Here is a 243,793-nt window from a genome sequence, read left to right on the forward strand (position 1 = left end):
ATCCATCATCTGAAAATGGAGACGGTATAGAACAATTACAAACCTACCAACTAATGAAAAGCCAGATAACGGAGAATTAATCAGAAAAACATCCAGGAATTTTCCCATAGTAAGGGAAGTAGTTCCACATAGTTGGTTTGGTTCCCAAAAATCAGACCTTTATTGCTGCGTTGCAAATGAAGCCACTGTTGAAGGAAAGGCTATATAAGGGATACGGCATTATGGGAGTCTTCTATGATCAGATGAGACTCATAAGGACTCTTTGGTCAATGTGCAAGATGTGTGTCTCAAATAGTTAACACTGCACATCATCCTGAACACACCATCCACCATGGTTGAACACAGTGGTGTATAAGACCAGAGGCTGGGTCAGAGGTTAACCTAACCGCAGGATTAGTCAGAGCTGCAATGACACAGATAAGATCAAAGCATTTAAATGTGTTATAATGGACCAGTTAAAGTTCGAATGTACATCCAATAAAGAACAAAGAAAAATCTATGGTAAGGCTTGAAAATGTATCTCCACTAAATCTCTGTCTGGTCTGACTGAGTTTGACCTGTTTTCCAAAAAAATAAAAATAAAAATAAAATACAACAATGATGGGGAAAAAAATGTTCAGTCTCTTGGTGCTCAGAGCTGGTAGACCTTAAATCACCCTAAATCACTCGCAGTAATTGTAGTGAAAGGTGGTTCTACAAGATATTGACTGATCTAAATGCAGACACGCTACACTTTTCAAATTTCTATTCATGAAAAACATTAAGGGTGTGAATATTTCTGCAAGACTCTATGTGTAAAATCTGCAGATGAAAGACAAAAGAAGAGGCCTGAAGAAATCTGAACCCTGGCTGTTCTTTTTACCCAATCACAACATTTCCATCATCCCTGTCGACGAGGCTCAGTGGCAACGAAAACAACCGCTCTCCATTTCCTGTCCTCCTCTCAGCAGCTGTCACTGTCATCACCTTCCGCCCCTGCCGATCCCTCTCCACACCTCCTCCATTTTAGCAGTAATCATCAGGCCATGCAAATCCCGAGCACTGAGAGGTTTGTGTTGCCCTCTCTGGGACATCCTCTCCCAGCTGCCTGGGCCCTTGAGTTGACCACCCAGGGGAAGGGAAGAGGAAGTCATTACCACTATCACAGTCAGACACTGGCCCTGCACTGTCAGACAAGCCCCTCCAACTCATAAAGTCCTTGACAACTTCACTAAAACATCCAATTTCAGTCGGAGCCCATTTATAATGACAAATAGAAATCAATCACTCTAACCACTGCACATTCCTGCTGAATTTGTCTGCCTATTTGACTGCCCAAAATGGCCTTGGAGAGAAAAAAAAAAGAAAAAAGGAAGAAGAATCCTTTCCTCTAATACCAGTATCCCATCCATCCACATCTCCGGGATATTCATAATTCATCATCTTCGATTCCTGACATCTGCCACTGATTGTGACGACGGGTTGGCTGGAATTAGGCACTCCTGGGAGCAGCGGTAATGTGCTGGTGGGCCATCGCCTGCCGCCCGGCTGAGGAGGGGCTGGGTGGAGGACGGAGGCCGGCAGCAGCAGGAGCCTTTCACACTCCTAATGTGTAATTAGGAGCCATTTTGGAGCACTGCCTTCCTGCTCTGAAATTAGCTGCCTTTTATTAATCAGCCAGGCCAGTTCGCCGGCACGATGGGTCTCCCTATAATCTAACTCGAAATGTTGCTCTTAATTACAAAGGGGGAAGAGACAGCGAGGAGAGGGGCAGCAGCTCCTGCATGATCCCCATGGGTTTAATTTCTGCCCTGCAGAACACAGACTAAATGAACATTAAGGCGTTACAGTCAACATGCTACGCTAGAAATAGCAGTCAGTGTTTTACCTCTCATTCATTTAGCTCCAGCAAAAAAAATAAATAAAAAAAATCCTGCATTCGGTATGCTTCATATACAGAAATTCAACTTCATACTGAGCATACAAGGAGAAAAAACTCTCAGATTTACTCCGTCTGCTAAATCATTTGCATGTGCCCAATGTCAGCTCCACTTGAATGAGAGATCATACATAATATGTGATTACAAGCACCAGTCCTCCTTCGGCGAGCTAAGTGCTGTGACCCTGACCACGCTCATCAGTGTTGATGCCCTGATGACTGCAGATGAGAGGCACGTACACTTCACTATTTAATCTCAGTAGTCGGGACTTTTTTCTTTTCTTTTCATTACACATTTAATGGAAAGATCAGAAGCTCATCCAGAGCGATACAGGCAGGGAAAACTATCTCTGGATTACATAAAAGCCTTAAAAAAAAGGACATCTGCAGCAGCTGAGTCCTTCGCTGATTGAAAGATTTTTTTTCTAATTTCCTTAACTTCTTAAAAGTTAATCTAAAAGTTATCATATTTTTTTTTAAACTGTCAGTTTAACAGCATAACAAATACTACAGACAGCTACTTTGCATTATAAAGGATAAAGAGAGTTGCTTGTCAAACTTTTTACTCTTGCGTTTCTTTTAATCATCATTAAAACAACCGAAAGTAACCATTCCTTTATGAAATCAAAGCTTCAAATGCTAGATGGGAAACATTCTCCTTTGGCAATTAATTGTAGGCTAATTACTCATCAAACAGTCACCTCATTACCCCAAAACCTATATATAACATCAGGTCAAAGAACCATTTGGATAAAATTGAGATATTATTTTAGTTTTAGTTTTAGTCTAAATCTGATGAAGGGGTTTGAATGATTTGGGGCTTATCTGTAGATGCCAACAATTTGCTTTGCATTTAAGACACAAATTTGAACAGCAAACTATTGTAAGTTATTCAATGCGCCAGCAGTCATATTAACAGAAACTAAAGGATTTACATCACTGTAATGATAAAGTCCAAATTAGAGCCACAAAAGCAACATAAATCAGATTCAGCATTCCACAGCTGCATTCATAACTCATGTGTAGACATGAGGCAACCCAAACTGAGCTCTTGACAAACACTACCACAGGGATCTAGTTTGTCAATGAAAAACTGGTTTGATGTAAAGCCACAACCTTCAGATTTTTAATAACAGCTCTTTGTTATTTCATGATTAAGATTTTTTGGACAAAACCTTTTAAGACAAAAGCAATATGAAACAACATGTCTTGTGGTCTCTTCACAAAACAACCTCTACAAAATGAAAACAACATTTCTTGGCTAGCTGTATAGCGCTGACATTTATAGATTAGTGGATGGACTAAGTGAACTAAGCACTACAGGTCATGCTGACTGTCTTTGATCGGGACGCTGTTAGTGAAAGTTAACCAGTTCTGTCTCAATGAACAGCTTGAAACTGAAGAAGAATAGAAGACACTTAAAAGGCAGCTAGCTGTGTTTTATTCAACGTTTTGCAACATGTCTGCAATTTATTAAGGTTGCAAAACAGCAAGAGAGAGAGGGAGAGAGAGAGAGATAGAAAGAGGGAGACAGAAAGAGGGAGAGAAAGAGGGAGACAGAAAGAGAGAGAGAGAGAGAGAGAGAAAGAGGGAGAGGGAGACAGAAAGAGGGAGAGAGAGACAGAGAGAGAGAGAGAGGCAAAGAGAGAGGGAGAGAGAGATAGAAAGAGGGAGAGAGAGACAGAAAGAGGGAGAGAGAGACAGAGAGAGAGAGAGGGAGACAGAAAGAGGGAGAGAGAGACAGAAAAAAAGAGAGAGAGGGAGACAGAGAGAGAGAGGGAGACAGAAAGAGAGAGAGAGGGAAACAGAGAAAGGGAGACAGAGAGAGAGGGAGAGAGAGACAGAGAGAGAGAGGGAGACAGAAAGAGGGAGAGAGAGACAGAAAAAAAGAGAGAGAGGGAGACAGAGAGAGAGAGGGAGACAGAAAGAGAGAGAGAGGGAAACAGAGAAAGGGAGACAGAGAGAGAGGGAGACAGAAAGAGCGAGAGAGAGGGAGACAGAGAGAGAGAGAGAGAGAGGGAGACAGAGAGAGAGAGAGACTAGAAGGTTGCAGAAGTTCAATAATTGTTTTTTGAGTTAAACGTTTATTAAGTTATTTCTCTTTTTTATTAGTTGCTTTAAAACTGATCAAATTGACGAAAGAAATAGAATAAACTAAAAACAAAAAGTGGAAAACATAAAACATCTGATAGTTATATTACTTTTTGGACTTTGTGGAATAATTTCTGACATAGTCACATATTTTGGTAGCTAATCATAGCTACCAAAATATGCTGCCTTAAAATTGCTCTTCAAATAATGTAATCCTCCTGTGTTTGAATGCAATCAAGCGAAAATGACGACTTGTGTGTTTGTAGTGTTTCTACAAAGCTCAGTCCACGTTTATGAATATTGTAGCACCAGCCATCCCTATAATCTTCGAGAGAAAAAAATGCATGAAAGAAAACACGACCTAATCTATGAAAATTTTTAACTTTAGTAAAAATTTCTTGCGTTGCTGAGGGCTCTCGGCTGATTAACAAACAAGGAGTGGATGATTGACCCCCTTCTTTAACGTGCTGGCATTGCAGCAGGGCAATCACGCTCTGCAAAGCTGAGACCACTTTAGCTTTTAGCATAATAACCACACTATCCTGCTTTTCAGGCCTTGGGGCAGAAAACAGAACAACACAGATTGTGAGATTCAAAATCAAGCTACAAATAAATAAATAAAAAAAACAGTAGATTTTCTATTTTAAAGTTTAGTTTGTTGGTACTATCCATTGACTATTTGGAACATATAAAATAAAAGTAGCTGGATGCTGCGGTAAACCAGATTATTTGGCTTTCAAGCTATAAAGCCAGAGCACTACCTGTATGCCCAAACATGAACTAAAATACTGCAGAGCCCAGTAATAATTTTCCTCCTGTTCATCACGGCAGCTTTCAGATTAATCAAATATGGTGCTCATATCGGCCTCCGTCCTCTTCATCAGCACCAATCACTGAATCCTGAGACGAGCCTTCTTTTCTCTCGGGGAAAGGAGCGACAGAAATAGTCATTTTAATGGAAGAAGAAGCGCTGCAGCGGTTGAAGTGTTATAATTAGCATTCAGAGTGAAAGTGGGATTATGTGACCACTGGCTGGGAGCTTTTAGGTTCTGGCCCAGTGGACACAGAAAGTGGACTCCCCAGGGAGCAAGACATGCTGGGTTTGAGAGGGGTTACTGGACTGTGCTGTCTCTCTGACTGTGAACCACTGGGGACCAGAGCGGAGGCGCCTGATGGTGCACTGAAGCCTGAGTGCGACACCTGGGCTGTCCGTCATGGCCGCGAACGCTGACAACGTGACACTTGACAGGATGGGAGTCGAGGCTGCAACAGTAGAAGTCAGGACCCGGCTGACAGAGAGGATGAAAGGCGTGCAGATCAAACTCAATAATTTCAATCCAAGCCGGCTTGTCTTCGTCTCCCTCTCGTCTCCTTGGCTCAGAGTTCGTGGCCCCTTTAAATAAATCAGGGTCGTGAAGAGGCAGAACCCATCAATTAGAGTTGTTTGATGAGACTGTGTGTATGCGTGTGTGTGTGTGTGTGTGTTTGTGTTAATCAACAGTGTGACAGGCTAAGAAGAGACAGGAGGGAGGGCTGCAGAGCTGGGGAGCTTTAGGAGAAGCTTTGACAAACGGCCTTAAAGATAAATTTCCCAGCCTCCCTTGCTAAACTAAACTGATATCCAATTATGTCCCCCACACAGACAAGCAAAGGGAGCAGCTGTGAGCAGAAAAAGCTCACATTGTCAGAATTGTCCAGACGCGATGCAGAGAAACGCAGGACCTTGAAGGAGATGTCACAAGGAGGCCAGAGTCAGCTGCTTGAGTGAGCGATGGTCCACACGCTTGCCTGAAAGCATGACATTGCCGAAGGGGGAAAAACACCATTTTATCATTCAGTGCGATTCGCACCCTCTCTCCCTGTCAAACATGCCATATGTCCCCGTCACAGGTCGTCTTGCTGGCTTATCGAGTGTGACAGGGCTATTCACACACTGCTCCCAATCAGACACTATCTCCTGCAAGAAAAAAAAAAAAGAATCACCACCAGAGCACAGTGACGGGCTGTCAGGCGGAGGGCACCAACCTCCACAGGGCCTGTGACTCTGCCCATCTGGGGGGGGTAAAGGCCAGGGGTTATGCTGGAAGATGGAGCCTGGGTGTCCCCACAAGCCAAGAGCTGCTTCAAGCTCAGATTTTTTTTCTTTTGATATTCAGTCTTCAACAAGACAGAGCTTTATTTATTGTTAGGGGGAAAAAAATGGTCCTCAGAGCTGCCTTTGAAACAATCGATCAACATGACATTGATAGCCTAAAACATAGTGCTGGATTGTGTGGCGCTGTGAAGGATTGGTTACAGTCTTACTCATCGGATTGTGACATTTTGGAAATATAATTCTGAGCAAAAAAAAAGAGCATACATGGGGCTCATCAAGGACCCATTCTCAGATCACTTTTATTCAACATCGACTTCTATTCCCAGCTCGGATTATAGGATACGACCAAATATCTTATCGCCCATTATGACGCCCAGCTTTACATTTCCACAGTCCTGTACAGTCACTGAGTGGGTCCCCAATATCTATACAATGACGGATCAGAATTTCTTCCATGTAAATGTAGCTGAAGTCATTATTAGTATGTAAAAGGTAAAGCTGGAGATCAGCGCCCAGCTAGCCTCAGTGAGGCTTGAGACCAGAAAACATGAAATAAATCTCTTTTTTGTCATTATTAGGTTTGAGGTTTCTCAAAAGTCCTATCATTAGATGTCATTTAATACCTATATGCTACCCCTAATTAGATTATTATCAGATTATAGGCTAATATAGCATTTGTCACAACTAATGACATGTATTTCAGTGCCGTCACACGACCGCACTCCCTTACAGTCATTGAGTGATTGTGTTTTAATGTAATGGAGATGATGTGTGAGAATTTTTTATTCAAGTATATCAAAAATGCAGAAGTCAAAGTTTAACATCAACATAATGTTCATGACTAAAAAAGCTCATTATCTTATTAAAAATGCAGACAGGAAAAAGGCAGAAAACCGATATTTTTACTTTGACCAGTTTGTCATAATGGTGCATTTGAATCCATCAGTCCCTGCAATTCAAAATGCTGCGGTCAAACTGTTGATCCACACTCAAAAGGAATCATATAACAGTCCAAAAGTCACTTTTTATTCAATTTTCAGTGTAAAAATATCATGACATGTTTTGGGCCTGAATACTTTTAGGAGTTGATGGTCAGGTAGAAACCACCTGGACCCCTCAGGTCTTCAAAGATTTGTTTATTCAGAGATCCAATTACCAGAACTTAAGATGTGGCGCAGTTTAGTTTGTTTGCTTTTGAGTTCCCTGATAAACCGAGATGTTTTTAAAAAAAATACATAAATAAATTACTGGATAAAACAATTACTGGAATACTACTGTAGCATTAATATTTTATCATGAAAAGTGGTTAAAACTGAGTCAACCATCCTGCTCTCTTTCAGTAGTCTGCATCCGTGTGATATGGCTGGTTGTGAATGTGAGGCAGGTTATTTGCCTGACAGGAAACAGAGGAAGTATGTAAACCTCACACAGGGAATCTGCTCACCAGACAATTTTCCTAACCAGTAGACCATAGAGGGCCCCTTATGCGTTACGCCAACCTGTGGCTACAAGTCAGGAGAGGCAGAGGTCACAGAAATCCACACACGCCTTGCCTCAGACTCGCCTCAGTTTCAGAGTCGACAAATGAACACTCGGAATGCCCGGGATTTTTAGTGGTACTTAGCTGCCTGGCTCCAAACACAATAACACTGTAGATGCTGAATATATTCTCTAAGTGAGCAATCAGTCGCAAAGTGGGCTGAAAATTGCACTTATCTTCACCATGATGATATGCATAGAGAAATAAATCAGAAGATGGAGCTGAGGGGCGAGAGGGGACGGTGGCATCACTGGATATGTCCTATGTTAAAAAGCAACATGATTTGGTGTCTAAACTCCTCAGGAAAAAAAGAAAGAGCCAAAACCATCCTACTGCGATTTTTTTTTTTTTATAGGAGAGATTTCTGTGAAATGATTGCTAATCTATGCAAAAAAGCAATCAGTGACTCATTCATAATGCATGAGCAACGAGATACCAATTTTGCCACGGCTTTCAGATTATTAGATGTTATCACCAATGCAGCAGATGAAATATGAACACTCCTACCTGTTTCTTTGTAATTATAAGACTGCAGCGGTCCAGACATGCTTGTGTGCTGCACAGGAGGGGGAGCAAAATGTGAAGAAACATACAGACAGTCAGACCATCAGATTGAACATCCATTACTATCCGACTGCAGATAGCTCTAGATGGGAATATTTGTTTCTAACAGCTTTATGCATCCATTTGGGTCGTGATTTATCAACCTAAAAGCCGCAGTTTTAAGTACATCTGGCTGACATTTTAATGGTCCATCAATCACATTATGTCACGTGATAACGTTTTGAGATCATCCTCCTCTGAGCCGCGGTGAGGATGGTGGCGGGGGGGGGGGGGATCCGATAAATTGGCTGCAATCCCAGGGAAATTATGAGGACCTATTTCAAATTCAAAGTGAGTTCATAGTATGAATGTTAGATAAGCTGCTTCTCAAATTAATGCAAATCAAATTTCATTGAGGATGTTTTTGTTTTGCATTATAGACGCACATATGCTAAATATATTCCTGAGCTTCAGCTAAAAACCAGAACAAAAACAAAAAACAAATCCTGTTTGGATTATTAGACTCATTTTTTTTTATTTCTGTTAAGACAGAAATTGTGTCTCATGTAGGGTTGCTACTAAACAATGCTAAATTTACAATATTTTCAAGATTAAAAAATAGCTCAGAAATACTAAGCTATAATTTATGCAAAAATGCTAACTAAACACCACCTGTAACAATTTGTGGCATCTCTTGTAAAGATGCCTAAAAGATATGTAAAATAATTTATTTTATTGCAACAGCATAATTTTTTTTTTACATCCGCCATTTTTGTGCATTTCAACAAAATCCAAATGTTATGACCCCACAGAGAAATATTTGATCAAATACAAAATCCTTCTTCCACGGCCTGCTCAATCCCAGATGTGAGTCGAAGAGAAGAAAGTAAAAGAAAGGATCCAATACTCTGAATCTCTGTGATCTAGTAAGACTGTGCAGAGGAATGATCCCTTCTCTGTGTGCTCCAGTCTTAAGGAAAGTTACAGGAAAGTGCTTCTATTAATAAACGGAGAGGATTAGCAGTGGTGGCGATGGCAGTTGCAGCAATGAATTTCTGAGACTTGCTTTCCCACTAAATAGATGTACTCATGTCAAATGCTGGATTTCAGTAAGAAAAAGAGAGAGAGTTTACTCTACTGTAACAAAAGAACATTTTATACTTGAAGATTTACTAAACATCTCTAGCATTGTGGTCTCTTCTAGCCCAATAACCTGCACTTAACAAGTTTAAAGGTTTGTTCAGCCCAGCGTTCAGCAGCTCCCACTGACACCGAGACTGGCAGACTGTAGCATAGCCTTCATTCCTCTTTGTTTTATTTGAACAGAAAAAAAAAATCACACACCTGACTTTTAAAACTTAAGTTTTAATGTGTCTGAATAGCACCTGGAAGCCTTGTGAAAGGCACTGGCAGATCTCATGCTTTTACATTTGGGGGAAAGTCTGACACAAGGGATTTGCTCTTAAAACGGAGCACAGAGAGGATGAAGGGTGGTATAAAAATCAATGAGGCTTTTCAAAGGTAACATGAAAACCGAGCGCCTTAGACTGCAATTAAAAAACATACTATTGCCGGTGCTGGAGAGATGACGGAGTGTGTTGCACATGCCCTCGACTCCGTGGGATCAATCCCGGGATCAATACTCAGACATGATACAATTCCATAATGGAAACAGGGACATGGAGAGGAGGTGTTGTGTGTTTTCAGATATTTACAATTGTGCAGCTCTGTCTGTTTCTGAGGGATAACAGAAACCCAGCTCTAGACATAACAGATCCTCCAGGTTGAAACCTCACTTTAAATGTTTTGGCTACGTTTAGGACTGCTAAAACAGGCTCCCGGTCCAGGAGGGGGCGGGGGGGGTGGACCCACAGAGTCTCGCAAGATAAAGTTGAGATATGTCAAGGATGGGAAAGATTAAATAAAGTTTTCAAATCAAAACTTTGATATTTTTTTTGTTATCTGATCGTCTGATGTGCTATGAAAGTTTGGCTTCAGCTTAAAAAAAAAAAAAAAAATCTAGCAGGAAATGATTAAGTGACACATAAACATCCAGAGAAGACATTTGCTTAGCTCTGGTCAGGGTGGAAGTGGAGTTCAGCCCGTAAATGAGATCCCGCAAAAACCCCCAAGTTCTGGAGCCAAAACTGTTTGACTGGATGTGAAGTTGAGATCTGCTGTCTGTGGGGACAAACTTCATCTCATCCATTCATATGAAAGGGTTTGGTTCAGTTCAGCACATATTTGTTTAGTCTGAAGATTATAACAGAGATGATAGCTACAAAAAAAATTAACATTATGCAACTTCAAAGTGTAAAATGAGCTGCATTTTTAAACATTCACTGCATCAATCTCAAATATTTATTTTAAGTTGGGTCAACACAAGTTTATATAAGAATATCTAAACCAGCGAGTGCAATACTTGTGTTTTTTTGTTGTTTTTTAAATGGGATGAATTTTGTAATCCTAAAACCTCTAAACAGAAACTGAACAGAAGAATGTTTAAAAGTTTTTTTTTTCTTTTATATTATGAATTTTAATATTTTAAATTTACCTTCACAAAAGGGGCAGCTCATATCAAAATGCTAGAGGTTGCTTTGTTTGAGGAGTTTGGTGATAATTCCCGTTTAATCAAAAGATACTCTTGGTTTGAATCTTGGGTGCAATGGTTTTGGGCAGCTTTAAGAATATTATTTTTAGCAAACACCTCCCAATTGGCAGTAAATTTATTGCACACATTTATGAAGTGGTCAGGCTTTACCTGCACGGATGGATGGATGGGCAAATGGGTGCATAGATGAACTTATTGATGCAACATTTAGACAATGGAACAGGAAACTAAGACTTTAAAACACAACAATCCGTATTTATTATTGTCGACACCTGCAGAATGCTTCAACGAAATCCCAGACTTATCTAAACTGCATAGGAACCCCATAAAAAAATCATTTCTGACAGCATTCTCACATCCTGCTGTCTTATTCGGACCCCTGCCTCCGACGCGGGCCGCCAACCTCCTACTTAGCAAAAGGGCAAAAAGCCCCAGGAGGATCATCCAGCTCATGATGACAGAGAGGAGCTTGTGATGTTGGCTGTGCCTCTGTCACCGTGTTCCTACAGACGCTGATGGGGAGCAGTTGCCTAAACGTCCCCCGCCGAGGCCGTTTCCTCATCAGCCTCTGACACGCATACGGCATAAAAACACACAAAGCAGGCACTTTCCATAATAGCGGAGACAAATGCTGATCTATGGGCGTGAATGGAGCTGTACACTGAAATCCCCATTAGCAAAACCACTGGACATCGGCTTCATGATATCTTGTCAGTCAGGTCTAATTCTGCATTCAGTCTTAATGGTTCCTGACAAGTCTCTCACCAGTTGACACGGGACCAGAGGGAATGTGCCACAGTGAGCACGACCACTCAGCAAATTCACATTTAGCATTTCATTCCTCCTGCTTGGACAAAATGAATTATTCATTGTCGTTTCGCTCGCACAGATTTATACAGACAAAACTCCCTCAAACACCCAAAATGTTAAATGATTTTTACATACCACCCTCCCAACCCCCCCATCTTTTCTGCCCCACTGCAAGGGCAGCTCACAGTTCCTACTGTATCTCTGGAAATCTGACATTCTTCCTCTTTATCCTTGACCCCCTTTCCTCACCCCCATGGTTATCTGAAATAATCCCAGGTCCTCCTTAGATTCTATTCATCAGAGCAGAAAGAAGCCGGCACTGACACTGATGTATATAAAAAAAAATACCATCTGTGCCTCACTTGGGCAAAAAGGACTGAAAGAAAATGAGACAGAAAATAAAAAGAGGGGCTTCAAATAAAACTGGCTTTGTTGTGTCCCCTCTTGTCCAGACCCCCCCGCCCCCCGGCACCCCCGTTTGCCCCGACCCTCAGCTATTCTTGCCTTCCCGCCCTCCTCAATGCCATTTCAATTGAGAAGCGCAGTGGTAATTAAATTCCAGCAGGGGTTAGGAGCAACTGTGCAGCACGCTGACAGGGGGGCTGCCCTGACATAAAGATGACACAATTCAAGAGGACAGAGAGGGCAGACGCAGAGAAAGGGTGGGTGAGTGTGACGGGGGTGTGTGTGTGGGGGGGGTGCAGGGGGGGGGGATTGCGGGTGGGGTGACGAATGTCGTTTATTCACGTACACAGCCAGATTTGGACTTCTCAATCTTCATGACATTTGAAAGAACAAAAAAAACTGAAATGGATATTCACTCCCACGGTGACCTTTTCCCCAAATCGGGGGGTTATTCCAGACAGATCCGTCAGCTGCATCTGAGCTATTTGCAGCATATTTTGCAATGCTTAAAAGGATGAGCAATAAAGTGGCGGAGAATTTGGAAAAGCTGTTGTGTGTCTGTGTAACTCGGAGGGACGCTGTTTGTTGTTTATTCACAGCACAGTGATGCTAATCCAGATCCTCCAGAGAGGCCGCACACGCCTGCTGTCCTCCTTTCTGCAACCTTCATTAGCAAAACAACACAACCTGTTAGTCTTTAACTTGATAAATAAAACCGCAAAATGATTTAGAGGCTGAAGATTTTCACTTTAAACATCACTTTAGACATCAATTTGTTTGTTTTTTTTATATTCAATCTGGCATGCATCAATTTCCAGAACAAATCCTTCATTTGAATTTACAAACTTGTTTTTTTGTAACTGATGTGTCCTGAAAAAAAAAAAAATCACTCACACAGCTTTATTACATTCACTAAAGAAGTTGTTGACCCTGTTAAAATTATAGAAGTGAGGATTTAATGTTATTAAACTAATCCATTAAAGTATTACTTCTATCCTGATTCATTAAAACAATATGTGCCACTCTGCTGCCATCTACAGTACAGATACATCATTGCATGTAATAATTATGCTCCAATGTGCAAAAAGGCCCAGTTGATTAGTGTCAAATACACAAAAAAAAATAAGTTCAGTCAAAAAACATCAATTGGAAACATTATTTCTTTCATTCTCCCAGTTCCCATTATTTGTTAAGTATATCAAAGGTTTTGAGACATCAACTAGAAGTCCCACAGTGTACGAATCAGTCTTTTTGCTTAGCCACCAGTAGGCCTCAGTACCGGTTTAAAACCTCCATAATTTCCTCTTTAACAGAGGAAGGGAAGTGCTGCTGCACACCTGGTCCACCAATACTTGTTTCCCAGCAGTCATAGCCACAGTCCCTCAGGTCCTTCATCGTCCCCTGAACAGTCGTTGAATCAGTTTCTGCAAATAGAAACAACAATAATGTCAACAGACAAGAAAGGTCAGGCTAAGATGGTTCCATGAAAGCTTCAAATGTTTCTTAGAGAAGATTAATGAATAAACAGCATCATGAAGACCAAAGAGCACAGCAGACAAATCATGGAGAAAGCAGTGGAGACATTTAAAACATGGATCTTCTTGTAAAACAATATCTTAAGTTTTACAGAGCAACTCTCGATCCAACATCCAAAGATGTAAAGAGTATGGGCAATGGCAGGGTTGGGTTATGAAACCATATCCTGAGCGTCAAATATGTCACAGATCTCTGCTCAAATAAAAACCCGAAAGAGTGCGGCACAAAGGGAATGTTTAGTCGCGAAAGGAAAGAAAGTAATTCAATTTTTAAAAAGTTGAATAAATAATCACAAAAGAAAACTCTGTCAGTTCTAGTGGTTTTAACATCACTGATCTGATTGGGTTTTTTTTTTTTATCACATTTTAAAATGATTTAATTCTTGCAAAGTGTGTAGAATGCTAATTTATACTGAACACAAATGAAGCCAAAATGGAAAAAGCTTGCAACAAACTCAAAAAACCACTGATAGTTGTAAAACACCTCACATCCTTTTTCTTTCCATAACAGTCTATCCTCAGGGTGCAGGCGCAGCTCCTACAGACGGAGATAAAATAACTTCTTCTAAGAGCTTTATTATAATGAGCTTTAGAGCAGACAGATGAAAAAGTGTTTAAAATAGCTGCAATTCAAAAACAAAAGCATGAGAAGAAAAAAGTATTTGGAAATCTATTTAGGAGATTGAGAACCTATTAAAATTCAGTAAGCTGCAGGCATAAACAGACTGAACACAGCATTTCTGATTGGTTCAGTGCATGAGCACACATATGTATATGTGCTTTCTATAATTCCTCTCATCATGCATTGTCCTTACAATCCCTACATCTGAGAAAAGGTGGAGAGTGTCTGTGGAAAACAGAACATTTAGTGTCACAGAGAGTTTTCCGTAACTAAAAACTGTTAAACTGAAATTATTAGACAAGTATTTGTAAAGCGAAATGGGCAGAATGGGTTACTATGTATAAGACAAAAAAAAACAAACACTCAATATGATTGGCAAAGCTTGCCTTAGAAACACAGAGTATGGAGATAAAATGTCATTTTCTTCTGGATGGCTGTTTTGAAAAGACAGATTGATTCATTCCATGTTTGCACTGGAATGAATCAATAAAAATTTGGGCTCATCTTGCAGCCAAAGACACAAGGAATGTTTAGTTGGAAAATGAAAGGAGGAATTCAATTAAATAAATAAAAGGAAATTCACGGGGCGAAAAGAATGCAACTTTTAAAATTACAAGCATACCTTAAAATCTACAAAGGACAATATCAAGAGGCATGACATGAATGTTCTGCCGTAGCCCCCTCCATTACCTTGAAAATGTTTTTTCTCTGACTGATCTTCTGACGATCAGTGCAGGTAAGAAGGCCAAAAGAAATATTAAGAACTAAAAGCAACAACTAAAACACTCTTTTCTCTTGAATTATTTTTCAACCTCAAAATGTCACATTTTTAAGCCAGTCTCAACCATTTCACTGGCTGTCGAAGCAGACTAAGAATTTTACACACTTTTCTATGACATAGCAGCTTTTTAAGCATGTCCTCCAAACTGAACATGTACCTTCGTACTTAGATGACCACAAAACCGCCTGCAAATTTTCCTTAAAATAATGTATTTTTTCTGGACAGAAAAGATTTGGAATATATCGAACAGATGAGAGGCTATTTATAGACAACACAGGAAAAAAAATGGTGTGAGCACTTTTGTGGGAAAAGTTGGCGAGTTCAGTCTCACCCACTTATTACTCAAAATTTGAGACAATTGAGCATTAGAGTCTATGAGAAAGAACACCCCAAATAACCCAGACAGCTGGAGCAGTCAGTCCGTTTTTCAGGTAAGAAAAGGTTTTCTTTCACTGTACTTTCTATCCTCTTTGTCAGATTTCTCCAGATGGCATGATTGAATAAATAAATATTCCATCATTAAACCCAAAATCTGGGTGTAGCGACAGACTCAGAGCTGAAAGATAATTAACTGGGTGAGCCTTCAGAGTGGTTTTCTTTATTGGATTTTTGTCCCACACATTTGTTCACCACTGTGACAGATTACAGACAAAATGAGTCTCCTTTGAGGAGCTTTTAAATCAATGGGAAGGTTTCCGGTCTGTTAAGTCTCCAGGCTCCCGTCTCTAAATCAACATTTCTTCTGACTTTTCTTCATGGGATAAAAATCTCCACTTTATGAATTCAAATTCAAGCTGGAGACTTGTTTTGCACTGATGTCACTGTTGATTCGACATAGTAATGTCATCATTCTTTAGTTATTTTCAGTTTTGCTGCCTTTTTTTCGTCCACCTTTATTTATTTTATTTTTATTTTTTTATTTAAATATTCCCTAATTTCAGACATAGAAATTAATTAAACTATAAGTGCAAACAAAGCTGAAAAAGATAAGTAGTAAATTTCATGATATATGCTTGTTAAAATGAGTACAGACGTAGCAAGGTATTAGATAGTTAACCATTTAAATTCTGCACGTTTACAACAGCAAATAAAGAACCATTATTGTGCAGCACCTGGTCTCAGGAGTGTGATGCCACAGCCTCCTCCACCTGCTCCTGTAAGCTTGCTGTGAAGCCCTCTCGCCGCTGTAACCTGGCACAACGTGTCTAAAGAAGGATGCCCTACACCAATCACATTCAGATGATGCTGGTTGATGTCAATTAGCTCCTATAAAATAAAAAAATAATTAAAAAAGCAGTAAAAATACAGGTCATGAGAGATAAACAACAGTATGTTGATGTGAATATTTGCACTGGGGTTCCATTGTTTTCACCTTTTATTTTATTCATCAAATAAAATTAAATTGTACTTCTGACTGCACGTTTTTCAATATCTATATTTTATTTAAATTACAAAAAAACAAAGTGTACCTCTAAGATGTTATAGTGGTCTCCTGTGATGGGCTCACAAGTCATCTCTGTTAGGACTTTCTCACAGGTGCAGGAAATGGCATCGACCGAATCCAGCACAGGGATCATGATGGAAGGAAGCTGCAGGAGGTCAAAACAAAAACAGGCCAACAACAAAGGCAGATTAACATCTCCCGTACATCTTTTGCACGGAGTTTGTGAAAAAGTAATGCTTTTATGCGTTTAAATTTAGAACTGCACAGCAGATTTCAGTGGACATACTGCACATGGGCAGCACATTTGGCAGGTCTGACTCCAACTGTGTCCAATATTGGCACAACACCATACAAGCCCAATCTCTGTCCAGGGTGGAAAGCTGCACACCTGCTGGTGTCGCCAAGGCAACGGCACACAGGGGTGCTGGCTGAGAGTTTAATTTTAATGTTTTATGGAGGCACTCAACCCCATGCCCTGGAGTATCGGCCACGAAAAAGCACTGCCTATTATATTAATTATAGTGTCGGCAAGTAACACACGGGGGAGGGAAAACCATTTAGTACCTTGTTAATTTTGTCCTTCACCCTGGCAACAAGTACCTTGGTGCTCCGTGGTACTTTGGTGTTAGTGAGGAGGATTCTCAGCAACGGCACCCTGACAGCAACAAAGATTAGAGAGTTCAGTCACCTGATGATCAGAGGATGATTTTCCAGAGGAAGCTTGATTTTTGTTACTAAAAATAACAAAAATTTATTTTTGTTATTTTTAACAAAAAATAACAAAAATTTATTTTTGTTATTTTTAGGAATAACAAAAATATTCCTAAAAATAACAGGAATTCCTGTCTTCCTAAGTCTTCCTAAGGAAGACTTTAAGTCTTAGGAAGACTTAGGAAGACTTCCTAAGTCTTCCTAAGGAAGACTTAGGAAGATAATAAGTCTTCCTAAAGACTTATTATCTTTAGGAAGATAATAAGTCGATCTTCCTAAATCGACTTATTAACCAAAACATTCATAAGTACTCCAACAGTACCTGCTCAGTGGTATTATCTTTCCAGCTAAAAATCTCAGCATACCACCTATGTGTAGAAAAAAACATTTAAAAGATGATTTTAAATGGTGATATTGTAAACTGTTGATGAAATAATAATAGTATAACTACTGGTATTAAAGGGGGAGGAAAAGGGGGAGTATAACTTCATGCGCCATATGTTATGTTAAACACTTTTCAATCTCACCCCATGTTCCTACAGCATTGTCTACTCCTGAGGGATTTCCGTGGATGATCTTCTCTCCTTGGAAAGCCCAACTGTTGATGAGCTCCAGATCCTCCTGACACCATCTGCAGTCAGTTTACAACAACACAGGGTGCTGCTAAATGAGCAATCACAGAGACAGGTAAGCAGTTGTGTGTTAAATTGAATAATTACAGAGGCACTGTTCGGAAGTACCAAGTTTCCCCTAGCGCTCGCACGTGTGTTAAATAATCAAACGACAGTTAATTTCAGATTGAAGCTGCAGCACGCAACTTTTTTATGTATTAAAATTATCATTATGTCATGACAGTATATGAGACAGATAACCTGTAAAAAATAATAATAATAATAAAATTAAGCCAACAATAAAAAAAACTATTTTCTATCAAATTGCATCAAGCTATTCACTCTGGTCATTTAGAAGTTTTTAGACCAAACCTCAGAAACTAATTGCTCTGTTGATGCAAATTACTGCTGAAGTCAAAATCCCAGCTCATACAATGAAACCTTGATCTTACCTGCCAGTCTGCTCCCACTCTTTGAGGGGAGTGGGAATGTTTGCAGTTGCACAGAGGAAAGCTGCAGCTAAACACACGGAATAAGCAGCACTTGAGCCCAGTCCTGCTCCGGTCGGCAGCTCTGACCACACAGACACCGTCAGACTGGGCATATCTCTGAAAACATAATCATAAAACAATGAGTTGGTGTTTAATTAAACTACATACAAATAAAGCTAAGACAAACAGCAACTGTGTTTGTTGTTTTGTTTTAATTTGCTAGTACATCACACAAAAACTCAGCTACAGCACTGGCTTTATTTTCATTATAGACCAATAATGCAGTCTCACATAGACTACTTCATACAGCAGAAACAAACTTGACATTTCTGTCTATGTCATTTCAGAGTGGTTGCTTTCAGGCAGACAGAAAAATACTCTAAACTAATTGTCCGGTTCTGCTCTCAAGGGGGAAAACCCATCCAGACTTGTTAAAAGGGTGCAGAGTGGCCCAGTGCCTGACTCTCATTAGTGGCCATCCTGTCAGAAATCCTTCACCTCGCTCCGACACAGCAGCACTGTGTCAGCGCCGATTAAACCCTCCAACAACCTGCAGCTCTAATGTGCCTGAGAATCTTCCCAGCAGCTCGGGCCGCAGAGGTCACCGATCTGTCTCTCTTTACGTGTGTTTTAATTCATCCAATCAACCTATCCATGTCAACAAAGAAATAAAGGACCACATTAAGGTTGTTAACAAAGAAGGAAAAACTCCAGGCCTGAACGAGTGCAATAAACCTCAAGGCGTGTACTGATCACTTTCTTATATATTCATAGCATTTAGCAACATGAGCACAAGACCATATTCATTTACAAAGACCATTACACTCCATCAGGCATCCTGTCACCCTTTTAAATCACTGAGTTCAGGTATTGCATTAACTCTCATGGATGCAGACGTATAAAATCCAGCATATAGGCTTGCAGAATGTTTCTAGAAGAAAGAATGGGTTGCTCTAAAGAGCTCAGAGGACTGTAGTCTGGTGCTTTAGTAAGATGCAATAAGTAGAGTCATGAAATTTTCTCTCTACCTACCCAACATTCCACAGTCAGCTGATTGTGGTACTATAACAAGGAAACTCAGATATGTACATGATAGAGCGGGAAATTATCAACCTTCTGCAAAGTCGGGCCTCCAAAGTTCATATGGTCTTCAGATTAGCCCAAAAGCAACATGTACAGACCTTCATGATACGGGGGGGGGGGGGGGGGTGATATGGACTTAAAATTGTATTGCAACATTTTGTGGTACTACTGTGATATCGATAAAATCTATTTATTCATTCTATTTTAAGTAACTGTTTTGATAGTATTGTTGTCAGATTGTACCACCTCTGTCAGAAAACTCTCCCCCTGCTACACATTTTAGATAAGGGCCTTCATCACTCCCCTAATCATATGAAAAAATAATAACAACACGTAGGACAAATATGGAGCAGAGTGAACATTTCCTTAATAAAATGTTTCTAAAATATACTTTGCAAACAGACACAGTTGGTAGTTGGCAACATCTGACATTTGCAAATAGCAAAAGCTTAACATTATCACATGTTTTGCCTGTGGAAAGACGGCATGAACATCTATAAGTCATCATTTCGTAGTGACTGGTGCTTTTATTACCATAGATGGCCATGAAATTCAGCAGACCTTAAAAATATGTGAGAAAAAAAATCTGATAGTTTTGATGAGTCTTGTTTCTATAAAATGTGAAGAACATTAGAAATACCTCACCCTGATCCAAAAAGTGACAGGTAGATGTAAAGGAAGGCCAAAATTGCTGAAGCGCTACTGTCTAAATTTCCATTGGTCACGCCAATAAATTCACGCAGTCTCTTCACCAGTTCAGCATCCAGACGTTGCATCTCTTCTTTTTTATCTGTTTGTAATATTTTAAAGAAACAGAAGCAATTTAATATGCAGGTGGACAAAACAGACACACATCATTTTCAGCAGTGTATCTATTCTTCAACAAGCTAACTTGTTAATGTGATGTTTTTGTGACCAAAGGGGGCCTCTTTAATTGTCTGTGAAAGAAAATATATCTGAATAGGCAATTCTGAATCTCTCGATGTGATCCGAGTACATAACTAAGCTAAAATCTAAAAGTAAAAATAGTCCATCGGTTTGAAAAAAATGTATCAGTGTGAAAAATCCTCTCTTACCACTTAAAAATGATGTCAGCTGTTTCAGTTCGGACAGCTCCCAGCAGACAAATGTGTCTATATTAGGTAGGTTAATGCAAACCTTGCCATCAGACCTCGCTTTCAACTGCAAATATGTTCTCAGGTTTAAACTTACTGCAAGAGCCACCTGCAACAACAAACATACAAGTCAGTTCACATTTCACAGTACTACAATACTAAAAATCAGGAGCATAATTAGACCATTTTATATCCAACCCAGCCCTAGTGGTCAGGGTTGGTGGAAGCCCTCATCAGCTTTCCCTCTTGGTATTTCAACTTTTAAGACATTTCTGTTAGTTTTTCCAAAATCAAACAGAAAATTCATAATTCAACTGCATTAGGCAGAGTTGCATTTGACATTTTATGTCTGATTTTAATGCCTTATGAAACAACAGACTGAAAAACTACATGTCATATTGCAAGTGTTTTAAAATATCCCAATACAAAATAAAGAGTCACAATTGCGACGTAATCAGAACTAGTATGATGTAAATCAAACCTTTTCCCACATAATTTAATATTACTAATAAAAATGCACGAACGTAAAAGCTTTCTAAATGTTAAGCTTAGCTGACAGCATCCTAGTTTGGTTTTAAATGTGTGTTAGTATCATACCTTTCCATGAACAACAGCATGTTCCCCGTGGAGGATCGCCTTTCCAGGAGCAGAAACCAGACAGTCTCTCACCTCCATCTTTCTGGCAGCTTCACAGCCTGAAATCTTCTCAAGTTCAACTTTTCACTTACAGTGTTACCACAGACAGGCTTAGCTGACGTTAATCCGCTGAGGTAGCACAAACAAGGCGATAGTTTAAACCTACAAATATGTGGTTTAATTTCATGAATAACAGAATAAAGTTTGAAGAATTTTACAATGCATTTTTGTGACTAGGCACCAGTCTAACGCTCTGACAGTTATCAATGCAGCTAAAAACACAGTTTACGCATAGCTACATGCATTATGTGGACAACCCTACGCTTCGCCTCAGGACCCAATCACCGCTTCAGTTGCCTCAACACGTTTCCTTCCGACCAATCAGTGTCCCTAAATCTGCTTACGACAGGATGAGTTGACCAATCGTGCGATGAAAACGAAACGCCTACAAACTACGGACGCGGCTGAGGGACAAAACTCTTCGTTACAAAACAGCGTTCAGTTTTAGCTGCTACCTTGTAGCTCGTTATGACATCGGTTATTACCAGACATGCTCTCCTCCGCTGTTTTGTGCGGACAAGGAGGCTCATAAGCGAACATCGGACACCTAAACCACTGTGTTCTGACAGAAGGTATTTCTTAGCACTGCTTGTGAGCTCACGTGTTTACAGTGTTGTTTCTTCTGACTCCTGCCACTTACACCAGCACAACAAATAGCCCCTAAAACTATATTCTGCGTCATTATTGCATTCATAAGATTTTATTCTTGCTCATAAACAATATCATCTTCATTATTTTCTTTTCTCCTACAGTTATGCCACTGAAGAAGTCAAGTCGCCTAAAATATACACCAAAACTGGAGATAAAGGTAAGTCAACCCAATTAAGAAGACATCTTAATGCTTTGGTTTCAACCATATTTGAAGTATGGACTGCGGAAATTTGTGTGATTTCTTTTATGTACATGTATGTTTGAAAGCCACATGATCTGCATATGTATTTGTGTCTTATAGGCAAAATAAAAGCATGTGAATGTTGTGACCCAGACTCTCCTTTCAGTTAAATTAGTGTATATGTTGGCATTATACATTGTTAAAAATGTGTCTATTTAAAAAAAAAAAAAACAATCGGGATGAGAGCTCAGCTGTTCAAATCTCAGTTATACTTCAAATAAAGAATGTCAACACAATTTGAAAACAACAGATGCTTTCTATTATGTTTATAAGGACTACTATTTTGTGTTGGTCTATCAAAAGAATCTAACAAAAAATCCCAAACATTTATGGTTATTTTTTTTAAGGTAATAAGAAAAAACTGACTAGATTCCTGATTTGCAGGTTTCTCCAGCACATTCACTGGAGAAAGGAGGCCAAAGGAAGATCACATTTTCGAAGCTTTGGGAAATACAGATGAGTTGTCATCAGCTATAGGGTAAATTATGTATTATTGCACTATTAAATCATTGTATGCACATGGGTATTTAAAGCACTTTTGTCAGACAGTAGAAAAACTGCATAAAATTATGTTATCAGAAAAGAAAAATAACCCTGCATGCAATGCATCTTAATGAACTGCTTCGGAGCTCAATAAAAATGCAAATTCCAAAATAGAAAACAAATGAAACTTTAAGGGAAATAATGTTCCATGAAAATATTGCTGACAGGGTGAGAGGATACTAATGTAATGCTTTTAACATTTCAACGAAAGAATTGCGAAATGTTTTTATATTTAGAGTTACTACCAATATTTTAGCATTTTTCTCTTTCAAGTGAGGTTCTACTAAACGTGCAGACAAAGAAGTATTAACTAAAACTATGTTGCTGCAATTTACAGGGGAAATGCGGAAGTCCTTAATGGTGAAAATAAATCTCAGTTTCAGTGAACCTTAGTTTAAGTGGAGTTGGTGACATGCTGTGATTGCTGAAAAATATCAAATACAATATGTACTTTTGCAGAGCTGTGGACAAGAACTAAAAAATGCAAAATTAAAATATAAATCAGTGCATTTGCTGAAAATATTTAAGTATGTCTGACTCACTTTTGTATCCGACTTTACAGTTTGGCACGAGAGTTTTGTCTTGACAAAGGTCACACGTTCACAGATCAGCTGGATAAGGTTTGATTTTCACGACAAATTTATTTAATGTGCTGAAACTGGCCTGCACTCTACTCTTCTGACAGACCGAAGGCAGAGCACAGGTTAGTTTCAGCACAAAAAGTTCATTAGATTTAAAGAGCAAGTAATCAACATGCATTAAAGACATGTTATTTTATTGCAGATCCAGTGTATTTTACAAGATGTGGGCTCCAATATTGCTACTCCTCGATCGTCTGCAAGAGAAATCCACAAAAGTATGCAAATGCAGGCTGGTGTGATCTCGTTATTTTTCATCACCGATGTAATTTTTTTTTTTTCTTTGTTTTACCAGAGAGAACAAAGTTCAGTCCTCAGCCAATCACTGATCTGGAAACATGGATCGATCATTTTACAGAGGAACTCCCACCGCTGACCAACTTCATTTTACCTGTAAGCATCTTTTCTTCTGTAGATACTGAATGTTCCTATGAATGATTAGGTTATTCATATTTGTATTTTACAGTCTGGGGGGAAGAGCAGCGCAGCTTTGCACTTAGCTCGGACAGTCTGTCGGAGAGCGGAGCGCAGGTCAGTTTCACCACACACAGTTGTGATAAAAAAATAATAATCAGTTCAATGTTGCTTAACCAGATCCACCATTGCGTTTGGCATGATTTATATCTGTACATAGCAAATTAAGTACTAGGTCTAGAAAACCACCAGATCATGACATGCATGCTTCTGATTCCATGTACATGTTCCTTTTACTGTGGGTGTCAGCCCCATCTATTCCTACCACAAATCATGGATCACTTTGAATGCATCATAGTTACAAAATATGTCATGTTAAAACAAAGGAAATGCTTTTGAAATGGTTATTTTAATATAATGATAACCTCAAACCTACCAGTAAGAGAGCAGCATCTTAGTTCCAGACCAACAGGATTGCTAAGGGGTTACCACCACATTCCTCATTTCTTAAAATCAGTGGTTGTGCAATTAATTAATTAAGAGGAAACCTACATTTTCAAACTTTATCAGTTTTATTCAGCAAATGTGAGAAAAAAAAACTGATGGTGTTCTTTTTAACAGGATAATATAAATTGTTCCTCACCCTCTGAGTCGTGTTTGATAAATCTTTATTTTAGAATAGCGTTCCCAATGCATTCACTTGTGTATTTTGCATTTTACAAGCTGTTTAAACCCAACTGTTTGTGGTTTAAGTGTTGCTTTGCAGCCGAAGTCCTCCAGGACCCATGTCCTGCATATTTCAGATGTTTCTCTGCTCCACCACAGCTAATTTAAATGTCTTGATTCCTCAGCAGGTCGCTAAGCTCTGTAGGAGCGTTCCAATAACCTATTTATTCAATTCAGGTGTGCTGAACCAGTCTAACATCTAAAACATGCAGGACACAGAGATTTAGACGATATGTTATTCTTATTTCACTGCTACTGTGTTTTCTGACAGCTCTGTGTTTTTCTGCACAGTGTTGCTCCAATTGTGCGTTCAGGGGAGGCAGATCCAGATGTTGCAAAATTCCTCAACAGGTCAGTATTTAAAGTATCTGCTTTAAAAAACGCGTACCTTTCTTTCAGATTAAACATCTGATGAAAGTCTAAACATTATTATTTTTTATTTTTTTGCATTCAGGTTGAGCGACTACCTGTTCACAGTTGCCAGATACGCAGCCATGAAGGAAGCCAAAGAGGAGAAGATCTACAGGAGACCTGAATGAACACGCCTGTTAAATAGAGTCTGCACTTGTTTCTACAGTGATGGATTCCAGTTGTGTTTTCAGTTCAGTGCATTCTTTCTTAAATATCACACACAAGACAAAATAAACCAGCTAAGCAGTACATGTACATCAAAAGTTTGAATTTTACACAATATGCTCAGCAATTCATCAAATGAACATAAAATAATTTAAATTAACCTTTTGATTCCACATTGGTTATATTCTCAGTCTGATTAGAATTAGTTTTGATATTTCCCATTATAGTTTCTCCTCTTGCAGGTTAATGAGAGCATTTGAGACAGTCACATGATCTGGCACCAGCCCTGGCTCTTCTGGGACAGCGTGCAAGCCCATGTCATTAGAGATAGATTGCGGTCTTCATAGGGTGGGTACCGCAGATACGTGACGCATTCGAACCGCGTCCCTCTAAGCAAGCACGCTTTTCTGTGTGAGAACGTATCGAAGCTGTAGCGACCATGGAAGGACCCCATTCCACAGGCGCCTTCAAGAAAATGTTTCATTGAATCTTTAAGACACTGTTACTTTTTCTTCTTTTTCTTTATGTCATTGTATGTGACATGACACACTCACCCACTCCACCAAATGGCAAAGCCACCATCAGGCTCTGAAAGATGCAGTCGTTAGAGCAGAAGCTTCCGCTGGAGGTCTCACTCATGAATCTGGAAATGACCTGCGGTACGAAGAAGGTCAACGCATGATCACAATTTACTCTGAGAAACTGAAGAAGTAGTTAGCCTAGTTAATGTCAGGGCTTTCCACGTTTATCACCAGCCTGTTTAGTTAATTACAAAACTTGTTTTAATGATCGCTGTCCTGTTGGCATTGCCTAGCAATATCTAAGAATCGCTCACTGCTGAATCACGAGTGTCACTATTTAAAGAGAAATGCCTCAAGTAGGCAGGAAAAAAAACTTCCTCCAAAGTTACAAACTTCAAGCCTGACTGAAAATTGACTTGTCAACACGGCCGAGCAGAATGCCGCCTGGAGAAATATTTTACGGTTAGATACGGCAGAGCTTTGCTGGCCTCAGTTACGAGAAGTATGTCTGAATTAGTCAGTGAGAGGCTTTCAGGCCTTTATAGCTCAAATTGTATTGCCGTTTTGCTGCCAGTGTGTCATAAGAATAGAAGACGACCTTACAGTTCATCAAAATTATCTCAAATAAATCTAGAAAGCAGCTATTTGGATCAGTTGGATATTTCTTTAGGACACTTATTTCAAATATCAAAACCAGACTTGGAAACAGTAAAGCAGGAACAAAGAAAAAGTAAATATAAAATGTACGTGTGCGATAGCTGTATGTAAACTTTTGACCAGCACTGCATCTCCACTTGTTGTGATGTACCTTATTGTTGGTGGAGTATGCATAAACACAGAGGGGCTTCTCTTGCTTATTAATAAAAGCAATGGCTTCATCCACGTCATTTACAGTGAGTATTGGGAGAACCGGGCCGAAGACCTCCTGTTGCATGATGGGGTCCGATTCTGCCACTTCTACCAGAACTGTTGGGGCTTCAAATGCAAGCAAAGAGCCTCATCGCATTGTGCATACATACGTAGGAAGTGTTTTATAAAAGGTCAAGGATGCAGCTCCCCTACCAATGTACTTCTCTCCCTCTGTCACCTGCCCACCAGCAACCACCTTCCCAGATCTCCACAGCAGCTCTCGTGTACGGTTGAAGATCTCCAGGTTGACCATGCGACCAAAGCTGCGGGATTCTCTTGGGTCGGGGCCGTAGAACTGCATCAGGCAGCATTTCAGGGCCTGCACCAGCCGCGCCTTGACATCCGTGTGGCAGAGGATGTAGCTGGGGGCCCTGATGCTCTGACCCGCGTTGTGAAAACGCGCCCATGCAATTCGCTGCACGGTGGTGGTGATGTCACAGTGCTGGTCCACGTAGCACGGGTTCTTTCCTCCCAGGATCAGGGTGACGGGAGTGAGAGTGCGGGCTGCGGCCACGGCAATCCTGCTTCCATCCTCTCTGTTTCCTGAAGAAGAGCGGCAGCCACGTTAAAACGCGCTTCAAACCATCAAACACATTCAAATGTGAGGATGTGGTTACCTGTAAAGAAAACATGGTCAAATTTAAGCTCCACAATCTCAGACAAGTCACTGATGCCTGCAAGAATCACATGGAAGCATTCCTTGAGGAAAACAAAAATTTCGTATAAGAGCATTTCATGCATATGTCATCCTTTCTGAAGGTTAAGCAAATTAAAGATACATTATTATTAAAATATTGCTTAGAATATATATCATATTACATAATGTGTCTCTATTAATGGTTATATTTTATACAAGACAACAGAAATGGAGGTGAATTTTGTTCTAACGACTCTCAGGTCAACTTATTTTCGTATTACCTGACTAAATAAAATGATGTGCTCTTAATTTAACAATAGTGGAGAAAAGATAACTGACTCTGATGAAGACACAGATGATGTCAAAACATTTGTCTCCATGACGTTTGGAGAGTAAAGATAAAAACTGATAAGTAAGTATGTTGTCCTTTAGTTGATTTAAACATTGTTTGTTGGGAGATGATTACCATAACATTATAGTTTATTGCTTTTACTCAACTCGAATATAAATTAAACTTGTATTAAAAAAATATTTCCTTTCCTTCACCTTAAGGAAGAATGTCGCATTTATCGTGGGCCTTTAATGATGCATTTGAAATTTGTTTAATTTTTGCCAAACAACTTCAATTAACTTAAAAACAGAATTACATGCACAAGTTTAAATTTGCGGATGGAAAATCATCAGCACTGTATGTTCAGTTTATGTATAAGAAAAAAATCTATTTGCTTTAGAGAAAAAAAAATCATCGGACACAATATTAAAACAATACAGTTTTAAAAAAGGGGAAAAAAAGCAGTGTGTTTTTGCCCACTGAGCCTCTCTGTCAAATATCCCACCAGTTTTCGTAACCACATTGTCTTTAAATTGTATTTCTCTCTTTGGTTATCTTCCAGCACCTCAGATTACCAAGAATTTTGAAAGCTCAAAAAAGTAAAGCAGTGAAATGACTCCCCTTGGAAACTCCAGTAATAATTTAAGTCGTTAAATCATAAATAAATTAATAGAGAGTGGCTTATCGCGTACTTAACACTTAAATTCAATTTGGCTCAGGGATTACAGCTCATAAGGTTCTTTAACCTCAGCAAATGCTCCACAAACTTTTTCCATCCACTTTCCAGCGTATTGCATCATCAGCAGGCACCTTTTGGCGAGGCGAAGTCACATTGTGTAACTTCCTGATAGACCTTTGGAGCAGTCAGTCCTCTCTGCTCGCTTACTTACATTGTCCAAGTAGAAAGGAACAAGACGATGCAGAAGCTCTGCTGTGTGCACGGTGTACTCAGAGGGGCTGATGAGGGCACAGTCTCCTACAGGAATGAGATTCCTACGTGAACGTCAGATTCTCTGCAGGACTGTGAGGTCACAAGACGGCGCCGCTGCTCACCAGCTGCAATGGCTCCAACCAGAGGCACCAAGCACATCTGGACAGGACTGCACCAGGTCCCCATGATGAACACCACACCCAGGGGCTCACTGATCACCAAACACTCGTCCAAGCTGGTGGACTGCACAAACAACTTCAAAGTTAGGCTACAGGCTGAGCAAACGAGCAGAGGAGAAAAAAAAAAAAAAAGAAAGAAAGATTTGACCCTCACTGAATACTTAAAAGGTCGGTGCAACTTAGCTTTAATCTGCTTTAGTGGACTCTGTACAATGGATTCCTTTGTGGCAGTCAGACTGGAATGTTTTCAGGTTGTGTAAGTTTTGAATAATCCCGTGTTTTGGAGAAATGGGTTTCCCACCAGATTCTTTTCCACCGACTGAGGTTCCATCCACTTCTTCAGGTTGCTGATTGCGTGAAGCGCCTCGTTCTTGACCGTGATCAGTTCAAACACGACCGTTTCAAACCGCGGCTGGTTGAAACGAAAAGGAAACGGACGATAAATGCAAGAAGAAAGTCAATATTTGCAGGTACATCTCAGATTAAAATATGAGTGACCTAGTTGATTTCATTAATTTGGTTTAAAAGATGAAACTCACACAGTTTTATTAAATGCTTAGTGATATTTAATTTCAAACATGAACTTCAGTTCATTTTTGTAAAATACGGCTGAAGTACTGAATCCAGACTTAGCCATCCTTTAAGTGGGCTTTTCTTTACAATCACCTCTATAGGCTGCAGTTATTTCTCTTGCTTGTGCTTTAAGCAAGCAAGCAAACACACACACACACACACACACACACACACACACAACACACACACACACACACATACATACACACAAAACGTTCAACTCCCTGTCAGATTCTTTAGCAACGCGCTTAACTGTCAGGAGTGGTTAAACATAAAATGTAATTACAAGTTCATTGAAAGGTTTAATGGAATACAATTCATCAGGACTACAGGCACACAGTTTCCTTTGGTTGCTATCAGAACGTTTTAGATACAAGGCAGCCATATTGGATTTACATGTCGGGTTTGGTGAGAAAGTTCTGACTTTCCAATTCAGAGTCTCAACTCCTTGGGACACTTGGATTATTTTTCAAACTTGAAAAATTCAACTTCTAAGTAAAAACAGAACACACTACTATAACTTCTTTCGTCAATCAAGTATTACATGGATAAGAAACCATTTTTCTCTTTCTCTAGTTCCGTCTGTTAGCACATTATTATTAACCAAGAAAGTAGTTCTTATTAAAGTCTTATGCCATAACATACAATTTTCTATTACAAATTTGCTTTGTAAATGGACTTATGTATAATTTTTATTTTCCTTGAAACTAAACTAAACTAAAACTTGGGACGTTCATTACCTGTAAATCCTAATAATCAAATTTAACTGCATATGTTTTTTTTTCTTAATTGGTGAAATAAATAACCCATTCAGTGACGTTCTAATTTGTTGTCATGCAGCAGTGAACCAGTGCCTGTTCTCACTGAGAGTTGGAAAGATGACAGGTGATGTACCTTATGAAGGTCCCTTCCAAGAGCATCCACAAAGTCACACTCATGCTCTTCCAGCATCCGCACCACAGCCTCCAGCTGGGCCAGTCTGAAACCTTCCTTCAGGGTCCGTCCAGCCTGAAAGGCGATTCTTGCCCTCCTCAGCAGATCCACGCACTCCAGAGGGTATGTCCTCAAGCAGGGTTCTCCCGCCCTCGTCCTGGAACAACAAACTGTTAACATTCCCAGGAATACTTCTAATCCACATCACGTTACACTCTGTACCTTCTGCATGTCAAACGACCATTCCTCTGACAAACGTAGCACGCCCTGATTTTTCCACTCATGTTCACTCGGTTCAAATAAATCAGCAGTGCTGGTGTCTTTAAATGGGCCAGTTTGACGTTAAGCCTGGGCACCCGCTCAGGAGAAACCCCCACAGGCAGGGAGGATAGTAGGAAATCCTAACAACTCCAGCAAATCGGATGATGCGCATAAAACTGACAGTGCTGCCGACCAACATCGGGCCACAGATCATATTTAAACTTCCTATCCATTTCCAGGAAATAACAATAAAAACAAATAATAAATGCAAAATCAAACAGCTTTACCTGCGTAGGGCTTTGAACCATCGCATCGGGGATGGACTAGGCGGGCCGCTCATTATTTTACAGGTTCACAGTGAAACAGAAATGCAGTAGATGGATGGAAGATCTTCACAGGGAGCCTCTGTGGTGTGCAACGACCAAACCACTGAGCTTAGGGGAGAAGGTTTGACTCATGCGTGCGCATTCACACCATAATCCTCCGTGTGTGGCATTTAGAAAAACCCAGAAAAGGCGAACCAGGACTCAACCTTCAGCCTCGCAGCCCGTCAGCCACCCACGGTGGGCCTTAGTGGCTCAGACAGGTGCTTTTAATCAATCATTTATTTAAGCTGAAGACAAAAATGTCACTGAGAGCGTGTGCAGGATTTAAATGGTTTATATAATACTTGATTCAACAATACAGGATTAAAAAAGTATTTTACATGTAGACAAGTCTGTCAAAACAACAAAGAAAAACACTCAACACTATTGTGCAGCCAGCTCTGAAGACATGAAGATTATACATTGTGACAGGAGGGGTGGGAAGGGTTTTAGCTTCCTGTTTGTTACTTCTCAGCCTAAAAGAGTGAATGACTGCTCAAAGCCAACGTCAGCAGACCTCTGAAACAACAGATCCTTCTCTTGACATCATGTAGAAAAACACACAAGGGGAGCTCCAGAAGAGACAAACAAGCATGTGAGGCACCATTCATCACATCCTCACTGTAGTGTATCGATTAATTAGGAGTGATTCCTGTTCTTATAAAGACTAATAAAAAAAGGCTTTGAAACGATGTTTGATCCTCCGCTAGTTTTTCTGTTTAATTTTTTAAAAAAGATCTAGTTAGTAGAAAGGATACAAGTTTATTATAGTGCCAGAGAGAAGTTTACTCACTCACTATAGGCATAAATACCATATTCACCTGGGGTTTTAACAAGATGCATCTGAACTGTTGTTTTGTTTTGTTTTGTTTTTTTCCAGAAAAAATTGCAACGTTTTTTCTTATTCACACATGGTTAAAAAAATACACACATCCAGGCTCAAATATAAATATACATCACCACTGATATTTAGTGAAATACTTTCCTCTGCGTGTCGCAGAGAAAAGTATAAGTGAAGGAAAGACTTTCAAATCTGCAACACTTGCAACAGCACCCAAACGTGGTGGTGGCAGCGTCATGATTGGGGCTCGTTTCTGCCGGTGCATTGCATCAAGCAGAGAGAATAATGAAGGAAGACTACTAAATTATTCACCTAATCTCAAATCAAAGGCTGGATGTTTAAAACTTGGCCACAAGTGTGTGTTCCAACAGGACATCCATCCCAAACATAGATGGGGGCTGGAGGGATGGACCGGGGAACCGGGGAACTGTCAGGAAACCAGGGTCAGAGACTTAAAAGTTTTTACACTTGGGTGTAATCCCACACTGATATTAATCTCCTGGAATGGCAACCTTACTGCAAGTTTGCAGGGTATGACCACAATCAGACACCAACTCAGGAAATCAACCAGTTTAAATGTGTGCTAGCCTTCCTGCTAACAAGAGTATTCAAATATCCAGACAGAGTTATACCAGAAGCTAATTGATGGCTGCAAAAAGAACTTAAATTCTCTGCAACAAGCAGATGGACCTTTAACTAATGAGGAAGCTGTACCATGCATGTGATGCAATTTTTATCATTTGTACTAAAACAAAAAGGTAAATTCAGACTTGTGCACCCAATTCTATTAAAAACTATTGTTGTTTGTTGATTAATCCATCGTAAGAAAATGTGTCTTTAAAACCCCAAAATGAACAATATTCATGATTATGAGGATACATAAACTTTCCACTAGTACTGTACACGTTTACTGTTTAAACACATGTTAGTGGCCATAGCTTAGGTAGTTAGACACTAAATATTTATTCTCATTCATAACAGAAAATGTGTTTTTGCATATTAAAGAAATAGAAGATTTTCAATTGTCCTTCAGCTCTTTGAGTGAAGGTTTGTCTTTTTTCTTGTTCCGTGACGACAAAACAGTCCCTTCTGTCACTGTCTAATGCAAATAAACCCTGTCTCAAGGAGTATTCAGGCTATTAAGGTCACATTCAACTTCATGTCACCACAAAAACCAGTGCAACATTTTCAAGGGAACGTCGTCCAATTGAGCTGTTGTATTTGGTTGACCAGTCAGTCCGTGACATCATTTTAAAAGGTCTTCAGACCGAGAGATCTTTTCCGCATGGCTTGGAGAAAAGCCCACAGAGATCAGAGGGATTTACAGTAAAAGCCTCCAATGGTTGCTTCAGTTAGATCTCTCTCGTTCAGAGAAGTAGTCCAGGACCAAAGCCCCAATATCTATGGCTTTTTTTTCCCTAAACGTGGTAATTGGTTAGAGCTGAACGACAACAGCACACGTGCTAGCATGGGGTAACGGTGAGACATGAGGCACTCGGCGTTAGTATGAGGTGGAGTGAACATGGCTTCCTGGTATAAAATACATAGAAGACTAAACCACTTCATGATTTTAAACTTGGGTGACAAAAAGAGACGTAGCACAGCCTCGTCTACTCCGGCATGAAGGGGAAAAAAAATGTCGACAAATCGTTCCCAGTTCATTTCCTGCTTTTAAAGGTAAGCGATGCTACAGCGAGGGCATCTTTATATCAAATAACAGCATGATCAGACTTTCTGGACAGAAGTGAGGGTGATGTTTGGCTCTCAGACAACCAGAGAACACAACGGGCTGGATGGGTCAAACGCTTTGCTTTAAATCGCAACTCAAGCAAATTAATGCCAAGTTACGACTTCGAACAACGACTTCTTCTTCTTGGAGATTCGTCACAAGACATGGATCTGTCTTTTACACTCATAAAAACCTTTTTTTTTCCTTTTTTTTGGAGATGCGTTTCTGGATTCAACGGATGAAATCCAGACTTGACAGCATATTAACAATGATTGGTTGCTTGGTTTTACTCATGTAAGTAAGACCTCGTGTCTAATGGCTTGCATTGCATCTGTATTGCTTTCCAGTCGTCTTAAAACGGTGGTGGCCTCGGATCCAAGAATGATTCTGTTAAGCCTGAGAAACTGAGATCAAACCACGGTATATTTGAGTGTTATCATGTTAAATATATGAAATATTCATTTTTAGGAGGAGACATTAAAATTTTACTGTGTTGCAGGAGCTGCTTCCTCGTTGACAAGAGAAATGAGTAGATCTCACTCCGTCAGCGCTCAACCAGAGATCCGATCGTCCATCGTTGCTCCTCCTTTCTTCAGCTGATGGCTCTATAATGTGCCAAATAGCTCGAGCATCCCGCTCAGTTCACGTTGTTTATCACATCCGTCCTGTGCAGATTGTCCCAGCGCAGAGTTAGGAGAGCTCGAAGCCTGTGTTCATACTGATGGCGTAACGCAGTTTGTCACGCAGGATGCTCTTCTTGCTGTAGTTGGGCAGCTTGAGAAGGTTGAAACACGTAGAAGAAGTGGGAAGTCGACCCCCGGGCTCCTTCTTTCGAATTGTGAAGAAGCCCCTGAGGACACTGCCGAGGGTGTCTCCTGTGTCCTGGACATGGCAGATAAAATGTGCACAATTATTTTTTGGGATTGACCATCACAAGCATTAGGTTTGTATAATCTTTCTTCCTTAAAACCATGAGACTATTAGAAAATATTTCAAAACTTCTTCTCCTTTAATGCGACATATCCTGTAAAGTTAATCTGAAAAACAAACAACCTGCTCCAAGAAAAACTGTAAACAAAAAAACCAAAACAATCGGCAGTAACGTGGTGGATTATGCAAGTTAATGCACCTTTTAATTCAGGTACAGCATTTCATCTTCACACACTGAGAAATTTGGAGAACATTACGAAAGTAAAATGAGGAAATTGATCAAAATGTGTTGTGCAATTTAAGTTTCCTTCAAAGTATTAATTTAAATGTGCACACTAATGCAGTTGCATTATTGGGGCATGCCATTAGCAATGCATAAGGAGAGCAGTGACTGACCTGCGAAGCAGGTCAGTCACTGCCTCCATGCATTGCATGGCAGGCACCTATTGTTCTTCACCTAATAGAATGTCTCTTTATTTATATATATCTTTATTTTTCTTCCATTACCGTTAATGCGGCTCGTACCGCTGCGTGCCCACCCACAAAAGTGGTATCAAATCGTGCGGCTCGATGCCGAGAAGGGAGCTATTATTTTTATTGGGGATCGGAGTTACGATGGCGACGTAAAAAGCGAAAAACGAGCGAAATTTCCAACTGCCGAAACGCAGAGTGTAACTGACACCAACTGCCGCTTTTTTAGAGTGAGAAACAGGGTGGAATTTTGACCCCAAAATAATTTTGAAATCGCTCTCATAGGTGCAAAAATTGCTCTATTGGTATGAAAGTCGGTCATGACATTGATACGAATGCCTGCTCCGGTAAAATGTTTTCAAAATTTCCCTAGGGCTTACGGTTTTCGGTCTAGGTGCTTCAGAGCAAAGTTTTGGGACAGGATAACTGACGCTCCTCCCCAGTGTTTTACATACATTTCTGAAAAATCTCTGAGCTCAGCGCACACCATTTTTCTCTCATCACTGCAATTACTGTGATTGAGCTACAGATATGAATCGCGGTAATAGATGAGATGACAGATAGCCCTCTCATATGCTTCAAACGGTTTTTGGATCGGCCTTACGGATCCTGAACGGGAAGCAGTCGTTCGGACTGCTTTTTTCATTAAAACTGACTGGGTGTCTCATAAAGATAGATAAGTCTGACACACACAGGGCACTTTCATCACTATAGCAACAGAATGCAGAGATAGGGAGGACTGCTGGGGTTTGGACTACAAATACTCTGTAGTCCTAAGAATGGCGGAACACTTTAATACAGAGGGCAGAGCAGAAGGTCAGAACTACAACATGGCGGAACACTCAATTATTACAGAGGAGGCCTGAGCTGGCAGTTAGAACTACTTCCTGTTTTGGGCATTATACAGATGGATTAACCAAACCACTGTTACACATTGGATTAGTGTGGTTATGAAAATTAAGTTTACTGAAAGTTTCAAAATAAAACTCTGAAAATTGCACTGACAAAAGTGCATCGCCGTAGGCGATGCAAAAATGAAAATCTTTTTTTTATGTTTTTTTTCTCAGGATAGTGAACTGCCTTGCGCAGCAAGGCAGTTCATTAACATTAGCATTTCATGGTTGTCTCAAAGATTGAAATCCTTCCCCAGCTTTCTGTCTCACACACACAGCAGTTGGCTGAGGGCCAATCGCTACAGCAACAGAATCCAGAGAAAGGGAAATCTGCTGGTTTGGACTACAAACCAGCAGCCATAACTGCCATAACTGTAGTTCTATCTATGGCCAAGACTCAGTTAAAACAGAGGCCTGAGCAGCATGTCAGAACTACAACATGGCGGAACACTCAATTATTACAGAGGAGGAGTTGGCTGGTATTCTGAACTACTTGTGCTTTGAGCATCATATAACTGATTTAACCCGATCACTATTACACATGAAATTAGTGTGACCATTTCAAATGAAGCTTATTGAAAATTTTCAAAATAAAAGCCTTGACAATTTTTACATCATGTAATTGCTCTTTTCACATACATTTCTGCAAAAAGTTCTGAGCTCAGCGCACACTATTTTTCTCTCATCACTGCAATTACTGTGAATGAGCTACAGATATGAATCGCGGTACTAAATGAGACGACAAATAGCCCTCTCATATGCTTCAAACGGTTTTCGAATACGTATCACGGTTCCCGAATGGAAAGGAGTTGTTCGGACAGCTTTTTGGAGTGAAACTGGCTGGCTCAAACACATAGAATTGTTTCTCCCCCTGTCTGGAGAAACACAGGGGGAGGCTTGATCACTATAGCAACAGAACACAGACAAAAGCCAAACTGCTCCTTAGGACTACAAAAACGCCATCTTTGTAGTTCTAAACACGATGGAACACTTTACTACAGAGGCCTGAGCAGAAGGTCGGAAGGTCAACATGGTGGAACCCTCAATCATTACAAAGGAGGGCTGAGCTGGCAGTTAAGAAGTACATAATGGTGGAACTCTGACTTATTACAGAAAGAAGGTGAGCAGAATGTTATAACTACAGACAGGGCAGAATGTTCTGGGCTTTATATATAAACTGGTTTAACCCAACCACTGTTAGACATGGGATTAGTGTGGCCATTTAAAATGAAGCTTACTGAAAATTTCAAAATAAAAGCCTGAATATTCCTCTCAGGCCTTTATTATGTTTTTCTCTCAGGTTAGTGCAGAGACAACTACAGATTTAAATCACTGCCCTCTTATATGCTTCAAAAAGTTTTCGGATTGCTCTTATGGATGCTGAACAGTAAGCCGCTTTGAAACTAACTGCTTCAAACTGTTAGAATTCTGTCTCTCCCTGTGTGTCTCACTAACATGATAGTTGAGCTGCTCTTTAGAACTACAATGACTGAAGGTCAGAACTACAACATGGCGGAACTCTCAGATACCACAGATTAGGGCTGAACTGGCATTTAGAACTACTTGCTGTTTTGGGCATTATATAGTTGGATTAACCCAACCACTGTTACACATTTTATTGCTGTGGTCAATTAAAATGAAGCTTAATGAAAATTTCAAAATAAAAGCCTTGATATTTTTCACATCAGCTTTGGGCTTTATGTGAATGGTTTAAACAAACTACTGTTACACATTGAATTGGTGTGGTGGTTAAAATGAAGCCTACTGAAAGTTTCAAAATAAAAGTCTGCATATTCCTCTCATGCTAGTGCAACGCCGTAGGCGTTGCAATAATATTAAGCTTTTTTCGCATTTTTTTCCTCAGGATAATGAACTGCCTTGCGCAGCAAGGCAGTTCATTAACATTAGCACAAGTTTAGCATTTTACTGCCCCCACTAGTGCACTGCCTTGCGCAGCAAGGCAGTGCATTAGCATTAGCATTAGTCTTTTCCCTAAAGGTAGCTATTAGCTAATTTTCTTACTTATTAGCGATGTTCAGTATACTGAATGGAGTAAATCAATGACAGAAAACATGCTAGTGATGCCACACATCCTACATGAATATTAGTCTTCACGCTAATATTAGCATTTTGGCTTATGCATTAATTTCAACATACTGAATGGTACAGGTACAGTTTAGTCAACATGTTTCTGACTCGCCACAGGTTATTGACTACATTGCAGCTTTCTTTAGCATAAATGCTAATTTTTTGCATCAGAATGCTTGATTAAAAACCGACGGGCACACTTTGGCATGCCCCTTAAAATTTCTGTGGAATTTTCTAGTTACTTTCTCCTCTTTTCTGAAAAAGTTTTAAAGTTGTTTTTTTTTTCATAATCCAATCTGTCATGTTGTATGCTCTTAATGGAAACAGTAGATATAACCTCAGAGAAAGTGGGGTGAGAAGAAAATGCACAGAGAGGTGACAGGAGCAGAGAAAAAAACAGCATTTCTATTCCTCTAAACCCCATTCTGAGATTCTTTCATAATCTTTAATTTTATGCAATTTTGTTATTGCATGATTCCAAACCTGTAAAAGATACAGGTCAATATAAGCATATTAGGGCTGAAACGATTCCTCGAATGATTCGAGTACCTCGATTACTAAAATTCCTCGAGGAAAATTTACCTGCCTCGAAGCTTCGTTAATTTATGTTTTATTAGTTAGCGCACCGTGTTCCGGCCGGGACTTCATTTGCGTTGCGCGGAGCTCTCACTTCCGCCTCTGAGTTGTTGACAAAAGCTAAGTCTCAGCGGCATAAAGTCCAATCTTCAAGATTGGCCCGTGGGGATTTTATTGATTGATGATAATGCCCGACTTTTTATCGTTTTTGGGGAACCAATAAGCATCCTTAAAATGACTGGGGGAATGCCTGAAGTACGGCAGCATTTCTCCTCCGGGGCTGCTGGTTGAAAGCGAACGGCGGGAAGAGCGCTGAGGTGAGCGGATAGCCTGAACAGGGCGGGCGGCTGAGTAGCTGATGCTTACCGTGTAAATGTAGCTTTACCGACGAACCGCACAATAAATTTCATATCCCGGTCTGAAGAAACGGGTGGCGGAGCGCATCGTACATGGCTGGTAGATGAGTTTCTGAGTGTGACCAGTGAAGGTGTCGTAAATATCCCATATTGCTTCCCCCCGTGTTCGTCCCCCGGTCTAACGGTTCGTCAGTCCGCTGGTCTATTTCCTCCCCTCCACCCCATAGACATAATATAAGGATAGACGCCTCATGCCCCGCTGTCGCCTATTGTCGCTGACGAGATTTAGGGCGGCCATCTTGGAGCGGTATACCACTCCACTCGGTCCTATGTGTTTAACAGGCACAGTGACGGATCAGCGCATTTAATCGATCATAACACGCTTTTTTGTTACTGGAAACCATATTCAAACATCTATCAAAGCTACATTTATAAACAATTGTATTATTTAAGTATGTTATTTAAGTTATTTAAGTATTTAAATATGCTTAGTGGCTAAAACAATAGAATAGGAATGGAATATTCTGATATTGATGTATAAAGAGCATATTACAAAGCACACAGCCGTTCATAATTTATTTAATAAATTATTTAGTAATATCAATACATATTTAAATAACTATACAACACAAATAAAGATTCATAATGGCACAAATAAATAATTAATACTGAATAATATATATATATATATATATATATATATATATATATATATATATATATATATATATATTTTTTTTTTTTTTTTTTTTTTTTTTTTTGCCGACTTCTAGCTTCAGAGATTCAGCAGCTGAGATTAAGTCCAAAATCTGATGAGATCCATCCTGCTGCAGTGAATTCGTCTCTCTTTATAGATTTCTCCCTCTTCTTCCTCACATCGTGTCTTTATGAAACTTTCAAAACAAAAACGGAAGATTTGGGATGTATCTTACTAGTGAAAGAATTACATATAAATAATAGTCTTTACCACCTGTGTAAACTTTGCTGGTGAATGTTATAACACATAAGTTTTATAATATATATTGTTTCATTTCTAATGCCCTTGTGTCATATAATCTAAGTCAATGTTAGAGAATAATTAATATTTTTAGATGTACAGAATCTCAGTTAGCCTTCATAGCGGGGCTGAACCCGTATTACACCAAGCACTGTAGCTAATATTAGCTGGTATCTCGCCGGTGGACATAAATACAGTAAAGTAATATTCTAATATATAATATAATCACAATATATACACAATAATATGTCCATCTTACTTGTGAAATGCTGTCTGTGGAGCCCTCACATCAATAATCCATAGATCCGAACAATAATATCCCTCAGAGCTGAGGCATCGTCTATTGTTTTGATTGAGGAAAGTAGGAGTTTATACCGCTCTAAGATGGCCGCCGTATTTCCTGCGCCGGAGCAGCCAATGCGGCGTCTACCCTTATATTATGTCTATGCTCCACCCCATGTTCGTTCATTCGCCCTCTCCTCCCACTCCAGGCCGCATTTCCCGTATTTTCAAACCCAAAGCGTGACAGGTTAGGTGGCAAGGTGAGTTTAATTAATCTATTAAACTCACTGAAGATGAATATATAAACTAAAAGCTGGATTGTAGACATTTTTTATAAGCATATTTGTGAGCCTGCCTCTTTGTTATTAAATTCAATATAATTTCAGATTTTTCTATAACTTTTCTTCTGGTTAACTTAGAAAGTGAGCTATTATTGTTACAGGTTAGTTTTCTAAACTACAAAAAAGCAACTGTTAGGGATGCTCAAATATGAAAAATTGGACTGATATTGATATCTGATAGTAACACCGGTATTATGCCAGATTTACCAATATTTCATTTTAGAATTTTTTTTTATCCGATTACTCGATTAATCGTAAGAATAATCGATAGATTACTCGATTACTAAAATATTCGTTTACAACAGCCCTAAAGCATATGAAACAAGTAACCACGTATTTTTCATTCTTACCTGATCATCTGAGACTTCCACACAGCGGATGGAGAAAGGTGGTTTGAGGTAAGCAAAGCCTAGAAGAGGTGGCCTTGAGCAGCTGGTAACAAACTATAAAAACATATTTGAAAGATAATGAATAGTAAGATCACTTTGTATTTGCAGTAAAAAAAAAAAGTATTTAACTTTAGGAAACCTACTTTTAAGAACATAGCCCTCTCTTCAGCATTAAAGTCACTGGACAGGATGTCCCAAAGCCAGATGATGACACGGTGGCTGCTATGGAAACCTCCATAGTAGACGGTGTGTTTCCTGCAAGAGGTGAAAACAACACTGAGTATGTTAAACTGGCTCAATAAACAGAAAAGAAAACATTAGAAAAATGTGTCAAATAATAGTAAAAAAAAAAAATGGACAAAAAAGGCAAAGGTAAAAATTCAACTTACTTGAGGTCGTCTAAATCAATCTCTGCGTTATCCCCTGAGATCAGCCGCTGAACTTCAGGCGTGGAAAACATGTGCAGCCACTCTGGATTAATGATGCTGCGGAAACCCCGGATGAAAGCCGCCGTTTGCTCCTTAATCTGCGTGTGCATCCGGAAGTGAGCCATCAGGTGGATGTAGCTGATCCTGGGGTAGAGAGGAGAGATGAAATCAGGCTGTGACGGTGATTCGATGAAGGACTTTCTTAAAACGCGAAGGATCAACACGAGTTTTTAACTTTGGAATCTTAATTCACTTACTTGTTTTCGTTGGTGACTGGCATAGTTTTTCCTCCAGGTATCAACTCATGACAGACAAGCTGTAAGGAAACATCAACTTAAACTTCATACATAAGATAAAACGCATTTCTGACATATTTTTATATTTTTCTACCTGCCCCATAACATCTTCATCGTAGGACAATGTCAGTCCTAGATCTCCCACATCTCCGTCATAACGCTAAAAAAAGCAAAAATTTGTTTTTAAAATCTTGTTTTAAAAACTGTTCCAAAAATGTTCAGACTCCTTCAGGCTGCAGGTAAACGCAATAACTGAGCCTGACCTTAATGGAAGTGAGGTTTTTGTAAAACTCAGAGTCCAGGGAGGGAAGCTCGTCTATGGAGCTGTAGAAGGTGCTGTGGTGGTGTCCCAGGACTTGACTGAGGAAGAATGAGGCAAAAGGAACATCCACAACGATGCCCTAAGAAGGCAAAACAAACAGCCGATTATCACGTCACTCAGAGCAACCGGCAGAAAAGAGCGTCTCCGGAGATTAAATTACCTCATAAACAGCTTTACCGAGCATCTTCCCAACAAACTCAAAGAGCTGCAAGTGATTCTCGTGGATGTAGGATGTGGGCGAGGGATACAGCCTTTCGTTTCCACTTGTAGTCTGTATGAAATAAGCAATGGATCAAACCAGAACCAGGGGGTTTGAAGTGAACAAAACAAAGCGGGCCACTTTGTTTTCGGGTTACCTTGAACAGGTTGAGGGCAGGGTTGAAAACTTTCTTAATGATCTCCTCTAGAAACTCTTTGAAGACCCCGTCCTGGTCAATTCCAGCCTCGTCCACTCCCAGGTCATTAACAAACTTCACACGAATGACACCTTTTATGGAGTTCACCGGTAACCTGCGGAGCTGGTCGTATCCGTCCTACGGGCAGGAAAATCCAGAAGTTATTAAGGAACAAACCAGAAAGTTATGCAATAAATAAGTAAAAAAAAAAATAAAATTATTCTCCACTACACACTTCCAGCATCCGTGAGCGGCGAATAGTAATATGGGTGACGTGCGGAGAAGCCGAGCTGGTTTCTACCAACCCTAAACTTTCTTTCTCCTTTGTGACGATGTTTCTGAACAGCAGCACCCTCTGAAAATAGAGCGTTGGGAATTATCATTGTGCAAAAAAACCCCATAAACATTAAGCAGGACACATAACTGGAGAATCTCCTTCACTCACATTTTTATGTGGGATAACATGTGGGATGTACTGCAGTAGAAGTTGAGCTCTTTTTTTCCCTTTTTCCAGCTCTTGGAACAACAAGCTCGGCTTCAGATCCCTGAGTGAAACACAGCAGGATCATTCATCACAGTGAGGAAAATCTCTAAACTGAAAGCCAGTGCGTCGCCTGGGACAGGTGACAGAGTTTTGGAGTATTTACTTGCGAAGCCAGTGGTCGTCGGGGGTGAACCTGCGCCTGCAGTCCCGCTCATACAGGACCATCAGCCAACCGTGAACGCTGTGAAAGAGCTCCAGCTTTTCTCCTTTTGCGTTTTCTATAAAGAACAGTGAGTATGAGGCTGATTAATTTCAAAGAAAGTTGTCATTGTTCACACGCACTGATGTTGAAATTGCATTCATTCCCAGGCCTAAATTCTGTTCCATCCTATAAATAAACAAATCTTGTTCACTCGCCAGAAAACAGTTTTAAAACCTGAGACACAGACAGAAAATGAAATAGAAATGACTTAATAATAAAAATGAAGAAATCAGTGTTCAGAAAAAGACTGTCTGATTTCTAAAATAATGAATGAACGAACGAACGAACGAACGAACGAACGAACGAACGAACGAACGAACAGAGATACATGGATGTCAATATTAGAAAATAGCACAGGAAAAAAAAAGCCTGAAAACACTTAGATTAATCCATACTCTAGTTTCTTTTATAAACATTCCAGCTCTGGGAATTACTTTAATCCAATTCCATGCTTTTCCAGACAGAAACCCTGAAACGTCAAAGAAACTCACATCACAGCTGTTCTGGCTAGAGGTTCACAGACTCACCTAAGATGCCGTCCCAAATCATCTTGTACACAAATGTGTTCAGAAAAGAGGAGATGGTGATGAGTTCCTCTATTTTGAAGGATGTTTGCTCCTCATACACTTCAATGTCATCCAAAATTCTGAAAGATAAAATTATATGTAGCTTTATGTCGCAAAAAAGTTAAAGGGGGATTTACAAAAATTTGTGAGGCCAACTAATTAAATTATATTTAAAAGCTGTCATGGAAAATCATGTTTCAATTTGAATTTATTCTACATTAAAGGATCCCATTCAATTCAGGCAATAAAAGGATTGCTCTTGAAAAGAGGAAATTGATCAGCTTACGTGATGAGGTGACGAGAGCAGTCACAGAACAGCATCAGCATAGCCAGGAGCTGCTTCGACTCCTCTGTATCGTTGTTCAGACACTCCATGAACAGCTTGAGGCCCCCCTGAGGGCCGAGCTCACAGATGAAAGCCCACAGTTTTGGTAAAAGGTCGTCAAGATGTGTCAGACCTGCAGCAAAAGAACAGGCCAGTTCCAATCACCTACGACGATACCGTGCAAGAACACAGCGTGCGGGGTTCTGTGGCTGACCGGTGAGTATCTGGAGGCGTATTTGCGTCAGCGTGGACAGAGCCGTCTGGTAGAGCACGCAGATGCTGCACACTTTCTGAACTTCAGCCGAGTCGACCCGCTTCCCTCCGACGGGTTTCAGGATGTTCCTCACAGAAGCCGACTTCTGAAACGCTCTCTTAAAAAGATCTTTAAAAGATGCAGACACATCACATCCTGTGTGACGGAAAATTCACCGTGTTGAGAGACTGTGCAGGGTTTTACTTTGGTAACTTACTCTTCACGGGCAGATTGTTTTGAGACGTGCTCGGCTGTGGCGGCGGCGGGGTGGACTCCTGACTCTCCAGCTTCTTGGAGAGGACGTCACTGAAGAGAGTTCGAATGACAGAGACGCCCCACAGGTGCTGAAGCTGCTTCGTGACCAGAGGCATCGACTCATTCAGACTGAGCAGAGGAGGAGAGGACAGAAAATGAAAGAAACAACAAGAACAGTAGAGAAAACAAGCAAATACAGCAGAAAAATTAATTGGCGACTAATCTTTATCAACAAAAATATAAATGTATGGGTATGTCTAACAAATTTTATAATATTTCTGTATATCAAAGATGCAGCATGCATAAAAAATTGAGAAAAAAATTTGAGGTTAAAGCTCCAAATAATTATTTTTTTTTTCTGATGGCTGGCAATTTATTTAAAGTTTGGAGAAAAAAGATAAAGTTAGAAACTAAACTATTAATATTTTACAGCAAAGTTTATTGTCATTCTCTGACTTTTGTTCTGGACCTGATTGGCTCGGATTAAAAGTTATACTTAAATACACAAAGACTCACTGACCCGTAGTCCACAGTCTGAGAGAACCAGCCCAGGACAGGATGCCAGTGTGTTAGGTTGGACTTCTTCTGTGATACGTATCTTTGGCAGTATGACAACATGTCGGTCAGGTCCTTCACAAAATGGTTGGCCTCTTCTTCTAAGACTTTCTCATTGAGGTAACCCAAATGGATTAGGTTTCCTGTTGGGTATATTTGAAAGTGACATTAACTACAGATGCATCTCAATAAAATGCATTGTCTCTGAAAAGTTAATTTAGCTTAGTAATTGGGTTAAAACATATTAAAAATACTCATATATACATATACATTAGATAGACTACATGGAGCCCCAACCAAGTGCTGAGACAAGACTGTACAGTACAATGGTTTTATATAACATAGTAATTTCCCATGAAACATAATTTTGAGTTTCCGTTATATGTAATCCATAATAATACACTTAAAATAAATCACTTTGTATGGATTTAATCCATACAAAGGATCCAATCCATAATCCTCTTTATAAAACCAGTTTTTATAAAAAGGTGTTTATAGATAGATAGATAGATAGATAGATAGATAGATAGATAGATAGATAGATAGATAGATAGATAGATAGATAGATAGATAGATAGATAGATAGATAGATAGATAGATAGATAGATAGATAGATAGATAGATAGATAGATAGATAGATATAGGTAATATATATATACATATATATATAAAAGACACTAGTTTAACTTTTTGATCTGGACTATTTACACTAACCTTTTGACAATACTCCAATTCACTAAAATGGACCTGCACACACATCTGTTTTAGCAATTAAAAAGCCGAGTGCTAAATCACCTGAAAGCACTTACCAAGTAAGCAGAGTGTGTGGCTGCCCTCAAGACACACACAGATGTCCAGACACTGTTCTTCCCGGCTCAGAAACAAAATGAACTTCCGCAAGAGGTCATGGGTCTGGATTAATGCCATGCACTGTTGGGACAAAGTATATGTAAAGGCAAACGGTCTTAACATTTCATGGCATTTAGACGCAGACACAACGACAGGCTTTTACCTCTGGAGTCAAGACACTGAGGTGGGACACGACGGCGGGAACGGACATGATGTGGAGGAGGAAGGACCGGAGCAGGTTGTCTGAAAAGTGAGCTGCAGTGACTGGCCTGTAAAAGATCAGATTTCGTTTATAAGCCAGTTTATATAACACAAACTGTAACAGACATCCATGTGTGGCAAAACTAAAACGTTCTATCCAAGCGGAGAAACTGAAATAAGAATGTACCTCAGAGACAAAGAGAAAACAGCAGTCAGGGTGCCTTTGGAGAGAGACGGTTTAGACCGGGCCAAACCATTCGTCAACAGGATCTATACACAAATTTCATAGTTAACAAATATACTTTTTTTCTTTTTTCAAAAAGATAAAAAGAAGACAACTGAACACAATTGTCTTGTTTAAACTGTATAAAAAAAACAAACAGTAAAAGTGAACCTGCAGTATTGAGTAGAATCCCTTCTGATTTAGATGCCCCATAATATTTTCACAAATCCTTGTCAAAGCAGGTCTCAGAGCCTCACCTGCAACATTGGCAGGGAAAATGTTGTCCATTATGTTTCCGTTTGAACAAAGCGTGTCAGGCAACAACAGCAGATCTGTTGTTTATACTGGACTCTCACCCTTTCCTCGGACTATCCGCCACGTCGACGTGTCGGTGAAGGTCACCAGCATGGTGAGGTACAGTGTAACCAGCTTGTTGTCTTGGAGTATATCAGGCTGAAAAAAAAAATAAAAAATCACACAGTTGGTTGTACGACTACATCTGAAACACGAGGACCGAACTAACCGGATGCAATAATTAAAGACTGGATGAAGGATTACCTTTAGGTTTTTCAGTAACTGACAGCAGATCCACAGGACATCTTTGATCTGTTTCAGCCAGGGAATAGTGAGGTCTTTGGAGAGAGCCAAGGAAACATACCAGACCTGAAAACCACAAGGAAGAAACATCACTGAAAGAAAGTGAGACTGAAAAAAAAGGATTCATTTCTAAAGGATAACAACACAGCCAGACTTACTTTAGGTTCGTTTTCAACCTCCATGCTGGCCAGAATCGCTCGACACAGCTTCTCAAATCTCTGATGGAAGCAATTCAAAATCAGTTGGAGTTGCACAGGCAAATCCATTAGTAATACTGAGGCAACCCGACTTTGACTAAAAATTATGTTTAACTACACTAATATGTTTGCACCACTTTAAAGAGGGCTACAACTGCATTAACAGTTTTAACTGGCTGTACATTTAGTTTACTAATTAAATTCTTTACAGTGCCAAGCAGTGCCTCTGGACTTTATGTAATAAATAATCACAATTATGACGTAGAAGGAAAAGATATGTATTTTCAATATTTTTAAACTGTCACAACTGAAGCTGATGTATCATCACAGATCGACATGAACCAATGGATAGCAGTAAACTCACCGTCTTATCCTCAAGGCGATATATGAATAGCAATTTTCGAGCAATTTTGAAAATTGAAAGTGCATTTCTTTTTGTTGTCCCCGTTTCAGAAACTTGAAAATAGTCATCAACCTCTTTCCTGGTAAGATTTAAAAAAAAAAAAAAAAAAAAAGGACTATTCAGAAAACCATATTAAAAGAAAATGCAACTCAGAACATCACCATACAAAAAGAATGCAAAGCTCTTGAAACTGTAGTCACCTGATTTGCTTCTGGAGTCTGCAGCGACAGAGGAATCTTCTCACCAGAGCCTGGATCTGGGTTGCTGCTTTCTCCTTCTCTTTGTGTCCCTTTCTTTCCTCTCTGGCCTGCCTGGCTTTGTCCAAGAACTCGGACTTGGAGCTTTGAGGGACACTAAACATGGTGCACCCTAGAAAAGAAAAATGTAGACCATTGGTTCCACTTCAATAAAACTACAAGGGGGGCATTTAAATAATTTACAATCAAATCAAAAAGTCTGTTGTTGTTTTTTTTGTTTGTTTTTTTTAAACTTGAATATTACATAAAACCAATTTTAAAACCCTTCTTTGACAGAACTGCCAAAGCAGGTCGAAAATTGGAATATCCTTTAATGGCTTATTTATTTTATTAATTCAGTTCAAAAAATGAAACTCTTTTCTTCATGAATAAAACATATACAGAAAAACAATACAAATTGTAATTGTTTATAAAAAAAAATAAACTTTGGATCACTGAGCAACAGTCAATTCTTTTTCTGATGTCTCTGCTTCAGGAATGGTTTAACCCACTGCAACAGTTACATCTCTTGTCTTGGATACATCTTGGTGTTGTTTCCTTAAGTTCTGACTCCAGGTGTGCATGCACACCTTTTGAATGTTCTCTACAAGTTTAAGTGGGTTTTACTCCACAGTACTCTGAAGACATCCCTTTCTATCATAATTTTTCCTTCCACTAAACGTTCTATTATTATGACTGGATACTGCACACTGTAAAGAGCAATCTTTTTAGCAGTTAACTTCTGAGGTTTAGTATCATGTAATAGATACCATTTTAATTTTTTTCTAAAGATATTGATATGCCTTCATTAACTGTAAGGCATACTCATCGACATACACAGAAATATGCGCTTGAAATAACTGTATGTTATAAATCTTTATGATTTAGAGTTTTAAATTTACTTATTGAAATAATTTAACTTTTTGACAGTATTCCAAGTTATTGGGTTGCAGCTGTACCCCGTTAATATGAAGCAGGGTGACAGTTTTTTTTTTTTAGAGATGTCAAAGTCCACATCTGTGCTTTTTTGGAGCTTGTTACTCCCTGAAAAGTTGAACATGACCATACTGTTTTGGGAGAGCTTACCAGTGAAGTTAAGAAGATAAGAAGATTTTGTCTGGCCTTCAGGCACACCTTTCGCTATACGTTCTCCTTCATCTGGCAGTCCGTAACATCCAACAAGGAAGAAAGTCCCAATAAAAAAAAATTAAAAAAAACAGAAACAGAGGTCTAACTTAGCATCTTTGGAGCTAGAAACGACTCAGTGAAGATGGAGAAGCGACTGTTAGCTCGCAGGGCTAGCCCGCAGCTTGTCGGTTTGATACTGACTATAAAACATATATTCTAAACATGGTTAGATTTAATTAGCATCGTGGCGAGGCGGACTTTGATGTTTCAACGATGTCAGTTTGTTGTAACGCAGAATACACACCGTTTCTAAATGTAAACAATGAGAAGAGATCTCTACATAGACTGCAGCCATTAATCCATTGCGTCGCACTAAAACGACTCCGGGTAGTTTCTATCCGGTTTTGCAAAGTGCGTTCGACGTTTAGATCCTTAATAAATAAAAAAGAAACTTTTATTAAGCAAACTCTGTTTGTACAGTAGCAGATAGTATGAATTTATTTTGTGGAATACAGCTATCGCCCAGTGTGTTAGGTGGGCGTTGGGTAGGGGACTGTTATTGCTGTTACACTTTGCTGTATCAACGGAAACGTGTGGGATACATGATTTATTTTTCACGCGAATTAAAATTATTCATTCACAACCTCGTTTAAAGTAAAGCTATTTGTCTGTAATTAAATTAAAGAATTTTCAGCAGTTTTCGTTCTTTAAGTTTATCATGTTTTTACCTCTCCCTTTAAACTGTGCTTGGGACGGTTGACGTCATTTTTATGAACGCGCAGCGGTACTCTGGTGATGTACAGTAAAAGTGACCCCTGTCAAGAAAATCACGTTATGGAACGCGCATTTCAAACTATTTATGTCTTAGTCATGAAATGATAATACATACTTTACTAAATGAATTAGAGATTTTCTACAGCATTAATATGGATGTTATTGGTTATTATTCATTTCAATAATTTACTGATATATTTATTTCATATTTTTTATCCATCTATCCATTGTTTTTACCCCTTATTCTTACACTGGACAAAAAAATCAACCCAGGATGTTTTTGAATTACGATACTTTTGTCTTTAATCATGCGGATTCTGTCAGAGGGTTGTAAATAATTGTGCTGAAATTGACATTTGAATCAGTCAGATAATGTTCTAATTTAATGAGTTTGTTGAATTATTTAACTCATCACTAGCTTGTATAATAATGGGATATTTCCATGCAAAATTTGCACAAAAATGAATTTAATGTCGAATTATTATTCAGTTCTAGCACACAATTCAATTTCAAAAACACATTTCCCTTTTTTCTAGAGTGTGGGTGGATCATGTCTCCTCAGATGTAATATTTATTTATGTATTCTTCAATATAATATTTTAATAAAAATTTAAATATTTAATTATAAAACATCTTCGTTTATTCAAGATTTTTATATTTAATATTTTTTGACAAAAGTATTGTGTTGTCAGGCACTTTTGATCGCTCCTAAACCTATTAGCACTTGAAAAGCCTTTCCTGTCACCGGGCGCTTTTTTCTGCACAACACCGGAAAATAGTGGGTGTTAGCTGACTGGCGTTAGCAAGCAACAACTTCGAAGTCAGCTGTGGGTTCTATGGTAAATATATGGGTTTCTTTCTAACCATAAACAAATTAGTTATTCCTTGGTATCATAATATTTAGAAATAAAGATTATTTAAATGTTAGTATGAAATAATTTACTTATTATAGAATATCTTCGGTAACTCCTAACTATGCTAACTGGCTGCTAGCTACTGAGCGCTAAATCGAAGTTGAAATATCACTTCATTGTTTTAGAAACAAACTAACATCTAATGTTTGGAATCATTAGTGCCTCTTATTTATTTTTTTTTGTTGGATTCGATTTTTCTAATTGTGGAAGCTTTCGTTAGTTTACTGATGGCCTTGATGACGCCGTTTTTTCCCAACTGAATAAAATGTTCATTCCTTTTGAAATGTGACGCGTTCAGAATACTCAAGTAAACATAAATAGGTTTTGACTGATCTGATTTTAATTTTGAACAACTTAAAATAGACTGCACCAGTAATGGTAAGACAAAATAAGTACTTTAGACATTTCATTAAAAATATTTAAGACTTTCTGCTTACTTATTGATACCAAATCATGCAATCAGAGTTTTATTATGGCATCTGATGTTAACTTATATATTCACTTTGTGTGTTTTTGCTTGTATTTGTTATCTCTTTGGATCATTTCTGGTATACTCACCTCTATACCAGATCAATAGGCCCTATGGTGACCACCGCCCAGTCCTTTGGGTAATAATTAAATTTAGAGGTGGCTTAATCGACAATCAGTGAAAGTCATTACAATGTCTTGATAAGGATAATAAACTTTTGATTCTTTTTTGAATATAATTATAAAACCACATTGCATTGATAGTATTATATAGAATTTGTAACTACAAAGTATGGAAGATTATGGATTGGTTATGAAAGTATGGAAAATGAAGTTGCTGCAAGCTTTCAGTAAGCATCCGTCTTTTGAAGGAAATCACAATGAGGACTACAGTGCCTATTGTATAGATGGACAAAATGAGACCAGTTCCAATCTTGAAATGTTTTGTGACAGGGGCTACTCCTGTACAGAGAAGTTCATAAGGTTCATTCATTCTGATGGATTCTCAGTAGGAGACAGGCTGTTGTTCAGCACTTATGATTCCCTTCATAAATCACATTGGTTTATGAAGAAGGCTGTGTGAAGTAGTACCAAAAGGTGTTACTTATGTGGCATTACCCCTAGTAGATAACAAAATAGCACAGACGTTTACTCCACTCTTCATGGACACGTGAATTTAAGGGAGATCATTCAATTTTGGTGTTTTTCCGTGTTTTGTTCCAGGAAGAGATGTCAGGAGACAGTGTGGTGAGCTCTGCAGTGCCAGCAGCTACAACCAGGACCACATCCTTCAAAGGTTCCAGCCCCAGTTCAAAGTATGTGAAGTTAAATGTGGGTGGAGCGCTCTACTACACTACAATGCAGACACTAACGAAGCAGGACACCATGCTTAAAGCTATGTTCAGTGGGCGGATGGAGGTGCTTACAGACAGTGAAGGTAAGCTCTGTATGTGTATTTTTGAACACAGTAACTTGATGTTCTTTTCTTTTACACACCAATGGTTTTCTGTTTATAGGTTGGATCCTAATTGATCGCTGTGGAAAACACTTTGGAACAATCCTTAACTACCTCCGGGATGGGGCGGTCCCACTCCCAGAGAGCCGTCGGGAAACTGAAGAGTTACTCGCAGAGGCCAAGTATTATCTTGTCCAAGGCTTAGCTGATGAATGTTCAGCAGCCTTGCAGGTTAGTTCTTTCATAAAAAATCTGATATCTGATTATGCTTCAAGGCTCAAAATGTTGTACATTAGGAGACGGCATCCTGCATACTTTTGATGTGCCAAGTGGTTATTTGAGACACTGTTAGCTCTTCTGTCTATGAACCTTCTCTGCACACTTTCTCTAACGAGGCATTTTTGTCCACACAATGACCACACTGTGGATATTTTCTCTCTTTTTTTTTCTAGCCATTTTCTGTAACCCACAGAGAAAATCGGGTGTGAAAATGCCAGCAGATTCTGACACACTCAGTCCAGGCCGCCTGGCATCAACAACTATAAATTGTCCAAAGTCATTGTAGTTTCCATTCTTCTCCATTAGTTTGAATTTGAGGAAGTTGTCTGGGTGGCTGAATTGTTTAGTTTCTGCCATGTGATTATCTGACTTTCTATGTGTGCTTTCTAACATTGAATCAAGTATCAGAATTTAGTTTACGGTGCATTTGTCATCATATTTAGTCTGTAATTTAACTGCAGTGTTTAATAAAGGAAATAAAATTGTCTTTCAGAAGAAGGAAACATATGAACCTCTTTGTAAAGTGCCTCTCATGACATCATGTAAGGAAGAGCAGAGACTCATTGCAACCTCAAACAAGGTATGTTCTTGTAGCTTGTACTGAATTTTATGGCGCTATTAAGATTTTTAAATTTTTTTAACTAAGAAACATTTTGTCTTTCCAGCCTACTGTGAAACTGCTGTATAACAGAAGCAACAATAAATATTCATATACTAGGTGAGTGGATCATAATCCAGGTGACTTGCAGTGTCATTCATCAATTTTATTTTTTATTTTTTTATTTTTTTATCTCCTGTCCAGCAATTCTGATGACAACATGCTAAAAAATATTGAGCTTTTTGACAAGCTGTCGTTGCGGTTCAATGGGCGAGTCCTCTTCATTAAAGACGTGATAGGGGATGAGATCTGTTGCTGGTCCTTTTATGGCCAGGGTCGTAAGATTGCAGAAGTGTGCTGCACTTCCATTGTTTACGCCACAGAAAAGAAGCAGACTAAGGTAAATATGCATTTGTTGCGTTTTTTTTTGTCATTAAAATAAATTCTTGGATTGCGGCACTTCTGACCTTCAGTACTCGTCTACCCTGTACAGCCTTTTTCATCATTACTATTACATAGCAGTACATTTTTCACTATAGCTCTTATTTTATTTCTTTGTGAAACACTCAGGTTGAGTTTCCTGAGGCGCGCATCTATGAGGAGACCCTCAACATCCTTCTGTACGAGTCCCACGACGGTCGGGGTCCAGACAACGCGCTGCTGGAAGCCACAGGCGGCGCTGCGGGAAGATCTAGCCATCTGGACGACGACGAAGAGCCCGTGGGAAGAGTTCGTAGGATTCACGTCAAACGACCCGATGACCGCACACACCACCACCAATGACCTCCCTTGTTCTGACCCAGCAGCCTGTGTCTCTGCACCGTGCTTGTGCCTTACAAACACCACGCAAATCACTCTCTCTCTCACTTCCTGTTGTCTTTTACCAGCTTCTCCAAGAGACTGCTCTGAGTGGCGTACATCGGTTTGTGTTGTTTTCTGTTTTTGTGTCTCGTTTTAGTTGTTTAACTGTTGTGTAATCTTAAAAATGACTTCTCCTACAGTTGCTTACATGGATGTTTGCTTCCAGCAGAACAAGGTTTACCCATCGGACTGTTTGTGGGGTGTTTCTGTCAGTATAAATCTGTTGTTTAAGGGTCCAAGCTATGTGACACACAGCAGAACCTGAAGTACAACATGTAATTACTTAAAAAGGTAATGTAGACGGTTTGCTGCTGTTGGTCTGTCAGTGGTGTTATACCACAATGCAACCATACGGTGGCGCTGTTTTACCCCTGGAATGTTACCGTGGCTATTTTGTAGCCTGATAATTAATAAAACTGTATAAAAAAAAGTAATTTTTATGTTACAGTATCACAGAAGAATGCAACAATTTACTCTCTGGATTATATTCTGTTTAGCCAGGACTGATAAATTTCCCTTCACTCCACTATAAACCTTTTATTCTCCAGTGGAGGAAACCTGATCTGTGACCTGAGGTGTTAAATGTACTGAGCTGATTGAATGATGTCTGCTGAGGTTTAAGTGAATGAGTGTAATCAGAGCGAAGCCGGGCAGGAAGGGGATGCCTGTCTACAAGCTTTTAACAGAGATGGGAATTAGACCTGTCCATCACTGCATTCATCAGAATATACTGTCTTGTCTGCATACTTGTATGTTCAAGTCAAAGCACTCATCGATTTTTAGGTCTGTTGTACAGAAGTGAACAAATGATGTTTTATATTTATATATCCTTTATCACAAATAAATTTCTAGATGCATTGATTTTGGTATGTGTTTAATTTCCACATGTTCCTCGTCAGTGAAAATACAAAATTATATAATACATATGGCTTCGTTGTTTAAAGAATTACGTGGGGTATTTTTACCGAGTTTGAGAATAATATGGTTTCCTCAAGTCAGATATTTTTTTGCACAACATCTTTGATTTTTCAACTTAAAGTTAACCTTTTGAATTAACATCTCAGATTTCAACTTTACTAGATAATATATCAAACTGTAGTTTTATTGTAGGTAAATATTGTACTGGAAATTAACTTGACCTAAAACAGATGAAAAGTGTGTTTCTGTCCGATGAGCGATGCAGCTGTTTCAGGTTGGGTGTGTATCCTGTGGACATGATCCTCTCCTAAGGGGTCTCCTGATTAAATATGCAGGGGCTTCTTGCGTGTCCTCACATGTTACCGTGTCTTTGTTCGTGTTGCAACCTGCAGCAAAAAAAAAAAAGTGGTTTGTTTTTTTCTTATTCTCCAGGTGAATTTAAAGATGTGATTATTTGTTTTTACTCACCACCATCAGGTGTCCATTCTTGGCTTTGTACACCATGGCCTCCTGCCCTGTGGTAAAGTCCACTGCGCTCTCTTTGCCAGACTGGATTTCGAGCTTAATGCTGAAAAACGCCAAAGTTGTTGAGTCAATCTGAATGGCAAAACCAGGTGTGTAGTTTTCATATCTTGAACTCACCTGCCCTGAACCACTTTGATTGCATCCTGTTTGTTAGCAATGATGCTGAGTTTTGTTAAAAACTCATACAGGTGATCACACTGTATGATCAGATCTCCCTGAGACAAACAGAGTGACAAATGATCTTGCTAGTTTTTTTTTTTACCAGGAAATGTATAAGTTTTAATGTTTCTGAATCTTCACAAACTTAGTCATCATTAGAATAATTTCTGTATTACCATAGTCATGATCAGTGTCGGTTTAAGTAAAAAATACAAACCCAGATCTTACATTGTGTCATGTATTTGTATTCAAAAGAGTCAAACGTTGAGTAAAACAGTCACTGCAGTTAACAGCAAATCTTTTGGAGTAAGTCTGATCACTTTCCACATCTTGATGATGACATTTCTGTCTATTGTTCTTTTTTTTTTTTTTAACTCAACCTCACATTAAATTGAGAATGTCAGCAATTTTCAAACCTTGAAGATTCTTAGTTGGATTTAGTTCTTTTGCTTTCACTGGGGAGTTTTAGGCACAAATATGCTTTGATTAATCCTCATTGTTGGAGCTGTGGGTGTATGTTAACAGATGTCCAACCCAGCTGTGGATCTCTGCAGCTCCTCCAGAGTTACCTTGAACCTTCTCTGATTAATCCTCTCCTTGCTCAATTTAGATGGATGCCTCTGTTTTGGTAGAAATGCAATTGTTCCACTCTCTTTACGTTTTCAGGAATTGGATTGAAAAGCTCTCTGTGACATGTTCAAAGCTTGGAATTTTTAAAAATTTTGTTTATGGGGTAGCTCTGCTTCTCCACAGCCTTTATATCTGACTCATCTGATGCTGGGTTTCATTAATGTCCTCTAACCTCGGAAACCTTCACAAACCAGCAGGATTTATACTGACATTACATTAAATAAAGTTGGGCTCCATCTGAAGCCTTTTGGTTGCACAGAATTTCTTTAAGAGTATCAGAGTAAGAAGGCTGAATAGAAACACACACCCCACTTTTCAGATTTGTAAAAAAATAAAAATACATGGTCCTGTATCCTTTTCATTCCATTTCAAAAATACTACAAAATTAATTCACCAGCTTTAGTTGATTTATTACATGAAATCCCAATAAAATACATTGTGTGTAATGTAATAAAATAAAATAAAAAAAATACTCACCTTTTGTTTGGGGTCTTCACAAGTTATATGAATTACAATGATGCCATCGCTTAAGTTGCTTACAGATATCCCTGCAACAAGTCCAAACTCAATTTTTGCCCTCCATGAGAACACTAATAATAATAATAATAATAATAATAATAATAATGATAATAATGTTAACCACTGAATAATTGAATGTAGCTCAGACCTTTGAGAGAACTGTACGACACTCGCCGTTTGATCTTGGCTTCCTCCACCAGATGGGCAGCAGTCTTGGTGAGGATGAGCTGCCTTGGCCTTGGTTTGAAGCCGTTTCTGTCGTACTTAATGACGGGGACACTGTACTGCAGAAACACAGAACCCAAATCACTCAGCGCTTGATTTGGTGCTGGATTACGTCAAGCTGGTCATTTCATCCCATTACCTTAATCTGCTCATTGCGAATCATACTCAGAACCCGGATGTTTATCTCTTGTTCGCCTGGAGAAGACAGACCATGCATGTATGTGACCGTCTGGAAACAGAAGTGTGTGGAGCTGTTTTATTTGAAACTCACTGATTCTTGTGTCCAAGAAAGGTTGAGCGATGCTTGGTGGATAACTTTCCTTTTTGCCTTTGAAGATCGCGCTGGTGACAACTTTCATTTGAAGCTGAAAGAACGAAAAAAAATATTAACTACTAAAGCAAAAAAAACAGAGCATTTTATTTTTGTCTTATATGTATGTTGTGGTTAGCGTTTCTTACTTGTGCTTTTTTCTGTGGTGGGATTCCTCGCACATATTTCCGCACCATCAGACGGTAGTGAAGCTTCCGCAGTATCTCTGATGCCTTTAACAAAGCAATAAAATCATCCTCAGAGCCAAAAGTTGACTTTCCATCAGGCTGCGTTGAAACAAACAAACGTTGAATTACCTCAGTGAGCACAGCTGGGGGAGTTAGCCAGGTTGTCTTATCCAAAACTGTCTTTGGCAGATTGTTTTTCAGCCTGTTCAAGTAGCTTTGTCTCACAAAGGCCAGGTACTCTGAGTTATCTGTGCTTTTTGCTTCCCCTCTGTTTATGTAGGCTTTGATGAACCTAAAACAGGAGAACAAAATGCAATTTAGATTAAATGATGTGATGACATTTAGACTTAGGGTGCCATTATTATTATTATTATTATTATTATTATTATTATTATTATTATTATTATTATTATTATTATTATTATTATTATTATTATTTTGCTTACTTCTTGATGACCTTTACAGCCCATGCTCTTTTCTCTTTCTCCTTCCTGGCCTGTGCTCCTCTCCAACACGTCTCAATCTTTGTTGCTGAAGACATGAAATGAAAGTTACGTTTGCTTGCACTTCAGCAAAGTCAGAGGTTTGAATATCTGTGAAATGTTCCTAAGTCTAAAACATAATGTCTGTTTTTTAATCACTTGCTGTTGGAGATGTGATAGATATTCTTAGCATAAAAACTTCTTTTCCAACCCAGTGTATGGTGCTGGTATCAAAGTTATCTTCATGGTTGGCAAATATTTAAGCACCAGTCTGTTTCATGTTCTGATATTTACCAGCCTCTTTCTGTTTCTTGAACTCTCCCTTCACTTTGTATCCTTTATACTTGGCCTGAAGTTTTGATGCTGCAAATCCAAAGCATACAAAACCATTAAAAGCCTTAAGCAGTAATAATAAAGATTTGATTTGAGATTTGAATTAAACTCACCCAAGTCATGTTTGCATTTCTCGTAAGCATCCTCTGTGGCATAAAGGGTCCTGGGATGACGGATGAAGATCTTGGTTCTATAAAAATCCAATCAAGTATTGTAATTTTTGCCTAAACTGGCTTACTGGGTATTTTTTAGGCTGAATTAGAAAGTTTTCTTCACCTTCCCATCTTGTACTCATCAGGCAGGTAGCCCAGGTGTTGAACCAGCAGTTCAACCCCATCAGCAGGTATTCCTCTCCAGTGAGGCCAGGTGGCCGGACACAGGGGTTTGTATCTGTGACATGAGCCAGGTAAACACACACAGGAAACGTTTACACACATGAAATCGAGCACAAATTCATGGGAAAAGATATGTTCTTGCAGGACCTCTTTAAGAAGTCCTCATACTTCCGACGGTAAGCAAAACCAGCTCTTCTGACTCTGAGATGCTCCATCAGGCCCAGGTACTTCACCTGGTGTCTGATCAATGCTTCATCAAACTGTCCTGTGATTGGATGACAGCGATCATAAAACGACCGTGTTGATTCTATTGACCTTTTCTGAGCTGACATACCTGGCTGCTTGGACTCATTGGACTTTAGACAGCGTATGTACCAGGCCTCTTTAGCCATGAGCATCTCTGTGAGCTTCTGCAGGCTGTTCTTAAACTGGGTCGCTACCTACAGACACAGCCGTACCGTCAGTTCAATTGGCAGATACATCATGTATCAATTAAGACTTTTAGTCCGATTGTGGATAACAGATTTTGCCTTGTCAGTCAGAATGTATTATCGCCAGTCTTCAAGGGATATAAATTATGGATATAGGCTTAATTATTTGCATACATCTGTATGTATTCTTATATACATGTTTCTTACATATTCTTAAATACGATGTCTTTTAGCAAACTGCAGAAACACCAGACATTTTCTGTAGTCACAGCAAGCTCAAGGAATCATTCTGGTGGAACATTTCACCACTTTTCTGACCAGAATTGGCAAAGTCCATACAAATCAGTTGGCGTCCACAATATTTTTATTAAGTCTGCTTAACGATACCTGATCTGGATCAGTGTCCTGTTAGAACATTCGATTTTATCCAAGTTTAATTACCAGCTTCTTGATTTTAGGTGAAGTTGATCAATTTGGATGTAGTTTTCCTTTATTCCCTTTTGTGTACGATAGTTCAATGGCCTCTTCAAAGAGCTTCATCCTGAAAATACTTTATGTGGAATTAAAATGGCTCCATGCCTGGAAACCAGTTAACTGAGATAAGCTGCGCCATTTCTGATAGGAACAGTGGCCAAATACCCAATTGGTGTCTGTAAAAATTCATCAAAGATGTTTGTTGCATCATCAGTGCATGAACAATTTTACATTTTATTGTTACCAATAAGAACACAGATGAACTTACTGTCTCTGGTCTCCTCTTGTTTGTTGTGTCCACAGCAGAGAAGCACTCCCTGACAATCGTATTTTTTGACTGACACACCAGCTTTAAAAAGAAGTGAGAATCCACATTAGTGCATGTTTACATCAAGATAATGAATTGTTAAATATCATCCATCCATATCTTGTTTTAATTTACTGCAGTCTTGCAACAACATACGTTTTGGTTACATATCTGTATCTCAATAATTAGAGGTGCAAAAATCCGTACTTACATTTGTTATGTTTCTGTATAACAGGTCATTATTTTTGTCAAGAAAACCTAAAAATGTAAAAAATCAAAAAAAAAAATCTCAAAGTTAAAGGACTGCCACTATGAAATTACTGCAGTCCAGATGTTAATGTGAAAATGGCCTCTGGACTGTGGTTTTATTTTACCCACAACGCAGTAAGTGACCTCCCCGGCGTAATGCAGGAGTCTGAAATCTCCCCTCTCCAGAGTCTTCCGTGTCATTTTGTCGGCCAGTTTGTGTCTGCAGTCAAAGAGGTGGAAACAGAGTCAGAGGTGAACCATAACTCTTTGTCTTCATGAAGGCACAGTCCACTCCACTGAGCAGAAACCTGATGTTTGTGGTCGCTAATAATGCTACAAAATTTAACTCACGTCACAAAGTGCGGGTGATTGCCCATCTTTTCTTCTAATCTCTCCAGAAAGGTGAGATCGGTGGCATCTCCTGGCCTGAGACACTCTTCATCCTGCAGAATCAGATTCAGGTATTTATTTTATTATTGTTAAACATCACTTATACAGCCATATTCAGTAAATTAGCGTATTAATGAAAAGTTCCTTTATTTCAGCAATTTAATTCCCCAAGTCTAATACAATGATGGTTTCCCACTTACAGCTAATGAAAGCATGTGATTTCATAAAATATTAAAGATAACAAAAACAAAATTTTTACTACAAAAATATGGACAAATACGACTGCATTTATGTGAAAAGACTTCTGAGGATTACACACCAGTATCGATATGATTCCTCTGTGTTTCTCCTCAACCAGGTCACAGATGATCTTATTGTTGAAGAACTGAACCGGCTCCCACTTTGAGAACAAACCACTTAGAATAAAGCTAGAAAATGTTGATGATCATTCATTTTGCTTTTTCTTTTTCCATGCTTTGATCAGTCTCACCTCAATTCCCTCAGCTTCGTATTCTTCCTGCTCAGCTTTGAGCGTCAGCTGGATGAAAAGCTGCTGCAGCTTCTCGTTGCAATAGTTTATACAGAACTGTTCAAAACTGACGACAAAGAGGGCAAATATTTCTGTGTTTTTTGTGCAAAGCTCATGTATGATGGTAGCATTGGGCAAAAACGTGTTATATATTTATCACAGAATCAACTATCGGAGAATGCAGCTCACCTGTTAACATAGAACACCTCAAATCCATATATGTCCAGAAGCCCGATAACAGTCTTCCGTGAAGAGTCCTAGCGGAAAATATTGCTATAAAATACTGAACTTTAATAAACTATTCTCTATGGAGGACCAAAACCGACATAATAAAAAATAAAAGAATAAATATATAAATAAAAGAATAAAAGTATAAAAATAAAAGAATAAATATATATTTTGATAAGAAATAAAAGCATAAATATATTTTTGTAGGACCAAAACTGACAAAATAAGAAATAAAATAATAAATAGATAAATAAAAGAATAAATATATAAATAAAATAAATATAAATATAAATCCATAGTTCTCACCCCTTGAATGTTTCCACATGTTGTTATGTCACAGCCATAAACGTAGCTGTATTTTATCTGGAGTTTTATTGAGAGTACATCATGCAAGAAGAAGTGATGGGAAAATGATGCATAGTTCTTTTTGTTGTTGTTTTTTTTTTTTACTTTTCTTTTAAATTACAAGTGTGGTGTGAATTTGCTCTAATACCTTAAGTAAAAACCAGTGAAAACAAGCCTAAGTTAGCAGAAATGTTGCTACCTGTGGGTTATGACTCTTTAATTATCTCAGATTTTTTTTTATTTTTGAGAATGCCATAAAAATGCATTGAATTTTGTGGTTGCAAAAGGAAAAATGTAAAAAGTTCAAGGGGTGTTTATGTTTTAGCTTTGAAAATAAAAACCGGTATGTAAGCTTTTACATCATACCTTGTTCTCCATGGACTCATTAATCCTGTTGACCAGCCAGGTAAAAGTCTGTCCGTAGATGGCTTTGGCCAGGGCGTCTCTGACATAGATGGCGTGGTCTATTGTGAATGGACTGAGGACCTTAAAAATATTTTTATTTAAAAGTCACAGTTGTAGTTGGGAGAAACACAGTTTTGTCACCTAATGAGAGTAAAAGAGGCTTTGGTGTCTGTCCACCTGCTCTGTTTTGGCTTCAATCTTTCTGAATGTAAGTCCTTCCTTAAGGCTGTTGGCATCCACCCCCAGGAGCTGTGAAGGAAACTGAAATGAGTCGCCAGATGGATTTCTGAGCCTCGTCTGGACATCAAACTCAGGAATGTTTGCTTTCCTTACATCTGAAACCCAGTTCAGCTCCGTGTTGTTCTTCAGGAGGGCGTGACCTTTACTGTCCGGATCAAAGTGAACATTTCCCAAATGGAGAACACTCGCAACCACCCTAAACAGATGCTGCACAGAGACACTCAGGTTTTTTTTGGTTGTCTTTTACCAACATGTTCATGTTAATACTGGTTCAAGCAAAGCCATTCAACTTACATTGGTGTTAGTTTCATCAAATTCAATGACTTGCAGGGCATTTTTGACAGACTTCCAGTCGTTTTTGTCATTAATAGACGACACAATGGCACATTCCCCCTGTTGGAAACAAAGAACACACAACTGTAAAATATTTATAGTCGTCATAATTAAGAGTGCTCTTCTGAAGCCATGCAAACCTGCGTTAGGTAGTAGTAATGCTGGACGTCTCTCTCAAGGCCCAGCTGCGTCAGCAGGTCATCGGATCCTCCTTCCACCAGCTGGTAGAAAACGTGGAAGTTCCTTTCTCCATGATTCTGGTGCACAACCCTCGATTTCTCCAGCAGGTAGTTCAGGATGTGGCCTCCAACAGCATCCCCCTTCAGGCATCAAGATTTACATTTGATCATCTTAACATTATATGCAATGCTGACTTTGCTTTCTTTTCATTGGCTTTGTAAGGTAAAAGAAAAAAAAACATGTTTTAATTGTTTTGATCCTTGTTTCTTTTTTTACTGATATATATATTTTTTCCCACAGCAGCATTTGCTTGAGTCCTTACCTGACTGTCGAACTGAATATCCATGTATTTCCCAAACCGACTTGAGTTGTCATTTTTCAGAGTTTTTGCATTCCCAAAAGCCTTTAATAGTAAAAAAGAAAGCTCTTTTATTCAGAATAATCGTCACAATCACCTCTTATTTAAATGCACAGCCGATGTTCTGATAAAATTAGAAGCAACCATTGAACCTCTAAGACAGGGTTGGACATGAGCATCTTGTCTCTGACGGTGTTCATTAAAGTGGTGCTTGGGCAGCTGACGGCATAATACTGCAGGATCTTCTTTGAGGCCTCAGTTTTTCCTGCTCCACTCTCACCAGAGATGAGGATGAAGTGATTGTTGAACTCTGTCAGCATGGTGTGGTAGGCATTATCAGCCAAGGCATAGCTGGATGGATAGATAAGAACTGTTACACATCAAAGGTCTAGTTAGGCAAATATGCGTTAACAGGTTTAAAACGACAAGATTTATATGGATTGGTGATTATATACATTTATAGAGTAATATAGCAAGATTTATAGCAAGATAATAAGATTTATTTTCTTTACAATGCAGATTATGTTCAGATCCAAAGAATTATTGTGGACATTTTTAATTGACTTTGCCTTTCTTAATAAACTAAAACAAAAAGGACACTCTTGATTTGGGCAAACCACCTTAAAAAATGACGTAGATTTTTTTTGTTCCTGGTCAGTAAAATCCCAAATCTTTCAAGTCATTTCTGAAAACAGGATTTTGATAAAGGATATTTTTTCTTTTATTTTTCTTTAATAATCCCATGAGTACATTTCCAGCTGAAATTTTTTAACCATTTTTTTTTTGTTTGTTTGCTACAGGATAGAGTTAAAGATTTTATTGACTTTATTTACACTCTTATTGAACAGTGTACACCAGGGGTCCCCAAACTTTTTCCTGCGAGGGCCACATAACTGTTCCCTTTTCTGGTCGGGGGCCGGTCTTAGTTTTTCGAGAAAGAAACCTTAGAAAACTTTTGTTGACGTGGGGGGGGGGGGGGGGGGGGGGTTCTGGATTACTGCCGACAACATAATCGCGTTTGTAGATAGATTTTTACCGAGAGTGCAAATGGAAAAAAACCGTGAGCGAAACGGTGACTGGTACTGACTAGTATATATTCCATTGAGGGAAACTAAGTTTCATATCTGCTCAAGAGCCCCCATGGTGGTTGAAGAAAAATCCACATATATATGAAAAAAAAACACTGAATGCTCTCTGGTATTGTTCAGGGGGCCGGACCAAATGAGGAGGCGGGCTGGATCCGGCCCACGGGCCATAGCTTGGGGACCCCTGGTGTACACAGTTTGGATGCCCATCAAAAACTCACATATGTGGTGGAAGCTCAAAAAAGTTGACACCCATGTAGACATCCATCTGTTTCTTACTGTAGATGTCCAGGTCCTTGTATGGATTCACAGACACAATCAGTGTGCCAATGTAAGTCTAAGGACACAACAGAGTGAAAACAGTACTTATTTCATCATTCAAAACACATGATTTAATTTAGATGTGGATTTTCTTTTTTCTGGAACTCACATAGATTAGATCCTTGCTGAAACGTTTCTTCAGATTGCTGATCACAGCCACTTCTGTGGTTTCATCCAGAAGGACAAAGTCCTGGATTCCCACTCGGTCCCTGGCGGTCAGGGCACCCTCCACGTCCAGCCGACCCTGTGCAACAAGCATCAGTCATCCCGCAGCTCAGTACTCTGCTAAAAGCTCCTGAGATGGTAAATTGTTGTTTACTGTTAACCCAATGTTGTGTGATCTATTTCTTAGTACATTTTTATTTTATACTATTTAACTTTAATTACCTGAATAGTGTTTGCTAGTTCGTTTTATTCTACAAATAGGAGAAAATTGGGCATAATAAAAACAAATGCAACAGTTATAAACAACACATGCGACAATTATGAATGGATAAAAAGTTTCAAGAAATCTGTTTTGACATCTCCATCTGGATGAACGCATGTTTCAGTAAACAACTCCAAGGGGGAGCAAAGACCAGAAAAGGCACATACAGTCTATTTTGTGGATCTATACCAATGGCTTTGATTATTCATATGAACAAACAGAAGATAATTGCTACACCATTCACAGGGACCTTGGCTAGCAGCCGTTCATTCAATTGAGCTGATGCTCCAACTAAACACTACACAGAGTGCAAAATGGACTGGCAGAGCCTGAAACAGCGGCGTGTTTTAGAAGTATAGTGGGAAAAAAATTCCACCAATCTGTTTAGCATTCACAGCACCAACACTTTGACCAAAGGTTTTCACAGCTTTTGTTGGTTTTATTTTTTTTTTTTTTCACTCCCTCTTTGGAAGCAGAAATCCTTTGATTCCCAACTCTCTCTCTAAAAACATTAAAAAAAAGATAATCCATTGGATCTAATTGACACAAAGCCCTCCTTTCCCCCTCCCTCATCCGTCCGTCCTCCTCCTATGGCCCTCGTTTCTTCTGAGAACGGCCGAGGGGCTTTTTGTCCTGTAAATACCACGGAGGAGAGACAAAACAGACGTCTTTAAAATGCAGTCTACAATCCATTACACATATTCTCCCTGCATATCCATTCAGTAATTATTCATTAGAAAACATTTAACGTCACAGTGAATTTCACACTAGGCAGTCGAAACACAATGGAGGAGATTTGGCCTATTTTGGGGGTGAGGAGTTGTGGGTGGGGCGGGGGGTGGCTGTACAGAGGAAGGGGTGAAGGCAGGAGAGGGCGGAGGGGAGCAGTATTTGTCTGATCTGAGAACCTCTGAAACGGGTCCGTCTTGAGACAACGAGACAGACTAAATAGCGCAGTAACGGTCCGTGCCCTGCTGCTTGCTGTGACACTCATTTAGGGTGCTCCAGTGTGCCCCGAGGGCAAACAATAGACCCTTGTTCTTGGCAATCTTGTGCTGTAATTTGGACTCCATTACTTTGCTCATATGGGGCCCCATGGACGGACAGAGGAGGCTAGTCAGATGAGTGTTTTTTTTTTTCCCACCTGTCAGCACGGCACCCCCAGTCTTCTCAACCCTTACTTGAACAATACGCCTCACCCTGTGCTCCCCACCAATAACCCTCACACGACCCCCTTCCCACAGCACTCCCCTCCCACTCACCCACTTTAAGCCTATGAGACAGGTGAACAATATCATTGAAGGAACCCTTTTTTGGACGTCAGAATCAATCTGCTGATATGATGGTGGTGTCGCTACTCCAGGGTATCTGTGACACCCCCTTCTTTCATGGGAACAAACTTCTCTCTGGGCAGCAAACGGGGACAATCTGCTGGGACAGCGTGACTTCGGGTTGCCATACAGTGTTACAAGCAATAACATGGGCAGATAAGCTGCTGTCAGGAGATTGATTAATTCAGAGGTGATGATAATGCCGGTGTTTTCGGCCTTTCGGAGCAAATCTGGAGGTTTGCCGTTTTCGTTCAGCTCATTCTTTTGCAGAAAGCAGAAGTGTTTTTAATGACACCGGCCCTGAAAAGCTGAACACTAACTGGGCGTTCTCAGTGCAGGAGGACAATGGCGTATGAACATGATGAGGAACCTGGCAACTGGAGAGGTTCTCTATATAGCCTCGTGAACACGGGTGCATCAAAATAGATTAGATAACCATTAAAAGTTTATTTCTTAAAAGTTCATTTCGGCAATTCCATTCACAAGGTGAATCTCAAACTCGGATTAATTTATTTGATGCTGGTGATTGTGATGAATATGGCTTACAGATAATGGAAACCCCTTAATTTAGTTTCTCACAAGTTAAATTCTTGCAATAGAGCAAAAAATGACAAGGTTGAGGAATTACAGCAGAAAAATAAGAAAAATTTTATATAATCAGATGTCCAAATCTGTAAACAAACTGAGAAAGGAATATTGGTACACAGAAGAGAGCCAAACCGCACCTAATCCACCAAAGAGTCAATTGCATCTTTGACAACAAGATTAAAACTCCAGAGGTTTCTAAAGAAGCTGGTTGTTGACAGAGTTCAATATTCAACCATATCAATGGAAAATTAAAAGAAAGGAAAAATGCGGCAGGGAAATGGAGACATACAATATGGACACTGCAGCTTCTTACGTATAAAATTAATGGCTCACAGGTCTCAAAACTTGATGTGCAAACAGGTAATTCACCTATTTGTTTCTGCAGTATTGGGGCAGAGATGCATCCAAATGCTGCAGGAGATTCACAAAGTGTGGACTGAGCTAACAGTGCTTAAACCGAGCACAGACATCCCATTCAGTATTGAATAGCAATGACTAGAAGCAATAGAAATCTTGTTCAGATGCAACTGACGTTTTTATTTTTCTCACACATTGATGCCCTGGGCAATGAGCCATATTACCAATATCAAAACACCACCACAGCATCATCCATTGAAGCCCATCCAAGTGCCGGTGCAGATACAGTGCAGTACAAGACATGGATGCATCTTTACATAGACTGAGATTTCTGTATTTTTTTTATTTGTTTTTATTTAATGCAATTTTTAAAATTTCTGGGTAAATCAACGTTTTTATAAGCTTGTCATTCTTTGCTCTATTGCAAGCCGTGGTCATCAAAACCAACAGAAATAAACCCTTGAGCTATGCTGCTCGCATCTGTTTAAAAAAGTTCACTTTTTAATGAGATTCTGATTTATTGAAAAGCACCTAAAATGCATACTGACCAGTTCAGTTACACAATAGACCATCCAATCTGACACAGCGTGGAAAGTGAGATTGTGTAATGAATCCCCGAAAGCCACTGTCAGATCAGGTGAATCGCCTCAGAGAGTAAGCAAGTGTATTTTAATTAAGAGATGGTCCCTGAACTTGGTCTAGAGTGTCATTGTCGCCTGAGACGGAGTGACCTCATCGGTGTTGAGAAGTGGAGTTATCTTCTCATGAAAGAGGGGGAGGTGGAGCGGGGAGCCGTTGTTACCTGCTGATTCGCTTCATTAATTTACTCACAGACAAGAGAATTTATCCCCCTCTTACAATGGAAAAAATGTCAGCTGTTGACCTCAGCGTAAGCAGAGAGGCGTCTTACAAATCTATCTGCTACTTTGATATTAGCAACTACAAGTGAGCTGTTGCTGGCAGATTAAGATCATAAATAGCATATTACTTCAGTACTCTTTTTTTTTTTTTTTTTTTTTACCTAAAAACAAGTTAGAAATGAAACTACAGTGTGAAAAAGTTCACAAATATTTTTACAAATTAAAGAAAAACATAAAAAACATGTAAAAATAGCACAAACCAAGCATAAGAAATGTACTATCAACATGAACATTTTACCCAAGAGCTGTAACAAATGTAGCTTTTAATTAGATTACTTGATAAATAACAAATGTATCTTTCTAATTTTAAAACTGATCCACCTGCAGTTGCATTCTCTATTCTTTTGGTGTTTGAGAAGTTGGATTTTCTTCACATTTTTCAGTTTTAAATTTCTTATCTAATTTTACCAAAGGAAAAAAAAAATTCCCAAGAATCCCCAAGGGGAGCAATACATGAGCTGAGTAAAATTTAGAGGTAACGTGAACTTTTTTCAGTCACTTAAAACAAAATCAAACCTGCATTTCCGAAGCTTTGTTAGTCTCCTATCCGGACGCTGAGTTTCCGCGCAGCTCCAAAGCTGAAGGCTTCCCTTCTTTCTGGAGAAGTTAGACGAAAATAGAGAGTCCTCCTGTGTCTGTTTGCATGGAGGCTATCAGTGAACCTCTAGACTGTTTTCCACAGCAGCCTGTTTACTGTCTTTTCGTCCCGTCCTTCTTTCATGTTGTTTGTGGTGTCAGTATAATGTTGGTGAAGTTTATGTGGAATCCAGTGAACAAATGTACTGATGCCCTGAAGCTCAGGGTGCTGCTTAATGATTCATGTCTCAGAAGGTGGAGAGACGGAGAGATCTTATTCAGTGCTTACCTGGCTATCTTAGTGTAACGTAACAAGACAGAAACAAGATCCAAAGCACACCAACTTATCACCCTTTACCTCTCTCGTTCTCTCTCCAATCTCCATTACATCACAACCACAACAAGAAGCTCCCAGTTACATTATTTCTTCTGTGACATGTCAGGTCTGGTTTCTGATCTGTGAGCCACTGTGGGTCCCAGTCATCATCGGGGGGCTTGTGTGTTTCAATCTTGAAGTCCTCTCAGCTCCCTCACTCAATTAATACTTTAAGAATCAATTTTTGATGTAATTTCAGTTTTGAATCTTTTTTAGGGGATATGCCTCTTTCAGCGTTGTACATTTAGAGACAGACTTTTTTTTTTTTACGTACGGTTCTTTCCGAATTCAAACTTGGCCAGACTGATGTCTGTTAGCATCAGTTTTTTTAGTCTTGTCACAGATTCTCTGTCAGAAGTAAGTCTAGGATTTGACTGGAACATTTCAACACCTGCAACTATTTTGACACGGGGGGGAAAAAGTTCCCCTTTGAGCAGGACGTTAGCCTTAAACACACAGTCAGAGTTACAACAGCGTTACAATCAGATGGCTTGGATTAGCGTTTTGCAGCAGGTCTTATTTGAGTATTTTCCTCTGTTTATCTGTCTATATGTCAAATCAGATCAACTTCACTGTCTCTGATGAAGAAAATATCTCATACCACAATGCTGCCAACACCATGCATGTATATATTGTATATCAACCCAAAAATAATACTTTTTTTTATAATCTAACCAATTTCTTCATCAAGTTCATCGTATTTCATAGCAAAGATGTGGCAAAAAGCAAATTGAACATTTTGTAGCTTTCTAAAAACAATGATTTTCTTCTTGCTGCTCTTCCATAGAGGACAGAGTTTGTGACTAATATAGATTTTCTCGACAGAGTTGCGAGTTGCTGAAACTTCTCCAAAAACCTCTTCGCTGCTTATCTGATCAGTGCTCTCGTTGCTCAGTCTGTCAGTTTGGGGGGGTTTCATAACCTAACCCTGCTTTAAACTTCTCCATAACTTAATTCGTGGCCTCTCTGGTGAGTTCCTTGCTCTTCTTGATACTATTTCTCCAGTAATAAAGGCCTTCACAAAACAACTGGATCCATGTCAAAATGACTCATTCGGTCACATGTGAAGGTATTTAAGTAAAGTAGATTGATCAGGGCTAAAGAGGGTGGATTTTTATTTATAAAAAGTTAGAAAAGGATGCATATTTTTCCACTTCAGAAGTGTGCATCCATTCATGTTTGTCTGTAAATATAATTCAACATTAAGACATATTGAATTTTGTTGGTAGGATGCAAAAAAAAATAAAAGTGGAAAAACTCCAAGGAGAATGAAAACTTTTGCACCCTACAATGTGTTTGATTGCATGACTGGAGTCATGCAATCAAACCTTCTCCAGCCATCTTTGTTTCTCTGGTGACTTTTAGGAGAAAAAGAAACTAAAGCTCCAGTCACTTAATGACCTAATTGGTGTCTGGGAAGCTTTGAGTCAATTGACTGTAATGGATGAGCTGTTGAGTGTTCAGCACAATAAATAATTCAGTCTCCACTCGAGAAAAGTTGTCAAGGTTACTTCTGCCGTTGCCCCACCTCTCCTCCGCCCCGTCAATGCTTGTCCAATCTTAACAAGCTTTGTGCTACCCACTGGGCTCTGATTCAGCACGAGACCCAGCAAATCCAATTACACAGGAGTCAGAGAGGTTGATTTTCCCATTATAGATTCCATGCTGAGAATGAGAGCTGATGATAACACTCAAATCACTTCACTGCTGCCCCCTTATGCTTTCCTCTTTTGCATTTTGTGTCTGGTTCATTGTTTTCCTCGTTTTATTCCTCCATATCTTCCTATCTAACGCATTTTTTCTCGAAACTATTTTCTCTTCCCTTTTCTTTGGATGCATTGTCTTTTTATAGTGCAACAGTTTAATATTTCAAGGTGTAACAACAGTTGGGGCCCATCATCACTTTGGTTCCAAAGTGATGGGTCAGTCAGATTACTTTATAACTCACCTAACAAAAGTTTAGTCTTACTAAAAAAAAATAAATAAAAAAAAAAAACTGAAAAATAATTGGATTGTTTCATAAAAAACATAATTAAGTTTGACTTTTCATGCCATGGTCACTACAACAATTAAGTTTGATGTTGTAATGCCACATATAAACTAACAAAAAACTCTTTACGCAACTGCATTATCTGCGAAAAATAAGAGTTTCGCACCACCTTCACTCTTTAAGGCACTGGCGCTGCCTCAAAGCGGAGCCTTTGGAGTTGACACAAGCTCCCAAAGGTCAATTCTGTTGACCTTCCTAAAGATCCAATAAAGGGATTCTGGACAGCGGGATTGAAAAGTGCAGCTTTCTATCAAGCAAAGTCCTCTGTTGTGTGGGAGAGACAAAGAAGGAGATGAGACATGCAGAGGCATTTTTTTTATAAAGCTAACACTTTGATGGTATATTTTTTTAAAATCCTGTGGCTAAGTTTCTTTTTAGCTCAGACACAAAAGAATTCCGGTTGTAACATGGTGGTGGCAGCGTCATGCTTTGGGAGTGTTTTTCTTTTTCAGAAACAGAGAGGATCGTCACAGGTGATGGGAAGATAAATGGCGCAAACAGACAAGCTGTTCGATACAGAAAAGTTCTTGACACTGAGCTGGAGGTTTACCTTCCAACATGCATACAACCAGGCAAGAAATAAATGAATGAAAATACTGGGAATCATCGTCAAAATTTGAAAGTTTATATTCATAGTCAGTCCAGGTTCACCAAGCATTAGCCGTTTTGCGAAAAGGAATGAGCAAAAACATCTGTTTGCATTAATAAAGTAATTCTCCAAAGTTTTGATTCAGGAAGCCTGAATACAAGCCCATGTCGCACTATCCATATTTAAACAATGCTTGAATAATGCGTGACTTTGTCTAATCTGGACTACCTCATAAAATCCAAATAAAATCCACTGAAGTTTGTTGTAATGTGACAAAATGGGAAAAAGAACAACATACAGTGAGAATGTTTAATTAGCACCACAGAATCTGTTACTTTGATGACAAGGAACAACATTGATTATAATGGCACAGCTTCCCCCTGATAGAATCAACCACCTTGTCCAGTAATCTCTCTCCTCAATACTTAAGTCTCTCTGTTTCTGTCATTCCCTGCTGGATTCATCCGTTCCACGGTCTGTTACTTTGCTCATGCCATCGACTGTTTCTCTGCCTGTTGTTCATACCCTGACCTTTGTAGGTTTCATTTTCTTCCATGGCAAATTGAAAACAAGGAACGTATAAGATTAAGAATGATTCAAAGCCTTTTCTCTTGGTGTTTAACCGTGCTTGTCTGAAGAACTGCAGGAAGTTAAAGAGATGGTTCTGAATGGAGTAATAAAAAACAGAATCAATGGGATGTGGACAGCAGGTAAGGATAGACCCCTGGTTATGTCAATTCACAAGTCACCCAATGAGTCCCTGTGCGTTACAGCAGCTCTCTACAACTGGCGTTACAGACCCCTGAGTTAGGCAGTGACACTAAATGAATACAAAAGGAAATGGAGAAATGAGTTAAATAGTCATGAGCTGAACACTACTGAAAAAACCCAAAACACATGAATTCACTGAACTACAAAATAAGATAAGTGAAAGCTTACAACTACTTACTTACAACTGAACTCAAAACCCTTAAATGATTACAAGTAGAGATTGTGTGTGAGTTTGCATTATAATCCAAAAGAAAATAGGTGGTTTATATGAAGTCAACAGAGAGTCTGCTTACTTTTAATGTAGCCGAAATGAAGAGTATTTGAGGTTAAACTTAACAGGAAGTTAGGTGTTTTTATTATAAGTTATATTGCTTATTTCCTCTCTGACGGTCTATTCAAACTGTACCTAAAGATATCAGATTTCCTGATCTTTAAAGAGTAGTTAGCAGTCTGGGTGGATATGCTTCTCCTTGGCTAAATATGGCTGACAACCTCCTCCTCTGTGTGTCCATTGGGTCACTCTAGGTGACGGGCTCTACTGGGGGACACTGTGTCTTTGCCCTGGGGCGATTAGAGGGCTGACTGACCTCGTTCTCAGAGGAGCTGGTGTGTTTTGAGTAAACATTTGGTGCGAGATGAAAACACTGGCTGCAAACACGGGCCAACCCTCAGCTGGTGATCCCATTGTTTCCCCATTACCCCAAAAGAGGCAAAAGAGATGAGAGCCACCACTCTGTTTATTCAGAACTGCGGGGACTCCTCCTGCTCTGTAGAGGCTGCATTTATCACAGAGCCAGGTCACTCTTTCAGATGTTTCCCCAGGTCATCACCAGGACCTTCATAATCATAAAAATGTCGTTAAGTTAACAACTGATCTATTTTTACCAACATCACATTGACAATGCATGGAGTAGGAGGATATGGAGAGTCATTTCAGCCAAAATTAAATAACTAAATAAATAAGTGAGTAAAATAAATAAATAAATGAATAATTGGCATCTTTTTGCTCATGTCTGAAGAACTTTATATTTATATCTATTCATTTTATTTATTCCCAGATTTATTTCTTCCTGCCTGTTTTTCATTTCCCTATTTTCCCTTGTCATTTATTCTTTTTCAATTTTCCCTTTTCATTTATCCTTTTGAATTTTCTAATTTTCATTTATTATTTTCTGATTTTTATTTTCATGTATCTGTTTTTCATTTATCCATGTTCATTTCTCCCTTTTTCATTTATCTATTTTTCATTTATTTTTCATTTATCCATTTTTCATTTATCCTTTTCCAGTTTCATTTATCCTTTTTAAATTTTCCATTTTCATTCATTCTTTTTTATTTATTCTTTTTCAAATTTTTTTTATTTATTTATCCATTTTCCCCAAAATTTATGGAGAGCCATTTCAGCCTAAATTAAATGGCTCTCCATACATGGTGTATTATGCTGTCACAAAAACTTAGGGAAAAAAATGCCTTCCTTGCTGGAAGGCATTTTTGACTTCAACATGTAGTCATGTTGACTACATGTTGAAGTCAACATGTAGTTGACTTCAACATGTAGTTGAAGTCAACTACATGTTGACTTCAACATGTAGTTGAAGTCAACTTCAACTACATGTTGAACTACTAACTCAAACTAACTAAGTTAGTTTGAGTTAGTTACTCAAAACTAACTCAAAGTTAGTTTTGAGTAGGACAAAACTAACTTACTAATGTAAGTTAGTTTTGTCCTACTCAAGTGAACTCAGACACCCCCACCAGAAACCAAACCAAAAATACTTGGTAAGATTTTCTGTTATTTTGCAAATTTCAGAAAGCAATCTCTTTATTTGAATGACTTATTTCCAAATATCAATAAATTAAATGGCTCTCCATACATGGTGTATTATGCTGTCACAAAAACTTAGGGAAAAAAATGCCTTCCTTGCTGGAAGGCATTTTTGACTTCAACATGTAGGGAAGAGAGACATTATTGAAGACCTAAAAGCTTAAAATAAAAATGTTTCTTGTGTTCAATTAATTTGATTCATCAAAGCTTACCTGGTGAAATAAAGTAAAAAAGTAAGGACATGCAAATTTGCATCCATTTTCACTGGCTCTGAAATGGCAGGTACTTTTGATGGGAAATATTTAACTGTGATCAAATCCAATGTTCCACCTTCAATGCGACATGTTTGCTGTACAAACCAGATGAAAAATAAACAAATCTGTTGGAGGGAAAATGTAAAAGTAAAATAACAGCAACAACTTGATTGCATATTAATTTTCACTATTTGCCACATAACCTAAATGTTTCAATTGAGTTTAATGTAAAAGATCAGCAAAAAGATGTATTTATTTGGAGTTTATAGCTTGCACTTTGCAACTTTGTCACTAGAGGCCACTAAATGCTAAATACTGCTCCCATAACTTCAAAAATAATAGCTAAAACACCCATTAATATTTTTGCTCAAGATTTGTAAGTCAACCAGAACAAATACAGAGAGGGGTATTCAAACCATTCAGCTCCGCTTGGTTTGATTAACTCACCTTTACAGATTCTGATCTGAATGAAAGGGTCATCCAATAACCGCTGGAGATATCTTCAAACACCACACTGCTTGCCTTACACTAAGTCTAAAAAGCAAAAGGAGTAAATTCACACTTAGGTGGAAATGTCATGTCTCTGTCTTTAAATAAACATTAAAATAAATATCTATATATAAAAAACTAGTTTCCACAGTCATTGTCTTTCAGTGTACTGATATGCCCTTCATTATCAATCAACAAACCACTGTGGATGAGTTGAAGGCGCTCTGTTATTATGATCACCACCAGCTGCTCCTTGCTCCTCACTCAAGGGTCACACTGTCAACTACAATTACACCATCATCATCATCATCATCATCATCATCATCATCATCATCATCATCATCCCGCGAATCAGTTTTAAGTTGAGGAAGCAGCCTGTTCCAACGTCACAACCCCGCGGGCTTTAGGACCTACTGGATCCCCTCTCTGAGGACGGTCTTGTTTTTGTCCGTTACCTTCATGCATGTAATCATTGATTGTGCCTATTGTGACAGGCCATCTGTAGGGTCCCATGGGACTGATACTGCCGATAGTGCGGTCTATCCTTTATTTCCAGTCACAGTTTAACCTCCAACTGGTTTCATATTTTCACCTGCATTAAAAGTCCAAACCAGCTGCGCCCGACGGCTGTTTTATAGGATTTCATAGATTTATTTATTTGTTCGCTATTTGCTCTGATTTACTCTAAAGCAGAACAAGTTCTAAAAATGCTGGAGCAAGATTTCATGCTTGATGTTGAACTGTACCAATTTAAAGAGAAAATAAATTAATAATAATAATAATAATAATAATAATAATAATAGTAATAATAATAATTAATGAAACCTATCAAAACACTGTCAGATTAACTTAGAAGTCCTAACGGCTTGTTTTGTTTGTTTGTTTTATAATTATTACAATCACCATAATAATTAAGAAAAAAAATGCAAATAAATAAATATAGCTACTTTAATTTCGTAACTGTTACAAACTTTTTCAAAACATGAGAAAATCCATTACATTTTTTAAACACCCTGTTTTGTATTGCAGACCGGTCTGAGGTGTTTGCCGCCTCCCGCTGCAGCAGCCCACTCTGCCCCCTGCCCTCCCTTTACCCGCCTCCCGGGCTCCTTTTTCCCACTGCTGAGAGGAGCAGGACGCGGCCTCTGCGGCGGGAAGCAAGTGATCTACAAGCACTTCCTCAAAGGAAGAAGAAGAAGAAGGAGGAAAAAAAAGTTCACACTCATATACACAGATGCCACCACAAGTTGCAGCATTTCCGAGCCGAGCGAAGTAACTCGAGGGAATAAACAGGAGAGGAGGAGGAGCACCACATACTCAATGATTAGCCCTTTTTATTTTTTATTTTTGAGGATCGTCTGGGTCAGCTATATCAAAATAAAATCCAACTTACCTACAAAAACTCAGCAGGTTAAAGGACTACAGTAATGCTTTCTTTTTTCCCTACTGAGACGCACCTGTGCGCCACTGATGAGGCAAGCGTATAGGTGATGAGAAAAACTGGGAAACCTGTATGAAGATGCACGAACTCCTCCAGTTAGTCTTTCATCTGAAAGGACCGAGCCTTCATTATGGATTACTGTCCGAAAACTAATGCAGGAAACGTGATTTTGACAGTTTGCAGCTTTATGTTCAGTCGGAAGCGCGCACCAGTTTCCCGTAGGATATATATAAAAAAGTGAACATCAGATCTGATTTTCTAAACCTGCAGGTAAAGTTCTGGATGCTGACAGACTGTGCAATAACAGCTGTGAAACTCTCGGGGATCCTCCTGCCTCGGGGCAACAAGAGCGCTCTGCTCAGGTCTCTACTGCGCATGTCAGAGTGCTGGACAGCTCCAGAGAGGGAAATTTAAAAACGGCTTTAGGAGGAATCAGGTCCAACACAGTGGGATACAGTAGAGGGGCTCAGGACCAGCTCACACCACCTTCAATACAAACCAAAACAGGTAGGATTATTCAAGCGATGTTTCTACGTTTCTAAGACTAGCGAAATATTTAGATGAGGTTATTTTATTAACTTCAAATATTTTTTACAGTTAAACTGCATCTCCTTATTGCAAGAAAAATGTCATGCAATCAAGAACAAAAAAAAAATACACATTTTTATAGCATGTTTAGAGAATGGCCATCTATAAAGTCATATGTAAGCATACGCGGTCTGTGTTTTGTGTGGAAATAAAGGTGGAATTAGAAAGCAGTTGAGATTTAACTGCAAAAACAAAAAAACATTTATGCAAACAGAAATGTTGTGCAATTGAGCATTAAAAAGATTGCAAGTTTTATATTTTTTCATTGTAACATTTTTTTTTTTATTCCTATTTTGATATTTTATTTTCTGTTGCCTTTTGGGGATTTTTATATACGCTGTGAAACATATTTTTCATGTTCATGCACAGATCATCATTGCATTTGACAGTGCAATGATGAGTCCATCTACGTAGCTAGTTATTTATTTTTTTAATATAAACTATGAGTGTAAATAATTGTATATATGTCATGTGCTGCAGCAAAAGGCTACAACACATCCCAGGAAATGATAGAAGGTGGAATAACTTCCAGGATGTCAGGAATAATTGACAATGCTGGGCATCATCCATCACCACAGGACTACAGGTATTATTATTATTATTATTATTATTATTATTATTATTATTATTATTATTATTATTATTATTATACATAGTAAAGCATATTTCAGTATGAAAATATGTAAGGAGATTTTATGAAACAAACTCTTTCGTAGTAGAAATTATTACAATCCACAATGTTAAAACAAGAGTTGGATGGACAGCTCTTTTTGTGTTTGAAGAGATTCCGTGAAAAGAAGAGAAGCAAGAAAAAAAAAATCCAGAAGAATAAATGATTTTCACTCTGAATAGATCTGTCAGAAACCATCAGCTCTGTTTACACTCCTGCTGTCTTAGCGGGGAGAGCCCGAGCCTCTGGGCTGCCCGGCTCAGGGGGAGATGGGGCGCTCTGGGTCACCAGTGTGCACAAGTGGTTCCCAATTAGAAAAGAAGGAGCAGGGGTGGGGGTGTGCTGTTGCGGTGAAGGAGGAGGAGGGCCAATATTTAGAGTTGTTGAACTCAGGGGTAAGGTTAGGATGAGACATGGAAACACCAGCTAAATTTTTTGCATCAGTGAGCAATTTCCATGCTCTGTGAGGGACAGAGAGGGTGTGAGAACATCCCTAATTTGTCAACTGTTGAATGGTTTCTATTATTACATATTCATCTGTTGTAGCAAAGGATATTTTTGAATCCAAAGAATGGAAGATTGACTTGTAAATTTATAATTAGGACCTTGGATTCATCAATTTTGTCACCCTTTTTTTAAAATTAAAAGTAATAATAAATCACCTGTGAGAAAAAATGTGAAAAAAAAAAAAAAATTATGGGAACAAAAAAGTAATCTGGGATGTGAACTATCAGCGTCTTGGATATCTGGTGGTGATTCCTGGCATCAGTGATGTCACCTAAGACAGTCAACACATTAGACCTGACCTCAAACTACATTCACGCCCCCTGTCTCCCCGCCTGAGGCCCGTTGAGCTCGCCGTTAGTGTAGGGTGATGGTGGGGGGGCTGGGAAACGGGGGGGGGGGGGGGGGTCCAGTGCGGATAGGGGCTGGAAAGGGACAGGAAAGCAGATGGCATCCTATTTGTCCCTCTTATGTGAGGGCTGTCATTCCAGCAGATTAATGCAAGGGGCCGGGCAAAGAAAAGAAATGACAGGGACAATCAAGGAAGGCTCCAGGGAAGACAATAGAGACACGTGCCACTGGGCAGATTTGTCGTTTGGGACACAATAGGTGATCATTTTTCAATAGATGGGGCCAACTGTTTCAGGCAACATGTGCCGCCGTCCCATGTTTCAAATGATCTCATGTGTTGTTTACTTATGATTCAGCCAATGGGTGAGGCGAGACCGTGGTCACCTGACACAGGACTGTTTTTCTTTTTTTCTTATTTGAAGATATGCTGGGTGTCTAGATGTAGAGGGGGTGGTGTACTGCTACACTGTCCGCAGACCCACGAGGTAACCGAATTGTCTGTGTTGTCATAGAGACTCAAACTGCAGAACGTTGTGTGTTTGCTGCGAAGGCTGAAGAGGACTCAAGAGGATTCCTCTCCTTTCATTTCTTCTCTTCAAGCCTTTCCATTTAAAAAAGACGTAACTGTAGGCCAACCGGTTAAGCAAAAAAAATAAAAATCAATTTAGATTATAATTTATCCAAGAATTTGTAAAAAAAAATATCATTGCTTTAAAAATATTAAAAGTAGAAGCAAACAAAACAAAAAAAACGGATTGAATGTGCAGGTCAAAACAAATAAACAAGTTCACACGGTTAATAAAGTCACAGAACTTTATTAATTAATTTTAAAAAAGCTGATTTAACTCCCTTATTGTTTATTAAGACTGTCACTTCTAAATAACCCTTGTGTTTAATCTTTTTATGCTTAATCCTGAATTGCTAAAACAGAGCTCCGCTCAGCAGCTTTCATCTCCTTGTTAAGACCCTTCAGATGGTTTTGTCTGTCAGGGATGAAAATACTCCATCCGAGTGTTTAGATTTAAACTCCCCTTCTGATCTAAGTGTGCCTGAGCTGACAGTCATGTTAACCCCACAAAGCTCATTCCCATCCCCCTCCCTCCTCACTTGAAGGCTTCTGACCACGGACCCCTCCCAGCTGAGGGTGGAGGACCTCCCTGGGGACCTGCAGTCCCTGTCGTGGCTCACCTCGGTGGACATGCCCCGGCTACAGCAGATGGCTGATAGCAGAGGCCACAGCAATGGACCCTCCCAGGGCAGTCTGCTGGAGCAACAGACAGGTGAGGGGACAACATTTCAAATCTGCACCAGCTCTCTGATTGGATAAATCAGCACAGATTTATTCTCATGGATTAGTAGTATGTTATTGGCTCCCAAACACATAAAAACTTTACACCTTGACCTTTTAATCTTCATCACATAAAGAGTAAAAGCTAGTGTATAGTTCTGTGTTCATTCGGCCTTCTTTAATTTGTTGCCTCCAAATAAAATCTAGTGTAGATGCCCTAGTAGATAAAGTTCTTCCTTGTAAATTTTTATCTCAATATAAATCCAACTGTCTCTGAAGTTCTTTAGAGAACAGTGAATAAATATCATACTGAAGACCAAGGAACACAGCAAACAGGGCAGGGAGAAAGTTGTAGAGAAGTTAAGAGCACAGGAGAAGGGGAAACATTATGCCGTCTTTCAATATCTCGTAAAGCATTTTTCACCATTGGTCACTCAAAAATGACCGTGGCACAACTGTGAACCAATCAAGACACGGACATTTACCTAAATACAGAGGCAGGATAAGGAGAGCAGGAATCACAGAAGCAGCAAAGTCTGGCGGATCTGCAGATATACACAGCTTAGGTGGGAGAAAGTATCGGCTGCACTGGTATTGGTGATCTACTCCATAAATCACATGCAAAAAAGGAGTGTGTGGAAGAAAACTAAGAAAACTAAACTGCACATCATTGAATAGGCACTGTGGCAGCAGGAAAAGCTGTGGTAACAGTATCATGCTGTGGGAGGGACAAGATGGAGTTGCTTGGAGTTGATGGAAAAAACGACGAAGGTCAACAGAGGTCAGGCCTGGAGGAAAAGCAGTTTTTGACGGCAAAAGGCCTAAGGCTGCAGCAGACATTCACCTACCAACAGAACAAAAAGACACAAATATACAACCACAGCTGCAGTAGAATAGCTGAGTTAAAAGCTTTCTCATGCGTTAGGTTTCAATTACCCTAAGCACCCTAAGTGCGTGAAGGAAAGATACCGCAGGTCTTTCCTTCCGGCCGCCGTCAGACTGTACAATACCCACTGCTCTAAGTAGTTCACCACTCTCTACTACAGGCAATAAACCTGGAAATTGTTTACTTATTTATATTTCGAATAATACTGTTTTTTAGTATTTCTATATTCACTTGATTTTACTGTGTATATATAGTTTTTCATATTGGTTTTGCTTTTTATACTGCTGTAACAATGTAAATTTCCCCACTGCGGGATTAATAAAGGAATATCTTATCTTATCTTATCTTAATTAAAGACAACTTGAGAAACTGTGGCAAGACTTCAAAATACATGTTCAGAGTTGCTCTCCACTCAGTACGAATGAAGTTGAGTTATTAACAAAAGAGTCCAAGAGAACGAACACAGATTTCCTAAACTACGAAGCTGGATGGAAACTTACCCTAACAACAAACCAGCTATTTTTGCGGCAAAACACGATTCAAAGTTCTGAGTCAGGACATAAATGCATGGTCACTTTTCATATTTTTATTTGTGAACGGTTTTGTGAACATAGTTTCATTTCACTCCCTCTTCAGATTTACACACTTTCTTCATCCATCCATCCATCCATCCATCCATCCATCCATCCATCCATCCATCCATCCATCCATCCATCCATCCATCCATCCATCCATCCATCCATCCATCCATCCATCCATCCATCCATCCATCCATCCATCCATCCATCCATCCATTTTCTTTACACCCTTGTCCCTTAGTGGGGTCGGGAGGGTTGCTGGTGCCCATCTCCAGCTAACGTCCCGGGCGGGAGGCGGGGGTCACCCTGGACAGGTCGCCAGTCTGTCGCAGGGCAACACAGAGACACACAACCATGCACACACACACTCACACCTAGGGGCAATTTGGAGAGGCCAATTAACCTGACATGTTTTTGGACTGTGGGAGGAAACCAGAGTATCGGGAGAAAACCCATGAATGCACAGGAAGAACATGCAAACTCCATGCAGAAAGACCGGGGCCGGAAATCGAACCCAGAACCTTCTTGCTGCACGGCATTACTCTGCACCATAAAAGTTAATTATTTTTGAATAGATTTACATTAAAATTAATACTTTTGCATAGTTTCCTTCCATGGACTCCAACTTTCTTTTAATCGTTTAAATTGCTGTATTTTTTTTATCAAAAGCCAGCTTCCAAAGTGTTCTTTTAGTTTTCATCTTTCTTGGACAATGCCTGCCTCTTACGCTCTTTCTGCCAAGTCCTTCTTCACCTGAAGATTAAGCATATTGGACAGGTCATCAGTAAAGCATGTGAAACAATAACAACTGAGGACCAAAGAAGTGACACTGAAAATCAAACTATCTGAACCTAGAGAACAGGGTCTAAAAGGTAATATTTTTTTTAAAAATTAAGAAAAAAAATCCATCATAGACCTGGCACTGGACCTTACAGATCTTTTCTAAAATGTGGGAAGCATTTTTTCAATATTACAATACTAGTTCAGGAGTTAAACAGTGTTATTCTTGTATTTTGGTTAAATATTTAACTATACCACTGAAAACACAATTGTCTTTGTGACTGATTGACATGTACAAGTTGCTTTCAAGAAATAGCTCATATCCTGCAAGTAAATCAGGTTTTTACGCTAAACTAAATACCAAAACATCTAAAAAAATTATAATATTGTGTCCAGTATTTCTTGCCAGTCATCTCATAAAGTAAGACTCATAAATTACATAGAATTTTCAATTACAATGTTACAATTTTATGCAATAACATAATTTTTGTTAGATTTACTACTAATAAAAAGAAACGTTTCTCTGAAAATGGTGAATATAAAATGGTAAAAGGAAAAAGGAAAACTTTGAAGTATTCAAAGAGAAAGGATCAAGAGTGCTTTTCAGATTTTTATCTGTTTAAACAAAAGTTGCTTTTTAACCTCTTGCTATTTTGTATTTATTGGTTCCTTGGACAAGTCAGAACTTGGTGTTCTTTCAAGCTCGATTAAGTGTGTAAAATAGATTTGATGAGATACAAATACCCAACAATAAAGCAGCAACAATGGACTTTAAGGTCAGAGTTTTGCGTTTCACAGGAGCTTTTTTTTGTTCATTTTTGTCCACTTATTCTGTCTATTATTATGTTTTAATGATTGAAAACTCAAAATCGACAAAGCCAAATTTCTCTTAAACCATTTTTTTAAAAAATGTCTATAAGTGCGTTGGTTCTTGGAAGACTTTGTTTTATCTGTGCGGCCGTTTCAGAAGTTTGCAAACAGCCATGTGGCAGCGTCTAACTACACAGAGAACCAGCAGCTGGATGCACAGACACGCTCTTTGGAGACAGTTTTGTAAATGTTTGTGTTCTGGCTCTGTGCAGCTCAACTGAACAGCATGACGATACCAGTGAGTCAGAGCTCCATGCTGCACCTTCAGAGTACCATGCAGCACAGCCCCCTGGGAATAAGTATTATCAACACCCACAGCGGAAGTGTGAGTAATGACAGCCTGACGAGAGACGTGTTATTAATTATGGTGCATAGTTGGATTAAAAATGCGCCTGCATTTGATTCACAGATGTCCCCTTTCTCCATGAATGGACTGCCTTCCCCAGGGTATCAGTGTCCTACCTCAGTGTACCAGCCTGCATCCCAACAGGTGTACTCTCTAACCCAAACCGGCCAACAGGTGACACTCTATGCATGCACAAGTTTAACGACGTATAATGATGTTAGCAAAATAAGCATCACACAGCATCACAGTGTTTGTAACTGTACTGAGTAATGAGGCCCATTGAAATTTGATGGATGCTCATAACAACCAAAGCAATCATCAAATACAAATAATAAGATGAAATCTACAAATGAAGCTATGTTTCATAAGAGAAGTGACACATAAAAGCAGAGTATCCAATAAGAGAATCCAATCCTCCATCCAATGTGTGATAAGAAATTGTCACGCGTTGTGACACCTTCTCCACATCTTCTGTATGTAAAAGCTGGTCATATTCAGTGCTTGGGTGGGATTTTCCACTCACCCTGTCACACAAATCTTAAAAGTTATGGGTTTCTGTTATATGCAATGCAGTCGTTAGGTTGTTTATTGTATGTTTAATTGAATTCAGTCTCTCTGATCTGACTATATTGTCCAAGTATTTCATAGTTTTTTTCTCCTTAAGTTTAGCCACAATCTTCAAACATAACTTTTTTTTCAGCCGTGGAGTCTTGTGCAGTGAACAAGAGTTGAAGCCATTGGGATTGAGTGCATTACTTGTTATATTAAAAAAAAACAACAAAAAAACAACGCCAAGTCAAAAATATAAACTCATCACTTGCGCTTTGGAATCTGTCAGAAATCTTACAAGGAGCACTTGGTTGAACTTAAATAATTTTCCTGCAGCTTCAGGGTTATGATACTAATACACTGTAATATTCATTAATATGCCAGTGACCAGTGCAGTCAGTGTTTAACAACAATGATGCCTTTTTAGAGGCCATCAGTTGAGACTAAACCAGCTGATACCGACGGGCGTTGATAAGAAGCGAGACTGCTTTCTGAACACCAGACGACTTCAGCTGGTTCTTGACTTTTTATGCTTTTTTGCATAAAAAAGTGTTATGTGCTTCTTTATGTGTACAATGATATATATTCTGTCCCTCTGTTTTACATGCTTTTAGGAACTAAATTGTTTAGATTTTTTAAATGTACGAAATACTTAAGTTGCTACCAAGCTCCAGTCCAATTAGAACGATATCCACAGAGACAAATATTAATGTTTTCAATAACTATTCCCCCGTCACGTGACAAAATGACAACTTCTCAATGCTTTCCTCTGTTTTAGTGCTCAGCTGGTGGACTTTATAGCAATGTTTCTTTCAACAACCAAAGTCTGTTCACCCAACCTCGTCTGGCCCCACAAGAACAGGAGCTTCAGCCCAAGTCTTTCCCCAAGCCAATTTACTCCTACAGGTGGAAACACACAAAAATAGCCTTTTCATTCGTCTGATCTGCTTTGAACAAAATTCGACTCGTGTTATTTTCTTCCAGCTGTCTGATCGCCATGGCTTTAAAGAACAGTAAAACCGGGAGCCTTCCAGTCAGTGAGATCTATAGCTTTATGAAGGAACACTTTCCATATTTCAAGGTTTGATTTTCAGATAAACACAGAGTGAAAATAAGGAACTGTGATGCTCAGGTGATTGAGTGTGGCTGACTGTGCGACGTGTTGGCTTTTAACAGACTGCACCTGACGGATGGAAGAATTCAGTCCGACACAACCTGTCCTTGAATAAATGCTTTGAGAAGGTGGAGAACAAAACGGGCAGCTCTTCCCGCAAGGGCTGCCTGTGGGCACTGAACCCTGCCAAAATTGACAAGATGGAGGAAGAGATGCAGAAGTGGAAACGTAAGGATCTCCCAGCTATTCGCCGCAGCATGGCTAACCCAGGTCAGAAAAGTATTTGGGGAAATTTTGAAGTTCAAATATGACGCTTTTGACTTAGTCTGACAGTCGACTCTGCTTTCCTACAGACGAACTGGACAAGCTGATCACCGACCGCCCAGAAAACTGCAGACGGAAGCCTCCAGAGCCCGGAATGACCCGGCTGGCCAGCTGTACGACCGGTCTCCCGCTGCCGGTGCCGGCCCAGATGCAGCCTCAGCCCATAGTCACCCTGTCTCTGCCGTGTTTGCCCATGCACCAGCACCACCAGCTTCAAGCTCAGCTCCATGCTCAGGCTCGCCTGGGCCCCATGTCCCCGGCCCCGGCCCAGACGCCCCCCCTGCACACGGTCCCTGACCTCTCCCACAGTCCGCTCACCCAGCAGCCCAGCAAGCCTCCTGATGATTTTTACAGCGTGCAGAGCGACACGAACACAGAGGTGGACGCACTGGACCCAAGCATCATGGACTTTGCTTTTCAAGGTAAACAGACCTGCTGCAGGGAAAAGTGGCACCGTTTCCCAACAAAAAACCACTTCTGGCTTGATATCGTAACACAGATCATCGCTTTAAAGTATCATTAAGCTGATTTATTTCTGATTATTTAATCAAAACTGGAAATACAATAAATATCATTTTGAGATTTAAAGTAATTAAAAACATAATTTAAATATTTATATGAAAGAAATGATTGAAATTTGTATTTGGTGAATGTAAAATGAATTATATGGGATTTTCAGAATCATTGCATTAACAGATACTGTTATTAAACGAATCGTTCCTTGAAATATTTAAAGCAAACATTAAAATAATCATAGGTACAATGATGGGCAATACATTCAATGTTAATTATTACAATCATACAATCATTAGAAATTTATTTAAGAGATTATTTGTGGAGATAGTGACACTTTTGGCCTTTGACAGTTTAAAAACGGTTTTGTTTTACACATTCATGTTATTCACACAAGTGCTGCCTGGTTAAAACATTGACACATCTCAAATGAAATACCTTTTAAAACTGAGATTGTTTATATTGCCAAAATCAAGACAAAGGATGTCCACTTATCATGGACTAAACAGAGACTATGTCAGTTTAACATTTATTTCTTCTTAATCATTTTTTTAAAAAACAATTTTCAGACTTGTTTAAATTTAACATTGTAGTAATTTGTCTAACTTCGCCAAACATTGTGTTCCAGACATCTACCAATAAAGTTTGTTTTAATTTATCAGCAAACAAATAAGGGTTGTTGATTAACTCCATTGACACGTCCCTGTTCTTCAGGTAACCTGTGGGAAGAAATGAAAGACGACAGCTTTAACCTGGACGCCTTGGGCACCTTCAGTAACTCCCCTCTGCGACTATCAGACTGTGACTTGGGCTCGGTGAGCCTCCCTCCGGCCTCCAGCGGAGGCAGCGTGCCGCTGTCAGACGTGCAAGTAACGGGGCTGTACGCCTCCTACACCTCGCAGGATCCCCTGACCTCCCAGTACATGGCCAGCCAACCCGCCAGCAAACCCATCGCCCTGCTTTAAAGAAGCCAAACTAATTCCTAAATGATTTTAAATGATTTCGTCTGTTTTTTTTGTTTGTTTCGTTTTTTTTCTCCCGCCTTTCTTTCGGACGCCAACTGAAGAAGTTTGATTTCTTTTTGAAGAAGTGAACGTTCTGGGAACCTGGAGAGAAACATTTTATCCAACAAGAGAACAGCTTTTTAGGAACTAAAACCACATATAAACGGTGACCTGAAGATGAAATATGTCAGACCTAAAATCTTTAGTTTTGCCAAGCAAATAATGAATAAAGACTGAGTGGAGAGCCGCAAGTAAATGAGCTTTTACCTGTTCCTCCATCGTTCTCCTGTCTGTGATGTAGATCAAAAACGCTTGTCTGTTGTATTGTGCTAGACTTTATTGCTGTGATGTTTTATTTATATTTATAAAAGACAGCTGGAGAAGATGAAGCCTATCGGTCTTTTGCTGTACATATTTAATCGTTTGGTGTTAGCCACATCATTCCGAAACAAAAAGCCGGCTTTTAGTCACCGCTCCTCCAGACGTCACTATTAACAAGGCTGGAGGAAAGATGTCTGCTTTGCTGTTTGACTTGATCACAATAAAAAAAAAATGGACAAAAATAAGCAAATTTGTACTTAAACACATTCGTGATATTGGACTGAAAAACATCCCCAGGTAAAATGCAAGAAGCAGGAAGAGCTCAAAAACATCGAAAAGTAATGTGAGGGCTGATTTTTGATTAGAGTAACAGGAAGTCAAGCTTATGCAGTTGAGGATCTAATCTGGCAATTAATGTTTACTGCTTAATGTAAACATTAATGTTTACTGCTTAATGTAAACATTAATGTTTACTGCTTAATGTAAACATTAATGTTTACTGCTTAATGTAAACATTAATGTTTACTGCTTAATGTAAACATTAATGTTTACTGCTTAATGTCAACATTAATGTTTACTGCTTAATGTAAACATTAATGTTTACTGCTTAATGTAAACATTAATGTTTACTGCTTAATGTAAACATTAATGTTTACTGCTTAATGTAAACATTAATGTTTACTGCTTAATGTAAACATTAATGTTTACTGCCACACCAAAAACAAAACGAACGTTCAGGAGCGTCCCGAATGTCACAATGACACAATTTTGACACATAATGATACATCTTAATGAATTTGGGTATTATTGAAATGTTTTTTATTTCTGTTATTCAGTTTAAACAACTAACTTTCTTTTTTTTTTTTACATAGAGTGACATATTTTAAACATTTATTTCTGCTCATTTTGATTATCGGGATTTCAATTAAAAGTTCAGTTCCTCATGAAATTATAATAAAGTAGTCCTACACAACAATTTAAATCAGACAGAAATGTCTGTCTGTTAAAATCTATGTCCCTCTACTCTACAGTATGTGCACTCAATACTTGGTTTTGGCTCCTTTTGGATGAATTACTGCAAAGTCAGCATTCTTCCTCATAACTGTGTGCAGCACAGGATGCCCCACATGCCATTTCATGCAATTAGTCCATTTTCTTTCAGAATTTCAATATTTAAATAGCTGAACACGAATCATCAAAATGCAAATACTCAACAGAATATACGTTGCACTTTTTGAATGAAATTAGTGAAGGAAAAAAGTGGTTCAACTACTTTACTGAAATACACCTGAGCAGATATCTAAAACAGAGAACAAAAACACAAACCAATGTTAAAATGCTGGTCTCGACAGATGCTCGTTATTTAGCTCCTTCAGCATTTTGTACTTGTCCAATAAATCTGGTACTTAGAAGAACCATCTGTCATAGGAAATTTGCACCAACCATGGAAGAGTTTCTATTCAACCTAAGGATGTTTTACAGGTGGCATAAAATCCCTTGACGTGACATAATTTGCTCAACTCTATGTCTAGTCTACGGCCGGACGGTGTGGCAACGTCGCCGCTGTGATGAAATCAGTCGGCCAGAGAAAACGCACACTTATGTTGTTGTGAAGCCTTTTTTATTTTGTCAAATTCAACAGAGTTGACCACTCCAAATGATACGAGAACCGGAATCAATAGAAACGGTACGATATACAATGTTCTGAAAACAATAATCAATATTTACATTTTTATAATTTCTATATATTTATATTTCATCAAAACAAGAGAAAAAAACGGATTGATTTTGAAATATTTTCCTGACAAACGTTTTCCAAAAATTTTATTAAAACAGTCCAAAGAGTGGCATGTGACCTTATATGGCATCTATAAACATTTAAAGACAAACACTCATGTTATATTATAGGTTTAACTAGAAACAATAACTGGAGGCCGAAACTAAAGTTATTTGTTTTTTTATAAAGCCCCATTATACTTCAGGCAATCCAAAAAGGCAAATCGACATTGACTTCAAGTCATAATGTGCTAAATACAGCAAAGTGAGGTGTGCATTACAGTGTCAGGCTGTCGAATGGAGAAGAAGGCTTCCTGGACTGAAACGGCAAAACGTCTGAACTATTCGTTTAAACAAAAAGGCACCAACACACTTGTGGATCGTGGCGAACATTAAAAGGTGGCTCAGCAGCACAGACTTTCTAACACTGTTCTTGTGCGTTTGTCTTTTTTTTTTTTTTTTTTTTGGTGCAAAAGCAATACAAGTACTTCAGTGCTGAAATCCCCAACAATGTTCGATTAGCTTTACGTCCTGAACCTTTCGACACTAAAGCGACTCTGAGTTTACAACTTTCAACAGTACAACTTATTACAAAAAAAAAAAAAAAAATGTTTTTTTTTTTTTTTTTGTCTTTAACGGCACGACCTGATGAAGTCCAAGAGCTTAACTGGGACTGGTGCTGGTGGTGTCCATCGTCGCAAGCAGATGCGACAACGAGGCCCTCTGGGAGGGAGAAATGTTCTGGCTCATGTGGATGATGCAGTCCATCGCTATGTCAGGGTTGGCCTGCACCAAGCTGCACACAAAAACACAATGAGAGCAGTGGAAGGAAAGACAACAGAATGAAGGATTCAGTGAAGTCTACATTAAAATACACTGTGGTTATTTTAAAACTTCTGTTATGAATTTTGCTTATACAAAAAAAAAGGGAAATAACTGTATTAAAACTAAATGTGATGCAAGGCAAACACACTCATATCTACAGTTGAAAATAAAGAAACCTAACATGCTATATATGGTGTCCTCTATGATAACCTGACTCTTTATCCTCCAGAACTAAATCGCTCTGAACCTTTACTACGTGAATTCAAATGTCGATTCTTCGGAGTAGCTACTCCTGGAGTGTTTTCAGGTGTGTGGGAGAGAGGGAAGAATTTTGGTGATTTCCAGAAAAAGAATAAATAAATAATCGACCACTCTGTCACGGCGATAAGGGTATTTTGATGACAATGCAAAAATACAACTGTAACAAGAGGTGAGTGTAAGTCCTGGATGGAGACTTCCACATTCGCTGCATTGACAGCAGATGAAAGATGAACAGGAGATGCAGTGTCGGGTGTGACCTGCCATGTTGCACTCATAACCACACAATCTTCCCCCAGAGGTTACGCTCTGAAACAGGACTGAAATGCCTCCAAACTCTAAATGTATTACAGTGGTAAACGTTTTTTAAAAATGACATGTTTCCAAATAAAAGAGCACAAGAACTAAAGGAAACAGGAAGGCGTGGTCACAAGAAAAGGGGTCATACGTACCCACGGATGTGCTTTAAAGCATTTTCTCTTTTCAAGTACTTGATATTTTCTCGAATGACTGAGCGGGTGCCGTCCTCTGTGGACAAGTGCTTCTCAAGCCACTCCACCACTGCCTGGTTGTTATCCCAAAGGTAAGCCTGAGGAAGCAGACACTCGCCACATGACTTCAGTTCAGCTTCAACAGGCAGTTACATTTTATTACCACATGCCTAAATGTATTTCAACACTACAACCATTTAGAAATTTGTCAATTTAATTAAAGTAGAGCAAGTAAATTATCTCAATAAAAAAAAGTGCTGTACAAAAAGATTCAGAATGTGAACAATGTTTTTTTCCATAGATTACGTTTTTTTCTGTTTGAGCTGCCAAAGTGCTGAAGCTCTGAACGCACTCACACACCTTGACTGCTCCCTCCGTTTCAACGAACCATCTCCGCAGCATCGACTGCATGTGTCCGTCACTGAGGTCCTTGTTGGCCTCCATGATCTCACACTTGACCACCTGCTCCAGCAGGAGCCGCCGCAGACGCCAGTAGAAGAAGGTCCGCGCCTGTTTCCAGTCTAAAATATCCTGTTAAAAGTAGAAACGGTCAAATTAGCTTCAAAAAGCTTACTCGCCTTGAAATGTACGTCTTTTATACTTTTCAGTCAGATCCTAACTCACAGTGATCACCCCTTTCTCCTGCATTCTGCCCGGAGTGTCGTGCAGATCGACAAACTGCACTGCCACCTGGTGGTAGATGGGCAGCAGGAATTCCTCCCTTGCTTTGAGCTTCTTCTCCAGTTCCTTGATGTCCTTGTCAGACAGTTCTGGAGAAGCTGGAATAACAAAAGAAGGTCTTACACCTCGAACGTCTTTTTACTTCTAACGTAAAATGCGAACTTGAGAACGTTTTTGGAATTAGAAACAGAAAAAAAAAAGGCTTTACAGAGCTTCTCAACCAGACTGGCGTAGACTGAATCGAGTCTCCTCATTGTTTTCAGTAGGTCCTTTCTCCTGAATTTAATCTCCACTGTGCCCTCAGGCTCCAGCACGCCACCTCTGAATCAAAGAAACGTAACCACAAATATGAAGAACACGCTTAGAAGCACAGATCTCTGTCGAGAACCGTTTAGAAAACGTACCTGCTCTCCCTATCAGCATAGAGCTCCATACACAGCAGGTTGATGGTGGGATCTATTACCACCCAGGATCCTCCTCTCAACTCTGCATGGGGTGGGATGTACACCAACACCGGCTGGTGAAAAGTGTGCAGAGCGTCCACAATGTAGGCTCCAAACTTCAGCACCTGGTCATACATATCTACAACAAAAAACATGAACAAAGTTACTCCAGATCTACAGCATAAATTTGTAGTGTTTGCAGTCTTACTTTTGGTTAACTTCTCTTACAGACTGAAGAGTGAAAATGTGTAGGATGAAAAAAAGTTAACCTCAAGTGACCTAAGCACATTTGATCCTTCTTTATTTATAATACATATTTAAGTTTGGACATATGTAACCGTCGGTGTTTCAGAAACGAACTTTCTGATAGACAACAGAGTTTTATTACAGGAGTTACTTTGATTTGTTTCTGTCAATTTACAAAGGCGTTCCCCATGGATGAGTCCTCGGCCTAATTCTCCACACAGCGCACATAAATAATATCTGTAATATTTGTTACACAGTTGTAAATTCTGTCTCTCCATTTATCTTTAGGTTGATCATCATTCCAGGAATGATTATTATTCTCTCTGAAAACTAGACTAAGATAACTATGTAGTTAAAACGTGTATCGACAGAGAGAAAGCGACAGAGAAAATTAAATAACGCACAAGTAAAATCCCAGTTTCTCAAAGGGCATTCATGACCCACACATCCAAACTGAAACACACGCAGCTTTAGTTCAGTCTAAAACTGTTGCAACCAGAAAAAAATGCAGAACTGAGAGGATTTGCACCTTTCATCCCCCCGGAGAAGCCTCTCCAGTTGGCAAACACCATGAGAGGCAGACGTTCACGGTTAAAGTCACAAATCGCCTGAGCCGTTTTGAAAGCAGAATCTGGAAACCAAACTTGGCCAGCCTGCTGCAGAACCTGACGAGATCACAAAAACAATCAGAGTTTTAAGTTTTATTATTTAGCTCCTCAAAAAAAGAAAATTTTTAGAGGTACTGACTTACTTTAGATTCCGAATCCAGGTTTGCAGGATCTGCAGGGATGGTGAGCTCAACCGTGCGCGTTTCAACAGCGATCACACCAAGGGGGATTCCTCCCAACCTGCATGAACACAGAAAACATGTTCACATTACAGATGAATTTAGTTAATACACACAAAGACTATGTCAGATCAGTTTACCTCGCTCTTCCTACGACGACAGTTTGAGCCCAGGACCCCATGATCTCCATGAAAGAGTCGTGGTCAAAGAATCCGCTCTGCCACACGCCTCTTGACACTAAAAATTTACACACACACACAAAAAAAAAGAAATTATTGGCCTGGTTGTTAGCATTAGGCATAAATGCTGATTTGGAGGGCGTAACTCACTGGGGTGAGGCCTGCCGGCCAGCATCCAGCGGGGGTCGTAAGGGGCCTTAGTGGGAACAAACTCTATCTCTCTGTCTACTGGGTCTGTGGTTGCTCTAACAGGGACGGGGGAGTGGTTGTTCTGTGAGGACGTAAAGAAACGTCAGTGAATGACCTGACCGCCACAGCCGTGTTCAGATCCAAGTATTCAGCAGAACCTTTGGCATGTAAGAAAGCCACTTCAGGATGGTGAAGACGCCCTCGAAGTCATCAGGGACGGTCGTGTGTGTGACACCGTTGTTGTGCATGATCTGAATCCCCCCCAGCTGGTTGTTGGAGGTGTAGACCTCTCTACCCAGAACCTGGATGGGAAAAATAAACAGAGGCTGATGACTGATGGAAGAGAATAAAACTATTTATTAGAATGATGGTTAAAAGTGCTTCATATCCTGAACAATCTGCACTGGACTCACTGGCCGATTAAATTATCTGAATGTTATTTACATCACCATTATTAGTTTTATCATGCCAACTAATATTGATCATGTTAGCTTAATGATCATTTATTTAAAGTGTTCTTTTGTATTTATGTTCAGTTTCTTATATTTAAAATTAAGATTAGTTTATGGATCTGTATTTAGAGTTTATTATTGTGCAACACAGAGAGTAAACATTTACCAACGTACTTTATAGCAGAACTGAGCTCTAAATATTTCTATTTCTCATCACCAACCAGCTCACTTTGGCCCCCTTACACAATAAAAAAAACAAAACAATTCATGCTGCAAAAACAAAAAAAAATCATGACATCTACACAAATCGAGGTATTTGCTCACAAACCCTCTAAAAACAACATTTTTCTTTTAAGCTGATAAAAACCCCCAGGAGGAATCGGAAAAGCAAACCTTGTTAAGAGCACCAGCTCCGGTCAGGATGATGTGGGAGTTCTCCACCTGGATCACTCGCTGCCCCAAACGGACCAGATAGGCTCCGATTCCTATCGCTCGACACGTCACCTGTATGCAGGTCAGGGGGGGAAATCGGAAGGACTTGGCACTTTCTCTCCTCTGAGGGGAATCAGGTGCACGTCCTGCTCACCATGCTGATGGTGACGATCTCTTCGTAGGCCTGAGAAGATTCCCCCGCGATGGTGCCCGAACCGCGCAGGTTCTCAACGCCAAGACCTTCGTCTTTCCCAATGATGTCGGTGATAATGTATCTGTAAGGGGAAGGGCAAATTAACAAGGCACTGTAGTTATCCCATATTAAAAAAAAACAAAATGGTTTAAAACTTAATTCAGTTCTACTCATTTTTATATGAATTTCATGCCTGCGCATCACACCGACTCCACAATGAGAAGCAGGATTAAACATTTTGAGTTTTAAATTTATAGACCTTTCCAGACTACAAATTTAAATTTTCTCAATTACTAAACCTTTCTAACAACATCTGTGTAAGGGCAGTTTGTGTGTTTTCTTACACTATCTGGGCTTTACTGTCAGTGGTTCACTCTGTTGGACTCATGACTCACAAAGTTTGGGGTTTGTGAGTCATGAGTTTTGTTATTCAGCTCCAGATTGGACTGAATGACAAAACTTATACCATTGAAAGTATAATTATGATATAAATGTCATAATATCTACAGCTGTACAAATATTGAAGTATGTCTCGACTCTTGAAGCTGCTTGTACTCATGACGTCTTCTTCTTGTTTTCTTGAACTAACAGAAAGTTTACATCATGGTCTTCAAATAATGTGATTTTAAATTGATTAATGATTAAACTGGGTGAAACACAAGAACTACTTTCCTTGTTATCAATAAAAAATGAGATAATAAACTGATCAATACGACATTAGAATCATAATACTAGGAATAATAAAATATGACATCAAAATATACATTATTATAGCAGCTACAGACACTCTTGTTTCGGCACATTCATTACATTTACACCAATCTGGATATTTCGCAACACTGATATGTTTGTTTTTTCTCTTTTTTTCATCTTCCAACGATAAGAAGACAGTTTCTGGTGATAATTTTAAAAATGCTGTTTGTGGTGATTGCATGTCGTAATCCAGAGATGATTAAAAGTCTCACTTTGTCACGATTCTGCTGGAGCTTTAATATTAGAGTTCATAATACGTTTAAAAATTTCCCATACTTTTCCAGAACCCTGATTACTTAAGAAACCAAAAATACGGTTCGAAATATATCGCTCTCCAGCTTCAGTCAGATATTCAAAAAGGTGCTTTAATCAGAAGGCGAAGCAAGTTTTGCACCTGGACTCTCCTCCTTCCTCTACATGCTGACAGTGGACGGAGTTGGTGGAGCTGATCCGGGTGTAGTCCTGGGGCGACAGGTAAAGATATTTGAAGCCCTGCAGAAGAAAGTATAAGAAAGACCTTACAGAAATGTTAACAAAACATAATATCTCATTTTCTGTCACAAGTTAAAATATTTAAACACAGAAATCAGTTTGGGCAGCGACCTTGTAGGGGTCCGCAGGGTCAATCCAGGCCACCTGGAACATATGTTTGACCTCTTCTGCGAGTCCAATGCGCGCTCCGCTGTTGGCTGCGATGTAAATGCGGGGGATTCCCTCGGCCCGAGCCAGCTCTGACGCCTTGAGGAACAGCTCGTCCTCCTGAGGACCAAACGAGCCGATCATGTGAGTGATGTCGTTACAGATCACGATAATGTCTCTGCCCTCTGGGTACTCTGGGGTCTTCATCTTCATCTTAAAGGCCACCATTCCCACCTGAGGAGAAACGCAAGAATGAATATCAGCGTTTAGTCGCCGGGAAGAGGGCGGAAGTAGATTTGGATGTTCTTTAAAACGTCCTACGTTGTTATCCGCAGGCTGCCGGTTCATCTGAACGAGTCGACCTTCCGTGTCCAGAACGAGCTCCGTGCAGATCAGCACGTCTTTAGGACATTTGTCTCCAGGAACCCAAAGCTTGAACAATGCCTGAAATAACAATTTACAGAAAGTGAAACTGTGCAGGTCATCACAGCAGAAATAAGTGGAGGTCAGTGAGTAAGCAGCACCTGTCTGAACATCTCAGGGACATCGTATACATATGTGGTGCCCAGGGTTTGAGCCTGGAAGCGCTTGGCTTGCAGCAGGTCTTTGGTCACATAAGGAGTGTTGATCAGCATGCCGTGCAGCGGACCCTGCTTGTTTCCATAAGACTGAAACATGATCTGCACGAGCAAAGTCGAAGGGATGAATTTAAGCGATAAAGCGGAGATGACAAGATCTCTAATCAGTGCTCAGTCTTCACCTGTCGAGAGCTTGGGTCTGTGACTTCTTTATACAGACTGATGTCCAAGTAATAGCCCGATTCATTAGTGAGAAAGAGGCGGATAGGAATGGCGTTTCCAGTCGGTGTCAGGCGGATGTTGATCTTCAGCTCGGCCTGCAAGACGCGCAGTTTCCAAAGACGACTGCCGTAGCGCATCACCATGGAGCGAACCGACTCCTCGATCTGATGGACAAAAGATCAGGACAAGATAAACAAAAAGTAAAAAGCAAAGAATGTGTCAAATGAAGCAATAAACATTGAATTAAATACAGTAAGAAACTGCAAAGGTAAGGAGGTGGATGATGCACCTTGCAAAGTCAAGCACATTCCTTGAAACTTTACACATTTTTCCAAGTCATAACCTTAAACTGTGGTGAATTTTACTGATAAACCAGAAAGCTAAATAAAATGAGACACCGCTCTTTCTGCAAGCTTCAGTAATTCACAGTAAGTAGAAGAAATGACTGCAAACTGACTTTAGATGGGTCCATGATGACAGTAGGAACAAAGTTAAGGAAGATGTGATTGCAGTCTGTGCGAACGCTGGTGTAATTGAAGGCGACCTCCAACTCATCCATGGCCTCCAGCAGGAGCCGCTCCCCTTCATTTTGAAGGTACTCAAATGAAGCTTCCTGATGACAAAGAAAGCACATCAGATGCAACTATATTTTATACAATTTATTTTTTTTTTTTCTCCCCCTTTTAACAAAAACACAAAGTCAACCAAGCCAGCAGGCTCTTGGCTGAGTTTCTTCTTACTTTTGTAATGAGATCTGAGTGGCGCATAATTGCCCGGATGAAGAAGCGGTAGTCCGTCACTTCCGCGCCCTCTTGGACCCGAGCCGCTCCCAGGTACAGGTGCATCTTCTTGTTGGCGCAGGGAACTGCTGTCAGGTCAAAGTTCCTCATTCGGTTGAGCTCCAGCTGAAACGCCAGAGCTGGCTCCAGGTTTCTGTAAATTCGGTCCTCCTGGAACTGAAAAGAAGCGGCAAAACGGAGACGGGAGAATCAACATCTGTTTAGATGGCCAAGGCGTTGTTTTTCTTTTTGTTTGTCTTTTAATACAGTGGTTAAGGTAAAGTAAACTCACCTCATCTCGAGCCCTGAACGTGAAGAACTTTGGAAATTCTCTCTGAATCGAATAGAAAACAATTAGATAAAAATGTTAAGAAAAAGTTAAAATATGTATTAAGATGCTCATCGACTGCAGTTGTTAAAATAAGTCCTTGTTCTTACCTTGTTACAGTAGTATAATATTAAACCTGCTCAAATACTGGTTCGATATGTGGAATTAGTTTACAAAATTAACTACAACTGAAAATTTTCTGACATTTGCTAAACCATGTGGAATAATCTCCACAACGTGTATTCAGCAGCTTTGGCAAAACGTGGTTATCATTAAGTTGTGAGATACATGTCATTTTTGTCTTGTCTTGTTTATCTTATCCTTACTCTTGTGTTTTTCAGGTTTATATATTTGCCTCCCATCGTAACCAGGACAACCTCATTATTAAATGAAGCAAAACAGGAGAAGATTTATTTAAGATAAATGTTAGTTGTAATATAGTTAAACAATAAAAGAGTGTTTTGAAGCGATCACAGTTTAAATATTGTAAAAACAAATGAATGTTTAAAATATATTAAAGAAAGAGAAAAGAAAAGATGCTTCAGAAACGTTTACCTTCTGAGTAATCAAAAAGGTCATTCTCCTGATCCCATACTCAAAAAGAATGGCTTTCTGTAAATATATGTGAAGAAAAATTTGGCTTATTAAAAGTTGAAATGAAAACGATAGTCTTATTTCAGACACGACCTCTGACCTTTGACTGAGCGAAGGCAGTGAAGGCCTTCACCAAGGCGTCGTCGTCCTCCGTGTCTGCTGTTTTTATCGACACGTTAATGATGTGGATGGGGTTCTCCCTGTTGTTCTGCGGAGAACCGAGGAGAAACTGGCGGCTGCAGAAGCAGGTCACGTTTTTGCTTCATGGCAAATGCTTACAGAGCGACAAACCCACCTTCATGTTCTCCTCCTCGTAGAAACTAGAGCAGGACTCTAAGAACGAAGCTCCCTCCACGAGCTGTTCAGCGAAACTTGACAGAACTTCATCAAAATTCCTGAAAGGATCAGCAAAAGTAACATCCCAGTTACTTATATATACATATATATATACAGTGTATATATATGTATATATACGTGTTCTTCACTGTAAGTGCTGAACAGGATGAATCGTTTAGAGAGCGGTGACCTTTTGAAGTCGTCAAAGCACTGGAAAGCTACCATAGCTCCCATTCTTTGGCAAGGTGGAGACAAGGCTCCGTCCATCAGCAGCTCACTGCTCTGCCGTTGAACCTTAAACTGGCCCAGTCCGCCTGCTGCCACAGGAAGCCTAAACCGGAAACAGAGCTACTAAATGATCTCAGGGAGAGGAAGTGCTTCGAGGAAATGTGCAGAAATTCATACAGAGAGCAATAAAGCAGGTAGAGATGTTGTCTTTTGTTTAACAAAGTACAACAAACTTTACATGAATGAAACCTGCAGAGTCCAGGTTATACAAGTCTGAAGTCTTAGTCCTTATACAAGTCCAGTGTGGGTCTAAAATCCCATTTATAGCTTTTGCTATGGCTAGCAACACTGTTCACAACAACTAAACTTCTCAAAATTTCCTGTGACAAACATCCGTATTCAACCCAGAGTGAGTAATTGGCAAAATCACATTTTACTGGATTTAAAAAAAAATGTTATTTTCACTTTTTTGCCTGGTAAACCAGTGCTATTTCATGGTAAATCAAGGCTATTTTACAATATGTTTGGCAGAATTCCCTTTAATCGTTTAGCCTGGAACTGACTTCCATTGGACTGGATCTCCTGAGTCATGAAAGTGGTTGGACATGAGCTGGTCTGCTGCTTTCCTGCATCAGTGACAAAGTAAAATCTCTAGCTTGGAAAAGATATGGCATATGCAATTATTAACATATGAAAAGAACAATGAGAAGATCTTTGATCTGATATGAAGTTAAAAAGTACATATATATGTATAAAATAAAAAAGAAATCACAACATTTTTTTTAACTAAATCCCCCCATAAGTCACAAACATTTCACTTCCTCATGTAAATGTTTAACCAATTAAAATTAAAATCTCCCATTTTTCATACCAAAGTCATAAGTCCTTGATTCCTGTTCAAGTCCAAAATTCAAAAGCCGTCAATTCACGTGCTGAATTAAAGGAAATTAAGAACCGCTACCCAGAACAGATTGCCATGAAATCTTGAGACCTGATTGAGATTTTATGGTTAAAATCCAATTCTGGAGGTTGCAAGCTCAACATTTAGCAGCAATCACTGAAATCTCAGGCTTGAAGGTTTCTTTTTGGCTCGTTTTATTTCTTTCACGAGAAACATAAGACAAATAAAAGTTGGGTTTTTGCTCAGAAATGCTTTACACACACAAAAAAAAGAGAGAAGCAATGACAGGACGACTAGAGAAGCTTGGCTTGTAATGTGAATAAGAAAGGGCTTGTTAGAAGAACCTTAAGTGGACGGCAGGGAAAAAGCGACATCCAACATGCATTGCTGTGAAACATTTATAGAGACGATGGAGTGCTCTGTTTGGTGGGGAGGAGCTTTACTCTACCTGTTCAGAGTAGGGCTGCTCCCTCTGAAATAAGATGATTGAGATGTCAATATTAGCAGAGAGTGATCAAGGGGAACCTGAAGGTACCTTTGTGCAGAATGAGTAGATTTAAGCATTCTCTACAAAACTGTGCACATTAATATTATTACTGAGTGGGAAGAAAACCGTTTGCATTCCAAGTTAGCCATAAGCAGCCGCGACCACAGCATACAGACTGCTCTCCGCCTTCACTACCGAGTACGAACCAACAGTTCAGCACTTCAGTCTACACCTGGTCAACATCAGGAAAAGGTCTCAACAGAGAAACAGCTTTACATCCTCTAACGCTGTGCTAACGTTCGATCTCGATTCACATGTGGAAGAAAGAGGGGGGGCAGGTTGCGTCATCAAAGGGAACCCCATCACCTGTTTGGATGCGATGACGGCAACATGAACTGGAAGTCGACGGCACACGTTCCGTCCAGCAGCTGGTGATGCTGGATGCTATTCAGCTCATAGGCGATGTATGCTCTGCGAACATACACCTGGGAGCGTAGAAAACACAAGTACCAGTTAAAAATACAGAACTATAAAGGAGTCAAAAAGAAGAAAAATCTATCAGTTTGACTTTGATTCTACTTGCCTCCAAAGCAGCCATGCACACAACTTGATTTGCGTGATAGAAGAAGTTGGGCAAGACGTCAAAAATTGAGGTTTCGGAGAGAATAAGTTTCTGTGGCCAAATAGAAAACGCACTCTTTAGTTGATGTTTAAGTTGCAGCAAAGAGACTGTCACAGGTATGTCTCCACACAAAGCTAAACCTTTGGGTTGCACTGCTTAGCTTGCCAGGTTTGGTGGGTCTCAGTGTCAATAAAATAAAACACATTTTATGAAAGTTGCTCATGGTGCACTTCAGTTTTGAATACCTGGGTATTGGGCTGAAAGATGTAAAGTGTTTTAATGCATCAGAGCCGAGACAATCACTGTTTTTGACAATTTTGGGATGACGGTTTAATGTCTTACACAGACTATGTGAGTGCCCTAACAGATCAGAAAATAGGTCAGGTTATCATGCAGTTGGAGCCACATTATAAATTCATCAAGTCAAGGGGAGTGAATATTCAAGACTGCATAAAAACAAATGTCTGCAAAGTGTAACTTGCAGGTATGACCAATAATACTGGTCATTGCTGCTACCTTTGAGTAACATCTAAATTTTGATAAGTGAGAACAGCAGCTGGTGATGCTGTGGTGCACAGTTAATCTCATAACTCTGGTAGATTAAGATTTAAGGTAATATTTAAATTTGACCAGGATGCTTTTTCTAAGATAAATAACTTTGAGCTTAGCCATATATTCCTAAGTTGTGAATTTCATGTCACAATCTTCTCCGATATGTACAAAAATCAGTGAAAGCTGGAAATCACATCACATAAGCTACAGTCTCAAACACATTATTTCCATAAAGCAGCATGTCTTCACACATCATCGCAAGGCAAACCAAATACACAATGAAGAGATGGACGTCGGTGTCACCTTCAAGTTTTCTGGGCAAAACTGGTGGCCGTACATATCAATAGCTGACAGGAAGATGGACTCCACCTGGTTGTGTCTCAGTTCATACGATGGCATGTGGGAGGCAATCAACACCTAAGAGTTGATATGTTACTTCAGCAGTCTTGTTATGGTGCTACAAGATAAAAAGTACACTTTTTTTAGTAGGGAACTAACCTGTCTGGCTCTCAGAGCGACCTTTGAATTTTCCATCTTGCTCAGCTGTGTGAATTCATTTAGAATAGCCATGAGCTCGTCTGCAAGGGTGGCATCACGTCCACACAGCTGGTCCTACACAAAGTCCCAAACCCACATTACAGTGGTACTTCTGATCAGACCTCTTGATGTACAAAAAATAACAACTTTAGACCATCTGTGGCGGAGGAGGAGAGCCTTACAATGAGCATCGTCACCAGGATGTTTTTCTTGGACACCTGAGCGTGAGAAAAGATGTAGTCGAGCACAGGACTCATGTCGGGTTTGTGCTGCTCTCTCAAGTTGATCACACACTTATCATAGTGAGCTGCAAGAGAGAAACGTGGTGTGAGTGTTTCAGCTAAACCTCAACTTGGGCGAAAAACGTGAGGTTAGTAAAGCGAGTCCTGTTACCTTGCTGGAACTGCATCTCGACCTGCAGGTACCGCTTCAGCAGATCAAGAACCACAGATTTCATGTAACCACGAGTTCCACTGCGATATCTGAGCAAATATAACATTTCTGTCATGCTGTATGTCTTGTACCGTTTCAAACTCGCAGAGCAGAAGGGGACAGTGGCTGATTATCAGACCTTTGCAGATACAGATAAGATCAGTGAATAATATCAGATTCACATTTAAGTATTGGCCAGTCACAGATCAACCCAACTTAAATGGGGTAGCTTTATCTGTGCGTCCCTAAAAACATAATCAAATAAAAATGGTCAAAGCCCCTAGAGCAGTGGTTCTTAACCTGAGTTCGATCGAACCCCAGGGGTTTGATGAGTTGGTCTCAGGGGTTCGGCGGAGCCTCTGCCGCGGAGGTAAAGACACACTGTGTAAAGTCGTGATGACGCCCCGCTTTGCCATCACTTGCTCCAGAGGATCACGTTACATTGCTTAGCCAATCAGCGCTACGGGAAGGAGATCCACTCTCAGCATGGATTTGAACTTGTGTCTTTAATTACTTCAGTAAAGCTCACAGTTTTGACCAAATTCTGTAGTCACATCTTTTCGGGGTTGGTACTGCCTCTAGTGGTGTGGGGGAGGTAATACAACTAATATAATTACATTAATAAATCAGAATACCGCAAATTATTTTCTGTGTGTGTGTGTGTGTGTGGGGGGGGGGGGGTTAATGCGCCTATGAAACTGGGGGGTTCGGTACCTCAAAAAAGGTTAAGAACCACTGCCCTAGAGTCATCACACAACCGACTATGAGCTTATACAGAAAGGATCTAAACTGGTAAAAAATAATGAGATATCTGCAGACAGGCCCAGGCTAGAAATTAAATAACATGTCTTTAAATTAATAGTACTTTCAATATTTTTGCAAAAAAAAAAAAAACTAGACAACTCACCTCTGCACCAGCTGAACAATACTTTGAGTGTTCATGAAGAAAACTTCCCGGTCAGCCTTCCTCTGCAGCGTGGCTGCATGGCTGTCTAAAATGTTAGCAATCTGAAATCAAACAGGTAAAATTTATCAATAAAAAAAGCAGTTCAAAGTCAGCATGTGGTCACTGACTGAATTTACCCTTTGACTGGGGAACTGGCAGAGGACAGAGGTGATGTTGCTCGCATACTGAGCCATGACCTTCCGGATGTCCTTCTCCACAGCAGGGGGGATACGGCTGGCCACGCTGGTCATGATCTCCTGAAGCTCCAGCAGTGGAAGAGACGGATCCCTCAGGGTCTTCATCAGGGTCGCGACCCATTCTTTCAGCTGCGCAAAGGGACATGAAAATGTCACGTGTTTGTATTTTTCAGGTGTATTTGACAGCAGAGTGGTAAATACAAACTTTTGTGCTGAAGTAAGGCTCTTCGAGGCAGTACCCGTCCATCACTCTGACCAGATTTTCGAGCACGTTGTGGAAAACCTGGTGAAGCTTTTCCCCGACCATAGGCAGCGGCTGCTGGGGCGGCAGAGTAGCTGTGTTGAGCTCCACCTGGAGCAGGGGCCAAAATAAAAGAAAAAGAAAAAAAGCACTGCCTTAAATATCAGCGTTAAAATCACAAAATAGAAAAAAAAAAAAAGAAAAAAAAAACAATCTTTGTTTCATAAAGTGACAGTTAAAGTACCCTGTGTATACTGCTGGAGTCGTCCAGATCCATACGCGCCGTGACACAGCCGGGCTCCAGAACCGCCCCTGGCCTCTTGACAAAGTGTATACAGCCAGACTGTGGCACGGTCAGACTCATCACCATCTTCATCACCTGAGAACAAAGCACATTGAAAACTGGAGTAAAATGTAAACGGACAGTAACACAAACAGAACATTTTTCTTTTTTTCCCCCCAGAATCAGTCAAACCTCAATCTCTGCGTAAGGTTCTCCTGCAAAAATATGATCTCCATCCTCCACGGTGTACTGCAGCAGTTTACCAGCAGAGGGAGACCTCAGCACGGTGGGATCCCTCTCCTTCTCAAACACACAGGTCTTGTTGCCGACAGTGATGCGGTAGCTACAGCGATGAAACAACGTGGGAAATGAGCAAACATGAGGTCAGGCAGACAGACGAGTACAGTGGGTCTCAGAGTGAAAGTCTTGCCTGTCTACTTCCTCCTTCATGTATGTGGTGTGGCTGTTGCCATCGTAACACAGCAGGAGGCCCCCGTCGTTCAACCTGTGGACGTCTATCTCAATGTCCGAGCCGTTCATGATGATGACGTAAGTTGTTTGGGATTGGCGAGCCACCTGAAGCCAGAACACAGGACAGTTTATAACATAAAGATTTTACATAGGTCTTTAACTTTTTTTTTTTTTTTAATAAACCACAAACAATGTTTTTTTTATATGGGATTTTGTGTAATAGACCGACATCCACACAAAGCGGCGCATGAGGATCAAGTGGGGAAAAAAAATAATAAATTCATCCTTCTTTACTCTAATACTACTCTACTACTACTCTAATAATAAATCTTGTGCCATCAGATACCTTCAGTAGTTACTTATTTAGTAAATAGAGGCCACCAGTGAGTAATTTCATCTCAGAATAAAACCATCTGATCTGTGAACCTTTCAAAAGGTTTGTTAAATATTAGTGAAGCATCATGAACACCAAAGAACACAGTATGCAGGCCGAGGGAAAAGGTTGTCGTAATGTTGGAAGTAAGGTTAGATTATGAAACAATATTATTAAAAAAACACTCCACCAACCCTTAAATCATCCTCCAAAAATAAAAACAAGAAGAGTATGGCGCAACCGCAAACCGAGCAAGACCTCGGCACAACTGTGTGCATTAACTGTGTGCATTAACTAAAAGGCCAGGCAAGAAGAGCAACAATTTTGAAACACCACTTCAACTTTGCTGCAGAAATGAGTTTGCAGGACAACTATCAGTTGAAGGCTTCATAAATATGACCAATATGGAAAACTGTCAAAAAAGAAAGTTACAAGCAGCTCCTTTTGCAGTTTGTAAAAAAAAGAGAGAACAACTAAAATGAGCTGATGTGTTCAGATAAAACTTAACCTGAGTTAAGGCCTACAAACATAATGCTATGTGCAGCAGAGAAGAAAAATGGACCGATGATGACACATGGTGGTGGCAGCATCATGATGTGGGGATGCTTTTCTTTGGTCAGAGTTGATGGGAAGATAGATGAAGCTAAGCACAAAGCAATCTTGTTAGTCTGCAAAAAACTTTGGAAAGTGCAAAGGTTCACATTGTAGAAAAAAAAATCCTTCACACACCCTCAAAGATACAATTAAATCATATTCATGTGTTAGAATGGTCCAGCCAAAGTTCATTCAATGTGACAGAGGTTATTATGCAAGTTATGACACAAATAATGCAGCTGCATTGGTCTATCACATAAAATCTCAACAAAACACACGGAAGTTTGTGGCTGCAACAAGACAAAATGTAACAAAAAAACTGCTAATGTACATCATCAGAAGGTATTAATGCAAAAGTAGAGGAGCTACCTTCAAACAGTACTTGACTCCTTCATATATCAGGTCGACGTTGACAGAGTTGAGCAGGCTGTCTGCCGCCAGCACCTGGCCTCTACAGAATGAGAAGATAAAAGCCCTTCATGTAAACCCACAGTAAGTGAAACTGTGAAACTTTGTTGAGGCAGGAGAATATCTGCTGACCTTTCTAGGGAATGCAGGAAGTCCGACATGCTCTTCCTGAAGCTGGCATCTGCAACATGCAGAGCTCCACAAACGATGCCCAGCATGGTGTCTGGTCTCTCTGCCTGCAGAAGGAGGACCGTTCTCAAACACAAGGCAACCACAAAAAAAAAAAAAAAAAAAAAAAAACATCCGGCTCCAGAATGAAGACTCTGACCTGCACTTTCTCTGCAATGAGGTGGTCCAACCAGCCAGTGTCGATGTCATTGTTTCTGAAGCTTTCAGTCTCCAGAAGCTTGATGAGGTATTCCACCGTAGTCCTAAAGTCTCCTCTGATGGACAGCTCCTTCATCGCGACCACCATGTTTCTGCAGGACATCAGAAATGCTTTTCAAATATCGGGTCGTCTACAGAAGATGTTCTTAGAAATTTCACCTTATATAGATTTATTGCACACGTTTTATTATTGCATTAATTAGAACAAGCGTGTAAAGGTTCAACACAGTTGGCAGGACTCAGTTTGCACTTAGTTTTACTACACTAGGGGTTGTTACAACATCAGTATAGATATGACATTATTTGGTCATGACTCACATTCAATAAAGCACCCAAAAGGCTGTACTACATAAAGATCAGTCAACAATAAAAAAAAAACAGAGGCTTACGAGATGGCTTCCTCTCGGTTCTCTCCCCACGAAAAACAGTGTCCAAACTGGGAATCCGCAAATTCGTGGAGGCCACCAGCGGCCCCCACACTGAAATAACCCCAGACGTTTTTACTGCTGCGGAAGTTCAGCTCCTGCACAGTCCCAGAGCTGGGCTTGAACCCCTGAGGATGAGCCAGTGATCACAATCAGTGGGGAAAACAGAAGTGTAAAACAGACAGCCGTGGGCTGAGACGAAACTTTACCTCGTCTGGATTCTCGCTGGTGATGCGGGCTGCAATAACGTGCCCTCTTGGATTAGGAATGCAGTCTGGCGTTTCAAAGTTGATGACGGAGTCACCCCACGGACTTTCCCCATAAAGCACTCGGATATCCTTAATTCTGTGCAGAGGGATGCCCATCGCAATCTACCAGATTAAACACAGACGGTTAAAGACCTGACTGTCTTGATGCAAGGAGGGCCCACAGTTTTCATTTGCAACATTTTTTTTGTTGACTTCTTTTAAATCACAGCTGGAGCCTACCTGAAGTTGGGCAGCTGGCAAGTTTACATCTCCGATCATCTCCGTGCACGGATGTTCCACCTGCAAGCGAGGATTCAGCTCCAAAAAGTGGAAGCTGCCGTCTTCTGAGTAGAGATACTCCACAGTACCGGCGCTGACGTAGCCCACCATCTTGGCCATCCGCACTGCATACTGGGTTGGAGAGAGAGAGAAGAAACAAAACTGTTCTCAAACACGGCAAAACTTGAATCGGCCACATAAAAAGTAAGCGCGGACACAAGCTGACCCGCTCCATTTGCTCTAAGGTTGAAGGGGGAGCAATGGTGGCGGGAGCCTCCTCTATGATCTTCTGGTGCCTCCTCTGGATGGAGCAGTCCCGTCCAAACAGGGAGATTGCATTTCCGTACTCATCTGCCAGTATCTGCACCTCCAGGTGCCTTGCATGCTGAGCCAGTTGCATGATAAAAATGGGTGATCCTGGAACCTCTGTCTGCACCTGCGGTCACAGAGGACAAGAGAAGAGTTGAATGCAGGGAGCGAATTGAAGAAAGATAAAATGTTTTGGCTCATGAACCATAAGAACACAAACCTGTCTGAAGAAACTTGGGAATTCATCTGAATTTTCAACTTTTCGGATGCCTTTTCCACCTCCACCCTCAGAGGCCTTGATAACGACCGGATAACCAATTTTTTCAGCTCCCTGAACAGAGAAAATATGTTATAGCATTTGGCAAAAAAAACATACTGACTGGCAGCCTTGATGAAGATGCATAAAAAGCCTTAAAAATAATATTTTATTAGAGAATCATATTCACAGACTGATTGTAACTAATTATTATATAAATGTCCAATTTTAATCTGAAGATATTTATTAAATTTCAATACGTAACAGATTTAACTATGATGAGAAAAACAGAACTATTTCTGGTGGCCATTCTTCAAAATGAAAAGAAAAATATCATTCAAGTTAGAAAGAAAACAGCTACTTGTCAAATTGAGTAACCAATATGGCTTCAAGTTCTAAGAATACAATGAAAGTTGTCTGGATGAACTACAAGCTAAGCATTTCTGAATTTTAAACCAGTGTCTCATGCTACGCTTTAAAATATCGAATTCCAAAAATGTTTTCTTTTTGTGTTTCAATCTGTAAAATAGTGAAAAATATATACCAGCTTGTGTTGCTAATAGTAGTTGGAATCCCCCCCAAAAAGGCAAACTTGCAACCAGAACACTTATAACTCTACAACAACACTGAGCTTCCAAAATATCATCAGAAATGGTTTAGCAGACACCAAATCAACCCTCATCTAGGACCATCTTAGGTCCCAAACCTAAATACAAATAAAAAAAACCTGTGGTTTGAGCTGAAGAGAAGCTGAGGAGGATGCAGGACTCTGGATGATGTAGAGAAGTTACACAACTAGTGATAGTCAAAGATCTCTCTCTATGCATGCAGGTTGTAGAAAGGACTAGCAAGGTGATCATTTTTAAATGACTGTTTTTTTTTTTACATTTATTGTAAAATAAGGCAAAATAGATTTTTTGTTAATTAATACACTTACGGCCAGACCATCATCTACATCATGAACACAGCCCTCTTTATAGATCTCTGGAGGAACGCTGACTACATATCCCCGTCTTTGGTCCTCTTCTGTCCACGCCACTCTCAGACCTGGACACATTAAAACATAAACAAGCGTCCAGCAAAGACCCAGTCTGCAAATGTTGGACTTTGTAAAAAAAAAAAAAAAAAACTAGGCCTGTGTGAACTTTGCCTGTGAGGCCAAGTAATGACTCACCTGATCCGCTCCATGGAAGTGTGGGAATGTCAGCGCTCTGGGCAACAATGGACGAAGCCACCTTATCCCCAAGAGCCCACATGGCTTTACTGGATGGACCTGAGAAACACAGCAAGGTCAGACGGATGAAGAGAAGGGACTAAATCCAATGAAGCTTTAAAGGGAGTTTTACCCAAGAATGTTATCCCTGATTTGTTCAGGAGTTCAGGTAGCTTTGGGTTTTCAGATGCGTGACCCCAGCCGGCCCACACAGCCTACATTAAAACAACCAAAGAATAAAACAATATATGATTATTTGGGACTTCTGACTGTTAGCGTGGAGATAATGAAGAATTAAATAAGTTAGACAGAATTGCACCTGCACTGGGATTCTTTTTGCAATGTCTACAATCAGCTCTACGTTGGCGTAGTTGTTATTGTTGGTGCCACCGGGCACAGGCACATAATGGTCAGCCATTTTTATGTATTCTGCACAGGAAAAAAAGTGTCAGACTCGCAGTTTTCATTAGATTTTCACTGTAACTTGGATAAGATTTGTGGTAATAACTGCTGAGCAACAGAGCACAATGACCTGCGTTAGCCTTCAAGTCTTCAGGGGTGACCATGACCACGAAACGGATGATCCGCTCATTACGAAACATCTCATAGGACCAGCGGCGAATAGAACGCATGCACTTGACTGCTGCAATGCCATTGTTGGCGATCAACACCTGCGTCGTAGAAATAGAAGCTATACCGATTAGCCTCCGGAAGCTGCCTCTGGATAGTAAAAAAAACAAGCAAGATAAGCACTTTTACTCGTACCTTCTCTATGATCCGGTTACCACCGAATCGAGTGACAAACTCAGCAGGAGAGGCCACCGTAAAATCCCTCTGGAGATCCATCTTCCTGTGTTCACGTCCTTTTTTCACCAAGTGAGGACCAGACATGCTAGGCCTACACAGGGAAAGTTAAAGGTCTGTAACTACCTGCATTTTGTATGTCGAAGGAGCACACAAAGAGTTGAAGTGAATTACAGCGCTGAAAATCAAAAACCAGAGGGAAAGTTCAATGGCAGAGACAGACTGTGCAACTCCTTTAGTTCTGATCTTATCTCTAAAATGACACCATTATGTAACTTTCTATTAGCAACACAAACTTAGACAATTATTTACTCGGGATTTCACTTTTCATTACGTTTTAACAGTTTTGAAAGTAACAAAATGGAAATATATTGAACAAATGACACACTGATGTAGACTTTTACCTTTATTCCACTTTCTAGTCACTGGGTCAGACTGCACATGTTTTGCAATTGGACTATATAAAACTTTGATATTGAGTAATGAGGAAAGTTTCCCTTTATCATTAACTCTGGGACAGATCTTTAAACCTAAAGTGAAGAAAGCAAATGAAAGACAATAACTCCCAAAAAACACTCTTATCGCTCATATATGGATAACTAAGAAAATCTGAAAAAATAAATAATTAACTTTAATATTTATATTAACTTGAATGTTGAAGCCAAAGTAATAAATATATCAAGGGCAAATGAATGTTGCAGAGTCAATAAGTTTTGGCTCATTTAACTAATTTCACAGTCGATTGTAAGAAACTTAAAAAAAAAAAAAGGGAAATTCTACAGAAATAGAAATTATACTGACAACAGGCAAACTAATTCAGAGAAGGCTTTAAAATGCTAGTTTCAAAACCACTAATGTTTTTTAATCATACTATTTAACAAACCTTTACATGAGAGACCAGGAAAAAGTGCAACTTCACAACATTTTCCTCAGCTATAAGTAACCCAGCCCCGTCTCCTGTCTGTTTCTAAATTTAGGCCTACAGTTTGTGCTAAAATCAAAATAACAATAAAATAATCCATGTTTAGGATTATTAGACTGGAAATAATTTTTATCTTAATGTGGTCTCGGTTGAAACACTTGTCCACTTGTCCATTTAATACAGTTAAATTATGACTCAACAAAAGTTAGTACACTTGTTCACTATTTCAAAGTGTAAAATAAATGTCACAACATTTAAATTAAGAGCAAATATGGATTACTTTTTTTTTTTTATCTGAATCTTTCATGGAGAGACTTTTGAAGTGTAATTTTAATGATGGCTGATTACCAGGCTTTTGCTGAACTGCAATCATCTGAATCAGGTGTGTTAAAAAAGGAAAACATCTAAAACATGAAGGACAGTGCGCCTTTAGGACCAGGGTTGGGAAACACTGAACTAGACGACTGGAAGCAACAAAACGAGTTCTAAAATATATATATATGAGAATTCAGGAGCCTTTTGGGGACTGGCTGAGTGGTTGAGCCCTAAGCAGCAATTCAGTTTCCTTATTCTTTAGGCTCTGCTCTTCAATCAGTTAAACAAAGATATAATAACAACACCAGCCGCATCAACTACAAAGTTATACTGTAGATTGATTCGTAGGAACAGATTTTAAACGTACTGTGCATGACATAGATAATCTGTTACCACTATGGATTTACCCCAACTTTGACAGCCACTGCTTTTAACACACTTCACACTCATCACCGCCAAAACTAATAAACCATTTTCTACTTGTTTGGCTACAAAAACCATAAAAATCAGATTCAAAAATGTTTCAAGTACATACCATTAGTATCTGAGGCTTCTCTCTACTGTTGTCAATGCATTAGGACCTATTTACCCTATAAATGTTCGGACCCGCGTCGGATCTGAAACACACCTGCGAGTGTGAGCATTACTGCGTGTCTGAGCTCTTGTGAACTTTAGCTGTTGTACTGTACCTTTCGCTGAGGAAATACTGCCCGCTATTAAAATACAGCCTGATAACGTTTTTTTTTTTTTTTTTTCTTTACAGCTTTGAGTTATTCACAGTGGCATGGATGCAGCATGGAGCAGGAGAGGGTCACTTTAAACGGGCTTGTGCTGTATTGAACGATTAGACTGTAATCATAATCATGAGGAGGGTATTTTAAGAAAAACCGCATGTGCAAAAACAATGCCAGCTTTTCGCAGCACCGTTTCATGACAAAGTCACACCCAGCAAGTTATTGGTTGTGCACATCCTTCCTCTAAAACCTGACAACCGTAATGTTTTCATCATTTCCTTAAAACTGAGCGATGAAGTGAAATGACCTGTGTGAACCCCAGCAACCAATCTATTTCCTGTTTTAACGTGTCTGCAGAAGTTGCTACAGCTGTTGTTTCAAACTCTCCCAGCATGCACCTATCAGTTATTTCTTTCCGTATTTTTGTTGAAACTAGAAGCTAACTGTTTGCATACCAAACAAGCAGTACCAGCAGCAGCAGCAGCAGCTATCAAAGCAGTGGGTTAATCAGAGAGGAGAGTAAAGCCTCTCTCTAAAAAACACTCACCTCTGGAGGTAAGGAAACAAGTTATTTCGCTCCATTATTCACACCGTTTTACAAAGCTGAGGCTCTTCAGCGGATCTTTAGAGCCATTTCTGCACAGACCAAAACAAAGAGGTCTCCACACACAGTCCTTCCTCCTGGATGCCAGCCAGCCTCCTCCCCTCCCCCCTCCCACATGAACAGCAGCACAATATCTGCAGATCCTCTGAGGCACATTGTTGGCTGCTCATTCCAAATATGCAACGATGCAGAGACCACCCCCCGCCCCTTCTCTGTTTTAACTTGGATTTGTCTGTTGCTTCTAGACTTAAATGTTGTCTTTTATTATCATTGTTCATGTTCCGCAAACTCAAAGGAAAAAAAATCCTCTAGTTGACATAAAAGCTGCAGGACTTCAGCAGAGGTACAGCAACAGAAATCATTCAAGAGATGCTTTGTCTTGTTTTTATGTCTAGATAAGTTGGTGGTTAACAACAGTCCATCAGCTCCAGACTCTTTTACATAAAATATGACATATAAACCTAAAAATGCAAAAGAGCAGAGGTTCTCAATGAGCAGATAACAGAATGATAAACAGTTCTGACTCAAACAATTTCATCAGTAGCTGTAAAAACTGGAGACTGGAGGCTCAGGAGATCAATGAATTTTGTTGATTTGGGGGTTTGAGACTGAACTGTTATGGATTCTGTTTTCCTCGACCTCTTTTAGCCTCTTTTATCTGCTTACACGCACACGCTGCAGCTTACATAACCATGTTCATGCGTGGCTGTCGGGCAGTCATATGTAGACAGATTGAAACTGATTAGACTACCCTTTAGGGAGGGAACAGATGCAGTGAAGAATAAAAAGTTAAACTTGCGCTAGAATCTTTGCCTCACTTGGTTACATCCATAAGGTGAGCTAAGTGTGGCCCCAGCGCTGGACGGTGAATGTAACTCTGTATCTGATCCATTTGTATGACATGTATGGCTTGTAACATTTGATCATTTTTCGGCATTAAAGCCTGTTTTTTTTTAATATACAACCAAATCTCTTTATTTCACAATGTAATTTACACTGAGGGGTTCTGGTCGGGTCCTGAAACTGGTTAACGTACCTGGGTTGTGCACAGAGATAAAAATGAATGAAATCCAACAGGACCCACCCAGAACCAGCAGGACAATGACTCTTAAAAGTGAAAGGTGGCTCGGACTTAATTCAACGGTTTACAGTGACTCATATGTGCAATAAGGCTTATAAGGCTTTCGAATTGGGCTTCTTTTCTGCTTCTATGACTAAGGATTTCCTTGCTTAGTCTGCCAGTTAAGCTACATAGTCACGTTTTGATAAATTTGCACTCGTACCACAACTTTGCAGATGATATACTGAACAAAATAAAAAGCTTGGAGCGTCGTTTTATGACTTAACCACAGCTTTCTCCCCCCCGACTCGTCTCCTGTGCAAAATTAAACATTTTCTGCAGTTTTTGAAACATTATGAAAGATTAAACTCAATAAATAGTTGTCAGGTTTTAACCTTAGGTTCCCCACATTGTTGAAACTGACTTTCAATTGTCAGCGTAGTCTAGGAGTTTTTCACAACTTTTTCAGCATCTGGACTTATTTAGATCAGCAACGTTTTAATTTTTTTTTTCAGCTATATCAGATCATTTATTTTTCTACATGTGTAACTTGTGAATTTGTCAAACACAGAACAGAGTACTGTAGATTAAATGCAGACCTTCAATAAGCACAGTTTGCTGTTTTTATTGTGTTTGTAGAAAGATCCCAAACAGAGGATTTAGTGTCACGTCTAACCTGGAAAATTATGCAAGCAAATTTCACATTTTCCAGACTTTTTAAGGCTGCAGTGAAACCCTGCATGATCTATTCAATATTTTTTTTAAAGTAAAATATGATCTAAGCCATTAAAAAGCAATAATATTTCACAGTGTGCATCCTACCTTGCTCTCTTTCATGATGGTGGTTACCGGAATGAGCACGCCAAGCAGAGCACATAGCGATAAACTGAACTACTCCCCTGGCCCGCCATCAAACGAAATCCCTTCCAGCCTAAAACAAAATATCCGCTAACTTCAAAAGGTTTTGCAGAAAGGGGTGAAATCTAAAACTCAGCTAAAGCCCGATTACTGTGTTGTCACCCAGCTTGCACAAACTTCAGTTCTGAAAGTCACAGGCCGGCGCTCTGGTTCCAATAATAGAGCCGAGATGTTTGGCAGCACTAACACGGCTCTGTGTGGTCAGGTGATAACAAGGGGAACAACGTTTCGCCAGACACTATATACGTGCTAAACTAATATTAGACCACTCAGTTTCAGAGCAAAGATCAGACCTGGAAGACGATCCTGTTACTAGAGGTTAGTCAGAAACTTTAGAAAGTCACATAGCAGAGCATTAAAACTGAGCCCTGAAAGTGGGAACTGGATCGACTTTAACAAACTCTTACTTCAGCACTGAAGAGCTGGGCGGCAACACATCAGCAGGCGCCAACTCAGCGGCGGATTTTGGAGCAGAAGCCGCAGGTTGAGATGCACCGCTCGGAGGTTTTGTCACCAGAACTTCGTCGTCTGAGGAATTATCCTCGGATGCTCCGAGGAAGAACTTCAGACGCTCCCTCGCCGCAGCCCTTGGGCTCAGCATCGGTGGGACGGTGTTTGCGGGTTTCTGGGTGGTCTGCAGCGGCTGCCCTGAATTTACCTTAAGGGAGGCCTGCAGAGCATCAGGCTCTGCTCTTTTGGCTGAAACATCTGCAGCCTCACTGCTGAATTTGGATTTGGGAGCAGCTGTCGACAGGAAACGTTGGCGTGAACGGGAGCTGCTCACTGCAGTGGAGACGTCCTCCTCTTCTGATTTCTTGTTTGGCCCAGGCATCGCTGCTGTTATGGTTTTATTTATCCATAGCAATATTAATATCCAGATGAATGCCAAAGCTGGAAGCAGAAACATTTAAAGACATCCTCCTGAGGCTGTAAGGAGGACAAGATGGAGATAATCAAACGAGAGGAAAGGTTTAGTCTGATTTCATCGTAATTAAATGAATTCGTAATTCATAATTAATTGCCGTAAATAAACAGGAATCGTCATAGTCCAGCCCTAAGACTCCATCACTAACTCACAGGAGCCACCTTTTGAAGATATTTTCTGTCATTTGTAATTTATTTTTCTGAAAAGAAAGTGTGGAAAAAAATCAATTAAACTTGGCAATTGAAACTAAATCTGAGATTTTATTTTTAAGCCAGCCCTATATATGAGTCCTTAAACAGCCTCTAGTTTCAGCTGTGTGTCTACATTAACTCACAACAAAATTAATTATGGTTATGATAATTGTCAGAGATGCAGAATCAGTCGTGTCTTATGTCCTTGTCTTGGACTTCAGTGAACTGAGAAAACTCTTTTTTTTCTAGCCGTATTTGCTTCTGTTTACGACCCTAATCTGAAGAGGTTTCCTTTGAAGAGATAAGGAGTCAGAAACTCAGAGGTTTCTGGCTCATATTAGTCCATTTCATGTGAGCAGGAGTGATAGTGAAAAGCTGTAGCCTCTTCCCTGTTTATCAGTGGGTGTATGTGTCTCTGAATGGCAGCAGGATATGAAAGGAGACATTTCCCAACCATGCGGGTCCAGTAAACAGGCTGCTCTAAACAGCTGACATGGGAGCTAAGTGTGGCTGCTCAAAGTGGGCCAAAGGTCAACTCTGAGAGGAGAAAGGAGATCACACAAACTGTGGTTACCATGACTTGGATGGTCTAAGTTAAAACCTAAATGCACTTTAAATGAGTTACAGCAATTAAAAAAAAACTGTAAAGATTGTTGCGAGGGTAAACAAGAAGGTGTTAACCCTCTCTGTTAATATCGGCATCGCATGAGTGTTTCTTTAAACACATTTAATTTCTAAGTGACAATGAAAGTCTTAACGAAGCAAAACAGCGACTGGTTTCTGTACATTTTGTTAGCTAACATTGAAATTAAGTGATGTTACCGTTCAATTCAACAGAGTTTAGCTCCTTGCTGACCTCAACAGACAGAAATACACAACATATCAGACTCCTGTTGTCTTGTCATCTGCGGGCTGATTTATGTTTATATCCACAATCTGACTCTTTCGAATTATGAGCTTAAAAATAAGCACCACAAATGACTATTTTTCAACGTGATAACAGTGCTAACATTAAAGGTGAAAAGATACGGTTACAAAGTGATCAGTCATATGTAGCAGTACATTTTGATAATTTACTTTCACTGCAACAAAAAAATAAGCAATTCTGCTAGCTGCTAGTTTCGCGAAATATAACGTTAAGTAACTGATATGAAACTCATAGTTTATAAGTATAACTTTATAAAACTTTGACACGTTTTTATAGTATTTTTTTTTTTTTTTTACCGAAAATAAATCATTTTTGTTTAACTGGGTGGGGAGGAATAAGGGGCGTCTCAGCGAAACCCGCTAGCCAGACGTTTATCGTTTCCCAAGCCAGATGCAGACGTGAATGTCACCTACCAACAGTCACCGGCGTGTCCTCCTCTGTCCGCCCGGGTCAGCTCCTCCTTCTCCCGACAGGGATAGTAAAGCAGTCCCATGGAGAGAACCCTCAAGCTCCTCCCAGAAACCCAATCCTACAAAGATCGTTTATATATACAACACGTCTCACTGTTGACGTGTTCAATCTGACCATCAGATGCTACGCGAGAATCTGGTTGATATTCATGACCTGATTTGCCATCCTATTTTTATACAGTTGTTCTGCTTTACCAAATTATGATGTCGGAGCACTAATATTAAAGACAGTAAATCTATTTTATTCCATTATATACTACAGCATTTTTGTAATAAATAAACTTTAATCACACCGTCGCATAGAATTTGTTCAACCTGAATCATCTTTCTTTAAATAAAGGATCTTTGTTGTTTCTCCTCCGCTCTCGCGGCAACTGCACTAACGCGCCAAAAGAAGAAAACCTAAATGGTGTCACAGCAGCGGAAGAAAGAAAGCCGACGTTTAAAACTACTGCATATATTTTCCAATGTGACAAACGTTGTTTAAACGTCGGGATTTAGGGTTTAGCTGACTACTTGCGTTGTTTACTGCCAGAGACAAAACGTCATAAGATGGTTTTGCAGAACAGCGGACGATACAAATCGGACAGGGGCCAAAGTGGAGCAAACCAAGAAAACCAGTAAGTTTTCGCTCAAGTTGTCTGCCATAAATATAGGGAATTAAACTAGTGAAGTTAGTGTCCCAAAGAAAACATGACATTAAAGTTGTTACGTGTTTTAATCAGGGATGATGGATCCTCCATGTCGGCGCTCAAGCGGCTGGAGCGCAGCCAGTTCACCGACGACATGGACGCCCGCTTCGGCTTCGACAGGATGAAGGAGCCCGGGGAGAAAACGGGCTGGCTGATCAACATGCACCCTGTGAGTCCACACACTCCCTTAAGTGGAACAGATTTATCTCCATACGAGACACTGAACAGGTGATACTCGTGTGTTTTTATAGACGGAGATCCTGGATGAAGACAAAAGGATCATCAGTGCCGTGGACTATTATTTTATCCAGGAGGACGGGAGCAGATTCAAGGTGTGTGCTCATTAAAAAAAGAACATCATCTGGTAATATTTGGAAAAAGTTTCACACAACTCAGCTTATTTGTATTTTGTCAGGTTGAACAGCTAAGAGTTTTGACTGTTGTATGTTTATTTCTGCACTGCAGGTGGCTCTTCCCTTCAAGCCTTACTTCTACATAGCTACTAAAAAGGTAGGTTTGTCAGTAATCTTGGTGTTTAGTCTCGTAACCCTGCATATTAAGAACACTAAGAGTATCTTGTTTCCAGAACTGTGAGAGAGAGGTCATCTCATATTTGTCCAAGAAGTTCCAAGGAAAAGTGGCGAAACTTGAAATTCTCCCAAAGGAGGACTTGGACCTGGTGAGAGCTTCTCTTTTATCTTTGTAGCATTCAGATAGTAAAAAGAATGAAAATTTAACTTGACGGCTTGCTCTCCCCAGCCGAATCATCTAGTTGGACTGAAGAGAAGTTACATCAAGCTGTCGTTCAACACCGTGGACGATCTAGTCAAAGTCAAGCGTGAGATTTCTCCAGCCGTACGCAAGAACAGAGAGAGGGAGCAGTCCAACGACGCCTACACATCAATGTTGTCAAGGTAACAATAATCCATTATGCAAGTCCCGAGGGCTTCATGTTGATGCCTTGCTGATGGCGTCGTGTGTCTCAAAGTGCTCTGTCAGGAGGCAGCGTGATCTCAGCCGAAGAGGACGGGACGTTGAAGAGTATCGCCGATCAGCTGGACAACATCGTGGACATGAGAGAGTACGATGTCCCTTATCACGTCCGAGTGTCCATCGACCTCAAGATCCATGTGGTGGGGATACGTTTCTTTCATGTCTGTGTCTTAAAGGTTTAGTCACAGTTTACTCTAATTGGTACCGGTTCTGCTTTACTCAGGCTCACTGGTACAACGTCCGATACCGAGGCAGCGCCTTCCCGCCAGAGATTGTGCGACGAGACGATCTGGTGGAGCGCCCGGTGTGTAGATGTTATTTATGTTGGACGATGTTGACAGCCGTATATGCTGCCAGAACATTTTTTCCCTTATGCTCTGCTCGTGTTTTTATGCGTTTAGGACCCAGTTGTTTTGGCTTTCGACATCGAAACCACCAAACTTCCTCTGAAATTCCCAGACGCAGAGACAGATCAGATTATGATGATCTCCTACATGATCGACGGACAGGTTGGTGCAATTCTTCGCTTTGGTTTTTCCTGTTGTTGGTGTTGTTTCTGACAGCTCTAATTTATTTCCTTCAAGGGCTTTCTAATCACGAATAGAGAGATCGTCTCCGAGAACATCGAGGATTTTGAGTTCACTCCCAAGCCAGAATATGACGGGCCTTTCACGGTTTTTAACGAGGATGATGAGGTTGGTGAATTTTAGTTGTAAAAATAAACGTAGTTTTTATTATTATTATTATTATTATTATTATTATTATTATTATTATTATTATTATTATTGTTGTTGTTGTTGTTATTTATGGTTTGGGTTGTGTGTGGTTTTTATTTCTGTCTTATTCATTGTTTTTAGAAGCTGTGTTTTATTTTGGATATTTAAAGTGTCTTTCAGTGTTGAGTGCTCTGTACGAAATCAAGGTTTATTAGTCTTTGAGAGGGTAAACATGCTATTATCCATGACAATAGTTGAAAATGATTTTGTCTTTTTGAAAATGATTTCAAAAAGACAATATTATCGCTTATCGCAATAAGCACTGGGGCAATCTGATGTTGAGATCAAATTGCGCTGTTTGCTGCACTGGGTTTTATTTGGGTGTATCGGAGTTTAGGGGGTTAAATAGAAACGTATGTCACACTTGTCAGATTCCACACACAGCATTGTTTTGGTTTACTAAAGCAAGCATGTATTTTCAGCTGTACAGTAGATGTGTAGTAACTTGTTAAATGACTGGTTGCAGGCTGCTCTCATCCAGAGGTGGTTCGATCACGTTCAAGAAACAAAGCCGAACATCTTTGTCACCTACAACGGAGACTTTTTTGACTGGTGAGCCAGGTTATGTTTACATCGAAACTCCACCAGACTGAAGCGAGGATTTGCATTACGCTTAAATTTTATGGTTAATTTTAAGAAATGAGCAAAACCATCATATAAACGGTTTTTTTTTTATTTGTTTGTTTGTTCTTTTTTTTTCTCTGTAGGCCTTTTGTCGAGACTCGCGCGGCGCTCCATGGACTGAGCATGTACAGGGAAATCGGCTTCCAGAAAGACAACCAGGGAGAGTATAAATCCAGCCAGGCCATCCACATGGACTGCCTCAGGTGGGAACTATCCAGACACTCATAAAATATTAAGGTTGAAGGACGGGTTTGTCATGTTTCCGTTCTGCTTCTTTTCTGCATCAGGTGGGTAAAAAGGGACAGCTACTTGCCTGTAGGAAGTCACAACCTGAAGGCAGCAGCCAAGGCTAAACTGGGCTACGACCCGGTGGAGCTGGACCCAGAGGAGATGTGCCGAATGGCAACTGAGGAACCACAGGTACGGAAACGGATTGGGTTACTTTAATTGCTTTTTAAAAAGGCATTTGGATGTTCTGATTTTTGTATCTCTATATCAGACGTTAGCAACCTACTCTGTGTCAGACGCTGTGGCCACATATTACCTCTACATGAAATATGTTCACCCCTTCATCTTCGCCCTGTGCACCATCATCCCCATGGAGCCTGATGAGGTTTGTCTCCTCGTTTCCTGTTGTGATAATAACAATAATAATAAAGCTTTTATTGAGTATCTGTTTCTTACAAAGCCTGTTTTTCCTGTGAACAGGTGCTACGTAAAGGTTCAGGCACCCTGTGCGAAGCCTTGCTCATGGTGCAGGCGTTCCACGCCAACATCGTCTTCCCCAACAAGCAGGAGCAGATCTTTAACAAGCTGACGGACGACGGCCACGTGCTGGACTCTGAGACTTACGTGGGCGGCCACGTGGAGGCGCTGGAGTCTGGAGTTTTCCGCAGCGACATCCCCTGTCGCTTCAAGATGGTGAGTCTGGGCCCTCTTTTCTCTCTGCAGCGGTTCTTTGTATGAAGACGTGATGGTCCGGTTTGATGTGTCCACAGAACCCGGCTGCCTTTGACTTTCTGCTTCAAAGAGTCGAGAGGACGATGCGTCACGCCGTCGAAGAGGAAGAAAAGATTCCTCTGGAGCAGGTTACCAACTTTAACGAGGTACGTGATTTAATTTTTTTTCTCTAATTTATATTGTATAAATCATCACTTTCCTCTTTATCTCATAAACTGTGATGCCTTTATAGGTTTGTGATGAAATCAAAAAGAAGCTAACTTCCTTGAAGGATGTCCCAAACAGGATCGAATGCCCCCTCATCTACCATCTGGACGTCGGGGCCATGTACCCCAATATCATTCTCACAAACCGTCTGCAGGTAGACACTTAAAAAGCTTTAAAAAGATAGTATTTACTGTAGAAACGGCTGAGATTTAGTGTCTTATGTATATGGGGTTTTTTTCTTCTAGCCATCAGCTATGGTTGATGAGGCCACATGTGCTGCCTGTGACTTTAACAAACCCGGAGCCACCTGCCAGAGGAGGATGGCCTGGCAGTGGAGAGGAGAAATCAGTAAGTCAGCCACATGTTGTCTTGTTACAATCACAAACCTCAATGTACTTTGCTGGCCTTTTATTTAACAGGCCAACACGAAGCTGAACCTTGAAATTCAAAGGTTGATGAAGCATATCTTTGAAAATGAAGTTCAAATAAATCTGTGTACATGCACCTCTAATCAACCTACCTTGGTAAAACGCCTCGTTAAGCTTCCCATTGCTGCGGTTACAGCTGAACATCATTTGTGGTGTTTTATACATCAACAGACTAACTTTTTGACCGTTTTATAGATTTTTAAGACAATACCATTTACGTCTGTTATGGTGGGGAAGTGAAGTCACCATCCTTGACGTATTTTTATTTATTTATTTTTTTAGTTTAAGAATGTTTACCAGGCTCTTGTATTTCCTGATTGTTCTGAAAACAAGAAATTTGCCTTAGGAGTGCTTAAAAAGTGATTTAATTTGACATCATGAAAGCTGTAAGATCCCTTGAATTAAAAAAAAAAAGTTTCATTTACTTATAAAAACAACCTGCATCTCTTGTCAGTGCCTGCAAGCCGCAGTGAGTTTCACCGCATCCAGCAGCAGCTGGAGTCGGAGAAGTTCCCACCTCTGTTCCCCAACGGCCCCCCTCGGGCGTTCCACACTCTGAACCGGGAGGAGCAGGCCAAACACGAGAAGAAACGGCTGGCAGGTAGGGCCTGCTGGGGGCTCGCTTGAAGTAAACTTTGGTTTTAAGAAGCATTAACACCTGATATCTGCTTTCGTATCAGACTATTGTAAGAAGGCCTACAAGAAGACTCATGTCACGCGGCTTGAGGAGCGAGTTACCACCATCTGTCAGAGAGAAAACTCCTTCTACGTCGACACAGTCAGAGCTTTCAGGGATCGCCGTTATGAATTCAAAGGACTTCACAAAGTATGTTCTGTATTTTTAAATAATAAAATAAATCAAGGTTGTTAGTTAGTATTGTTCTACTAAAACTTGTCCTTTTGTTTTGCTACAGGTTTGGAAGAAGAAGCTGTCAACAGCTCAGGACAATGGAGATGCTGCTGAGGTGAAGCGCTGCAAAAACATGGAGATCCTGTACGAGTCTCTGCAGCTGGCCCACAAATGTATCCTTAACTCTTTCTACGGCTACGTCATGAGAAAAGGGTAGGCAAGCAGTGAGACATCCACTTCTGCTGCTGTGATCCGTGATTTTGCAGCTGCAGGCCTGATGCTGTCTCTCTGTCTCAGGGCGCGCTGGTACTCCATGGAGATGGCTGGCATCGTGTGCTTCACCGGAGCTAACATCATAACTCAGGCCAGAGAACTTATCGAACAAATAGGGTGAGTGATTTGTGTAAAACGTATGTATTTTTAATTGACCATGTATATCCTCACTAAAAATATCAATTTTTTTTGGCACTTTTATCCTGTGATATGAGAACTCCATTATGTTGTTTAAAGAATGACTTGGGTTTGTCAGAAAGTAGCTCATTTTCTCATTTTGTGTGCAACCCAGGAGGCCTCTGGAGCTGGACACTGACGGGATCTGGTGTGTCCTCCCCAACACCTTCCCTGAGAACTTTGTGGTAAAAACCAGCAATGATAAAAAGCCCAAAGTGACCATCTCTTACCCGGGGGCCATGCTCAACATCCTGGTGAAGGAGGGATTCACCAACGATCAGTACCACGAGCTGGTCGACCCCACGTCGCTAACCTACAACACCCGGTCAGAGAACAGCATCTTCTTCGAGGTGGACGGGCCGTATCTGGCGATGATTCTGCCCGCCTCCAAAGAGGAAGGGAAGAAGCTGAAGAAGAGGCAAGCTAGGCGTAATTTTTGGGGTCATTTCCTTCCTTGAAATTGAATTTGCTTTGTTAAAGGCTCTCCCCCCTTCTTGCTTAGGTATGCCGTTTTTAACGAGGACGGCTCGTTGGCTGAGCTCAAGGGCTTTGAAGTGAAGAGGAGAGGAGAGCTTCAGCTCATTAAGATTTTTCAGTCCTCTGTGTTTGAGGCGTTCCTCAAAGGCACCACTCTGGACGAGGTCTACGCGTCGGTGGCCAAGGTGGCCGACTACTGGCTGGACGTCCTCTACAGCAAGGTGGACGCATGCAGTCAAGCGTCTCGGATCAGGGTAGATCGGGATCGCGCTGACGTCACCGTTTCCCTCTGCAGGCCGCCAACATGCCGGATGCGGAGCTGTTCGACCTGATCTCGGAGAACCGCTCGATGTCCAAGAAGCTGGAGGAATACGGCGAGCAGAAGTCCACGTCCATCAGCACGGCCAAGAGGCTGGCCGAGTTCCTGGGAGACCAGATGGTGAAGGATGCTGGTCTGAGCTGTCGCTACGTCATCTCCCGGAAACCAGAGGGTTCCCCGGTCACAGAAAGGTGGGGCAGGAACGCAGCCGCTTTGTTCGTGACACCATGCAGAAGTAACATCATCATGAAATACTTCTGTACACCTAAGAGTGTCTGGATACAGTATGAATTTAGTTTATAGTGGCTAGAATATGGAGAAGCACACCTTTATCAGGATTGATTTGTTATAAGTGCCTTGCAAAAGTTTTCATAACCCTTAGTCACACTGTTGTAAGATTTTGAATAATTTGCTCCGTCACAATAATTGAATAATTTTTTCCTCGAACACAAAAAGTGAAAAGCTGTTGTTGTTTTTTTTTTGACTCTATGTGGATGACAGCCTGTTCTCCCATAAGTAAAAGATCTGAGCTCAACTCTATTAGACACCTTCTCCACGTTTCCCCTTCAGGGCCATTCCTCTGGCCATCTTCCAGGCTGAGCCCAGCGTGAAGAAACATTTCCTCCGGAAGTGGCTGAAGATGCCCAGCCTGCATGACTTGGACATCCGCTCTGTGAGTCCCACAATCACTTTTCAGTAAAAGCCTAAACTCCCCCTCAGTTTCCTGAGTTCTGCTCGTTGACATTTAATATCTTATGCACTCATTTCCAGATCCTCGATTGGAGCTATTACATCGAGAGGTTGGGCAGTGCAATCCAAAAAATTATCACCATCCCCGCTGCGCTACAGCAAGTAAGTCATTTTTCCGAAACGAACGACTCATTAAATATGTCTTAAATTTACTCAGAGATCAATTTTAATGGCCTCTGTTAATTACAAGGTGAAGAACCCAGTTCCCAGAGTGAGGCATCCTGACTGGCTCCACAAGAAACTCCTGGAGAAAAACGACATCTACAAGCAGAAGAAAATCAGCGAACTGTTCACCAGTGAGGGCAAGAGACAGGTAGCTTCAGCAAGATGCTTCTGAAACTTTAAACACAAACAGCTTCATCTGCGTAAATATTTTGTGTGCACGTTTTTCCACGACTAATCTTTTCTTCCACCTCTCTCACAGATTGCCCATCAGCCCCTGCAGGCTGGCCAAGCTGCAGACATGGAGGACTTTGGGGCGGCGCCTCGACCCCTGCAGCCCGCCATCCTCATCAGCACCAAGAGGAAGCGGGCTTCTCAAGGAGGGGACAGCCAGGTGGAGTCCCAGGACGTGGAGCTCACGCAGTCCTGGAGGGAAATCCTGGGACCTCCACCTCCAATGGGAAAAACGCGGGTAGGACGCCCAGAATTGATCCTGTTCATTTTAAACTGAACGAACGCCGTTCTTTTTTTTTTTTCTGTGTTCATCTAATCTGCTTCTGCTTTTTGCTTCTTGTTTTATTAACAACCCCAGGAGGAGCGACTGGTGTGGCTGCGCTATCACAAGAAAAAGTGGGAGCTGCAGCTGAGGCAAAGGAAGGAGAAGAAGAAGAGGAGGAAGCTGCTGGACGGAGAACCACAGCCGGTCGGAGGAGGAGTCATCAGAGGTGGCCCCAGCACCGGGCTGGGAAGCTTCCTGCGGCGGACGGCGCGCAGCATCCTGGACATGCCGTGGCAGATTGTGCAGGTGGAGAAAAATCACCTTTTCTTACAGCCTCACATTTGCTCTTGGTCACTTTTGGTGATTTCACGTTGCAAATGAATAAATTTAAAGTTTACAGCTTTATGCCTGTTAATCCGTTGCAAAGAACAGTAATTTCAGTGACATTATTACTAAACGTGAGACGATGTTCGTCAGATTGCAGAGACCAACCACCCTGGTCTGTATAAGCTGTGGGCTGTGATTGGAAACGATCTTCACTGCATGAAGCTCAACATCCCGCGCGTCTTCTACGTCAACCAGAAAGTCCCAAAACAGGACGAAGGAGGAGTCGCGTACAGGAAGGTTCGCGTTATCACATGTTTTAGCTATTTCTCGATGCTGCAACAACAAAAAAAAAAAAAAAAAAGGTTGCAAAGTGAAGGTCGGTTAGAAAATCATCTGCATCTTCAGGTGAACCGCATGCTGCCTCGCTCCAACATTGTGTACTACCTGTATGAGTACTCGGTGCCAGAGGATATGTATCAGAACCACATCAATGAGATCAACGCTGACCTCTCTGCACCGGACATTGAAGGAGTCTACGAAACACAGGTTCCTTGCTCATTAAACTCTCTACACGCTTTAAAGTCTACTTCCTCCTAAACTGCAAATTCATGCTGATTTTTCTGTGAAACCAGAACGTAACACAGATTCTGCTCCTCGTCGTTGTGTCAGGTCCCCCTGCTGTTCCGTGCGCTGGTGCAGCTGGGATGTGTGTGCATGGTAAACAAGCACATTGTGAGGGATCTGGCTGGCAGGGAGACCGACTCCTTCGATCTGGACCATCTGGAGATGAGATCTCTGGCCCAGTTCAGCTACCTGGAACCTGGTAGGTTCTGTTTGAAGATGCCACCAAACGTTAAAGTGGTGTTTGGCGAAGGGGCTGGTGTGAGTTTTTAGATGTTAGTAACCACTGGATCACTAACAGGATTTTGCAGGATATCTTTTTTATTATTATTATTATTCTGCCTGTTTATTTATTTATCTGGCAGATTATATACTCTCGTTTTATTTTTAATCTGATTGCCAGTTTTACTCATCACTGTTGTGTTTGCGTTGCTCTCAGGAAGTGTTCGCCACATGTACCTGTACCATCACAGCCAAGGCCAGAAGGCTCTGTTTGGCCTCTTCATCCCCTCTCAGCGCAAAGCCAGCGTCTTCATCCTGGACACGGTAAGAACAACAGGGTTCTTCTAGTTTTCACACAGACCTGAAAGTTTCTCAAGCAGCCACATCAGCTGCAGGTTGATGATTTTATTTATTTATTTTTTTTTACCTCAGTTATTATTTTTACTTTTACTTCCGCTGCTAACACTCCCAATGCGTCGCTCTTGGTTTAGTGAAGTCTTAGGTTTTGTTGCAAATTTGTGATTCCAGGTCAGAAGCAACCAGATGCCCAACCTGAGTAACGTCTACACCGCCGAGCGCACCGCCCTCCTGGAGAAGACGTCGGAGGAGCTTCTGCCTCCAGAAAAACACACCTTCGAGGTTCGAGCTGAAAATGACATCAAGGCCATCTCCCGAGCTCTGCAGCGCATACTGCTGAACTACAAGGTAAAATGCACTAATAATACATTAATAAAACTGCTTGTTTTAGTAAAATAGGCTCAGTGCTGAAGTCATAATCACTCTAGCCATCTCAAATATAAGAATTTCACAAGTTCAATTTCTGTCTTCAAGTGTTTAAAAAGTCACCCTAAGTTTTGCAAAGAAAGTCTTAACAACACAACTGTTTACGTCTCTTTATTTAATAAGAAAAATCTAAAAAGAAAAACTCGTACCAGAGGTGGTGACTCGAACTTGAGTCACAACAAGAAAAAAGTGTAGACTTGTGCCATACAGATGTGAGACTTGAGTCTTGTTGAAAATCTTTACTTCCGGCTGACATGTAATCTACAGGCTGCAATGTGGACAAAAACAATCACTATTTGTTTCTGTATTTACTGGTTTTTCAAAGTTAAAGTGTAGTTTATAAGATGGTTTCTGTTTCGGTACAAATTTAAAGATCCAATAAAGGAACTTGCTTTCACAAAACACTGTTTTCCTTAAGAGTTGCAGAAATTCATGGATTGATTTGGAACAGTTTCCCAATATTATCTCATGACTTACTTTTGATGAGAAATTGTTTGAGAGACTTTACTTTGGACTTTCACGTGGAAAAGATTACATTTCTATCGAGTACTTCAGCTACTCTGAATCTGTTTTCTTTGCCGGAACATTTTATCCGTCCCAGTCAGAAGCTGAAACGTTTAGCTGTTCATTAGACTTAGAGGTTTCTCTGTGTGGTTTTTCCAGGACGAGCGACGGGGACCCACCCTCATTGCTGTGCAGTCTAACTGGGAGCTGCAGCGGCTGGCAGCAGGGATGCCTGTGCTCGAGGAGTTCCCAGTGGTTCCAGTTCACGTTGTGGACGAGATCAACTACAATGTGCTGGACTGGCAGCGGCACGGAGCCCGACGCATGATCCGCCATTACCTCAACCTGGACAGCTGCCTGTCGCAGGCTTTCGACATGGCCAGGTGTTAATAACTCGAACCGTTTCACCATTTATTTTATATTACTCTTGCACACTTTGTAGATAATGAAATAACGGCTCCTGGTTTTTAGATATTACCACCTTCCTGTGGGGAACCTGCCTCAGGATGTGTCCATCTTCGGCTCAGACTTGTTCCTGGCGAGACACCTGCGGAAACACAACCACCTGCTGTGGCTTTCTCCCACAGCGAGACCAGACCTCGGAGGGAAAGAGGCCGATGACAGTCGTTTGGTCATGGAAAACGATGAGAAGGGCTCAGTGGAGATAAACTCTCAGGGATGTTACTCCACAGGTACACAAACACCCACGCTTTCACAGGAATGGACGGGAACGCTTTCACGCCTTTTATTTCTCCTAGTTTGACGTCTGCTTGCTTCTTTCCACCAGCGTGCGTGGAGCTGGACCTGCAGAGCCTTGCGGTGAACACAATCCTCCAGTCGCAGCACGTCAACGACATGGAGGGCGGAGCCAGTCTGGGCGTCAGCTTTGATGTGATCCAGCAGGCCTCGCTGGAGGACATGATGTCAGGAAACCAGGGCGCCAGCGCTCTCGCTAGCTACGACGAGACGGCGCTCTGCTCCAACACCTTCAGGTGCGTCAACATCTGGGTAGTGGTCCGAGCCAGGGCGGCGAAACTTTTGCGTCGCCTTCCCTCACTGTGGTCTTCGTGTTTCCTGTGCAGGATCTTAAAGAGCATGGTGGTCGGGTGGGTGAGGGAGATCACGCAGTACCACAACGTGTACGCAGACAACCAGGTGATGCACTTCTACCGCTGGCTGCGCTCTCCGAGTTCTCTGCTCTACGACCCGGCGCTGCATCGCACCCTGCACAACATGATGAAGAAGGTGTTTCTCCAGTAAGTCTCACAGCAGTTTTGCCACCTAACGAGACATTAATCTGGTCTTAAATTACAAAAACAAATCCCAGACATTTCTGTCTATTTTACTTAAAATATTATGATCATAAAAATGATAATAATAATAATGATCAAAAACCAGGCTTTACAGTTCAAAGCCTGTATTTGAAATATTTGCTCAACCTCATTTATGTGTACTCTCATGTTGTTTTGGCAACTAATATAGTCCCACATGTTGTCATTCGTATTCTATGTTAATTTAATCCTTGTTGGTTTGGTGCATCGTGCAAATGGCAGAGGTTTCTAGTCTGTCATTGGACAACACGGAGTCGCACCAAGGCAGCTAACAAGCACACACTCATTCATATGAGGGCAATTAAGAGAAACGAATAAAGTTAAAATATATGTTTTTGGAAAACAGGAAGAAACCAACAGGCACCTCCATAAGCCTCCATAATCACTGGAAAATCATCCAAACGTCACACAGAAGAGCCTCGGCAGGGATTTAATTTAATAACTGTCCCTGCCAGCCTGTATTAGTACAACTGCCTGTGAAATACTCCATGAACGTGTAGGCAGGGAATCTAAAGAAGAAACATGTTAAACATAATAGAGATATGCCATCATAAACATGTTATTTGGGTTCTTCTGCCCTTTTCTGTGCTTTTAATCTTCACCCCTGTCTTTCTGCTGTCAGGCTGGTTGCAGAGTTCAAACGTCTGGGGTCGACTGTGGTGTACGGGAACTTCAACAGGATCATCTTGTGCACAAAGAAACGAAGGATAGACGACGCTATCGCCTATGTGGAATATATCACCAACAGGTCAGACGTTCACATTTAATGGGTTTTTACAGTATATTAAAATTTTAGGTGAAAACAGCCTCTTGCAAATGTGTTTCTGTCCACTGAACAGGCTGAAGTCAGTCTGTGTGGATAGCAGCTCATGACTAAAGCCGGGCCGTCATAATGTGTAATTATGGTTTGACTGGAACCTTTTCATTTTAGCTCTGTGCATCTATTATTGTCATTATGTTTGTCCTTTTCAGTCTTTAAGGAGCTGTTTTTGCAGAAATACTCCTGTTTAGCTCCAACTAAACAAGAGCGCTATCTCAGCGGAGTAAACGATTGTTTGATACACTTTTAGATGCATAAATTGGGTTGGATTTGGATAAAATGCAACATCACATTTAGAAACCATTAAGCAGTTTTGTGGTTTAAGGGAAGTTAAAATTTATTTCCGTAAGAATTCAGTTCAGTTTATTTATGTAGCACCAATTCACAACAAATGTCTCAGTAATCAAACAATGCAATCGATCTCTGTTTATTTTTCAAGTTGATTAAAAGTTTTCCTTCTAAGGAAACCCAGCAGATTGCATCAAATCGTTAGCTTGCAGCATTCAGTCCTCAGTGAATACAAGGCTGCAGAGGAAGAGTTGCTTGCTCATTAGCCTTGCAGTAATGCCCTGCACATTGAGCGATGATGGAGAGAAAAACTCTCCTTTATCTGGAAGAAGCCTCTTAATACTCAGTTGTAATATTTTTTCTCAATAACTAAAAGTGCAAAAACTTACTTACAGGTTGGATATTTTTGTTTCTTAATCTCTGTATTTAAGTGATGGAAATCTTGGTCAATCTGCTTCTCTTCTAGCATACATTCGAGAGAAATCTTCCACTCTCTGTCCATCTCCTTCTCACGTTGTTGGGAGTTCCTGTTGTGGATGGACCCGTCTAACTACGGCGGTGTGAAGGGAAAACTGCCTTCCAGCGTCTTGTACGGAGAGGTGAGATGTTCATGTAACTTTGTTTTATTGTAATTCAGACCTCATCACACTTTCAAGAAACCTTTTATGAAGTTAATTTAATTTCTCATCCTATTAACCAGGAAAGGGGGATTAATGAGTTTGATTCTTTTTTTTTCTTTCCGTAGCCATTCCTGTTCGCTACTCAGGAAAGTCTTCCAAGCATCTTAAACATCACCTTAAATGAAAACAATGTAAATTAAACACTAGATGAATATATAAGCCACTCTAAGTATAAAATTCATGGACATATTTGTTTGAAAAGGGCAAACTCATGTCCTTCTTTTGTAGTGTTAAAGACTAAAACGGCAAAAAGAAAAAAAATGGTGAAGGAGCAAGACCCAAAGTTGGCTCTCCAGTATCAATGTTTAGTTGATCTTCATGTGTAGTAAAATAGCCTCATTTTAAAAACTATCCTAGTCTTCTTTCCGTAACAACTTCCACAACGAAGAGCGTTGCTGTCTGGCCATTGATCGAAAGAAGATTTGAGTTTTGAGTTTGGTCACTATTTTTTACAACGGAGAATGTTTTACACTTCATGAGCTTTAAGGTCATGATCTTTGACATGGTTAACAATGATGTGTTGTTTTTTATTTATTTTTAGGAAGGAGCCAAACAGAAGAAAAGAAAACAAGGAGAGGAAGATGAAGAGGGCAGTGAAGATGAAGATGAGGATGATGCTGAGGAAGATGATGGCGATGCAGAGACCGACGAGGTTGAAGAGCTGATTGAGAGCAACTGGAATGTCATGCATTATCTCCCCCAAACAGCCTCCTGTCAGAAATACTTCCTCATGATTGTGTCCGGTAAAACGAAAACAAACATCTGCGCATATAAGCGTGTTCCCTCTTGAACTTTTAATCTATTTTAGCAATTCTCCCTTTCCCACCCCAGCCTACATAGCTGCAGTTTACCACAGCATGAAAGAGGAGCTGAGACGTAATGCTCCTGGAGCAACGCCAGTCAAGCGGCGCGCAGGCAGCCAGGCTTCCCAGCAGCCAGTCGGGGACTTGAGTGCGCTTCCTGGTAAGAGTCCGTTCAGGAGGCAGCTTCAGTTACTAAAGACTCGATTAATTAATTCTCAAGATGCCTCATTTCCTTTCCTTCAGGAATGATCTCCTTCTCTCAGGAGTATGTGGCCAGCGAGCTGACGCAGAACATTTTCACCATCACCCAGAAGATCCAGAAAAAGGTGACCGGGACCAGGAGTGTAACCCAGAGCTCAGAGATGTTTCCTGTCCTGCCCGGCTCCCATCTGCCGCTCAACAATCCGGCGCTGGAGTTCGTCAAATACGTCTGTCAGGTGGGCTGAGTACCACGATGTCACTTAGTAGGATTTTTTATTGTCCCATTTTATTTTTCATGGTCTAAGACATAAGAATTGTGCACTTCTTAAAAATGAGAAGATTTTTTTACATGTTATTTTATTTACATAGTTTGCTTTTATCTTTGTGTGCCCAACTAAAACTCTTATTTTAGTGTTTTAGTGTTCTGTGGAGATTTTCCAAAGAAAATGTTAAATAAAACTAAAGTCAGTTTCGCATGGTATTTTATTCTGAAGACCAGTTTTTAATTTTTGCTGTAATTCCTGCAAACTCTCACTTTTTTTTAAAAATAAACAAGATAAGTGTCAATGATTACAATCTGATTATCAGGTCCAGATTTTATATTGTGTTTCAATTATTAAAATGACCTGATTGAGTTTAGATGCCAGAAAAGCAGTAGAATACCCTTTTGAAATACTTCCCTGCCCATATCATACTAAAATATCCAGAATGATTTGAAAACTAACAACAAAAAAACTTGAAAAATCAAGGCTGAAAACAGAAATTTTCAAACAGAAAATCTGAGGGAGCTTTGCTCTCATTCATTACTGAATAATTAGAAATACAACCGATGACCCATTTATTGACCTTCTTCTCTGCCTTTTACATCTTCAGGTCCTTTCGCTTGATGCCAACATCGTGAATCAGGTGAACAAACTGAAGCGAGACCTCCTGCGTCTCGTGGATGTCGGAGAGTTTTCGGAGGAGGCCCAGTTTCGTGACCCTTGCAACTCCTACATACTGCCAGAAGTCATCTGTCACCACTGCAACTTCTGTCGGGATCTCGACCTCTGCAAGGACCCGACTGTGGCACAGGTGCGTAGTGCCTGTCACACTGGTAAATTACAGATTTGTAACAACATTTGCAGCTGGGGAGGCTAATATCTGGAAGAACTTTGTTCTGGTCTTAGGATGGGTCGGTCTTACCTCAATGGTTCTGCTCAAATTGCCAAATGCAATATGAAACTGAGTCTATTGAGACGGCCCTGGTGGATGCTCTGCAGAAGAAACTTATGAGCTACACTCTGCAGGATCTGGTGAGTAAAACCAGCCTCAGCTCAACTCCGACTAGACCTTTTTTTTTTGTATAAAACTATTTTTTATGTTGTATAAGGAGCCCCATTAGTAGCTGTTTTTCTTGTTTTTTATGATTATATTCTTGGTAATATAAATATAATTCCTTAATAATCAATTTGATAAAGGTTATCCTGGGCACAGATACAATATCTGTCTGTCTAATCAAAGTACTCATGCTCCCCAAACTGTTGAGCCAGTAAAGCGTCTGCGTGTTTGACTCATTTCTCACTTGAATCGTTTTGACAACATAAATGTGATTTTTAGGTCTGCACCAAATGCAAAGGGGTGAAAGAAGCCAACATGCCCCTTTACTGCGCGTGTGCCGGAAACTTTGACCTCACCTTCTCAGCCAAGGTTTCCGATCTCAGACACGTTTAACAATTTGAATCAGTTCTGAATTGTACAATGAGTCCTATTGACGCTGACCTTTTTTCCTTTTAAAGAGCTTCTCCGAGCAGACGGCAGTGTTTCGAAACATAGCCTCCCACTACAACATGAGATTCCTGGAGGAGACCATCGACTGGCTGCTTGAGATGAGCCCTCAGATCAGCCAGAGCAGGCACTGAAACGGGACGCAGAGTGACGATTCCTTCCTCAGTTTAACACTGAGAGCTGAAACCAATGCAGCTCAGCAGCTGTCAAATCAGGTTTTGTGATTATTGATCCCATAATCAATAATCATAAGGACTATTTGCTAGCAAGGAGAAGCAGGTGGAGTGTAAATAGGGTTAAATTCTTGTCTATTTTCCAGTTGAATTTATATATTTGTATGAATCTCAGATTGTCAGAAAATAAATAATGCTTGAATGTTTGAATTGTCTGTAGTCTTTCTCTGCTTTTTACTTGAGTTCCAAGAATGAAGAGCTTGCAATCTTTCCAAGCACCCTCTGCTGAGTTAACTTTTGTATTTTCACTTCTGCTATTCCTTTTTGCTTTATGCTTATTTTAAGACTTCTACACTCTAACCACTCAAAACCAAAAATTAAATTGTGTGTGTGGATTTAAACACGCACCAGCACTTTCAAATTCTCCGTTAATATTTCTTTGTTGGTCTTTTAACAGATTTACTTAAAAAAGTAACATCGTATCAGAACCAAAATATAGCGAGAGATTAGTGTTTTAAATTGTAACTTTTTAAAGGATCGTCATGTCTGCTTTTGGTTCATCCACATCAAACTTTGAGTGTGTATGTTTGGGAGAAAAACAAAAACTAAAAGTGGAATTTGTGTTTGTTTTTATCAGGAGTTACTCCGTGAAATAAAATGAACACAGACTTCTGAGGAAATGTTTAATAGAGCTAAAACAATACAGAGGTGTGTGAAAAGAACGTTGAACACAACAACGTGCCTCGGCTTCTACGTTTTTTGTGCCTCAGAACAGGGATGCTGTGAAATTGTGTTCTACCCAAAATCAATCAGATAATTGATCTCAAAAGTTTTGTGGTTTAAAACCAAAACTACAGGCATGTTTGAACTGAAAGAATCTTGTCCAGTAAGCAGGATAGTTTATCTGGGACCACAAAAAATAACCAATAAAACTACTGAAGTAAAACAATATTTTCATTTTAGAAATTTACCCCCTTGAAACGATTGTCTCCGCTTAAACTCATTTACGTCTGTATGAGTTCTTGATACTGTGATAGAGTTTAAATCCTCAATGCTGTTGTTATTAAGGTGATTCATGTTTCTGTGCAGAGTACAAGTAGAACACAAAGATTTTGGGAGGATGTGATTTGGTTTGATGAAACGAAAAATAAATATTTTGCCACAAATACTAAAGGTATTTGAGAAGTTTTTTCAAAGTGTAACAAAATGCAGAATGCTGATGAACTCCCAACGAAAGTATCAAGGTCAAAATTGAATCACAGGGTACTCAAACAAAATTTTACCAGGTGGTGCTCATTTATTCAAGGTTTGCTTCTTTTTCAGTGGAATTGTTCATGATGAATACTTGAATATATGTGGAGGAAGTTATTAAAATTCCCATTGGAGAGGGCATATTTTATGATATTTACCAAAACAGAAGTGCATCAGTCTCCCTACGTCTCTACGCTGAAGATGCAGGCTGATACCAAAAATATTACCAGGTTTATTCATTACTACCTTGGCCATTTGTTTTTACCCTGGAATATGCAGTGGGAATGGAACGATTCTGAAACTAATCTGCTCCCCGAAAAAGGTAAATGCACCTTTTGATGCTAAATGAGCAAAAACAAGAGATTTGATATTGAAAATCTGTGGGGAAAATAGTCTTAATTCTCCAATAAAATAAGAGAATCTAAATCACATGTTTTTTTTTTTTTTATCTATTCACTGGAGAGAACAACATGTGGTTATCGATATGCTGTCAGTGTGGATCATGATGGTTTTAACCCACACACTTAGATTTAACAGCTGAGTCACTGTCTGCTGATGGCTGTCTCCCATTCACGTAATCACATTGAAGACGATAAGCTGAGTCAAAATGAGATTGTGTCCTCAGAGGATCTTCTTGACACCTGCACTTGTAAAATGAGGCATAAGGAAGCTCATCTGAGTCGTTTCGTTGGATTTTGATTCTTTGCTCCAATGTATGTCGAACCTATACCCAGTTTGAGATTAAATTAACTTTAAATGTCTTGCATTTTACATTATGACTACATAGTTTTCAAACCAACATGTGGTTACCGTTATTACATCGTTCATGGCGGATATTGATCTGGAAGCCCTAGGTTCTCGAGTCTTGTTTCACCGCTGACATTTGTTCTGCTCTTCCGAGTGCAGATGGATTCAGTTTCCAACAATCTAGTTATAGAAATCGTTTTGTGGGAAATGCAGACTTAATTTGATTACTGGCTTCTTCTGTCTTCACGTGGCTCCTCGCACTTTCCTTTAGTACTTTGTTATCCAGCACCGTTTTCAACTCTGCACCATTTGTCATTCAGGGTAAAAGACGACATAAAGTGAAGCACATAAAGTAAGAAATCAGATTTTTAAACAACAGATGTGTTTAATCATGTATGCTTATGTCTGAACAATGAGCTTTGAAAATATTTATTTCTTAATCATTGGACTGAATGATTGAGATACATGGGAACAGTTTCCATTGTTTGCTAATTGTTTCCATTCTATTTATCTACTTTGAAAGTATCAGTATTCTGAGAAAAAAAAAATCTTGTTTGCTATAGGCAAAGGAGGGCAGGTTTCATTCAGGTGGCGAACAGGTGAAAGTTGATCTGTGCACATACCATGTGAAGCAATTTTACTGAGAACAACACTGGGGTCTCAAAGAAGTATAAGATCATCAGGATGTGGTCCTCTTCTTAATACCTCCAAATGTTTTCATACAGTTTAAACCTTTGCGAATTTGTCACGTTACTATTACAAAACTGAACGTACTTTATTCAGATGTAAAATGAAAGAGCAACACTGGCTTTTGTGGCTAAACTTGAAGTGGAAGGAAAATGATACACGGTTTTTGATCTTTTTCTTAAAAAAGAAAATCTGACAGGGATGTATGTTATGCTTTAAACTAAGATTTGTAAATAAAATCTACTCGTCCAAGAGGAGACCTTATTGTCCAAATATGTGCATATTTAATCTCAGTGTTAATCCAGCTGTTCCATGAAGGCCCTAGGGGCTTATTAGAGAACAAACAGCATCTTGAAGACCAAGACACACAGAGGACAGGTTAGAAAGGAAGTTACAGAACAATTTAAAGCAGCTAGAAAACTTTATTCCAACCTGTGAGCTTGTCATGGAGCACTGTTCAATCAATCTAAAACATGATAACCGTCCAAAGTTTACCACCAGCCAGGTAGAAGATACAGCAAAGACATGGAAGAATGACCAGTACTGAACGTTTTGTATGACATGCAAAGTGCTGAGTGGTGTTGAGACAAACTCCTGAACATGCCATCCTCACTGCTGAAACATTAGCAATCACAGCATCATTTTGTACAGGTGATTTTCTTCAGCAGGGACAGAGGAGCTGGTCTAAGTTAAAGGGACAATGGATGGAGCTAGATATGGTGCAGTTATAGACAAAGCTTTAATGACCTAGACACTGTGCCAGAGTTCCCCCTTCCAGCAGAACAACAACCATAAACATACAACGTACCAAAATGTAAGTCTCTAGAGATGTGCAAACCTGGTAGAGTGACCAAGTATGGACTCAAAAAGTGCAAATGCAAATGCATGCCGCGCTTTCTAACTTTGCCTATGTATAAAACAGAAATCATGTATCATTATTCTTCCACTTCACACTTGTCGAATAGTCTATGCTGGTCTACCTATGAAATCCGATTAAAATCTATGAGAGTTTGTGGTTGCAATGTCACAAAGGGACCAAAAGTTTTAGTGAGTATGAATACTTTTGCATTAGTGCTTTGCTATTCTATCTGTGAGCTGCTGTAGACACTTTAGCCACCAAACTAGGATGCTGCTGTTGCCGTGATTAGGTTGGAGGAAGAGAGTTTAAGCAAATCTGATCCATCAGAGAGGAACCCCGTCCGACAGGTCTGAATGGTTTGAGCCGTAGCTGCTGATGAAGCTGAACTCGGTGCGAATGGTGTCTGTGGGTTCCTTGGTCACCTGCAAAGAACCACCAGATGCCACTGACATCACTCAGACGTATTTGGAAAATATTAATCTGCAGTTCAGTTACTCTTTAAAAGAGCCATATTGCAGATTGTCATAAAGGTTTCTGAGGTTGAACTGGGTTTATTGGGAGAGCAAAGAAAAATTAATGAGAGTAAACACAGAAAATAAAATATCCTACAAAAATAAGTACCCAAGTACATATTTAGAATTAATTTATTGAAACAGTAAGAATTCATTGAAGCTTTTTTTTTAGCTTATTTTGTGAAACATTAAGACTGTTTAGTACATAAAAATAGTACTTACCTTTTTACTCACTTCATCAAACTTTCTCTCGCTGTAGACTTCATTTTTGTCAATAAATGTAAGCATGATCCAGTCACAGATAATACTGCACTGTAGAGAAACGAAAGAAAATGATGAAAACATAAATAACATAGTGGTAGCAGTTGTAAATTACATTTGTGATCATTTCCAACACAAGAAATATTCACAAATATTCAAACAAAATTCACGTAACGGAATCAAAAGTCTGACTTAATTAAATGTAAAATAAAGTAATATAGTTACAACTTATATTAGAATAAATTTTAGAAAATGTTTTAGTAAACAAAAAAAAAAAAACTATTTAAATCTGTTATGTAAACAAAATCTTGGTTTTTGACTGCACTTACAATCCCAACAGAGGTCAAAGCTGTCACTGTGCTGATGATGGTTGGAATGACACTAAATTTCCCAGCCTGTGCAGAAGTTTTGTAAGCAGTAATAAAATGGTTATGATCACAGCAAGAAGGGGAAAAATGGTAATATTTAAAGAAATGTCTGTTGTACCTGTCCGTGGACTATGATGTCTAGACGGATGCCGTAAGCCTTGATGAGGGTCCGAGACTCCACGCCGTTCTTATCATAATATTTGGCAAACCTGAGTAGCAAAACATGTCCTTAAAAATAATTAAACTTATTCTTTGGCAAAGTTAAGACTATAACCACGAACTTGGTCAGTGAATGCAGAGTTTTTGCAGACCTGTAGTAGTAACCGGAGTCGGCCAGATCCTTCCGAAGGTCAAGTCGGCGAAATGTGTAAGTAGGTTTACAGTGTGAAGGATCCAGATCAAGATTACAATCCCAGTTGATGAAAACGCCAATCACTCCCCCCTGACAGCAAAGAGAATGATTCTGTTACACTACAAGAAAGACGACTTACTTCTCTTTGTTTGCTGTCCTCACCTTTTTAGCTTACAAAAGAAACATGGACAAAAGTGGAAGATTTAACAAGTAAGAAAAAGAAAGAAACTGAAAAGATAAAATGCAACTTTGTAAAAACCTACTGGAAGAAAACTTTAAATAAAGTGGCTAAAATCAGTGTGGAACATGTCAATGTTTTAGTCATTAAGTATATCTTCAAGATTTCTTCTGATTTCTTTACACCAGACGTTAGTTGCACACCAAGTAATCGACATGTACAAAGAAACCAATGCAAATTAGTCCAGAAATAAAGTTTTGGGTAAAAGTGACTAATTACTCTTGGATACTTTTATGAAATACTCTGTGAAAAAGCCTTTTTTTAAATAGCCATTTTTATGAATTAAACTAAAGACGTAAGCATTTAATAAATGACATAATGAACCTTCATAATGTCAGCCATAATGTCAGCCTCATACTCACAGTCCTGCAGAGTTCGGTGAAATTCTCCCTTGCTTGATTGGCGATGTAACCCAGGCGAAAGTTTGGGCAGTAAGGCGCAGTCTCCTCATGATAGTGACACCTCTTGAGGTATTTTTTTGTTTTCATCCCTGGAGGACTTTCTACATTTACCCTGCAAGCAAAGAACATGTTTACAATAAGCAACTGTGGCACAAATGACCAAAGTTTTTAAGTTCAGAGTTTAAAAAAAAAAAAAAAAAGAAATCTGTTTGAAGGCTCTTTACCTCAACACTTTAAATTTGGGGAAGTGAATGGAGTTCCTGATGAACACTGTGAAATTGATGGCCTGCACTAAAGGTGGTTCCCTGTTGAATAACACAGAAAAATGCTCCATTTAGGGAATTTGTTTTGGGGGGTAATTTTTTGTCTTCCTTGCAGTGTTTACCCTATTTTACTCTATCAAAAGCTGTGGGCTTTTGATAGAGCATTTTCCGTCTTGTTTGATCACCTGTATAAACCTGACTATCACATGAGATTTGCTACATAGTCTTTCAAAAGTAGTTCCACTCTTTGATGTTTTTTTCTCATTTTGTTACAAAACATTCACATAAAGTGGATCTTCACTTGTGACAATAAGTGACAAAATCGCTGTCAAGTGAGAGTGATTTCTGGTATGTCAACCAAAAGGATAAATTCTGGCCTCATCAGACCCGACCATCTTCTTTTGTATACTTGCTGTGTTTTCTAAGTGGCTTGGAGAAAGTTGAAGACGGGACTTCTTATGAGTTTCTTTCAACAATGGCTTTGTTCTCGACAAGGCTTCATAAGGGTCCAATTTGGAGAATTGAATAAACATTTCAACAGATTCTCCCTCATGAGCTGGGCTCTTCCTCCACAGTTACCACTTGCCTCCTGACTGGTTCTCTAATTATTGCTCTCCATTCCCAGTCAATCGATTCCAGAGGACTTCTTCAGTTTTTGTTGACACTGCTCTGTGAGATGTTTTATAGGTCGGCTATATTGTTTTGTTAAGTAATCCTGCTTTCTCCACATCTTTACCCCTGACCTGTCTGCTGTGTTCCTTGGTCTAATGTTCTCTAACAAACCTCCAAGCCCTCATTTTTTGATATAAACTCAGATTAAATCAAAAACAGGCTGTGTCTATTTACTAATTAGTTGATTTCTGAAATAAAAAAATACTGTACTGGATATAATTATGAGTAAATCAAGCTGTATGTTAATCAACACTTTTGCATCTTTATTTCTAAAAAAAAAAAAAAACTTACATTTTTCTTTTTCTTACATGTGAATGCTATATATTTATTGTCTTGTTCTACAACAACAAAAAAAAATTAGCAAAACATATAGAACTGTGTAACTGAACCATGCAGATTACAGGTCCAATGCCTTACCGTACTACAGCGTACTCTTCAATAGGGCACCAGGCCTTGATCTCACAAGTTTTGAAAGGGTGGTTGTGGTACTGAATACATCTGCCCGTCCTAATGCCTGTGTTTAAATTACAACAGATGATGGGGCAAATATGAAGCAACCAAGATGATGACAGATGTAGTGAGAAGTCACAACTTTACCATGACTATCAAAGTTTGGTAAGCCTGGAAGACAGTCAGAGTCTGTCGTACAGTTGGCGTTGTCAACACTGAAATGCTGCAGAGAAAGAAAAGAAAGCAAAACAGGATAAAAGTGCAGCTGTAACCCATTTGATACAGGCATATTTTCTCTCTTTCTTTCTTTCCTCTCACCTCAGGGCAGGTACCTTGCCTCTGATCATAAGTGAATTCTCTTCTGAGTGTTGCGCTGATTACGTCAACTCCCTATGAAGAAAAGTTAAAAATGTCTGTTACAGTAATCTGATCAATAAAGTAGTTGTTATTTTTTGACAGAATCAAAGGACATGATGCACCTCTGGGGGATGAGCATACTCCACGTTGTCCAGGACATCATCGCCATGCTCTGCTTTTCCCTTAATAAGAGTGTAAACAGAGCTCTCTGGGTGGGTCTCGCTCTGCTGGTACGCTTTTTGACTTATAAAAACATACCTTCATGGATGACAGAACAGACGGAGACAATGAAACATCTCCTGTGATGTAAAATTTTATTAAGGGTGTCAGGTTACTCAAGATCTGTTTAGCCCCACCAAACTAAAGCCAAGAAAACAAGATAACTCCCTTAGAACTAAGACTACAAAGAAATAATTTGTTCTCTGAGACTTTATGGATTTTTGTATTTAATAACTTGTTTAATTTTCTGAAAGTTTTGTTCACACTGGTTATTATTTGTTTTATATTTATTTAATTAAATTAAAACATAATGTCTGCTTCAAACATATGCGATTAGCGGGAACACTTTCAAAGTTTATGATATTTTATTGCGCTTTACTTTGTATTTAATCCTTTCAAGAATACTTAAAGAGATAAACCAGAAAATCCTTTGTTTGAAATGTTACTACTTATAAGGAAAATAAACAAACTTGTTTACAACTTACCAGATGAAATAGGTTATCACTAGAAACTGGACAGCTCGGTAAATCACTCCAAGAGGTCTGTTCTTAATCACCATCATCTTAGGAGTCTCATAGTCCCAGAAACCATTAAAATACTCCTTTAGAAAGTCCCGGATCCCCATGACAGCTGTATATAATCCTTCACTCATTTTAACAGATGAGCTTCTGGCTGGTTTTTGGATGATGTTCCTCCACCCTTCTACATTATTTATTTTTCTCTCTATCTGATGCTGCTCTGTATCTGCTCGCATTTTTCTCAAGCATGTGAGGCATCAGTGAGTCAGGGAGAGTGGGAAAAGGGGTGGGGCTGAATTTTTTGGTGTTAGAGATTGTAATGTTTATGATCCCTGTATAAGCTCTTGTGATACAAATGACAAATAAGATCAAACAAAAAATAAAATGTCAATAAAACTTTTGTTATTATTATTATTCTTTTTCATTTATTAAATTCAATTCATTTTTGTCTTCCTACACCACCTCTTAGCAGTACAAGGTTAACTCAACAAATCATCAGTATAAATATTTTAAAAATCACTGTAATTTTTATCCAGTCGGAAACATAAAACTTTACAGAATGGACACGGTCTAACATCCATGAGCAAGTTTAAAATAGTAAAATTAACCATCATTGATCATTTTGACCTAAGAAATGTGAACAATATACAAGGGCTAGTTTCAGAGGGAAAAAGTGACACACACGCACATCGAAATCGATTAACTTTAAATGATATTTATATTTTTTCTGAAACTAAAAAATATGTTTTTTATTCATTGTTTAATATTACGAATAGGTTTTTATCTCAGTACATGCATAACTTTACTACAGAGCATCGTTAAAACACTAAAGTTATTTATACGTAATATTACGTTCAGGCGGATAACGGTCAACCCCTGGGTCCTGCTGCTTACGTTTCGGTGTAACTCCGTGCGCATGTCAGACAACACGTGCAGCAGTAGCAGCGGCGAAGCGTCCATCTGTTAGCTTGTTATTTGTTTCCGTAAATAAGATTTTCTTTCAGTGCTGTGGAGCGACAGCTCGTCTGTAAATGGGGGGTATTCAGAAGAAAAAGGTAAGCGTTTCTGCCAGACTCAATAACGCTAAAATAAACAACTATCTGGGTAGCTGGCTAGCAGGGCTAGCTAAAGTTTGTTTTCAGAATCACAAACCGTCGACTAGTCTGAGTTGTATACGAAAGTAAAGTTTCTCTTGAGTCTGATCAGGAGCATACGGATTAAATGAGTTAAAGATGACTTTCTATTGTTTTGTAGTATGAGCGGGGCTCTGCCACCAACTACATCACCAGGAACAGAGCACGAAAGAAGCTCATGCTGAGCCTCCCTGACTTCAGGTATGTGATGTTCAGCATGTTCTTAAACACTCTGCGGCGGAGTCCAGCAGTGACACGATCCTTTCTGTTTTTAACACCTCTTAATTGCATTAGTTTAATAAAAAGTGTGAAAATGTCAGAGCTTCAACTGTCTTTCATGAGCTCCATAACTTATTACGTTCAGTTAAATTTCATTGAGATACATACTCCAGTGCTGAAGAGAGACTTCTTTTGATCGACATTGACAATAAAAAAGGCATTAGGCTTTCTGATTCACACAATAAACTGACTGAAATCATCAAATAAATAGAAGACAGTTGACATTGATAAATTAAACAACCATCCACTGATTTGGTAAAGTTCACTTTTTAATTATTTTTAATTTTGCTTTATTAAGCCCTCTTAACTATAAAGGTTGATGACCGTGAGATGTTATCTAGCTGTAAACCATTTTCTGTTCCTTCATTACATTTTAGATGGGCATGTAGTTAATAAACCTCTCTAGAAATATATTTTTAAAATCCTTCCCGCTGAATTTTAGGCGGCTGTGCATCCTTAAAGGAATTTATCCACATGAGCCAAAACACAAGAAGAAGGTGAACAAAGGCTCCACTGCTCCAAGGACCTTCTACCTGCTCAAAGACATCAGGTTTCTGCTGCATGAGCCAATTGTGTCCAAGTTCAGAGAGTACAAGGTATTTAAATGAAGTCCAAGTTTTCAACAAGCCTCAAGCTTAAAATCTATCATTAATTTTATTCTTATGACTGTATTTATCAATAAAAAAAATACTCAGTTCAAAACATGTTTTGTGTTCTACTTGTCTACTGAGTCTGACATTAACAATCGTTTTCAGTAATCGTATTGAATTGAAAGCCCCCACACAAAGCGGCAAATTTACCCTTAAAGTGTTTTTTTTTTCCCCAACAGATCTTTGTGCGTAAACTAAGGAGGGCTTATGGAAAAACAGAGTGGTCTGCTGTTGAAAGACTGAAAGAGAACAAGCCGGCCTATAAATTGGACCACATTGTGAAAGAAAGGTAGGAAAGTTATTCTCCATACTCGTTGTGGGGGGATAAAGCAGGTTCGATCTGGGGTGTCAGCTTATATTAGATTTTATCAGTTTTAAGGAAAAGGACAAAAAAAAGATGGCTTAGAAAAGTTTAAGCAAAACAGAAAACAGTTATTCTGCTTAGACTGGAGAGCTATGAGCCATCCAACATGCCTCACTATTGCTTGCAGGGTCTCAGTTTTGAACTGCTGTCTTTCCATTTCTAAACAATCTGCATTCAGCTGAAGGCTTAAGATGTTGTCTAATCAGTTTAGAGAATATTTTGCCATATTTCTGCTCCCCATTCTCCGTCTTATACATTCTCTGCCTTATTTGTCTAAATAAATAATTCTTCCAAGTAGATAAGTTTCAACCAATCTTGCAAGCCTTTGTCTCTGGTCCTCAACTTTGGCTTCAGTCTTTTATGCTTATTTAAAAAGTCTTGATTCATGCATTATTAAACCCTGCCTGCTTTGAGATCTTTGTCTATATTTTATCTGTTGCAACACCTGTTAGCTGTTCTTGATTTATTAAGTAGACAAATATAAATTATATATTTATAGTCATAAAAACATTATTTTCCAAACCTGCAAAATATGTTTTCACTGTGCTATTTTTCTTGAAAGTTAAACAATCTGCACATGCACCTCCATATGCCAATTTTCTTCCATATAACATGTAGCTTATATTACTTTATAGTTATTAGATTTTATATAGTTTAGCAAACTTGGGCCCTGAGGAACTAACTCTAGTCAGCAGATGGCAGAGTTGTACAGTTTCTAGGTCCTCTTTAATTATGAGCAACAATTTTATAGGTGTTTGCAATTTTTTGTTTTAGGTTATGGAAATCTTTTAGTGATAGTTGGATAGTGATGGTTCCAGATGCCATTCAGCTTTTGATCAAAATCTGTCTGCTGTAAAGCTAAAGACACAGACTTTTACATTTGCTGGCATTACTGTTGGTCTAAGTATCCAGATCTGCAAAAGAAGAGCTTCATAAAGTTTGGGATGTTGTAGCCAGAACCTGGGAGAAATCTGTGGACTCACTTAAGAAGTTCTGTTGACAAGACTTGTTCCAACAACCTGAGAGATTTGGAGAAGTTTTGAAAGGCATAGCTGAGAGATATTTACAGTTCAAGGTGATTGTCACCAGAGAACACTGCATCAATCAATCAAATTTTATTTGTATAGCACATTTCAGCAGCAAGGCATTTCAAAGTGCTTCACATAATTAAAATAAAAACAGCATGTGACATTGAAAAAAACAGTGAGAAAGAGATTTTGAAAAAGATTAAAAAAGATAAAAACATTAAAACCCGCACCTGCATGCTGAAATGTAAGCACAAGATGCTTCAAATGTGTTGGTTTAAGGATGTGTACACATGCGCTTCCAGGTTTTTGAACTTTTATTCCCTTTCAAAAAAAAATTGGGATTTCAATTGGATTATATTGTATCCAATTAAAACATGAAATGATTTTTGATTTAACTTTTTTTTTTTTTTTTTTTTACATCTTCCTACTCTGGTATTTTGACAGGTGTGTACATCTGAGGTCCACTGTCTACAGCAAGTGCATTTAGCTTCTTACTGGTTTTGCTGTTTTTTTGGCAGGTACCCCACCTTTATCGACGCCCTGCGTGACATCGACGACGCCCTCTGCATGTGTTTTTTGTTCTCCACATTCGCCCGAACGGGGAAATGCCATGTGCAGACTATCCAGCTGTGCAGGCGCCTCACTGTGGAGTGGATGAACTACGTGATTGCATCTCGTGCGCTCAGAAAGGTGACAGTTTTTCCTGCAGACCAAATGGAGGGCGGGGGCGTTAAGGTTTTTTTAAACATTTATTAAACATTATCTGAACGCTTTGCTTTTATTCCTCATAGGTTTTCCTCTCCATCAAGGGAATATATTACCAAGCTGAGGTCATGGGACAGCTCATTACATGGCTGGTGCCATATCAGTTCTCCCATGATGTAAGTGCAGATGGCTGCTTGCAGCCAACAGGGGTTATGCTAATAAGCAGTTATGCTATTATTGTAGGATTGAAATGAAGGTTGGGACTCCTTTGTCAGCGTGAGATGCTGAGTCATCAAACATTGCAAGAAAACTACAATTAGCTTCGTCATGGTCCCATCCTGTTCAGCTGCTGCAATTATACGTAGATGGCATCGGTTTCTCCTCTCTGGTGTTGTGTGTTTGCGTAGCTTGATTAAGTCAGCTCATACGTGAATTCAATTAAAAAGTTCTGCCTGGACAAGAAAAAGCTTCACTATTAAGTTCCTGTCATGTCAACCTTCAAAATAGTCTTGTAAAGCTTGTGCTAGCAAGTGAAAAAGTTGGCATGTCCTATAAGCATAACCTGGAAATAGAGAGATAACAAGATGTTTAAATGTTTTTTTAACTAAATCATTTCATCATTTCTGCTTAATCAATCTTTTTTGTTTCCCTAAATTAACATTTAGTTTTTCTGTGCTGCGTCGGCTTTTAACGTAGTCATTTCAGATTTCCTTTGACCATACAGCTTTTTGTTTTTTAGAGATGAATTAGACAGTTTATTGCAAAGCTTTTTTGTGACAAACTCCAAGTCAAAAAAGGTAAAAGTCCTTTCATACTGTCATATGAAAAAGAAACATCCAGCACCCTGTTCGCTGACTTAGGGATACTTAATGTAGAGTCTAGTGCTGTTTAAAAAAAAAGTCAGTAAATTGTATTGTAATAAATGCAGAATCTGATATAGAATAATTTAGCCCGCCTCATATTTATTCCATGTAAAAGTGACTAATTGCTGACAGACATGTCACATCAGGTGCAGAGTGTTGTTACACAGCATGAAGTGGATGTGAAAATCATTGTAAGATCAAAAACACTGTCTGAGGCCTTCACAAGAAAGATTCAGGGATAATTTGAGTACGGTAAAATTAGTAATTCTACTGTAACAAAACCTGTTTATAAGGATGTTTAAAACGGTTGATAACATGACCCAGTCTGGCTGGCTGAGCAAATTCAGCCAGAAAGTGGACTAAAAGAAGCCTTTCATGAAACTGAATTGTTGTAAAAGTCAAAATCAGGTTTCTACTGCAGTAATTATGGAAGTGTTTTCCTGTAAACGCAGAAAGAAAGTGTTCAAGTTTTACGTTTCATGAGAGGTTTTGTTTCCAGATTCAAAGTAAAACAAGTTTGTGACAATGTCTTGAATAAAAACTGAATATTTAAAGGGTCTGCTTTGTCAAAGTGGATGCATGTATGTATTTTAGTTAAAAACTCTCTATCAATGCTTCTGTTGTATCTATATAGATACAACAAATGTTTCATATGAGTGAGATATTGTGAATTAGTTTGAACTTTTGTTTTTTAACTCTAAATTCTCGTGAAGCTAAAGGTTTTTGTTCTTCCAGCACCCAACAGATGTCGACTACAGAGTCATGGCAACTTTCACAGAGTTGTACACGACTCTCCTGGGGTTTGTCAACTTCAGACTCTACCAGTCTCTCAACTTGGTGTACCCTCCAAAGGTATCTGACTCTAAAAAGCTTTAAGGGATTTCTACAGCCCCTATAATTAAAATAATGCAAATATATGTCCAGCGTGAACTCAGCAAGTGTTTCCTCGCTCCTTGCAGCTGGATAGTAAAGCAGAATCAGAGCTCAAAGAAGTCGAGGAAGAGGACTATGCCATGAATTCAGAGAGCCACACTGAGGTAAGTCCATCTTCTTTAATAAACTGTAAAGTTTTCAGTCATCACCAGATCTATTATTTTATTTTTTTATATATATATATTTTGACAGTATAAGCACCATATGCCACTTGAATCTTTTAATTAACAGTTTTAGCTGCAAGCATCTGGACAGATGCTCGTGTTTTTCTTAGTTTTCTTAGGTTAAATTGTAAATGTATCAATAGTTACGATGAACTGATTTTATGTCTAATTCTCTCTGCAGAAACTTTCAGCTCTTAGTTCCAGCCTGGCACGTGTTGTTTCCTCGGAGGAGGAGGAGGAGGCTAAACTCGATCAGTTTCCTGATGAAGAGGTAAGAGTACAAAATACCAAAATACTCTTGGTTGTTAGAGAGATGTTAAAAACAAACGTCTTTGGTGGAAATATCAAAACACATACACGCCTTTAGGAAGTAATTAATCTCAGAGGTGGAAGGTGACATTTTTTTCAGTGGAGGATTGACACCTCTTGGAGATGCAATGCCTAACTAGGGATTAACAGCTTCATGTTGGGTTGCTATGAACAGGAGTTCTCACTTGAGAAGCTTGTTTTACCCAAATGATTTGACGGGATCAACCAGTGGGTCCTGCTTCACCACAGGGACTTTCCATGAACTGGCAAAACTTTTTTAGGAACGATTACATGCTGCATGTAGTTAGTTCACCGACCCAGGAACAATCCCTCCTAGGGCCTCCGCTGTGCCTTCTAACGTCCCACAAAACAATGGTGGGCAATAAAAAATACAGGCTTGCAGTGCCTTGCAATTATGTTCCCAGCCTCTGAAATTTTGAGCTTGCAGCTGCAGACTTTGTGTTTTATTGGGATTTTACGCCATCGTCTCACTCAAAGTGGGATGATTTTGAGAGATTTTGCATTTTTATGTCAATAAAATCTTAAAAGTTGAGTTTGGATCTTTATCTTTAGCCCACTTGTTTCTGCGTAGTGACTCATGGTCTGTCAAGCCCCAGATTGTTGCTCTGAAAGAGAGTAAATCTGGACTCATCGGATCACAGGACCTTCTTCTGTTGCTCCTTAGTCTAATTTGTTTTTTTTTTTGCAAATTAAAACCTTTTCTTCTTGAGTTTCTTTTGCATTTTTTTTGTAAAGATATTTGAGTATCCTGCTGTTTTTTTTCTTTTTACCACCACATCAATCAAAGATGATTGTTTCCCACTTTCCTTCCGGTTCACAAGGCAACCCACCGCTTTTAATTCGATTTTAGGAGTTTCAACAATCATAAACGCTCCTTTGACCGATGGAGGTCATCATATTTTCCATCTTTAAATAATTCGACAAAGCACTGTAGGTTTAATGAAATTGTTTGTTTTACACGTATGATGCGTAATGGAGTTGGGATTCCATTATTTTGGTCTATTGAAGATCGCTTGCACACATGGTTGGTGTTTTAGTTCGGGATGATCAGAACAAAGATGTTATTTTCACATCGCGAGTCACATAAGGTCACTTTATTGATATAGCACATTTTCAGCAACAAGGGAATTCATTGCTCTTTACATGAATTGGATGGAAATACAACAAAACGACAAACCAAAGGAAAGAGCAAAAGAAGAAAAAAGAAAACATAACCCCAAGTTTAGGAATAAGTAGTCTGTGATTTATAAACTATTAGGGGTTTCTCTGGATTCTTGTTCTGATGATGTTGATTTAAGGTAATAAGTATTTTCTCTGGATTCTAAGTTTGCTCTAATTCCTGAAAATATAAACTAGATGCTCCTGTTGTAAGTATAAGCACTCCATAATTTATAGGCTAGAAGGAGTTTCTCTGGATAAAATAAGATAAATATTGGTCTAAATGACTAATGATTCATTCTTTTTTGTTGCATTGCTATTAAAATGCAACTAGTTATTCAAATGTAGTAACAAATATAGTTAGAAAAACATAACTTTAAGTCTATTATTCAAAAATATAGAAATGTCTCAAAGAAAGAAGCTTGAAAATCGGAAACCGTTTCCCTCCATGTGTCTTCTACGGCTTACTGAAGGCTTTGTGAATAAAAACCATGAGAACTTTTTTACCTTCAGGAGGACATGGAGAAGATGGAAGCCAGGGAGAAGGAGCAGAAACAGCTGGAAACCCAGAAAAAGATATTTGAGGGGCTCAAATTCTTCATCAACAGAGAAGTGCCCAGAGAGTCGCTGGCGTTTGTCATCAGGTGAGAAAGACACAACGTTGCTAAAGCCAACAACGAACATCTGCTTCTGTTAAAATGCTGCTAACTCAAAGTGTTTAGTGTTTGAAAAGCGGCGTTTGAGTATTTTGTCAGAATTTAAAAGGATTTAAATCTTGGTGTTTCCAGGTGTTTCGGTGGTCAGGTGTCCTGGGATAAATCTGTTTGCATTGGAAGCACATATGATGTCACGGATGAGACTATCACACATCAGATTGTTGACAGACCTAATGTGGACAAACAGTACATGAACAGGTAAAGGAGACATTTGTTTCATCCCTTCCAGGCTTCTGTTGCCCTTTGAAGCATCAGAAACATCTGATTATAACCAATAAACCCCTTGCTCACTTCACATTAGCTCCGTCTGCACCTTTGAATCTCTTCTTTGTCATTATTGAAAGTCAAACGATCCTATCCTCTGCTTTGAAGTCTCAGCAAAGAGACTTTTGATATTTTAACCTTTTCTGCTGCTGTTCTAGGTACTACATCCAGCCCCAGTGGGTGTATGACTGCGTCAACACTAAAATGCGCCTGCCTGTGGAGGACTACTTTCTTGGAGTGACTCTGCCTCCTCATCTGTCTCCATTTGTGGAAGAGAAGGAAGGAGACTATGTTCCCCCAGAGAAGCTGAAGATAATGGCCTTGCAGCGAGGAGAGAAACCTGGTATGGACCACAAGTTTGTTTTGATGGAGTTAGATGGCAGTGGCCTCCACTCAGTTGCACCCAGTAACATTTGTGCTGCAGAAGCATTTAAAGGGAACTAGCTCTAGAGGTTTTTTTTTTTTTTTTTCTGTTGCTGCCCCTTCCCTCCATTCAAAATGAAGTGACCTGTGTAGCAGCTCAGAGGAACCCTGAGCCTTCATGGTGGGCCTCTTGCACTGAACATTTCTGGTCATTTAATCTCTCTTGCTTTATTACCTTTCTGTCTCAGTCAAGTCTGCTTTAATATCCGGAGTGGTTTGGAAAATGTATCCTGAGACGTACCTCATGAAGGACTATTACTGGTTGTAAACGCAGCACAAGAAAAACAGCCTTTATTGAGCTACAGTTGCTAAAAGATAAAAGATGCAGCTGAGTGCTAACCTTCAGTTTTTCAGTAGTTTCACTGTTTGTCAAAAGATTTGGTAACACTTTATTTGAAGGGGGTTGAATAAGACTGTCATGACACTTTCATAAACATGACATAACACATGTCATGAACATGAATAAGCCTTCAAGAATATTTATGACTGTTGTCATAAAGTGTCATTCGGTAAATTATGACACTTTTAATACAAAGTTGACATTATTCAAAATGTCTTTGTTATGACAACTTGACATTAACCAAGAAATCATTACTGTTTAAACTTTACCTTTAATAACATAAAGTTACCTCATTTTTAAAGTGCAATCAGTAATACTTTTATAACAAATTTATATCGGTAATGATTTCCTGGTTAATGTCAAGTTGTCATAACAAAGACATTTTGAATCATGTCAACTTTGTATTAAAAGTGTCATAATTTACCGAATGACACTTTATGACAACAGTCATAAATATTCATGAACTTATTCATGTTCATGACAGGTGTTATGTCAGACTTATTCAACCCCCTTCAAATAAAGTGTTACCAAAGATTTTAAATGAAAATGGAAAACTTTACCCAAATGCCCTTGTTAGAATAATTTATTATGGTAAAAATGCATGTACTCAATCAGAAGACTGCTTTACTTTAGCGGTGGTATTTAAATGATATTGTGGAGATTATTGCGTTCCTGATTTCAAATTGTAGGAACAGTAGGATTTAAAAAATATATAATTGTTACTTTTTAGAGGTTTTTGTTTACCTTGGTACACAATGAGATCTGTTTGATTCAGAAAATCACAGGATTATTTTAACAGCAGTTTTGTCCAAAGTGTGGCCCGGAGGCCATTTGTGGCCCCTGGACTGACTTTGTGTGGCACTCTGATCCATTTTTGGCTCTCTATCACAGGGAGCAAAGTTTTTATTTTTAATAATCATTGTTTTTTTTTCACAAAACATCCCTTCAAAAACATCCAAACCATCCCTCAAACCAGTTAAACTCATTTTAATGTGAGATGTTTCTGTTGAATACGGACTGAAAACCAACAATCTATTGTTTTATCATGTTAAAGGGATACATGTTGTTGTTTTTTTCTGGCATAGCTCAACAACAAGATGAAGAGGAAGATGAAGAAGAGGAGGAGGAGGAGGAAGAAGATGAAAATGAAGAGGAGGAAGATGATGAAGAGGAGGCTGAAGAGAAGAACCTCAAAAAGATGGAGGAGCAAAGATCTCAGGGGAAGGTAAGAAATATTTGTTTGTCCTTCTGTTTTTTTGGGGGGGTTTTTTGTTTCTTTTCTCAGAAAACGTTTTCAGATTCTCTGACATGTTCCTCTCTCTGCCTTTTAGTCCCTTCAAGTTAAAGTGACGCCTGGAAAAGTGAAGGCAGAAAATCGCGCTCGCTTGGAGCAGGAGGAGAAGGCAGAGGAAAAACGTCTGGCCATCATGATGATGAAGAAAAAGGAGAAGTACCTGTATGACAAGATCATGTTTGGAAAGAAGAGACAAGTCAGAGAGGTGAGTTTTAGTGTGCTTTTCATCCCCATAGTTTAAATTCTCCAGTTGATAGGACTGTTTAGCTTTGTGGAAAAAAAGAAACATTGTTCTGCTTTTTTTTTATCTCTTGTGTACCTTACTGTTAAAACTGAGTTTTTATCTAGGAATGTCTCGCCGTACTATCTGACTGCTGTTCATATCACACCCACACCTGGCCATGACCCCTACAGTTCACGACCCTGAAATTCTTGTAAAGCCGGTGTTTTCTCTTTTTCATTAACACGAATCAATCTCCTCTAACAGGCGAACAAGCTTGCTGCCAAGAGGAAAGCACATGATGATGCTGAGAAAGCCAAGAAGAAAAAAGCAAGAAAGTAACTCCTTTGATGGTTTTCGTCTGAACCTGACTTTATGTATAAAACTTTATGAATTAGTGGGGCAAGTTGGCATTTCATAAAACCTGAAACTGCATCTGTGAGCTCTCTGCTTCAAGCACATGCCACCTCTGTGTCTGGTTGCATTGGCCTCATGCATACATTTATACAGAAATCAAGGATGCTCCATATGCTGACTGTGTAATTATTGATTTAAAGCCAATTGTTGTCAACTTTGAGTTTTCTTACTCTACATTGTAAAACATTTGCCACATTTTAATGTCTGTTTGAAGTGATTTGCATTTTAAAGTAAAAACTTATTCAACTTCCATCAGATCTGCTTATTTTACAATTGTAATTTTATTTTAATTTTTTTCATTATCTGGTGGCGGCCGTTTCACATCGTGGTTCCAATGCATGTTTATTTCTACATAGAAAATGTTTAATAGTTGTAACAGTAATACAAAAACGACAGACCCTGCAGTCACGAGCTGCAAGCTGCAGATTGTGAGTTATTTGAAACGCGATAAGGTGGAAAATAATTACATAGTGGAGTTCAAGCAGCGAGGTCATTCATTCTTTAGAAAAACCGACATCGTTCTTTAAGAACAAAGGAAAGCATAAAAGAAACTGAAAATGGGGTCATCCCAGTTATTCATTATTGTACGTTGAATAAAAATGGGAAAATGGAAACAAAAGGATGAAAACTGAAAACAACTTTTAGTGAATCAAATATTTTGAAGACTGCCAGTAATTAGAAGAAAGCAAAAAGGTTTTCATTTACCAGTTAGAACTAAAACAATTATAACGATGTGAAGATGCTGCCCGACGTGAAGAGAAGCTGTGCATCGTTTTCTGGACTGATGAAACTTTTGAATTTAGTCTGACAGAGGAGCCTTAAATGGAAAACAATAATATAAGGTGCTTCTCAAAAAATACTGAGGTGTTTTCTTCTCAAACCAGAATAAATAGATCGAAATGCTTTAGTGTTTTGTTGTCTTGGTCTAAAGGAGGAGATGCTATTAAACTGTTTTTTCCCAATAAGACAGTGAGCCTAATACACCACAAAGCAAGAAACATTTTGGCTCCAAATCGACAAGATAAACTTCATGAACTGAACCCAATAGAAAACCTTTGGGTTTAATATAAAATATGTTGTTTCTGAGGCAAACCCAAGAACTCCAGAGGTTCTGTGAAGTGAAATTCAATGTAGTGCTGAGCTGGAAAATCGGCCCATTTCCAGAAGATGTTCAGTTCCAGGGAACACAAGTGATAAGCAGCTCATAGAAACATGGGTAATACAGCTAAATATTAGTTCAGTGAAAAAATGAACTATTGTTTTCTACCAACTGAATATGTAATAGACTTGTAATTGACTTCATTAATTGAACTTCATTCATCAGGATGCCTTGAGACAACATTCATAAGTTGCTGTTTGTAGATGAATCGATTCGAAGGAACGCTACGTCCTCAAGACTTTTTTTTATATTTTTGCAGTTTGTTTTTCAATTTAAATAAATCCAGACACTGTTGTTTTGTTGACCCGACTAATAAAGTTTTTTCTCTCTTTCTGTTGAATGATGACAAATTAATAAATTTTTACATCATGATCTGCATGGGAATAGATTGAGCAGCGTTCCCGGTTGATTTGGCTGGATGGATATAAAAGCTATTAAAATTTTAAGCTTTACTCACTTTTTTTTTTTAACACACTGATGTTATTCTGGATATAACTGTGTGGAAAATAAAAGATGAATCGGCACTTGTGATGAAATAAATTTATAGAACTTTTTCAAAATAAGAATCTGATGAAGTGTGTGTAGGATGCCTGTACTAAATGATTAATTATGTAAATAAGCCATGGGTTTACAGTCTTGCTCCTTTGCCTCCTACAGCTGTGCACAGATGTTGAGAAGATGCAATAAATCACAAGAGTTCCCACTGGAGCAGTGGGCCGAGCCTGAGGTCGCTGTGCTTGTGCTGCGGGACTCAGTCATTGATTGGCCTACGCCAGCAGCGGTGGGCGTCGATGACGAATAGGGATCAGGCCTTCCACCCTCTGATGAGCAGCTCTGATCTTGAGGGCAGTGGGCTCGCCCATCACACTCCACTCTCCCCAGCTTCCTAACGCTGCTTACACCCAGCTCCGCATTCCACGCATGCCCACCCTGCTCGAGTCTCGACCTGACACTTGGTGGGGGCGCCTGAAGGCAGAGGCATTGAACAAACCCAGCAGTGTTGTGCTCCGGCTTGACGAATGTGGGACGGGCAGCACAGATCGAGTCTGTCTTCTACAGATCCCAGCTTCGGTAAACGGGGGATGGAGTCAGGGTGTACTGCACTGGGCGAGGCATTGTGGCAGCATATTGCTGCATCCTGCCACGCAGAGCCAAACAGACTCGTCAGCCGCAGTGGAATGCTCATTTTATATCCTCTACTGAAATACTACTGTCTTACATAAGAAATAATTAGGAACAGCATTTCCACAAACGTGGCCTATGCCTTTTGCACATCACAGATAACACCTTGCCCTTTGAAAGAAGGAAAATATGAAAGGAGGTATATCTTTCCCTGTTCTTTGTAAAATGAGTTCCAGCTCTTTTACCTGCGGAGTGACTGTAATTATCAAATTTCAGGTCTTGTCCCAGACTCTCAATTAGACTTAATTCTGGGCTTTGGCAGCAGGAGTGAATGCAGCAAGTCAATGACTCGATTCAGTCTGCTGGGCTTCCTTAGACAGAAACTTTTAAAGTCCTTTGAATAACTAAGTGATATTGTTTGGTAAATTGGAATAAATGTGTGATTGAACTGAATTTTTCGTAAAGTGCCTTGAGACGACATGTATATCTGACACTATATAAATAAACTGGGCCGTCAGACCATTCGAATACATAAATACGTGTTGATCCAAACCATCCTTTTGTAGCTCTGGCTGTATGATTTGAGTAATTATCACTCTCTGCTTCCAGGTAAACCTAGCTATTGATCCGTCGCTCAGGATTGCTCTGCAGTTACCTCCATCTACCTTCAGCTCCGACCAGCTTTCCTCTTCCGACTGTATGATGCTGCTGCCGCCACCATGTTCCAGTGTGTGGATGGTGCATTCAGGGTAATGTGCAGTGCTAGGTTTCCAAACACTTTCAGTTTTACCTTACCAGAGCTGTGTTTATGTTGACATTAAATTACAAATACATGGATTCTAGTGTGTTGAAGGCACGAGAAGGCAATTGGTCATACTGAATTTTAATTAGGGTACACAGAGTAAGAGGGGGATAAAGACATATGTACAATGCAATTTTCTGATTTTCAAATTGTGAATTTTATTTCTTTTTTTAAATGTATGTTTTTCCTTTCATTTCACAGTTATTTTTGGTCTGTAATACCATACAATCTAAAAATACTGTGATGTTTTTAAAATGCGAAGCAGTTCATGGGACATGAAAACTCCTATCAGCTAAAATATTTCAGGACGGTATTGACTTCCTAACGGGATTAAACAGCAGGCACTTGCAGTTGCAGGTAGGATTCCAGCTTCTAAACCTTACTGACATTACGAAAAGGGAAGTGTTTGTTCGTGTAATTTGTTGTTCCTGTTGTGCAAAATGTAGAAGCCGTACTGTGTTTATTCATCCTAACACATGCAGAGCTCCAGCTTGCTAAATAAGCATTTCAGACAATAGACAGTGCAGTTTTGATCAGCTGGAACAATTAGCGCCTTTGTTCTTTGGATTTCTGCATTTGTCCTTTTTATGCCTTTTTCCACCCCTCCTGTCAGCATGCAGCTCAGACTTCAGTGTCCACACTCAATGGCCCTCTGTGTGCGGACACAGAATAGGGACTATATACGGCCTCTCTCCTCCCTCTCCTTCTCCTGCTCTCCCTCTCTGCCCTCCTTCTTTTTTTTTTCATGCTCACCGACTTGTTCATGTCCCCTGACAGAGACACTTTGACGTCACAGGTGGCTACATGAGCCTCCCTGCTGTGCTTTATTCAGCAGGATCAGTTTTGGAATTGAAAGTGAAGGGAGGAGGCAGCACAGGTCGGAGGCATCAGGTGTGCACGCAGAGTGACGGGGGAGAAAGAGGAGAGGAGGAACAGCAAATAGATGAATGGGAGCTGCGGCGTGTGATGAGACGATCCCAGGAGTCAGAATGAGCGTGCTAAGATCAGACACATGAGGAGCCTCAATAAGGAGACTGACTTCCACGAATCATCTGGAGATGGATGGACAACATGGTGGTGTAGGACGACTTTGAAGAATGCTCTGTCTTGTGCACTTGTTTCTCATTGGGTAAATGCATGAAGGTAAGAAGTTCCTCTCCTATGTTCTGAGATATATGTTCTAAATGGATTTTTGTTTAAAAGCTGAGGTTTTGTGTAATTTGTAAAAAGACTGCAATGTTCCTGATAATTTACAGCCTTTTCATGTAATTGCACAGAAAATGGATGTGATTTCTTAAAGAAATGTTGATCTTAGCCTCCTTTTATTTGTGTACACCTAGGCATACTAGACAAATCTCTATTTAACAACATTTAATTTCCCTTTGGGATTAAGAAAATATTTTTGAATTTGAATTTTGAATGTGAATTTTTGAATTGAATTTTATTGTTTTGAAATATTAATGTTTATATTTCTTAAAATACTTTAAAAAAAACAGAAGTAGGTAATTTCTGGGGACTTTTTAAAAAAACAGACCCAATGTAGTACTAAATGTGAATGAACAGCATATTTTTACTTTATAATTATCTTTGTTGCCTTGTCAGAAATGCTTCAAACTTGGAATCACTCACTGGTTATCCACTGGGTTAGATCGGTAGAGTAGTTATAACTCTGGACAAAGTTTCTCACTTTATAGACACACATGGTTTAAACCCGGATCTAGATTAAATCTAAACATAGATTTTAACCTGCATTGCTTGAATAACAACTAAAAGAGAAATAAATAATTTCTGCCAGTTTGAACATCATCAACTTTTAACAATGGTACGGTAAGTTACATGGTAAGCATGGCAGCAACAGTTTTACTTTAAAACTAGCTGATTTCCAAAAGAGAAGAAAATTATTTATGCCGAGAATGTTCTGTAGTTCTTAGTTAAGTCAAAAACCCAGATTTTTTATTTTTTATTTTTATTTGAGTTCAAAAGAACACCATTATGAAGACTGACAGTAATTTCCCCCCCATTATTAAGAAATTCTCCAGGGAAGAAAAACTTCTCAACAATTTACACAAACTACAATGAATTCAAATTAATTAATTTCAATTTTAAAAATACTTTATTGATCCTAAAGGGAAATTAAATGTTATAGTAAATCATATTATTCACTGTTCTTTAAAAGAGTTGTTGTAGAGTCGGATGGCCGAGGACAGGAAGGATCTCTTGTAGCAGTCTGTACAGCTAATTTGAAGGATACTCTGTTTTGTGCATAATTTTCTAGATATTATGTTAAATGCTTCTTTGATTTGAAGAGAAAATATTGTTACTCGTTATCAGACAACCACATTTTTAGGATCTAGGTGTATGTATGAAATGTTTATTAAACTTGTGATGTGGCACTTTGATAAACAAGTTCCCCAGAGTCAGCTGTGACAGAGCATCATTTCATTTTCCACCGCAGTAAATAACTGGCCTAAATTATTTTATTTAGTCATAATGTTACCATAATAGGTTTCAAAATTCCCTTCACCTTGATGAAATAAAAGAGAAATTGCAATTCAGCGTCAGTATTTGCTTTTAACACATTAACCAAACCATCTTCAGTAGGGATTTATTTTGTGATACATCCAGGAAAACATCTAAACAGTAGCTACACCTTTGTTAAAGCATAAAATCGAAACATAAAAGACTAACTCATTCTGGTACAAGGGTTTTTAATATAAAACAAAGAGAATAAAGTCTGGAAATAAACCCCTCCCATGTCTACAGTGTATTCCCCATGTTATGGCTCTGTGTCGAGCTAGCATCGGGTCAGCTAAAGTTGTAAATCTTCAGGCGTGCTCTACTGAGTCAGCAGGTAGCTCATCTTACCTCAGTCTGCAGGAGAGAGCATATATCATTTTCCACAGTAGTGCATTATTTATTATTTAATAGGGAACACAAGGCTCTACACTTTAGGTCACAAGCACCATAATTTTATGTTTTTTTTGCTAACCACTCAGTTAAAACCTCCAGCCAGTGTCACCTCATATAATTTGACTCCCAACATCATCAGCAGAAAGATGCCTGGTTATGTGAAACTGACAGAGTTCCTGCTTGAGCCCCACAAAGGCAGATATATGGAAATGTAAATTGGAAGTTCATGTCCCAGATGTCGGCTCATGTTCGCCTGCAGCTTCAGTTACGATCCGTGGCGATACTCCAGTCAACAACAAGATAATTGTGTGCAGAGCTGCTATTTGCAACGTGAATGATTTGTTGCTTTTTATCATTCCTCTATTAGACTTATTTCTAAACCATAACCAGCCGCTCAGTCAAGTTTCTAAAAGCTAGAAACGTATTGTTCTCTTTGTCGCTGCTATTACAATGCAATTTTCTTTTTCCAGGTCGGTCATGTTTCTGTCTCGGGACGATCCGAAACCAGAGAACCGAGATTGCAATCTATGTGGAGTCACTTTCTAATTAAATCCCTGGGGAATGATCTGAGTTAATTATTTAAAGCGTCGTCATTGTGTTCTCTGGCCTTATCGGCTATTAGCAGTAACCACTTAACAAACAGTAGTGACGAGTTTGAAGTCCAAGCTTTTTGCAACACGAGAATATAATAAAACAGATTTATTAGGTTATGAAAATGACAAAACTGCATTCTGCCTCTTTAAGGTAGACTTTGAACCTGCTGGACCATGGCTGGCAAGCAAGGGAGACAATGGAGGTCCATGTGCAAAGGCCTCATCCTGGGAACACTTCTAACCAGCTGCATGATCCTGCTTTACTGTCTCCCCATCCAACAAGCCCACTTCAACCCACCTGAGTAAGACTTGCAGTGCTTCAGTCTCGTAGTTTTTAAGAAAACATCGTCTAAAATCAAAACCATTTTCCTGCAACACTCAAGATGGTGTGTAAAATGATGTGTGACATATTTAACTACAGTCCAGGGAGCTGAGCACTCCCTCACTGTTTCCTGAATTTTATTGTCCTCTCATTTTATTCATTGTCCACAAAATAATCTTGACTATTTTCATATAAATCATCAAGGTTTAATAAGTTTAAAATGGATCTGTAAAGAGTATTTTACATAGATTCTAAATCAATTTATGTTTACAATATATATTTTGGCAGTAGAGTGAACTTTTCCCACATATTACCATGTTACAACCTTGTAATCGAATCTATGTTGTCTATATTCAGTTTGAAAGACTTGCACAAAAAGAGCCATATAATTGTGAAGTGGAAGAAAATGAGATCTTCATTGTTAAGTATGCTAGTATTTGTATTTATGCTGTTACATCTAAATGAAATCCGCTGCAACCGGTTGTCGCCTAAAAAGCGTCACCTGTAGTTTGATTTTAGTATATAACTGCAGTCTGTGAAGGTCTCAGAGGTTTGTAGGAGAACATTAGAGAACAAATATCATCACTGAGCAAAAAAAAAAAAAAAATAACATCAGATATGTCAGGGATAAATTTGTGGAAAAGTTCAAAGCAGATTTGAACTTTTCTGCTGTTCAATTCTCTAAAAAGGAGAAATATTTGAAGGAAACGTGTTTAAGGTTGCCAATGATTTGAGACTTGGATGGAGATTTACCTTCCAGAAGAAAACATTGTGTAAAATGTTTTACACAATGTTGGGCTTCGGATCAGCCCAGTCAATCGCCGTTATTAGCAGATCAGAATAACGATCCTACACCTGACAGGAGTTTAAATAATAGTCAGCATCAATGTTTTAATCCCAGTCTGACTGAGTTTGAGCTCTTTTAAAAGGATTTCAGCCTCTTTGGACTGGTAGAGACATAATACATTACCACAGCTATTTTATATTGATAACCATATTGGTCAGTCACATAATATGAATTACATTGAAGCTTTTGTTTCAAATGCATCAAAATATCTAAAGATTCAGTGGGTATGCTTAGTTACTTTTTCCAAATATCTCCTCCTTTCAGCCTTTTCTTGTTTTCTATCTGCAGGATCCCAGTGCCGTACTCCTGTGCCCATCGTCCGTCCCATCTTCACCCTAAAACATCCACCAACATGTCCCAAAAAAACTCCAGCCAGTCATGCTCTCCTAAAGTGGACATAATGTTCATGAAGACGCACAAAACGGCCAGCAGCACTTTCCTCAACATCCTGTTCCGTTTTGGAGAGAAACACCATCTTCAGTTTGCCTTTCCCAACAGCAGGAACGACTTCTTTTATCCGTCCCTTTTCCAGCGTTCCCAGGTCAAAGACTACAAACCTGGAATGTGCTTCAACATCATCTGTAATCACATGCGGTTCAATGCTCCAGAAGTGGCTAAACTACTTCCTTTAGACACATCCTACATCACCATTCTGAGAGACCCGGCAGAACTGTTTGAGTCATCGTTCCACTATTTTGGCCGGGTAGTGCCTTTTACCTGGACCATACCGGGTGACGACAAGCTGACGGAGTTCCTGCTTGACCCCCACAGCTACTTTGACCCAGAGGGCTTTAATTCCTTCTACCTCAAGAACCTGCTGTTCTTTGACTTTGGACTTGACAACACTCTGGAGCTGGAGAATCCACAGGTAGACGAGGGAATCAGATTCATCTCGGAGCGCTTCCATCTGGTCATGTTGGTGGAACACTTTGAGGAATCGCTGATCCTGCTCAAAGATGCTCTATGCTGGGAGTTGGATGACTTGCTCTTCTTCAAGCTCAATGCCCGCAAGGGATCCACTGTGTCTAAACTTACCCCTGAGCTGAGGGCCAGGGCTCTTGAGTGGAATGCCATTGACTGGAAACTATACCAGCACTTCAACCAGACATTTTGGAAGAAGGTAGATGCCTACGGACGGCTGCGTATGGCCAAAGACGTGGCAGAACTCAGGAAAAGAAACAAAGAGATGGCATCGATCTGCATTGAGGGAGGCCAGGCAGTGGAAGCCGGCAGCATCCAGGAGACGGACATGCAGCCGTGGCAGCCAATAGGAGAGAAGTCTATCATGGGCTATAACCTAAAGAAGGATGTGAACAAAACACATCGGAAGTTGTGTCGTAAGATGTTGATGCCAGAGATTCAGTACCTGACAGAACTGGGGGTGAACCTGTGGATCACCAAGCTGTGGGGCCGCGTTCGAAGCATCCTCAACTGGTGACACAGCTTCTGAGCATGAAGCCACATCACCAATTAAAAGAAAAAGAGAAGTATATCAGAGTACAGTTGGCAGATGTCACAGTCTACACCGAACACACTCTGTAAGAACACCAAAAACTTTGCAGCGTTTGAAACACTGAAAGGGAGTGGATACGTTCACAACGAACTGAGTAGCCTCTGATGAAATCATAATTGTTGCCATACCGACTAAATCTTTAAAGGAACATGGAAAGAATGGTTTATAATATTAACTTATAAATATCAAACTCTCCTTCTTGATGAAAATGTTGAACTTGGATGAAAGGATTCTGAATGAAGGGCAAAAATATGGCGTGAAAACAATGAATGTACAAGTATTAAATCTGACTCTGCTGCATTTAAAAGGTAAAACTGGCCAAACATTAAACATAAAAAAAATCTAACAAAAACATTCTTACAAAAATATCAGGAACATTATAAGAGATGAATAACATCTTACTGTAGAAATAGCCCTCTGCGAAGCTACAAAATTTGATTAAGTTGTAATTAATATGTATAAATATTGTGGTTATCTTTCAGAGTAGCACTTGAAAGGCCTAAAAATAGGGTAATTATATAATTCATAGTATTAAAAACAGATCAAATGCTTGTTATTATGATATCTATTGAATAATATGAAGAAAATTATCAAATGAACCAAAAAGGAAGTAAAGCTTTATGCAATCAAAACAAGATTTTTTTTAATGTATTTAATGGTATTTGTTAAGACCATATTTGTTAAGAAGCTACATTTTGCTCCTCGAGGGTCTTTTCTCTTTCTAATGTCTGAAGGTTAGGCCTAAGCAGCATGTTCTTCTATAAGTTGTGTTGGCAGGACTTTTAGCTGAACGATTATATCAGTGTGTTATAAATTGTGAGAAGTAAATATAAAATTTCTCTTCTGTGCTTTGATGGTGAATAACAGTGTTAAACATGATCGGCATCGCTGATTGTATGCAGCCTTGCTGTCGTGACCTGCAGTGGCAGAAGGAAATCAATAGGGAAAAGTTATTATATTATTTTTATTACTCTGCAACATCGCATGTTTCTCCATTTGCATTCATTTAATGATAAATCATCTGTTTCTATGTCTGTTGTTTTTTTTTCTTGTTTCAGTACTTTTTAAGAGATTTATTTGTTCACTGATTTATCTGCTACCTATTGGTTTCCGTACGATCCCTCATTGACACAAACAATATATCATTATAATTTTACTGTTACTTAGTTAAAAGGTAACATTTTCTATGTTCAAACCAAAACAAAGTAACTTAAAGCTTAAAGTTTCTTCAGATGTTATTTTTCCTTCTTTACTATATTATATGATGCAGAATAACTCTAACAACGGGTGTAAATACTAATAACTGGTTTGTCGTTAGTATCAAATCTGACAACAAACCAGTTTGTCCTTGCAATTAAATAACAAGAAAAATTACAAACTAGACGTTAAGCATAAGAGTTGCAGGTAATCCAGATAAATACATACACACACAAACTTTTTTTCTTCCTCTCAGTCTGACATTAAATTAGATTAAACTTTTTCTGTTTTTGGTAGTGGCAATTAGCTGATTATATCCTATATATTTACAGATTTCATTGTTCCACAATTGTGAAAGAGCGTTTTTAGAGATGTGGATGAATTGAAGAAGAAGATGACACTTTGTGGACCGCCTGCCGTCTGCACTCTGCTACTCCTCCTCATTCAGGCATTTAACCTGAACCTGCGTCTCTGCAGAACATCCTCAACATTGTGCAACAGTAGAATAATTTGAGTAGTTTGTATGCCTTTCATTTTGACCCCAATATTCTCCTGTTTATCATGGTTTGGGAGGTAATTTATTTTTATTTGATTTATTTATTTTGAATTGGTAGGTCAATATTTTTAGATAGTTTCATTTTGTCTGTTGTTTTGGCATGAGTCTGCCCAGAAGCTACACCCAGCCCCTTCTGAGCATTTATGTCTGAAAAGAAAAGTAACGTCCCGTGAACAAATTATTGTAAAATGGTAAATTTGTTTTGTGGCTGCTTGATGTCTGATGAGGATGAATGAACGTATAAATACATAAATATACTTCATTAATCCCAGAGGGAAATTCACATTTCAGTACAGCCTGTCCAAGACAGGTGAAACTGCAGTCCATCACCCAGAGGACAGGTGCTCCCTTCTTGTTGTCGCTTGGCCACACCTAGACATAAAATGAATAGAAGATTTGCTTAGGGTGGAGCTGACAGATAAGTTGTGTGGTTTATCCTGTCTTGTGGCCCATATCTAAACCACTACCACTGGTTCTAATGCCATCCTGGGCAATATCCTATATGATCCATATAAAAATCTGCCACTACTTATGATCACGTGGCTTGTTTTTACAGCACATTCTATTGTAAGATACAGAAAAACCTTTAGAACCTAATAAGGGCAGACCCAATTATCACATCTCTGAAAAATCAACAAAATCAAAGCTAATTACCTTTTTGGACCATGTCTTTGATATGACTTTTCAAAAAAAAATAAAAAAATAAAAACAGACCAGTCACATATAATTCTGTTTGAGAAGATTAAAACATAAACATTGGATATTCAGTTCAATTCAATTGCATTTATATATTATGCCTAAAATAACTTGTGTTAGGTGAACATCAATTTTGGCATATTTAAGGTAAGATCAAAAGAGCTGTCTGAGGCCTTCACCAAGAAGGTTGTAGTAGCTTATTGCTCTGCTAGAGTACTTAAAGGGGTCCAAGAAAAATTTGAAATCAGCCATCCGATTGTAGAAAAACAGTCTGCAAATGGAGGACATGGAGAACAACTGCCTACATACCCAGATCTGGCCATGCATGTAAGTTTGCCCTGCACTGCAAGATGCATTAGTCTTCAAAATCCTAAAATGTTTACAGTCTCTTCCCATTGTTGAAATTTTTGTGAGAATTTTTTTTTCTTTTACAAGTTTTAGAAACTCAAAATGTGTTTCAATGAACAAATCCTCTTAAAGTAACCTACAGGGAACTGTAAAACCACTTCCTCACTGAATGGAACACAAATGGAACACAAATGTGTTAGGGGAGCAAATGACAAAACTTTTTTGCCCCTACTGTTCATGCTTTTCCTAACAAATGATGCCCCCAGAGCAAGGATTCACATCGAGCACATATAAAAAGCGCGATGAAATACACTCTATTCCAGGCGGTGGCGGTAATGCACCGAAACGTTGTTTGCCAGTCGCCATTAAATAAAAAGAAGTGCAAGTTGCTTCTCTTCAACAGGAAGTGACGCCATCACCGGACGTGAAGGGGGCGTGTTGTGATAATCCTGTTATTTTGCTAGTTTCTGTCTCGAATACCTCGCAACTATCTATATCTATCGCAGTTTTTGGTTGATGGGGAAGATATTTTAGCGAAATGCTTGCAGAAACTTGCTAACATTTAGAACAGTTTGTGTTCTAAATGTTAGCTTAGCCGAACAACGCTAGCTAGCTAGCAGAGTATATTGTACGAACTACCAGTGCCATCTTTTTTAAAAAAAAAACTTCTTTAAACATTTTTGCCCCTCTTTTGGGAAACTTTATACGCTTTTACAAATTTTAATAGCTCTATTAGCGGCAGGCTGCCATTAATGATGTCGTTAACAGAGGACATCTTTACGGATGAGTTGCCCTGAGAACTGATCCTCTGTCAGATGAGTTGCTAGCAAAAATGTCCTGCAAATCAACCAAAGTGGCGCCCAGTGTTGATTTCGACCACAGCTGCTCGGATAGCGTGGAGTACTTGACCCTCAACTTTGGCCCATTTGAGACAGTACACCGCTGGAGAAGACTCCCTCCATGTGATGAGTTTGTGGGAGCAAGGTAACCTTCTGCCAATCATCCTCACAGATCATGAGTCATTTCTTTTCCTTTAATCCTGTGTTCACCCCGAGTTTCTATTTGCCTTTACACAGACGCAGTAAGCACACTGTTGTGGCGTACAGGGATGCCATATATGTGTTTGGAGGAGACAATGGGTGAGTTTTAGAGTGACAGGCGATGTTTCATACTTTATGCACAACATCCAGAGTGTTTCAACTCTGCGCCTCCCAACAGGAAAAACATGCTGAATGATTTACTTCGCTTTGATGTCAAGGACTGCTCTTGGTGTCGGTAAGCCTGCTGCATCTGTATCAGAAACCTCCTTATATAAAGTACCTTGCAAAAATATTAATATTCCTTGAACTTTTTCACATTTTGTCATTTTATAATCACAAACTTGAATAGTTTTCTTATGTGACAGATCAATTAAATTTGATCTCTGTCTGTGTGTCATGGGTTGATGACCTGCTAGAAGATAAACCTTAACCTTAGTTCTGATTATTTGGTTGATGTCTGAATAAAGGCTTCCCAATAGCATGATACGGCCACCATGTTTCAACCTTGGGTTGATGTGTTCATGGTGATGTGCAGTGTTAATTTTCCACCACAAATGACTGTCTGCTGTGTTCTTGGTCTTTATAACACACAGGTGGACTGACTCTATTTATTGATTCAATGACTTATGAGGAGAAATAATTGCTCTGAATTTTACATAATTAAATGACATAAAAACACATCGTGCTTTGTTAGCATGCTCCACCTTCTAAACTACTAGGTAATCATTTTAAAACAATCTACACGTCTCTTTCAACACAGATATGTGCACTGCTTTGCTTTGATCTGTCATATAACATACATTAAAGTTTGTGGTTGTAATATGATCAAAACGTGTAAGGGGAATGAAACCTTCCACAAGACCTTGTGCCTTCAACATGTGGTCTGACACCAGGCCTCAATGTGTCTCGCAGAGCTTTCACCACTGGAACTCCACCAGCTCCAAGATACCACCACTCAGCAGTGGTCTATGGCAGCAGCATGTTTGTCTTTGGTAACTTCTTTTTAATTTTAAAAATATGTAATATAATATTTTGGAGTCCTCTAATGATCTACTTTTGTGTCCTGTCGCATTTCAGGGGGCTACACAGGAGACATTTATTCAAATTCAAACTTGAAAAACAAAAACGACCTTTTTGAGTACAAGTTTGCCACAGGACAGTGGACCGAGTGGAAGGTGGAGGGAAGGTAAACATTATTTGTTGTATATGTTACGGACTAGATTATTCAAGAAAAATCTCATTATGTGAATGTTTTTTGTATTGATGTTTGAATTTATTAGTTTTTGCGTGAGTGATATTTGTCAAAAGTCATCATCCAAAAGTGTTATGTAGTGCTTGAAGGAAGTTAAATTATTCTTAATTAGCTTGTATTGCCTTACAGTTAAACTATTTTATTCTTTATAGGGTTACAGTACACACTGCTCTTTATCTGTGTATTCTGTGACTCTGTGTTCAGCTTGCCAGTTGCCAGATCTGCGCATGGCGCCACAGTGTACAATGATAAGTTATGGATTTTTGCTGGATACGATGGGAACGCCAGGTTTGATTTTTATACCATTATTCCGATCTCACTCTCGCGCTGATGTGCTGAATTATAATTCAGTGATGTTTGCTTTTTGTGTGCAGGCTGAATGACATGTGGACAATCAGTCTGCAGGACCGAGAACACGCATGCTGGGAAGAGGTCTGTTCAATTCTTCTCATTTTTAAAATAAATAACCGCAAATAAAACATGTAGAAATGATATTTATCTTCATCTGCTTTCCTTTGACTTTGTGTCCACCAGATTGACCAGAGTGGGGAGATTCCTCCTTCCTGCTGTAACTTCCCTGTCGCTGTATGCCAAGATAAGATGTTTGTGTTCTCCGGGCAGAGTGGAGCCAAAATCACCAATAATCTGTTTCAGTTCGAGTTCAAAGGCCACATGTGAGTTTTTTTATTTTATTCTTTGAAAACAAAGCTCAAACATCAATGCGTCACATCTCTATAAAGTAACCGACATCCTTGTTCTCAGGTGGACGCGTATCCCAACAGAGCATTTACTGCGGGGCTCCCCTCCTCCTCCTCAGAGGCGCTACGGACACACTATGGTCGCCTTTGACCGCCACCTGTATGTGTTTGGAGGGGCTGCTGACAACACTCTGCCCAATGAGCTGCACTGTTATGATGTGGACTCTCAGACCTGGGAGGTGATTCACCCCAGTCAAGACAGTGAGGTATGAGTCCGGGTAATCCAGAACATTTATGAGTTTGGAAAAACCTTTGTATTTCCCAACTTAATTTGCTTCTCCCTTGCCTAAGTAAAGGTATTATTCCTTCCTTCCCTCCATCCATCCTTTTTTTTGTTCCTCCTTTATTTTCACATTTGTTTGTGTCCTCTTTTTTCTCTTTGTTCCTTTTTGTAGAACCCATCGTTATCAGAATAGCATACACATTCACTGAATTTACAATTAAGGAACTCCACAGATTTTTTTTTTTTTTTTTTTTTTTTGCGTTCCTGAAGTTGTCTTTCACTGGAGTTGAATTTCTCTTTTCTCTCTCAGATGCCCAGTGGGAGACTTTTCCATGCTGCTGCTGTGATTCAAGATGCCATGTACATTTTTGGAGGTACTGTGGACAACAACGTACGCAGTGGGGAGATGTACAGATTCCAGGTAAGTGGACATGGTTGCTGGAATAGTCTGAAACTTGCACTTATATTTTATCGTTTACTTGCAAAGTCGATAACGGGCAGCTTCATAAATGCTCGTCTTGCAGTTCTCAAGCTACCCAAAGTGTACCCTTCACGAGGATTATGGCAAACTGTGGGAGAACCGTCAGTTCTGTGATGTGGAGTTCATTTTGGGAGAGGTGTGTGAGGCTGAAGTGATTCTTCCAAACTCATGAGTGAAATTAAATCTTGGCTTCCCTGCAGTCCAACGTTTTTCAATGGTTTGTCTTTTTGTTGTTGTGTTCACAGAGAGAAGAGAGAGTCTTGGGGCACATAGCCATAGTTACTGCAAGGTGTCAGTGGCTGCGGAAGAAAATACTGCAGGCCCGAGACAGGCAGCGACAGGTCAGGGTCACAAACATCACCGTGTTTCAGGAAATCGGTTTAAATCACAAAGCGGGCTAAAATCTAGCTTTTTTTTATTGCAATTCAGATACAAAATGGCTGTGAATTGTAGTTAAGGTCCAATGGCAAGCTGTTAGTGGGACAATTGTTTGTCATGCTCTCCACAAATGCAAGATGAAAAGAAGAAAGACATTATATAAAAACGTAAGACGTCCAGCATGCTGTTGAAAATCTGTGACCAGAATTTAAATTTGTTTGCTGAAACTCCTTCCAGTCTCACTTGAGTTCGAGCTGTTCTACAGGGAGGAACGGACGAAATTCTTTAAAGAAAGCTTCTTTAAAGCGATACGTTTTTGGTTTGTAAAATGCGCTCTGGGAATCCACCAAAGTGCTCCATGTTAACGATGATCCACTTATGTCTGTCCATTTTAACTGTGTATTTCCCTGTACCAACTTTTACAAGTAAACAGGATGGTTACTCTTTGGTGCATATGAAGCTGTGAAGTGATTTTCTTTCTCCTAACTACTCCTAGCTATGATGACATTTAGTTAGCCTTTCTGTACAGAATAGTTACAGCAACAAGCGTATGAAGCACTAGTTTGAACAACTCATATTTAAGCAATAAATTGTGTTATTCATATGTTGGGGAGCTGAAATGCTGAACAAATGTTGCATAACTTGTTGTTCAGCAGAGGACCAAACGTGAGAGCAGTGAGGAAAGTGAGGGAGCAGCTGGAGGCCCAAGAGATGTCCCAGCAGGCAATAAACCATCGGGCACCCAGCCCCTGCTGGAGGTATCCATCAGGGAAGCAGAAGCTCAGCCTTTCGAAGTCCTAATGCAGTTTCTCTATACCGACAAGATTCAGTACCCTCGCCGAGGTACAGCTAACCTTTCCCTGCTTAGAAAGTAAATCTAGCAATGTGCTTCTAAGAGTATTTATATATTCCTGTATTTACACACAGGTCATGTCCAGGACGTTCTCCTCATAATGGACGTGTACAAACTCGCTCTAAGTTTTAAGCTTTCACGGCTGGAGCAGCTTTGTGTGCAGTACATCGAGGCGTCTGTGGATCTGCAGAATGTTCTGAGTGTTTGTGAGAACGCCAACAAGCTGCAGCTGGACCAGCTCAAGGTACAGCCCAGATTAAACAACAAAAACCTTAAAATATAAATCACTCTTCTAGTGACCTCTAGTGGTTGTAGTTCAGTGGAGCTTTAACTTGACTTTTTTCAGTTTCACGCCAACAAACCAGTCTCTTTATTTTGTTCATGTTAGTCTTTATTATGAGAAAAGCAAGGAAAATTTAACTTTTTACCCTAATTAAAAAACAAACAAACAATCTTCCCTTCTCCAGGAGCACTGTCTCAACTTCGTAGTGAAGGAATCCCACTTTAATCAGGTGATCATGACCAAAGAGTTTGAGCATCTTTCCACCCCACTGATAGTGGAGATAGTGCGGCGGAAGCAGCAGCCTCCCCCCAGAGTGTATTCAGACCAGCCGGTGGACATCGGGACGTCTCTGGTGCAGGACATGAAGGCCTGCCTGGAGGGAGGAGGACTGGAGTTCTGCGACATTATCCTGCTGTTAGACGGACATCCTCGACCTGCACACAAAGCCATACTTGCAGCTCGATCCAGGTAGTTCGAACTCTAATTATCTGTGACTAGACCAACATGTTGGCAGTTCTCTTACCCGTGGAACCTTTTATTTTATCGCATATTATGTAATTGGACCTAGCAAGAGTACTTTGTAAATGTAAAGTGGAAGGAAAATACGCATGATTTATAGAAAAGAAATTGAGTTGCCAGTTAAAGATGCACAATTTATGAATCATGTAACCAGAATCTGTGATCGTTTTGCACACTTATTGGTTGAAATTAAATGGATTTACTTCTGCACTCTGACTAGGCCATTGCAGCTCCGACTGTGTTCTACTGTGTTGACTGTCATTGTTTTCCAGACTGACATCTTGTATTGATATTCCAGTTACTTTGAGGCGATGTTCCGCTCCTTCATGCCAGAAGACGGCCAGGTGAACATTTCCATCGGTGAGATGGTCCCAAGCAAGCAGGCGTTTGAATCCATGCTGCGCTACATTTACTACGGCGACGTCAACATGCCTCCAGAAGATTCTCTGTATCCTTCTCAGACTCTAGAAAATGGCATTTAATTAAATGAGATGGATATTTAGCTAAAAACATTTTCATATTTTCAAATTGAAGCTTTCTATAGTCTATCCTATCTCTAAAAATACAATGGCCTACATCCTGCAGAAAGTCTTCCACAAAATTTATTTAAACTGTTTATTACAGCTGATTGGTAATGTTTTTCTTTAGCTTATGTTTAGCTGGACAGAAAATAAGCTGGTGGCATAAATGTAGAATCGGACAATAGTTATGATAGGAATCTGCATATAGGAGGAAATCAAAATACAGGATCCTGAAATCCTAGTTACATAAACAGCAACCCTGGTTTGAAATGGGCAACTAATGAGTCCCACTATTCTCACAGAGCTTTTGGAAGATGAAGACAGTAATCAAAACAAAATAGGTGCACATCAGACAAAGGTTTAGATAAGATTTTTCTTCTGGCATTTAAAGCTATTCCTTCTCCACTCGGAGCTGTACTTTATCGAGGGCTTTGTTTTTAAAAACAATCGGGGGTGTCTTACTATCGGGGAAACACGGTAGGTCAGTCAAACTTTATTAACAAACCAGCGTTCTGACAACTATCCCAGCATGCACCGCGCGCTTCTTCTTCTTCTACGGGCGAAAATGAAGTCGGCGGCTGCTTACCGTAGTTGCTAGACCTGTTGTGGCTTGTCGGCTTTTGGGGAAATTGAAGGTTTTTAGGTGCGCCTTATAGTGCGGAAAAGATGGTATTCCACAGATTCACGCCTCCAGCTAAAGCAAAGAAATTCATCTTTTTGAACCTAAAATGTCATCTGAGGTTGTAAATAGATTATTTCTTTTTTTCAAACCATATGTGCAGGCAGTAAATTATGTTTTGGGCAGTTTGTAATGTTTTAAATGTCTTCTAACCAAATGTCATGTATTTTAACAGTTTTGTGGTCATTTCTCACACTTACATGTAGTAAGCCATTCAAGGACATTAAAAAGGGGAATCTTCGGATCCTGAGTTTCACATTTTTCACTAATGTGGCTATATCTGCAGTTCTTTTCAAACATCTCATCTGTTTTGAGCGTTTTTCCCTTGACCGTTGGTAACCAGTTATCTGTTTGCTGCTCCGTATTACTACGGCTTCTCCAACAACAGGCTCCAGGCTTACTGTAAGCAGAACCTGGAGATGAATGTGACCGTGGAGAATGTCCTGCAGGTATTTATATTTTTCACCCTTGGGTATCTGTGACCTAATTGGGAAAACACAATCTCTCTCTTGCTGAATAAAGAACTTCTTCTCTCACTTCTCGTGCTTGGCGGCCCCTCTGCAGATCCTGGAAGCGGCAGACAAGACGCAGGCTCTGGACATGAAGAAGCACTGCCTCCACATTATTGTCCACCAGTTCATCAAGGTGGGTGGGCTCGTATCCGAAGCCTTGGGGGTGTGCTGCCCACTCGGTGCAGCTGAGCTAACCCTCTAGTATCGCCGTCTTTGTGGGGAAACTGACACGTTTGACCTCTTAGCGGAACACGCTCCGTTTTCTGAGTAGAGAGGAGACTGTTTACAGCTGGGCCGGCTGTGTAAGCACCTCATCAAAGAGCAGCGGGGCGTCGCAGTGGCACTCTGATTATTGTTTGTTATCTAACGAAACAGCGAAACACTCAATTTTCACTTTCCTTCACTGGAGTGTTAGCTCTGTTGCTTGTGTTTCCGTTCTGCTTCTTTTTCTTTTTTTCTCGCTGTTGCGTTTTTTTTTTTTTTATGCATGTGAAATCAACGGCTTCTTATCACCCATTTTTGTCTCTCATTGTCTTAATTTTTGAAACATTTTTTCATATTTGCTTTGTTCTCCCCTCCCAAAGGTATCCAAGCTCCCCAACCTGCGGTCTCTCAGCCAGCTGCTGTTGTTGGACATCATTGAGTCTCTAGCTACGCACATATCAGACAAACAGTGTGCTGAAATGGGCTCTGACATTTAGGATAACTCAGAAGAGCTATTTACTTCTAAGAAGCCATACATCTCCTACTTATCTACTTCTATTCATTCCTGCTGCACTGGAATCCATTTTATTTTATTTATGTTTTAGGGGTTTTTTTTTGTTTTTTTTCCGCCCCTGCATGTCTGACTCCTGTACGATAAATGCCTTTTATCTACGCTGCATTTTGTGTCTCGCTGTATTTGAGGCAGCAGTGAAATCAAAGAAACCAGAATGTGGCTTAGAAATAAATGTTAAATACTGTTAAAAAAAAAAAAAACTTTTTACATACTTTGTCATTTATTTTGTAAACAAACTTTTTGCAAGCTTGTCCTCTGCTCCGTATTTATCAGGTGTTTTTAAAACCCATATGCATTTTGCTGTTCATGATTGTGACAGTATATGCAAAAAGTGTTTCAGGATCGTTTACTTTGTCCACATGCAGTTTAGACACCATCCGTCTCGGTTCTTCAGTTTGCTTTATTCTCAGCTGTGATCAAACCTGTAATATGTGATGTAAGGAATCAGTCATTATATATACAAAGTATTAGGATGTGTACTATTTGTTTCATTATGTCTGTCTAGTTATGATGTTACCAGTACTAACCAAAAAAAATCACTATTCACTTTAAAAGGAACCATGTAATAGTGACCGTTACGTTACTGTTGCAAAACGTATGTCCATGTAGGATTCATGTGATGAAAGCCTTAATAAACTGCATCATAAATCAGTCATGTTCTGTGCAGACTGGATATGAGACACATGGTTTTGTTTTTGACTTTTACTTTCTTCCATTTAAACCTTTAAAGCGCTTTCAAACTCAACTTTGCCTTGGTTTACATATCTAAAATGCTTTTACTTGTTTTTCACAGACAGACAGGATTTGGTTGAATATTTGCTTTTGCTCACCAGCTTGAATTTTCTGCTGTTCATGTTTTCAATAACTAAATAAATATTAGAATTTAGTTCAGCCAGCCGGGTTGGTAATTAACCCATTAATAAAATATAAATATCCTAAACTCAACTCTAAGTGAACGTGAGTGTAACTGGGATCTAGTTGGAATATTGATTTTAAATCTGTTTATACAAGTGGATGAGTTGACGTCTGTTGTGCTATTGATTCTGCTGACCACTTTAATATCTGCAATACCTTGCAGATATTAGTTTTTTAAACAAGCAGTTGTATAGTTTGCAAATTGCCTCATTGGCCAAAACCAGGCAATTGAAGTTTTTGGTTCAACCTTGGACTTTTTGCAAATCTTTAAATGTGCTTCCTAAAGGTTCAGTTCTTGCCTAATCGTTGTTTTCTTTATATATAAAACACGTAGAACATTTCACCTGCATATCACCGACACTTTACTCCTCGTCACTTGTTCTCACAAAGGCTTTGAAACACCTCCAACATGCCTTTGAGAAAGTGAGGGAGCATTTCTTTACCCTCATCTCGTTAATGCAGAGAAATCATTAATGATGATTTGTCTTTTAAGGAACATGTTGATTCTCCCAACAAAAAGAATACACATTTTATTAGAAACAAGTCTTCCTTTTCTCTTTATGTAAAATATAAACTGTTTAAATCAGCCTTCTGCCTACGACTGAGCATCAACAAATACTGATATTGATGTTTCTGCTGATTGACTTTGCATCTTGGATTGACAGTTGTCTTTTTCAGGTTGGGAGAACTCCTCCCAGAGATCTTCAGTCAAACTGAAAACTCAGGACTCTGCGAAGGCCATTTCAAAAATGTTAAAATTAATTAGAAGTCTACTGGTCAAATTAAAACTGCTACCTTAAGCTCACACCTACCACACATATGAATGAGTCTGAGCTTTTGAAAGAAACTTTAATCTGATCTGCAAAACTTAGTTTCCCTTAATAAAGTTGAAGGCGAGGTGAAAACTCTAGGGTCTAGCAAAAATACATTTTATGCAACTTTCTACTCTGTTTTATGGTCACACTGATTCTAACCAGAAAGCTATCATCTCAATGGAATGAACCTGGTTAAATAGAAGGAAAAAATCGTTTTATTGGTAAAATAAAGATTGAAATGAATTAGATACTTTTTGTGGGCGCAAGAAATCTAGCATTTCACAAATGCAAATCAAAACTGGGGGGACTAAAAAAACTAATAACAGATTAAAAAAAAAGTTCACTGGATTTTAGGCAGTCAGAGGTAAAATTGAGAGAGAACTGGAGCTTCTAACACTTTGAATGGTCCAGTGGAGGGAACACAAAGTGCTTTTCACAGTCTGGTCACTTGAGACACTTGGCAAATAAAGTGCTCCCGTTTTGGTTTCTTTAGTATGTAAATGCATGTTTCAAAACAGGTACGTCAGTGCAGCATTTTATCTGAAAAAGTAATAACTTATAAAAGAACTGGATGCATTCCTAAACAGCCCATGATATGAATATCAAAGAAAGCTTCTTTTTCTTTTTGTGTTTAAGTGTGTTGTACGGCCATGTTGCTGCACACATGCACTCTGGGCCAGGAATTTCACTGAACATACCTGGTTTCATTTAAAAACAGACTTCATTAGTCGCTGTGATGACATTGAACACTGAGACGAAACAGTGGGTCTATTGTCAAACCTCAATGCTGGATTATCTCTCTTATCGGGTGCATTTTTTTTAAAGGAGGCTGCAGAAGCCGACCTTCCCAAAAACTGGGACGGGCTAAAGAGTCTCTCTGGATCCCTTATCTTGTTACATTAACTTGGACGGGAGAATCATGGCACACAGTGTCTACCTGCAGCAGCAGAAGATGGTTTTTCTAACAACAAAAATGATGGAGCGAACGGCTCTGTTTTTATCGTTTGGGAGTTACATCACTTCTCTGATCACTGCTTTTTTACCCCTGTGGAAAACGATGAACTCTGATCTCAACGAGGTGGAGAACTGGTTTTCAGGGCTCTGGCTCACCTGCCTCTACACGGACGAGAGGGGGATTCAGTGCAAGGCCTACGATTCTGTGCTGGGTCTGCCGGTGGATCTTCAGATCTCCAGGGTCCTCGTCTTGATTTCTATTGGAACTGGAGGATTTGCCCTGTTGACCAGCTTTCTCGGTCTGGAGGGGGTTGGCGTATGTGTGAGGAAGCCAGAAGTGAAAAGACGGCTCTTCATCTTCAGCGGAGTGATGACCTGGGTGTCGGGACTCACCACTCTGGCTCCTGTCTCCATAGTGGCGTACACGACGGTGGTGGACTTCTGGGATGAAGGTTTTCCTGATGTGATGCCTCGATGGGAGTATGGCGAGGCGATGTTCTCTGGATGGTTTGGGGGTCTGGGCCAGGTCATCGGAGGAACTCTGTTCTTTGTGGCTGTGTGCATGAGGGACTACGACCTGCAAAGGCTGAATGTTCCTGTCAGCCCAGAGCTGAAGCCCAGGACCAGGTACTACCTGAAGACGGAGGTTCTTTAGCTGTCTGTGTCGCATCCAGGTTCAATTGGAAGAAATCATGAGATTAATAAATTTGTGTACATAGCTTTGATTAAAAACTGAAGCTTTTATAAAACTTGCAAGACTTTGTGCATTTTTTGAAAGTTCTTTTTGGGTTTATTTCTCAAACGAAAATATTCTCTCTGAATGTTTTATGTTATGCAAGTGTTTTCTGGAAGTTTGTTCCAAATTTGTGGTGCATAGAAGCTGAATGCTACTTCTCCTCGTTTGGTTCAGGGGATGCAGAGCAGACCAGGTTCTGGTCTGCTCTGCATCTGTTGTACCAACCATCTAGACCTGAGGGGTCTAGATGGTTGCTACGACAACAAGAGATCTTTAATGTATTGTGGCGCTGACCCGTTTAGTGATCTATAAACTAACAACAGTATTTTAAAGTCTATTGTCTGAGCTACAGGGAACCAGTGAAGGGACTTTAAAACTGGTGTAGCCAGTCTACTCCACTTTATTCACCAAAAACTTTTTTTTTTAATTCACCAAAAACTGTCCTGTAATCTGCAATGTTCGCTTTGTTGAGCTCTGCAGTTAGCCGCCTTATCTCACTGTGCGAGAGGCAACTGCATCGTGGGCAAAAGGTCAAAAGGTAACAAGGTGACTGGAGGGGCTTATTATGTTGTTTTTCTTAAAAAATACAACAAAAAACAAAATAATTTCAGTACATGTAATTATGTGTCAGAGGGCTTACAAAATAATAATAAATAAAAAATTTACCCAAAGGGCACTTGAGGGTAAGGAGCATTGGACTTTCCAAAATTTTGGACATTTTGGAAAATGCTCCCCAATTCAGAGCCTCACATAAATGTAAGTTTTTTTCCTGAGAATATCGAAACCCAAAACGTTTCAATGCCAGCAAAGGAACGTGACGAGGTGGCTTCCTTGAAAAAGGAAAGTACTTCCAAGAACACTGGGATTTCTACAGCACAGCCAGTCACCAAAGAGTAGGTAGTCTGTCTTCATACCGCAGGAAACTCTGGATAAAAACAGGTAGAAAAGTCCATTTATGGATAAGCCCAGGGACAATAATCAAAGAGAAAATTTAACAGATGTTCCTGATAATCAAACAGCGAGTAAAGCAAAGTGTACATGTCTTGCCAAATTTAAGGAGTCTGAATTGGAGTATATCAGAATCTAGAAATATTTAATGAAGCAGCTCGACGAGATGTTTTGTATAAATCGTAAACTAACTGCTCAACTTAGACATCAGAAAGATCTGATGAGGAAAGCAGTCTCAGAGAGAAGACAAAGCAGCAATTCAATGTTTTCTCTTCAAATTCAGACAGACATACGAGAACACTCAGAGAAGAGAACATTTCGTCATCAATCTGATTCAGTACAAACAGACATGGCTGTACAGGAAACCAGTTATCAGGAAAAACCAGTCAGTCGAACGATTTTTACCCAAACTGAGATCGATGCGTTGGAAACCTGTTATCAAGTAAAACCAGTCAGGTGAACGACTTCTACCCAAACTGAGATGGATGTGTTTGAAACCAGCTATCAGGTAAAACCGGATCATCAAACAATTTAGACCCAAATGGAGATGGATGTGTTGGAAACCAGCAGTCGGGTAAAACCGGATCATCAAACAATTTAGACCCAGACGGAGATGGATGTGTTGGAAACCAGCAGTCAGGTAAAACCGGATCATCAAACAATTTCGACCCAGACGGAGATGGATGTGTTGGAAACCAGCAGTCAGGTAAAACCGGATCATCAAACAATTTCGACCCAGACGGAGATGGATGTGTTGGAAACCAGCAGTCAGGTAAAACCGGATCATCAAACAATTTCGACCCAAACTGAGCCCTTTCCATTGCTCAGAGAACAGCCCTCTGAAACCCAACTGAATGAGCATCAGGAACGGCAGAGCGAGCTATTCAAGAGATCTGCAGGTCAGTACAGTAGAGTCAGCATATATTCTTCAATAAAGACGGAGGCTCGGATGCCTTTTACTGAACATTTCTGTTCAGTTTTTTCATATATATATATATATATATATATATATATATATATATATATATATATATATTTTATTTCAGATAACAACAGAGCTGCTCCTTTGCCCAGAAAAACACCTCTAAATTTAAAGATTTCCATTGGTGTCGAGGTTTCCTGTTCCCCTAACGTTAATTCAGTAGATAGCGTTGGCTCGGATCTGCCAGTTGTAGGGAGGACATCTGCAGGACAAGGACAAGCTGAGGAGAACTTTTTCAAGTTCTCCAATGAGCTCCAGAACAGCTGGGTGAACGATGCTTTCCAGAGCATCCTAAACCTGAGCGTCACCAAGCGGTGTCTCGCTCAGGAAAGGGTTTTTCTGGAGGCATCGTCCATCCCCTGCTGTGGGAGTCTCTTACTCTCAGCTGTCCGTCAGCCCGGCAAACATTTTAGTCAGGAAGACCTTTCCCCAGTTCTGATGGAGCTGAAGGAGAGGAAGCTGCCATCAGACGTGGGAAAGGACTACGACATAAAAAGTTTGCTGGAGTCTGTTCTGGTCTGGCTGGATTCGTTTGGCGGCGACACAGAGAGAGAGTTGTACAACAACGACTCCTGCTCTAACTGTGGAGCCACTTCCCTCAGGCTCCTGAACAACGGCGCCCTGATTGCCCTTCCACCGATACCATTTTCAACCAGTATTTCTATACTGCTTGAGTACTGGTTGGATTTGGCATGCAAACGCCGTTGTTCAGGCTGCGGGTCACCCTGGCAGAAAAAACATTGCCTGGCCGATAACAAGGTCCTGGTGTTTTTTCTGCACAGGTTTACCAGGAAGTACCAAACAAAAGCCACTCATACCATCGATGTCCCTGCAGAATGTGGGACGGAGACGTACCACCTGTCCTCCGTCATCTGTGGGGATCCAAAGCTGACAGACATCTACTGTTACTTAATGAAGGGAGAACGAACCGTCAAGGCAGAAAACGAGCATGTCTTCACTGCAGACAGCGACTGCAGTGAAGACATGTCCAACAACGGTTTCATTTACATTTATGAAAAGAACTGATCAAACACCAGAGGTTAATTTCTCCAGCCCCTCCTCTGGAAGATGGCAAAGGGCCCTTTGGAGAGGAGCTAAAAATATTAACATCGGAAGAAGAAAAGAATCCTAGAAGACCTAGTAACCATTTTGAGGCTGGAGAAATCTGACTGGGACCAAACATGTGTCTGATTTAAATTTATGGGGCAAAGGGTAAAAAGATTTGACAGGTTTCCTGTTTGCAGGTTTCTCTCTGGGCACTCTGGCTTCCTGCCACAATCTGAAATAGGGGTTGCATCAATTAGTCGACTAGTCGATTCTTTTCTCTGCAATGACTTTTTTCTGGGCTAGTCGACTAGTCGCAATCACATGACAAAACAGATTTTTCCAAGGAAATGAAAGAAGGTGGACTAGGTGAGTTTGTCAGAAAGCTCAAATTGTATAAAAATGTAAATAATTTAACAAAGACAATCTGTAAATTACAGCATAGGCTACCGCAATAGGGGCGTTGCGCGGCGCGGTGGTTAGCACGGCGCCCTGCATACAGAGACTTTAGCCCGCGGTAGTCAGGAGTCCGACTCCTGTCCTCCATTCAGCAATGACAGCTGCCTCTACGTTGGAAACCCTCAGTAAAGAAAATGTTTCTGTAGGATATAGTGAACAAGAGATTTCAGTACCAGAAATTGTTGGGGATCTGACAACTAACATTAAAAATGAGATTCATTCAAATGACATTTATCAGTGAACCACAGGCAGCAATCGAAGAAGAAGGAACGGTTTCCACAGAAGGGGAGAGTGACCTAATGGAAAAAAAGAAACCATCCCCTTCACAGACAGAGGTTACATTAATTGAAGATGTAATCCAAACACCACCTCAGGAATCTGGACCTCAAGCAACTGAAGAGTCAGCAGAGCAGAACAATGACTGTGAACAAGAGAGGCCCAAGAAAAAGATTTCACAGTGGAGGCGAATCAAAAAGACTTTAACACCATCATATCTCTGCCAGTTCAAAGACAGATCAGAAGTCCATCCAGAGTAGACATCAGCTTATATCTCCAATAAATTAAATTTAAAAGGGCGTGGCTGATTGGTGGGAACGGGAACAAGGGATGCTGTTGTTAATTGGACATTTTAATATTAAAAAGAAGGACTGCACGGTGGGAAGTGTCTCTCCGTGTAGGTGTGGGTTCACTCTGGGCCCTCCAGCTTCCACCACGTTCAACAACATCCAGGGCCATGCAGAGACCACTAAAGGGGCAGGTGCTCAAAAAAGGGCACATCTAGCCACATTTTAGGACAGAATATTAAGAAAGTCAGAGAGCTTTCAGAGTTTAATAAACAATGAAAAATTACAAATGGCGAGATATACAACTAGTTATTACATCTTAACATAATAAAAACATAACAGCTGCCTTGTAATATTAAATATATTGTTCACTATCAAAAACTGCATGCTGATCATGGTAAGAACCTTTATTTCTTTGTTCTTACCTACAGTCCTCGTTCTGACCCAGTTGGTCAACAATCCACCACCTTTGGTTGCTTGTAGCAGATCCTTTCTGTTTTGTTTCTGACGTCTTTCTTTAAAAAAGCAAAACAAAAAAAAAAGAAAAATATAATGAATTATGATCAGAACACTATATTAAACCACACTACCAATTATTTACCCTTGTGTTTAAACCAATATCTTTTTCAGTTCGTAGAACAACATAATATTAATTTCAGAGAAAATGAGACCTCTGCTTTGGGGTTCAATTTGTTTCACAATTATTCTATAAAAAAAACTAACCTCAATTAAATAAAACTGTGATCAAAACTTTTTTAATTGTTACATTTTTTTCAAACAAAAAAAAGTTTGGTTTAAAAAACTTTTGTTTAAATTAAAATCACAATTTTTTTTGTCTCATGAAGTGAAAAAATTATTAGTAGAGCAAACTTTTTTGCGTATGTCAGAAATCTTTTCTTGCTATCCAAAGTTTTTGTTTGTGATTCAAAGTTTTTCTTGCGATTCTCACATGACGTCGTGGGCAGGGCCCAAAATCGCAACAAAAAATTCCCGAGGTGTGCAAATAAAAGTATATGTATTACAAATAACTTTGTAAGTTCACGAGACAAAAATTTGTTATTTAATTTAAAAAAAGTTTTTTAAACAAAACTTTTAGTTTAAAAAAAGAAATGATTACAATTCCAAATGTTTTGATAATTTACTTAACTGAGGTTAGTTGTTTTTTTTTTCATTGAATAATTGTGAAACAATTTTAACTGCAAACTCTGTGAACCAGACCCTAAATTTACTTAAAAGTCTGAATTGAGTTTTTTCCCCTTTCATTAATGACACGCTTTTATTGGACAGGAGCAGCTTGATTGAATATTACATACATTATATCTATCATGGTAGTTCAGGGTGAGTTATTTTTAATTCTAAATGAATATCCTAGTTGGACTTTTATTTAAGTGCTGTTCTCCTTCAAGATACATTTACCTAACGCTAGAATACATACAATGTACATTATGCAGCAAAGGAAATTAGAAGACATATATCCATTATGGAGATGATAAGTTTTGTACGGGCGATGTGCCGCCATTGCACAAGCAATACTGAAGAACGACTGCTATCATTAACGATACAGGGAAGAAGCTTTTCAGTTATATTGCTTTGCTAGCAGAGTCGTTAGCTAGCAGCTAGCTAATAGCACAACAACAACAGCCTAATATCTGTAAAAATACAGATGTTCTTATCAAGTCTCCTCCCGCTCAGTAGTTCTTCAGAGAAAGGAAGACGCAGAGGCCTGTCAGTGTCTGTTGTATTTCATTACCTCTCTGCTTAAACCACTACTCCGTGCTGAAGCAGAAACGTTCAACGTTTTCCGTCATCTGACAAGCAGCAAGTCTGCTCATGCGTCACGGGCAAAAGGTCAAAGGTAACAAGGTTACCGGCTTATTATGTTGTACAAAAAATCCCAACAAAAAACCAAATAATTTTAGTACATGTTATTATGTGTCAGAAGAGGGCTTCGGAAATAAAATAAAAAATAAAAAAATTGACCAAAAGGGCACTTGGGGGCAAGGAGCAAAAGGGGCAGGTGCTCAAGCGCCCCCAGCCCCCTATTTGATTGTACATCTTTCTAAGAAGATGCTGAAATTATGGCCCCAGTTAAGATTTTCTGATATAGTAAAGGTTAATTGTTTATTAAATAAAAAAAGGGAAATATTTAAACAAAATCATTGAAAATGTCTATGTTATTCATTTAAAAACAACAATTTCTCTCCTATAATGTTGTAAAAGAGCTAAAACCAAACTGAGAAAACACATAGCAGCTGCTAAAGCCGTATTCATGACTGCTATTTATTACAAGTGAGCTGGATGTTGTAGAAATATTTGCCTGCAGTCTCACTGGTACTCGGAAACAAAGCTTTCCACTCCCCACCCACTCACTCTCCCTCCTCAAACCATTCCTATATTTACTTTTTGTGAGTCTCTTCTTAATCTCTTGTCAATGAGTAAACCGTACTAATCAGTAAGACCTATCATTTAGCAGTAATCACCAGCCAATTTAGCTAGTTCCATAAAGTGAAACAATGTGATTAAGAAGCACAGCAGACCCACAGTTAGTCAATATACATTTCTAATGTGTGGATTTGTTATTTTAACATGGATCAGGGGTCCAGCTATGGGTGATTCCACAAAATGTAATCTCAGGGAGTCTGAATAAAATACACCTGTAAGATTTTAACCTGTAAAAAAGCTAATCAAACCCATATGTATTTTTGTTGTGGTTTCTGCATCTAACAGTTCTGATTAAAGTAACCAGTAGATGTGTTGCTATCTGTCCTCCATTAACACTGCAGAGCACGTGTTTGACTTCCACTTGGACATGCCTTCTCACACATGCTTGAACACAAAGAGCAACACAAACAGACACTGGAGTGCGTAAGTACATGTCATCTGTCAGCACCCTGTAGAAATACAATAACACCATGTGGTCAGTGTTATTATTTTTCTAACCCAGTACATCCTCTTCTATCTGGTTCATTTGGTATTATCACAGTGACAGTGTGTCTTAACAGTCAGGCTTTGAACTGCTGAAATCGTCATTTCTACAGAGATGAATCTGCAATTCTCAGGTGAATGACCTTGTGCCATAAGGACAACAATGCCTCTGAATGTTGGACCATAAAGAAGGGATGTAATATGTCTATATGCTGTATAAGTCAGTGTGTGTTTTCTCTTTTGTTTCTTTTAAGCCCCATTCTATGGCAAGCTGTTGTGTACATATTTGATACCTTTCATTTTTGAAGGCTAGTTCTAGGGGGACCGCCGCCCCCCCAGGTTCCCCTATAGCTCCGCCACTGATCCCTACTCACTTACACTTGGTGGATAACTGAACGCTGCTCCCTGACATTGTGGATCAACTTAAGAGAAGCAGTTTCCTGAATTTGGACAAGGTTGCTTTTAGTGTCCCTGTTGCTGTTTCCTCTCTAGAAAGGCCAGCAGCAGACCTTGTGTGTATTTGCATTACTGTTTGTTTGAGATTCGATTAGATTCAGAAGACTGCTTATAACATCTAATAGCAGGTAAAAAAAAATTTATGAACTCAATCAAAGGTGCAGTTTTTAATCATGACTTCACATTAACAGACAAATGTCAGATTTTAGCATAATGCCAATTTACAATGCAGATATCTATCTATGCTTTTGTGTCTCAGTTAAATATTTCAGTAAAACTCTGTAAAACACACGTTTTTTTTTTTTTTTCATTTCTCAAGAGAAAAATGGAGATCCAAAGCAACTTACCTTTTAATTAAAAAATAGTTACCCCACAAACCCAATAAGGCATTTTGCCAACACTGGGAAAAACTACTCATAATACATGGTCAGTTAATTTATTTTTTTAAATTGTTATAGAGACATTTTGGCAGGCTCTTTTTTTGTAGTATCGTTTTAATCTAGTCACAGTGCAACTACTGCATTTCCAACCTCTCTCCCTCCGCTGATCACACTGACAAATGTGAGGCACACAGTAAGAGCTGTGTCAATGTTTTCAGCAGTTCTTTTCATGTGTGGCCAGAGTGAAAACTATCAATGTGGACGAGTTTTACAACAGCTGATGCATGCACTGCAGCAGAGGAAGCAGGCAGTGCAAAGAGTGAGCAGTCAGCATGCGGTGCAGCAAGGAAGGCAGCAAGTCTTTGATCAGGTTTAACTGGCAAGTCAGGTCTTTGACATCTAAAGGGGAGGCTGAGAGGGTCTGAAGGGAACAACAACAAGCAGCTGAGAGAGAGAGAGAGAGAGAGAGAGAGAGAGAGAGAGAGAGAAAGAGAAGGAGAGAGGGAAACAGGGTGCCTCCTCTCAGGGAAGCAGAAGAGGAGGGGTGGGAGGACAAGAGCAGGGAACGGTGAGGATTCATGCTGTGTTAGCATCCCCTCAGCAACTCCATCAATACTGCATACAGCTGAGAAACTGGCAAAGGTCCTCCGTGCTGCATTTTCAGGCTCGGCCAGAGAAAGAGAGCGACTCCCACGACCGGTCAACTCAGTCTGCTGCTGGAGGGTCTCTTTGTGAGGGGCAGAGCACACACACACACACGTACACGCACGCACACACACATACAAGACACACTCTGACACACACTCTCTGGAACCTCTGCTGCATCAAGAAGCAGAGGAGGGACACACGATCTGGGAATACTCCAGAGGAGAGAGTTATCACCGGAGAGGGACAGCGAGGAAACTCTTGCTGCCATGCCCTGCACCGGAGGCTGAGCTGCGGGAGAGTTTGACAGGACCTCAGTGCACCTGCTCCATGCACACTGGTAAGCTGATTTATTCTTCTTACAGTCAGAGAAATGTAGCCCAGCTTGTTTTCCTGTTATTTTGAGATGCTGTTTGAATAACTGGAAAAATGTGCTAATTCATCTTTCTCCATTGCTTCATTCAGAGTAAATCTTGTTTATTTATTTGTCTGGGACTCAGTACTTTTTTTTTTTTTTCCTGGAGTCACAAGCACAGTGTGTCCACAGTTTATCAGCTGAAATCACATAACAGAACATGGTCAGTTCTCATCACTTTTGCTATACACAATAAATAATATTTACTAGTTCGAAGACGCAGATAGAGCCATTGAATGTCTCTCAGAACATCAAACATTGTAAACATCTTTGCTGCAGAAGAATTGCAGGTATTTAAAATTGTGCTTTCGCTGAAACTGGGAAGTAGAGAACTGTTACGTGGAAGCACAGCTCCCCTGCAGGGGTGCACACCCCTTTTTTATAAAGCTCAGTTTTAGTTTTCCATGACATCATGGAGAGGTTATCGCTCAAAGCGGTGGCAAAGTGACCTGAAACAATTCGCTTGTGCCTTTGTCCTGCAGCTGAGGCTTTGGGGGAAGTTAATGCCACATTCAGCCATCTAGGGTTATATTCACGCATTTTAAAATGATGTCAGTGTTGCTGTATAAAATAACAAAGGCATGTTTTTATTGATTCCACGTGGCAACTAAAGTGGTGCGTTGTTGTTACAATTCAGAGTTTGTTTTTGAATTCCTTTCGAAGCTTAACTGTGACCTCGGTAATCTGGTGAAAATATGGGCTCACGCCTCGGCGCCACATTTCATCTTTGTTCAGGTATTTTCAGCAAGAAGTGCAGGCAAACATTTTTGTTGGAGTCATTTAACAACAAGGAACAAACATGAATGTCTTAGAAGAGTAATTAATTTGCTTGATACCTTACACAGCAAACATCGTCTTATTGATAGTGCAGCCAAAGCGATTGAAAAGATGTCTTGTTGTGTCATTTTATTGTATTTATTGTATAAAACTATACTTGCACCTGGTAAAACTCAACAACTTCTTTACGCAACCTGAGGACAATTCACAAGGCTTATCTTGTTGCTCCCAAACCAGTCTGTGAGAGAGACAGGTGTGGCCAAGTAAGGTGTTTGAAATGTATGTCCTTTTATCAGATCAGGACCAGAGGAACTGTTTAGCTACATGTAAAGATAGTGAATAAAAACAGAGATATTTGTTTGTTACAAACTAATTCTTCCCTTCATTTACCACGTTTGACTCAATTTAGATGTTACTGACATTGTAACCATGGCACACAATGATTTCCCAAAAAAATTGAATTTGGATATATATTTATACATCCTCAATATAGTTAATTAGGATCTTATGCTAACCCATATTGTACATCAGTATATAAAAAAAAACACTCCTTATAGAGAAATACAGTAGTGACTACTTTTCTTTAAGAAGAAAGTATGTGTTTTTATGATGAAGAGTAGATATTTAATCTTTTGGAATCGCAGTGAATCATTGAAATCACCCAAATTCCTTGAAGAATTAATTAAAGTTTTAGACTCTGTACACCAGAAGTAAATTAGGCGTAAAAATCTGCTAGCTGATAAAGACTTTGAACAAACATTGCCCTCTTGGATAGATTTTGAGAAATTCTGTAAGGTAGAGTGGGGCAAATTTGTACCAAGTCACGTTGTGGCATTTGATGCTTCGACAAAGCTTCACGTTTTTTGTGTGAATTTGTGTAAGCAGGATGTGTTTTTGTATACTTTGTGTTCCTAACAACTATGTATGCTTCAGGCGATTTTTACATTCTACATGCAAAATGCAAAGAACATTGCATACTGCAAACCTATGTCAGTTCACATGAACTAACGGGCTGAGTAAGTAGAGCTTTAATCAGAAAATCAGCCAAGAGGTCCATACTAACTTGTGGGGAGCTGCAGGGATCAACAAGCTCGGGTGGGAGAATCTCTTGATGGGGCACTGCATAAATCTGGCTTTTATGTCAGAGAAGTAAGAAGAAAATCTTGTGAAAATGACTGACACTTCCCTGAACACCAGGGTGAGACATGGTGGTGGCAGCATCATGCTGTTGAGTTGTTTTCCTTCATTAGGGACAGGCACACCGGTGAGAGTCGACGATAATAAGAAAAATGAAAGAAAAACAGTTTCAGCAGAAAAAGACTGAAGACTCAGGTAATAGTTAACCAACGATTTTTAACAAACAGAACAAGCGACAATAGATCTGCAGCGAAAAGTTGTTTTTCTCACAGTGTTGACACAGGAGAGCTCAAGACAAATCCCTGCCACACTTTTCAGATTTAAATCCCTCTTTCATTTTCCTTCAACTTCACATATATATATATATATATATATATATATATATATATATATATATATATATATATATATATATATATATAGATAGATAGATAGATAGATAGATAGATAGATAGATAGATAGATAGATAGATAGATAGATTGATTGATTACATTATTGTAGCGTAACATCAGGGTGAAAAATGAAATGTCACATTTTATTACCTGTGAAGTTTAAAATCAACCCTCGATGACATTTACCCTTGCAATCAGTTTGAGATTTTGTGACATTCTTCTTCGTAGTGTGATGCCATCGCTGATTGCAAATCCCTATGCGAAGGCCGACTCTGACTGATGGATGTGACCTTTGGTAGACCTTTCAGCTGCTCGGCGTTCGTTAACAAGCGGCGCCTCCACACTTCCGAGCGGGAGCTGCGTTCCGCTAATTCTCCCCTGCAATACAATTCCAGTAACAGGTAGTACAGTCGTAGTGAAACTGACAGCTTGTTTGCTAGCAGGATTACTAGCACTGCTCGGGGACAGGCCCAACAGCGATGGAGCGGGATCTGCGTCATATGTTGTGGAGACCAAATCTGCTTAACCTACTTTGGGGGTTTTTTTTGGACAAAATATTTTTTTTGCCGTTTTGTCAGAAGTCCAATGTGAAATAGCTCTCGGCTTTCCAGTGCTGTTCATCAAAATTTCAGTTGTGACAAATAATTAAAGCGCAACATGCGAGAGGCAAGTTTTTCCATGCAGCGTCTCACTTGGGGAAGGGCTTTGAGCGAGTGAAATCTGCGACGTGGGTGATGGTCTCGCTGGAGGAAAGTTCAGATACGTGGAGGAGTTTATGCAGGAATGCTGAAAAAGAAGCTTTACTCCATCTGCAGGACACTAAATATGACTAGTCATATTTATTACTAGAAATCAACTTTACCACTTGGTATATCACTGGTTGTTTTCTCAGTCTTTCTGCAAGGCAGTTGAATGTAGTCTGCATATTTAACACCATGGACTTGATAGGAAAGTCAGCCTCATCAGTGTTCCTTCAGGCTTATTACACTTTAATACAGTATAAAGGATGAGGTCCTAATAACTTGAAGTCAAATCATTTAAGTTGCAGTTTAAAATTTTACAAATGTCAGGGCTTTCTAGGTTTTTTTTCCAGGTTTTCATTAGAACATGACCAAATATTATTTTATGTCATAGGACAGAAAAATGTGTTTATTCTTTCAAGTTGTCTTGTCATGAAAAAAAAGAGAAGAGAGAACACAATCAATTAACTTTGGAAGTTTTCGTTCAACTAAAAAACAGGCAGCTGAAATAATCTGGTTGCTTCAGTTTAAACACTCTTAAACTTTATCTCATAAGTCAATTTTGATCTTGAGTCTTCTTTGTAGGAATCGGTCAGGCTCCCAGACAATGACTTTGCAATAATTGCTCTCTCCATCTTGCATAAGTTGTCTATTTCCCTCCAGTTTGCGAGGACATATCTTGTCCACACAGATGTTATCCTGCATTATGTTCCAGATCCAGGATTGGCCATTCTTTAGCTCATTTGAATATATGTTTGAATGCTGAAAAATGGATTTCCTCTTTAGACACCTGAATGCTTTTCTGGTCAAAACTGACCTTCAGCCACTGCAAATGTTTAAATAACCTCTTTGTAGTTTCAGAATCGCAGGTTATTAGATCAATTTTTCAGGAGTTTTCAGAAACTTTTCTGTCTCTCCTCTCCATTCAACACAGAACCTCATTTTTTTTTTACAAGTTTAAGCACATTTAGATGTGCTCAGAATATCAAGCAGTCTCTGTGCTTGTAAAGGATAATTGGTTGATGGATTGCAGCAAACTGAGTGACGCGTCTGTCAATGTGTGTGTTCAGATCCACGGCACCGAGCGCCACATGTGTAACGTACCACAGCATAGGTGAAGCAGCAGAGTTGGCAGAAATGTGACGTCTGACAACGAAACAAGACAAGGGGGAGCTTTGAAACTCAGGGGGCCTCTGGTTCCCTTGAAAACAGTGTCTGACAGGAAAGTTTATAGGTGCTGGAGTGGGGTTAATATTTAACAAGTTCCCATGCAAAATGCATGAACAAAGGTAGCAACGTGTGTGAAAATGTTCCTAATTAACAAAGTTACTTCCTTTTGACAAGCATTTACATTTTACATACACACACACACACACACGCGCACACGTACACACACACATTGTTAAATTGAAGGGATTTTTTCCCCTGCTTAGATTAAGTAACTTGTTTTATTTTAAAACGTTTGGTTTGATCCTTGTAAAGCTGGTAGGTTTTCATAGCTGTGAGCCGTATCATTTTCATGCCTTTTTTTTTTTCTCCCTTTTTTCGCAGATTACATAAAAGAGCTGGTGTGTGCAATGGCTGTCTTCGACTTGCAGGGTTTCATGCCACCTGTTCTGCATCACTTTCCTCTCTTTGCTGCACAGCCAGGTCCGACGATCTGACCACACCTCTCCTTCCTCCCCCCAAACCCTCCCTCCCTCCCTCCCATCCTCCCCCTTTTCTTGGTGTCCATCTTTCCTGGGCCCACCATGGGAGGATGCTTCTCCAAACCCAAGCCAGGTAAGAAAGATGCTTTCCAAGCTCATGTCTTAAAGGAGATTTAGAGTCCAGGTTCAGAAGTTTGCTTATGCTCACCTGAAATAAGGTTTAATTAGCTTTTAAACTCTGTGATCTGGGTGAAAACATTTTTGGTTGCCCTTAAATCTTCTCAATTCTCAAATAATTTTGTCCCATTCCTCCTGAAAGAACTGGCGTAATGCTGCCTTGTGTGCATTTTTCAGATCTTAAACCTAATTTTCTATGGGACTGAGATCAGGGCTTTTGTGACTGACACTTGAAAACATCAACTTTGTTATCCTTAAGCTAATTTGTAGCATATTTGGGTGTATGTTTTGTATCATTGTCCATTTGTCCTCAAGTCCTAATTTGCTGGCTGATGTCTCAAGAAGTTGCTTCAATTGTTCCACACAATGTTCTTTCCTCAAGATGCCGTCATTTTTGTGATGTGCACCAGTCCCTCCTGCGGCAAAACACCGACACAAGATGCTGCCACCTCTGTATTTCACAGTTGGGAAATGTGTGTTCAGGTTGAGAGTTCAAAAATAAAACTAATCAGAACAGCCAAACATATCAGTGCGACCAAAGGAAATGTTTTCCAAAAAATGAGGTCTCTGACAAATGGCTTATTTCTTGTCAATTAACGATTATGATTAACTCTGATTTTCCTGACGCCTCTTTCTTTCTTTGGTATTACTTATTGATACTAAAAAAAGAATAACAGAGTGTTTGCAGAACATTAGCAGCATCTACACCAAACCTTGTTGCCAGAGGGACCAGGGAGCCTGTAGCAACGGAGGCCCCCACTGATTAGGAAAAGATTGGATGTTTTGAGTTTTGGCCTGATCAACCTGAACATGTTCTGATTCCAATCACCTGCTGATTAGACAGTTCATCTCTGGGTTTGTAAACTGCTCTACCAGTATGTTTAAAGAGGTTCTGACAAAGATAATGCCAAAATGTGAGCTACAATTACGAATAAAAGCAGATGCAGCATAAGACGCTGTGATCTAACTGCGGTTGTCTGCCATTAGGTCATTTTGTCCATCAAGAGAAATCTTGTCGTTGGATCAGTGGAATATTATTATCATAAAGACATTTATTTTTTCTTGTTTTCAGAGGCTGCAGGAAACACAAACTAGATGCAGAATAAATTAAACTGTTCAGTTTGAATAATTTTCTGGCCGCCTCCAAATTCTGCTGTGCACATGATCTCAGCCTCCTCTGTTCGCAGTACAATGTTTTGTGTGGGAGGAAGTTAAAAGCATCTTCATCAAAAGAGGATTACATGCTGAGACTCAAATATACCCTGAACAGAACATGTTGTCATGTCCCTGTTTGATATGCATCATACGGTGGAGAGAAGGAGGAGGGGAACACAGAAGGGATCTTTGACTGTAAATTAAAGACTCAAGATTTCTGAATTTATGTTAATAATTTCAACGGTTAATAGCTTACCAGCAACATATATCTTTCCAGTTTTCTTGTATAAATCGAGGTTGGTTGGTCCAGAAGTCATGAGCTAGCAGCTAGCTAAAAGAGGCCAAGACCAAAGTGAACTTCAAGCACTGTGAACCTACCACTGAGTGTACGAAGGAGCTGAAGTGTCTTGGATGGAGCGGGAGAGAAGCACTGATGGCGCCAGAGTTTAGCCAAAAAGGACGACCTCATGATTTCTGTGTCCCGACCCTCAGCTATGGTCATAGATAATTACTGAAAGGACATCCGGGTCAGCCTCCAGGTGTGGAGCTCTGTCCTCTGAGAGGAGCACCCAGCTGTTGCTCCTTTGCGATGAAGGGGGTAATTTGAGGTCAGGATGTCCTCTGAATTACCCCCCACTCCCACCCACTCTGCAGGTTTTCCAGGCACTTCCCACCACGAGGAAATCCTGAGCCAAAAGTAAACAAACGTAATAATAAATTCAATACAAATGTCTGTGATGCACGAGGGAAATTTTGAACTGTAAAGGCCCCTAAAGTCGAACATCTCACAAGCCCTGACCTATATCTATATCTATATATATCTATATGCACTCATTCCACAAATTTACTTTCAATGTTGGTGTTTTAAAGATTTATCTGAACTACTCATTTTCCATGTGTTGGATGCACACGTCTACATTTATTAATCCACACAGCATCAGTTATCACAGGGCAGATATTATAAAATGATGCAGACTAAAATCTGACCATTGTCGCTATCAGTAAGGTCATAATTCTGACTGGATGTCTCACCCCTGTTCTTGGTAGACTAAGGTCATTTAAACTGGTCAGTCTCCTGGGATATATGCTGCTTTTAAACACAATATTTTAATTTAAATAGGGCTAGGCCCAATTCAGAGCTTTGTTTTTCAGTTTATTTCATTACAAAACTACTTCAATGAGTGCTTGGGATCATTGTGCTGTTAGAAAACCCCACATTCGCCCTGCAGTTGAGGAAAGGCTGAAGAAACTAAAGGTGCCGTTTTACTCAAATGCGATTTCTGCAGGCGTATCTCTGGCCACGTGAGTCGATGTTGATGTTAAACTGGCTTCAGTGTGGACAGTGTTTTTTCAGCATCTTGCAGTACATGCTAGGCTAGCACGTTGGTGCCACCTGAGTCGTTTTCTTCCTTCAGTTTAGGCCTTCCTTCAGATCTTACACCAATTTACAGCTGCTTGAATTGATCATGTCGGAATCTGCAGCATTTTAGAAAAACGCCCTAAGTTGTTCTCTAAGTTCTGTAAACCCACATTTCCCCTTCCTAGAATATCTCTGGAGTTGTTTGAGTATTTTGAGAGTTGATCGATCCAATGATGGCAGTCACAGAGAAAGTAGCAGCAGCAGCAGCAGCTATAGTCAGGATCAGTAAGAAGACACTAATAGACTTTGGTCTGGTTATATGCATTGGTTGTCGGACAGGCTGTTCAGAGAAATTGTTCACTTTTGGCATCTACAGCTCATTGAAGTTGTTTGTTGTACAACCACCGTCATCTCCACCTATGATGTCTTCATGTTGAGGTGGGAAAGTTTCAGATATGCAGCAAGTGCTGCTGTTTAAACGCCTTTATTGGAGGGTAAACGGTTCTAACATGAGCTGCGTGAGGAACGCAGGGCTTTAAAGATGTGGCTCTGTACCAACTCATTTGCATGAAAATATGCTGAAAACTTGCTGATGCAGTGAAGTCACACAGCAGCAAATAAACATCCTCTGTTGTTTTTTTTCATGTTTGTTTCACTTCTTTACACAACACACAGCAAGTAAATGACAGCTGCATTCAAAGGACTTTGAAAACATTTCTACAATCACATACACTATTCAGAAGTTGAGTGTTAAGAGTCGCTGCCTTACAGCAGCGTCTGGAGATTCTCCTCACAGCCACACAGCAATCTCTCCTTCTTCCTCCACTTGTGCAATTGCACTCACTATTACGATTTTCCATTGATTTTAATTAAGACTTGCTCAGCAGGAGAAAATTCCAGGCAGATTACTGTGTAAGAACCGGAATGATCAGCACATTTTTCCAGCCGAACAGATAAAGCCTGCTGCAGTGAAGCTGGAGTTACACAGCGCCTTCTCCACATCACGGAGCCGATGGCGGCGCATCGTCCTAAAGAACCTGAATCCATACATGACAAAAATGTTTGTCTTGTCTTCACAAAAGCAGAAACTGAAAGATGCTTCTTTTTCTTTTTTTTTTTTTTTTTGGTAATTTAAATGTGTTGTTTTACTTTTCAGGAACCCGTTTAGCACAGCAGTTTCCACAAGAGGTGAAATTACAGTTTTTGAAATATAACTCAAAGTTGTGCAGGAAATGATGGTTTCCAGGCCAGCAGGAGCTCTGAACCATCTTCACAGGTTTATGACAAAAAGATTTTGTAAAAGCGACTTTAGATCAGGGCATGATGTGTTAATTTGTGACAAATTTTTTCAGACAGGTTGTGTTTAAGTTTCTTGATTCTGCAGGCTGGTAGTAATCAGGCCTGGTTGTGGCTGGTGATTTATCACAGTTAAATTTCAAATGGGTGAGGTTAGGCCAGCACAACTCATCAAATGCAATAAACACTCAAGTTATGTTTGTTATTTACTTGTTGATCTGAAACGTGTGACTAAAAGGCAAAAACAAAAAAAAAAAGGTGAGGGGGGGGCAGCACTTTTTCAAAGCGCAATGATTTATGATTTTGTTTATTATTCAGAGCATGAGTGGCAAAATTAATGATAGAAAAAACAGTGAAGGGAGCCCAAAAATAGAAAGAAAAATTATATTCTTAAAAATCAATTTCTTTCCTGAATACTGCTTTCATTTGTCCAAGTTGTGGAGATGTCTATGTCAATGTGATCCGTAGACAACTCTCTTTTTCGAAAGGAAAAACACTCTCATAACGCACTGGTGTGAAAGTAAAAGAAAAAAGGGAAAAAGAAAACTATATTAAAAGTGTAGAGCTTTAAGGAAAGCTAACACTAACAATCAGCCAACATTAAGATGTTTATTTGTTAATAGTTTCAGTCTATTTCTATCTGAAATCACTTGGTCACTGATATTAACTGTGGCATAGCAGTGACCGCTCTGTACGCATTTATTCAGCGGGTTTCTAAGAACCACATGTCTGTGTTGTGCAGTTGAAGTCAAAGTGGAGCTCTCTCTCCTGGAAAAAGAAAAAGAAGTGGACGGCCTGTCCCCTAATGGCAAAGCGAGCCCCTTCGCCGACTGCAGACCGAATGGGGCCCTGGCTCACAGCTCTGACGAAGACTCCATGCTGCTGCCGCTCAACCACAACTCCCGGGAATATGTGGAGGCCTCCGTGTGTCACGTTAAAGACTTGGAAAATGGACAGTAAGGAAAAAGGAATCATATATTTACTTGATTTTTTTTTTCTTACAAGAAGCAGATCATTCTGCTTCCTTTCACTCCTGCATCCCCTGCACCTTAAAGGTTTTGTTATGTTAGACGTCGTCTTTTATTAAAACATATGTGATACAGTAAAGCAAGGTATTTTTTACTTTTTAAGAGGAAGGAAAGACATGCATGGTTTGGAGTTTTGTTTTGATGAGTATAAATCAGAAGAATGTGTGACATGTCATGTTATTCAACCTTTTGCTTCAAATCAGGTTCAAGTCTTTTAAAGAACATCTCTACCAGCTTTGCACATCTACTCACTGGATGTTTTGCTCATTCTTTATTGTAAGGCAGCTTAAGATCACTCAGACTGCACTTTGACTAGGACACGTTGAGCTAAACCCTGCCATTGTGGCTCAGGCTGTATGTCAGACTGAGCCACACCTCAAAATCAAGTGTTTACAGCTTCTAACGCATGTTTTCTTACAGAAAGTCCTTGTATCTGTAAGTCAAGCACAGTGTTATGCTGCCATTTGCACGGTGTGCTCAGAGTGATCTACGTTAGTTTTCCTTCGCACATAGTGTGCTGCATGTTGGTCAGAAGTTTCAAGTTGGACTCTTCTGATCAGAACGTTGCAAAACGGAAACTGAGCTTTTCTTTCAACAATGACTTCTTGTGAGAAATGTTCTGGATCTCTGCAGCTCATCCAAGGTTACCAAGGGACTCCTGGCACTTTTCAGGCAGTGGATATTTTCTTACTACCTAACTCTGATCTAAACTTCTCCACTACTTTTCCCCTGACCCGTCTGCTCTCTTTCTTCCTTGATCTTCATGGTGCCGTTTGTCCACTAGTACAAACCTCCACAGAACAGCAACACAGGTGGAAGCTATTTAATGATTAAGGGATTCATGAAGGCTTTTATTTCCTCTTTGATTTAGGGATATCACATCAGTGTGAGGATATGGCAATAAAATATATTGAAGCTTGTTGTTGTAATGCGACCAATTGTGGAAAAAGCCTTAAATAAAGCTGTTATGGTGATTCTACCAAGGCTTTGATTGATCTCAGGCTGGACATCTACAGCAAACGTCCAACAGGTTGTTCTAGTTTCAGCTGGTTGATATGCTAACTTTACACAGATGGATGAGTCTCCTTCTATATTAGGCTTGTGTTGCCATCCAGAATCATTGAGCATTATTTAATGAGTTTGCTGTGTCTAAGTTTAAGCCCTGAAGCAGGGAGTCAATGGCAGCAAAGAAAACAGTGATGAATGATGAATATATAAAAGTGTACAGAAAATACAGACTTTTTTATGCTAACAATATAAGAACCAGAAAACTAAATGCAGTCTCAGATACTGTGAAACAACAAATGATTTTTGCAAGGCATTGTTGCTGTTTTCACATTATGCATAATTTAGTTTGCCCCTTGAATTTGTCGTTTGCCTGATTGTTGAAAAAGAACCTGCTCTGTTTTTGCGCCTGGGACAGAATGCGAGAGGTGGATCTGGGATGTGGCAGAGCTTTGCTCATCAAACAACACGGGGAGTTTTCCGCCATGGCCCACAAGTGTCCGCACTACGGAGCACCGCTGGTCAAAGGTCAGAATTGTGTTGATTATCATTGTGACTATTATTTTACATCACTTGGACACCTTTGACTTACCACCTCTCCTTGTAGGTGTCCTATCCAAAGGACATGTGCGCTGTCCCTGGCACGGCGCCTGTTTCAGCACAGCAACAGGAGACATAGAGGACTTCCCAGGTCTGGACAGTCTGCCTACCTTCCAGGTGACCTTCCCTGCTGCTGGTCCCTCCTAACACTTTGTCTGCCTAATCAAAAAAGTGAACACGTCGCTTGATGTCTGTTTGCTCCAGGTCAGAGTTGAGAAGGACAAGGTGATCATTCGTGCAAACAAGCAGGTAATAAACAAGCAAACAAAAACAAAAACAAAAAAAGAATGGGAATATTTTATCTAAAACTTTTTCCACATTTTGTCACATTACAACCACAGACTTCAGTGGATTTTATTGGAGTTTCTTGTCATGGGTTATTAACAAACTGAGCAAAATTCTGAAATTGGAGAAGTATTGATGATTTCCAGAGATTTTGCATGGATAAAAATCTTAAAAGTGTGGCATGGATTTGTATTCATCTCCTCTAAGTTGTCACTTCGTAGAATCAGTGCAATTAGGGCATGTCTTTACCACTGGTGGACATCTGCAGTCTCAGGTAACTGCTTTGTCCGTTTTGGAAAATTGCTTTGACTCAAATTAGATCGAGAACAAAATTCAAGCAACGGCTTTACAGTTTATATTGTCGGCTAAACTTTGACCATCCTCACACATGAACATGCTTTAATCTGAACTATTAAACTATCGGTTTTAGATCTAGCTGGTAGTTTAAGGTGGTTGAATATCTGCAGACGGTCTGTTGCAGCCTCTAACAGGTTTTGTTCCTGCTCTGTTTTTAGCGCTATCCTTCCATCAACTCTGACGAGCTCCTGGCTTTCTTTCAGCAATAGCTTCACATTTCCATGAAGGTCATTTATGGACTGCGAAACTTATATCTTGCTGACAGATTTGTCCACTTGATTGGTGGATCTCTGCAGCTCCTAGGCTTTATTACTGCACCTAAGACGTTAGTGCTCCCCGGACTTCACCTGTCAGTTTAGTTGGATGTCCATGTCTTGGTTGGTTTGTTGCTGTACCATGCTCAGATGATAGGCGAAGCACCACTCTTTTGAAGTTTTCAAAGCTCTGTACTTTGTTTTATAATTTGTCAAAATGTGAAAAAGTTCTGCAGGCAGAAGTTGAACAAAGCTGCTAATGAATTCATTAATCTTTAATACCGTTTCAGGCTCTTCAGTCCCAAAAGAGATCGAAACCCATGTCCCGATGTTCGGCCGTCATCAACTCCAACACAGGCTTCAGCCATGTTCTCATCATCGGCTCAGGTTGGTGTAGACCACCAACTTGTTTTTAATATGAAAAAAAAAAACTGTTTCCATATCTTCTTCTTAAAAGACAATAGGGTTGAAATTTGTGAATTTGTCGGCAGGTCCAGCGAGCCTGGTGTGTGCAGAGACACTGAGGCAGGAAGGCTTCACAGATCGCATCGTCATGTGCACCATGGACAGACATCCTCCGTATGACAGGCCTAAACTGAGTAAGGTTTGTACACAGACTCCAGCCATGTACACTGAGACGCAGCTCATTATGTTGGGAAGCTTACATAAGAGACTGCAGAGTTGCTGCTTTGGTCAGTGGCTCTTTAGGGAACAGCTACTCATTGTGCAGCAGCCAAGCTTAAGAAAGTTGAGAGTTGGGACAGTTCTACAGAGCCTCAGGAAAGCAACCACCACAATCTTGAATGTCATTTATTAGGAATTTATTTGATGGATCAACACAAAGTAGAGCTTAGCTTTGAAGTGGAAGATGAGTTAATGGTAAGATCAATGGAGCAAAACAGGACAATGATGGATAAAAATCTGTCTGCAGCTGCAGAAGAGCTTGAGAATAAGGCAAAGGTTTACAGTCCAGCAGGAAGATGGTGCCAAACCATCAATCAAAGCTACAAAACGATTGTTTAGATTAAAGTACATGCATATGTTAGAATAGATGAGCCGGTCAAGACTAAATTAAACTGAGAATCTGTGGCAAGACTTGAAAATTGCTCATTTCCATCCAATCTTACTGTGATTGAGCTGTTTTACAAAGAATGAGCAACAATTTTGGTGTCTAGATGTGAAAAGTTGGGGTAAAATTTCAGAAAACTGTGGTTCTATAAACATTTGACTCCAGAGTCTAAATAGTAATGCACAGAACATTTTGTCAGATCTGTACATGTAAACAAATTTCAGTCCATTTCATAATTATGCCACACCTTATTTTGGTGTAGTTTGTGGTTGCAAAACGTAACAAAATGGGAAGAAGTTCAAATGATGCAAGGCTTGGTATAGACTAAAGAAAAGAACATTATTAGCTTTTTTATTACGTCCACAAATTATACTGATGATGGCTCAGAATACCGTCATAATATTAAGTTTAAAATGATCTTTAAACAGTTTTCAGCAGGGTGAAATAGAAATGCAGTTCACGGTTTTTGCTCTGTGTTTGTAACTTTGTTGTCTTCAGTCTTTAGAAAGCACAGCAGAGCAGCTGAGGTTACGCTCCATGGACTTCCTACAGGACCACGACATTGAGCTGCTCACAGAAAAAGAGGTGAGGGACTTTGGACAATTTATCTAATAAATGAAACCATTTTTTTTATTTTAAGTTTGTTTAAGCAAAAAGTCTCCAACAATCGTTTTAGGTTGTAGCAATGGATGTTAAGACTCGATCTGTAACTTTTGAAGACGGCTTGAGGATGGAGTACAGGAAACTCTTTATTGCTTCAGGAAGCAAGTAAGAAAAATAACTAATTCTGTCTGATGACTAAGTAGCCGAAACTCTTAATGCCTAATTTGATTTAATTGTTTTAAAGACCAAAACCAATGAGCTACAAGGGGAAAGACGTCAGGAATGTTTTCCATCTCCGGACGCCTGAGGACGCTAACAGCATAGCGAGGCTTGCCAACAACAAGAACGCCGTGATTGTGGGAACGTCTTTTGTTGGTGAGACAAAAACTCATATTTAATTATTTCATTCTCAATTAAAGTAAAATCAAATAAAAAAAAATGTGTGTTTAATATTCAAAATAGCTCAGCATTGTTTTTTATCCTTATGACTCTACAATATGCCCAAAGCTCAACAATAGGCTAAAAACAGCCTGATAAGAAAATTTAAATGTGTTTTAAAAAGATCAAAATTAATAAGTAAGTCACTTCATTGGACACTTCCAGTTGGTGTCATTACTTAATTAGATTTTTAAAAAGCCAAGATAAAAAAGCTGACATTGCTCCTTTTAAAAATATATTTATTATTATTAATAGACTATTGCTGTTTTGTGTGCACAAAAGTGTAGATCCTGAAGATTTACTGTCTTTCTTTTCATCTAAGCATGCTGTTTTTAATAACTCTTTATTTTTTTTATTTGTTTGTAAATTTGCCCTTACACATTCAGCACAGTATGTTATTCTTATTTTTCTGTTCCTACCTTAGTATGAATCAGCTGTGAAGAGATGATGATTTTAGCTTGTTTTGGGCACCTTGCGGTCACTAAGTCGACTGCAAACTCATCTGTAAAATCTGGTATGCTGAGGAGATCAAAATATATTAATGTGCAAAAATAGCCCAGTCAAAGTCCAGGCTTGAATCCAAAGGCAGACTTGAAAAAATGATTTTCACAAACACCATCCATCCACTCTGTCTGAGCTTCGGCAATTTTACTAATTAGAATCTGCAACAGTTTCAAAGCTGGCAAATCCATCATATATCCACAGTAGAGCTGAGTCTGGTTAATCAAAGTATTTACTTCCTGGGGGCCGAACACAAATGCAAATTCACTTTTCATGTTTTTATTAATTTAAAAAATGTTGAAACCCATGTACCTTTTCCTTCTACATCACAAGTAGGCTCTACTTTGAGTTATATATAAAACAACTTAAAGTTGAAAAATAACAACTTAAGGTTGTTATTTATAGGTTTTGTCCACATTTTGTTTATGGTGACAAAATGGTTCAGTAGGATGTGTACTTTGCAGTGTAATTATTGTGCACAGGGAATGAAACTGTTTGATGGGACTCATAAGCAGCCGCTTTATGCTGGAGAGCGATTGGTGCTTTAAATTATGACAACATTACTATTGGTTTATATGCAAAGGTAGAAATATATATAAAAGTCGGACAACAGGGGGCAGTGTGGTGCTTTCGCAGATGCTGCGGCAGAAACATATAAGTCTTCCCAGTCATGCTGACTAAACAATATTAAAGACTAAATACGGCCCTGTGTAGAAAAAATGCTTTTTTTAAATGCAGAAATATAAAAAAAAAAACACTGATTGTGAGGTTTTCTCTTTGTCTCTAAATTCTCAAGGACCTTCCTGAAATAAAAGAATAGCTCACATGAGTTTGAAGCTATAATACAGAGAGCTTGTTGCAAGGATACACCTGCAGACCACAGAGGGTGCAGAGGGAGGAGTTTTCAATGTTCACTGTTTAAAAGTTGGGGCTGGCCTAATAAATGGAAAGAGATTTGCTTAGACAGATTAAAATAAATGCAGGAAAACATTTCCCACCTTGTGTTTTGTTGTGCTGACAGGTATGGAGGTGGCTGCAGCTCTGACTGATAAGGCCCACTCAGTGTCTGTCATCGGGATCGAGCCGGTCCCCTTCAAAAAAGCTCTCGGGGAGAAAGTAGGGAAAGCCATAATGAAGGTAAAGGCTCCCTCCGTCCTGGGAATTTAAGCCTTTGTGAACATGAAGCACATCCACAGCGCCGTCATCAGTATTCTCCCCGAGAATACGCTGCTGGTTAAAATGCAAATCCCATTAGTTGTTTCTGCTGCTGGTCAATACCGCGCCAGAAATTGGAGCAACGATTGATCATTGAAAAGAAGTGGAGGCTGCTGTGAAGTGTCCCTGTTGTGGTTTCGGTGTAACTCTGAGGTGTCTTCGTCTCTGCAGCTGTTTGAGACAAACAGGGTGAAGTTCTACATGCTGAACGAAGTGTCGGAGATGATTGGTCAACATGGACAGGTATTCAGAAAGTGAGAGAAATAGCAGGACATACTGCTTAGTCTCCTCCTCTGCAGAATCTGGAAACCTTAAAGTTTAAAGTATTTATTTATGTAACATGAAATAATTAAGTGAACACAAGTGCAGCAGCTACTGTTTTACATCAAAATGAACCATTTTTGCCCCCTGTTTCACAGCTGAAGGAAGTTGTTCTGAAGAGTGGGAAAGTCCTGCGGGCGGACGTGTGCGTCATCGGAGCAGGTAGTAAATGTGCTTTCTCTCTTTTTTCCTGCCAGCCTCCCACATGTTAAGCCTGCTGACATGACTCTGCTTCTGCAGGGAGTGTTCCTGCAACAGGGTTTTTGAAACAGAGCGGCATCCACTTGGACTCAAAGGGTTTCATCACCGTGAACAAGGTGTGCTGCAGTCCTCTGTGGTCTGAGTAGAAAGTCTACCTTTGTTGTGTTTTTTTTCTTTTTTTCCCACTAAAGTTCATCTCTGCTGCAGATGATGCAGACAAACGTTGACGGGGTGTTTGCTGGAGGAGACGTGGTCACGTTTCCGTTTCCACCTCGCAACAACAAGAAGGTGAACATCCCTCACTGGCAGATGGCTCATGTGCACGGTGAGCGGGTCAAAGCTCGGTTCAGACTTTGGGAAGCTGTGAAAGACGCATGTAAGATTTATTTGATTTCTCTCATTGTTGCCGACAGGCAGGGTGGCAGCTCTCGGCATGATGGGCAGAGTCTCCGAGTTCAAAACTGTGCCTTACTTCTGGTCGGCCATGTTTGGGAAGACCATTCGCTATGCAGGTGGGGGATGGGGCCGCGGAGGATGTTCCCTGACCCGGAGTATTTTGAAGAAAAATATACCTTCTGATGAGATTTCAAAGTTTTTTAAAGTGGAAAATTAAAAAGACAGGCATTGGTGTCTTAACAGCTGGGTGTAAAAGTGATTTACTATTTTTTAGATTTTAGATATTTTCATTTCACAGTTTGGTTATTTCATGTAATTTCTTATCCTTCACTTGGATGAAAGAAAACAATAATTAATCCACATTAATATTTTTTCTGAATTAGGAAGTGTATTAAAAGTGAATTAACCCTTTCATGCATAGTGGTTCACTACAGTGGACAGCTGCCTAAAAGCCATGTTTTTATGTTATAAATGCACACAGACCACTGAAGTGGACACTAATGCATCATAAAATACACTATCAATTACTGGCTATCAGCTGCAAATGCAAGAAATGATCTTTGTTAAATCCAATATGGCCGACAGACAAAGCAGCATGCCGACTGACCCGGTCCCTCCTTCTACTGTAGACGACTCTTGCATGTAAAAAAAAAATGTTGTGACATCAGATAACCCCTAAAGAACAATACTACTGATGTGTTTTTCAAATAACAACTTTGTATTTGGAGAAAAAGAAAAAAATATATATATATATATATATATATACAAAAAAAATTTCCTACTGTTTTTTATGCTTTACGAAAATAAAAATAAAAAATTGGAAAAAAAATCCCAACACAATGGATCACAATTCATGCATGAAAGAGTTAAATCAAAATTTTAACATTTCTGCTGTACTTTGCAAAACAAACAAGCTAATTCATATCCATTTCAGACCAGTTTAATCTAAATTCTGATACAGTCCAATCATCTGTCATCCTGAAAGTATTTTTTTTCCAAAATACATACAGTGCCTTTAGGAACATCCTCCCTGAAAAAGAAACACACATCATAGCTATTAAGATGAAAAACTCCAACCATTTTATGTGTCCTTTTCCGTGTTTTGAGGTTATGGCGATGGATTTGATGATGTCATCATACAAGGAGATCTGGATGAATTACGATTTGTTGCTTTTTATACAAGGTAACTGTTGCACTTTTAAACTGTAAGCCAACTAAAATATTTGGACTGTTTTACAATCGTTCGTTTGCTCTGTTCCCGTCTGAAGGAGCGAGGAAGTGGTTGCTGTCGCCAGCATGAACTATGACCCCATCGTATCTCGGGTGGCAGAGGTCTTGGGATCCGGAAAGACGATTAAAAAGCGAGACGTGGAGTAAGTCTCCATTTGGGATTTTATACTCATCGCAGTTGGAAGTTGTATTTTTAAAGTCTTGGAAAAAAAATTCACTGGGTGTTTGAGTTTGGGACTTAGAAAAAAAAGAAAGCTCTAAATGTAAAACATGAAAACATAATTAGCTAATAAAAGCTGCGGTAGCTCTAGGTTCTTTTTTTTAACATTTTTAAATGTTTATCGTATCGATAAAATACAAAAAATCCAGCAAGATTGTTTACATTCTTACAATCATGAATCTCGCCTTATTTGTTCAATTAATTTAAAGTTAAGATTTAATTTCAGTCAAGTGACTGCATTTTAGTTTGACCATCATTCAGTTTTTGCATGAATGATGCCTTGGAGTTTCCTTGCACAACCAAAAACATCCTCAGTCCTCCAATGAAACCCATTGAGACAAAATTGTTACATATTATTTTGTAACTTTTCAGGATCTTTACAACCTACAGAGTAGACTGGTCATGCAAAAAATAAAAAATGCTGGCTGCTTGTGGCATTCCTGTCAGGCCATGGCGCCCTGGGTGGTGAACCATACATCCAATGTTAAAATTGGTCCCTGAAGGCCACTCCTGGTTTATAGCCGGGGACTGGTGTCCTGTAACTTGTCCCTGGTCCAATATGTCTGAGTCAAATGGCTGAATTACCTCCTCAGTAGTCAAGTTTTGCAGAGTCTTGCTACCGACCTCATTATTAGACTCAGGTGTCTGAAGGCCTGTGTTTGAAGACCCCTGGTTTATAGCAACATTACATTAATACTTCTTGCATGTTAATTGTATTGAGTCAACGCATGCTACTGTATTTCTAAAAGCTTGATACAAAAACCTTTGTGTTTCGAAAAGAAAAAAAGTAAATGTCTTCAACAGTGACAGACGACATTGTCTCTTTGTCAAATACAGCGGCTTATATGTCAGTGTTGGTTTGTAAACGTTGCTGTTAAAATGTCCATTTTGTCTTGTCTTTTTGTTGTTCTACTGATCTTCATCTCTCTCGTGTCTTTCAATTTTGTGTGCGTGCAAACAAAAACTGAAGGATGTTAGCGCGGCTTGGCAAGTATGGAAAAACACGAGCTAATCCTTTTTATATGCAGCTGCACCATATCCACCAGCTCAAAAATGTAATAAAACTCTTTATCAGCAAGGATTTGACCACTATTGCTGTGTTGCAGGACTGGAGACATATCTTGGCTGATTGACAAAGGCTCTCATTGACTTCACCTCTGGAGTTCCCTAAAGGACAGACCCAAAGTCCACTGGATACCCTCACATGGACACTTTGGTGCTGAGGCCCTGAGCAGCTATCCTACTTCATTCACAGAAACACAGCGGACTCGATTCTCCGTCTGTCGGAGGCTCGCTCTGCTGACGACGACAGTATAACATGTTTTGCTCCGGAGAGACACTTTAACGTGACAAACTGAACCACACAGGGCTTGAACACACTGAATCACTGTGTGGGCAGATGTTTTTGTTCACAACAAAGCAATATTTCAGCCTTCGCGCTGCTGCAAGTTATATATACCTGTACTTTTTTGTTTATAAGAAGCCAGAGAAGGGCATGGGCATTTGTTTTGTATAAATACGACTGTACATAGTTATAATCCTGATTGCACTGTAACAACAAAAGAGAATACACACTTTTGAGTGGGAAATAGATCGACTGTGCTCTCACACAGACCTTAGATCTGCATGGTAGAACTTACTGCAGCAATAAAAATAAAACGATGAGTCCCAAACCAGAGAATATTAATAAAGAAGCATTAAAAATAAAAGCTTAAATCAGCAGCAGAACAAGTCCTCTTTAGACCAACCTTGAGCTTTAACGAGCTCAGTTATATGCACATGCATTTAATTTGCAACGAGATAATGTACTTCTTTGTATATGTTGCCTCGCTAGTAGAGTAAATACATTAAATTTTAATCATGTTTCTAATTAAGCTAATTATTAGTTTGTGCTTGCACAACAGATTCACGTTTTTCAAAAAATAAACAGCAATAACTCATCTAGATGAAAACTAGAAACTGTTTATTTTTGACGTTTCCAGACTCCATAGGGACTTTATTTGTTACTAACTCAGGGAACTGAGGTTTGTGGCCCAGGCTGATTGCTCCCTTACAGTCGCTGTTGCTTTAATATTCTCCCCTGCGATCTCACCGCTTCCCCTCGTTTTCCTTTAGCGATGCTTTGCAATGTTTTGAGAGGTGCAGAGCAGATGTCTCATAGCATACTGGTCTAATGAGGATCCATGCATACTTGATCCTTGACGCTTAAAGTCAACGAGGCAATTTGAAAAGCATTGTTCTTCCTACAGAGAAGCTGGAATGACGGTTTTATAACAACTTTGAAATAAAAAGTGATCCAACAGTAAAGGCCCACCGTTGCTGCTGTGTTTATTTCAGTTTTAACACTTTCTTTCCTGTGTACATCCTTGATTGGTGTTGGCTGTTTTCTGCGGTTTTAAACCCAGCATGGTAAGAAAATGAGTCATCTGTGGCGGTCCATCAAGAGCCCCAATCAACTAATTGTTTCATACCTGCTTTGAGGTTCATTAGATTTTTTCTTTTTTGGTTGTTTTATTTAAAACAGGGCTGCATAGTGATGCAGTTGGTAGCACTGTCATCTTGCAGCAAGAAGGCCCTGAATTTCAATCCTGGTCTGAGTCCTCCCTGTGGATGCGTGGGTTCTCTACCATCCTCCCGTAGTCCAAAAACATGAAGATGGGCTCTCCAAATTGTCCTTAGGTATATATATGTGTGTGTGGTTGTTTGTCCGTTGTGTCTCTGTCCTGGATTAGGACCTGACCAGGGCGTATTGTCGCCCACTGACTGCTGGAGAAAGGCACCACGACTCTGCAAGGATCAGTAGGTACATTAGATGGACAGTCTAAATAAATATTCTATATTCTGCTCTTTGTTTACTTACAAGAGAATAGAATCACTATTTTAAGCATTAGTAATATTATTTATTGTGATCATAACATTAGTCATAGGAAAATAAGCAACGTCTACCAGCAGGTTTCTTATAATTTACCACATGTCAACTTACAAACAACAACATGCGTAAAGTAATGGATAATTGTACATGATTTTCATATTGTTTTGCAAATAAAAAGGTAAAACCTTTGGTGTGGATTTGTCCTGTGTCCAACTGCAAACATGACTCCATGCACTCTCTTCCATAAAGAACAGATTTGTAAAACGTACTGAAGATTGTGGTTGTAAAGTGACAAAATGTGGAAATTCGGAGAGTCGTCCAAACCTCTTAGTTCAGAAGAGTGAACTGAACCAAACTGGGATCGGAACCACAAAGAATAGAACTGGGTGCAACACAAAACCTTCAAAATACTGCATACAACTACTTTAAAGTTATATGAGATTTTAACATATGGTTACTTTACAAAGTACTAAATCATCAATCAAAATAAAGTGAATAGTTCTGATTAAACTCATTGGCAGCAACTGGGAGCAGGTTTGGGATGAAACGTTTTTTCTAGATTAATAATATACAAGAGACTGAATAAGTCCATAAAAATATTTTATTTCAAACAAAGAAAAACAGATCGGTTTAGATTTATTTTTTTTTAAATTATCGACAAACTGTTTCAGGGGCGAAAAACAAAATCAGTTAAGTTCAAGATTAAAGAAATATTTTTAAAAAAATACCACAGAATGGATGAATTCACAAGTTTAACTAATGATACATGAAATCATTTTAAAATAAATGTATTTATAAAAAGACAGAATACCTGAGAGGATTCTAACACACAAAACAAACTAAACGCATTCACAGTAATATTGCAAACAGCCCGAAGAAGAGCTTCTAAAATGTTTTGGATCAGAGATGAGTAAAGATGCACCAATCCAAAGCTTTTGTCACAATCAATTGTATTGTTTTAACCTCTTAAATGACACATAAACAAGGAAGTGTTTGATTTTTGTAAACATTTCACAGAACTGAAATAAATAGCCTTGAGTAATTATGGGTAATGGCAAGGCAAACAATATTTTAATGTATTTATAATTCACAGAAGCTTCATGAAAAAAAATGTTTAAACTACAAAAGTGTGTTTTTCATCTCAGGTGACAGTTGTTTGTCAGATTAAAAGTATATTTTGAAAATAACCTTCTCACAGGCATTAAATGGTTTTCATTAAGCCCACATTTCTGGGTTAAAAATATTTTTTTATTGGTTTAAGTAATTTAATAATCTTATTTGTTAAGTGACAATCATCACAGCTAAGAAAAATAAAGACTTAAACCAGCAGTCTGTGTGTAATCAACATATATATTGTGCTTTACTTAGTGAACCGAGTTACTGACAAACTATGATGAGGAATCCAATTTGCATTTCCCGTGAAACATCCAGCTGTAAATGATCCCAATTGACCGAGAGCAATTACTTATTTGACTCACAGTGGATCTAAAAAGGAAACATTGGCCTAAGAATGAAAACAAATGAGATGCCAATCTTTTCCATCCTTGCAGTTCTCTCTTTGAGACATTTAAATATCTGGTAATCTGGTCCCAGTAATTAATATACTGGCCTGCTAATTTTACTGATCAGCAGGAAACAAATTAATCAGTTCAAAAATGCTGACATTTAATGAGGCATGACGGTTTGGATAGATGCACCCCTTCGAGTATAAAGCACCACAGCTGGTGTCGCCAATAAATATTCATGAATCACAAACGCTGGAGTGAAGGCATTAAGCAGAGCTAACGGTTACTCATCAGTTCAGTGCTGCAGCTCAGCTAGGAGCGACACATTAGTGCAGTGACTGCACTGCTCTTCCTGCTTCACTAAGCTCTTGCTACTGTATGTTTCAAACTATAGAAAACAAAAACTTTCCAAGATGGTGGACAGTTTTTTTTTTTTTTTTTGCAGGTTTGCTGCTTCTTCACATCTATTCGTAATGCCCGGGTGTAATCGCGGCACTGATTATTGCAGTTAAATAGCTATATGCATGAAAACACATTCAGGTAATATGTCAGTCAGGGTGTTTCACACTAAAAAATACAAGGTATTTGCTGGTGGGTCAATATGTGAAATGGAGAAAAGTCCTTTTGCAAACATTTTTGAGCATTTGTATCACAAAACCTAAGAGAAAAGGGGAAGAAATCCTCCCACTGAGAAAATTACTTTTGCCCAAGAGCTAAAATCACAGTTTGTCCTGTGTGCAGTAAAAACAAGGCACTTCTCCACGTCGGCTGCTGAGATGACAGAGGTTGGCAGTGATCGCTGCTGCATTACAGGTTCCACCTACGACTGGCCTGGTGATTGTCTACTAAGCCTAACCCTAACCCACCAATGTCAGGCTGAAATCTAATTAGTTGCTTTTTTGCAAAAAAACAAACAAATAAAACAGATTATTTAAAAAAAGCATGAGGCAGCACCACCATCCAGATGTAAACCAGCGGCATCAGAGGTCCTGTTCCGCTGCACACTGCTGCAGGTACCACTCGTACAGTTTAGCCTATAAAGTAAAAAGTAATGACAGGTTTACTTTTAGAATACAATTAAAAACAAGTAAAGTTAACCAAAATATATCACAATTTCTTGAAATGACATTACGAGAGCACACTATAACCCAGTGTCTCATGCTCAATCAGTCAAAATGAAAGAGACGAATTTTCAACGCATTTAATCAGTTATGTGGTCTGAGCAGTGCTGACGTGAGGAGGAAAGGTTCTCCACGGTCTTGCGGCGCCCACAGCGAATGCTCCATCACCGCCGCGGTTTATCTTTGATCTCAGAACCTCAAGGAGAAACTGGTGCTTTCGGAGGTGTGTGGATATACTAGAGGAGATCCCATAGATAAGACCATTTAAAAGGAGTTATGTGTTCATGCCTCTTTGTGCCGAGCGCCGGTCGAGCTGCAGCGTTCTGGATTATCTGTAAAGGCAGCAGGGATGATTTATCTAGCCCAGTAAAGAATTACAATAGTCCTGGCGAGAGGGCATAAAAGCCTGAACGACCTTCTAAAAGTCCTTAAAAGAGAAGTGAAGCTTAGCCGCTGCAGTCAATCGTGGCTGGAAAAAGCTAGATAGCATTTCTATGTTCGTCCAACTTAAGACAACAGTCCAGGCCAACACCCAGACTTCCCACTGCAGAGAAACTTCCAGTAGCTAAAAAGGCATGAGCCAAACAATCTCGGATGACAAAGATGAGTCAAAAAAGCACAGAAGCATTTCTGTGTGGATTTGACTGAATGTTTTGGGTCATTATTTTGGTGAACGACCCGATTTTGACCCATTATCGGTTAGAAAGCGGAAACTATGACTGTGAGAATACCAGATTATTGAAGGAGAAGTCAGTCTAACCTTTTTAGTTCTGACAATATCTTGGATATAATCCATGTACTCCATCATCTTCCTCTTCTCCTTCTTCGTCAGAGTCTTGTTTCTTCGGCTGAGGATGAAGGGCAAAGAACCATCAGAACCATAACCCAAAGCGTAAAATGTCTGCACGTGTCTGAGAGACAGGCTGAATGCTAATTTCACCCCTTTATACAATTTGGACAAAAGGGAAGAAATCAGTATGAATAGAAGCATATTCTAATCATTTACTGTCATTATGTTTTCTTTCCAGCTAAGGCTTAAAAGTTTTTATTTTGATTTATTATTGACAACTTTAAAATATTACATTTAACATTATTTTTAAAAAAAGAAAAGAAACAGGAGAGTTTAGTATTTTTTTAAAGTACAATATTCATTCTGCTCCAGATGCCTCCAATATTGATTGAAATGAAAACATAAAGAGGAGTTTTACTTTTTTTTACCTAATAATTTTGTGAAAGTTTGAAATAAATAAAACTCAAAGCGCAGTTAATAGCAATCAATCTGACTGATTAATCTGATTGTGGAGAATGCAAGATATCAATATCAATTTTTCTGTCTAATGTTCCAGTTACACATATTTTATCGAGGCGTGTTGAATGGGTGTCTTTACGCACTTACCCTGCAAAATACTTTGCTAGGAAAAGCAGGACGTAGCAAAAAGCCCCAAACGAGATCACAAAAACTACTTGTTTGTCCTCCGGTATCCATTCCCATAAATACATCACTATCCCCTGGGAGAGACAGATACACAGAATATTTTATTATAATGTTTTCACATCAGATTTTGCTCTCTTTGAAAGATTTCCCGGACTCACTGTGAAGACCATAACGGTCTGAGTCGGACCTTCGCCCAGCAGGTCGTCCAGTTGCTCCTTGGAGAAGGTGCTTACAATGAAACTAAGGATGAAAAGGAACGGCAGGAAAAAGCCCAAAGCCAAACACAGAACTGAGTGAAGACGGACACTCCTGTTGGAAGCCACGTCAGCCCTGTGTGCAGAGTGACAAAACCTGACTTGAAACATTTAATGCAGCTAAATGGTTTGATTTTCAACCATTTTATACACATTTGTTTTATCGAAGTAAAAGAAGAAAAAAAATATAACAGCACTGAATTGAACCTGTCCTGCTCCAGTTTGTTGGTGATGGTCGAACAAATGAGGTCAGAGTCTTTCTCCAGCTGATCTAAAGTCTTCTGGACAGCCTGGTTGATGGTCTTCTCAATCGTTTGACAAACGCTGTCAATCTGGTTCACACACCTGCTTGGCTAAAAGATGCAAAGATGGAAAAAGAACAACAACAAAAAAAAACAATTTAATCCAAAAAACAATTGTAAAGTAAAAGCATCTCATGCATCTCAGTAAAATTCTGCAACAAATCCTGAGGGTATTTTGACAGACAGCCGTGTGCAAGAAGCTGCAAGTGAGGCTGCTCAGCAAAAACAAGAACACTGCAAACCAAGGGAGACACAAATCGACCACGCAGTGCAGACCTCGGGGACAGTAGATCACACGCAGCTATAGCAATAAGGCTGGGTATGAGACACAATTCTTAACCCCGCAGTCCTAAGAGGGGTTGAGTGGTGAACCCTGCATGAGCTTTTTACCCTGTGCGCAGTCCCATCAGGGTCGCATTGATCCTGTGTGTGCTGCTCCCCAAGTTTTCTTTTTTCATGTTTTTGGGAACTGACGGGACAGCCCACGGCTTCCCCACTGTCCAACCGTGACATCTGCCTCTCTGCAGGAGGGTTAAACTCAAGCTGATAAAAATCTATGACACAAAACCCCCTTTGCATCTAAAGCTCATCAACTCCAATCAAACACAATTAGGGAATTTGAAGGAAAACTACGGGCTTTTATAATGCACAAGCCTAAGTGAGGAAAGGTCAGCTCAACACGATTTAAACCGCGCATTCATCTTGAGTAAAAGTAACAGACTTTCATTGAATTTACACAAAATGAAAAGAAATGCACAAAATGAACTAGTTGTTTTAAATTGCAGAAACACTAAAATAATTAAGCATATCTATTTTTAGTTAAAATAACGCCGTCTTCACCTCTTCTGACACAAGGACATTAAATGTGTTAGCAGCTTTTAAGTGTCTGTTCAATGAAATATTATACCTTCACACTATTGTGCAGTTATAGAAGCAGCACAATGAAACCAGTGCATCACCACAAACCTAGACACACCTCTGTCCAGAATATACTCTTATTTTCTAAAAATGGATCTTGACACCAAAATAATTAAGTCCAAATTCAGGAACACTGAATTTCACCTTCTGTGGGTTGGGGATGTATATCGTCGGCATCTCAAAACCACATTTGTTGAGGCCTGGACGGCGGCACAGCTCCTGGACAATCTGCATCATTACTCTCTGTGGGGGGGGAAAAAAACAACATATATTTATAAGCTAATACTTTTTTCTGGGTAAAAGTTAAAACAGCTTTGATGGACAAAAAGCTGACCTGTCTGTCCGTCTCCTTCCCAGCTTCGTCTGCTTTGCTGAGATAAAACAACAGCTTGTCTCCACATTTGTCGCTCAGCTTCTCCACGATGTTGAGCGTCCGTTTGCACAGCGCCTGACCCATCGGGTCAAAGAAGACGAATACCAGGTCCGCCTGTTCTCCTGCGCAAAAATAATCAGACGCGTCAACGTCTGCGGAGCAACTCTGATGATGCCGAAAACATAAACCCTTAAGTTCTCACCCAACCAGGTGATGGCGCTGTTGACATCAAATGGGTAGATCATGTCCCCGTCCACCAAACCAGGAGTGTCGACGAACGTCACCAGGCTGAATTTCTTCTGCTTTGAGGTGGAGATCTCAGCAGACAGGTAGTCCATCACACCTGTAAAAAAAAAAAAAGACAGATTTTGGATGAATACGACCGATAAAGCTGAGTCACTGCAGGATTCTGCTGTATCTGATGTACGCAGTGTGGTCAATACTTGGACACCGGAGGGAGCTCGGCGATACTGAGGTCAGAAACTCTTTGTCCTTGCAGGTTTGCAATTTCACAAACTTTGTCTTTTAGAGGCTCAGTAAAAAACAAAAAACAAAGCTGTCGTGGCTCATGAATCATTTGAATGTCGCTGTGATGTCTCACTGTGGACAGGTCTGTTGTCACTGTTACACACAACAGCTCTTCAACTGGCAGCTTTAGTGTGGGCCGTAGGACGTAAAGCTAGCCAGTGAAGAACGACTGTGAGGCAACGCACTGCGAGGCCATCGTAACGCATCACAGCGAGCACCGTCCCCACAGACAGAACAGGATCCACAGGCAGAGGATTTACCCGATTGGGGTGAATGTCGGGTTTATTTAGGGCTTTTAATGGTTCGTTTGAACCACTTGTTTTCCAGATTAAAAAAAAATTTTTTTTTTCTATTTATTTCCACTTTAACTGGTGTTTAAATTATAAGTCATCATGGATTTTTTAAAATCCAGACATGGCTAACGTGTGCATACATCCTCAAATTCATGCAGATTATTTGGTTACACTAATATTTTGTTACACTTCCTTCAGGACGTTGACTTTTGACCACACCATGTTTTTCCATCACCAACAAACTTTCAGTCTAATTCTGGTTGAATATTTGACCTCCTATCACTATTGGTAGAACTAATTTAAATTGTTCGAGTTTCTAACATAGGTCTGGCTTCAAGGCACAGTCCATAAACTTTCAACTGGGCTGAAGTTGAAGCCTTCCCAGAACATTAATGTTATCCTGCTTTATCCACTCCAGAATGAGATTTAAAGTGTGTTTGGGATCACTGGAGCAAACCACAGTGTTCAATTTTAACCAAACAGTTTCTAATCTGAAAGAAACTTGAACAATTTTGAAGTTGTCATTCTTCATTGTTTCACCCACAGTAGCACTGGTAACAAAACAGACCCGCAGAATGACGCAGCCACCACCCCTGGCAGTTTGTACATTGTGCAAATAGACTTCCTCTTACTGTGACCAAAAAGCTCAATATCTGCCTCACTGAGCAGCAACACTGGTGTTCCAGCATCTTCTAGTTTTGAATATAGTTATCCCTCGGTTGAGTCTGTGTTGACCATAATGGTTTCTTGTTTTCACCAGATTACAACATTTTGGGTCAGCTAGTTGAAAGTTGGACAGAGAAATTGGATTCATGTCGGGAAGTGGAATTGGGAGATATTGTTTAAAAATAAAATCTCTCATTTTTTTTTATACAAAATTAGATTTCCAATTTTACTTGATTTTTTCCCCCTCACTTTTGCTCCTTAAAAAAATTACACATCACAGAAAATATCTTTAAAAAATGTGTTATTTCAATAAATACTTCTGCGTGGGTGGGCTGACATCACTCAAGAAATCCATTGGTGAAAAAAACATCCAGATTTTCAAAACTTAAATCAGCCACCATATTTAAATGTGCAGGAACATTTCTACTAAGAAGAGCGCTCCAAAACACCAGCAAAGATTATTCCAGAAACTTGTTAATGGCCTCGTTTACTCGTTTTTTTAAAAACGAAGGTAGAGGTAATTTTATTTATATAGCACATTTTCAGCAACAAGGCCATACAAAGTGCTATTAACTATAACTAATAACTGTTAAAACCCAAATGAATGTCACGGTAATCATCATAAAACATTCACGCCCATAATAGACAGGTAAACTTCAGAGCAGAGCTGTTGAGCTTCTCTCTCTCTCTCCACTGAAACGGAGCGCAGGCCTGGGATGACACTGAGGCTGTTTTATACGAAGAGGCAGGTGTCAACACCCGTCACAAATCACACCCCTGTGCTGCAGCGAGCAGGACCACTGCTGCTGCTGCTGCTGTGCCACATTAGCATTCCCTTATCAACGCAATATCAGTACAACCGGCTCCGAGTACAAAACCTTAGAGGTCCAGACTGTGCAAACAGGCAGTTATTAGAAAAGAAATGTTAATAAGCACGTGTGTAAATGCAATCAAACTTAACTAAATGCTGATAACCTGAACTGAAGTCAGTCTGGATGATTCTTAAAATATAAATGCTTGAATATGCCGATTGGAACTAAAATGAATGATGCTTTAAGAAGAGAGACATTACAGTTTGACTCAAATAAAAAAAGCCAGAAAAGGGGAAACAAGTGATTCCAATCAATTTGAAAAGAGTTTCTTGGCTGAACTCAAAAAAAGCTTTGCAGCAGATTCACAACACTAAAAAAAATAAAAACAGGGGGAAGAAACACTTCAAGACTGCTGCAAAGAAGCTTTTGCCAGATTAAACTCGTAAAATTAGATTGACTGCATACGGTTGAAATTAAATGAGCAGAGTCAAAACCTTCGTTCTAGACAATAATGAAGCATTTCCTGAGAAGGACGTTGCATAAAAGTCCAAACAACAGGTAGAGAGCACAGAGACAGACAGAATCCATGTTCAAACATTCATTCAAATAAGTGTTTCTCCTAAAAGTGAGCCAACATCTCCTCCCGCAAAAGGATATATGATGATCTTCTGATGAGTCATCCTCAGTCTCTGGGAAAGCTGAATAAAAGCCTGATGTGCCTCTTCCAGATGCAGCGAGGAAGTTCAGAAGATATAAATCCAGCTCTTTTGTCCAGCAGCAGCAGCAGCAGCAGCAGAAGCAGAGCGACTCTGGGCTGCAGAGCAGAGCTGTTGCTGCTCCGGCACGGGGCTCCACCGCCTCTAATGGCTGTGACATTTCTCAGCCGCCCCTCCTGACTACACTGCACTGCTGTCGACGGGGCGTGTGACTCATACGCCATACCATGAGTCCGCACCCAGTGAACCTTCTCGCTCTGCATACTCCCCCTGTCAACATACGCGCGCCGCACCCCACCCCCTCCAGCAGCGCCAGCGCTCAGCAGCAGGCACACCCAGTGTCTCTCCAGTGACTCCGCTGATGCACACGTTCTCCCTTTTATATAAACCAGAGTCATTTCAGCTGGCACATGTCCGATCCACACACCGCCTACTGTCTGCGAGACAAGGAGGGAGGGAACAGGTGGGATTTCTAACTTAACAACTGCGGTTTAAAACAGAAAAAAGAAGGAAAACAAAGACGTCTGGAATCAGAACTTGTTTTTTGTATTTTCCAAGTAAAAAGCCAGACTTAAAAAAAAAAAAAAAAAAATCTGTAGTGGTTTTCATGGCTGGGGTTAAATTTAGTAAAAAATTGACTTTTTTTAATCAGATTATAATGATTATTTCCTCATCAGAAACATGCATGGAGTGTTGCTTTGATTCTTTCATGCATGTTGGAGGAATCTCCCATAGCCACCATTTGAAGCGACTAAAAGCTCCTCCTCAGTGCTGCAGTCTCCAGCCGAGTATCCGCCTCACACATCACCCCTCCTCCACAACTACCCTACTCAACTCCTCCAGACTAGTGGCAGCAACAATTAGCAAACACCTGGTGAACCTGTGAATTTGCTGAGCTCATCGTAAAAGCTACTTCTCATTCCAAAAATGCTGTAAACAGCATAAGAAAGAGCCATTGCTGCGTTGATGTGCTGAAGGCGTAGCTCCTACTGTAGGGGCTTCTTAAAGAGACAGAGGCCCAATTTAAAGGTGTCAAATTACAAAGTAACAAAAGGTAACCCTGCCACCCAGACGGTGGAAGATTTGTGATGCTGCGGGTCTGTTTGTCTTCCAAAGGCAAACATATTTCAAATATGTTGCCTGTATACAAGATTGGACCAAAATGGAGTAAGACAAGCAGCCAAATCATAAAGAAAAACTTTGAAAGACCTTTAGAAATCCCTATAAAGACCATTAAGTTAGATTACATGAAGTAAATTATACAGAAAGGAGTTGTGGTTTTATCTGATGGGGAGGAAATAGAAATCTCTCAGGGTTCCAAGTAAGTAGAGAGGATTTCTAGGGATGTGAAAAAAATTGACACGCCACAACAGGTTAATTTTAAATAGAAAAAAAATAAATGTTTGACACATATTTAGATTAAGGGTAAATAATTCACCAGCCTTGCAGTGGGAATCATTTTAACACTCTTCCTTTTTTTTTTTTACATGATTGAAAAGCAACTGTGTTCAACAAAAAAGGGCAATCCAATGTATTTCTATGATTATACTGGCTACAAAAGTGGCACTATTTTAACTAGCTTCCGTTTAACATGCTAATACAACAGCAGGCTAAATTTCTGATGCCAAACTTCATCACCTTATGAGAAAAATAAACATGTACGACACCGTTTTATTCCCAGAGACATTTCAAGGAAACACCTGCACTGAATAAGATACAAAATGGCAACCTTCTGTTTTCCCAGAGCAATAGTATTTGTAGGTAAATTATACAAAACAGTCAGAAAATGTCCTTCATGTTCTCAGTTATGAGCTTCAATAATAAAAAAAAAAAAGTCAAATCTTACCTTTGAACTCAAGGATAGGTCGGAAATGAGGATAGAGATGTAATGTTGCATTTCCCTGTGAAAGAGTTAAAAATGCAACATGAGAGGGACAAATCTCTACAGCAGAGTCTGCTTTAGTTTTAGTCATGTGATTTGGGGATTAGAAGCAGCTTGCATGCTGCAGCTGAATATCCTTGGTTTGGCCACTCTGCAGTCCTGACTGTAAATATTTTATTCATCCTCATCACTCTGACCAAAGCGGGTTATGAACAGGGAGTTAAAGCGTGAGAGAGGAGGGAGAGGCAGGCAGCTCCCAAACCTGTTTAAGTGCTGCAAAGATGACTCAGGGCGCGCAACAGAGTGCATGACTGAGGCCGAATGCATAATGAGAAATTAACACAGAAAAAAAATAGGACGTGTAAGAGATTGCTTCTAATTGTCTGCTATTAAGGCATCAAGTAGAGATTAAGTTTTCCACCAACATCCATAAATCCTAAAAACCAAGAGCTTGTGTTCCGTTTGCACGTCTCCGTGTCGATCTTACCGTCAGCGACTCTCTCTTGCGACCACTGGTGATGAAGGTAAAGCCCTGAGTTTCAATGGCCACACCGGTTTTCTGAATGTGCTCTTCGACATACCTGCAGAGACATTTCAATCAGGCCAGAAATTAAGAGTGAAAATATTTACAGGATTCAGTGGTGTCGAGCATGCAAACACCTCAGATCCGACCTTTGTCAAAACATTTAGGTACTTCAAGCAAGGCTTCTTAAGGCCTTCAAGAAATGAGTGTTTTATAAACATTGACATGGGGTTATGATCACAAGTTCATTGTTCACATAAAAGACGGTTCTGCAATTTTAATGATCTTACTCATTTAAAAATCCAGACAGAGCTTATTATGTATAATTCATTCAGGACTGTTGTAAATTATAAGGACTAATTAATGTGTGAAACTTTGAAAAGTTTATTCTTTGAGACGCATCACATGTTGTAGCGCTGAGTTTACACAAGGTGGTAGAAAAAAAAAAAGCTGTTCATTAAATGACTTATTATCTGATGAGATGCTTCCTGAATGCCCGATTCAAACTCGGTTCAATTTGTTTCCTGACTCAGGGTCGGGTCGGGGACGCAGCTGGCCCAGAAACCTGAAGAACGCCGACTCAGAGGAAAGAACCGAGCGCGCTCACTGGGAACGGCAGCCGATAAATCATTTGAACACCATGTCTCATACGCTGAAGTTTATTTTTGTTTTCAATTTCTCAAGTATAAAAGCAAAAAAGGAAGAAAAACACACATTAGTTCAAAATATGTGGTTGGAATCTGAATAAGGAAGCTGACCATCTCTTTATTTTCCTGCAATTTATTTTGAAATCACTTCTTAATTGGTTTAAGCAGGTTAACACGCTGCAGAGCTGCTCTCACAGCTGATCATTTCCCACTGAGCCCACAAAAACAAACGTCTTTAACACAGTGGGCATCCTGGTGCTCATAAATCCAGCTCTAGAAGCTGCTTAGCTCCTGTTTTGCAGCACTGCTGATCACAGATCAGCTGATCAGGCTGGGGAAATGTTCACAAGCACCATATGTTTAAAGCAGCATTAATATATTCAGGTAATGATTTTAGGTGGTTCACAAAACCATCGAATAACACAGCATCAAAAATATATTACACTTAGCACAATAAACAGCTGTAGAAATTGCAACTATCATTTTGTTCCTCTCCTGGTCTAAAATAATAATAAAAAAAACACTCACTTTATAATAAAACAACACTGCAAAAAATTGTAGATTATTTTTGTTTATTGATGAATTTCCATTACACACAATTACAAACTTGCTGCCTATGAATCAATCATTAGGGGGCCTGTGTCAAAAATAGGCTAAATAGTCAAAAAAAAAAATAAATAAAAATCACCCACTGTTAAACATGAACAGACAATTTAAAATCCATTAACTTATACCTGCTAGCATGAAGCAATCCAGCTCTTATAAACGAGGGGGGGGATGTTGTTCTGGGAGAGGATGCCATTCACATGGACGTCATTTGACCAAAATGCTTGAATATTTATTTGTTCAAATCCTGAGATTAATGCAGATTACTAAATTAGATTGCAACATAGTAAACATGACATCAGTTTACCAAAAAAAATAAAATAAAATTATAGATTTCACATACCATCAGAAATGTTCAAAGTGGGAACAATCACAGATAAACTAGTGGATTAGTTTCCACTGAATCTAAAACAAATGTCATCCAATTTAAGGAGCCTATATTAAGTTTCAGAGCTGGTATGGCTCAGTCTCATTTGGTACCTGAAAAAAAAGACTAACTCTCCACCTAAATTCAAGAGTTTTCTCTGTTTGATATACATTCCTGCAAGAAAGTATAAATGTATTTTTAAATTTATGCCACTTACTGCTTAAAATGTATTTTAATAGATGTTTTATTTAAAAAAAAAAAGCATGGTTTGAGATGGAACAAACTGTTGAAGTTCCTCAGCTACATACTCTCCACCCATGTAGTTCAGAGGTGCCATGTGTGTATAGTATACCATGATAATATTTATGATGCACAGATTACTAAACTCTCTCCACAGATGAAGCGGAGAGTATAAAAACCAGACGAATGCATGTTGGATCAGTGAATTTTAATAAAAGAGATGTTCTACCAGTTAATGAAGGAGCTCTTCCCTGCAGAGTGATTTCCCATGATCATCACGATAATCTTCTTTCTCGGAGGAAGGAGCCGGACTCCGAGGCTGCTGGCAATTTTCACCAGACCTGCAAACACACAATGTAATCAAATACTAAAACAATTATATTCAGGCTAAATATAAATGTATCTCATAAAAATAAAAATAAAAAACTAGCTAAGTGCACTCTTTAGACATCTGCATGTGAGTATGCACATGCAAATGGAAATTTGCATTCAAGGGCGCACACAAATGCTAAAATCAAAATGTGGAAATCACTGAGAAGGAACAGAAACACTTTAGAAAACCTTTACTGAGTAGTTTTATTTTTAATGTCATCCTTACACTACACAACGTATTTATGGCTTAATGAAGAATAACTATGACTCAACTTTTTGAATAAACAATTTCTCTTTTAAAGGAAACTGGTTTTCAATCTAATTTTCTTTTCTGCTTTTAAAGCTACACATGGTCTTTGTCCAAAGTAGTTGTCTAAGTTGCATCTGGCATGCATTTGCATTTTCCAGGTATTTCACTAACTCCTTAGGATAAAATCTTATAAGAAGCATCTTCTGGCTACAACTGTAGACCAGTAGCTGGGAACATTCAAAGTTTTACTGGTACAATTGAGAAGTCCAGACCAAAGCTTTCAGGCAAGTCTTTCTTGATTTAACATACGGATGTTTCACAATCATCCATGCGAGTTGTCCATAGCATCCAGAGGTTGAGCATGATGTAACAAAACCCACTTCTGGTCTTCAAACAACCATCGATATGATGCTGATGCTGCATCAAAAACATTATTTTAAAATAGTTCATTCATTCAAAAATGAAATATGAAATCAGGACTCTGTGGGTTTCCTCCTCTGTTTGACTGAACTGAAGCAGCCAGATTGTTTGCTGTGGGAAGGTTTATCTGTGTAACATCTGATCCTGAAGAAAGGAAAAGCTACTCTCTAGTTCTTCTGGTTCAACATGTCTTCTCGCATCTGTCTCTTTCTGCTCAGTTTCCAAGTTCTATAACTATTGTACCAAGGAAAGCTCTGTGAGGAGTTTTAAGAGCAAAGTCTGCAGTCACACACATAGTTATTACATAACAGCGTTGGTGTGAGGGCAATCGCTCTTTACAACAGCAGTTGCATTTGTTTGAAGTGGAAGTAACCGGGTTTCGCCCTGTGTAAGAAGACATTGGCAGTGAGTGCACAGATAGGGGCGCTGCCTGCCAAGAGGGGACCGTCTCTGGTTCAGGTGTCATGTTTCTCACACTGACAGCAGCTGCTGCGGACAGACCGCTGCAAAATCTCTGCAAGCCCACAAATCACCGTAAAAACCCCCCTCTGCTGTTCAACATTTAAAAACCACACTCTTGTCTGCTTGTTTGTGCTGCTGTAACCCGGGTGTCCGCCGCTGGGTATTTACCGTTCTCGCTGTCCACATACAGACTGTGGCATTCCTTCAGGATCCTCTCGCTCGGGGTGGTGATCGCAGACTCCAGGGGGTTCGCCACATACCGGGGCTTTCTGCCCGACATGATCAAACCACGAACACACACGGAAACCGTGGATCTCCTTGCAGTTTCCAGAGGGGGAAAGGTTTCAGGGTTGCACACGCACATTCACGCTGTGCTTCTGTGAGGAAGAAGCGCCCTCTTGTGGTAAAATGCGGTCACTGTCAACGACACCTGCGCCTCAAGCAATCATTTGTGATAGTGGAGTAACTTTGACTTAAAAACACTAAGCTAATGTTGATAATTGGTCAGTTTTTTTATGACTAAGATTGGAGAGGAATTACAGACGTATGACAACTGTCCACCTCTATTGTTTTTGCTTGCATTTATGCTAGCAACCACATGATATAGCCTAGCAAAGAAAAAATACTATCCTAACTATAACTCCACTTTTTAAATGATAAGTGTTTAATCCTAAATTTAGGGTTTATAAGACAATTGAAAAGGAACTCAGAAAATAAATCTAAAATTTTCACTATGATGTGAAAAAACAATAAGTCCTCTCACAGATCTAAGTCAAGTTTCAAATTACTAAAATAAAAATCTACCTAGTCTGTGAGAACTATTTTGGAAACTCGCACGCAAACATTTTGTAACAACTCCCTCCAAGGGGGGAGATTTAGCAACAACCAACCCATGTGACAGCCAGCCCCATTCTCTCCTAATGCAAGCCTGCTTACATAATATTATTTTCACTGTTCAGTGAAATTAAAGTATCTTGTGTAGAAAACGAAGAAATAAAACATTGTTTTAATTTATCCATACACACAACATTTATTGAAAAGCTATCTTTCTGCAAATGAGTTTAACAGGAGGGAAAACTGAGAGAACAAAGACAGGGCACTGTTTGTGCAAAACAGTATGGTTCACAAACACGTCCTTTTTATTCTTTAAAGAAAAGCTGCTTAATTATATTGCCTTTATTGAATCTTCATGCACCAAACGCTATTGTTTATGGGAGTAGAACTTCTTAAATTATGCCTGTGCTTTATTGCACCGTCTCGCAATGCTTCAAGGCTCTTTGAAGGAATTTGTATGAAGGTCAACAAATGGCATTCTGAAGCATATGGAGTTGACTTGACCTGTTGAGTAAGGGTTTACAACTCACATGCTCAAAGCTGTGGATGTGATGAAGAAAAATCTCCGTTCTTCAACTGGAGAAAAGGTTAACATTGGACAAATCCTTTCACATTTCAGTGCAACCTTGTCTCAGGATCTGTGTAATAATACATAGAAGTGAGAAAAACCTTTCTGAAAACAAAAATATGTGTTAAGGAAAGGTGCCCTGGCATAAAATTGTATTTGTTTGTTTCAGGCTAGATGTTGAGTAATTCTAAACATGTACCACAAAGGCGGGTTATTATTTGGGTCAACAGTCCTTCCACTGCCAAAGGGGCTCAGGGGTTGTTAGTTAAACTTCAATGAGTTTAACAGCCGCCCCTCCAACCCCCGAGCAGAAGTCATGTGCTGCACCTTGCAGCTAGGAGACATAGTGAGGAGGGCGATCCGACTGAGGGGCTCGACACGCTTTCAATGCTTTGTTTGAACTTCATTTCACAGCAGCTTCCAAGATGAATTTAAGTGAGGGAGCCAATAAGTCAAAGAAAGAGGTGAGTGTAAGATTTGACCACATTTTGGGTTTTCTTTCTGAATATTTGATTCTGCTTTAGTGTCTGAAAATGATGCTCTGTAGATTCCCTGCAGCAGTAAATGGAGACATTTGGTCCAATAATATATTTTAGGAGTTTGCACTCTTTTGATGTTGCATTCATGGTTAATTCAACACAAATCATTTCATTTCCCGTTCTGAACATTTGCTGTAAGGATTCTGATGAAGATTTCCACGGTTTCCATGTGCATCTGCTGCAGCTATTTGTTAGTCGTTTGTGTATTTTGCACTTAAATTAACAGTATGTAAGATGTTTATGCTGTGAACACTAATCATGTATGTTATGTTTTTTTTTTTTTTTGCTTCATTGTCTATTTTATTAGACATAAATTAAAATCACAAACAGATTATTGCACATAAATCTGTTCTTTAATAAAAATCCACGATTAACTTAAACCTTTAATAATTATGGGGATGTTTTTTAACATGAATAAAAACAAAATAAGGGGATAAACAAAATGACTAAGCAAGGTAGAGGTCTACAGGCAATAATATTTTGTAAAAAGTGAGGAAAGCAAGAGACACAAGATGATTTTCTTCTGTTTGTCACATAGGGGGAGCCAGCACAGCATCTGTCTTCATCATGTCTTCAAACTCCAGTGGAGAGCATTACGGTATTTATATTTTGACTCCTCTTGTTGCCTAAGAATGCAATATATATATATTTTGCATTTATATAAAATATATAAGAGCTGTGCTCTTCTTGTGTCTAGAGTTTTTGTTGTTGTTGTTGTTGTTGTTTTTAAATATCAGACAATGAAAACTATTTTGTGGGATTTTTTTTTCCTCTTTGAATTGTTGGACAGAACCTGATTCATATTGAAGAGAACAGTCTAAACAAGAAAACCTGGTTCCTGTTTAAATGAGAAAACTTGTGTTGTCCACACAGAGGTTTAATTTTAGAATGTCAATAAATTGGCCAAACATTTAAACGCACTTGATTGTAAAGAAAACAACAAAGTGAGCTGTAGCTTCCACACAGATCCTCCATTTTAATTCAAGTGCAATACTGCAGCATAAATAGACTTTTATTTTGTTAAAAGGACCAAATTTAAGAATATCAACCCTATAGCTTGTCAAAGCTGAAGAACATTTTACTATTATAAACATAAACGTATCACAGCAAAACACATTTGTTGATAATTTTAAGGGAATATAAGCTGCAACGATCAATGTTTATTCAAGTTGTCTGAAGGACTTCTTAAACCTCAAGCATCTTAACATAATTTAATCTTTATGACTGTGACATGACTGCTGTCCATTACCATCTCGGGTGTGGAGCGTGTTGCACCGAGGGGTCGGCGGGGAAACCGAACCATGATCTCACCTTGGGCCACAATATGACTAGAGCCGGTTCTGCCCCTTTTAATATGTTAATGCCTGATCATATTTTAATTCTGCATGAAATGTGACTGGCTTTTAGGGCTAACTTGTAATCCAACAAGACATTAAATTGATTGTAGGACAGTATAAAACCTTGATAAAACAGTACTTCAAATAAAGTGCTAATTAATTTTTTTCACATCATTTCTTCCTATAGTAATCCTACAAAGTTGAGATCAAAAGAGAGCATACAACACTTAAACTATTCCCAGAATATTAAGAAGCAAACAAATTATAAAAAGGCTATTATTTACTCATTAGGGCTGCTTGACATCATCAAGCAAGAGGTCCTGAGATGATGCAAAGGTTCGTTGTGCTTTAAGATCAGAAGACTGATTGATTGTTGTGAGATTACAAGACTGGTTGGTTTAGTATAGCTCAATATAGCTTCAACTGTCTCCACCAACACTTCGCTCACTGAGCTGTGCTCCTTCAGTACTTGGATGCTGTCACAGTAGCGTGAAACTCTGATGATCAGAGAGTACCCTCATCACGCAGAAGATTCACCACACTTCATACTCATTTTCTGACAACAGATCAGTTGTGTTATTCTCAGGATAAACTCGTCCACCGGTCAGACATCAGTTTACTTTGGAGAGCAGCCTCAAGAAGAAAAGGACACTCCGTGTGCGGACAATAGTTTTAAGGAGCCTTGAGTTTGCGAGAAAAATGCCAAAAGAATACGTGGATGAGTACGAGCCTTTGCTCGTAAGGGGCATTAAAGACAAAAGGCGTTTAAAGGTATGCAAGGCACACGTTGTTATGACTCGCTGAAGAAAAGAAGGATGAGTTTGATGTTCTTGATTTTCTGGGAATGCTTTCCTGAAGTCTTTGTTTGAATTCTTTTTTTTTTTTTTTTTTTTTTGCAGCTTCCAAACAAATCGCTGCTATTGGCTGTGTTTGCTGCTTGTGTTGGAGGAACGTTTCAGTATGGCTACAATATCTCTGTCATCAACGCACCCACAATGGTAAGAAGCAGGAAGAAATGGGTATACCAGGGGAGGATAGCAAAGCAAAGATGGATTGTTTAAAGTGGTATTGTATTGTTTTGGCTGAAAGAAAAGTTGTCTTTTTGTCTGCGATAACCTTTTTATAGTTGGTGAACTACTTGTCTGCAGATTTTTTTTGTTCTGTATCAACTGAGGACGTATAAATTACATATAAATTGTTAAAATTAAAACAACACTGCTCTTTATATTACCTCTTAATGGGTGAACAAACCTGTGCTTAGAAAGTACGTCAAAATTTACCTTTTGCTAATAATTAGCTGCACTGAAAAATTACAAACATTAAACTACATTTCTTTTCTTTCCTTCCATCCCAAGTATGTACAAAACTTCATCAACCAGACCTGGATGCAGCGCTATCAAACCAACATATCACAGGGCGGACTCACGCTGCTCTGGTCCACCATTGTTTCCATGTTCACCTTAGGAGGGCTCATAGGGGCATCAGTAGGCGGGACTCTGTCTGTGAAGCAGGGGAGGTATGGATATTTCTACGTTTGGTAAGACTAACTCATCTTCTATTACCTCTAAGTAGCATCGTGTGGTTTCCGTCAGGAGAGGGACGCTGCTGGCCAATAACGCCTTTTCACTGACAGCTGCTCTGCTGATGGGCCTGAGCTCCACCGTGGGGTCGTTTGAGCTGCTCGTCATCGGACGGCTCCTCAGCGGAATGAATGCAGGTGAACGCAGCCAAACATTCTTACATCTCTTGAGCTTCCCCACCTTTTGCATGGTACATCCACAAGCTGAAATCCAAAGTGTTGGGATTTGATGTTTTGCTGATTTGTAAGAACCCCAAATTCAACAGCTGTGAAGTGGGGAAAAAAGAAACACGGTTTTCAACATTTGTCACATATAATAGTCTAAAATATGTAGCAACCAACATGCTTTTTATAACAACTAAGTGAATTGGGTTAATAAAGTAACCAGCATTACACATGATTTAGTCTTTTTTTTCCTTTCTTTTTTGCAAAATAGCACTTTCTACAATGTTCCTTGTGTGTCCTACGTATCTTGTTCATAACTGCAAATGGGGAATTCTTTGACTTTCATATAATAATAACTTTCTTTTTTCCATTCTTCCATAAACACCAGATTTCTAGAGAGTACAACAATCTGCTGTCCACCTGAGCTATGGATCCCCCAGAGTGTCCAAGGACGTTTTGGCTGCTTCTCAATTCAGAAAACATTTCAAAATCCCTGCATCTGTTCCCTTTCATTTCAGAATTCACATGGAAAAAACATTTTCATGTTTCAAGAGGTCTAAATACTTCAATGAACCACTGTATTTGGAACAAAATGACTCAAAAGACACATTTTGTTTGATAGCCAAACACCTCCTCATAAACTGGTTGCATATGTTTAGTAATAATTCCTAAAGTCTTTTTCTCGTTAACATTTTTGGGGCCTGACTTTAAATCAAAATACTAACACATGTATCTCGGATTGTTGTTTGCAGGCATTGCCCTGTGTGTTCAGCCTCTGTACTTGGGGGAAATAGCTCCGACTGCATTACGTGGGGCCATGGGAATGGGAACTTCGGTCTTCATCACTGGTGGAATCTTAACAGGACAAGTTATGGGCCTCAAGTAAGTTTCAAACACTAAATATTATATACTTAATATTCACCTTCAAGGATTGTTGTGCTGTCCTTAACAAGCATGCTAATTTGGCATCTGTGTGTAACTGCAGAGAAATTCTAGGTAAAGAAGAGTACTGGCCCATCCTGCTCTCCACCACATGCATCCCTGCGTTCCTGCAGCTCCTTATTCTGCCCTGGTTTCCGGAAAGCCCGCGCTATCTGCTTATTGACAAAGGAGATGAGGAGGGATGTAAAAAAGGTAAAGCATTTCTAAAACTAGTCCTCGGTGTATTGTGTAGATCATTATTTAGATTTTTTTTGTTGTTTTTTGCTTGTTAAAACCCTGAAAATTCATTTTAACTTTATTGAAACGGCTGGAACTAAACCACAGAGCTAAAAATAAAGGCATTCCTGTCTTCCACGTGCTAATTTTGAGGAACCATATGAAGTACGGTATAAATACAGCCTTCTTATCCAAATTTTCTGTATACTCCTGGAAGCAGAAACCAGTGTTTCGTTGGTGCAGTCGGTTCATGCATGTGATCTCGTTTGGACCACAGCGCATTAACGTGAAAGGAAAGCTGTTTGCTGCAGAAAACCTTTTGATTGGACTTTAAAAGTCACACCCCTGACGCCTGATCAGATGAGAAGAATGGTGTTCATAGAGGATTTTACTCGCTGGGTCATGTGTTTTCCTGTGTCCAGCCCTGAGGCAGCTGCATGGCTTAGCTGACTCCGGTGATGCTTTGGAGGACATCAAGAAAGAGAAGAACAATTTGGTGGGTTTCCAGACCAAGAAGCCCTGGGAACTCTTCTCTGATCGTAGTTTACGGTGGCAGCTTCTCACCATCATCCTGCTGAACATTGCTCAGCAGCTGAATGGCATTAATGCTGTATGTATGACTAACCCCGTAATGATTATTTTGAAAAAAATAAATAAATAAAAATCAAAAGTCAGAATTATACCCTTGTGTCTTTAGATTTACTTCTATGCTGATTACGTGTTCCGACAATCTGGTATTCCTATGGATAAAATACCATATGCAACCGTCGGGACTGGTGCCTGTGAGTGCATCACAGCTTTAACATGTGTGAGTATCCGTTTCGACTTGATTTTGTTAATGAGGGTGTGTACAATTTTTATTTTTATGTAGTGATTAAGGTGCACACAAATTGACTATTTCCTCTGACTTCTGGAAAGATTGCTTTGGATTTGATTGGGGGGAATTAGAGCCGAGGGAACTGAGTACAAATGCACAACACACCTATTAGCTTCATATCTATCCAAAGTTAATGGAAATCAGTTTGGTTTATTTGTAAAATTAACTGAACTATCACACCAAAGTGCAACAAAATAGAGTAAAAAAAAAAAGTAAAATCCAACTGGTAGGAAAAATGGGAACATCAACAACAAAAACAGCCATCATGCTAAATGATTCATTGTTTTATGGTAGTAGTTTCTCCAATGAGGTCCACAGATGAAACAGCAAGCAGACTACAACTCAAAACAGAATTCTAACCATTCATAAAAACACCTAAAATACAATGAAAATGATCACAAAGTCTAAATCACAAAAGAAAACTGAAAATATCAAATAGTCAAATGTGTGCTTGAAGTGATCTGTGCAAAGACAGTCCTGACAATTTAGTCTGTATGCAAGGTTACTGCATTAAACTGGCACGTCTGTGTTTTTTACTATTTTAAATAAGGCTCAAGTAATTTGCAAACAATTGAATCAGTTTTAATTTACAATGTATTTTTATAATAGTATTATAAACAGTAAGCTTCCTGTTGAAGCACATTGGGTATTATTTTACACTTCAGGATTGTTTGGAACATGTCCAGCTACATTTGCTTGTTAAACCTCCCCGCATGGTCTTGTGACATGCTGTGTGTCTCACAGGGTATGCTTATTGAATGTCTGGGAAGGAAAGTCCTCATCATGGGGGGATATGTACTCATGAGTATCTGCTGTGTTTTTTTCACGCTGACGCTCACTTTCCAGGTAAGTTACCTCGTGATAAGACATCTTACCCGGACGTCTATGCCTGAGTTAACATTTGTTCTCCCTTCAGGATTACAGCCCCGTCTTTCCGTACCTGAGCATGGTGTGTATTTTTGCCTTCATCTTGAGTTTTGGCTTGGGACCAGGTAAGTAAATAAAGCATGAACCTCATTAAATTTCACAGCCATGTCACAGATTTTCTTTGTGTCTACCGTCTGTTAAAGGTGGTGTGACTAACATCCTAACAACAGAGTTGTTCACCCAAAATGCTCGGCCTGCTGCCTTCATGATTGCAGGATCAGTGAACTGGCTCAGCTTCTTCTTAATCAGCATGGTCTTTCCCTTCATTGTGGTCAGTGCTCCAGGTCAACAGGAGTAAGTCTGCTAACTAAAATGTTTCACTGTTGTCTGATGCATCCTTTCTTTACCTCCACAGACTGGGCTGCAGCAGTACTGTTTTCTGGTCTTCTTGGCAGTTTGCTCCTTGGTGGTCACCTACATATTCTTTGTTGTTCCTGAAACAAAAAACAAAACCTTTGTGGAAATTCAAAATGAGTTCCAGTCATCGAAGAGGAACAAGTTTTGCAGCTCAGATGGAGCTGGAACTATACTCTTATCAACGTCCATCTGAAATGTTTCTCAAACAAACTTTCTCTGTCATGCACAACACTTACACATCACTAAATAACGAGGATACACACATGAAGAGATTGTAGACTGTAATAAATATCTACAAACTGAAATTAAGATGACCTTGTTACACATCCCTGTATTATACAGTTTGTACTACCTCTATAAAGGGTGCTTTACTTAAAAATTTAAATAAATTTCAGATAAAAATGTCCATTCTTCCTTAATTGGTGTGAACAGGTTCAAAGTTAAGACTGCATGCTGCTGCAGCTGCCTGGTCTTTTCTAATCCCTCAGAGCTGCATGTGGTCTGGAGAACAAAGGCTTTTTGCAGGCGTTACTTTTTTACAGGGGTAAAGAGTACATTAGCGAGAAGATTTATGGAGATTTGGTTTGGTTAGAAGTGATAACACTATCAGAAGTATGATTTATATGATAAATATGCAACCAGGTCCAGATATGGGTTTACCAAAATGTTTTAAAAATTATTTGTTCCAGTGAGTATGGCTTTGGAGTACAGACTCATTTGATAGTTCACATCAAAATTTAAAAAATCTTTTTGAATATGGATAGTGATCTTAGGCTAAGCTTTTTGTCTTCTTTTGCCTGACTTTCTTATCATCTTTGAAAGTGGTGTTAATAAATAAGTATTTCTTCCTTTAGATGTTTTATTAATTTACAATTGTTTGTGCATAAGGTACGGTGAATGCATAAATCATTTAAGCATTAAAAATGCATGTCTGACTGAGCGTAGAAAGCTGTGCATGCTCACAAAAACAAGCTTATGGTCAAAATCCTTTAATGGCTTTGCAAACAGAAAGTCATAACAACTGAAAGAAAACTGCAACTAGTTAGATCAGCAGTTCCAACATAAAAACATGTCATGGCGCAGGCAGCTGCCAACCCAAACGAGAGTCTTGTCACCCTCTTTGCCACCCCAGCTAGCGACAATAAATTCAATAAATAGTTATGGTAAATCCGATAAGCGCATGAAACTCTGTATTCCGACAACATTGAATGCAACACAATGTAACCTGACTAAGTAGCGGGAAGTGATATATATATATATATATATATATATATATATATACATACATACACACACACACACACACACCCACACACACACACACTGGACTGGACATTACGTGACTTATCGTAAGTCACCTGTCCATTGAGTCAGGAATATCGGTGGTCAGGGAAATACTACAACCACTATTAAACCATAGATAACGGTAATAAGGGCTTCAGATTTCACAGGTGAGGAAAATGTTTTAATTTAAAGAAAACATTGAACAAGTGAGCAGTGGGTCAGTTATACTAGCCTAACTGTTAGCCTGGTATTGACATTGATAACATTAACATGTGCTGCGCAGTTCGGTGTGTTTTGGTTCCGTTAGCACTAAAACAGGTCAACCCGCCCACCAAGTCATCAGTAGAGCAGCTGTTTAAATCAGCTAATCAACCACCTCGGTGTTCAGGCGAAAACTTATTAATAATCACAATATAGATAACACAAGCCTGACAACATAATGTAACAGACTGGATGTTCTGTTTAAGTGTTTTTGATACTTTTTTGTGTGGGAAATGTTTGTTTTTGGTGTTGATTCCCCTGATCGGTCATCTCTGCTCTATCTGCTCTTTGACCTTTTGTTTGTCGGTTGCCATGGCAACGGGTCGTGCGTAATACTGACATACAGAGCGAGAAAAGGCGGATTAGAAGTTGATGGAGCCATTTTTCCTTTATGTCTTTATCCATTTTAATTTTGTTACTTTATTCTTACATTTCTATTTTTTGTATTATTTACAGAGTTTATTTGTAGGTTGATAGTTGTTGATTTTATTTATTCCTGTTTTATTATTTTTATTATTTATTTTCTAAATTTAGACAGGAAGTAATGTGGGTCAGTCCACTTTCTATAAGTGTTGGGGCCTGGTGAAGGACCAGCAGGCATTTGGGTTTGGGGCCGATGGTTTTTACCAGAGCAAGAGTGGTAGCATGAGAACAAATGAAAGTTTAAACTCTGTAATTATTTGGTGAAAGAGGAAAATAAATCACCAAGAACAATCAATAAGTTTGGAAACTGAACCTTCTTTTGCCCCTGTCGAGAAACATGACCCCAGTGCCTCAGTAGTGGCTTGGTTTAACTTTTTTTTGTTTGGCTTGGCAAACAATCAGAAGTGGTTCTGTCTAGTTTGGTTTTTCACCTGTTTATCGGCTTTATTGTACCTTTATTGTGGCGCACTGCTGCAATTCCTAAAAACCAAACTAAAGACCAAAATAAATAGAAATTCGCCCTTTCTTGTATCTTGACAGAACTAACAGAAACTAAAACTGTTTATAGATTTGCATCATGGAGAATTGATCAAACATCAGTTTTCTAATCTTTATTTTAAGTCGTATTTAGTAGATATATCTAATAACAAATGATGACGCTACTAATATCTTCGTGACAGATTTCTCTTTGTCCTGTATTGGGATAAAATGGTTTTCTGGACACAGTAAATCACATAGCGACCAATAGGTGCTGTCCAGTCCAGTAATACACATCAATTAGCAGGAGTATGAAAGACGTAAAAATAATTAACTATACTACATTAAGAAATTGTATTCAAGCCTCGGTGCTACATGAAGCTCATTTTGAAACAATGCAAGTTAAAAACAATATTGTTTTAAACAATATTGTTTTAAACAATATTGTTTTGCAAGTTAAAAACATTATTGTTTTTAACTTGCATTGTTTCAAAACATCCCTGCCCCCCTCTTGCCACCCCATAAATATTTTTCTAGATCCGCCCCTGGCTTGGTGGAAATCCTTATAGGTTAATGACCCATAAACATTGAGCCAAGTGTTGCTGTGCCGTCTTCCACTGAAACAGCGAAGGGAAAAGGGCTAACGGACGGCTAATTCAACTCATTTTACATGTTTAATGTGTTTGGAGTTTCTTAAACTCTTTTGGGGCAATTTACAGTGACCAACTGACCTGACCGACATGTTTTGGGAGATGTGGGGGGAACCGGAGCACCCGGAGAAAACCCACTCAAACACGGGGAGAACATGCAAACTCCACACAGACTGCCTCTGTGAAGGTGCAGCGCTAGCCGCTGCACCACCGTGCTGCCCACGTTTTTTCCAATTGGGTTGGGAAAGGATCTATTTTCTAGTTTGTCAATGGAGCGTGGGGTGGGGGGACTTGAAGTTTTAAATTTCCTCTTGACGGAGGGTTGCAGGGCGCCCCGTACACAAAGGCAACAACCTCCATCTTTTCTCCTCTAGTCAAAATCAAGAACATTTGACCTGATTTTGATTATCTTTACTTTTTTGGCTTCTTGAACCCGAAGGTGTTACGAATTTTTTTCCAAATGGAAAATTTCGATTTTTTCTTTTTACCATCTGTGGTTTCATTATATTTATTGTCCAAATCCTCCGGGACATTTTCTCCTGCGGTCTCAGTCTCTTCGGGTTCCAGATCCGTGGAACAACCAGGTAAAGATTCTCCTAAGGGTTCCTTCCCACAAGAAACCTCTTGACTTGAATCTTTCACCAGGTCGACCGGGTTCTGTGAATCTTCCTCCTCTTTGAAAACGGTGGTGTGATTTTTATCTTCTTTCTCAGCTCTGTCTTGCAGCAGTAGATTTTCTTTTGCTTTTTTCAACTCCTCTTTTACGCAACTCATCTCCTGCTGGTATTTTTCACCTTGTCTTTTTAGCACAGTGACTTCGGTGTCATACCGGTTGTTTAGCTCCAGGTACAAACGTTTAACTTTCTCCAACTCAGCCTGAGCACAACTTTCCTTCTCCTGCAGGATTTTGATTTCTTTCATAGTGTTTTCTTGGAGGACAATAGTTGCTCTCAGGTTGTCGATGAGCTTCTGATTCTCCTTTACTGTCTCTAAGTTGGCTTCTTTCTCCTGGCTAACCTCCTGCTTATAGCTTTCTACTTCTTGATTTAGTTCATAAATATCACTTTCATATTTGTCGATGAGCTTCTGATTCTCCTTTACTGTCTCTAAGTTGTGTTCTTTCTCCTGGCTAAACTCCTGCTTATATCTTTCTACTTCTTGATTTAGTTCATAAATATCACTTTCATATTTGTCGATGAGCTTCTGATTCTCCTTTACTGTCTCTAAGTTGGCTTCTTTCTCCTGGCTAATCTCCTGCTTATAGCTTTCTACTTCTTGTTTTAGTTCATAAATATCACTTTCATATTTGTCGATGAGCTTCTGATTCTCCTTTACTGTCTCTATGTTGGCTTCTTTCTCCTGGCTAAACTCCTGCTTATATCTTTCTACTTCTTGTTTTAGATCATAAATATCACTTTCATATTTGTCGATGAGCTTCTGATTCTCCTTTACTGTCTCTAAGTTGGCTTTTTTCTCCTGGCTAAACTCCTGCTTATAGCTTTCTACTTCTTGTTTTAGATCATAAATATCACTTTCATATTTGTCGATGAGCTTCTGATTCTCCTTTACTGTCTCTAAGTTGGCTTCTTTCTCCTGGCTAATCTCCTGCTTATATCTTTCTACTTCTTGTTTTAGATCATAAATATCACTTTCATATTTGTCGATGAGCTTCTGATTCTCCTTTACTGTCTCTAAGTTGGCTTCTTTCTCCTGGCTAATCTCCTGCTTATAGCTTTCTACTTCTTGTTTTAGTTCATAAATATCACTTTCATATTTGTCGATGAGCTTCTGATTCTCCTTTACTGTCTCTATGTTGGCTTCTTTCTCCTGGCTAAACTCCTGCTTATATCTTTCTACTTCTTGTTTTAGATCATAAATATCACTTTCATATTTGTCGATGAGCTTCTGATTCTCCTTTACTGTCTCTAAGTTGGCTTTTTTCTCCTGGCTAAACTCCTGCTTATAGCTTTCTACTTCTTGTTTTAGATCATAAATATCACTTTCATATTTGTCGATGAGCTTCTGATTCTCCTTTACTGTCTCTAAGTTGGCTTCTTTCTCCTGGCTAATCTCCTGCTTATATCTTTCTACTTCTTGTTTTAGATCATAAATATCACTTTCATATTTGTCGATGAGCTTCTGATTCTCCTTTACTGTCTCTAAGTTGGCTTCTTTCTCCTGGCTAATCTCCTGCTTATATCTTTCTACTTCTTGATTTAGTTCAGAAATATCACTTTCATATTTGCCAATAAATTCATGGTATGAATGTTTTATCTCATCAAATTTTTTCTGCAAACGTTTCTTGTCGTCTTGCAGGAATTGGATTTCTTTGGTTTTGCTATCCTGTAGGACGGCATTTGTTGCTTTCAGGCTGTCAATCAGTGCCATGTCTTCCTCTGATTTTTTTACATGGTCTTTTCTCTCCTCAATTATTCGTTCCTGTAATACCATAATGTCAATTTCATATTTGCACTTTAGCTGCTGATTCCACTTTGCTTTCTCCATTTCTAACTCTTGCCTGGTCTCTTCCAGCTCTGCCTCCAGGTGGGCATGTTTCTTGTTGTCTTCAGACCGTCCAGCGATCTCCATTTCCAGAAGGGAGCTCAGTTGTTGGATTTCCTCAAGCAAGGCATGGTATGCAGGAGTGAACAGGCTTTCAGGGTTTTCCTGGATTTCCCTTCTCGTGGAGTGATGGGGCCCCATCACTCCACTGTTGTATCTTGCCGTATGATCAGACATTTTCTCCAAAACACTATCACTAAAATCGTCGATTAGTAAACTACCTGAAAGAGCTTTGCGCACGTCTGAGCTAGTCAGTGATATTGCAAGCAATGAAAAATATGCAGAATTGTGTTACATACAATTCTGCAGTTGATGACATCACAGACTGCATCGCCAGTGACATCACAGAATCTTCCTTTGCTGGTGGTGTGACATCATTCCACCACCACATATCTTACTCTTTATTCTAGTTTACATTCAAAAAAGTCCCTTTGTATTTATTGTTGTGCTTTAACGTTCATGTTCTTGATCAAACGTCGTCTCATCTTCATTTCTTTAAAGTTTATAAAACGTTTTAGAAACCTGCACATGTAAAAGCCTTTAGTTTGTGAGGCAAAACATTAGAAAACTTATTAATAATCTATATGCATCTTTTCACTGTCCTGACATGATCAGAAATGCATTTCTTGTACAGAGATTTGGTCAAGTGTCACGTCATACACTGCCATCTAGTGGCCAACCATAATTGTTTTTGGTAAAAGTTAAAAAAAAGATATATAATGGCATAAATATCTCAAAAATATAGCTTGGACTTCTTACCTGCTCTGTGTTTTGATTATGACTGTATAATATATATGGGAGATTTCAACACTCATGGTGACAATCCCCAAGACAAAGAGGCAAAAAAGTTATGTGATATACTTCAAAACCTTGGTTTGACTCAACATGTTAAACAGGCAACACATAATCAAACACACTCTCTAGACTTGATTATCATTAAGTTGTGAGTATATTTTTAAGGTCTCTGTAATTTATGTTGCCCTGTCTGACCATTTCTCTGTTATGTTTGAAAGTGACTGCAGCATCTCAACTCGACTCTATCAAGGCCTGCAGACAATTTACCAACTTTTTTTTTACAGAGAACATTTCAAAAATTAATCTGAACACTGAAGAGGAAAAAATTAGTACAATTGTCTAACTGTGTGCTAATTAGACTGTTTATATGTACGTATCCATGCAAGCAGTTTTTAGACACAGTGCAAGAAGAAGGTGCATTTCAAAGGTCAGATAACATGTGATAACCACATAATGCAAGGAAGGTTCAAAGTAAATGTCTATGCATCAAGTTGTTTTTTTATATATTTGCTATTACTGACTGAAGTTTTCCCCTTTGTGCTTTCTTTTCCAATATATGTGTGTGCGTGCATGCGTGTGTGCGTGCGCGTGCGTGTGTGTGTGTATCAAGACAGGATGCGGGTTTTGTGAAGTATATAAGAATTGTGTGCAGCTGTACTTTGGGCTTTGCTCTGTTCTGTTCTGTTCTGTTCTGCGTGTGACAGAGCCTTCAAACGCTTCAGACCTTCGAAATAAAACATTTAAAGACAAAGGTCAATCTTTCTCATTTCTTAACAATTTCTCTACCTTGTATTAAAAATTTCCTTAGCAACACCAACACCAAATCCAATACAATTGGACCAAATGCAGAGAAAATGACAACATTTTAGCAAGCCCTTCCTCCTGTCTTTATATTTTACCCACTTCTGTCTTTGATCTGATTCAAATTGTAAACTTGTCGCTCTCGTGAGGTTTTTCAGTTTGGTTTCCGTTTTTCAGTGTTTCGACAAAAACGTTTTGATATCACAGATTTCTGTAATATTTCTTTGCATCTTGTAGGATGTTGTTACGATGCTGGTGAATAATTAAAGGTTACGTCATTTTGGCTAGAAAAACTTCCGATCACCAATTGACTTCACCTGGGTTCAACAACGTCGGGTGGGGTGAAGTTAGTATCTATAGGTCATTATTTGCAAACTATAATGAGTTGATTTAGTGTTGTTGCATATTGTTGTGATATACAAAGTAGACTCGTCCTCAATCTTTGTGCATCAGTTTTCTCTGGTACATGGCTAAGGTTGCTGCCATACTGTTTCATATCTTGTTTATGAAGCCTTGTTCTTGCCTAATTTTATGTATTTGATCTGTTACGAAAGCAAGTGTACTTTGTGCCATATCTGAGTGACCCTCATCGCTGTTTTCTCTGCATTTTGAAGAAATGTGAGGGTTTTTTTTTTTTTTTTGGTCCTGCATTACAAAGGGAAGCTTCAGCAGAGAATTTACATTCTGTTCAATGTCAAAATTAAATTTTGCATTGATTACACTGCAGCTTTTCCTGACAATAAAATTAACCAAATTGAATTTATGAAACCAATTAGGTTATTATCAAAGTTGTAAATTGCTCATAACTTTAAAACAATGCAATTTTCTTAAGCTGATCTTTTCCTTTTAGAAACAAGTTGTTTGAAGAATGGTGTGATTTAAATCTGTCTACTTTAGGCTGAAGACTGTAATATCCAAACCAGTTATAACATTATATCTGTTCTCAAATGTAAAACCTGGGGGTTGAGGTAAGCTGTGGTCGGGGCTAAAGAAGTACCTAATGCTGTTTTCTAAACTTAATTGCCTCGCCTCAGATTTGATTGAATTTTTCCCTTATCTCGTTGTTCTGTGAATTCTCAAGTTGAAGGGCTAGACAGTTCCAGTCTGCAACCCACATAGCAGACAGGAAGTATGCGAAAGTCTTTAGTTGTTGGAAACTACAAATCTACGGTGGACATTTCCGTCTTTTTAAGTGGAAACGTGAATGTGGTTGGATTGCAATTATTCCGTCACCAAAATTACTTCAGTATAGCCAGAACAATGCGGGTGATTCTTCAGCCCCATGCGGGGAGTCGATTGCATCAGGTCAGTAGTATCATCAGCAGCAGCAGCAGCCTGAACTTCTTCTTCCGCCTTAAGTCAGTGCAGAGAGCCAGCGCTCACATCGGAGACATCCTGACAGCGAACTTTTAGGAAATCCAACGAAATGCCAAAAGATTATTTGACCGAGTATGAGCCTCTGCTCACGAAAGGAGGCAAAAAACCGAAAAGGTTTCAGGTAAGCCGACTCTAGAGTCAAGGCTGGATAATCTTGATGCGGTAAGTCTAACTTTACCAATCCTGATGATGAGCTTGTGTTTTCTGTCTGCAGCTGTTTTGTTTCCAGTTCCCAAACAAGATTCTCCTGCTGGCCATGTTTTCGACATGCATAGGTGGCACATTTCAGTGCGGATACAATATATCGATCATCAATTCGCCCACTAAGGTAACCACTGATGCTTCTCATTGACACAGACAGATCCATCCAGGGGTTGAAGGTTGTTGTGGCTTTTAATTTGCAGACGACGGCATTATGATAATTAGCTGCTTACTATGTAATTATATGTTAATTGTTACATTTAACTCTTGTGCATGGAGACGGCGCCCTTCCGCTCATGCTCGATTCTTTAAGAGAGAGAGGTGACTTTTTAAAAGTCACTCCAACAAGTCCTCCATTCACTCTTTTCAGTTGGTTTTATTGGTGTTGGTCACTGGTTAACCACAACGTGGTGGCATGACTGAACCAGTGCAGACTGGACCAGACTGGTGCCACATTTATGTGCTTGAGGGACGTGTGGATTTCACTGGAAAAACAGGATTGTTCACTTGAAAGTTGTCACTTTGTGGATTTCTTCACAAGGAGCAATTTGTAAAGAAGGGGGGAAAAAACAGCTAAAGCAAAAATAAAATACCTTCATTGTTTGATAAAGTCTTATATTGTCAGTTTGCAGTTTGAAAATAGTCCCCCACGTTTTACAGTGAAGCAAAGCGTGATTCAATTTATGCAAGACAGATTTTTGTGGAAAAAAAGAAGAGAAAAGGCTTTAATTATAGTTAAATTTATAAATTGTGGGGAAAACTATTTTTTTAAACGTGAATAATACACATTGTCGCACCCCCTTAAAAATGTCTACTGTTTTGACATTTTTTGTCTCACTTAAATGTTTCAGATGGTCATTATTCAAGATTTGATGTCATAACTTAAGTAAATACAAAACACAGTTTTCAATGAATGATTTCATTAAGAGATAAATGAAAATATTTCTGATTGTAATTATGTAACTAAATGTTATTTCTTTTAACTGAATTCTTAAGTGTTTACAGTGTACTACTTGAGCTTAGTTACTGTAGGCGAATGGTAAAGTTTGTGTCATTTTCCATCCACGCTAATGGTATTATTCTATTTCTTTTCTTATTTCAAGTATGTGCAGGACTTCATAAACCAGACGTGGAGGCAGCGTTACCAAACAGAGATATCTAATAATGGGCTTACACTCCTCTGGTCCACCATTGTGTCTATGTTTACCATAGGGGGATTTATAGGAGTGTCCATTGGTGGGACTTTGTCAGTGAAGTTGGGAAGGTATAAAAATTCTGAAAACAACATTTAGAAATGTTGATAGTCTCTTTTATTGTATAAATATTACATTTTCTTGTCTTATGGTTTCTTTCAGGAGAGGGACTCTTCTCGCCAATAATGTTTTTTCATTACTTGCTTCTCTGTTGATGGGCCTGAGCTCCTCTGCAGGCTCATTTGAGATGCTCATTATTGGACGTCTTCTCATCGGAATAAATGCAGGTAAATACATTTATTTTAGGAACAGATTTACAACAAGTGGAACTCCTGAAATCTGAAGCAAAATCAGAACGTGAGGTTCTTCACTTGGTCCAGCTTATAATGAGAGCACGGCTTTTCCTGAAACAGCAAATGAGGTCCATGAAAATTAAAAAATATTTCTCAGCACTTTTAGATACTTTAGTTTGTTCCAATAAATTACACAAAAATCATAATTGTATTAAAATCCAAGCAAAATACATTAAAAATTAAGTACAAATAAAATACAAAGCAAAACTATTTAACTTTTTCATATTTTATCATTTTGAAAGCACAGATTTTACTGTACATTTTGGGGATTTTATGTAAAAGATCAGCATAAAGCCGTGCCTAAGTTCAGACTGATTGATTATGTGTAAACATTCATTTGATTTCAAAAATCTTGTCAAATATTCTCACTTGGCATTTGGTGTAAAAACTACCTTTGTCAGTGAGAGGTGATTGACAGCGTTAAAATCCTCCTCCTGGCTGTGATTGGATGTTTCTATTAGTAGAAATACCTTTTGTCTGTCTCATACCAAAACTGTCGCAACATGGTGACACTTTCAACAAATATGTAAAAGAAAAATGTTTTATATATATATATATATATATATATATATATATATATATATATATATATATATATATATATATATATATATATATATATATATAAAGAGAGAGAGAGAGAGAAGTTTCATACTGCAGTGTTAACAAACACTTCATATTTTTTTACTCAGTGTAATGACTGAATTTTGAAAATAAATGAAATAAATGAACTTTTCAGTTAAGTTATAGTTTTACTGTGTAAGACTGTAAAATCTTGTTATTTTTCCAGGCATTGCGCTGTGTGTTGAGCCTATGTTCTTGGGCGAAATAGCTCCAACATCGTTGCGTGGTGCCATGGGAACAGGCTCCTCCATTTTTCTCACTGGTGGCATCTTGTCTGGACAAGTGATGGGCCTCAAGTTTGTGAAATATTTGTTTCGTTAATTTCAATCTACTGCTGCGTATTGATTTTTGCTGAACATTGAAAACTGATGTAATTATGTTTGTGTATTGATGCAGGGAATTGCTCGGTAAAGAACAGTACTGGCCCCTCTTGCTCTCCACCACGTGTATTCCAACATTACTGCAGTTGCAGCTGCTGCCCTGGTTCCCTGAAAGTCCGCGCTACCTGCTTATTGATAGAGGAGACAAGGAGAAATGTAAAAAAGGTAAGATACTTCAATGCAAGTGTGGTTTCTTTTCTTGTAATTCCAAATTTAAAAAAAAAAAAATTCATGTGTTGCCTGCCAAGAAGACATGGTGCATGTGATGGTGCTGCACAGAAAAGCTAAATACTTCTCAAAAACTGCTAGAGGCTGTCAGTTAAACCATGTGAGCTCCTTCTGATAATTTCATCATGATGTGAAGAAACTGTGGTTTGACCTTTGGTTTCTTAAAAGAAAAAAAAAAGTAGTCTGTCGAAGTGTAGCCATGTGAGAGAAAACGTGAACAGAGAAACTGTTTTTCTGTCTGCAGCCCTGAATCAGTTGCATGGCTCAGAAGGCTCTGACATTGTGCTGGAGGATATCCAGAAAGAGAAGGACAATTTGGTTGGCTTCAAAGCCAAGAAACCTTGGGAGCTCTTTGCAGATCGCAGCATACGCTGGCAAGTCATCACCATCATTGTACTCAACATAGCACAGCAGCTGAACGGCGTCAACGCTGTATGTATGAGCTTCCTGCACTGTGACCTCTCAATGACTTGGCAAAAACAAAGCTTTAAAGACTTGCCCTTGTCTATATCGAATGCAGATGTACTTCTACGCCGATTACTTGTTCCGACAAGCAGGAATCTCAGAAGATAATATACCTTACGCCACCGTCGGTACAGGCGCCTGTGAATGCCTCACTGCATTAACATGTGTAAGTATGAGCTTGGAATGGCATCTTTAAAGACATTTCTGCAGTAAGCCACAGAAAAACAAATAAAGGCACAAAAATTAACTGGCACAATGCTTATAATATTACCTGATATACCTCCCATTTCAAGCTTAAAAGTGGTAGTTTTTTTGGTTTTGGGACATGCTGTGTTTCTTTTAGGGTATGCTGGTTGAATCTCTTGGAAGGAAAGTGCTCATCTCGGGAGGATACCTACTGATGAGCATCTGCTGCATTTTATTCACAGTGACGCTTGCTCTGCAGGTAATTCTTCCAAAGGATACGTATCCTTTATAGAGTTATCTATTTTTAAAATGTTCTACTTTACATGACAAGCATTTGGTTGTAGCTGTACAGAACAATAGTAAACACCTTCTCGGGTTTCTTAAAGAAAATGCAGACAAAGGCAATAAAACAAGAAGAATTTTAACAGCTAAACATGACAAAACTGGCTTCTTACCTAATGCCTTTTGTGCTGTCGTCAGAAACATGTGGAAGCTTGCAAAACAAACACAAATCAAAACAGTAGTCATGAAATCTTGACATAGAGGTGTCAAGATTTCACCTCTATGTCAAGAGACATAGAGGTCTCTTGACATTGCTTGGTTTCACAGAAAGTCTGACTTATCTCTCTTCCTACAGAATGTCAGTCCAGTCTTTCCATACTTAAGCGTGGCTTGTGTGTTTGCTTTTGTCTTAAGTTTTGGCTTGGGACCAGGTACGTTAGTAGTTTAGCAAATTTGTCCTATTTCAGTGTTTTCATCAGTAATGCAACAGTCTTAACATTGTTGTTTCGTCCTCTGAAGGTGGCGTAACAAACATTTTAACCACAGAGATGTTCAAACAAACTACTCGGCCTGCAGCTTTCATGATCGCGGGATCAGTGAACTGGCTCAGCTTCTTCATTATTGGCTTGCTCTTTCCCTTTATTGTGGTAGGTGTTGGAAATAACTTCTAGCTTAGTTTTATAAATGTTTTGAAAATATTTGTGGCATATAGTCAGTTTAAAAAGGAATACATAATTGTCTTTTTTGCGAGGAAACCCAATTTTAAAGAAATTTCAAATACATGAGTGTTAATTTTGACAATAATCACTCAAAAGGCCTCTGGCCCCTCTGAGTCACCCATTTCAGACTGAGCAGTGATTTCCTTTGACGTGATTAGGTTAATTTCACTTCTCATCTGTATCAACTTGACTATTTTATAATCCCTCTGGGTGTTTTTTTTTTTTAACAAAATGAAACCGCAACATTTCAAGTGCTTGATATCTTATTAGGGGGATTAATGTGATATAAAGCACTGGGTGATACAGGAAAACCCAACTTGGCTACACTGCAAATTATAATGAGCAATAATCTTATTAAGTGAGAAATGAGTCTAATAGAATTAAAGTAGTTATTAAATGATTTTTACACCTTCAAACAATGAATGACTGGATATTTCCATTGTACTGGAAGTAATGTAAACATTTTGGTGTGGCGCTTCTAGAGTCCCCACTTGAATATGATTGAGAAAATCTGCAGGGAGCCTTCTAACCTCAAAGACTTACTGGCCACTGATGGTTTTATATAATATATGTCTCAATTCAGTAAAAGTTTAAAACGGCTTTCAGAGCTCAAACCCAACCTGTGTGTAAACTAATAAAGATGCCCGAGTGTGTATTGGTTGCTTATAATGTCTAATTAGTGACTACCCAAAAGTTTTCTTAAAAAAAAAATGTTTTGATGTCTGTTGAAAGTAAAACGTCTGCATTGAAATGTTGAATGGTTTACATTGACATTTATTTGTTTTTTCCCCAGATCGGGCTGCAGCACTACTGCTTCCTAGTGTTCTTTGTCGTCTGTCTCTCGGTGGGGATCTACATCATCGTCGTTCTTCCCGAAACCAAAAATAAAAGCTTCGTGGACATCCAGAAAGAGTTCCAATCCAGATGGAGTAAAGAGACGAACTCTGATGAAGCAGATGCTTTACTTATATCTACTGCTTTATGATGGGTCTCTGAGTCAGCATTAGAGCTAGCTAAGCTAGCTTATCTACTAAACGAACCATGAAGATTTATTATTCAATTCAGTTTTATTTATATAACTGAGGCACTTTACAAAAAAATAATTTCAATTCAATCATACATATATTCCAAATGATCCCAGTTTTCAAACAGTACAGTAAGCTCAATTCATTATCATCTGTAGAAAAGACACCAGTGATGAATAATGCAATATATCTGTGGTACTTTTGAAGATGTTATGATAGTTTTTTTTTTGTTTGTTTTTTCTTTTGAAAACTTAAGTTGTGTTGATCTGTGTGAATTTTATTGTGCCAAATGGTAGTTTGTATAACTTTTTCAAAGAGCGCCACCCTGCAGTTTTACAATAAAGATAAGCCCATTAAATAAGCTCTTTTGTAACCAATGAAAGGTCTGCATGCCACTGAAGCTTCTTGGTGTTTCATTTCTGTAATCCCTTGGGAGACATGTGATCTGTTGAACAAAGCATTCACTGAAGTGCTGCTCATTTTGGAGGAAAATAAAGAGACATTATTAGGTATAACTAGAGAATATAAGACTTAAGGCTTACATATTTAAGGAATGCATAAATATGGCATAATATTTTTACATAAAGTGTTTTCCTTAAGAGTTA

The 243,793-nt window shown here is 39.4% G+C and overlaps 19 protein-coding genes and 1 long non-coding RNA gene across 24 annotated transcripts; 11 read left to right on the forward strand and 9 right to left on the reverse strand.

Moving 5' to 3' along the window:
- Positions 1-12,739: 12,739 nt before the first annotated feature.
- On the reverse strand, positions 12,740-21,382 carry mvk (mevalonate kinase). The gene is made up of 10 exons (XM_014988155.2): positions 21,004-21,382; positions 20,368-20,515; positions 19,937-20,081; positions 18,170-18,325; positions 17,634-17,737; positions 17,429-17,474; positions 16,960-17,050; positions 16,421-16,540; positions 16,064-16,217; positions 12,740-13,437 (listed from the first exon to the last, which is right to left on the reverse strand). Exons 1-10 carry the CDS (start codon positions 21,079-21,081, stop codon positions 13,286-13,288), a joined length of 1,194 nt encoding a protein of 397 aa, XP_014843641.1. The 5' UTR covers positions 21,082-21,382; the 3' UTR covers positions 12,740-13,285.
- A 126-nt stretch (positions 21,383-21,508) lies between these two features.
- On the forward strand, positions 21,509-25,051 carry mmab (metabolism of cobalamin associated B). Its single transcript, XM_014988169.2, has 9 exons — positions 21,509-21,674; positions 21,855-21,910; positions 22,379-22,472; positions 23,100-23,157; positions 23,321-23,393; positions 23,471-23,568; positions 23,642-23,706; positions 24,607-24,666; positions 24,770-25,051. Exons 1-9 carry the CDS (start codon positions 21,571-21,573, stop codon positions 24,852-24,854), a joined length of 693 nt encoding a protein of 230 aa, XP_014843655.2. The 5' UTR covers positions 21,509-21,570; the 3' UTR covers positions 24,855-25,051.
- aldh3b4 (aldehyde dehydrogenase 3 family, member B4) lies at positions 24,980-30,521 on the reverse strand. 2 transcript variants are annotated; one of them, XM_014988130.2, is made up of 10 exons: positions 30,454-30,521; positions 29,867-30,062; positions 28,701-28,811; positions 28,343-28,463; positions 28,180-28,265; positions 26,939-27,020; positions 26,475-26,864; positions 26,221-26,387; positions 25,446-25,545; positions 24,980-25,356 (listed from the first exon to the last, which is right to left on the reverse strand). In XM_014988130.2, exons 1-10 carry the CDS (start codon positions 30,504-30,506, stop codon positions 25,157-25,159), a joined length of 1,506 nt encoding a protein of 501 aa, XP_014843616.2. In that variant the 5' UTR covers positions 30,507-30,521; the 3' UTR covers positions 24,980-25,156. The 2 variants fall into 2 exon arrangements, with proteins under 2 accessions (XP_014843616.2, XP_014843609.2); XM_014988123.2 differs by lacking the exon at positions 30,454-30,521 and adding an exon at positions 30,128-30,453.
- Positions 30,522-30,810: 289 nt separating this feature from the next.
- ube3b (ubiquitin protein ligase E3B) lies at positions 30,811-48,780 on the reverse strand. Its single transcript, XM_088008887.1, has 28 exons — positions 48,704-48,780; positions 48,358-48,429; positions 47,236-47,404; positions 46,997-47,114; positions 46,594-46,653; positions 46,397-46,501; positions 46,195-46,291; positions 46,010-46,095; positions 45,803-45,885; positions 45,578-45,683; positions 45,375-45,495; positions 44,531-44,708; positions 43,973-44,139; positions 43,717-43,884; positions 43,464-43,635; positions 43,139-43,257; positions 42,513-42,627; positions 42,311-42,410; positions 42,101-42,220; positions 41,827-42,003; positions 41,631-41,741; positions 41,412-41,549; positions 41,243-41,308; positions 41,110-41,168; positions 40,814-40,996; positions 40,568-40,679; positions 40,386-40,478; positions 30,811-33,983 (listed from the first exon to the last, which is right to left on the reverse strand). Exons 3-28 carry the CDS (start codon positions 47,394-47,396, stop codon positions 33,792-33,794), a joined length of 3,207 nt encoding a protein of 1,068 aa, XP_087865013.1. The 5' UTR covers positions 47,397-47,404; positions 48,358-48,429; positions 48,704-48,780; the 3' UTR covers positions 30,811-33,791.
- LOC148157672 (uncharacterized) lies at positions 39,144-39,854 on the reverse strand. Its single transcript, XR_015764196.1, has 2 exons — positions 39,672-39,854; positions 39,144-39,308 (listed from the first exon to the last, which is right to left on the reverse strand). It is a non-coding gene; the product is annotated as an uncharacterized LOC148157672 (long non-coding RNA).
- A 1,141-nt stretch (positions 48,781-49,921) lies between the features above and the next one.
- kctd10 (potassium channel tetramerization domain containing 10) lies at positions 49,922-54,109 on the forward strand. The gene is made up of 7 exons (XM_014988192.2): positions 49,922-50,012; positions 51,279-51,492; positions 51,572-51,741; positions 52,283-52,369; positions 52,455-52,507; positions 52,592-52,787; positions 52,958-54,109. The coding sequence occupies exons 1-7, from the start codon at positions 50,010-50,012 to the stop codon at positions 53,168-53,170; spliced, it is 936 nt and encodes a 311-aa protein (XP_014843678.1). The 5' UTR covers positions 49,922-50,009; the 3' UTR covers positions 53,171-54,109.
- A 218-nt stretch (positions 54,110-54,327) lies between these two features.
- Positions 54,328-64,006, reverse strand: myo1ha (myosin IHa). Its single transcript, XM_014988204.2, has 31 exons — positions 63,857-64,006; positions 63,648-63,763; positions 62,494-62,692; positions 62,306-62,386; positions 61,944-62,123; positions 61,765-61,863; positions 61,564-61,677; positions 61,408-61,479; positions 61,192-61,311; positions 60,442-60,509; positions 60,214-60,319; positions 60,043-60,123; positions 59,685-59,776; positions 59,459-59,553; positions 59,296-59,342; positions 59,046-59,126; positions 58,207-58,312; positions 58,020-58,137; positions 57,814-57,927; positions 57,651-57,727; positions 57,499-57,567; positions 57,169-57,253; positions 56,852-57,014; positions 56,684-56,767; positions 56,496-56,589; positions 56,364-56,419; positions 56,148-56,283; positions 55,958-56,028; positions 54,809-54,906; positions 54,635-54,734; positions 54,328-54,552 (listed from the first exon to the last, which is right to left on the reverse strand). The coding sequence occupies exons 1-31, from the start codon at positions 64,004-64,006 to the stop codon at positions 54,526-54,528; spliced, it is 3,099 nt and encodes a 1,032-aa protein (XP_014843690.1). The 3' UTR covers positions 54,328-54,525.
- Positions 64,007-76,460: 12,454 nt separating this feature from the next.
- Positions 76,461-86,243, forward strand: foxn4 (forkhead box N4). The gene is made up of 9 exons (XM_014988217.2): positions 76,461-76,915; positions 78,968-79,134; positions 82,469-82,581; positions 82,666-82,776; positions 83,930-84,057; positions 84,136-84,232; positions 84,328-84,535; positions 84,619-85,011; positions 85,817-86,243. The coding sequence occupies exons 1-9, from the start codon at positions 76,794-76,796 to the stop codon at positions 86,065-86,067; spliced, it is 1,590 nt and encodes a 529-aa protein (XP_014843703.2). The 5' UTR covers positions 76,461-76,793; the 3' UTR covers positions 86,068-86,243.
- A 1,783-nt stretch (positions 86,244-88,026) lies between these two features.
- acacb (acetyl-CoA carboxylase beta) lies at positions 88,027-116,016 on the reverse strand. Of its 3 annotated transcripts, XM_014988231.2 has the most exons (54): positions 115,812-116,016; positions 113,762-114,281; positions 108,763-108,895; positions 108,530-108,668; positions 108,317-108,426; positions 108,131-108,212; positions 107,959-108,057; positions 107,722-107,831; positions 106,749-106,859; positions 106,446-106,655; positions 106,181-106,351; positions 105,902-106,063; positions 105,657-105,820; positions 105,209-105,359; positions 105,013-105,116; positions 104,842-104,923; positions 103,465-103,610; positions 103,227-103,377; positions 102,996-103,130; positions 102,716-102,862; positions 102,451-102,639; positions 102,275-102,375; positions 101,329-101,417; positions 101,118-101,242; positions 100,897-101,010; positions 100,702-100,815; positions 99,808-99,897; positions 99,591-99,709; positions 99,186-99,209; positions 97,799-97,939; positions 97,568-97,667; positions 97,373-97,480; positions 97,234-97,290; positions 96,643-96,684; positions 96,312-96,527; positions 96,029-96,184; positions 95,532-95,735; positions 95,296-95,451; positions 95,093-95,215; positions 94,736-95,005; positions 94,527-94,624; positions 93,341-93,461; positions 93,148-93,258; positions 92,461-92,604; positions 92,264-92,384; positions 92,075-92,171; positions 91,899-91,995; positions 91,677-91,812; positions 90,863-91,040; positions 90,667-90,779; positions 90,402-90,556; positions 90,138-90,308; positions 89,739-89,875; positions 88,027-88,999 (listed from the first exon to the last, which is right to left on the reverse strand). In XM_014988231.2, exons 2-54 carry the CDS (start codon positions 114,259-114,261, stop codon positions 88,867-88,869), a joined length of 7,257 nt encoding a protein of 2,418 aa, XP_014843717.2. In that variant the 5' UTR covers positions 114,262-114,281; positions 115,812-116,016; the 3' UTR covers positions 88,027-88,866. The 3 variants fall into 3 exon arrangements, with proteins under 3 accessions (XP_014843717.2, XP_014843726.2, XP_014843736.2); XM_014988240.2 differs by lacking the exon at positions 99,186-99,209; XM_014988250.2 differs by lacking the exons at positions 113,762-114,281; positions 115,812-116,016 and adding an exon at positions 111,320-111,490.
- A 228-nt stretch (positions 116,017-116,244) lies between these two features.
- pole (polymerase (DNA directed), epsilon) lies at positions 116,245-132,781 on the forward strand. Its single transcript, XM_014988275.2, has 48 exons — positions 116,245-116,488; positions 116,594-116,729; positions 116,812-116,892; positions 117,026-117,070; positions 117,147-117,239; positions 117,320-117,474; positions 117,549-117,693; positions 117,777-117,857; positions 117,955-118,062; positions 118,138-118,248; positions 118,796-118,881; positions 119,037-119,156; positions 119,241-119,373; positions 119,453-119,566; positions 119,662-119,874; positions 119,952-120,059; positions 120,146-120,274; positions 120,366-120,468; positions 121,003-121,149; positions 121,229-121,374; positions 121,463-121,611; positions 121,696-121,788; positions 121,964-122,266; positions 122,351-122,546; positions 122,621-122,835; positions 123,215-123,317; positions 123,416-123,496; positions 123,585-123,707; positions 123,819-124,028; positions 124,149-124,361; positions 124,533-124,679; positions 124,788-124,928; positions 125,052-125,205; positions 125,443-125,549; positions 125,754-125,930; positions 126,672-126,895; positions 126,984-127,204; positions 127,300-127,504; positions 127,595-127,768; positions 128,466-128,591; positions 129,418-129,550; positions 130,173-130,374; positions 130,463-130,594; positions 130,678-130,871; positions 131,509-131,709; positions 131,805-131,930; positions 132,235-132,324; positions 132,414-132,781. Exons 1-48 carry the CDS (start codon positions 116,421-116,423, stop codon positions 132,534-132,536), a joined length of 6,885 nt encoding a protein of 2,294 aa, XP_014843761.2. The 5' UTR covers positions 116,245-116,420; the 3' UTR covers positions 132,537-132,781.
- Positions 132,782-134,938: 2,157 nt separating this feature from the next.
- Positions 134,939-140,928, reverse strand: p2rx2 (purinergic receptor P2X, ligand-gated ion channel, 2). Its single transcript, XM_014988287.2, has 12 exons — positions 140,698-140,928; positions 140,116-140,251; positions 139,955-140,026; positions 139,784-139,859; positions 139,604-139,700; positions 138,476-138,556; positions 138,213-138,363; positions 137,572-137,702; positions 137,379-137,469; positions 137,222-137,287; positions 136,854-136,943; positions 134,939-136,541 (listed from the first exon to the last, which is right to left on the reverse strand). Exons 1-12 carry the CDS (start codon positions 140,862-140,864, stop codon positions 136,443-136,445), a joined length of 1,257 nt encoding a protein of 418 aa, XP_014843773.2. The 5' UTR covers positions 140,865-140,928; the 3' UTR covers positions 134,939-136,442.
- Positions 140,929-141,607: 679 nt separating this feature from the next.
- Positions 141,608-152,263, forward strand: pes1 (pescadillo ribosomal biogenesis factor 1). The gene is made up of 15 exons (XM_014988305.2): positions 141,608-141,785; positions 141,985-142,064; positions 142,585-142,738; positions 142,972-143,081; positions 144,703-144,874; positions 144,976-145,065; positions 146,488-146,604; positions 146,712-146,789; positions 147,031-147,120; positions 148,851-148,981; positions 149,126-149,251; positions 149,476-149,660; positions 151,166-151,305; positions 151,412-151,579; positions 151,862-152,263. The coding sequence occupies exons 1-15, from the start codon at positions 141,762-141,764 to the stop codon at positions 151,934-151,936; spliced, it is 1,740 nt and encodes a 579-aa protein (XP_014843791.2). The 5' UTR covers positions 141,608-141,761; the 3' UTR covers positions 151,937-152,263.
- Positions 152,264-155,728: 3,465 nt separating this feature from the next.
- Positions 155,729-162,309, forward strand: gal3st1a (galactose-3-O-sulfotransferase 1a). The gene is made up of 3 exons (XM_014988324.2): positions 155,729-156,237; positions 158,749-158,899; positions 160,055-162,309. The coding sequence occupies exons 2-3, from the start codon at positions 158,772-158,774 to the stop codon at positions 161,202-161,204; spliced, it is 1,278 nt and encodes a 425-aa protein (XP_014843810.1). The 5' UTR covers positions 155,729-156,237; positions 158,749-158,771; the 3' UTR covers positions 161,205-162,309.
- Positions 162,310-164,460: 2,151 nt separating this feature from the next.
- On the forward strand, positions 164,461-173,033 carry lztr1 (leucine zipper like post translational regulator 1). 2 transcript variants are annotated; one of them, XM_014968344.2, is made up of 19 exons: positions 164,461-165,060; positions 165,153-165,215; positions 165,295-165,351; positions 166,029-166,108; positions 166,194-166,302; positions 166,573-166,656; positions 166,743-166,800; positions 166,903-167,042; positions 167,131-167,332; positions 167,660-167,770; positions 167,874-167,966; positions 168,076-168,171; positions 168,862-169,051; positions 169,136-169,305; positions 169,529-169,812; positions 170,162-170,311; positions 171,407-171,512; positions 171,628-171,708; positions 172,160-173,033. In XM_014968344.2, the coding sequence occupies exons 1-19, from the start codon at positions 164,909-164,911 to the stop codon at positions 172,274-172,276; spliced, it is 2,343 nt and encodes a 780-aa protein (XP_014823830.1). In that variant the 5' UTR covers positions 164,461-164,908; the 3' UTR covers positions 172,277-173,033. The 2 variants fall into 2 exon arrangements, with proteins under 2 accessions (XP_014823830.1, XP_014823831.1); XM_014968345.2 differs by having other exon boundaries at positions 168,865-169,051.
- A 1,966-nt stretch (positions 173,034-174,999) lies between these two features.
- cldn26 (claudin 26) lies at positions 175,000-175,786 on the forward strand. The gene has a single exon (XM_014968335.2). It carries the CDS (start codon positions 175,003-175,005, stop codon positions 175,690-175,692), a length of 690 nt encoding a protein of 229 aa, XP_014823821.1. The 5' UTR covers positions 175,000-175,002; the 3' UTR covers positions 175,693-175,786.
- Positions 175,787-195,492: 19,706 nt separating this feature from the next.
- On the forward strand, positions 195,493-205,304 carry aifm3 (AIF family member 3). Its single transcript, XM_014968341.2, has 17 exons — positions 195,493-195,835; positions 195,915-196,024; positions 196,112-196,156; positions 197,094-197,190; positions 197,295-197,407; positions 198,371-198,457; positions 198,549-198,640; positions 198,720-198,850; positions 200,436-200,551; positions 200,801-200,872; positions 201,049-201,112; positions 201,191-201,267; positions 201,359-201,476; positions 201,565-201,663; positions 202,655-202,730; positions 202,816-202,920; positions 204,104-205,304. Exons 1-17 carry the CDS (start codon positions 195,727-195,729, stop codon positions 204,144-204,146), a joined length of 1,554 nt encoding a protein of 517 aa, XP_014823827.2. The 5' UTR covers positions 195,493-195,726; the 3' UTR covers positions 204,147-205,304.
- Positions 205,305-206,452: 1,148 nt separating this feature from the next.
- LOC106904166 (uncharacterized) lies at positions 206,453-220,940 on the reverse strand. The gene is made up of 12 exons (XM_014968346.2): positions 220,730-220,940; positions 219,287-219,398; positions 217,162-217,255; positions 216,639-216,693; positions 211,980-212,120; positions 211,739-211,899; positions 211,549-211,647; positions 210,392-210,537; positions 210,089-210,260; positions 209,892-210,004; positions 209,256-209,343; positions 206,453-208,408 (listed from the first exon to the last, which is right to left on the reverse strand). The coding sequence occupies exons 1-12, from the start codon at positions 220,923-220,925 to the stop codon at positions 208,355-208,357; spliced, it is 1,431 nt and encodes a 476-aa protein (XP_014823832.2). The 5' UTR covers positions 220,926-220,940; the 3' UTR covers positions 206,453-208,354.
- A 1,433-nt stretch (positions 220,941-222,373) lies between these two features.
- On the forward strand, positions 222,374-229,562 carry slc2a11b (solute carrier family 2 member 11b). Its single transcript, XM_014968334.2, has 12 exons — positions 222,374-222,427; positions 224,739-224,837; positions 225,195-225,355; positions 225,432-225,556; positions 226,336-226,465; positions 226,569-226,717; positions 227,164-227,351; positions 227,439-227,549; positions 228,363-228,464; positions 228,535-228,610; positions 228,689-228,816; positions 228,901-229,562. The coding sequence occupies exons 1-12, from the start codon at positions 222,389-222,391 to the stop codon at positions 229,093-229,095; spliced, it is 1,503 nt and encodes a 500-aa protein (XP_014823820.2). The 5' UTR covers positions 222,374-222,388; the 3' UTR covers positions 229,096-229,562.
- Positions 229,563-232,408: 2,846 nt separating this feature from the next.
- On the reverse strand, positions 232,409-234,700 carry LOC148157673 (uncharacterized). The gene has a single exon (XM_088008457.1). The coding sequence runs from the start codon at positions 234,698-234,700 to the stop codon at positions 232,409-232,411; it is 2,292 nt and encodes a 763-aa protein (XP_087864583.1).
- A 1,706-nt stretch (positions 234,701-236,406) lies between these two features.
- On the forward strand, positions 236,407-243,549 carry LOC106904163 (solute carrier family 2, facilitated glucose transporter member 11-like). The gene is made up of 12 exons (XM_014968338.2): positions 236,407-237,653; positions 237,747-237,860; positions 238,837-238,997; positions 239,089-239,213; positions 240,070-240,199; positions 240,300-240,448; positions 240,756-240,943; positions 241,032-241,142; positions 241,320-241,421; positions 241,800-241,875; positions 241,964-242,091; positions 242,957-243,549. The coding sequence occupies exons 1-12, from the start codon at positions 237,582-237,584 to the stop codon at positions 243,146-243,148; spliced, it is 1,548 nt and encodes a 515-aa protein (XP_014823824.1). The 5' UTR covers positions 236,407-237,581; the 3' UTR covers positions 243,149-243,549.
- The last annotated feature ends 244 nt before the right edge of the window (positions 243,550-243,793 follow it).

Source organism: Poecilia mexicana, unplaced genomic scaffold, assembly GCF_051168715.1.
Source record: "Poecilia mexicana isolate PSO_F unplaced genomic scaffold, ASM5116871v1 scaffold_9, whole genome shotgun sequence".
Taxonomy (NCBI): Eukaryota; Metazoa; Chordata; class Actinopteri; order Cyprinodontiformes; family Poeciliidae; genus Poecilia; species Poecilia mexicana.

Coding starts and splice junctions, on each gene's coding strand:
- pes1 (XM_014988305.2), top strand. CDS start 141,762: ATGGGGGGTATTCAGAAGAAAAAG. Junction 144,875..144,975: donor CATCTCGTGCGCTCAGAAAG/GTGACAGTTTTT, acceptor TATTCCTCATAG/GTTTTCCTCTCCATCAAGGG. Junction 145,066..146,487: donor CATATCAGTTCTCCCATGAT/GTAAGTGCAGAT, acceptor TTGTTCTTCCAG/CACCCAACAGATGTCGACTA.
- slc2a11b (XM_014968334.2), top strand. CDS start 222,389: ATGAATTTAAGTGAGGGAGCCAATAAGTCAAAGAAAGAG. Junction 222,428..224,738: donor CCAATAAGTCAAAGAAAGAG/GTGAGTGTAAGA, acceptor TTTTTTTTGCAG/CTTCCAAACAAATCGCTGCT. Junction 228,611..228,688: donor GAGTTTTGGCTTGGGACCAG/GTAAGTAAATAA, acceptor CGTCTGTTAAAG/GTGGTGTGACTAACATCCTA.
- LOC106904166 (XM_014968346.2), bottom strand. CDS start 220,925: ATGTGCGTGTGCAACCCTGAAACCTTTCCCCCTCTGGAAACTGCAAGG. Junction 219,399..220,729: donor GTATGTGGACAGCGAGAACG/GTAAATACCCAG, acceptor GTGTGTTTGCAG/GTCTGGTGAAAATTGCCAGC. Junction 210,261..210,391: donor AACAAACTGGAGCAGGACAG/GTTCAATTCAGT, acceptor CTCTGCACACAG/GGCTGACGTGGCTTCCAACA.
- pole (XM_014988275.2), top strand. CDS start 116,421: ATGGTTTTGCAGAACAGCGGACGATACAAATCGGACAGGGGCCAAAGT. Junction 125,550..125,753: donor GCGTCTTCATCCTGGACACG/GTAAGAACAACA, acceptor TTGTGATTCCAG/GTCAGAAGCAACCAGATGCC. Junction 127,205..127,299: donor TCAGGGATGTTACTCCACAG/GTACACAAACAC, acceptor TCTTTCCACCAG/CGTGCGTGGAGCTGGACCTG.
- LOC148157673 (XM_088008457.1), bottom strand. CDS start 234,700: ATGGGGCCCCATCACTCCACGAGAAGGGAAATCCAGGAAAACCCTGAA.
- cldn26 (XM_014968335.2), top strand. CDS start 175,003: ATGGCACACAGTGTCTACCTGCAGCAGCAGAAGATGGTTTTTCTAACA.
- foxn4 (XM_014988217.2), top strand. CDS start 76,794: ATGTCATGTGCTGCAGCAAAAGGCTACAACACATCCCAGGAAATGATA. Junction 82,777..83,929: donor TAACCCAAACCGGCCAACAG/GTGACACTCTAT, acceptor CCTCTGTTTTAG/TGCTCAGCTGGTGGACTTTA. Junction 85,012..85,816: donor CATGGACTTTGCTTTTCAAG/GTAAACAGACCT, acceptor CCTGTTCTTCAG/GTAACCTGTGGGAAGAAATG.
- LOC106904163 (XM_014968338.2), top strand. CDS start 237,582: ATGCCAAAAGATTATTTGACCGAGTATGAGCCTCTGCTCACGAAAGGA. Junction 241,876..241,963: donor AAGTTTTGGCTTGGGACCAG/GTACGTTAGTAG, acceptor CGTCCTCTGAAG/GTGGCGTAACAAACATTTTA. Junction 242,092..242,956: donor TGCTCTTTCCCTTTATTGTG/GTAGGTGTTGGA, acceptor TTTTTTCCCCAG/ATCGGGCTGCAGCACTACTG.
- ube3b (XM_088008887.1), bottom strand. CDS start 47,396: ATGTTTAGTGTCCCTCAAAGCTCCAAGTCCGAGTTCTTGGACAAAGCC. Junction 45,886..46,009: donor GATTCTACTCAATACTGCAG/GTTCACTTTTAC, acceptor ATTTGTGTATAG/ATCCTGTTGACGAATGGTTT. Junction 41,309..41,411: donor AAAACCTCACTTCCATTAAG/GTCAGGCTCAGT, acceptor TGCTTTTTTTAG/CGTTATGACGGAGATGTGGG.
- lztr1 (XM_014968344.2), top strand. CDS start 164,909: ATGTCCTGCAAATCAACCAAAGTGGCGCCCAGTGTTGATTTCGACCAC. Junction 167,043..167,130: donor TTCGAGTTCAAAGGCCACAT/GTGAGTTTTTTT, acceptor CCTTGTTCTCAG/GTGGACGCGTATCCCAACAG. Junction 171,513..171,627: donor CCGTGGAGAATGTCCTGCAG/GTATTTATATTT, acceptor GCCCCTCTGCAG/ATCCTGGAAGCGGCAGACAA.
- mvk (XM_014988155.2), bottom strand. CDS start 21,081: ATGGAGGTGAGAGACTGTCTGGTTTCTGCTCCTGGAAAGGCGATCCTC. Junction 16,541..16,959: donor TGAAGGACAAAATTAACAAG/GTACTAAATGGT, acceptor GACCTCCTGCAG/CTTCCTTCCATCATGATCCC. Junction 13,438..16,063: donor CATCACACTCCTGAGACCAG/GTGCTGCACAAT, acceptor TTCTATTTGCAG/AAACTGATTCAACGACTGTT.
- p2rx2 (XM_014988287.2), bottom strand. CDS start 140,864: ATGAGTGAAGGATTATATACAGCTGTCATGGGGATCCGGGACTTTCTA. Junction 138,364..138,475: donor CCCAAATTTAAAGTGTTGAG/GTAAAGAGCCTT, acceptor CTTTGCTTGCAG/GGTAAATGTAGAAAGTCCTC. Junction 137,470..137,571: donor GACTCCGGTTACTACTACAG/GTCTGCAAAAAC, acceptor TTTGCTACTCAG/GTTTGCCAAATATTATGATA.
- acacb (XM_014988231.2), bottom strand. CDS start 114,261: ATGTTTCTGCTTCCAGCTTTGGCATTCATCTGGATATTAATATTGCTA. Junction 108,213..108,316: donor CAAAAAGAATCCCAGTGCAG/GTGCAATTCTGT, acceptor GTTTTAATGTAG/GCTGTGTGGGCCGGCTGGGG. Junction 106,656..106,748: donor TCCCAAGTTTCTTCAGACAG/GTTTGTGTTCTT, acceptor CTGTGACCGCAG/GTGCAGACAGAGGTTCCAGG.
- aifm3 (XM_014968341.2), top strand. CDS start 195,727: ATGCGAGAGGTGGATCTGGGATGTGGCAGAGCTTTGCTCATCAAACAA. Junction 197,408..198,370: donor ACAGGCCTAAACTGAGTAAG/GTTTGTACACAG, acceptor TGTTGTCTTCAG/TCTTTAGAAAGCACAGCAGA. Junction 201,268..201,358: donor GTTTCATCACCGTGAACAAG/GTGTGCTGCAGT, acceptor TCTCTGCTGCAG/ATGATGCAGACAAACGTTGA.
- aldh3b4 (XM_014988123.2), bottom strand. CDS start 30,189: ATGAGTGGAAAAATCAGGGCGTGCTACGTTTGTCAGAGGAATGGTCGT. Junction 28,464..28,700: donor AGTCGGTGGAAAAGAATCTG/GTGGGAAACCCA, acceptor TTGTTTGTGCAG/TCCACCAGCTTGGACGAGTG. Junction 28,266..28,342: donor GGTTGGAGCCATTGCAGCTG/GTGAGCAGCGGC, acceptor TCATTCCTGTAG/GAGACTGTGCCCTCATCAGC.
- gal3st1a (XM_014988324.2), top strand. CDS start 158,772: ATGGCTGGCAAGCAAGGGAGACAATGGAGGTCCATGTGCAAAGGCCTC. Junction 158,900..160,054: donor GCCCACTTCAACCCACCTGA/GTAAGACTTGCA, acceptor TTCTATCTGCAG/GATCCCAGTGCCGTACTCCT.
- kctd10 (XM_014988192.2), top strand. Junction 52,370..52,454: donor TCATTGCAACCTCAAACAAG/GTATGTTCTTGT, acceptor TTGTCTTTCCAG/CCTACTGTGAAACTGCTGTA. Junction 52,788..52,957: donor CAGAAAAGAAGCAGACTAAG/GTAAATATGCAT, acceptor TGAAACACTCAG/GTTGAGTTTCCTGAGGCGCG.
- myo1ha (XM_014988204.2), bottom strand. CDS start 64,006: ATGCTTGTTGCACAGGGTCGGCTGGACGTGGAGGGTGCCCTGACCGCC. Junction 62,387..62,493: donor TGTCCAACCCTGTCTTAGAG/GTTCAATGGTTG, acceptor TTACTATTAAAG/GCTTTTGGGAATGCAAAAAC. Junction 60,510..61,191: donor ATGAGTCCATGGAGAACAAG/GTATGATGTAAA, acceptor ATTTTCCGCTAG/GACTCTTCACGGAAGACTGT.
- mmab (XM_014988169.2), top strand. CDS start 21,571: ATGACATCGGTTATTACCAGACATGCTCTCCTCCGCTGTTTTGTGCGG. Junction 21,911..22,378: donor CACCAAAACTGGAGATAAAG/GTAAGTCAACCC, acceptor CCTGATTTGCAG/GTTTCTCCAGCACATTCACT. Junction 22,473..23,099: donor GAGTTGTCATCAGCTATAGG/GTAAATTATGTA, acceptor CCGACTTTACAG/TTTGGCACGAGAGTTTTGTC.